At 38.6% G+C, this 288,358-nt stretch overlaps 14 protein-coding genes across 35 annotated transcripts; 4 read left to right on the top strand and 10 right to left on the bottom strand.

Moving 5' to 3' along the window:
- Window positions 1-52,918: 52,918 nt before the first annotated feature.
- On the bottom strand, window positions 52,919-67,418 carry enc1 (ectodermal-neural cortex 1). The gene is made up of 3 exons (XM_059358127.1): window positions 67,127-67,418; window positions 59,215-61,030; window positions 52,919-55,110 (listed from the first exon to the last, which is right to left on the bottom strand). The coding sequence occupies exon 2, from the start codon at window positions 61,022-61,024 to the stop codon at window positions 59,249-59,251; it is 1,776 nt and encodes a 591-aa protein (XP_059214110.1). The 5' UTR covers window positions 61,025-61,030; window positions 67,127-67,418; the 3' UTR covers window positions 52,919-55,110; window positions 59,215-59,248.
- A 5,826-nt stretch (window positions 67,419-73,244) lies between these two features.
- hexb (hexosaminidase B (beta polypeptide)) lies at window positions 73,245-85,982 on the top strand. The gene is made up of 14 exons (XM_059357734.1): window positions 73,245-73,545; window positions 73,698-73,849; window positions 76,000-76,065; window positions 77,100-77,146; window positions 77,248-77,358; window positions 77,443-77,544; window positions 78,331-78,463; window positions 78,603-78,783; window positions 78,876-78,962; window positions 79,059-79,131; window positions 79,844-80,018; window positions 83,891-83,981; window positions 84,081-84,185; window positions 85,654-85,982. Exons 1-14 carry the CDS (start codon window positions 73,283-73,285, stop codon window positions 85,715-85,717), a joined length of 1,650 nt encoding a protein of 549 aa, XP_059213717.1. The 5' UTR covers window positions 73,245-73,282; the 3' UTR covers window positions 85,718-85,982.
- A 578-nt stretch (window positions 85,983-86,560) lies between these two features.
- Window positions 86,561-97,983, bottom strand: gfm2 (GTP dependent ribosome recycling factor mitochondrial 2). Of its 2 annotated transcripts, XM_059357732.1 has the most exons (20): window positions 97,643-97,983; window positions 97,468-97,552; window positions 96,342-96,387; window positions 96,148-96,245; window positions 95,932-96,057; window positions 95,760-95,848; window positions 95,139-95,227; window positions 94,990-95,050; window positions 93,776-93,964; window positions 93,615-93,695; window positions 92,993-93,141; window positions 91,363-91,503; window positions 91,163-91,262; window positions 90,102-90,288; window positions 89,943-90,019; window positions 89,721-89,859; window positions 88,481-88,666; window positions 88,260-88,375; window positions 87,433-87,615; window positions 86,561-86,914 (listed from the first exon to the last, which is right to left on the bottom strand). In XM_059357732.1, the coding sequence occupies exons 1-20, from the start codon at window positions 97,649-97,651 to the stop codon at window positions 86,786-86,788; spliced, it is 2,280 nt and encodes a 759-aa protein (XP_059213715.1). In that variant the 5' UTR covers window positions 97,652-97,983; the 3' UTR covers window positions 86,561-86,785. The 2 variants fall into 2 exon arrangements, with proteins under 2 accessions (XP_059213715.1, XP_059213716.1); XM_059357733.1 differs by lacking the exons at window positions 95,760-95,848; window positions 95,932-96,057; window positions 96,148-96,245; ... (1 more) ...; window positions 97,468-97,552; window positions 97,643-97,983 and adding an exon at window positions 95,327-95,389.
- A 625-nt stretch (window positions 97,984-98,608) lies between these two features.
- Window positions 98,609-101,385, top strand: nsa2 (NSA2 ribosome biogenesis homolog (S. cerevisiae)). The gene is made up of 6 exons (XM_059357735.1): window positions 98,609-98,765; window positions 99,723-99,910; window positions 100,010-100,160; window positions 100,324-100,503; window positions 100,670-100,862; window positions 101,088-101,385. Exons 1-6 carry the CDS (start codon window positions 98,763-98,765, stop codon window positions 101,153-101,155), a joined length of 783 nt encoding a protein of 260 aa, XP_059213718.1. The 5' UTR covers window positions 98,609-98,762; the 3' UTR covers window positions 101,156-101,385.
- Window positions 101,386-102,882: 1,497 nt separating this feature from the next.
- On the bottom strand, window positions 102,883-109,528 carry LOC131992676 (torsin-1A-like). Of its 2 annotated transcripts, none has more exons than XM_059358314.1 (5): window positions 109,213-109,528; window positions 105,782-106,047; window positions 105,516-105,691; window positions 104,834-104,961; window positions 102,883-104,732 (listed from the first exon to the last, which is right to left on the bottom strand). In XM_059358314.1, exons 1-5 carry the CDS (start codon window positions 109,412-109,414, stop codon window positions 104,488-104,490), a joined length of 1,017 nt encoding a protein of 338 aa, XP_059214297.1. In that variant the 5' UTR covers window positions 109,415-109,528; the 3' UTR covers window positions 102,883-104,487. The 2 variants fall into 2 exon arrangements, with proteins under 2 accessions (XP_059214297.1, XP_059214298.1); XM_059358315.1 differs by lacking the exon at window positions 109,213-109,528 and adding an exon at window positions 108,674-109,006.
- A 988-nt stretch (window positions 109,529-110,516) lies between these two features.
- LOC131992627 (torsin-1A-like) lies at window positions 110,517-115,070 on the bottom strand. Its single transcript, XM_059358253.1, has 5 exons — window positions 114,706-115,070; window positions 113,946-114,211; window positions 113,234-113,409; window positions 111,150-111,277; window positions 110,517-111,057 (listed from the first exon to the last, which is right to left on the bottom strand). Exons 1-5 carry the CDS (start codon window positions 114,863-114,865, stop codon window positions 110,813-110,815), a joined length of 975 nt encoding a protein of 324 aa, XP_059214236.1. The 5' UTR covers window positions 114,866-115,070; the 3' UTR covers window positions 110,517-110,812.
- Window positions 115,071-116,054: 984 nt separating this feature from the next.
- On the bottom strand, window positions 116,055-118,952 carry LOC131992937 (torsin-1A-like). Its single transcript, XM_059358650.1, has 5 exons — window positions 118,930-118,952; window positions 117,786-118,089; window positions 117,511-117,686; window positions 116,581-116,705; window positions 116,055-116,477 (listed from the first exon to the last, which is right to left on the bottom strand). The coding sequence occupies exons 1-5, from the start codon at window positions 118,950-118,952 to the stop codon at window positions 116,233-116,235; spliced, it is 873 nt and encodes a 290-aa protein (XP_059214633.1). The 3' UTR covers window positions 116,055-116,232.
- Window positions 118,953-120,373: 1,421 nt separating this feature from the next.
- LOC131992936 (torsin-1A-like) lies at window positions 120,374-124,262 on the bottom strand. The gene is made up of 6 exons (XM_059358649.1): window positions 124,200-124,262; window positions 122,773-122,827; window positions 121,896-122,161; window positions 121,631-121,806; window positions 120,720-120,847; window positions 120,374-120,618 (listed from the first exon to the last, which is right to left on the bottom strand). The coding sequence occupies exons 1-6, from the start codon at window positions 124,260-124,262 to the stop codon at window positions 120,374-120,376; spliced, it is 933 nt and encodes a 310-aa protein (XP_059214632.1).
- A 537-nt stretch (window positions 124,263-124,799) lies between these two features.
- LOC131992935 (torsin-1A-like) lies at window positions 124,800-129,766 on the bottom strand. Its single transcript, XM_059358647.1, has 5 exons — window positions 129,760-129,766; window positions 127,717-128,069; window positions 127,433-127,608; window positions 125,147-125,274; window positions 124,800-125,044 (listed from the first exon to the last, which is right to left on the bottom strand). Exons 1-5 carry the CDS (start codon window positions 129,764-129,766, stop codon window positions 124,800-124,802), a joined length of 909 nt encoding a protein of 302 aa, XP_059214630.1.
- A 783-nt stretch (window positions 129,767-130,549) lies between these two features.
- LOC131992934 (torsin-1A-like) lies at window positions 130,550-133,271 on the bottom strand. Its single transcript, XM_059358646.1, has 5 exons — window positions 133,249-133,271; window positions 132,197-132,500; window positions 131,931-132,106; window positions 131,153-131,280; window positions 130,550-131,053 (listed from the first exon to the last, which is right to left on the bottom strand). Exons 1-5 carry the CDS (start codon window positions 133,269-133,271, stop codon window positions 130,797-130,799), a joined length of 888 nt encoding a protein of 295 aa, XP_059214629.1. The 3' UTR covers window positions 130,550-130,796.
- Window positions 133,272-135,135: 1,864 nt separating this feature from the next.
- Window positions 135,136-165,367, bottom strand: LOC131992652 (torsin-1A-like). Its single transcript, XM_059358290.1, has 5 exons — window positions 165,220-165,367; window positions 137,444-137,709; window positions 137,178-137,353; window positions 136,320-136,447; window positions 135,136-135,693 (listed from the first exon to the last, which is right to left on the bottom strand). Exons 1-5 carry the CDS (start codon window positions 165,305-165,307, stop codon window positions 135,449-135,451), a joined length of 903 nt encoding a protein of 300 aa, XP_059214273.1. The 5' UTR covers window positions 165,308-165,367; the 3' UTR covers window positions 135,136-135,448.
- Window positions 165,282-179,244, top strand: egfl7 (EGF-like-domain, multiple 7). 2 transcript variants are annotated; one of them, XM_059358287.1, is made up of 9 exons: window positions 165,282-165,509; window positions 170,835-171,085; window positions 172,346-172,468; window positions 173,294-173,406; window positions 174,595-174,690; window positions 174,775-174,984; window positions 176,729-176,805; window positions 177,130-177,292; window positions 178,888-179,244. In XM_059358287.1, the coding sequence occupies exons 2-9, from the start codon at window positions 171,006-171,008 to the stop codon at window positions 178,905-178,907; spliced, it is 882 nt and encodes a 293-aa protein (XP_059214270.1). In that variant the 5' UTR covers window positions 165,282-165,509; window positions 170,835-171,005; the 3' UTR covers window positions 178,908-179,244. The 2 variants fall into 2 exon arrangements, with proteins under 2 accessions (XP_059214270.1, XP_059214271.1); XM_059358288.1 differs by lacking the exon at window positions 165,282-165,509 and adding an exon at window positions 167,796-167,964.
- Window positions 179,245-181,309: 2,065 nt separating this feature from the next.
- agpat2 (1-acylglycerol-3-phosphate O-acyltransferase 2 (lysophosphatidic acid acyltransferase, beta)) lies at window positions 181,310-199,490 on the bottom strand. The gene is made up of 6 exons (XM_059358346.1): window positions 199,025-199,490; window positions 191,808-191,941; window positions 187,823-187,998; window positions 186,881-186,976; window positions 184,636-184,708; window positions 181,310-184,530 (listed from the first exon to the last, which is right to left on the bottom strand). Exons 1-6 carry the CDS (start codon window positions 199,198-199,200, stop codon window positions 184,373-184,375), a joined length of 813 nt encoding a protein of 270 aa, XP_059214329.1. The 5' UTR covers window positions 199,201-199,490; the 3' UTR covers window positions 181,310-184,372.
- Window positions 199,491-206,970: 7,480 nt separating this feature from the next.
- LOC131992685 (formin-binding protein 1) lies at window positions 206,971-280,709 on the top strand. Of its 19 annotated transcripts, XM_059358328.1 has the most exons (20): window positions 206,971-207,268; window positions 229,957-230,072; window positions 234,665-234,721; window positions 235,756-235,903; window positions 244,411-244,473; window positions 247,234-247,338; window positions 250,860-250,874; window positions 254,325-254,453; window positions 255,620-255,766; window positions 258,552-258,740; window positions 261,203-261,391; window positions 265,642-265,734; window positions 268,566-268,580; window positions 268,873-268,908; window positions 271,583-271,692; window positions 271,790-271,922; window positions 273,199-273,320; window positions 273,466-273,629; window positions 274,903-275,061; window positions 277,580-280,709. In XM_059358328.1, exons 1-20 carry the CDS (start codon window positions 207,245-207,247, stop codon window positions 277,585-277,587), a joined length of 2,022 nt encoding a protein of 673 aa, XP_059214311.1. In that variant the 5' UTR covers window positions 206,971-207,244; the 3' UTR covers window positions 277,588-280,709. The 19 variants fall into 19 exon arrangements, with proteins under 19 accessions (XP_059214311.1, XP_059214315.1, XP_059214309.1 ...); XM_059358332.1 differs by having other exon boundaries at window positions 206,972-207,268; window positions 261,296-261,391; window positions 274,903-280,709; XM_059358326.1 differs by having other exon boundaries at window positions 206,972-207,268; window positions 274,903-280,709.
- The last annotated feature ends 7,649 nt before the right edge of the window (window positions 280,710-288,358 follow it).

Genomic DNA, 288,358 nt, shown 5'->3' with positions numbered 1-288,358 from the left:
TGGTCTACTGCTGCCTTCATTGGTTAGTTTGGATTCACACAAAATCCAAATCAAAACTAACCCTTTACAACACCAAAGTCACACAATAACACAGACTAACTGAGCAGCAGTGCACCAGCAACTGCAGTGTTCTGCAATGTAAAATGTTTTTGTTTAAGTAGTCTGGTGGCTCTGAAAAGAGCATAACGGCTATAGTTCCCCATCAGAAAGAGCAGTCTGGCGGCAATGTAAAGTGGTGAAAATATTCTATATACAGCATACAGTTGAGTTTTGATTTGAGTAAAATACCTTTTGCTGCGGCCCTGGTCGACAGCAGCACATTATGTTACTAAACACTCATACAGTGATGACAGAGTCTACTCCATGAACCTGTGACATCACTGTGTGGGCCAGAGAGGCTCTTGAAACACTGCTGTCCAAACTTTTCCATCTAACACTATCGTCACATAAACATGACTAAATACATGCAAAACTAACGACTAATTCCCATCAGTCTCTGCTGTACTTGTGTACTGTGTTATTGCAAATGAGCAAATGTCAACCTGCTAACACACTAAACTAAGATGGTGAACATTGCAAACACACCTGCTGAACATCAGCATGTAAGCATTGTGTAAGCATACGAGCATCTTAGCATTTAGCTATGTGCAGCTTCTCAGAGCTGCCAGCATTTTAATCTGAAATATGTAGATCTGCTTGCAATTAAGCACAGTTATGCTGCCCCTGAATAATCCAGGCATTTAACACCATTGGTAAATGATCAAATGCATTCATTTTTTGTGTGTTTCTGGCACTGTTTGTCTTCTAAAACCTGTAATCTCCCTTCCTTAAGCTTCCCTTTTGAACCAGTAAAAACACATCCAGCATGATTTACATTGCACCTTCCCACACATACAGCAGAGTGTGTAAGAAGTGATTAGAGAAGAATGAGCACTCACAGCCGAGAAAATGCTCGTATGTCAGGCCGTGTCTTTCAACCTTGATCTCGCTTAAATGCAAATCCTTCCCGGAGGTCATGTGTCTTTCACGCATGTGAGAGCATGTTACCTCAATTCCAACGACTTTGAATTTGTTCAAATTAAGATGCTTCAAGTATGTGTTTGTGCGGCTGTGTGTGCGCACGCGTGGTTTTTGTTTTGTTCTTTGTGTGTGGCAGTTTGGTGATTAGTTTGGTGCCAGCACCAACTGGTTGTTCCAGCTTTTTCAGATTCAAAGGAACTGGTGTGTGTGAATGATGGTTTCACCATTTTCCCCACTTACAAAACTGGATCATTCCCATCAATGAAGCACTAAAAAACCTTCATGTGTAACCCTCTGCACGGGTGTGAAAAAACACACAAGTCATCATAATTGTGTGCAAGATGACAGTGATTTATTGTGGTGGCAGTTTAACTGCACATCCCCCACTTCTTAATTTTCATTCTTGTGCTCTCTTCCTCTCGCTCACCCTGCTTGGCCCTTACGCTCACATGTGAATTTGGAATGTAAACGATCACCCTGAGGGTCAAAAGGAAAAGGTCACCCATTTTCATGCAATGCTCAATATGCAAATTTCAAGGCAAATAGCAAGAACTTGCAGCCGGCAGGCACACAATTAGATTCCTAAATGGGACTGGTGGTGGAAATAGATGATAATTACTTTAATTGAACACATAATGTGCATGTAACTGTAAAAAAAAAAAAAAAAAAAATCTTTATTTTTTTCTCCTAAACTCTGATTTTTTTATGGTACTGCAGCTGAAGGAGAAGAAGGATTGTTTGCTTAGTGTTTGCTGTCATTCTTGTTTATGTGCTGCTGTGAAGAATTTTTTTCTGTGTAAATCTCAGGTGCAGGGATGTATGTAGTTTTGTGTTTATGGAGCTTCCTGCAGAGTAGATTGGGGTAATTACACCTCTAAAGCCCCTCGTATAACAACACGCTCTTTGTCCCGCTGACAGGGTGCCTAGCTGGGGATGGGGTCATGGAGTGCGTTCAGACAACAACAGTCCAAAGATCAGGTTTAAATGTCTGTCACTGGATTCAAGACACATAAACATAAACAGTCGCAGCATGCCGATGAATGTGCAAACACAAAGATATATGTGGAGGTGCATCGTAATTTTATTTTTTGTTTTTGTCTCGAGTTCCTCCAGATGGGCTGTACATGGCAGTAGAGTACAAACTTAAAGGCTGGGTGGTGTCAATGCAGTCACTTCATTCTGAACTTTCCAATAATGCATAAAATCTTGTTTGCATTCTGCATCGGAGGTTGTCAGTGGGTGGCATTCGAAGAGCAAATGTCAGAGATGGGGGTGTAATCAAAACAGGGAAGTGAAAATATTGAAAAATTCACTGATAAATGAACGCTTCTAGAAAGCTTTCCCCAGAGACTTAACATTTTTGTAAAGGTCAGGTTAATACTGGAGAAAGACGTGTTACCCAGAAGCACACCAAGCTTTTTTCCACCCATACAAAATACAGTGTCACTGCTCGGTGGAGGCAAACAGACGCTCCAACCTACATCCTGACTTCAGCTTGCTCCCACCACCTCCGAAGCAGAAGCACAAGCCCACAAGGAATCACGACATTGCTGTAAGTCTGATAATTAGCAGCTGTGGAATTTCTTTAATGCACAGCAAATACATATTGCTGGTCTATAAACAACTTAAATCATGAGAGAGGAGTGTACAGATATAAAGAACCAATCTCATTTTAGTCCAAGTGCATGTTTCTTGTGGTTGTATCATGAAACAATGTTGCTATGACAAGTTGTGCCATGTTTTCAGTCGCATTGCATCATTCTCATGTGATATGTAATATTTGCTACACAGGTCATTTACCTCACCAGTACTACTATAGTGAAAACAACTTATAGTAGTCACATTTCTCTGGGTCAAATTATTTCTATATAATGATGATTCTTTTATTTTTTTGGATCATGCATTTAGTGTGAATATTTGTGCGTGTGTGTGTGTGTGTGTGTGTGTGTGTATCTGTCTGTCTGTCCACAGCTAATCTCTCATACTACTGGAACCACAGGCCATATACTTTTATGCCCATTACTGACTGTTCATGGTTGCAGTGACACATAATTTTTTGATATACCTTTTTTGTCAGATATAAAATAATATGCAAAATAAGACTCACATTTACGACTGTTAACGATGCCATCTTGCTGACTTAGTAGTGACATTTGATGGCGATGCAGAGTTTAAATGGTTGATGTCACATTCGGGGTGGATGGGTCAAACAAACAAACAACAGACTTTCATCCAGGAGAACAGGGTTCATGTCCCATGTGAAAACAAAAGTAAATTACTTTTTACGTAACCTACATTTTTGGGGGTTACTTCCGTAGCTCACGTCACCGTCGTAACTACTTCATTTCTGGCATTACTTACATTTACTGTTTAAACTGTCTTTATAACGCCTTACCAGGAAGTTTGTTGCCCTAAACCTAGGTCAGTGGTTTTGTAGCCTAAATTCACAGAAACGGCAGCCTTTATTACAACTGCGAACCGTACGTGTATGTATAATAATGTGTGTGCTATTTTTAGAATGAGCTACTGTGCCGTGAGCCGCAAAACACTCATATGGGTCATTTTGACAAATGCTCACATGAGTCGTTATGCGTGACATCGACAAATAGTATATTTGCCATTTAGGTTAGAGATCTGCCCGGCTCCATGTCGATGCAGTACAGGTAATACATGCAGATGAACGCTGCCTTTTCGCCAGAACTCCTTTTACCAGTGGGTGAGTGAGGAGGCTGGTGCTCTTCAGCTGTATGTACTGCCCACACTGCAGCGACACAGAGCTGGTTGAAAATCGGCAAAGTTCCAGTGGAAGAGGGCATTATTAATGCACTTGAGGCGGCCTGCTTCCCCCACAGGTGGAGTTTCATTCCGTTTTTTTTTAGCAGTTTGTCATCTTTGAGGAGGCTGCGTTTTTCATTGCAAGAAAATGACTTTCTTTTTCTCATCATGATTTCAGTGTGCACACAGCAGCAGCCTCAGGTAGCCAGCCGGAAAGCAGATGGGCTACCATGAGGCAAAGTATCAAGGGAGTAAAGTTAAAAACAACAGAAAGAAACAGAAATAGCCTAGATGAGTCCGTCTCAAGCTTTTTGGTCTACATGAGAGTTTGATCACTGTAACTGTGATCACCATAAACGGTTTGCATTGTATTAGCATCCATTGACATGGGATTATAGTAGAGGGTGATACTTTAATGTTCTGTGCTGGAAAACCACCATGGTGAATATGCAAATGACTGCTGGGAAATAAAATGGAAATAAGCCTGAAGGAATATAAAAATAATACAACTGTTGGCTGAAACTGTGTTAAGTGAATGAGACATGGAAAGACTATAGACACACACACACACACACACACACATACACTTGTGCGGTATTAAAACAGAAAAATATACAGAACCATTTTACAGCAAAAAGGATCAGAGTGTTGCTTGATGTCACAGAGACAAAAGCCATAAGTAACAGAGGAAGTGACTTCCTTCTGTCACTACAAGTGAGCCGGAGATGTGGCTGGTGAAGTTCAGTACCTGGGTGTTTACAACAGACTGGAGAGAAGTCACTGTACTGTCAGGAGGGCAGAGACCTGCTCTTTGTGGAGAGTCTGAGATATTTTAAAGTAAATGGCAGCTAACAGGTTTTCCCAAAAGTGTTATCCAGGCAGTACGAACATGCTGGGGAAAACATGCTGGCTCACAGCCCTCCTACAGTGAGGGGACGAGGCTCTATCTGACCCAACACCTCCTCAACCATCAGCAGTGAGCTGACGCACCCTCAGCCTCCATGTCGGCTCCCTAAAGTGCAACAAAGAGTAGGTTTGGAGCTTTTTTTAAATATATATATATATATATTTATATATCTGCAGTCAGTGCTTTCTGCCCAAAAAGCTTTGCCCTCTGCCACCATGGAGAGAGCAGAGTGCAGTGTATGTACAAGCTCCACTGGACTGCATTTTTGGATTCATCCATACACCAGCACTTTTCACATTCAGTGTGCATTAGTGGGTCTGCAGAGTGGCATGTATAGAAAGTGTATAGGCATCAGCGAGCATTCATCTAAAACTATTCTCCTTAAGAAAAGTATTGGATTTGCAGATGGAGAGTGCCAGTGAAAAGGAGACTCCAATTTTGGCGATTTTCATGTTTGCATTTCAGTCGAAGAATTACATGCTCCTCTGGGGCTTGAAAATCCTCTACCACATTTGGTCTTATGAAACCCTTTGAAATCCCACTGGTTAAACTGAAAAATATGCTTGGTGGTCATGCTTAGAGCAAGACAGCTTTTCTTTAAACCTGAAAAGTAAGAATTCTGGATCGGTCTCACTCAACAGTTATGATAATCTGTGCTGTTCCTAGTTATTAGAAATAGACACATAGACAGCAAAAGTGTCCGAACTGTTTTTCTGACAACAAATGTATTTAGGGACATATGTGAACTGAGACAGAACATGAATTTCTGTCTAATATGCACAAGTTAAATTAAAAGAAAAATGTTGCCATAGATTAGGTTTATGTAAGAGAAAAAGTCAGCAGAGAATATTTGTTTAATGATTGCAGGCATCTTGTTTCACCACCCTCCCAGCTGTCTGGGGCACGGGTTGTTATGACAAGAAACATTGTAGAGTTACGTCAGCTGTCCAAACTCTATACCATCATGGTGCTTCTAATGGAATCACAGACATGTCACTGCCACAAGGTCTCAGGTTTTAGTGGGTAAAAATGATCCTGACAGGTTTACAGGCATGCAAGAGCAAATAAATCAGAGTAGGTAAAATAAGAGGAGAGCAAAAAAAACAAACAAAAAAAAACGACAAGAAAACAGAACAGAAAAGAAAATGGGGCAATGGTGGAGTGATCTTCGTATTCAATACCCCCCACTTCTGGGCAGGTGGCTCTCACAGTAAGACCTGCTGAGTGAAGTACTTGTGTGAGATTAATAGTTGCGATAAGGCTGAAATGAGAGACGGGGGTGGGGTATAGGGGGAGACGGGCAGAAAACAGGAGAAAGAGACGAGACGCTCTGCGAGAGACAGAAGAAAAAAGAAAGGGGGCAGACTTTGAGATGGAAACCCACCTGGCCGCCCGCCAGCAGGATGTCAGCGGTCTCTAGATTAGTGGCTATACATTACCCCAGCCTATTAAAATATTACGCACACTGATTGATGCTGACAGCCTGACCAGAGGGTGGTGACTGTGTGGGCAAATGTGTCTGTCTTCATTTAGGCCACCAAATTTCCAACGCCAAACAACATGACTTGAGGGTTTTTTGAGGTGGATGTTTATGGGAAGCTCTCTAGAAATCAACAAAGTGGAATTAAATCATTGGCGTGCTTCAAAGGCGATGACTCTTAATCGCCTAATCACCGCGGTTCCTCTTGCTGTTAGAAGCCAAAGTCATCGGAGATGCTGGCGCTGCAGCACAATGAACTCCAATGACACATGACCATCCTCCCTTGTAATCCCCCCCCCCCCCCCGATCCACCACCACCCTTATACTTCCACAGACACCCATTTCAATGTGACGGCCTGATCAGTAAATAATTACAGGCAGCCAGGCAGGCAGCGCTGTAATTGAATGTACAGCGAGTTGAGATATGGTGATGGACAGATTCCCATTAACCAAATCCACTTCACTGCAGTTCTCCCGAGGGCAAGTTATGTTCAAACAGAGCCTAATCCACCTACAGAGTAGTCTGACGCCCCACGCCGACAAGGTAAACCAAGAGATTGACAGAATCATTCAGAGCAAGTTTACAGTGAGAGCAGCCTGCAGCGTAGCACCTCGCCCTCGCCGGTTTATTCTTCATCCCCGACCACCTGTGTTTCTGCACAGCCTCCCCGTCCATTAAACACCATCCTCACAGCAGCCTTTCACTCCCAACACTTTAACATGTGACGGTTTGATGAGACGCGCTTGTTTTGAACTTCCGACCTTGTCCTGGCGAACCCATTCCAGCTGAGCGACCCCACTCAGTTCAAGGGAAGGAGTGCAGCACATAGATGGTCCTGTCACACGGGCTGTGAAGGGCGTCTCATTTACCGCTCCGCTGTAGATTAAATTCTGGAGCCTGTCATGTACAATGGCTGTATTATAAGCGGGGCAGAAAGTTGATTAATGTGAGATGTGACCAATGGAGAAGAAAGCCTGGCTTCATTAAAGAACCAGAGAGGGGGGACAAAATAATGTGAACACTTCATGAAAAAGGACTAAAGCTTCAAAATATAACACAGATTTTGGGCCACATGTCAAGCAGCAAGATTATGTATCTCTGATTTAGATTCATCAACTGATGTTCCAGTTGCGTTTTCAATATTTTTTTGTTTCATTAGTTCATTAGTTTTATAGGGGGAAAACAACGGCATTGGTTGTTAAATTAAACACTTAAAATGACAAGGAAGCTTTGTAGGACTTCAGTGCTCAATACTAGAGTTGACTGATAATGGGTTTTTTAAAACTGAAAACGAAAGCGCTTTCAGAGGAGAAAAATAAACTGATTACCGAATCGGTGGCCGATGTAGTACATTTGTGAGCTGGCATGACTTTTTAGTTGATTGCGCTCCGATTTTGCAACAAAATGACTTTGCTAAGGTACTCAGAAGGCTACTTTCTCAAACAAATAAATGTCATATTTAATATTTAACTTTATCAAATATTATACATACAATGTATGACCTTTAGCCAATTCCAGAAATGATAACAGAGTATGACTGAGAAAAAAAAATGTATATTTAAAAAAATATATTTAAAAAAGCTAAATGTATATAGATAGTGGTTGTTCACTGTCAAGAGTCAACTGATTACCACACAAATGAAGAATAAATAAAAATAAATAAATAGCTAACACCAACTGAAATAAGAATAAAAACAGTTTAAAAAAAGACGGTAGCTAACTGAAACTGAATTGTGTGGTTACAAAACGAACTAAAATAAACTAAAGTTATAGTGAAACTGTCCTTCGTTTTCGTCTTTGTCAACTTTTTTCATACAGGAAGTATGAAAATATTTTTGTTGAGACTGGAATGTCTACACAACTATGTGCCTTCAAAAAGTTCAGCATTTAACTCCAACCAAAATTCAAAACATCCGAAGCTGCAAGAGTTAATAACATTATTGGAGCCTAGATGGATAAGGCAAAGGAAATAAAGGCAAAATTAAATGTGATATCTTTGAATCTTCTACCCAACAAATACCACATTACAAAAAACTAAAACTAAGCATTTTCAAAATAATAAAAACTTGTAAAAACTAGCAAACTTGCTCTATAAACTAATTATAACTAACTGAGTTTGAAAACAAAAATTCTAAACTAAATTAAAACAAATAAAAATAATGCAAAATCCAAAACTATTATAACCTTGGTCAACAACTTTAAGTTACTGATTGAAGTGACCCAGGACTAAGCAGTATCAAAACTTCTCCAGTCAAACTAAACTCTGCTTTCAGTCCTTTTTGTATCCAGACTAAGGCTTCACTTTGTAATATATTCATGTAAAATCCCTCGGACAGAGTGACATTTTCATATGATGGGTATTAAGTAGAAAAAAACTACCAGATCAAGTAGTTTATTGGTATCGGTATCACTGTAAAAAAAAAAAATTGGTATCTTAATATAGTAAACGAGTCTCAGCCCTGGTGTTGTAGTGTGATTTTAGGGTTGGTGGCAAGTCAGAAAATGTTCATATTCATGGTTTTATCAGTGTTGATATTTGTCAACTGTTGCTCTGACAACAACTTGTTTATGTTGAAGGAATCTTTGACTTTTGTCTTCATCTTTTGCCATGTAAAATCATTCAGAAGTTGTTTTAAATTATACAAATTTTACATTTTACATGATTTGGCCTCTTCCATATATAAATGTGCTGTTTGTTAGACTCCTGATTGACTTTCAGCCTCTGATTAAGTCACCTCAGAGGCCTTTCTCATGAGTAGTTACTTTATTTTCTCCACTCTGTGTATTGAGGTTCTTGGTAAGGTTTTTGTGGTTGTTTATGTTTAACTTTATATATGTAAATATGTGTGGTTAAATATTTATACATCTGCAGAATGCGTCTGTTGAAACCTACCTGTAGAGTCTGTCTGAAACTGTATTCCAGCGTGTGACAATAGAAAGGTGATAGTAGTGAGTCTCCGGTTTCCCTGTGGGACTCATTAGAAGTGACAGCGTTAAACCCGAGCACACACAACAAAGCATCAACAAAACAAAATATACAGATATTTGATGAGTTTGCCATGTTTTTTTTCCTCCTCTTCATTTTGGTAAGGACTATTGTTCGTCACATTCCTCCCATCAGAAACCTAACAATCCTTTTATTATGTTGAAAAGCAGCTGGAGTGCGATATTCACTGTCGCACTTTCTGAAATCCGTCACTATTAGAAGATTGATTCGTGGGAAGTATTGCGAGCAGCAGAAGTTGATGTTTCATATGTGTGTCTGTTTTTATGTATTTCTGCGTGTTTGTGTGTGTGTGTGCCTGTCGAACAGATGCTGTTGCCTCAGACTGCTTTGCGTGTCCTATGGGAGTCCTTCATGTTTATTTCATCAGTTCTAGTATTGCAGAAGTATCACCTCTCCTCGTTCTCAGGACACTGTTCAAGGGTCATACACATACTTTGTTGTGTGTATTTTCTTGTGTGAACACACACACACACACACACACACACACACACACACACACACAAGCAACATTGTGCACAACGGTGAATTTGAAGAAGGTCAGTTGACTCAAATATAAAAAAACACATAATATTTGTATAACCACCAAGTGATGTAGGTTAAGGTTAATCTACCCTATCTATTCATGTTCAAAGTACCTTGACAGCAACAAAAACAATGTCTGCATTGTCGTGTATACATATACGAGTCAGCTCGATGTGCATTCATGTGAACCTCCGTGATCTTCTGTTTGTGAAACTCCTCCTTGTGTTTTTTTTCTTTCCATTTCTTCGTTCTTTTGTTTTTGGCCCACAATTTACCTCAATTATGTTGTGGCTGATTTCGGACGGACCACACAAATTTGTGAATTAGCTAACAGGCAATTTCAGTTTCTGTTGGTCAAAATGTCAAAATTTCATGTTCATGGTCAAAATGTGTAATTGTTTCATCAAAAAGAAGCTAGTTCAGTTAGTTTAACACAATTTGAGTGTTATTTTGATGACAAACGGTTAGCATTCCCTGCATCACTTTAAGCTAAAATATGGCAAATAAAACTGGGAGAGATCTTTATTCCATTTATATACATTCACTTTTTTATTACATTACTGATCTTCATAATGCTTCGTGACAATATCTCATAACACTGGATTGTGAAAAACACACAAAATAACCTTTTCTGTCTTTGTTGCAGACAGTTGCATTCCCTTGCTTTGAACACTAGGGGGTGTATACTATACGTAATTATGGACACTAAAAAACACCACTATGTAGAAATGAGGCTTAAGCCTCATTTGTGCTTCCTTTACATACAAAATTAGATATGTCCATGTCAAATGAAGAATCCTTCGCTGCCAACAAACTTCCATGTGTACTTTTTCATGCTGGTATGGATGTTAAACAACACAGCCACTAGAGGGCAGCTCAGAGTTAAAGGGTTTCTAAAATAACAAAGATGGCGACGGTGGAGAAGGTCGTAATAAAGCGGCATTGTTTAATGTGGCGGTGGAATGTAAGGTTATTAAATACATTGCAACATGTGGACAGAAAAATATTTTCACTAATATCTCTTTCGAAAGTTTTGCCATTTTAAAAATTTCTTCATCATCTTTTATAGTCCTTTCTTGCTTTTGGCTCCGACGCCCCCACATTTTCCAGTGCTGCTGCTATGTTTTTTCTGTATCTTTAAAAAAAAAAAAAGTACAAATGGATGAAGTGAATGTAGAGTAGGAACAGAAGGCTCCGTCCATGTCTGTATCTAACGTAGAGCATAAATGAGCCTTTACTCTGTATAATCCACAGGCCTTGCTGCCAGCTGTTCTTTGTAATAGGAAATCTGCACGGATAGGAAACCGTAGGCGTACTTTATGTTACAAAAATCTTTTGTGATTTGGGTGAACTGACCCTTTAATAACTGTTCTCACACCAATTTCCAGGGTGTGAGTCTGATATACCGCATGGAGCACGTACACTTGAAGTCAATGGGAATCAGTACTGTTAAATGTAAGATGTTGGTTTTGGCAGAAGTGATGGAAAAAAGACTGCAGTGGTTCTTTTACTGAATGGCAAATTGCTTTAATCATTCAAGCTGTGAATCAGGTGGATATGAGAAGAAAGGGCTCCAAACAATAACACAAATGAAACCTAAATTCCAGGCATAGCTCAGTCATGTGAGCATGAGTCACCACAATGGGTGCACAGACATTAAAGGCTATAGTTAAATCCCTGCACACCAGTCTAAGCATCTGAGCTACTGGCAGACGTGCAGAGAGAGAAAGACACACTGCCTTTAAGCTGTAGGAAGTGTGTTTATTTCAGAATAATGTCTCATCAGCTGATTGAGACTCTGTTGAGATTTCAGGACAAAGTTAATTCGGTTGTTACTTTCATTAGCAGGAAAACTTCTCTGCACACAGGAGTTGAAAGCACAGTTTAATTGACCAAATTTCTATTATTTATTTATAAGCTTTAAAGTTAAACTGAAACATTAATCAGATTTTTTTTCATCCTACTTTTTAGCTAATAATTGTTTATTAAATATTAATAATATTTAAAAATACTATAAAGAGGGACCAAAAGACAAAAAACAAATGGAACACACAGAAAACAGAATAACAAACAAAAATAAATAAATTGATGGTAATATAATATAATAATTCTGTTAAGTATGGCTCACATCTTTATAGGTATGATTGTGTGTGCAAGGGGGATTAATTAAAAATGACATTAGTATAGTAAATACATAATTAAAAATCGATAAGAAAGTAAATTAATCCCTGTAAGTAAATATAAGTGCCATTATGCAAAATATGAAATATATATATATTTTTATTATTATTATTATTATTATTATTATTATTATTATTGTATTTAGTATATAAGGATATGTAAAGATATAAACACATTTTATAAATAAATAAATAAAATAATTAAAATTCAGTTTGACTTGAGCATTTTTCTGTTAGAAAATGTTTAAAAAATGACCTGTATAGAACATCCTGGAAGCTGCTCTTTGGCGGTGCACAGCCTATATAATCCCAAATTTATGACATTTTATGTGAAACATTAAATGCATTGAAATTAAGTCTTTGCACTGATTGGCAAAAATTGGTCTACACATGGTGACTTTGCTTCATATTGATCAATATTATCATCTCTCTTTTAACCTAAAACTGATAATCATGAAATCAAATATCTGAAAATCACCCAATTGTCAACAAGACATAAACATTGAATTCCTGTGTGGTGCTCGCCGGGTACTTAATCAACTTCTCATGATCTCTTTCAAAGCGTCTGTTCTAGCTCGTCTTCTGGGTTTTGCAGAAGATGGGCTGTTTCGCTGCCGCCTACTTTGCAAATCTCAGGTGTCTGAGTGTCCTTGAACACACCAACAGGGAGTGTTTTTAAATGCTCCCTGCTTGCAAGTGCATTAAAAAAGGACAGCAGAATGTTGACAGTGATAGATTACCCAGTTGTGAGGAGAATTCAAGGGACTGCAGGTTGATTTTCATTAAGAAATATAATGTAAACTTATTATATGGTCACTTACTGTTCCTTAAGCTGTTTATTTACCTGTACCAGCTTTATAATCTTAAACTTTATGTTTAAAGAAAGGATGGCTAAGAGTCTCTAGAATGCTATACCAGGTGCAATTTAACATTTAAAATTGACATTTTTCACTTAAAAACATGACTTTCACATAATTGTTGCCCATTTTTAAACCATATTTGTGTATAAACATCTGAAAGAGCCAGATTAGATAATAAATAAGCAAACCACAAAAAGCTTAAAGACAAAACTTGGTAAAGAAGTCCACTGTTGACCAATCATTTATCATCTAGGAAGTGTCATTAAGTTATGCTTTCCACATTGATTTTTTTTTTCAATTTGGCTTATGGGGTGCATAAAATGGCTTAGATGCTGCACCATAACCTTATAATGTTTGGAAAAACCGCTGTCAGTTATGAGACGATATATTGCTTCAGTCTGGATTTACCTCAATTATATTTTGTGTTTGAACTGCTTCTGTGAGGCCAGCGTGCATCTGCTCTGTCTGTGTTTACCCAGATAGAGAGCAGAGGTACGGTCAACCATCTGGAGACATCTGCTCCATTTCCAGCCAACACAATCAGGTCAGGAGGAGTCTGCAGTGCAAACCTGCAGGGGCCCTCAGATAGCAGATCAACCTCCATACAGCACTGTACCTGAGGGACACATAGGAGCAATTCACAGGGATCCAGACGGCTCTAATTATAGGTTTTTATCTTTGCATGGAATGTGGATGAACTAACCGAGAGCAGCGCGGCGTATACTTTTGGTGACCGAAGGAAGAGGTAAGAGGGAGAGTTGAGGTGAGGGGGAGACAGAGGCAGGAAATGAAGGCGGGACTAAACTTGACAAAGATGAATGTGAGAAGCCTCCATTTATCTCTGATTCTTTCACTTACACGTCCACCTGAATACAAAGATGGAGAGAGAAGAAGAGGAGGAGGCACGATTTGCTTGAGGTTGTGAGAGGATAAGCCAAAACTAATAAGTAACAACACCACATATAAAACAAAGTTATTATGCTGTCAGCTTCTTTTTTGATGACAACATGAGCATTTGTTTATTCAGTGTCTTTTAACCCTTTGAAGTCTTGGGTTATTCTATCAGTTTTTGAATACTTTTAATTCTGCCACTTAAAAATGTTTACTTTGACATGATGGCATAACTTTTTCAGCACAACCTCACCTATATGACCTGATAATCACTTTTTTTTTACTTTGACTTCCTGGATCAATGTTTTACACCCAAAAGAAACAAAAACAAAACAAAATAAAATAGGATTTTGAAAACCATGCTTTTTTTTTTGTTTCATAACAAAAAAAAATACACACAATCAGGCTCAATGAAGAATTTTAGATGTTGCAAATGTGAACCCTATGTTGCAAATATAGCATATAAGAGGTCAAATGAGGATAACATCTAGTTCTATATTTTATGTGTATTATATTTTATATATACTAAATATATTTGACCTTATCTCTGGTTTTACTTGGCCTATCATCATCATCAAACAAAAGTTTCAAGTCAGGACTTTTTTTTTTATGTTGTAACATCACAAAGAAGTCATGCATCTGTGGTAAATCATGAAGTCGGTGATTTTATAGCCTTAACCAAAGACTTTTTCTTTTACGAGCAAGGACCACATCATCAGCAGCATGTGTTTAAATGATTTATTGAAGAAAAATGATTGAAGTTGAGAATGGGAAGTTGTTTGTCATTTTCGCTTGCTGTCTGAATTTGTGGAAGCCTCTGTAGGGAGTACGCCTTAGCTCACGATTGACCCTCCTTAGGATCCTACATAGAGAATGGCAGACAGAAAGAGACAGGAGGAGAAAGAAATGACAGGTTTGAGGAGTGTGGAGTGCGAGGGTGAAAGAGAAGAAGAGGGTTAGGTGGGTAAGGAAGTGGCGCAGTTAAGGTTTGAGCCTGCTACTATACTACTCCAATTAACCAAGTGTTAGTTGCCTAAACTTAAAGGGATTGTTCAGATTTTTTGAAGTGTGGTTGTATGGAGTACTTATCCATAATCAGTGTATTTCCTCCAGTAGATGACAGTCGGCATGCTCCCAGTTTGGAAAAACAGGCAGGAGTACTGGCACAGAAGCGAAGAAATGTACTGCTGTGAACAGGGGCAGCAGCAAAACATATTTTAGGCACCTAATAAAAAAGGCTAACCCCAAAAAATGTTTTTTGATTGCTGCTGAACAAATTGTGTTACATTTAACATGCAATGACAATAAAACATATCATCTCATCTTTCAGCCCCATTTAAAAAAATCTGTGTTTGCAACAAAAGATGCTGCTTTTTTCATCACATAATATATTTATTTTCTGTGCTAAGATACTCGTGGCAAAAACAACATTTTAAAAAGAAAAAATATTGGCATGCAAATTAATCACTCGGATCCTTCAGTGTGTAGAGTGAAAGCAGCGGCTGCAGACATGAAAGAGTAAACAGCTCCAGCATCCATTTCTATACGCTTTTCATACTTTCGCTATAAGCTCACAACACCTACGCACAAACGTCAGGTCCCCTGCATGGCTCTGCCTGTTTACTGATAGTGAGATGTTACAGAGAACATTATTGTGTTTCCTCTCAGCTATGTCTCTGTCTGCTTTATTAGTATTCAGCCAACGCCTCACTCTGGGAAGACCAAAGTGAGAGGATTATGTTCAAGCTTATTAGATTGAATCAGACTTAACAGGTAGTGTTTTTGCTGCCCGCCTTTGAAGACACAAAGCATCCTGAAAGATTCGCTTTTTACCGTTTAAATTTTCAATAACCTTTTTATATCTTATCTCCTTCCAAAAAACGATTATATGTTGCGTCTGTTCTCTGACCTCACTCTGCATTTCACACACTTTTCAAATATCTGTTCCCACCTACCACTGTCATCCAAAGTGACTTCCCATCAATGAGAAAGTATTTTTGTTGTGTTCCTCCTCACTCTGAGGCTCTGTGGGTGTATGAATCTGTGTTGGAAATGGTTTATAGGTCTCTTCTAAATGATATGAGGCCTGCCTTCTACAGGAGAGGCAGATAAGAGCTTAATGCATTACCCTGCAGAGCAGCGTCCAGCGCCGGCCCCATAAATCACATCACGGTTGTACTTGAGTGTTGACGACGTGTTTGTGTGCTGCTGCTGCTGCTGCTGCTGGTGGGATGGAGCTTTGGTGTGATTACAAAACACATGCATTCATATGCTTGATGATATATCACAAACATGAGGCTGTTCAATTGATTTTTTTAATCCACAGCTTCTTTACGCCTGCTAACACACTGTCGGGGAGCAGCCGATGAATTAAAACAAAAAAATAACCTCTTATACTAATGACCATGATGTAGGTCGCACCATCTATCATCAGAGATTTCTGCTGAGAAAAACATTAGTGTGGCCACAAAATCCATAGGAGACACAGGCAAACATTGTGGACAGGGCTGACAGCGTGGCCAGAATGAAAATGAGTTAACCGGCGCCGAGGGAGCTTACAACCATCATCTCTGTCTTTGCCTAAAGATTTGTAAAGCAAAATGTCATTCTGGAAACATGAGAGCAATTTATATTTTAGCCATGTTCAGACTGATTTTTTTTTAAAACAACTCAGATGCCGTATTCATTTGAATGAAGACAGTGTGGTGACGCAGCAGGGGGGCCAACACAGAGGGCGCCGGCAAGAAGCACAGGGTTGTCTGACAAAAACAAATTATTTGAAAAAGAAAAAGTAATTTAGCATGACTGCTGTGGCCAATGAAATTCATGCAAATGCACATTCATGGCAGATTATTTTGTAACTTAGACACCATATGTGTACTCGTTGTTACAACGAAAAGATTAAATTGTTGTTGTCATGATGGTTTTCCGAGACTGGTTGTCCCTCAAAAACGACAAGCAAAATACGACTCATAATTACAATTTAGACTGTCCTCTGCCACCATCTTGCTAATGTAGAATTAATGATTAACGGTGATGTGGAGTTTAAATGGCAGATGTCACACTCTGGGAGGGGTGGTGGATGGGTTGAACAAACGACGGAATTCCACCCAGGAGAACGGGTTTTTGTCCTGAGTGAAAACAAAAGTAAACAATTTATTGTAACTTAAATTTGTTTTTACGTAACTTCCGTGGCTCATGGCACCCTAGTAACTACTTCACTTTGAACATTTACGTGTATTTATTTACTTTTTAATCTGTCTTTCATAATGCCTAACCAGTTTTTTTACCTAAACCTAGGTCAGTGGTTTTGTGACCTTAATTCACCAAAGCTGTAGCCTTTATTTACAACCGTGAACCGTACATGTATGTATAATTACGCATGCTATTTTTAGAACGATCCCCTCTATAATGGGAGCCGTAAAACCCTCATATGGATAATTTTGACAAACGGTCATATGGGTCATTATGGGTGGTTGTTGACAAACGACCTATTCTGTCATTCAGGTTGGAGATCTGGTTGATTTTAACCCTCTGTGCAGTGTTTTGGCATCTGATAAGCCTCCAAACATATTGATGGGTTACTGAAACTGAGCTTCCTGGACCGTTTTTCATATACCTACTAAGCAGCCAGTTTCCCTTTTACCTCCTTTCCTTTCCTCTCCTCACATGTGCTGTATTTGTCTCTCTTCCTCCCTGTCTTCCTGTCCTGTTCACCTCTGTCTTATTGTTTGTGTGTGTTGTATACGTTTGGACGGCATGATGGCTAAATTTCGTTGTAACGGTACTTGTTACTCTGAACAATGTGAATAAAGGTAATTCTGATTCTGAAGTCTTTAACGAGCAAGTTTTTCTTTAGATGTAGTCGTAGTTAAGCCTCTATAACACTTATGTTACATCCCCATGTTGTCCAACCAAGTGCTTGGGTCCTGTTTAATGCAACCGTCTAAAAATGCTTTGTGAAATCTATCCAAAGTTGTTGTAATTAACCTCTATAACCCTAAGCACATTTGTGATTACCAGATGGAAATGTACCATAGCAGAAGTGTGTAGTTTCTATATGTAACTGTACACAGCACAGCAGGATGACGGATGAGAGAGAGTGACTCAATCTGTTTTCTCTGCTAGTCGCTTTATAGGACGAGCCAAAGAGTTGTGGACGTGCCCTCATGCCCCCGTCCCCTCCAATAAGAGTCAGTGACCCTGGTGATCCTTAGAGGCAGACATCATTGTTCATGATTGTTTTAGTTCCGCCGTCTCTGTCGAACCACCCAGTGCTGGAGTCCAGTATGACTGGGTCGCCTAGTCGCTTCATCATGTTGGATTAAGTCAAGTGTCTCCACCCTGGCTGCGTGCCAGCAGAGGTCAGGCTGGGCGGCCTGCCTGTGAAAACACAACAGTTCTTCCTCAGTTACTCTAACAAGGATCGGCAGTACGGGGAGGAGGTTTAACTAGCATGTGGAGTTTTCCGAGATAAGTATCTCTGAAAGAGGCCCCGCTCAGTTCAAGGAGGATTGGCTAACCACTTCAAATGTATGGATGTGTACGTTTCAGAGTGTGTGTGAGTGTGTGATTTATAACACACACAGTCTGTCAGGATTGTTATAACCATGTCAGTCTGGGTTAAATCCATCTGCGATCCCTATCGCAGCTCCACCCTGTCTTTAAAGAATGATCTCACCTTCCAGATGCCTCATTGTTCTCACAGTCCCAGCCAAAAACACACTCCTATAAAGTTTGCAGAAAGTGTATGGAGTGTGTTTACATGCACACATATACTATTATATATAAAGTTAAACTGAAACCCTGTAAGATTAAGGGCGTTTTTTTGCTCAAATTTTACTCACTGTGGTCTTGTTTTTCACTGCAGTATATAAGTCCTCCACCTTAATGAAAAACAGCACAATCATGGATGGAGTAAAGATGAACGCAAAATGTCTTTTGTGCAGATAACACCACTATATTGCCATAAATCATAAAACAAGAAGAAAAACGCAAGTTGAATTGCTTTCATATTTTATTTTTTGGGGAAAAATGTAATCTAAATATTCAACATGTTGTTACCAGGACTAGCACTCCATGCATACATATTAAATTATTTACATTTTTATAACCTCTACTTGCAGCCTCTCTTGTCCACTACCGTCTGCTCTGTGAAACAGCAGGTCAGTCACTGAATTTTTGTGAGGCGACTGTACATCCCAACCAAGCCATTCATTGCTTTCCAGTTGCGCTAAGGAGGGCAGAATTTTATGTTTTTTACAGGATGTGGTTAATGTAAATGTTTTATTTTTAACAAAATTTCAAAAATAAAGAGACATTAAACCACTATTTTAAGCTTGTTTTTGGTTATTTTTCCTGACGACAGCATTTGTCCACAAGGAACAGTGGAAATGTGCATTGCTAATTTCTGTTTTCTAATTTTCTGTCAATGATAAAGGTGCAATTTTGAACTTGTTTTCTGATTATGTGCATTTGGAGTCTGTGCAAGAGCAAGATTTGTATCCAGAAACAGTAAGGATGAAAAAAGAGTTTTAAAAAAAAGGTTGGCATCAAATTTTCCGTCTTGTTACAGCTAATAAATAGCTTTTACACTCTCAACTACAAAAAATTGGTGAAACTTTTTGCATTTTGCACAACCCCTACGATCAAAGAAATCATGTAAATTCAAGTTACTGTGGAAATCAGATTGCAGTCACTTCATCCAGTGATATTGTTCATTTGAATACTGACTCACACTTTATCTCAAAGCATCATGACATTGTTCAAGTGAAGAGATATTAATCACTGAAGGAATGAACTGATTTTCATCTGCCTGCTCGACTGGAGAAAATCCCCATTTACCTCTAAAAGAGCATTCAGTCGTAACCATTCTCACATTGCCTGGCTTCCCGGTGCAATCACGCCGCTGCCCCTTTAATGCCAATCAGTGCATGAGGAGGAGGGCAAAGTTTCCCTCACAACAATCATTCCATTCAAACCTGCAAATGTAAAGCAAACACAGCTTGCAATCTGCAGCCAAAGATCAGTGTTTCCACAGCGGCAAACATGATGAGGAGAGTGTCATGCAGTTGGTGTGACAGGCAAACACACGCGCGGTTGCCTGGCAGCCTTGTGATAAGGTGTGTGTGTTTGTGAGTGTGGGAGAAAAAGTTCTTATCTGTCCACATTTCCATTACAGGCAGGTGTGTGTGTTGGTGTCTGGTAATGAAAAAGTCAGACAAACTAACATAATCAGCGTCCCATAGGAGAGTCAACACTGTAGGCACACATGTACAAACACACACACACACACACACACACACAAGGAGCGATGTCAATTATCTTCTGTATCCATTAAGCGGTTTAAAGCTCTGCACACTTGTCACGCGGTCAATTTCTAATGAATTCTCCGTGTGAGAAATGGAGGCAATAAAGAGGAAGTAGATGAGAAGAGGACAGTGTGCTGTGTGCAGACTGAGACGTAATGAAAGCAGGGATATGTATAATGTATATTCCCCTGGCCATGGCCAAAGTCCCCACTCTGTATCATTTTTATGGCATGATCCTTCTTGGATGCCACCACTTGGCCAAAGGAGAATCCAACTCAGCAACACCTAAGCTGAGGGATTACATAGGTTCACTTTCTCTCCCTCTCTGGAGCCTCGGATTTCCATCTCTTCTCTTCTCCGTCACCATGCACCAGTCCCCTCTTTTCACACCATCCCTCCTCTCTCACCTTGTCTTCCCCCTCTCTCTCTTTCTCTACTTTGATTCAGCTCATGTAATCCATTCATCCATTTCTGTTGCACTCTCACAGGGCTTTAACAGAGGGGAGCACAGACACTGTGGTAAGAATACACAAACATGTAGTCTTTCATTAGCCCTCTAAGGCAGCCAAGAGGGTCCAACTGTGGATGTCAGCTCTCAGGATCTGTGAGCCAACTGGAGGAGAGTTGGGTCCCCGGACACCAATTTCTTTTCTGCCACAACAGTATAAAACTACCACTACTTTTCCAGTTCATTTGACTCCTTCTCACTCCAAATGAAAGTGTTACAGTATTTTCTGTGTAAAAACATCTGCTTTAAATCAAACGAAAGTCTAAGAAAGCCATACAAATTAAGATGAACACACATGCTTTTGTCCTCCTGACACTTTTTGTTTTTAAGAAGACAAAAAGAAAACATGCAACCTTTAAAATCTTTAAATGCCAAGTATTGCTCTTATACCTTCAACATCTAGAGAAATCCAAACAAAAATAGATGTGTCGTCCTTATTACAGTGGCAGACCTATGATTGAACAATCCAGGGGGTTGAATATGGAATGGTGAATTCTTAAGATTCGGATGTCTGCTACTATGGTATTGAAAATGAATCAAGAATCTGAAGACAACCAGGCATCGCAGATGAAGCCAAGTCACGTTAAAATGGAAAATATTGCTCTCACTTTAAATTAAAAAAATGTAATACTTGGAGGTTAAGCGATGAAAAATTTCAAACTTGCAATGTTGGACTCATTTTAGCTGGTTTCAATGTTCAGATAATGCCAGAAAAGCAGAGTGAAGCTGCTCTCAGGGACAAGGAGTCCAGATGTTTGTAAATGTTTGATCAACCTGCAGCATTCATCTGGCTTCCAAGGCTCCGTGGATCAGCTCTGTGCTGCCATTGCCCTACAGTGACTGTAACAGCAGCTCTGCAGCTGTTTAGCTTGACATAATGGATAAAAAAAAAATAAACGTTGGCATTGAAACATGTATTCAAAAAATTCTTAGGCACTGGAAAGAGTTCCACTGAAGAAAATTTGCATATAATCTGTATATAAAAGAAAGAACTTAACTCTTACTGAACTGACTAATATCTTAGTTTCACATTTAGCACATTTTCAATACCAGTGTTTTCTTTTTCAGTTCAGGTTTAATTTTCAATGCAGAATCTTACTTTCATTGCCAAAATCTAAAGTCTCTGTCCTTGCTCTATGCTTGAAGGAAGGGCTGGACAAATGCATATCGTCAAAACCATATAAAGATGTCCATCGTATAGATTTTTTTCTACATTGTTCCAAAAACACTGGCATTGAAACATTTCTATTCAAAAAACGCTTTATAGGCACTGAAAAAAATTCCACTGAGGTAGTCTAAATATAATCTGCGTACGAAGGAGAAAGTGTCTCTCTTCCTGAACCAATAAATATATAAGTTTACATGTATTAGCTAATATTTTCAATGCTAATGCTTCCTTTATCAGTTCATATTTAGTTTTTAATGCAAAGATCTAAAATCATTATCTTAGCTCTGTATGCTTGCAGGTAGGGCTGAGCAGTATGGTGATATCGTCAAAACAATACAAAAATATCCATCTTATAAACATACTTTCTATATAGTTTCTATCATAATGTCAAAAAAACAGCAGTTAAACCCCATTATTAACTTAATTTGGACAATGTTCCTTGCACAAGCTGGAGCAAACCATAGAAAAGCTAAAAAATAAAAAAAAACCCTACATTTTAAAAGGTTATTCAATGTGGTCTACCAATACCAGAAAACACCTTGATATACATTATTCTGGAGATAAGAAATTACCTATATTGGGATGTAAGATTTTGGCTGTATCGTCCAGCTGTACTTGCAGGTATGATTGCTTCCAAAAAAAAAAAAAGAACTAATTTGTCCAGTGCAACTCATTTCCTTCTGGATTTTCTTTCTGTTTGAGGATGAAATGAACATTTCTTGCCCCGCTCATTCATTATCTTTCCTTTGTCATCTTGCCTCCTCACAATGTTCTCTCTCTCTCTCTCTCTCTCTCTCTCTCTCTTTCTCTCTCTCTCTCTCTCTCTCTCTCTCTCTCTCTCTCTCTCTCTCTCTCTCTGGATTTCTTTTTTTAAACCATTAAAGTCAGTGCACTGAATGTGTTCCATTCATGTGCATAGTGACAGAGGCAGTAATGTATTCCTGTGTGGGTTGAAAATCATGTGTTCCTCCTCTATCTTCTCTCCATTTTCAATCTTGGGATGTGTTAACACTGAGAAATAACACCTTTATATGAGCTGAGAGCTCTTGTCTGTAACCAATAAACAGGTTCTGACTGATAATGTCTTTGTGAAACATGCGCGCAGAGACTCGTGGTGATTTATTGAAAAACGGGCAGCTCATATCTTAAATTATCTCATAATAGATTTGCAGTGCATTAATGCCTTTTATTGATATTTAAATTTGAGATAAGCACATGTCTGACACATGCTTCGACTTTGATAAAGCATCTGAATGAAATTGCAGCAGATGATATAAGGTGACACTAGATGTTGGAGTTTTCAGCTTTGAGTTCATACTCTGGAGAACATCGCATAGGGTAATAAAATGTTGATTATCCTTTAAGCTTTGTCTGGAGAGAAGTCTAAACGCCTAAACGTAGATGATTTTCTGTCAGGGGGATGTGGTTGATATATGAAGTGTCACCAGTAACCCTCAGTCCCTCCAATCAAATTCCTAAAGCCCCGAGCACTGACAAAGCCCACTAAATCACCTCACTGCCCTGTCCTCCAACAAAAGAGCGGAGGCGGGGGCAATTCAGTCACTCAGTGTTTTACCCTGTACATCCAATGATATAACTTTTTACCAAAAAGAAATACAGGCTGTCAGTGCACACATGAATTATCAACAAGATCTCGAAGTTAAACGTCAGAATAGACCGTTTGTCAATACCACCCATAACGACACATATCAGTAATTGTCAACATGAGCATTTGCAGCTCACAGTACCGCAGAGCGTTAAATAGCACACAGGTCATTATATACAGTCGCCCATTAAGTTGGAATAATTTTGTTTTCAGACACAATCCTCATGTGGTTTTATTTTCACTGTGATATGTTTGGAAGAGATTGATTAATAAAGTTTTGAGAAGATATACACTTTATCTGTCAAGAATAATTCACATTGTTACAATTATTTCATGGGAAGTAAAAAAAAAAAATGTATTCCAACTTTGACCATGTACAGAAATGTACGGTTTGGAAAAAAGACTGCTGTTTCGGTGGCTCCCTGTGGCTGTGACAAAAAAATAATAATAAATAAATAATAATAAATAATAAATAAACAGCCATTTCTTTAAATTTAAATTTGTATTTATCATTGGTGTAGGCCCAGAGCAATTTCTATTCTCCAACTGTGAAATTGTGTAGTTTAAATATGGCATTAAAAAAACTTTTTTAACATTTTAGTCAATTAAAATGTGGCTCATAGCTTACAAAAGTCTCCAGGCCAGCACCTTAACCCTTACATTTTGCCAACTACAAGTCTAGTTTTGAGTTTCCTTCACCAGGCTCACTAGGCTCACTAGGCTCACTAACTTTTGAAACCATATCTCCTGATATATTTTTTTCGGTGTACGGTCTTTCATTTGCACTTGTGTCCTCGGCTCCATTCTGATATTTTTTCTCTTTTTTGGCAGACAATGGCTCTTCCGTTAGTAAAGATTGCCAACCACTGGTTTGGGGCAAAACACTTCCTGGTTTGGCGTTATAAAAGACAGTTAGTTTATTTATTTAATTTAAAGTAAATAAATGTACGTAAATGATGGAAGTGAAGTAGTTTCGAAGGTGACGTGAACCACGGAAGTTACGTAAAAGACACCCCAACTGTGACATCTGCAATTTAAACTCGGAATTACATCAATCATTACTACTACATCAGCAAGATGGCGGCGGAGGACAGTCTAAAACATAATTATGAGTCGTATTTTGCTGCCTGTACAAACGCCCTTTATTATTTTTGAGGGGAGACCAGTCTCTGAATGACATAGTCCAGACTTGATGAGGTTGTTGCAGCAGCAGAAACATAACGAAGGGAGAGCCACAGGTTAACTGCAAGGGTTAAGACTTGGAGACGGCTGCTCTCATTATGTCAAGCTATACAGCTGCAGAGCTGCTGTTACAGTCACTGCAGGGCCAATGGCAGCACAGAGCTGATCCACGAAGCCTTGGAAGCCAGATGAATGCTGCAGGTTGATCAAACATTTACAAACATTTGGACTCCTTGTCCCTGAGAGAAGCTTCACTCTGGTTTTCTGGCACTATCTGAACATTGAAACCAACTAAAATGAGTTCAGCATTGCCAGTTTGCAATTTTGCATAGCTTAACCTCTAAGTATTATATTTTTGTGAGCTTAAAGTGAGAGCAATATTTTCCATTTTAACTTGACTTGGCTTCATCTGCGATGTCTGATTGTCTTCAGATTCTTGATACGGTCTCAGCGGTCTCATGTTCTGCCATTTATCATTCAGCAGCAAGAACTCCAGGCTACTGCAACACTATCTGAAAATGTATGTGGAAAAAATCAGAGCCAGAATTATGATCAAGCATGTAATTTGAACGCAGTGATATGCATTCACACAACTGACTTTCATGAGAAGAACTGAGTCATAAGGATGTTTGTGTTTTTTCTTCATGCCTGAGAAATATATTCTAAATTAATTTATTGATGCACGGTTGTATTTTATTTCTGTGTGTGAGCGAGAGAGTGAGAGAGGGAGGGGAAGAAGAGGTGGAAGAAGAGATTATGGTGGTTTTAATTTATTTTTTTACATGTTAGTCTCTCATAAATGTGCCATCTTGTCATCATCTCATCTTTGTCATGGGAAAACGGTCATTGATGAACATATTTCATCATAGCTTAACTAAATTAACACTGCACAGAAGAGGAATATCCTTTATCTGAATATCTGTTTGTTTCAGTGTTTATCAGGCTATGAGTATGGGCAAGTAGGGAGTAGGGGCCTGCTCCACCTGATGGTAGCCAGTAGTAGATTGTAGATTGTTATCATCCTATTAAATGAGCTGCTATGGGCAGATATACTACTTCAGAGTTCAGCGTTTGGTTGGACTAACAGACACTCCAAGGAGTCGCTGTTCAGTTTTCAGGTAAGTAACGTACATTTTGTTTTTGTTTTTTGCTAGCCAAAACTAACATCCCTGTTAATGCTCCAGTTAATGCTAACATGAATTAGCAGTGGCTTCGCTCAGTCAGGTTGCCGGTGTAGAGAGGCTGTAGTCAGTGATCAGATCCCTCTCGCTCCTCCACAGTCCAAATATGGTCTGCCCCGCGTATAGGAAACAAGATGGCGACGAGTGTAATGCTGAACTCGATGCTTCCAACGGGCAGTCCACAAACCAATGGGTGACGTCACGGTGATTACGTCCATTATTTGTACTTTCTATGGTCTGAAAGGGTCTAGAGTATGAAAGTGAAAACATGAGTCACTCTTAGGGCAGGTGGGAGAGGATGTGGATGGGTCAAACAAGCCAAGGAAAGCCCATGTCGAAGTATCCTTGAGCAAGATACTGAACCCCAAATTGCTCCCGATGCTGCGTTCATCGGTGTGTGAATGAATTCCCACTGGTGGCAGGTGGCACCAGTGTGCCCTGGTAGCCTCGGCCACCAGTATGAATGTGTGTGTGAACGGGTGAATGAGTGTAGTGTGTAGTGTAAAGCGCTTTGGATAAAATCGCTATATACTGTAAGTGCACCCCATTTACCATTTACCATGCCAAAAGAAAAATCAACAATGTTATTTAAAGTAATGTGAGTAAGCTTGTGTCGTCCTCATAACACCTTAACCGCCTGTCTTTATGTGCAATTATTTTACTTTTTAAACTGTCTTTTATAATGCCTAGCCATTGTTTTGGGCTGAATATGCCTGATAAAACCTATTCAACTGTCTCATAAAATTTCAAATGCGTGGGCCAACAGAACCACAGACATATTGGCTGTTGCTTCTAGAAGCTTAATCTGTGTCAGATCGAAAGCTGATGGGCTCCAAGATTAAAGTTTAGCTTGTGAGTTATTGCTCATGTATCCAGGTACATGAAGAGTCATTGACTCCCAGAATCAAATTGCTTGAATGTGTAAAAGTGTACAATAAACACTCATTCAGTCTCTTAATCTGATCTTGGCCAGACACGCAATGATCAGCTCCTGAGGCTTCGGTCCAACAACAACTTGGAACAAATGGTTTCAAGCAGCGTAACTTCCAACTCAAGAATGAATCCCGCTGTTTATCCTGGGGGGACTTTTGGCTCAGATGATGAATTAGCAGTGCTTAATTAGAGTGTGCTATCTCAGACGGGTTTCACCAAATGAGAACAAACACAAGTTAAAACTTAATGAAGAGCCGAGACGCAGAGAGCTCTTTCTGTCTCTTCTCTTAAACCAAACAGACACACTTTTAAAAAGCATGCACATGTTGAAGGTAAAGGGTCAAAGTTTACTTTAGCTTTGTGATTTTCTTATAATCTAATGCTAAATCTGTATTTCTTTCTGTTTAACTCTTCTTGACTCGTTCCCTTTTGCGCAGGCCTGTCAGGTGGCTGTCAGGAACAAGAATTCAAAATATGAAACTTTAAATCTTTAAAGAGTGTCTTTGTTTACCTGATCATGAAACTTAAAGCTGAGCAGCATTTTAATCGGCATAGCAAAATAGTATTTCCCCTCAAGGCTTTAATTTTCTAATCCTGAGGAGAACAAAAAAACACAAAGTAAACACAAGTTTAGGAAGCTCCTGGATGCTGCAGGGCTTTGTAAAGAATGATAAAAACTGTAATTTTACTTCACTATAAAAAGTAGAAATCCATTGATGTGTTCAGTCTGCAGGTTCGCTTCACCTGCTGGGAGTCAAATGCTCACAGAAAAATTGAAAGACTTATTGGCAAAAGTAATCAATCAATTTCAACATTTTGGAAAATATTTTCACTTTTCCGTCGTCATGTGTTATTAATTCTGGTTGTGGCGAGCAGGCTGAGTCCCAGATGCAACAAAACCAAAATATTATTTAGTATAATCTCTTCACCTTCAGTTCTGGGAGAGATGATGTTGTCAGGATTGCATCTGCAGCTTATAATGTTGTGTTTGGACGAATTACCATAATGGTCTCATTTGCAATGATGGATTGCATTTGCAGAGGCAGCAGTAAGTCTCAACAAGCTATTTGGAAGTGTGTTTTAAAAACAGAATGATGCTTTGACTTCCAGCAGGTACAGTAAACCACACATTTGAGTTCATAAGACTTAAGCATTGGGTAAACATTTTAACTTTTAAACCTTTCTCATAGTTTTGGCTACTGTTATTCACCGAGTTTTGCTGAGATCTGTGATCAAACAATCTGACACGTAGGTTTATAATCAAAATAATTAATTCGAAAGCGAGCACTTCCAAAATGTTGGTTATCATCCCTCATTGCACGAGACAAACTGTGTCCAAATATGCTAATTCTGCTGTACAAGAAAGTCAGTTTGCATAATTTAAAATGGCTGTCAAGAGACAGAATGGGTAATCATTCATTGTTTGCCTCATGTTTTGCCATGTATGCAGGTCTATGGACGTCAATGTGAGGCAGTCCTTCCACCACTTTTGTGACCATTCCTGGAGCGTCATTTATAACCGCTGCAAATGACAAAAAAAAAGGCATTAAATGTCACTTTCTTAGCATAGAATTTGATTTATTTTCAAAAATGACCATGATGTGTGTGTACATTTACAGAAACCCATAGGTTAACACATTTCAAAATGAGCCTTAACAGTTTTGTAATATATTCCAATACTGTGACAGGTCAAGGACTGAAGTGTCCTTAAGCAAGGCACCTACCCCCCACAAAGCTCCCCGGGCACCAAGACATGTGTTGTCCACTAATCCTAAACATGGTGTGCTCCCTGGTGTGTAAAAAAGGATGGGTTAAATGCAGAGTTTGAATTTCCCCTTTGTGGGACTAATAAGAGAACCTTAATCTTAATCTCCATTCATGCTTTTAGTTTTTATGTAGTTTTTGTGTGTAAAATAGCTGCAGTCAACACAACTGTGCTGTCAGGTGCAGAGAGTGCATTGAAGACACTTGCTGACACACACACACACACACACACACACACACACACAGTCATCTCACCCGGCACATCTGCACCACATGCACATATGGGTTGTGTAAATTAGCAAAGTCTGGAAATAAAAAGCTAGTTACAGCTCTCACGCAGCCGTTACACTCCATATCTTCATTATAAATCCTAGTATAATGCAAGTTCACCTTAACAAAACCGATTTTTAAAAAGGGGTTTCACCTACCAAACTTCCTTTTTCAAATAATATCCCAGGGTGGGGAATAATACTGATTGTTACGATCATTTTGACAATATGTGAAACAATCAGTCTGACTGCTGTAAACATTTAAATACTGTGGTGCGTAATGCTGCATAATGGGTGCACTTGCACTGCCAGAGGACTATGTAAACCATTGATCTGCAGGCTCATTTCTATGCATCGTCATTTACAAGGAGCTTTGCATTGATCATTAATGGTTGAATGTGGGCGTGTAGAGGGCTGGATACGGGGTTTATAAAATGGGTTCTAAAAATCTGAATATTTATTTTTCTCTTTGTACATACACAATCTGGTAGTAGTACACAAACTCTCTGCACAGATTTATAAACGAGGCCTTGGTCTGTGAGTGCACCAGTGGATTTAGTTGGAGAAGTTAAGTCTGCACACAACATACATACTCTCACAGGCACACAGCTATAGAGTGTATGGCTGCAGCACAGATCTGAGTGATAAGGTTTTTCCAGTCTTGTATTTGTTTGGAAGGCAGACAGTTGGGGAGCGGTCGGGCAGGATGGAGGATTTTGGGCTCCAGCTGGGAAGATTTTCTCTTCTGCAGGAAACATCACAGCCAGCTCAGAGCAGGAAACCAGAAGACTTTGTAGAATACAAACATTATTATTAGGCCATGGCTACACACTCACACTAAGGTTTTAAGAACAGGCTGTTGACTTGCATGTCTCCTCTCTGTCTCACGCATATTCATCTTGTGTCCTCTTCCTTATTACTTTGGCTTGTGGCACTCTCATTTAGAGAAGTATGTGACCTTTTTCCAGATTAGTTGGATGCAGATCCACTTCAAAATGTTATGTTTAGTTTTCTTTCCTCCCTGTGGGGATCAAAATCAGATCTGATTTTTTACAGTTAAAGTGGAAAATTAAACCATTTAAATAAAAAAAACAGTGAATGAACATAATATATTTATAAAAACAGTCACCTGCAGGGTTTCAGTCTCATACTGTGAGGTTAAAGAAAAAGGTGTGTACGCGAACAGCACAGCAACTACTTGCTTAAAAGAAGCCTCAGCTCTGGTAGGTATTGACACCCAACAGTGTTACAACAACAGTAGATCGCAAGCTAATGTGTGAAAATTTCTGTGTGGAGGTGATATGAAAAAATGTGATATTCAGTTTTTGTACTGGGAATTTTAATGGTGCCATGAAAATCTGATGAAATCTACGCCACAGTTTATGAACAGATATATTTTTCTCTTGCACACAGATACAGGATACATCACTGTTCATACTTGTCAGATCTTAGACTCTGATTTTGTTAATCACGTGTGTTCTGCATACAATCTGACTTCTTTTTTCAGCTCCTTTAGTCGCCCCCTGCTGGCTATTAGAAAGAATGCCAGTTAAAGGCACTTCTGCATTGCATTCACTTTCAGGCCTGGAGGTTGCTGCTTGGTTATTTCATCCACAGTATCACTAGTCATGTTACTAGTTGTGTCAGTACCGCTGGAGATGCTGCTTTCGCCAGGTAAAATGATGGATGCTCATACAAATGGTCAATAGTTGAGCATTCAATGCTGTCACCAAAACACCCACCGTGTCCTGCATTGATGATGTATTTTCCTGTTGGTGACGCAACAGGACACATTAGCATTGACATTACACAAGATATACGGTCAAATGTGTCCCAGACCAACCTCACCAAGTGGTTTGAGTGATCCAGTCACAATGCATCTTGTCATTTAAACTTGTATTTAGCACTTTATTGTGATCGGATAATCCAAGACAGATCTTTAAAACCAAGTGTAAAAAGGGTTTTTGTCACTAGGAACTTTAAGTAGTAGTTGAAAAAACAGCTATAATATTCAAGAAATATTCTGATAGTTTGCCGTAGAAGGGAGTACTGCAAACCAGTCGTTCTACCGTAGTAGACATTGGCTATATATAGTCTTTATAGTCTCCCAATTGTCAATATCCAGAAAGTATTAGGGGTCCTTAAAAGAACGTCTCTCCCATCACTTTTTGACTTATTTCTGCAAGAAAACCTGAACTTGGTAAATAGAGAAGAGACACCCTTGTTGAATCAAAGTTTATCAGGAATTCATGCCAGGTAGGGCCAGAGGAACACCATCAGCAGAGGCAGGCCAGGCAAATGTTAGGAGCTACCCAATATGCTGCTCGCCCTCCCCAAAAAACCTTAAGTGGGACCACTTCTGGTTATTGTATGACTGCAGGACACCATTGGTTAGGGCAGCCAGGAATGATTGGTCGTACACGTACAACGGGCCTCGATGGGCTTCTATGTCTGAGGCCTCCCAGAGTATATAATTGCACCACTGGTCAGGGTGAAATGCAACCCTCATACCATCTGATGCCGCAGCCTTTATAGGACCTTACTCCAAGTTTGCAAGTTCAGCAGAGCTGTTCCCCCGATTATGATGTTGGAACAACTGTAGCTCATCTTGATGCAGTGACAACACAGCACAAACACAATTCTGGGTCCATTAACCCTGATCCAGAATGCACAGGTTCTGTTTTGCTGTAGGGTAGCGAATCAGTTTGAATCAGTTTCACCATTAAAGTTTTATCTTGTGTATTATTTGTTTTTTGTTGTTGTTGTCACTGTTTCCATTAACAAGCTGATAGCTTGGCCTGAGTGACAGATAAACCCTTTCAGGTGAAAGGCAAGGTTTACAATAACTTATTCATGAGTTCTCTGTAGGATCGGTCCGTTAACAATTGATTACTTCGGCAGACCACTCAAGTAAAAGAAAATGCAAGAAAAACTTCTGACCCGAGACGGCCTGAATAAGTCTGTCTCTTTCTTTCCCTCTCCCACATTAGTTTGATCAATAACACTGACACACACAAACATCAGGGGTCATCCATCAGTTTCATACCAGCTCACAGATAGAAAGAAGGACATCAAATATTAACGCCCACAACTCCTCCTTGTGCGCAGCAGAACTCTGACACATGCGCCGCAGTGAATAATTGAAACTCTTCAGCAACTATACAAAACCACTGACGCACACCCACAGCGCTGGATGGGCAGGTTAGGTAATCGGAGCTGTAGTCTCACTCTGAGCTCACTTCCACTTGAGAATCCATCATGAAGTACAGTAAAATTTAAAAAAAAAAAAAAAAAAATACTGAGCACAAGTCAGGAATAACAACATCTTTTTAGGATAGAAGTTGTGGTGGTGATTTTGAGATCAAGTAGTTTTTCTCATTAATTCTCTCAGTAATAATAACTTTGTACTCTTTAAGTCATGCAAGAAATTTCATCTGACAACTTTTTCTTAGATGATCAAAAAGTTTGTAAATAAACTAAAACATTTTAAGCAAATTTTTTTAAAAGGCAAAGACAAAAATGAAAGTGCCAGAAAGTCAGTCTTTTGACCTACAAAAACCAGGAACAGCTGAAGGCTGTGGGGCAATTTTGGCGTAGTGGCCACAGTGTCAGGTCACATGACTCCTATGCACAATCACAACATCATAACATTGATTTGAAATCAAAAAACATCTTTTAAACACCACAAACACTGAAATTACTCTTTGTATTAGAACTTGAACTATATTAGCTGTTTGTCAGCATGTTTCCATATATGGTGATTTGGTGATTTTATCCCATAGCTTTTCTTCTAGCAGCATGATCAGGTCAAATAATGCATAATCTAAAATTTGGAAATCAACTAACTCATTGTCCTGAAGAGAGTTAAATTGAAAAAAACATTTGGATACTTTATTACATTGACTTTTGCTTTCTGATGTTGTATCTTGATCCTCAACTTCTTCACTTTTCAAATGCATGCATGTTTAAAATAATGCTGGTTGCCTTAAAATAGTGGTAGCACCAATAGCCACGCAGATTGTTTTATTATGATGCATGGGATCTTTGTTATGGAAAAATCGACGTTCACCTTGAGACTCAAGAGTGACATATTTGAAAAATGCTGGAAAGGATGGAACAGAAACACACACACACACACACAAAAACGGTGATTATATAGCACCCGTACGGCAACATTATGCTGCACAGTGACAAAAAATAACAGTCTTTCTAACATCAAACTGAAGTTGTTATCTTTGCTCCCTTCAAAGAGCTGCCAGATTCCACTGACAAAAACATTAATTAAGTTTGTCTTTAAAGGGTAAGTTCTGATTCACCAAACAACAACACAAATCAACTAACCAATCGAGGCAGCAGTACACCAAAAACTCCCATGTTCTGTGAGGTAAAATTGCTGTTTTTGTCAATGTAGTCTGGCGCCTTGAAGAGAGCAGAGATGGATGAGTTTATTAACCCATACAGAACAGATTTTAGGTGGAAAAAAAGTACCAGGTGTTATTGTAACTCCTGTAGTTCCCTGCTACACATGGATTTTTATGCATATGTTTTGTATTATTGTATGAAAGTTTTCTTGTTCTTTACATTTCAAATTTTGTGTGGTATAACCAAAGAAAATTGTACACTGTATAATACCATAATAATTGTATTATTATAATTTTTCTATTCATTATCCGGACATCTGCTGAACACCAAAAATATTGACCCTTAGAGGCTCAATTGACTTGTAGCCGATTGAGTGCTAGCTAGAGGATGTGCTATGCTAAAACATGTTTGCATTTAGAACAGTGCACCACTGTGCCTGTAAAGCTGCACAGAGCTGCTAGCCTGGCTCGAGACTCTCGCTCATCAGTAAATCTATAAATAAATAATGCTTCAATAAGGATCAGAACCTGCTGACAACAAAAGCCAGGGTGCATGGAAAACTTTCTACATGTAAAAGGGTTTCAATATTTTCCGCAACACAATAGACATTGTATTGAACCAGCCTGGCAGGATTTCACACAAGCGTTCTTGTTCATATGCATGAAGATGATCAACAGAGATAATGGAAAACAATGGCCTTGCATCACATTCCACCTAGACACAAAAGGATAAAGAAGAAGCAGGCTGTCTAAAAAAACAAGTAAGAATGTATGATCCACGCCTTAATGATTGCAATCTACTTCCTTCTGAGGTTTTCTAAATTGCAACAGCTCCTCTAGCATACCCATCCCCCTGTGTTGTTCCCTCCAGTCCCCCAAATGGGCGCCCGGTAGGGAGTCAACAAGTAGATGACAGTCTGTCTCAGCAGGTGACACCAGCAACAACAAAGCCACGGGGGTAAAGAGGTTCCAATGAGGGGTGTATCAGTGAGAGAAGAGGTGAGAGAACACTCGAGTCAGATCACGGCGAATTAAATGCTCAACCTCCATCCAATTAAAAGGCAGCAGGTGCCAGAGGGTGCCTCTCAGTGATGAAGCACAAAACACAAAGTCAGTTGTTATGTTTATCTCCTCATTCTTTAGTGCACCATGCACCAAGACTTTAAAATTATGCTCCAGCACCTTGCACAAAAACACACATACATGGTCCCTTTGAGAAATCGACACGTCTGTGTGTCTGCACAATTATAGCACATTTTCTCACATGCTAATTTTTATGAATGAGCCATATGGTTGGGAGTTAGGAGGGTCTGTTTCCACAGTCACGGCCAATAAGAAGTGTGCATGTGTGTTAGGCTTCATGCAGTGTGGCTGTTCTCCGGGAGATTAATCAGGGGAGGTAAGGGTATGTTTGGGTGCCTTTAGAGGACAGCCTCAGGCCTTTTCCCAAAACATATGTGAGTGAATATGACAGATGGGGCCCAGGACAAGGGCTGGAGGAGGCTGATGCTGGGCTGTAATGTCAGGTTTTCGAGGGGTTGCTTCAAATGTGACTCTTCATGTTTTTTAGCCTATGTATTGGTGTGACTAATTCAGCTCTGGGAGTCGGTTTTTCTGACAATACATCAGCTCTTACCGTCTAAATTCTCTGTAGCCGCCCACTCACTGTCCTTTTCTTTCTGACTCAGAGCTTTATGGTCTTGTACATCTGGGCATGAATGCAAGAGACTGGGAGTAATGTTTTTCCAATGATATCACTGCATGCAACCTTAATCCCTCTTAAATTCTGACTGTTTTGCGTAACCATTAGTCAGCCATCTTGTTGTTATCTGCAGGCTGTCCTCATGAACAGTTAATATGATTTCCTATGAAAAGTAATGCTGCTGATTTCGTATTATTGGTTTTGGTGCCTAACCTTAATAAAGTGGTCTTGGTCACTAAACATAAACATTTTACATAACGCCACACTCCTAAAATAATGTCCTAAGTCATTTTTTTTTACAAATAATATTATTTTTTGCTTAAATCATCTCCTATTCAATATTTGGTTCAGTATTTTGTGTTTTTTGAAAAAAATGAAAAAATGACTTGGGCCATTATTTTAAGAGAGGGTCGATAATTACCAACATGTTTGTGATGTAAGGTACAACAGTTGTAGTATTGTGTTGGAAATCATACAAACCCCTTCATGAAATTATGTATTTTTAGTTTACAAATGGCTCATTAGAATGTATGTTTGTATGCAAAACATCTCTTTACTCTATTCATACAAATATAAAGAATGATTTGAATTTTTAAAGTGGGGTTGTACGAGGTACTTATCTATAGTCGGGGCTTGTTATCTTTTATTAGATTTTAAATTGAATGTATTTTTTGTGTGACTTTGGTGATCAGAACTCTTTTTGCTTAAAACACCAAGGCAAAGCTCTTTTTTAAATATAGCTAGGGAGTAGACCTCACTGATTACTGACCTGCAGATTTATAGGCATGAAACTTGATTTTTGTCACTGTGATGATGATATATTAAATCTTGAAATGTTTGAATTCTCTAGCACACAATAGATGTTCCATGTAGACATAATGATGAGGTTTAATATGTCTAACACATTTGGTTCAACAAACCAAATATTATTTCATAATTTAGAGAAATACTATATGTGCTATACAAGTCTATGACCTTTAATATCATGAAGTCATGAGTCTCATTCTACTGCAATATTGATTATTTGTTTCTCTTTAACCCACCAGGAGAATTTTTTAGTTTTCCCATCAGTCTGATGAATGATCAGATGTGTTATTTTTTGGTATATTTGCAAACTTTTTTATAATAATGTCATTTGATTTTTTTTTCCTATCACTGCTCTTTGGCTACTGAGGCATTGCAGTCCGTCTGGTTTGTCTTTTGTGAGTGATGATTGATTTGTTCCATTTATTTTACACCCCCTTTTAACTGCGAACAGGAATTAGTAATAGTTTCTAGACCAAACAAGGCCAGTAAACAACAAATGACAATAAGCTGCCCTGCCCACAGTGCTGCAGTGTGAGTCATTTCATCCCATTATTTCTCCTCAGCTGAAGACTACCAGTAATGAGTAAACAAGGCATTATGTTACTGAGTCCTTTTTTTCAAAGGCTTGAGACCCAGGCACAGTGGAATGATGCAAAACCAGCAGACAACCAACAGTACTTATTGTTATTCACCATAAAGTTTTATTTCTGGGGAATTGCAGCATTTTCTCTCTATTCAAATGTGGTGAGAATGGTTTCACAGCTCGGGGAAACACAGTGGAAATCTCATTACAGTGTACACATGCTGGAAAAAAATGTTGGCTCCGGGGCAAATTAAACGCCTTCTCCTGAATCGCAATAGGCTTGTTAGGATTTCGGTGTGGAAATGTAACGCAGGGGAGGGGAGAAGTGGGCTTGCTAACGGTTCTGCCACTACCCGACTGCTCTAACAAGCGGGGTTAAACTGTAACCTGTGCTCTGCTATGACCCTCTCAGCAGCTACACAAGCTGATTTGCATGAGTTGTGACTGCTGGAATTTCCATCTTTGGACGAGGCAGTCGCCTGAAGCGCATTGGCAGGTGTGTGCATATGCATAAGTACTGCTGAGCAGATAAACACCCATTGATATTTGGGTCAATTCACATTCCAGTGTCACGTACCAGCATTCCAGTGAAAAAACGCCCACCGTGTTCAGACAAATAAAAATGAATGTGATGCATTTCCAAGTGTTTTCAGATGTTAGTGAGTGCTAACAAGAATAGTAAAATGTGCTGTATTAAAAGTGTGATGTAGTCTGGAGGGAGCATTTCTTACTAAGCCTTTTAAACATAGTCTGAGAGCTATAGGACAATAACAGTGACACATTATGCTGCGACCAATCAATACAAGAACTGCAGCCACAAATATTCCCTTTGAGTTGAATCAACACCTTTTTGACACAAAACATAGATTAACAAGAAAAATTGCCTATAGAGGATAGTAAAAATAAGGTAAACACCTTTGCTGCCTCTGAAATTGCAATTTATGCAATGCATATGCAACATTCAACATACTTTTGTATTTATAAACAGCATTATGTGTCTTTTTGGAACCACTGAACTATAGACTTGCTTTTTTGTGATGTCGTATTCTGTGATGTTTTATTGTCTTTATTGCTTCCACCCATTTATTTGCATTTTTGTGTTTGTATATCTGTTTTTCAATTTTAATTTTAACTTTATATTACTTGAGTTTTGTTTTTTTTTTATTTAAAATGTTATTTATTTTTTTTAATTTAATGTATTTTCTGATAACTATAACTTATTCCTTTAAATTCTTTCCGCTATTATTTTCCATCTTTATCTTCTTATCTTTGTATTCATTTTGCCCTGATTTTTCGCACTGTTTAACGTTTTGTTGTTACTTTGCCTTTTGCCTTCTGCTCTTGCTTTGCTTTGTCTGTCAAAGCACTTTATAAATGTTGTTTTTAAAAGGTGCTTTTGTAATTGTCAAAAAATGTACTACAATATAAGATAAGGTAAGATAAACCTTTATTAGTCCAAGAAGAAAGAAGGATCAGTATAAACAAAGGTTGTGTAAAAATAAGCATAAATATAGAAAATATAGAAAATAAACAAGTCTGAGAATAATGAACAATATCAACAATAAAAAAAATATACACATGGTGTGTGTTGATATAAACAAGATATAAATAAGATTGTAGTGTTATGCTACTATGACAAGTGGCTCATGCCAGCAAGCCAGTTAAGGCATACAGTAACAATATGATGTTACAAAAACATGTCTAGTTATTTTTAGTATGATGGTTTTGACCAGGGATAACAGCACTTGGCAACCCCATGATTGAATTCACCACATAACATTAGCTACAGCACATAGACTGTACAGAAATAATGGATGGACACATTTTGGCCCCCATTAAGAAGAAGTGCATTTGTTTGTATAATTAATTAATTGGAGCCGTGTTTTAGTAGATGATCTGTTTGATTAAGAGTCGAGTTTTGATTTGTTTTAACCATGCTTGAGGTCGTTGAGTGCATGGGTACAGTATACTCTGTTTTTATGTCTGTGTATCTCTGGAGCTGAACAGAAAAACACCTAGTGATTTCTAGGTCAATTAACATTCCAGTGTCATTTCACAGAGAGTGACCGAGAGCCCCAGGGGCATTCTGGGATAACAGATGCGCTCAACACACAGCCGTACTGTATCAAACTGGCTTCACAACCTGAAGATAAAACCCACAAGAATGTCAGCCTTCAGGCTTTGGTTCCAGGATGTTTAATGCCACTGAAAAAAAAATCCAATACTCTCTGGTCAGAGAGAGAGAGAGCGAGAGAGAGAGAGAGAGAGAAACAAAGTACACGACCCGCCTCAGGAAACAGAAATGTGAGTATTGAACGGTGACCTTGAGTGATCTCTGAGGTAGTGAACCTTCTCCATCAGAAATGGACCAACGCCAGAGCCATCCGTGCTGGAACTAGGGCCAAAGTGGCCTCATTTGGACTGGACCGGGGCCAAAGTGGTGACTCTGTCAGCAGGTCAGCATTACTTAGAGCTGGCTAATGGAGAGGAGAGGAGAGGAGAGGAGAGGAGAGGAGAGGAGAGGAGAGGAGAGGAGAGGAGAGGAGAGGAGAGGAGAGGAGAGGAGAGGAGAATGCTCAATACAGGTCTGCAGCCATGCAGCCTGTATTGAGCATTGTCAGCCATGCAGCTTTTGCAAGAACTGCATGTCCAAAGAACTTCACACTGCAATCTTATATTTTGTGGAAAAAAAAACCTTGAATGTGGTTTGACACATGCATATGTATAATTTACAGTAGCAGCTTTTTCTAGAACTTTTAATCACACCTCATGACCTTCATGAGTAGGTGGAGCAAGCTTGGAAAACAACTGTGAGATATGATTTAAAACCAGTGATTTATTGTGTTTGTTCTGTATTTATTTATTTGTGCAATTAATGGCTAAGTAAAAATTTCCCCATAGTGTCCTATAGGTTATGCTTTGTTCTTTTCTCTAACTAATAGGGCTTTTCTACTGGTACTTTTAGTCACAAGCTGATTCTTCAAGCAATAAGCAGTAGATGACAAGTAAAATTGAAAAAAAACAACAACAAAAAAACAACCTAAAAATCATGGTGAAGAACGAGGGCACTGCTTTTAAACTTAATTGAAAAGAGGATGCTGCTTTTAAATGTCATGGACCTAAGTTGTTCACGTGGTTGCATTATGGATAATGTGGCAGCAGCAGGTTTTGATAAGAAAGAAAGTGCTTTGAATGCTTTGAATACATATACATATACATATATAAGATCTGGTTCTGCTGCATTAATTCCTTTAAAAGCAAAATAGAACAAAACAAAAAAACACAGAAAATGTTGCAGCAATGAAATACTAAGTTGCCGGAGTTCTCTTTCAAAGTTGGATAAATGCAGTTGTGAAATTTCATTCTTCTCCCACGTAGGACATTTGGGTAGGTCATTTCCAGATGGTGGGCTTATTGTGAGGTAAAGTCAAGAGTTCGCAGTCTGTGGGAGAGGCTGGTGTGCAGCGTTTTAGGAAGAAAAACTGTTCCAGCTGATTAGTCATGAGGGAGGAGTGTGCTCCCTGCATGTGATCTGATAGATGGATAATTTCTGCTGTTGCTGAACTCACACAAAAGTCAAGAAGAGTTGAAAGTTGAAAAGTGGGTCAGGGGATGTAAATGCAGAGAGAAAGAAGTTTGAGATGGACAGAGTAAAGGTGAAATAAGTGCTTGTTATGTTGAAGCCATATTTAGTTTCTGTGAATTGCTGAAGGCAAAGTGTGTAGCAAAATAAAATGCAAATATAAAACAAACCACAGACTGTCAGTGATTTGCAAATATGCATTAAGTAATTACGAAGGAGATTTTCACATGTGCTTTAAAAATCCTGCAGCCTCCGAGCCCTTCACCGTTTGATAAAAGATGCTCTAGTTTGTAACTGCCGAGGATTAATGGGTGTAAAGCTTTGGGGGCAGGATGAGAACTGCAGGGTAAGGTGTTATACTGGGGATTTCTTCATACTGCAGCCAAACGCTTAATAAAATACCTGGATTTCCTCTGCACACAACACATGAGGGAGTGAAGACAATATCCTTACTTACCAAAGAGAATCGGTGTCACATAAGGCTTTGGAATATTGAAAGCATGTTCCACACAATTTTGTTGTCTATAGACAGAACCAGGCTAGCTGTCTCCCCATTTTAGCGGTCTTTATGCTAAGCTAAGCTAATCATCTGACAGCTCTAGCTCCATATTTAGTCTACAGATATGACAGTTGCATATTATCCAATCTTGAATCTTTTAATTAATGTTTTCAAAAATCATTAAATAACTTTGGAACTTTTAATGCTAGAAACAAGCTTTAATAAGCTTTATACGTTTTGGTTGATTTATGGTGCATGCAATCAAATGAAACAGACATTCCTAAAAGTTATAATAGTTCATAAAAGTCTGAAATATGTAATTTGGTATTTTAGTGAAAAAGCTACTTTAGAACTGCAATCTTTCATATATGGACAGATTAGATTGTGTATTTTTCAATGATATGATGACATTTACTGACAGATACTGACCAAAATGGCATCTAAAGGCAACACCAAGCTTTTGTATTTTCACATTGTCTACTAAAAACCAACCAGGGCAATATCCAAAATATTGCTGTAATTTATTGTTGTATAAAGGTGTATTTGCACCAAAGTTCACATGGAGCTCCAAAACATCTAAATTAAAAAAAATTGACATTGATAACCCAAAAGTTCCCCGATTGACTTTAGAGTTATTCAAGAAAATACAAGTTCACTGGGACATTTCCTTTTTTTATTTTTTTATTTTTTACGTCACACAAAGGTAATGCATGTGACACCGCACCAGAAAGAAAGGGCAGGTTCCCCTGAATCATATAATATACAACACTTGATTCTGACTGAAAGAATATGCTTATACTCTGCAAAAATATAAAACTTATATCTAGGCTTTTCTTTGTTGAATTGGGATTATAATACGAATAGTGTAGTGTTTAATTTTGCATCCAACAGTGACCTGGTGAACAGAAGAGACACTCATTCCTTGACCCTCCTACAATTTTTTTCATCGGGCGTAAACATATCAAACATCAGGAAAATAACAGAGTTGATAAGTGAAGCGTTGGAGGACAGTGAGGGATGAGAAGCAGGGAGGTGGAAGCATCTCTGGAGGAGAGACATGTGGGAAAAAAGCAAAATAAGCAAGATAAAAAGACATTCTTTCAAGCACATTAACCCTGGTAAGATACACTATATCATGCTAAATCCTCCTCAGCTCTCCCATTTGCCATTAGCACTGAGGGCCATGTGTGTTATCACACTCCAACACACTCTGGCCAAGGTTATATCCCTGAAGCTTTATGGCAGTGCACTTTCCAGCAATTTAAACACACAAGATTAAACAGAGTCCACTTTTCACCTTGGAACCATATGACAGTAGTCACAAGGTAACACCTGAAGGTGCTGTGCTTATGAGATAACAAAAATAAAAAAGACTCTTATCAATTAGCACCTGCTCTGAGGCTGCTGAATCAGCTGGACGGCTCAGATAGACACTACTATCAACTGCTCAGTGTTTCTCTCATTTTAATCTGGTTTGTTGATTTGAATATAAACTGGAGAATGAATGCAGGTGGAGTTTTATCATTTCCAACCCTTCGACTTTATATCCACAGTTCATAGACAACTACTGTTGTCTATTAATATTTAAATGCTGAATAATAAATAAGATGTGTTGGATCGATACTATTCTCATGTCTGTACAGTAAATATGGTTAGTTTAGCACAAAGGTAACAAAAAATCCACCTACCATTACTACTAAAGCTCACTAATTAACATGTTATATAACTTTTGTTTATACATACTAAAATGTAAGTGTAAAAGCATCAACTTGTGGTTTTACGGGAGGTAATGTGCCACTGGGCCATTAGATATGGAGTCATAATACTGCCATAAAAATATATATTTGTAAAAAAATAAATAAATAAATGTGAAATTATAATGAATAAATAAATTAAAGAAGTAATTAAAAAAATAAAAATGTGAAAATACAAAGTTAAATAAATAAAGGAATACATTATTGTGGTAATTTTTAAAGATAAATAAAATTATCATTAACACTCATTTTTTGGTCATTTTTTTCTGTGTATATTTATTTATGTATATATTTTAAATATATTTATCTATTTATTGTACATTTTTGTATATTTTTCATTATTTATTTTTATATAATTAAATAATTTTTTATCCCTTTACTTTTGTCCACACTTTTCCTCACCATTTTTGCTTTTCACTTTTGTTTTTGCTATTCCTTCAAGGAAAAGCTTTTAAAAGAATTTGAGAGCCTTCTTTCCCGCTCAGTAATCCATTCCTGCACGTATATTGGTGGGAGCTTTTAGTGTCTGGTATTTTCCCCCCGTGTTTATCCCCACCCAACTAGTCCCACCCTCCTACACTGTGATTGGCTCATACTTGTTACCTTGACACGTCCTTGTGATTGAGTGCTATGCATTATTTACTTATTTATTTATTCCTCTTGATATTTCCACATTCATTTTTTATTCTCTTACAGATCCGTTCATTTTTATTTCATTCCAAATTGGACCGGTCTGTCAGGAAGGTGAGTACCGTGTCCGTACTTGATGTATTGCACTCTCCCACTCCCAATATTGTCACTAATGCTTCTCACCTCGCTCTGCTGGCCAATTTTTTATTCAGTCTTATTTCTCTGCTCATGATCTGACCCATTTCCGTCAGCGCCTCGGGAACCGGCTGAAAGAATATCGCCTGTGACTTTGTCAAAGGGCAAACTCATTTTGCACCATAATTGAAATTGTCATTTCTTTCAATCTTGTCTAAGTTTTGAGTCGGAGGAAGAAGAAGAGGAGAATCTTCTCAGCAACCCCCCTTCTCAAATAGACTCCTTTCTTATTTTCCCGACATTGAGCATAAAAAGATTTGCAGGCTTATATCGGGTACACAAAGTCATACCCACAGAGAGTGATGCCAGCACCCACTGCCGTCTGCCTCCCTGCAGACACTGCAGTTAAATCCTCCCGCTAATCTCCAATTAAAATGGTGATAATAGGTGTTTGCCCAACTCAGTGCCCACCACTGCACCCCTGCTCCGTCCTCCCTCCTTGCAACCTCCCATCAAATCTGTCACAGGGGACGTACACACACACACACACACACACACACACACACACACACACAAGCCCCATCAGACTCTTTCCAAAGTGCCCAAAGGATTGACCTAGATTGAGCCCACTTCACAAACTAATTTCTGCAAACACAAAGGAGGATTAGCAGAGATTAAGATGACAAGGTCTGAGGATTGAGAAGTAGCAGGCATAGGCCAATTATAATTACTGCCCTAATAAAAATGGACTGTGGCTAAACCTAGAGGGCTTGTGTTTGAATCTGCTCTGCTCCCGAACTGTTATTTAGCTAATACCTTAAAGGGCATACATGATGTGCGGTTTGTTGTGTATTTGCTGACTGGTCAGAGCTTCTAATAGCTTTCAAAATAGACAGTAAAGGCACACAGGGCAGTAAATACAATCATGTGCACTTTAAGGATCCTAAATGGACTAAGATTTTTCTTTGGAGTATATTTCCTCATTAAAATGTTCATTGTTAACTGATGAAGTTGCACATTTCACATTGTTTTTCTCAGTGTGGGTCTGTTTGCTCTTTTCTTGCATTGTTGTGGTCGTCCTTCCAGACGCAGGTTGCTTGCAAAGAGTAGTTTACAGCGCTTACCCAGTCATTTTTCCTAACATATTCCATATGTGGATAACATCTGCTCTACCAGTGTGATCCATTAAAATAATGTTTTTTTTAGGGTATTTCCAGCATTCGTGTTGAAAACTGAGATTAGGAAATCTAATGAAAATGGAACATTCAATCCTCTGAGGATCGCTTGAAATTTCTGCAATGTGCCGCACATCTAAGAGGGACTTGAAAAGACGACTATTCCTTGTAAATCCTCTTTTTTCACCAGCGATTAGAGCACAAATATAACCCCCAGCTCCAGCTCCTTTGCGCGGTATACATGAAGCGAAACAGAGAGGGAAAGCATCTGTAAGAAGAACCCAAAGTTTGATGTGGTCGTCAGAAAATCTGCGTGATAAAGCTCCTCTGAAATGTCAAGACACTTTTCATCATTTCTGATGCAGAGCTTCGGCTGTTTTTTGAAAAAGTCTTCACAGCACATTGAGGACTGGGTGTCTGAGTAACTGCGGCTAACTGAGTGTGTCTGTGGGCGTTTGGAAGTGTGTTCAAGCACATGTGTGGTTTGCTGTGTTTATATATGTGTGTGTGTGTGTGGTCCAGTGCAGAACAAAAGCGGACACTCATCAGTGGAGCTGGCGTGTGCACAACACATTCGGAGCAGGAAAGGGAGGCAGGCTTTCATCTTCGATCATGCTTGCTGAGACCCCAATGGGGACCACATGCCTGAGTCGGGCAAGGAATCCTTTTGTGTGATTAATACTAAAAGTTTAGGGGTCCCCCGCCGTCGGGGCCTGAGATGTGGCTTTAGAGCGCCCATCAGGGGGCCAGTGGAAGCCAATGAAATCTCTCCGAGGCACAGATAACAACCTGCGACGGGGGAAGGCAAGCAAAGGATAAAACAGGCAAAATCCCAACCAGCTGTCAGACGTCCTGCATTACTCTGCTAATTACAAACTCAGTGGACTCCCCCGCCCCCCTCACCACCTACTGCTGTCCCAGCCTCACCTCTGTTACATCTTTCAGCCAGGCGTTTAGTTAAGGAGGCTCTCCTAATTGATGAAAGAGAGTGAGAAATGCAACTTCAAACCGCAGTCTAACTTCAAGTGCTCATAAAAATGCCTGAGAAATTGAAGTTCTGCACACCCCCTCGTGCTCATTCATTAGCTGCGGCGAGGCTACCTCACATCAGCACACATTCGTCTACCCGCCTCATTGTGAGCATGCCTCAGTAAACACAGGCTTTCCATTCCTTCAGCTGTGTTGTTTTTTATTGTTTTCTTGATTTTGGGTTGTTTTGGTTTGTAGATTAAGGTCTTTGCCCGGAGCTGTTTGTTCCGACATGCCTGTCAGAGTGAAAGCAGAGCAGACCTTTATCTGACAGGTAGTTTCAGGGGATCACAGAGGGTCATTCTGCTGAGCATGATGGGTAATAAACAGTTTGTATCATCTCTCTCGCTCTCTCTTAGGAAAGTTAGAGGTCAATATTTGTTATTTTCAGTGGTAAAAAGTAAGGTTTTCATTTAAAAAGCTGAAAATCAGACAGAACTGCAGGACATTCACACAGACCAGAGGAGAGTGGACAAGAGAGGTTGTAAGTAAAGGTTGTACAAATGCAAATAGTTGTATAGCATGTGGAGATCCAATTTTCTTCCGAGAAATTAAACTTTTTTTCAATGACCAGCTACTTGCAGTTTGATACAGTATTGTAGTATTGTATTGTACAATGTAACAAACAATTTCATAATGTTATATATATTATATCACTCATAGGGGCAATTATTCTTTGTTACATACATACATTTTGCTGATAATACTTCTCTATTTTTTGTTGTTGTTTGTACTTTTTTACTTGAGGAAATGCTCTGAATACTTATTTTACTGCTGATTACTTTAAAGTATACATCTTGTCAGAATGATATAGGTCAACACTGACGTACTTCCACATCAGTTCCCTGTGTTGTCTGTTTGAAAAGGGCATCTGAGGAGGAATGGAAGAAGACAGCGACGCACGCTTACATCCACCACCTCTCCTGCAAATCCCCTTCTTTAATTAGAAGGCTGAAGTTAATTGATTGTTTTGGCTTCCCATTCACGTCAGGAGAGAATAATGTTTACCATGTTGCAGACTCCACTTGAGCTATGCTGCTTTAAAGTGAAATGAGCTCACCCCATCATCCCACCTAAACCGCCGGGCCCTCCCCCACCTCTCTCTTTCCTCACCCAACCTCAAACCACACCCGAGTGAAAATCCATATAACAGCAGAAATTGCAGGGCAAATGCCTTTGAGCCACACTGATTAAAAGACCCAGCAACCCCATTTCAAAGAGAACGTAAACAATGTTATGAGCACACTGCCTGCAGTGACTCACCCCAAACTGTTATTACATCTACCTTATGGAGCCGTGCGGCGTTTCATCTTTCTGCGGTTTTCAGCAATGAGATAAGCCTGAGATTGCTGAGGTAAGCTAAGTGGCCTTAAAAGCATCCCTAAGCGGTTAATAAGTATGTACTAATGACCCCCAAACACATCTTATCAACATGAAAGCCTGATAAAGCTGCAGGATATCCAAAGGGTGAAGTGTTGTTTTGATTCACAGGCTCATAAATCTGCAGCTGTCAGAAAAAAATGAGAGTAGGTTTTCAGGATGGTTGCAACAGGTATTGAGCCTGCTGTTTAGCGAAACACATTGCTAGCATTATCTCCGGCACTTGTGGTGCATTCAAGAGCTCCGAGTATGGAGCAGTGAAGATTCATGTTGCAATCTAAGTACGCTGAAACAGTTTGAAGCTTTATATCAGGGATTTTGTCAGAGACCACTAAACCACAAAAACATTGCTCAGTGTGACTTGTTATTTACTGCAAATAAATAAAAAACGTTTATTTTTAATTTAGGTTGCTACACGTGAACAGTTACAACCAAATACCATATTTCAGATTACATGTCAACAAAACCTTCATATGCAATACGTTTTTTACCATCAACACAACATTCACTTTTGTCTTTCTGCCTAATATGACATCAATTATAATATAATTGTAATGTCATGAACAAAATTTTCCAAGTTGTTGTTCCAACTTGAGGTGGCATTCGCTTGATTTTTCCCCAAATTCTTATAATTCGGACACCACATGAATGCAGCATTTCTCTTTTGTGCTAATTAGCAAATGCTAGCATGCTAATATGCTAAGTTAAGATGGGCAACAACGTGAACAGTATAACTGCTAAATAGCAAGTTAGCTTAGCTTAGCATCAAGACTGGAAACCAGATGACATAGCTAGTCTGGCTCCGTCCAACAGCAAAGACTTGGGAAAAAAAATACAATAAAACTTAACTAGTCTCTAAAGGGCCACGAACACTAAGAACGATAACTATAATAGTGAAGAACAATTACGTTCTGCAAACAATAGCACCAAGCCAAAAAAGAGGTAGTCAGAAATAGCACTTACAAAGCACTTGATTTGACTTGACTTTTATGTATCATTCTTATTAATATGAATATGACAAAAGTAGGGGCTGCTGTGTTGCATTGGAGAGATGTTGTTAAATTCAACAAGTTCACAATTTCCATTTTACTTTTTATTATATAGAAGTTTGAACGTCGCATGCTGTAAATTCTGTAGGGTTCACAGGTTGGCCGTGAGTTTTTTTATTGTTATAGTTCCTGGTGTGAACTGCTGATAACATGTTTAGTTGTAGTGGTGTCATTCCTCTTATCTAACTATCAGCAAAAACATCTTTCTGGAATGCTAAACTGTTCCTTTAAGTTTAAGTTTGTTGCCTTTAAAAGTCTGAGGAGTTCTTTGCTGTCAAGAGGAAAGTAGTGAAGGTCAGTCACGTATTTGTTGCTCCCCAGTGTTCCATTAATTACACAGCTTTTCTAAATGTCCTCATCTGATGGAAAATCACTTCAGGTGATGTTCAAGCAGTAAATTAGCTTGTGGCTGCAAAGCAACCCAATCAGCAGGGTATCTTTTCCTGGGATAGCCACAAATTTTAAGGATGGGGTCAATGGGATTATCCAGGGAGGAGGCTAAGGTAATGTCGCAAGCGAGAGACAAAGGAGCAGGCAAAGAATGGAAAAGAACAAGAGAGGAGCCATTGTGCGTTCGAGCAGACCTCCTTAGACTTAATTACCTTTCATCCATTTTCATTCAGCCTTCTCATGATAACTCAGGGGGGAAGGGTGCATGCTGGGGAGGATAAACAGAGGACTAATGAAGTCATGGGAAGTTAAAAACATTAAGGGAAACAACAGAAATGTTAACTATGGGAAACAAACAACAGTGAGAACTCGAACATCTCTGCAACCTGACATCTCTCTGCAGGTTTAAGGAAGCTCTGATAAGGAAGGGTTTTGAAATGGCTCTTTCTTTACCAGATGCTGTTTTTCACCTCAGTTTGTTATCTCCTGCGTCTGCCTTGTGGTCCAGATAAGAAGGCTGTGAGGCTTCTGAAAGGACAGTAAACCTTCTTTAAAGTAGGCATTTCAAAGCAGGTAACACATTCAAATTAAATCAGAGATGAAACAGGAGGTAGCATCAAACACTGACAGAGCGATTCAAATCAAATTAAATTTAAAGTTAACTTTGCCATAAGTAGATCTTTGCTTTAAATTCCATTCCAGGACATCTGACAGCGACACGCTGGCCCCTGACACAGTCCTCTTCCCTGAGGCGGGTTGGTCCTCAGCTGCCCGCCTGAATGCTGATGTAACTCAGAGGTCAGAGTGAGCACAGCCCAGTGGACGGCTCTCTCATTTCGAAAACATCCCTGACATGATCACAGTGTCTGTGCGTGTGTGTCTGGAATGGTTTAAACCAGCTCCACCCTGCATGGTATGAATATTTTTTTGTTGGTAGGCGAAAGCTCAGAAGCTCACAAGACTTCTACAGCTTTGTAGCAACCTACCTGCACCTCCTTCCAACTGATGAAATCCTCTGAAATCCTCATGGAGAGGGTCTTTTTTTGGGGTGGAGGGTGGGGTGGGGGAGGTCTGTGTGGTCTTATTTAGATGCAATCAAACGGCTAAATATTTAAGAAATGTTGATATAAAAGTTTTGCTCTGCATGCTCAAAATTAGTTGTCAAATACCTATCTAATAACTTCCATTTATTAAAGAAACAGTTGCCAACAAATGCAATGAAAAGACCAAAACCCATAATACATGAATCTTGTCAAAAAGTATTGTCTGTGTGTCCTGCAACTACTTTCATATTAGGGCCACTGAGGTCTGGAAAAATAAAGTCAAAAAGTCTTAATGTTGTTTTTTTAAAGATTTACATCCTCAGTGGGAACCAATGCGCTCTGCGCTGAGCGCCACAGGCACAGAAGGAAGTCATTAACTATTGAGGGACAGACTAACACACATGGCTGGGTTTGGGCTTTTCGTGGGATTTGTTGACAGAGAAAGAAAAGAAAAACAAGAAAAACCAAAACAGCAGACTTCTCTTCTAAGATTTGTTCTGGAAAACATTAATCTTTGTTCAGGGATATTGTTATTTATCTCCACCTTTAAGGTTATTGAATAACATAATAAAAACATTAAAGTGAGTGGTTTGTAATTCTAGTTTCATCCAATGTACATACAAAATTATTTATTTTTTCTATATCTTTTATAGATATATCATTTCTAAATCGAGATAATAAATATTGTTCATTCAGCATCAGAGCTGACCCTTCTATATAACTGATCATGCACTGTTTGGATCAGGATTTAGGTAATTAGCCCTAGCATAGGGCTGAGGGAACATAGGGCAGAATGAACATGGGGCGAAGGGAATTTGATGTAGAGAGAATCTAGAGCTAAGGGAACTTAGGGCTGAGTAAATAAAGTGCTGAGGGAACATTTTTTTAGGGAATATAGGGCAGAGGAAACATAAGGCTGAGGGAACATAGTATTAAGGAAACATAGGGCTATGGGAACATAGAGCTGAGGAAACAGGATTGAAGGAACATAGGGCAGAGTAAATAAAGGGAACATAGTATTGAGGAAACATGAAGCTTGGGGAACATAGGGCTGAAGGAAATATGGCTGAGGGAACGTAGGACTTAGAGAATATACGGTTGAAGGAACATAGGGCTGAGAGGACATAGGGTTTTGGGAAACATAGAGCTGAAGGAACAATGGGCTGAGGAAATATAGGAATTTAAGAATATAGGACTTCGAGAATATAGGGTTGAAGGAACATGCTGGGGGAAATATAGGGCTCAGAGAACATGGAGCTCAGGGAACATAGAGCTGAGGGGACAAACAACAAAGGGAACATAGAGTGAAGGGAACAAAATGTAAACAGGAAATAGGTCTGAGTGAACATAGGGATTAGAGAGCATAGGTCTGAGGAAACAAAGGAAGGAAGGAACATTGGAAGGAGGTAACATAGAACTTAGGGCTGAGGGAACACAGACTCCAATAGATAACCATGACTAGACATCAACTTATGCATGAAGGTGTAAAGACATCTGCAACTCATTTTAAATGAATGTACAAATGTCTCTGTGTGTTCATGTGTGTGTGTGTGTGTGTGCGCACGCTTGCCTCACTGACTCACGGCTAATGCCTGCGTTGCCAGGCGACTGTGACATGTAGGTACATTGTTTTTATCACACTCGGCCACACACACACACACAGACTGCCCACACAAAATTACTAGACTTTAGTCTTTTCAGCCAAGCTCTGCATAAGCTAACAGCACCCGAAGGATTCACAGTGTTGAAGGGCTGAGCCATCAGTGGTTTGTTCTGGGGAGGGGGCGGATAAGACCTACTTCCTGGCGGACAGGAAATTCAACTTCCTGTCTTGATTAATGGGGGGACTGTTGGATCACACAGGGGGCACTGAGGGGGCCTCCCACACACAGAGCTCCCCACATTTCACCTTGAATGTCAATTTGTGCTGGTTCACAGCTGGAGAAATGCATCTTGTGACTATCCTGTAATAATGTACATTTTTAAGACTAGTTGTTGTTTCGTTAGAGTCAAAGCAAATTTCAAAGCTAAATTTGGAAATGTAGCATTAAAGAAAATATGAATTAGGGATGTTTCCATCAACTGGTTTAGATCGAATAAACAAAGCTGCATAAGTGTACTTTCTTCTGAAGATGGCAGTGTAATGTATTGTTGTAGGCTAATCCGGCAGTAAACAGTAGAAGAAGTAGAGATTCAGCAAGAAAGAAAAACAACAACAAAAAGAGGTGGCTAATCGGACAACTTGGCCACCCACGACAGAAAATGGATAGAAGTCTTCAGGAATTGGATTCAATTGGGCAACTTATAATTGTTTTTTCATGTCAGAGTGGAAACAGCTGATCAGTCATGTTACATCAGAACGAGCATTTCCATATCCCGTTTAACGCATTAATTTTTTTTTTTAAAGACAAAAAACACGTCAAGCGAGCGTACAAACTTTTATGCGCATTTTCAAAAGTTTTATCAAATTTTGGTGTTTCCATCAAGCTTTTCTCATGCAAATCTTCAAAATGTGCATTTGTGCAATTTCAGCTAGTGAAAAGTATGGTTGTTTATTTCTCAAGCTCCCCCATTCCCCCCAGTGTATGGGTTGTATTTTGTTTGTGCATGCATGAGGGTCTGGATCCTGTAAAACTGGTGTTTCTCAACCTCAAGTCACCGGTCAGCAGTCTTGTCAAGGCTAAGAATGTAAACAGTGAGCAGACTCCTCAGAGCTGGAGGAATGCAGCGAGTGGCGGTGTGCTCTGCAGTCACTCACTAATGGGATGTTAGACTTGTTACAAACCAGGGAGCGACAAACGCGGGAGGACTAACTGGCAAACCACTTTGCAATGCATTTCACTGATGAAAAATGTGAGAGGAAGCAGGAAGTGAGAGGGGAGGCAGGTCAGGGGAGGGAGGGAGAATCGAGAGAGGTGCTTTTTAAGATTTCATGTTCTCCTCCAGCCCCCACAGTTTGCAGATAAAGGTTGCCGTTGCCAAGGTGACTTGACAGAGAAAGGGAAAGTATCTGGCTGTGTTTCGCCTGTTCTTGTGCAGGAAGCTTAGAAGCCAGAGGCATAGATAAGATGATTTCAGTCCCTCCTCCACAGAACAAAAGCTGTACGCATGATATACTGCCTTAAATACCTCAGGACACTTTGGCTGCTGTATTCACTCCAAAGCTGCCTAAATATGCGAAACATGCAGTAATGAGAAAGCACCCTATGCTGTGCTGAAGCTAAAGGAGAAAAAAAATCCCATCTCCATACAGAACACAAAGACGCAACACTTTACAGTCAAGAGGAAAAAACTCTTATGTTTATTAGCCATGAATTTCACATTGTGAAAAAAATCACATGTACAAAATAATGCCATAAAAATAGAAATTAAACTCTTACATGACAAAAAAAGAAAGAAACTGATGCACATTGACAGTGTTTTCTGTCTCATTTACATCATTATGTGAAGCAAGATACTGTGCTCCAATCTGAGCCAGCTGGATTTCCAGATAAAACGGAGGATAAGCGGAGGGCAAGAGTAGAAATGGGAAATGCCACTCAGCAATTAGGTGCAAATTGAAGGGGGCATTCATTACTTGGCTGTTGCTGGGGAAACTTGCATTCAATGGGAAAGAAATGCTCCTGTCTGATTGGTGGGACTGGAGGCTCTGTGTTCAATGGTTGGAGGAGGTCAACATTATGGAGCCCCAAGGGTCTCCATAGGAGTCCTGAAATTGCCAATAAAATGATGCACTTTTGGGTGGCTTAAAGAGCTGAGCAGGAATTTACAGAGCTGTTTAACAATTGATCCCCATAGATTTGTTTCATGAATTGACAAGGCATGGACATTTTGAAAAAAATATATACATATTCCACCAAAACATTACCTCTTACATTGAAATTCAATGACTTCATTAATATTCAAATGTAAAACGTCAATGTTCAAGTCACTTAGACAGACATAGAGACAAAAACACTGATTACCAAGTATTAGCCTACATATGCAAGTTTTTAAGACATTCTCTCTTTTTGGTCTTTAGGAACTTGCAATGTTCTTTTTTTCTTTATTTTTTAATGTGCATTATTGACACTATGGTGAAAAGCACTGCGGTGTCTGCCCTTATCAATGCACAGCTTACTGGATTCAACTCTTTCACAAGCTAACGGTGAAGAAAACTGTGGGTTAACACCCTGAAGAGCCAAGTTAGCACATGTGACAGTCTTTTGCAGCTGTTCCAAGGACAGCTGCAAAAGACTGTCACATTCTTAGCCATGTCAGGATTAGTTACTGGGTCACACTCTGCACCGTTCCAGCAGCCTTATCTGTTTTCTGGTTCATATCTTCCTGTTTTGTTTGAGACAGTCTTGGACCCAGGTTAGAGCTTAAGGTGAGACACTACAGGCAAAAACATGTTTTAATCCACTGGTCAATTTTGAGATTCTGGGCTATTTTCCTTCCATAACACATCTTCTTTCAGACTAGTGGAAATAGGTTTTTGTTTTACTACACTTTGGCTGTTTGCGTCTTTAGATTTCTCTTAAATACACCTAAAATTAATATTAGATGATGCCTCATTTGCATATTTACACATAACATTTCAGAAAACGTGTAACACAAAAATAATGTCAATGCAAATAATAAACTGGGGAAGTCAGTAAGATATCTATTAGTTATATTTCTCAAACTCTGAGCCAGAAATCTCACATGTATCATTCACGGCCTGATTTGTGTGACATTTTATTCCTAAAAACATGATTTAGATTTTTTTTTATGGCTGTTGACAGTATTTTCTTGAAGGGATAAAAAAAGATCCAATTTCAACAAAAGTTAAACTATTTTTAATATGATAATGCCTCATTTGCATATTTAAACATGCAAAAAATATATTTTCTTAATGTAAGTAATCATCTGGGGAAGATTTTATGGTGAGTTATAGTTAAAACTTTTTATCCTATTAACCTGTAGTGTCTCCCATAAAAGAGAAAATGAAAATTTATTTTAACCCTGTTCAGTCTTCTTATTTGGGCAGCAACCTTACGGCCTGAACTGCGTTACACCATCAGTAATCCGAGCCGTTCTCCCTCTCCCATCCACACTCTGTGAGAGTCTCACATCTGTCTCTTTAAAAAGAAGTTCCTACTGGGAAAGACTGAATTGTGCAAAATGCAGCCCAACTGAGATCAAATAAAAACACAACACCTGGCCATGCATAACATAACCCGAACATACATTCACATAAGAATGCAGGCAGAAGAAGAAATAAATAGGATTAAACATATTAACATAACAGAGTAATCATTGTCATATAAATTAAGACTACATTGCAGCGAGTTTTTAAAAAGAAACTGATTCATTCTCAGTTCAGGTTAAGGTGACAAGATTTCTGTGACCACAGAAAAGAGTTCATGCCAGTTTTTACTGAATCACTATGAGTGGACATGCTCTTGAAAGGGTTCAGCCATGACTCAGCAAGCGAGCGACTGCTTTTATCAGAATAACAGAAGCACAGCCGGTCTTTTACAGCATTAAGCGCACAGCTGAATGTGACAGTGTTCTTTCTGAAGCGATGAATCCAAACACTGTGTACAGTGGGTTAGTTAACCGGCGCTCAGCGGGCGTTAATGCGTAGCTGAGGAACAGAAAACATTTAAGGGTCGTGACCTCGAGGCACCTCGACCCCCCACCGGCCACGCACACATCCCTTCCATCCTCCTTCAACCTCAGCTGGTGTTGGTCGTCAACACCTCGCAGTGACAGCAAACTGCCAAAGCCTTCATAAGAGGAGCACTCGATGGTTTTGCTTCTGTGTCAGAGCACGTCTTTAATAGCAGTGGAAAAAAAGATATAAGGGGTCAAACAAAAGAGCTTATTAGAGGAGAGAAGAGGGTGATTTGCTCCTTCATTGTGCCTTTAAAAAATCAGCTATATTCAGTCAAACTGTCCTTTAGCACACCAATCATTGCATACTCCCTCCCTCAGCCTAAATAGAACATCCATCATGCTATACACTGCAGCCTTGATGAAAAGAGTATTTTTTTTTATCATAGAGAAAAACATCAATAAAGATCCTCACAAGCCCATCATGACTAAATGAGGAAAAATGCAGGTTGTGTAATGTTTGCAGTCTTCGTATGGCAGCATGAAAGCACAAGTCTGATATGTCAGATGTACACAAGGTCGGAGTTTGTGGCTCATATAGCAAGCAGCAGTTTGTTTGTTTGTTTGTTTGGTGTACTGTACTGTAAGCCTCAAGCTTCCCTCTCGGAAACGAGAGGCGACATCGTTCCAGTAAAGCGTCCGGCTTTTGTCCGGTCTCTGCGTCTTTTGCAACATGAAGATGAATGCCGGTGTCTGTACATCACTGCTCAGTGTCTCTTTTAGAGTAAGATAATGTGTGCTTCTTCACAGTTGGAGTCCAGTAGATGATGCAAAACGGGGGAAATCTGAGGGAGAGAAAAGAATAATAGGTTAAATGGGCAACCAAAACAGTAAAAAACTGTTTAAAGGTGACTTTTTAGTTATTCAAAGCACAAAGGAAGCTTAAAAATAATACATATCTAGGAAAACAAGACCTCACAACCTTTTCCAAAAACATTTTCTTACTTTACATTGTAAAAGTATCTCTGATATATCTGCTCTGTATCTCCTGCTAGACTAATAGATGTGTTGAATCCACCTACTCTGTTTCCTTCGCCTAGCTTCTTATCTCCCCCTCAGCCTACTACACTTTTCACATCTGAGTGTGTTTTTACGCTCAGAATTTCACTCTGACCTTTCCTTTTTTAAAGCTTTTTCTTAATATGTACTTATTTGTACAGTACAGATGGCTACAGGCTTGGCAGCCTTCTACGTGTCGAATGTGAATGTAATAACATCAGCTATCTCTGTTTGGACGTGGGTCTTTCCCTCGCGGTTTTTGCCAGAGGACGTACATGTGATGAGTGAATAAGTCAGACTTGAAAAGCACTTTTTACCCAGTAGCAATGTGGGTATAGAGATGTTGTTTAACCAAGGTAAATACAACTCATGGAAGCGACACATGCAATCACACGTGTCTTTTATTGGAGTACCGTTATCTTATTTGAGAGAGAAAAGTGCTACTTGCTATTGCCTTCTTAGCGCTAGCAAGTGTGAGCATGTAGCAAGTTTTTCTGCTTAGTTTGTGGCTCTCACGATTGACTGCTGGATGGCGATTACAACAGATAGCTACTGGCGTGTTAAATCAGCCATCCAACTAAGACGACATAGAGTATGCCAGGCAGACACACAGCTAAAAACCGAGCAGCTAACTAGCAGTTGAGACTTGGGGACGTGGTTGAATGTGTACATGACTACGCAAACATGCGAGACGCACCAATGTAAACAATGCAGCCATTACTTTCTATCCTCATTCGTAGCTGAAATAACCACTATTGCTGTAGCTTATGTGAAAGTCCCAGATGCGTTACAAAACCGAACCAAACTTGTCTAGATTAAAAATATTTTCCGAAAGGTGTACACAGGTTGATGAATTTTATAGCCTTCTCCAGGTGCCTGGATGACTACAGCAATAATATGTACCCAATTATTGCAATAAATGGATTAAAAAGTATGCCAAAATACCTACAACTTGCTTTGTCAGGTATTCCCGTAAAACAGACAACTTTTTAAAATGCTTGTTTTCTGGACAGAGCTATGCTGTGCAGGACAATCTCAAAGCTAATAGGCTTTCACAAGATAGCATCAGGAAAATGTCTTGACTGTCTTGTCTTGTCTGCTTGAGTTTAAATTTTCTTTGGTCAGGTCTTTGCATGACTTTGTACCTAATAACACCCAGTGTGAACATTCCATTACCCTTACAGAAAATGTTTTAAAGAGGTAGTAAGACATTTTGGGATATTGGCACAGCTGTTGGTTAGCTTCAATTTAGTTTTAGAGGTCTTGTCAGCAAAAGGAACTAACCAAGTTTCCCAAAATGTCTCATTAAACCCATAACACTTCTGCTTCTTAATTGGAAAGTGTATGTAGAGACTGACTCATTTGTCAGTTACATATTACATTTAGACATTAGAATATTACACTTTCGTTGCCCCAAAGCTGCATCTCAGTTAAATTACTTATTCCATTCTAACAAACAATGATGCCTGTATTTGGTTTCTGTTATGTTTCTGTGTGAAAGGAACTTCTAAATATCTAAAATCACCAACAGTCATCCTGAAAATATGGCAAAAATAGTGCGCTATTTGATTTTGTCAGTCAGGAGAAAAAAAAGGGGGGATCTCAGACAAGCTAGAATTGTTCCCCTGGGAAAAACTGAGAGAGAATTTCTTCTTTCTCTCACAGCTACAATCTCCTTCTGTGAGGTCTAACATACTTCCTTCCCCTTTCATTCCTAAACAGTCAGCCTTCTTTTCCATTCCTCCACATATCGTCTTTTCACCGCGTTCAGTGAGTAGACTGTCAGTTGCCATGACAGGCAGGCACACCAAAAAAACAAATTCTGTATTAAATTAGTGGCAGGATTATATCCTTCACTGAACACTGTGTTGCAATGGCTTAGAGATAGTTCAAACCTTCAGTGTCGTCTCTCCTTTTCAGAGATGAGTCACTACAAAGAAAGGGAATAATAAGTCTTAACAAATATTTCATCCTGTGGAGGGGACGAACATCGCAGTATAGCAGCAGTGAAGCAGCTCTGAGCTGCTTCCTGGCATTATCAAATGGGAAACTGTGCTGCGTTAGACAGCTGGGGAGTCACTCTACTTCTCTCCTTGGCTTTTCTCGCGAGCTGAGGGCCCCCAGCCATTTCAATAAATACAGCGAAATGAAAAGGACTGCCTGCATGGGTATGTGTGGGGGGCATCAGTGTAGCGATTGTGCGATGTGATGGTGAGCCTGCAGTGCGCAGAAAGATCAGCTTTGCCAGCTGACTACCCATGCTCCACATGCGTCTGGCCTGTTTATCATCAGTGCAGGAGAGCAGGGTTAGAACGAGGTAAAGAAGAAATAGATGGAGGCAAAAGAGACTGTATTGTTCTCACAGCGAGACCACCACGATCAGGGATGATGTGTGTCTGAGTGAGCTGAGCTGAGGGGGGGGGAGTGCTTAGTGCTCTCTAACCCTACAACTCACTTCCCCTGCTGCCACTTCTCTTAGTCACCTCCACTTGCAACTCATGATGAATCGTTTCCGACACTGCGTGAGTTGCCGACTGCCTTCCCTCTCACCCTGCGTAAAGACCATAACCTCGTCAAAAGGAAGGCGACTGAAAGTGGATTAGCCTCGCCAGGGTGTTGTAGCCTGCTGGTGTGTGGCTTGTCTAATTGCCAGACCCCCTTTTCCTCTCTTAGAGGGATTTCCCCCACAGGAGCAATAAAAGTATCCTATTCTCTTTCAATTACCCTCTCTGTCCTTCGGCCCATCCCCACAGCCACATAACTCACTTAACTAACACACACAAGCCCCCATCAATCCCCCCACCCATCCCCCTCTCGCACTCCTCTAGAAGAGAAGACTCTTACTTACATATCTGATAAAAACGGCAAACACATTTGCAAATATAAATCACAGTACATTAATGTTTTATGGGTTGTATTCTTATATATTGTTAACCTCTTTATATCTGTATCTTTGCCAGATTTGAATCACTGCCAAAATGAGTTTATTTATGTGCAGCCAAGTGTGGAAATGGAACTGCGGCCAACATATCTTTATATTTATGTATATTTATATATATTTTTTAAATATAAAATACTGATATTTGTGTCTACCTCAAAAACACCACACTGATTGGGCTATGATTAATGTAGACACAAATAAATGCATGGGTAAATACAATAAAATGCAACTAACATTAAAGGAAAAGAAGAAGTCAAACTCTGGAAAGAGTACCCCACTGCTTTAGCATTGATCTAAATTATTATTGGATTCAATATGGACAGTTCTATATCAATACAGCAGGAAGCTGGATCCAACATCACCTACAATGCAACCTGATCACCAACAGTTAGGTCCGTTTTTGATCATATCCAGTTCCGGAAGTGAATTTCCTATGAATCTACTCCACTGATGACTCAGAAAATCCTTACAAATATTTTTTTTTTTAGTCTGGAACCAAGCCAACCAACTATAAAGATAGATAGTTGACATAAAATCCTTTAATTTTAAGGAGAAAAAAAAGATTTGAAAGTGAAAAAACAGGCAAAGGTACAAGACTGTGTACATATTTTAAGAGTGAAGGAACTACTTTCCCCATAAACCATTGGGATATAATAGTTTAGTGCAGACTTTTGTCCGCATATCATGTCCATGGTATGAGCAAGCTCCACCAATCAGACATTGCTGTTACTCTTTAGGATTGTGGGTAGTGTAGTATTTCTCCATGACATCGCAAAAATGTTTTTCTAAAAAATAAACATGATTACAATCTGATGAGGATGGGGTTATAGAGGTCTGTTAAGCTCAACACCAGAACTTTTTCATTTTAAAACTTGTAGATTTTAGACCCAAACATAATGCACTTTTTATGCAGTAGTACTCCCCCCTTTAAATTATATGTCAAACTTACCTCATGGAAAGGGTGTAGGTAGAGGGTTCGGGTCTCAAGCAGGCAGATGTTTCCAGGTGCTGACGAACGCAGTTGGAATGAGCGAATATGGCACAGTAGTGATGCTGTTCCACGCATCCAGCGTCGGGTCATAGCAGTCCAGAGTTTTACACCGCTGAGTGCCAAAGTACCCACCCACCACATACAGTTTGTTCCCCGACGCCACAGCCTGGCAGCTCATCCGCTTGGCTGTCACGTCGCCCACTTTAGTCCACTGGTAGCTCTCACTGCTGAACTTATAAGCCGAGCATGCTGAGAACTCTGTGTCCCCGCCCATGACGAAGATCTGGTTTCCCAGCACTGCAGCGGCAGTGTAGCGCCACGGCTGCGGGCAGGACGCGGGCACAGACCATCGGTTCTCCTGCGGGTCATAGCACTGCACCTTGGGCAGCTTGTCGTGGGTGACGCTGGTTCCTCCGAAGGCAAAGAGCTTGAGCTTGACGCTGACCACAGCTGCGTTGCTGACACCCTCTCTCAAAGGAGCCACCATGGTCCACTTGTTTGCTACTGGATCAAACTGCTCTACCTGTTTGAGTGATACAGACGGCGAAGCTGGGAGGCAGCCAGTCGCTGCCGTGTGACCTCCAACCACGTAGAGGCAGTGTTTCAGCTCCGCAGAGCCGTGCCCAAACCTGGCAATGAGCATGGGTGCTGCCTTTGACCATTCCTCGTGGACGGTATCGTAGACCCACACATCTTTGGACACACCATTCTCTGAGCCTCTACCGCCAGTGATATACACCTTACAGCCGATAGCGCAGGCACTGAACTCCTTTCTGGGACTGGGAATGTCGGCCTTGGGGATGATCTCTTTGGCTTTCTGGTCCACCAGGTACAACTTGTCACACATAAAAGTCTGCCCTCCCAGAAGGAATAGGGCATGGCTGGTCTTTCTCGGTCGAGCACATGGGCTGTTCACTACGCCATCATTCTGCAGGATCTTCAGCTTACAGCGGATGGCTTCATCCACCAGCTCCTTGCTCTTGGGCTTTGCGTTGATCAGCTCTTCTGTTGAAACGTTCTCCATGAGAAAGATGGCAGGCAGCAGGGCCAGACGGACCGTTCTCAGGAGCTCCGGAAGGTGGCAGTGCCTCTTTTCCAGGTCATAGTTGATCCAGTTAAGCGCAGCTTCATAAACCAGTCTCTCATCTTCCGTCTCTAGCTCCTCATGTGACAAAAGCTGCACCACCATATCTTTGGGCAATTGGAGGAAGTCCTCTGTCTTGCAAATTGCAGGAAAGTTGCTGAGGCACATGCCCCAGGAGAGCTCTGACAGCTTGGTGCACTGGTGGGCATCCGACAGCAACAGCATGCCAAGACAGTTAGTTGGATGAAGGTTTCTCTCTAGGAATTCAGCACAGGCGTCCCGGATGTCCTGAAACTCTAGCATGTCCCCAGCCTCCAGTAGTGACTCTGCATTCTCCTCATTGATGACCACACGCGATGAGTATGCGTAATCCAGCAGGAGCTCTAAAACCTCTGGGTGGATGGAGTCACGGAAGTCAACCTCACTGGCCTGGCTCTCCCTCAGCCCGCCGCTGAACATGGCCTCAAAGTAGCGGCTGCAGGCAGCCAGCACGGCGCGATGGCAGGGGAAGGAGCGGCTGCCTGCATGGAGCATGACGTCTGTGAAGAGCCGTTGCTGCCGCAGCGAGTTGAGGTGCATGAGGACACTGTCGGCATAGGAGGATTTGTGGAACAGGTAGATGTTCATCGAGCCAGTGCTGGCTCGTGATTTCCGGTTCTCATGGACGCACACGGACATTTTCATTGAATCCTGAAAAGAAAAGAAAAGAAAAATCTCTTTTAAATGCATTTCATATTTAAAGTTGTGGATTCTTGTTGTTAATTTTTTTTTTTTGGTAGAAATCCTATGGTTTGCCATAGGCTAATCAACATAATTGGTTTTATAGTCCTATAGTGGGCCTAACTTTTCTTATTAAATTGTATTCTCTGCCATGACCCCTCTATATTCAGCTTAAATATTACATTTTGCAGCCCTAAAATCCTTAATATAGTAAATGATGTGCAATTTCGGGTGATTATTGCAATCCTTCCCAAGAGATAGAAAGACATTAAGCAAGAGATCCAGTGATTAAAAGTTAGAAAACAGCATACGCCTGGGAGTTATGAAGGTCAAGTAGATAACAATTGTCTTCTCTAAGAAACCACAAGGCTTTTCTACTTTCAACCCCAAGCAGCACTAATCCCCCTCTTTTAGAGATACCATGATTTACAAGTAAGAGTCCCCTTTGCAGAGCTCTTTAAGAAAAGAGGAACGCAAGAGACAGCATGATTCCTTTAAGCCTCTGAGTAATGCACAGAATTTACTCCACTGCCCTCAGTTCCCATCTTCACTGTCCTTGCCCTGTCCTCGCTCGGAGCTTGCATTCATTCCACCCAATTTCTCGATATGTCAAGTGCCTCCAGCACTGCAGAGGTACACAGCCCCCGTCTGACCTAGTAAATCCACAGCTGTCAGACTCTTTGACAGACATTTTCTCTTTCACAAGTTCTTTTCTCGGCCTCTCCTAGTGATGTAAGGAGAAAGATAGAGAGAAGATTGCTTAATGTTGGGAGTAAACCTCAAGCCCAATTATCCTAATTATAAACTAAAAATAAATCTGCCTTTTTAGTGTCGAAACAGGCATGCTATGAGGTTGTTGTCCCTTGTTTACTTACTGACAGCAAGGGCTGCAGATGCCAATGATGACAAGTTTTCCCTTTCAAAAGTAAAGGAGCACAACTAATGCACACCTGTAGATTGACACGTGTGGAGAAGACCATGAATCAATGATGCACACTCTTCTCTCCATTTGCAGTCAGAGATTTAAAATCCCGTTAACAGGGAAAATAGCAGAAAAATACCCTAATGAAAGTCTGCTAGTGAAGAGGACGTTGTGCAAGAGTCTTTTGTTCTACAGTATGAAAACATCAATAAAACTTTAAGTTGAAATAACAGACTTCCTGCAGAGCTTCAGAGCTTTGAAGAGAGTGGTAACATGACACAGACAGTGTTTTTGTCTATATCTTTATTTTTGAGGAAATGTGAGCACTGCCATTGTTTTACAAACCAACAGGAGGTACATGTTTGATTCTCAAAAGAAAGATTTTTGGTGAACTACTTTGAGAGTTCAAAAGTTCCCAAGCATCATAAAAAATTACTCTGCAACCCGGCTGCGGAGAGAAGAGGTCAGCTTCCATTTCCCTTTAGTTGCATCATCTGCCACAAAATCCTCACAATGCTGTTTCATGAATAGACAATCATGCTTGATCCCGGAATGTAAAAACTCCAATGGGGCTTTCTGGTCCCACTAACACCTCTGGCTCCAACAGAACTTTATTATTCTGTGTTATAAGTTCCAGGGAAAGGACTAAATTCCTGTTAAACTAACTCCCTGAACCAGCTGCCACCCAGACACCCATATTGGCTGTTTTGTTGCAGCTGTCAAGGTATTTAAACTACTTGCACTGCATTCCAAGCTAAGCCTTCAAAACATGAACCAAAACTTAAACCAGGTGAGACAGCCTGCGAGGATGGGAGATAACGTATTGTTTTTCAAGAGTATTGTTAAGAATGTGTGACTGCTTCATAAAAATGTTCATTTGTATTCAGGTTCATTGTATAAGTTTCATGTTTTTAGTAACAGGGCTCCAGGGATGAGTCCACAAGTCCACAACTTTGGTCCACCAGACTGAAATATCTCCACAAATATTGCACGGATTATTAATAAGTTTGGTACAGAGATTCATGGGTCCCAGATGATCGCACGTAATAACTTTGGTAATCCGCTGGCTTTTTGTTTATAGTGTCTTCTGAGAAGTTCTCAAACTCAACAACTGTTGGATGGATTATCATGAAATGTAATACATGCATTCATGTTCCCCTCGGGATGTATTGTAATAACTTTGGTGGCCCCCTGAATTTTCATAGAGTGGTCAAAATTCAATTTGTCTAATACTTTGATTTATGACCAAATAATGAAATTCTCATCAGCCTCAGCTGTACTATTGAATAAGAAATGTTGGCATGTTTACACCTGCTTACAATAATATTTATTAACGTTGTCTTTTTGACATGTAGTCTCCTTTAACAGGAAAAAATATTTTTAAAAGTATTAAAAATGTACAATTAAACAAGTAGAAATATAAAAAGTATTAACAATTTGAACCAAAAAATATATACTTAAGGAACATTATATACAATGTAGACAGAGGCCGCAGTTAAAGATGGAATATTGCACATATAAGTAAAATTCATTATTGAAGAACTTTAAGCCCTAATATAATTAACTTTAGAGACCAATCGGTATATTGTACCAGGCTATAAACATATTTATTATTGCCCCATTTTAATATAGGGGTCTATGGGGATTTCCTCACTGGAGCTAGCCCATGTGGCCATTTGAGGAACTGCAGTTTTTGGGGCATTTCCGCATTGGCTCCATTTTTCAGCAACGGAAGTTGCTGCTTGGTTAGCGTGCTGATGTTAGCATTTAGCTCAAAGTATAACCTCACAGAGCTGCTGTCAAAGCTGTCAAATCTTATCTTGTCTTGTTATTCTATTCTGAGTGACTCACCAAAGACAAATCTGATTTAATGTTAAAACTAAAATGCTTGAATGGACCAAAGACTACCAGACAGTGATACACTTTTAAAGGGATAAAACATTGTTAAATGTTTCAATGAGAATATCTTCCACTTGAATGTATTCTCATATATTATACATGAAGTATGTTCATCATAACAATAATAAGAGGAGCAGTATTATTTATCATAATTTGATTGAATGCAAACCAACCGCAGCCTTGGTTCAACAGGATTTATTGCATTCTAGCTCTGACAAAACTGGCAACCCGTCTTCTTATGGCCTCTGGCTCAGCTATAATGAGAATATCTCAGCCTGCTCTTTCACCTGCACATGTCTCCTCCTACACACACACACACACACGCACGCGCACACACACACACACACACACACACACACGCTCAGAGAGAGAGAGAGAGAGAGAGAGAGAGAGAGAGAGAGAGAGAGTACTGACACAGCTCATGTTTTCTAATTGGGAGTTGTAAATGGCTTGATTTGAATAAGTGGCCCTAATAAGTCAGGCAGTAAATTGGAAAGGTTTTGCAGATGCTAATAATTAGCATTTTAATAAACATAACCTTCAGTAGTCCAGGTATGAGGCAAAGTAACTGACAGGCAAATAAACACTTCAATTAGTCCAAAGTATGTTAAAAAAAAAATGAGCACAAATCAACAGTTTTATGCTCATAGCAATTCTGCATCACTAAAGGTGTTTTTGCATTTCATCAAACAATAAACAAAGCTGTCCTTGGATGGCTGAGCTCTCTCAAACATACAGTGAGTGCAGGAGAGCTGAACAAAGAGAAGAAGAGCAGTAATACAACATACTTTTTTCCCCATTTGCATACAAAAGGATAAAGCCTGGATTAGCAGCTAAACCTGCAGCCCCTGAAACCCCTGTGTTCATTTATTTGTAATTTAAATGTGAATTTGTCCTTTGTTACAGCTTGTCCCCTACACCTGTCCACTAAGGATGTTTTATTATTTTATGCCAAAAAGGAAAAAAAATCTGATGCACATTAACCCAACACAAGTAAACACAGATTATTGGGGAATCAGATTACTGAAACCCATTTAACTTAATCTGATTATTCACACTCAACAACGTGTGTACAAAAGACCCAGAGGGTAGCAAGGTGCTCATATCAATTATTCAGCAACTATATCATCAACATTACATATACATATCAACATTCACTGATTTCAGCCTCAAATGTGAGGCTTTGGACAAAACAACCAGTTTGAAAACTTTGATGGACATTTTTCACACATTTTCTGGCATTTTGTAGACCAACCAACCCAATTAATCAAGAAAAGGATTGACAGATTAATCCAGGATAAAAAGAATTGTTTGTTGCAGCCTGTCCGCTATTAATTATGAGGATGGTGTTTGTGGTCTATCAAGGAAAACTTTGAAAATGTTGACAAGTTTGGCAACTGACTGACTGTCACTTTTTTATCTACTGAGAATGAGAATGAACAAATGGCTTTTATTTTATTTTATTTTTTTAAAAAGCAAATAAATACACACTACATGTTTGTAATCTTGCCCGAGGAAAGGTAATAACTAGCTTGGGTTACTGCTGGTGGTAGAAGAAATACAATATTTTTTCATTTGCATTCACTTTGACTTGATAGCGAGTGAAGAGAGCGAGTGAAGAGAGTTTATTACATGGCTGTTTATCCCTTGGAGGTTATTTGCATATTAGTTGTGAGCTTTTTTATGTCAGCATAAACCATCCGCAGTGGAAATATTAATCAATTAGTTAAGCAATAAAGAATTAATCAACAGCCGTTAATTCACTAAAAACTCCTAAACCTTTGTTTAATTAAAGCATTTTCAAGGTTTGTTTTCAAGCTTTTCCAGCACCTTACAGCTGTGCTAAATGATGTATTTACAGACAATAAATACAGTGTTGACAGTATACTAATTATTCTACTTCTTTATCACATTAAATTAGATGTTATTGTGCTATAAACAACCAAGATTGCGTGTCAAAGGCAGCATTCAACAGAAAGGTGACAAATTCAAAGATTATTTCAAATGTATATCCTGTTTCTTAGTACACATGGCATCCTATATAATCTGTATTCCAATGAGATTGAAGCACTTTTCAAACCTTAAAATTACCACATTAAAATTCAAGTGTTTTCAGGGATTTTCAGCACCCACGGGACCCAAACTGCTATACATTTTTGTTGCATATCAAAGAAATTTGACTATATTGAGGGTTTTGGATTGTTGGTCAGACAAAACAAGCAGTTTGAAAAAGCCATTGAGGGCATTTCTTATGACGTTTTAACATTTTTAGACCAAAAAAAAAACAGATAAATGAAAAAAATCACCTATTTATTTGCTTATTTTAAACGGCAGCCCCAAAAAACAATGACCAATGACCATGATATACAGTCAGTGTTCATGGTAACTTGTCCTTGGTGTCACAGGCTATTTTCTGTCAGTACATTCACACCAGCGTGCCCTGAGAGAAAGAAAATATGCCAGCAGTGTGAGAGTGAGCGCTTGGCTGGATGGCTGTGAGAGTTGTCATCCTCATCCCCCTCTACAGAAAACAGATCCACAGGCACATAACAGGAAAGCACATACATGCCACACTCACAAAGCACACAGTCAAAAAAAAAAGGCATGCACATGCTGCCTCTGGACTCTATATCTGAGGCCTGGCTGGCTCAGTCTGTTTAAAATCATTGCCAGGTGTTCGTGGACTCAGGAAGAGGGATCGGTGGGAGAGACTTCAAAAGTAAACACCAGGCTTATTATATGGGCCAGTTCTGTACATCTGCCACTTGGTGGTGGGGGAAAATGAAACAAGATGCAAAACAAGAGGACACACCAGCAGCTATTGATCTACATAAATCCTAATCTCAGATTTATAGTCTGTATGCACAGATCGGAGGTCAACCAAAGCTCTTAGAAAATAGTGTTTCTTATCAGCAGGAAGAGCAGGTCACACCTGATGTCGCCTTTAAAACATGAAAAACATCTCGAGCATGCATGAGTATGCAGGAACAAGATGCCTAAGAGAGCACAAAGGACCCAGGGGAGATCTCATAGTGGAAATAAGCGCTTGGTAAATCATAAAAACAACATAATTCTGATAAAAACCAGGAATGCCAACAGAAATCTTTTGTCCATTCGCCTGTTTTTTTGTTGCGCTTTCGGAGTTTTCCATCATCAGGTGATCAGAAAGGGATGCTGTTACATTATAATAATCTGCGTATAAGATATCGCCGAATAGATGTGATGAATGAGTGTGATAGATTTACCTCTTCGGGTGAAAGCAGGAGTTCAATTGTGTCCGCAGTATCCCTCGAACATGCCACTTCTGAAAGAGCCACGATGCAAGCCGTATGCGCTCGGGTAGTGGAACAACTCCGAGGTTTATTCCCGAAAAACTGGCGGATAATCGGTCAGGATGATGCCGATACTACAATGAGGTGTCTGTGAGAGTCCGGAGGTTGTATATATATTAATACAAACGGCACCGCATGGAATGAAACAGGCTTTTTTTGCGTAAAAGGATGAGATGTTTTGGAGGCGTTCCTCCAGCGGCACTGCTCTGCTCCGATGTGACGGTTCCTCCTCCTGCGCTCCCACTCCTCTCTCACTGGAGTCGATGGGTGTGTTTACACCGAGAGAGAGAGAGAGAGAGAGAGAGAGAGAGAGGAGTTTCCTCCCACACAAACAAACAAACAAACAAACAAACAAACAAACAAACACATAACCGTCTAATTTAGATTATTTAGGTTGAATAATTTCTATTTAAAATACTTTATTCTTCTTTATAAAATGTTTGGATTAGGTAGGAGCGCTTGAGATTGTTTGATGTAATGTTCTGGATAAAGATAGGGGAGACTGAGGGCAATTGTAACATTTATTTTGTTTAAATGTTTCTTCAAAACGCAGACTATTTGAACTACGCTATAGATATGTATAATTACATTATTATCTTTATCTGTTGAACCAGCAAAATTATCTGTAGAACTGCCCAACCACAAGTATAGGACCAAGTGAATCTCATTATTTGTGCTTTCATACTACACTAGACATGTTTTGCTATAGGAAAATATTATGTGCACTTAATAATAATACAATTGATATATTTTCACCGAGAAGGACAAGATTACCAGAGTGATATTAAATGAGAGCAAGAAATGTGTAGAGTGTAACAGTTTGCTTGTTGGGGGAAATTGTAACACAGTAAAGTGTCAATGAATGGACCTTTGCTTTTGCAGAAATATATAATACTTACACTTTCTTTCAATATCTATATATATCATTTATGAAAATATGAATTGAGCTTTGGTTTTTTGGTCATTTTGTGTCTAGTGATTTATTATGAGGGTTTTTTTGGTTGTTTTATTTACCTTTTTGGTCAATTTGCCTTTTTGTAGTCCTTTTGTGTATTTTTTAATCATTTTGTGATTCTTTGTCGACAATTTGTGTCTCTTTTTGGTCTTTTTTGTCAATATGTTCGTCTTTCTGGTTCTGTTTCTTTTTTTTTGGTTGTTTTATATACCTTTATTGCCAATTTGTCTTTTTTTCCCCCTTTATCGCCATTTTGTGTCCCTCTGTAGTTGTTTTGTGTCTCTTTGTGGTCATTTTGCATTTCTGGTCAATACCTGTCTGTTCTAGTGACAATTTGAAGGTGAAGATCGAAGGGCCCCTGACACTTTGGTCCCCTTTGCCTGGAAGGCCTGTTTAGTAATCCATCATTATTGTTAACAATCAGTAACAAATAGTGTCATGTATGTTTAGTTTACAGTTTACTACCATATTTTTCATTTGGATAAATAACTGTTAAGCAACAGTAATCTACTGATACAAATAGTACTGGATAGAATTAAAGATTAAGGCTGCATTTGTTATTTTTAATCTACCTTTAAAGCAAAACATGGAACAGATCCATCGCCACTGTACAGGAAGTAGGAGGTAGACTGTTTGTGTTAGGTTTTTAACTATATATATAAAAAACTACAGTGATTCTGTACATTTAAAAACAATGCTGTGAAGAAAAAGGACATAAACTGAGTCACAGCAAACTGACCACTGCAGGCCGCAGACACAATATAAATCCTATAGGATTATAAAGACATTGTGGTTTTTGGTTAAGGGGCTGGAAACGGGAAGTCCAATTATACCCAGGACATCTTGTGTGAGTCACATCTGTGGTCCCTGTTGACGGGACTTTTGGCTGTGACTAAACTCGTCATTGGACCCTCGAGGCTCTGAGCTTATTATTCTGTTTGTTTTCATGTACTCGTGTTGTGGTTATTAGAGCTGTGACACACTTGCATCTGGTTTCTTTTCCCATCAACTGTTTTTATGAAGACAGAAATTACACTGTTATTGCAGCTTTGTGTTCAGGATAGAACAGCACAGTGTTCCTCAAGGAAGTGTGTTTAGTTGTGAAGAAAAATTCATTATGGCAGCAAATGTTTCATATGTATGAGAGGAGAGACATCTAGTGGACACAGTGTTCCTGGGACTAGTGCTGAAGCTCCGAAGCTGGAACTGAGTGGATTATTTATTTAATTATGAACCTTTGTGTCTGTTAGACATTAGTTTTACTTTCTTATTGTTTAGGGTCACAGACCCCACTTTATGTACTTTATGTGTAAAAAAAAACAATAATATTTCTTTAAGCAGAGAAAAGGTGAAAAGTATAAAGATTTTAACTCATAGATATGACACCATGAAACTTCCCCAGTTGTTTACTTGCAGTAAGACATTTTTTAAGTGTTCTGTTGAAATGCAAATCATCGATGAACAATGCAATTTAGAATATATTTATTGAGATAATATCTTAACAAATATGTTCTAAATTGCATACATTTTACAGAACACAAATCTGAACACTGGAAAATCTAAATTCTTGCTTTATTTGACGTAGTTGTTTTAGTTGATGCATTAGAGTCAAAAGTTTTTACAGATTTTATTATTCCATGAATCAGTTAGCAGCTTTAAAACAATTGCAGTTCTTTCATAAATTTTCCATAAATCAGATCGTGAATAGTATATATGAAGAAACCTCTCTACAAAAAAAACCTTCAGAATATGGATCAAATAGAAATTGGAAAGTGTGTATGTGTTGAAATAACAGTGATATCTGCAAAAAGTCTTGACATTATATTAGAGTTGTGTAAAGAAAAACTATATATGACTCCAGAGACACCTATTGGACAAAATACATATTATATTCGCAGTGTGAGCAAATTTGTTATTTGTTAGATTGAGAGTACCAATTTTTTTTGTCCCTAATTATTTGTATTAAAGTAGATCCACTTTATGTTAAATTTGTGTCCTTTTAGAGTTTGAAGTATTGTTTCAGCTTATTTTTCTCTTTCTGTAATGTATTCTTTCTCACAGAGCACACTATGAAAAAGAATGACTGTTCTATGTTTTCTTGTCATTTGCACTGTTTATGCTGTAATCTCGGTTATTCTGTACACACAACATCTTTTACATATCATAATAAATCTCTTGAGGCAAATTTGTGATATTGGCCTAGTAAAAAAAATGACTTGACTAATGATTGTAGATCAAATCAGAATCAGAATCATTTTTATTGCCAAGTAGGTTTTCACATACAAGGAATTTGCTGTGGTGTATTGGTCCATAAGAACAAACAAACACAATTCTAAAATATGATTTATATTATTTAAGGCTTCGGCAGCTTAAATAGAAAATATGAAGACAAAAGTCAACAAACATTAAATACATTAAAATACAGCAAATATAAACAGTAAAGATGTACGAATATGGAAATATTTGTATAAAGAGTATATTGGCAAAATGGATAAAAACTATTCTTAAAAATAAATAAACCAACACCATTATGATTTTTTTTGCCTTGAGAACACAATAAAAACACAAGATATACCTGATACCATGATATTTACTAGACAGCACCAAAAGAAGATACACATTACTTAGGAATATAAATTAAAAACTGAGATATCTGTTTGAAGACATGGTATAAGATTGAACTCTTTAACGTGTAAAAATAAGATATAAGACTAAGTACATGTTGTTCTCAAGTAAAGGTTTGGTCTCGTTGTAAACTAACAGAACTAGTTTTGTTCCTCTTCTAGTGATAAGTCAGTCATGGAGGGACACGGATGCTGGCACATGTCATAAACTGAAACTTGTTGGACTGGTTGGTGGCAACATAATATTTGTTTGACTGTTTACAAAACTTCAATGGTGTATTGGATGATTCTGTTTCAGAGATGGGAGTGGATCTTTCCTTTATCTCCTGGATCACAGATTGCCTGACAGGAAAGCCACAGTATGTCAGGTTGGAGAACTAGTTTTCTGGGAGATTAATGAGCAGCACAGGGGCTCCACAAGGCACTGTTCTGGCTCCATTCCTGTTCAAACTGTACACAGGGGACTTCAAATACAACTCTGAGTCCTGCCAAATCCAGAAATACTCGGACAACACTGCGATTGTGGCATGTATCAGGAATGGACAGGAATCTGAATATAGGGATCTGATAAAAGCCTTCAGTGACTGGAGTCACAAGAACTATCTCCTACTGAACACCTCAAAGACTAAGGAAATGATCATAGATTTCCGCAGGTTCAAGCCCCCTCTTCAGCCAGTGAATGCCTGTGGGGTGGACATGGAGGTGGTGCCAAGTTCTAAGTATCTAGGTGTATACCTGGATAATAAGTTGGACTGGTCCCTAAAGACGCTCTCTACAAAAAGGGGCAGAGCCGCCTCTTTTTCTTAAGGAAGCTCAGATCTCTTGACATCTGTAGTAAGATGCTGCAGATGTTTTATCAGTCTGTGGTGGTAGTGTGTTGTTTTATGCTGCAGTCTGCTGGGACTGCTGGCATCAGACACAGAGATGCAAGGCGGTTGGACAGACTGGTCTAAAAAGCTGGTTCTGTGGTTGGAGCCAGGTTGGACACAATGGAGGAGGTGGTGGAGAGATGCACTGTCAAGATGTTCTAGTCCATCCTGAAATACCCAGATCATTCGCTACACAAAACCTTTATGGACCAAAAAAACAGCAGTGGACGGCTCGTCTCTCTCCGTTGCAGGACAGAGAGATTCAAAAGATCCTTCGCTCCTACAGCCATCAGGCTGTCTCATTCTTCAAGAGCTAACAGACTAACTGAATTTCCCCTTGGGGATAAATAAAGTAATTCTAATTGATTTTGATTTGATTTAATGGATGGCAAAATACGCTGGTTGGCTGGTTGGTTTTCAGATATGGTACACAGTAACAACATAATAAAGATCCCTTCACAGCAGAGTAACGCTCTCTTTCACTGTGGTTTATCCGGTCAGGAGCTTTTACCGTAAACCACATTTCACTCTACGCCCTCAGAAACAGGTCGAGCATGCTGAAGCTTGTTGCTGAAGACATAATGGAAATCTAGTTTTCCAATGGTGATGATTTTTCATTTATCATGTATGTTTATGGGAAAGACAAACTTGTTACTTAAAAACGTTAATCTGCCACATAATTTATTTGATCTTTTAAATTTTTTAAATTAAAATTTATCCAACTTATGGTATTTATCTTTGTTTTTTTATGTTTATGATTATGAATATTTGCTTTAATGCAAAGCCCTTTTTGTTGCATTTTATGCATTTACTTATTTATCCATTATTTGCAGCAGATAATATATGGCAGGTAACCCACTGTGTGCTGCTATTTGTACGAATTGTTTTGAAAAATGCACTTATTGCTTTGCCAATGTTAAGGATGATTTGATATATGGGAAAAACTGTAAACAGAGAATAGTGTATTGCCTGTTAAGTAATAAATAACTCTCCAACCCATGTGCAAGCTGCCTATCATTTAAAAAATATATATATTTTAAGGTCAATACATATTTTTATTTTATTTTTTAAATAATATTTTATACTTGCAAATTTTACATATGTATTCTGCTTATTAAAATACCTTGCTTAGTCTGCTGTCCCCGCGACCCGACCCTGAATAACCAGAAGAAAATAGATGGATGGAGGGATGTTTTACTCTTTTGAAGGGCATAATACTTGCATTATTATGCTGTTAAATTATCATTATATCTGTCATAAAATGGTCTGAAAATGACAAAAAAACAAATGTTTATCACAATTATTTCTGGGACAATTTATGTGCCATATATTTTGCAATTTATTTATTTTTTTTAAAAGAAGTGATGTGCACAGGTGACGAGATTATGTGGAAGATTAACTTTTTAAAAATTAATTTAATGATGTAATAATGTATAAGGACCTATTTTGGACAGTCTACAGTCTATGATAAGGACATATTGACATTTTCAAAGCAGCATGTGATGGTTCCCCTTTAAATCTTTGCAAAACATGGACTTCCGCATGATAAGTCCCGCCCATCTCCCTCCACATAATGCTACTGTGTCCGCCAGGTCTTGTGACTTCGCTGCCTGCCACCAACATGAGCGCTCCGCTGAAGTTGACACTATTATTGCTGGCTCTTGCATTTGCCCAGGGGCTCCTGTACAACGACATCGACGAAGAAAAGCCCGAGGCAGAGCGCGTCGCTGAGGCCTCAAAATACGGCTCTCTGTGGCCTCTGCCGCAGAAAGTGCAAATCTCAGATGTTTCATTCAAGTTGACCAGCTTCAGCTTCAAAATAGTTGACGCCAAAGAGTCGTCCGCTGGACCGAGCTGCAGCCTCCTGCAGGATGCGTACAGGAGGTAAGAAGCTCATTTTTTAACCAATTAGTTTGTTTTTTTTAGCTCTGTTTTCAGTTTCTCATTCACTGGTTTTGTAATGAGGAAATATCGCCGTGCTGCGTTCAGGGACTGAACGATAAACGATTTCTCCACTCTTCTGCTTCTGCGAACAGGTATTATGAGTACATGTTTGGCACCGCAAAAAGGCAGATGATGAGTAAAAGCAGGCGAACAGGACCCTTTGAGCTGACAGAGCTTCAGGTGTTGATCACATCACCTGACTCTGAATGTGACGGCTATCCAAGTGTGTCTTCTGACGAGTCATGTGAGTCTCTTCTCTTCCCCATTCATATCACATTCAATCATGATTCTCACTGTGGTGCTTCTGCTCAGTGATGGAATGTAACTAAGTACATTTTTAAGTGCATATTTGCTCAAGTATTTCTATTCAATGCTTCTTTACACTCCTCCACTACGTATTAATACACATATTATATAGCCTACTTTTATGTCCCTTACAATTACGTAACTTCTTTACTTTACAGAACAAGATTTTTAAGACTAAAGTATGATAAGAAGAATAAGAATCTATCCATATACATAGTGCTTTTCTAAATACTCAGAGACGCTTTACATGAAATGCATAAACAAATAAAGAAAACAAAATACTCAAGTATGCATGAAAATTAAATGCAAGAATGGAGTACAAAAATTAAATGTAGGGGTTATGAGAGGTCAGATTTGGAGTCAGGTGAGAGCCATTGTTAAAGGTTAAACAATGTATAAAGTAGATAAAACATAGATCTGCTTTGACCAATAAGAGTCACATCCCAGCAGTACTTTAAGTTAAGAAGGCCGAAGTCCAGATACACAAACATGAAAAAAAAGAGGTAGAAGCAATAAAGACAATAAAACGGTAAAAGGATGATTTAAAAAAAGACGACATCACACTTACTCTTACTTGCAGAGAAGTATTTTTTAAACTGAAATAACTGCTACTTTTACTTCCCCCACCACTGCTTCTGTGGAAATTAAATTTGCATACTGTTATCTGCTGATGAATTATAATAGTCATCCTTCACCCAAAAAACAATCCACTTATAACATGCAGTGGTGGAAACTAACAAGTGATTACATTCACTTTAGTGCTGTACCGGCGTACATTTGTGAGGTGCTACTCAACACTTTACTGCTACACATCAGAGAGAAATATCAGACTTTTTACTCCACTACATCCATATAACAGCATTAGTTACAAGTTACTTCATGGAAAAGATTGCACAATGTACTGTTGAAGATTAAACAGCATTTTTCTGTATTACAATTAACTTCCTCTTTGAGATATGATATTTTGCAAGACTTAGTTTTACCAGGATTTTTACCTTAAATGGGGCGTTTTTCTGTCGTGGTATTGCTCCTTTTAATTGAGTAATCGATCCGAATACTTCACTAAATGCAGAAATGAAAGTTGCATGCTGAAATCTGCAGGCTAGTAAGGGATAATGTGCATCTTATGCATAATCCTTAATGGGTAAATGGTAAATGGACCTGCACACAGCCACAGCCGCCCCTAATGGGTTTTATTTCACAACAATGTACATGATATTGATCCATGAGTATTACAGGGCTACTTACTAAAGCAACTAATCATTTGACACAAAACATTGATTTAAAAACAATTTATTCTTTCCTTCAGAGTCTATGATCATAACTGCTTCTGTAGGTCTGTTGCTCAGAAATAAAACACATTAGTTACCAGAATTGACCAATCAGAAAAGAGAATTCAACAAAGCTGTTTAATAACAATTATTATACACAATCTCTTCCAAACATATCACAATGAAAACGAAACCACAATTAACAGAGGATTGTGTCTGAAAACACAATTATTCCAACTCAATGGGCAACAATGTATTTAACAGCTCTAGATATTATTTTCACACAAAAACACATGATAAAGTCAATACACAACTCAATTGAGAAGTCTGATTATTTGCAGTTATTAAAACAGACATAAAGACATAAAAATGATCTAAAATCCTTCAAAATCAAGCCAAATATTACATTAAAAACTCACCCAAACAAGGACTTTTACCTTTTGATACTTAAAGAACATTTTGCTGTTACTTGTGTATCTTTACTGTGGCAGGAATTCAAATGTTTTTTCCTGTAACTGAGCATTTTTACATTGTTTCATTGGTACTTTTGCTTATGAAAATGATCCGAACACTTTGATAATATCGTCACTTCTATCTGATTCTTCATGCTACATTTTACAAACAGAAAAAGAGCGTATACTTATGACTTACCACTGGAATTTGAGATCACCTTGACGGAGCATAATGGGATCAACACAGTCAATATAGACTAAATGTTTAAAGCCCCTCTGAGTGTTTAAGACCCTGACTTTAGGACCATAATAACCACCTGCCAAGCTTTGACAACACTGACCGTTCACATGTCTATTATCCACAGATGAGCTGTCAGTGGATCAGCCGTTTGCTGTCCTGAAAGCACCGAAGGTCTGGGGAGCCCTGCATGGTAGGAATGTTTTTTAAGCCATAATGGCACCTTTTGAAAGCAAACAATGTCCCCCTAATACCACAGCCAGGAGACCGTTAGTTTAGTTCAGCATAAAGACCGGAAACAAGGGAAAAGAGCTGGCTTGGCTCTCTCCAAAGGTTACAAAATCTGCCCACCAGCACCTCCTAAAGCTCAATAATTAACACGTTATATCGCCTTAGTTATGTATAAAACCAAATAACAGATCAAACCGAGATAATGTCTTATCTCTCTGTAGCTTCATATTTAACAGCAAACCTGAGAGTGGTATTCATCTTCTCTTGACTCTTGGCAGAAAACGAACTATTTTTCCAAAATGTCAAAACTATTTTTCTCTTAATTATCAAAACTGATAATGTATGTCAATCAAGTAATTATAATCATTTCAACTCTTCTCTGGACAATTGCAAAAACTTGATCAGGTAAAAATAAAATGCATGTGTATGATACATCTCTGCATTTAGGTAGGCTATGTAATTATGATTGAGTTCTGAAGTACTGAATGATGATTGTCATATATGTGTAATTTTGTATATGTAGAGAGATAGATGAGGAGATGGATCTACAAAACATGTCTAGAAAGAGTTTTATTTATGTGTTGTGCATAATGTTTTATATTTAATTAATAACAATGCTTAAATTGTGAAGTTTAGATGTTGTTGTTTATTTTACCAATAAAATAATTGTTTTATTATTATTATTATTATTATTATTATTATTATTATTACAAAAACAGGAAAATACAGAAAAAAAAGTCCCATTGGGTATCAGTATGTGAATGGTACCCAACCCTATAGGTGCCATCAAAAGCTGTTATGTTTATTAAGTGATGAGTCTGATGTAGTTTTACACTTTATTGCAAACTTGGTGCCACTCCCTGCAACATAAATTTACATTGTGGAACTTTGGTCATATATCTAGGGTACGTTATCAAATGACAGTAACTTAATTCGGTCTCATAAAAACTTCCAAGAACTTGTCTTGATTGTATACAATGTGTTCATCACTTTTAGGTCTGGAAACTTTCAGCCAGTTGGTGTATGAAGATGAATATGGAGCTGTAAGTGAATGTCAATGATTGTTTTTTTGTTTTTTTCATTCATAGTGAAGGTCAACTGTATGTGAGCCACATTTTTAACTTTTCACTTTGTATTTTTTCAGAAAAGCATCAATTCAACCACAATCAGTGACTTCCCCAGATTCTCACATAGAGGCATCTTACTGGACAGCTCTCGGCATTTCCTGCCCATTAAAGTCATCCTGGCTAATCTGGTATGTCAGGGAGACCTTTTAATTTAATACATTTTTTAATTTGAATGTATTACTGTTAAATATATATTTCCTCTTTTCATACAGGAAACGATGGCGATGAACAAATTTAATGTTTTCCACTGGCACATCGTGGATGATCAGTCCTTCCCGTACCTGAGCCGAACGTTCCCACAGCTGAGCCAGCAGGTCAGTCAGACCTATTATTAAACCTCGTGGCTCACTTTAAAACTGAAGCTCCAAAGTCAAAATTGTCCATGCCAAAAAACTGCCATAAGATTATATATTAATATTATTATAAATCTTTAACTATCCTATCTTATTCCTTAAGTCATTATCAAATATTTGATCATTTTTAGACTTATAACTCTTTAAATTGCAGTTTATTTATGTATTATACCACTGCTATGAAAAAAAAAACGAAAAAAATGAAAAGAAAACATTTTAGAAAAATCCTCAGCATTAAGCATACAGAAAATAAAACTTATAAAATACTATAAATCAAAATTGTTTTTCCAACATCCAACGATCCTGATCATAACTACCAAATATTGACTCATTTTCAGCATTTTAACCATTTAAATGCTCGTTTGACACAAAAAATACAAATATACAATATACAAATATTTTATTATTTTCTGTATGCTTAAATTCCTTGCCATAATTTATGCTACATGCATTAGCACCACCACAATTGTTGGAAAAAATAAAACTATAAAGGGAATTGTTCTTTGTCAGACACAAGGGTACATTTCAGCAAAGAAAAGTTTTTTTTAACATCAAATATCTTTCCATGTTCATATTCTGTCTACATCTTGTTTATTTTAGATGTATTTATTTTTGTGCTACTTTCTTACACAATCATTGTTTATATTGATGCTTCTTTTTGCTTTCCACTTGCTGCAGCAATGGTGCAATTTCCCCATCGTGGGACTAATAAAGGTTTATCTTATTTTATCATTAAACCCTTCACAGGGAGCTTACCACCCTTACACACATGTGTATACACCCGCTGACGTGAAGATGGTGATTGAGTTTGGCCGCCTGCGAGGTATTCGTGTTATCCCGGAGTTTGACACTCCAGGACACACACAGTCATGGGGCAAAGGTGAGATTTGAAAGTGTTTGTGGAGATAGTTTTCATTTTTATATTTTCTTTCTCAGAAGCTACCTGGAAACATTCAGCAAAGATGTATCTTAAAATCAATAAAAGCATGAAATATCTACTGCACGTTTTTTCCTCTCAGGTCAGCCAGATCTGCTCACGCCTTGTTACTCTGGCTCCAAACCCTCTGGCACTTTTGGACCGGTGAACCCCATCCTGAACACCACGTACGACTTCATGACCCAGTTCTTCAAGGAGATCAGCACCGTGTTCCCTGATGCCTACGTTCACCTGGGAGGTGACGAGGTGGACTTCACCTGCTGGTGAGACTGTGTGCACAAAATGTCATAAACTTCTCCTCAGCATCAAAAATGAGACATAAATTTATATTTGCCTGCTTTTTTTCCCCCTGCAGGAAGTCCAACCCAGACATTCAGAAGTTCATGGATCAGCAAGGCTTCGGACAAGACTACAGCAAACTGGAATCATTCTATATCCAAAAGTGTGTTGCTTATTTTACACAAAAGTATTTTCTTTTTCAAAAGTAAACTGGTTGTCAGAGAAACTTCACTTTTTTATGTCTTTTTTTATCTGATAGACTCTTGGATATCGTCACCACTACCAAGAAGGGCTACATGATCTGGCAGGAGGTCTTTGACAATGGAGTGAAGGTAACTAACGAGTTAATAATGTAAAAATGTTTTCATACTAATTAACAAATTTTGATTTTATTGATTCATTTGTTTGCTTCTTATTCTGTCTTATTAAAGGAATAGTTTAACATATTGTCAAATAAGTGTATTTTCTTTTTTGAAAGTTCGATGAAAATAAATACTGCTCTCATGTCTGAATGCTAAATATGAAGCGATCACCAACAGCCGCTTAGCTTAGCTTAGCTTAGCACAAAGACTATAAATGTGGCTAAACAACTAGCCTGGCTCCATCAAAAGGTAACGAATTTGGCCTACCAGAACCTCTGAAAGTATGTAATTAACTTGTTTATATCATTTGTTTTATTCCAATGAAATCTTAACGTTTTAGAGAGGACTGTTAGCACAGCTGGCTAACTAGCCAAGCCATGGGATTCTCATGGAAGTAATGAATTATGTACAAATTACATACATTTATAATGTGTTAATTTGTGAGCTTTGGAGGGGTTCGTAGACAAATTTTGTAATCTTTGGACAGCCAGGTTAGTTGTATCTCCATCTCCAGTATTTATGCTAAGCTAAGATAACTAGCTTCTCATGGTAGCTTCATATTTAACATAAAGTGTTAGTTTTTCATCTAACTCAGAAGACGAATAAAGGCATTTCCCAAACTGTCAATCTATTCATTTAACCAATAACTAAGTGCAGTAGCTTGGTCTGTAACTTATTCCAGTTAAAGCCAGACACAGTAGTGCATGTGTGGATCGGCGGCGGGGCTAATGATGAGCTGGCCAAGGTCACGGCATCAGGGTACACCACCATCCTCTCCGCCCCATGGTACCTAGATTACATTAGCTACGCACAGGACTGGCAGAAGTACTACAAGGTTGAGCCGCTCAACTTCAACGGTCAGTTTTTTTTCCCAAAATGACATGTTTTGTCAAATCAATTAGATTTGGTGGAGGAAAACTCTGATTTGGGCCTTGTTAATTGGGGTACATTTTAAATTTTGTTCAACAGGCTTACGCTTAAAGTGCACGGTTGTGACAAGGTAGAGTCAGACAGACATGACATGAAGATGGGGCTGTGTGGTTGGTGGTTTTAACATGTTGGACAATACCAGAATTATGAACTTTGATGCAATATCTGTATAAAAAGAGTACTTCATATCTATTTCAATCCTGCAGCAAAAATGAAAATTCCTTGGCACACAAAGTAAAAATAAAAAAAATGTATTAATAACCTACACATACAGTAGTGTTCAAAATAATAGCAGTCCAATGTAACTAACCAGATTAATCCAGGTTTTTAGTATATTTTTTTATTGCTACGTGGCAAACAAGGTACCAGTAGGTGCAGTAGATTCTCAGAAAACCAACAAGACCCAGCATTTGTGATATGCACGCTCTTAAGGCTGTGCAATTGGGCAATTAGTTGAAAGGGGTGTGTTAAAAAAAATAGCAGTGTCTGCCGTTGACATTACAAACTCAAAACTATTTTGTACAAACTTTTTTGTTCCTAGGATTTAGCAATCCTGTGAATCACTAAACTAATATTTAGTTGTATGACAAGTTTTTTATAACTGCTTCACATCTGTGTGGCATGGAGTCAACCAACTTGTGGCACCTTTCAGCTGTTATTCCACTCCAAGATTCTCTAACAACATTCCACATTTCATTTACATTTCTTGGTTTTGCTTCAGAAACAGCATTTTTGATGTCGACCCACAAGTTCTCAATTGGATGAAGGTCCACTCCATAACATCAATGTTGTTGGTTTGGAACCGAGATTTTGCTCGTTTACTAGTATGATTGGGGTCATTGTCTTGTTGAAACACCCATTTCAAGGGCATGTCCTCTTCAAGTATTTTGACATATGCAAACTGATCTATAATCTCTGGTATGTGATAAATAGGCCCAACACCATAGTAGGGGAAACATGCCCATATCATGATGCTTCACTGTCTTCACTGTGTACTGCGGCTTGAATTCAGAGTTTGGGGCTCGTCTCACAAACTGTCTGCGGCCCTTGGACCCAAAAGAACAATTTTACTCTCATCAGTCCACAAAATGTTCCTCCATTTCTCTTTAGGCCCGTTGATGTGTTCTTTCTCCCTCTCCAATCAACTTTTTAATCAAAGTACGCTGTTCTTCTGAACAATGTCTTGAAAGACCCATTTTCCTCAGGCTTACAAAGAGAAATGCATGTTCAACAAGTGCTGGCTTCATCCTTAAATAGAGGCCACCTTATTCACACCTGTTTTTTCACAAAATTGACGACCTCACTGATTGAATGCCACACTGCTATTTTTGAACACACCCCTTTCAACTAATTGCACAAATTGCACAGCCTTAAGAGCTGCATATCACGAATGCTGGGTCTTGTTGTTTTTCTGAGAATCTACTGCACCTACTGGTACCTTGTTTGCCATGTAGCAATAAAAAATATACTAAAAACCTGGATTAATCTGGTTAGTCACTGTAGTGATTTGATTTCGACAAAACAAAAACCTAAGCCACAATGAGGGGCTGGTACTGGGATACGTAGTTGACGCGTCGTCATGCGGCGGCTGTAGTCAATCAAACATCTGCGAACTTGTGCTTAAGACGTATTTATTTACTACCATGTATCACTACAGCTTTGCTATGCACACACTTACATCAGTAACTGGCATAAAACAAACAAAAGGGCTTAAAGGTTAGCCGGCAGTCAAATGGCGTTCAAAAACTGTGTGCTTCTCCTGGTAAGCAGCACACCTGAGGAGTAATTGCCTCTTCCTCTAATTATGCTGTTGTCCAATACGGCACCTACTGTGGCAATCGGGGAATGACCTTGACACAGATATAAATGGCTCTTACAGTCACATTGGACTGCTATTATTTTGAACACTACTGTACATACTGGTTATGTTGCTTTTTATTGCATTTAGTATTATTTATGTTTTCCTTAATGTTGCTTCACTTGTAAACAGTTTCATCTGTGCAGCCTTGACTTAATTGCAGCTGTTTTTTCTTTGTCGCTTCTATGTGTACCATACTATCATGTATAATTAAACATGGTATCGAAAAAATAGTATCAACACTTTTTACACTTGGGGTATTTTTCTAAGCCAGGGGAAAATACACCAGGTTTGGTTCTCCATAAACCCAGAGCCTGTTCATTGATGCAACTTCACCAAATAAGTCAGGCTTATTTCAGTTAGACTGACTAATTTCAAGTTGATTATTTATTAGTTTCCCAGAAAAACTTGCTATAGTAACTAAACTTGAACTATGATGAATTTGCTGGATCAACTGAAAGTGGGTTAGGCTAATTGAAATAAACCTGGCTTATTTGTAAAATCACTCTACGGAACCTCTGGACCAAGAGGAAAGTGGACTGAACCTTTTTTCATTTCTAGACACTAAAATGTCACCAAGCAGATTATGTGACATTATATTCTGTGATTAGCTAAAGCAACATTACGTAGAATTTTCCTTTTTTTGCAATTTAGCAGCCTCTTGTTACATTACTCTGTCCATTTTCTCTCATTTTCCTTCGTAACATCCCTGTCAATCTTTTTGCCTGTGCCATAATGTGCCATAGTGACTGCTGTACCAGGGTCTGTTGCCCACTTGCCAGGCTCCAGTTCTGGTGATGCTTCGGGCCAGCATCCCTCAGTTTTGGCAGCACAGCTAACTGAGATAGCTGCTCACTAGCTTTACTTTAGCAACATGTAAAGCTTTCTGTCCATCAGGAAACTGTAAATCAGCTATAGTCGCGGCAGACCAGCTAAAGGACTTCAGAGGGAAAATCAAAAAGCATTTTCTCCATAAAATATTGTCCAGTTTCATCAAAATTGGCGACATAGCTGGTGGTGCATTTGTGCCATAGAGCCACTTCTCTTGAGAGATCGAACCTGCCCACTACTGTACTGCAGGGCAGGTGTTAAGAGGAAAAGAGCGAATGAAAGCAACTCCATCCTTCCTAATACAAGTCAGTTTAGCATCAAAATGCTGCAATTTAAAAGTTAAATAATTACGTAATGTTGCTTCAAAAAGGAGTATAAGCAGAGGTTGAAACACAAATCTTTTAGACGGACTTAAAATAATAGAAAGCTGAGACATTTTCGTCTTCACTCCCCATTTTTCTTTACCTTGCTGATACTTGTATGTATGTGTGCTGTATAGCTGAAACCAGACACACTTATCCACGTCTGGAAAGGAAACCAGGAGCAATACCAGAGTGAGATGGCAAATGTTACATCATCAGGGTACCAGACCCTGCTGTCCACTCCCTGGTACCTGAACCGTATCTCCTACGGCCAGGACTGGCACGGTCATTACAAGGCCGACCCACAGGATTTCAAGGGTTTGTGTCTGCATAATTATTTATTTAGCAAGCTTTTTTTACCTGCCTGTAACGGAGGGTAATTTGCTGTTTATGCAACATTGATTTTTTTTTTTTTAGTATACAGTGTTAGGACTTTGCCTCACTCATATGATTATTTTATTGCTTTGTTGTTGGTCTGACCCAGATTTTATAAGCTTGACTCTTGTGTCAATGTCAAAGTCAAAGTTGTTTGTCACTCCTGTGCAAATATGTGTAAGCCTGTTGAATGAACAGAGGGTAAATATCTTAATATATTGCTATCAGAGATGAGAAAAACACCATATAATTCTAATTAGATCAATTATTTTATTGTTTTTTATTTGTCACTCTAGTCCAGAGGAGTTTCAGATTCCCTGGATGTTGCTTGGGCTGCCTGATCTCATCAAATGTTATATTTTATTATTAACAGGAACTGAAGAACAAAAGAAGCTTGTGATTGGTGGAGAAGCCTGTTTGTGGGGAGAGTATGTCGACGCCACTAACCTGACCCCCAGGCTCTGGTATGTTATCCTGTTAAAAACTGTAGATAACAGTTTATAAGTGTGTCATTGAAAGCACATTCATTTTCTTTTACTCCCTTTTTTTGCTGTCACTTTTAGGCCTCGTGCCAGTGCTGTGGCAGAGCGGCTGTGGAGCGACAAGGATGTGACGGACATCAACGATGCCTTCAACAGACTGTCTGTGCACCGCTGTCGCATGGTGGAGTAAGTATCTGAAAACGGTTTATACCATTCACACCGACATCAGTGCCTATGGAATCAGATGGGTCTCAATGTAAATGCAGGATTCAAGCTTAAGGGTGTCAGGGTACATGCAGGGTATATGCAGCAATCCTGAAGTTGTATTTAATACCTAGTTTTAACACCTCACTGCAACTTAAAACTTAGTTCATACTATTTTACAACATTTTAAAAAAAACTTTCATAGTATACTATGTTGTCCAAAATGCCGTAAAAAGCCATAGTATATATAGTATGTTGTCCAAAATCACAAAGAAGTCATAATATATATAGTATGTCATCCAAAATCACAAAAAAGTCAATGTATATAGTATGTCGTCTAAAATCACAAAAAAAGTCATAGTATAAATCAGCCTGGGTATACCCATATTGCCTTGCGAGCTCTATTTAATTTCAAACTGCGAAAGGGTCTGGTGTCCATGGCCGTTTCTTAGCCCTGTATTAGGGATCCAATCACAGAAACGGGAGGGACGGCAAGACGATGATGTGTACTAGTGGACAGACGGAAGAGCTGGAGAAGCAAAGCAGCAAGCAACACTCTCTCACAGACACACACACACCAACACACCAACACAGCCGGTAGACTGTGAGGTGAAACTACAGAGCAGCCAGAGTCACAACATGCTGCAGAAAAACATTGCAGAAGCAGAATTGAGCATTTTAGTCTCAAAGTAGAGATGAGCTAGTCCGGCTATGTAAACATCAATTTCTGTCGCTCTACATACGTCATCTAGTATAACTGATACAATTGGCTAAGAGCTACGTACAGACGCTTTTGATAGACATTCGTAGCGCCCAATAAACTGCTCTGGAGGATCGTAAACCACGCCTCCTCTATGGAGCAATGAATTGGTGGTATCCAGACTATATATCATTTGTGATATAGTCTGGTGTTAGCCAGGCTAAGTATAAATAGTATGTCCTCCAGAATCACGTAAAAAAAAAAAAAGTCATAGTATATATAGTATGTCCTCCAAAATCACAAAAAAGTCATAATATAGTATGTTGACCAAAATCACGTAAAAGTCATAGTATAGTATGACGAACATAATCACGTAAAAAAAAAAAAAAAGTCATAATAAAATAGTATATTTCAAATCTGAGGTTGGGTGAGACAGACAAAGAGAGAGACAACAATACGTTTTGATTAAAAAAACATGTTAAAAGGAATTTGTAATCTGGAAGTCACTGATTGCTGAATGTATATGTGGTGTTCTGATTATGATGGTGAGATACACAGCTTAGTTAAAATGTATTTAAATCAAGAAATGTTTTGGCATCACAAATACATTTGTGAATCTTTGTGTGTACAACTAATCATTTTGAGAAGCATCTGATTCCATTCTTGCCAGGCTCACAGTGCTTTTTCATCCAACAGATTCTTTAAAGGCAACTAATTTATGTGACATTTATGTCTCTTTTCCTGTCTAAGGCGTGGGATCCCAGCTGAGCCCCTGTTTTCAAGCTACTGTCCCCGTGAGTACAGAGGTATCTGAAAGCAACCAAAAGGCAGGCCATGGAAACGGGAAAAGGGAAATGGAAATTAATCCATGTACAATCAACTCCATGCTTGTATTTTACACTATGATCGAATGCTGAACTGCCTTCACTGTACTGATGCTCTTAGACACATCACCCTTTTTAAATCTGTTTTAGAAAACTCTTAATCACATTTACTGTCAAACATCTGCGATTTATGAATGCACAATTTGTTTTTTATGAATGTTTGTATAATTGATTGTGAATAAAATGTTGACAATTTCTGTCTAGTGTTTTAAATTAAACAAAAAAAAGGTATGATTTATCTGGCTTTTTATGCAAACCAACTTAAAACATACCACCTGATTTAAAAAAAATAAATAAAATAAAATAGAAGACAAGACAACAATTTAAAGTACACCAAAAAAAATTGTTTGTATGCAATAAAATCTGCCCCAAAAAGTCAAGGTATAGTAAATCCTAAACATTTCTATGAAAAGTCATTGTATGATGTTAAAAAAATGTCACAAAGAAGTCAGTATAGTATTACAACAAAAATGTAACAAATGAGTAATAGGGTGGTTTCTATGTCGAAAAATGGCAACAAAAAAAACATTTTTTTCAAAAAAAAAAAAAAAAATACTATGATACTATTACTATGACAAAAAAGTCATAGTATAGTATGATGTCCAAAATGTCACAAAAGTCGCATAGTACGACAAAATGTCATAAACATTTTGTACTTAAATGCATTTCTTAGAATTTATTATTCAATGCATTCATTATTATTTTTTGCACAATTTACTATACATACAATTTGACAATTTCGTGAGTCTTCATTTAAAAAAAAATAATAAATATTTTTCAAAAACTTTAATTGCAATTGTTGCAACAACATGGTACATCATTTGTATTGTCTTCTTTCCTGTATATCCTGTGTATTCATATTACAAATAGCATTTTAGTTACTTACTCTGATATTTACTTTTAAGTCTTTTAAAATTCTGTTTGGGTAGCAGCCAGCTTCTGTTTCAGAAGGCCATTGTTTCCATTTCTGCACAGTTATTACATCGTTGAAAACGGGGTCACAGCAGACCAGACATTCTTTTAACGAGGGTGTTCTGGTCCTGGGGGTTCATGGTCTCATAGGTGTCCAGCTCCAGCGAGAAGGTGGCATTGCCCGATGTCAGTGTTCGCAGGATGGTGGAATAGCCCTTTAGAAGGAAACAGGCATGAAAGGAGAACCCATTGAACCAAAAACTACGGACAGAATGTTTGAATTTTTAGATTGCATGATTATGTATTGGGCCGATAGATTATTGGCTGATAATGTGAATTTTATCGACCATGAGATTATTATCCGTTATCGGGATTGGCTGAAAGAAAATATATTTGTGCATTCCTTCTTATACAGTTCTTCAATAATTACATTTAAGCCATTAAATGGGACAGTAATACAAAACCAAATTGCTTTCATTGACTTAAGCACAACATCCACACAAATTTGGTTTGCAATCCAACATTAAACACAGAAGACCACATGATTGCAATTTGCAACACATGTTCTCCAAGGATTCCAGTGAAAAACTAACAAAACAAACCTTGTGAGTTGCAGTCTATAGAAGCCCAATTTTTAAATACAAAAAATGCTAAATTATCATATCGGTATCTGCCCTGAGAATCAGTTGAAAAAAATCCATGATCATCCCTATAGAATTTGATGTCATCTCACCATCATCTCAGCCAGCGGCACAGTTGCGAGCAGCACCTTGTCGTCCTGACGACTCTGGATGTCTTGGACAGTTCCTCGCCTCTGGGCTAAGTCCCCCAGCACGGAGCTGAGGCGTTCCTCCCCGACAGTCACCTCCAAGGACATCAATGGCTCCAGGATCTGACCTCCTGCGAGCCTCAGGGCCTGTACCAAAAGTCGATTTTAAGCACAAAATGTCCAGATGGCATGCCGGCCAACATACTGTGTTTCATTTAGTCATTTAGCATTTAGTGTTTCAGTTTTAACGCAACAATAAACTGGGATCAGTGTGAATCACTGAAAAGGAAGATAAAGGATAAAGGAATAATTGGGCTCAATGTGTACCCACGATTCTCCTTTTACACTTTTATATTCCCACTTTATGCTAAAAAGTGTTATTTCCGCCTATTGTATTTGAATATTTCCCCAAACAGTCTGTGAATTGCTTAAATTGGGTATGACAGGAAAGCTGAGACTCAATGAGCCCAATTTTATTCATGTGTGATGATGTTAGTAGCATTCTATTGCAGTGAGACCATTTTTCACTTGACCTCCTGTAACCTCTAGGATAATCACAGCCTCCTGAAAGTGTTTAACCAAAATCGCCAAAAACACAGAAATCTCCAAAATGTTTAAAGTTTTTGAAACTGAATCACAGCAGATTTTTTTCTGTGGTGTCCCTCAACCTCTTGGTGTCTTAATGCTCATTTTTATTAATTCTCAAGTGGTTAAAAATAGTTACATTCAGCACCAAATCTCTTACATATGTGTATAACTTATGAAACACAATTGAGCATGTTACTGTTTACCTTCAGCATGCAGCGGGACACACAGGCGGACACCATGGCAGGAGACGTTCCTGGTTGCATGTTGACACTTTGGATCAGTGTAGATACACCTTGTACAGGATATCCCAGCAATGGACCTGAAGGTGGAAGCAGGCAGTAAAAAACAAATAATTATTAAATAATATCATCTGGCAATATAAAAAAGACAGGAAGACAGGGATTCAAGTTTCAATCAAAGATACCTTGAAGATACGAGCTGTTGACTCCATTCTCCACTGCTTCTTTCATTTCTGGTGGTAGCTGCGCCGCCAGTTCCTCTGTAAAAGCTACTTCACATGAATCACCCGTAGCGGAGATGTCCAGAGGTGCGACGGCCAGCCCCACTGTCACGATATGTCGTCTCTCCCCAATAGTACGGTCCAGCGTATCTACGTTTTAAGATACAGGGGAGACACTGCAGGTGAATAGGGTGAAAACGAATCAGTAGACTTCAACATGAAACTTCTCCCGTTGATTTCTTACAGTAAGAATTATTTTCGGGCGTCCCGGTGGCTCACACTGGTAGAGCGCTTACGATATAGGTTGAGTCCTTGCTGCGGCGGAGCCGGGTTCGAATCCGGCCTGAGCTCCCTTTGCCGCATGTCTTCCCCTCTATCACCCCCTTTCTACCTATCACTATCAATAAAGCAATAAAATGCCAAAAAAATAATCTTTAAAAAAAAAAAAAGAATTATTTTCTGTATTGTAAGATTTCTTTTCTTTAAATCTGTGCATACATTTCCAGAAGGTAAATCTGAACATTGGATTAAGGTTCAAAATGATTGTTTCCTTTTCTGACATATGAGAGAGGATTTTACAGAGGGAATTTTGGATATCTCTTTTTTTAACTCCATAAATCAGAAAACACTGTCAACAGCCATAATAAAAAATACTTTTCATATGTTTTGTTTTTTTTAGGGAAAAATGTTCTATAAATCAAGCTATGAATGATATGAACAAAGCTCTCTGTAAAAACCTTCAGTTAGAGAAAAAACAATTAATTTTTAATAAATGGACTTTTAAAATATGTATGTGTATTGTATTTTGCAAGATACTACAGGTAAATTGAGTAAAAATCTAGATATAAAACTAATAGAAATCACCATGAACCTTGTATTCTAAGTTTTGAAGCTTCTGAAATTGCATGATTAAACATGCAAATGAGACATTAATTGATGCTAACTGGTGACATTAGAAGAAATCTACAGATGCAAAAACTGTAGTAAAATAACACCTAAAAGTATATTTTGAATTTTTTCTTTCTGCTAGTCTAAAAGAAAAATTGTTCAAAATCTCAAAATTGCATGAAAAAAATGTTTTGCCTGTTGTGTCTTGTTGGAGTGAAATTCATGCAGGAACAAAAGTTGTCATGAGTGACAAAAATTATTTTTCCCCATCCCTTAACAAAGAACACATATTAAGACATGATTGCTGATGTCGTACCTGTAGTGGAGACCTCATGCAGAATGGACTCCCTGTAAGCCACCTGCAGAGGCCCAAGGTGAGTCTCAATACCATACTCTCTTCTGATCCGATCGTGTATGATCTCAATGTGCAGCTCTCCCATCCCACACAAAATGGTCTGAGGACAGAGACAATTTGTTGACTCATTGTGGTTGATGCTCAGACTACAAAATGTCCCGGCTAATCCAATGATGGCATTACCTGTCCAGACTCAGGGTCAAGCCTGACTTTAAGACTGGGGTCTTCTCTCTGGAGGCAGTTGAGTGCATTATCAAGATCTTTCAAAAGGAAAATACAACATTTGAGTTACTACAAGGCTGCTGGAGGACGTGTAGTAAGACTATAATCGCGGTCACTGACCAGCCTGTTTGGCCATGGTGGGCGGTTCTATTGTGCAGAAGAAGACGGGATCAGGGACCTCCACTCCTGAAAGGACCACGGTGGCATTTTCCCCGCGCTTCTTCCCTGCCCCGCCGTCCTTCTGGGCTCGGCGGGCTGCAGCTGCAGCTGAAGCCTTCGATGAAGTGATGGTGTCCCCTGTGACTGTCTAAAGTGAAAGTGGGAAATATAAATTACATTTTTAAAAGGGATAGTTTCCAATTTTTGATGGGGTTGTATGAGGTACTACTCCATAGTCATTGTATTACTGGCACAGAAGTTAAGCAGTGTACTGCTATGGACGAGGGCAGCAGCAAAAATGTATTTTAGCCAACTAAAAAAAGAAAAAAGGCCCACTGACAAACAAGAAAGATCAGTTATTTTGTCTGTTGCATTTTGAATATTTTCACTACTTCAACTTGCCTTCAGACAGCCCTGCTTAAGATTACACGGGGGAAACTGAAACCGTACTGTGCTCTAGTCAAAACCACCAGACTCCATTGACAAAAACAGTAATTTTACCTTTGCAGAAAACCGGAGTTTCTAGTCTACCGCTACCTCGATCGGCTACTTTGTTTTTGTTGTTGTGTGACTTTGGTGTTTTCAAGAGATAGTTTGGATTCACACAATGACACAATCAAACTAAACGATGAAGGCAGTGGTAGACTAGCATCTCCGTGTTCTGCGTGGTAATTGCTGTTTTATCAATAGAGTGTTGTGACTTTGACAGGAGCACAGAACGGTTTTAGTTTTCCACACATAAACTTAAACAGGGCTGTCTGACGGCAAGGTAAAGAGGTGAAAATATCCTAAATATAACTTACACTAAAACTGATATTCAGGTGGCTAAAATACATTTTGCTGCGGCCCTCATCCATAGCTTCTGTGACGATACTGCTACCTGCTTCTCCAAAGTGGGGGCATGACGACTGCCATCTACTGTAGGTTATACACTGTCTATGGATAAGTGGCGCATACAACCCCACTTTAAGGAGAAAATCTTCATAATAGCAAATAAAAGAATATGACATAGGTTGCTTTACCTGCTTCAGTCCGACAGTCAGAGCGATGTTTCCTGCCGTCATTGAGGGGATTTCTACATGCTGATCAGCAAATGGCACCATCAGCCTGCTCATCCTCTCCCTACTCACAACATAAAGATAAGATAAGATATGTAAAAAAAGATAAGTTTTGACTTATCATAATAATGATCTTGGTCATACTTGTAATGTGCTGTACGTACACGCTGTTCCTGTTGATGTTGTGGACGGCAGTCTGCGATTTTAAGGTACCAGAGTAAATCCTGAGGAATACCAGAGGGCCGCGCTGCTTGTCGTGGAGAACCTTAAAAGCAAGAGCGCATAATTCGTCCTTGTACCACCGCCTGCAGGATGAGCAGCATGTAAAAACAATGAACAAATGTGCATTGAAACATGTCCTTCACGTATGAGATTTACTGAAGGAAAATTCCAGCATGATTTGAATTTTTGCTCATTTATATCCATCTTTCACCCATGCAACATTTATTGTGGCTGTCCATTTGTGTGCATCACAATAGAAAATCATATTTTAAGTGCATTCAGACCTATTTGATTCCAAGTGACTGGGACATAAAGTGTTAAAGGAACACTCCACCGTTTTTTCATATTAAAACATGTTATTCGGGTAAGTAAGACGAGTTGATACAGACCTCTTGCGTCTCAATGCGTGCACTCAATCGCCCTGGCGCGCGGAGCTACTTGGCTAGCACTTAGCTTAGCCCAGTTCATTCCTTAGGATCCAAACAGATGGACAGTTAGAAGCGACCAAACTCCTCCACGTTTTCCCTATTTAAATACAGCTACACGAGTAGTTAAACGACCAAGTATGGCGACACAAAATAAAACGTGGCGCTTTTCGAAGCGGATAAAAAGGATAACTATAATGTATGGCGAATAGCACTTGGGAGCACTTCGACTCGGCGCAGTAATATCATCACTCCTGACGGAAGTGAGAGGGAGCGGAAGTGATGCATTGAGACGCAAGAGGTCTGTATCAACTCGTCTTACTTACCCGAATAACATGTTTTAATATGAAAAAACGGTGGAGTGTTCCTTTAAAGATCACTAACTTCAGCCTATAAATACAGTGGCTTTGGAGAATGTTGTGTATGATATACACCAAGTTGAAAATTGCAAAGATTAATGTAAAAAGCACTGCAGAAGCAGAATGCAGAACCTGGACAGAGAAATGCAGGATTAACCCCCTGGAGTCCATGAAAGCGCCGGAGCACGACTTCTTCATGACTTCACAGCATAAAAACTTCAGCAGCATGGAGCCCTGCTGTCAGCTGAACTCTAAAGTTTTGGCTTTTACAGAAGTTTCCATGTCCAATTTAATGCATCAACCCTTTTTTAGCAAAGGTAAAAAAAACTTGAAGTGTATTAACATGATTTTACTTTTTTTGCAGAGATTTTTCTAATTTAGCAATTTGCATTTAGCATTTGTAATGCAATCTTTTGTGTTTAATGTTTTTTTTGTTTGTTTGTTTGTAATTTCTTTGTGTTTTGAGTGTGTTTGTGTGTGTTTTTGGTTTGTTTTTCATGTTTTATGTGTTTTTTGTAATTTTTTTGTGTTCAAAATGTTGATCCAGTAATTGAAAATGAAAATAATAATCAGGTCAGATAGGTGAGGTTGTCCTGAAAACAATGATACCAACACGACATGGTAAAGATTTTTAAGTGGTTTATACAGGCAGAATGAAAAGGAGTCAAAAACCGACAAAATAGCCCAAAACTCCAAAGGGTTAAGTAATGTGAATGCTTAGACTTGGATTAACTAAGTATCACAACAGAATAGATCTGAGCTAGTTAAAAGTTAAAGGTTTCACTCACACTAGGTCATGGTGGCGTTCATCGGGGGCCGGCAGGTAGGCGGTGATGGCGTCTAAAAGAGGCTGAACACCTTTGTTTCTCAAAGAGCTCCCACAGAGTACAGGGACGCCTTTACGGGCCAGAGTCACCCGCCGCACGGCCTCCTGCAGCTGGGGACACATTAGCACTGATCACTCTGTATTCACAGTGACAGTGCTGCTTTATATTGTGGTATAGTGCTGGGCGATATGGACCAAAAGTCATATCTTGATATATTTAGGCTGAATATTGATATACGATATATATCCCGATATTTATATCGCAAAGTGAGAGCAAATATTCAGTCAAAGTCAAAGCCAAATATGACATGTCACAAGTAGTTTTATTGAAACCGTTTATTTAAGTGAACATAAATCCTGTATAACAACAGGGGTACCTTTTTTTTTTTTAAATGCACATTTAGATAAAGAAATATCTTAAATAAAAGCCACAGCTTGCCTGGAGCAAGGATCTCAGTGCAAATTTGAACTATATCGATATATGCGATATGGTCTAACTCCATATCACATTTAAAAATATATCAATATATCTTTTATATCGATTTATATCACCCAGCCCTATTGTGGTATCGTGAAACACTTACTTTGATGGAGGGAACAGCATTGAAATTGTCACTAAAATCAGTCAGCAACAGTTCAGCAAGGTCGTCATCCAGATCAGCAACCTGTCATTGAGATTGTGAAATCTGAAGCATCTCAGTTCTTTAAAAATTGTCGTCAGTGCTGTAAATGTTAAGACGTGTACCTGCTCAATTAAAGCTGCCCGGGCCTCGCTGACCTCCTGCAGGAGCTCCGGCTCGTCTGACTGATCAAGAGGTTTGCTTTCAAACATTCGTCCATCATCGTCTCTCACAGACTTTGGCTTCCATATCAGCTTCTGATTGGTTAACAAGTCGACCACACCTGAGAAGTTTTTACCACAGCCCACAGGAATCTATGACACAGGAGACACAACTGGTTTGTTTTTCAAATTAGTCATTAAGAATTATACCGTAATAAGAAGTGAATTCTGACTTATTGTTAATAAACCTGCTTGTTTCAGTGTGTGTTGTAAAGAACTTATCAGTAAACTCATAATCAGTGGTATAATTTATCTCAGTCCATTAACTCTAGTGCTGCACTAAAGTTAAATTTAAATTTCTTCCTTTATAATGTTACTTTATAAGTCCACTCTGCTTCATTTTGCTAACAAATATTCTACTTTTTTTTCTCCACTTTTCTCCATTATTATTATTATTCATACAAGAATTGCAGCACAAAGTGCTTTACAATTAGGAAATTACATGACATGAATTGAAAAAACATAAAACCATGGGGAGAATGCCATAGCTAATGGAAAACAAGATGGAACATACAACAAACTTTATAAAAACAGTGAATATATAATATTTAAACAATAGAAAGCAAAACACAAGATCAAAATATAACCCACTAAATAATAATAATAATATTAGTAATAATAATAATGTCAAAAATCAGTGCCCAAACTTCCGGCACCATGTTTAGTTACTTGTCGGAGATTTAGATTGTTAACAAAACATAAATCCACTAATAAAAAAAAAAGAAGAAGCTATATTTATAGCTTAAGCTACACAGCATTAAATAAAGTAATTACAATTGGCTCTAGCTGCAACATTAGTGATGTACACATTAATGCATTAGCAATGATAATCCAGCAATATAACATGATTGTAAAATGAGCCATTCTGCATAATGAACACATTAGACACCTATAATTTTGTAATATACTTAAGTAAAGTTCTGAATGCAGAACTTTTACTTGTAATAGAGTATTGCTACTATTGTTTATGTGAAAGATCTTCTTCTGCCACTGCCAATAATTCCAGCTTTATTTACCTGTATTCTTATCAGTCATTGCTCCTTTAATGCTACTTCAGTACTCAATTCAGTTATTACAAAATAATGTATTAAAATGCATGTAAAAGCTGCTGTGTTTACTTGCAGGAGGACTGGATTGGCTTTCAACTTCTGTCTAATGCTCTCAATGGAGAAACTTAAGCTGAGGAGAAAAAAAAGAAAGATTTTCAGTTTATTTTTTGTTGAAATAAGAAAAAACTTATATGTGGTCAGGTTGTTCATTTACTCACTTCGCTGTGGGTTTATCCATCTTATTCAGGAAACAAACACAGGGAACGTGGTGCTTCTCTGCTTGTCTCCACACGGTCAGAGTCTGAGCCTGTTGGTGTTTTCAAGGCAACAGGACTGTGTTTAGAGTGCACATAATTATATGACACAAAAATGAAACAAAGAAGTCGTTGAAAAGCAGTGGGCTCACCTCAACACCAGCAGAAGCATCAAACACTGTGTCATGACAAAGTGCCATGCGTATGCCTTTTCACATAACTTTCTGAACATTTTCACATAACTTTATAAACATTTTCACATAACTTTATATCATTTTCACATAACTTTATATCTCTTTCACATAATTTTATATCATTTTCATGCGAACACAATCCGCCCTTTTCATCCTGTAAGATAACATGTCACAGTTGCTTCTTCTTGTTCTTGCGCAGAATGCCTGCTATCTCAAGTCCTCAAGGTCGTAAGACTGTGCCTCCTTCCCCACACACACACACACGTATTGTAACTCTATAAAAACTATTAGCTCCCTTTGTCTGCAGATTCACTCTGTGCATACTTTACTTATAACGATTTTTATGACACAAAAATGAAACAAAGAAGTCGTTGAAAAGCAGTGGGCTCACCTCAACACCAGCAGAAGCATCAAACACTGCAACAGCCCCATCAAGAACACGGAGGGCCCGCTCAACCTCGAGAGTGAAGTCAACATGTCCTGGGATCGGAGATAGTGAAATTGTGGCTGCTCTTTCTCATTTCCCAAAAATGTTTTAATTCTCACATGGAAACTCTTCCTACCTGGGGTGTCTATGAGATTTATTCTATGAGATTTCCAATCAAACGTGACTGCTGCTGACTGTATGGTGATGCCACGCTCCCTCTCTTGAGCCATGAAATCTGTGACTGTATCACCATCGTCCACGTCTGAAAGCGACCGAGTAGACAGACATAAATTGCAGAGACAGAGGAAAGAATTAACTATGTCAACGTCTTTGCTTTAACCATCCTACTCACCTCCTAGTGCTCTCGTATAGCCCGAGTAATAAAGCATCCTCTCTGTGGTCGTTGTCTTTCCTGCATCAATGTGAGCCATAATTCCGATGTTTCGGATCCTGCAGATAAAGTGCACAAGTTAAGACGGAGCCCAGAGCTGATTCCAGCTAAATCAGAGCAGTTAAAAGAACTGACTGCAGAGTGACATTACTTACTTGGATATGTCCGGGTTGGCCACAGCTCGCAGTGATTTGACATCATCTATGAGAGTGAACAAGAAGTAGAATAATGATGATCTCAATTAATCACTGATGATATGAATACATCTCTATAGCCCTGACTTGAAAACAGATTTTACAAAATGCAGAAGTGCACATTTAAGAAAGTTTGAACTAACAAGAAATATATTCTATTGTACAGTTTTCAACTGACTATAAGTCAAAATGGATTAGGATTATTTATGTTTCGGACAAACTTTTTTTGGGAATCAGGATTGTATTAATAACAATGTAATATATTATCTCAATGTTTAAAGGATTTATGGTATAATGTATTTATTATCAAAAAAAACAATTTGAGAGTTGCACAAAGGGAAGTTGATTTTTGAAACTGCTTGTATAGTTCCAACATTCCCAAATGTATATGTTGAAATAGAGCACTAGCTACATTTGTTGAAGGGAAACTTAAATGGTCTATACTGATTTATCATAACCAATGTTGGGAGTAAATTTACTAAATTCATGGTATTCTTCACTTGAGTATTCCATTTAAGGCAACTTTATAGTTCTGACTGCATTTGACAGCAATAGACACAATAGATACTAGATTACATTTTTAATACCCTTTCTGTTCAGTGAATACCCTGTCTCTCCGTGGCTTTTAAAGGTGTGTGATATGGGTGAGGTCTTCCTCCATTGGTTAACATAATGCTCCTACATCTTAAGCTAAATAAACTCTTTAAAACTCGGGAAATACATCAGCACAAAGCTGGGGCAATTTCCCTAAGCTCGTGAAAAGACGACTTTTTAAAGATGCATGATTCTCACAGGACAGGCAAACACAAACAAACATATGATAATCTTATAGAATATGTTGCATTGCTGTAGATTAAACTATCCAACAGTAGATGAAGGAGTTACAATTAGCACAATCATAAACATCTACAGAAGAGAAAGGCAACATAAATGCAACATTACAATAATAATGATCATCTAAAATTATATGAATCCAAAAACATTATAGTATTTTGTAGTGGAGTACTTTCACAATATGATATTGCTACCTTTAAATACTTCTACCACTACTAATCATAACAGATCTAGTCATGTAGTTAAAAAGTACCTGGTAGAAAGCTGTAGTGTCTTTTGATATGACAGCTCACTCTGCACCTGCACCACTGGAGCCCAGTAGCTAACAAAAACCTCCCCTGTGAATGAAAACAACCACTATATGAATTAAACATGATGTTAAGATCATTTTCACTTACAGGACTTGAGATGGATGGAATGTTTCTTACCCGAATCATCCTGCTCAATATCCAAACAGCGCCAACACGTATCTTTACTGCCTTTTCCTCAGAATTAGTCAGAGCTTTAAGCGAATCATTGTGGATGGCTATATTCCGTAGGTAAATAAAGAATTTAATCAAGTGTTAAAATGCCCTACAAACAACATAATCGATTTAAATGTCACGCTTTCATAAGGTACGACTCTGAAATGCGTCCCTCGAAACAAGCGTTCCGGCGAACAAAATTAGGTCCGCCAGGCGTCTTTTTTGTTGTTGTTGTTGGTGTTGTTGCTCTTTTTACATTTAACTCACGGTTACCTTGAATTTCACTGCAATATTTAAGTCCGCATGGAATCAGCATAATCATAGCTAGAAGGGGGAATAACTTAAAACTTTAAAATGTATTCTGTGAAGTTATAAGGACATACATCATTTAAAAAAACACCACACAATTTGGATTACTCTAATAGATGTTTTTGGATGGAATAAAATGAAATATCTATATACAACACTTTTCCAACTGTCTACAGGTGCCATGGATATTAGAAAAAAAACATTGGGACACCACCTCACCACATGCATTTTTACAATCTCTATAACTTATTATTTTAAATGAGACATGTAGAATAAAATTATTTTTGACAGAAATATCACAATTTAATGCTTCGTTTTGGTAACTTTCTCTAACGGATACTTTCCATTTGAGGACTGCTGGACATAATTGACAAAGATGATGCTTGCTTTTAAAGTGTATTTCTACGATAAACTATTTTTCGCGATATATAATTAAGAAAACATACTTTTGGGGTTCACAGGGTTAAAATAAAAATGGCCAAATGGTTTCACAAGCGTATATACAGCGTTGTATCGATAATTCACTCAGTTACTCAAATAAAAAAAAATTTAAATTCAATTTTACACGGCTTGTTTTGTTAAGAAGAAGCCGACTGACAATCCGTTGCGTCATCACGTATTGACGTACATGACGTACTTCCTCTAAGTATCGGCATTGGGGAAAATAACATCGAAACGACCCCAGCCTCAAGTAAAATACCAAATACTCTGCGTCTTCAGCAACTTCTACCACCTTCGACGCTTTCATTGTAACAATTAACCACTTCAACACAAAATGGTAAGAACGTAACAGCTTTTTAATTGAATTATGTGACGTTTATCAGGCATTTTAACAGGTTAGCATGCTGTGCTAGGATTAGCTTGAGTTCACATGTGGCGAGGTGACGTGCTGCTCAACTCTGGTGTTGTTTACAGGGTTGACATTAAAACTAATAAACCTCCGCTGAAAAACGTGCAGTTAAAATTATGCATTTCTATTAAAGTTAGCTACTTGCTTAACATCCATATGGTTTGCTCATCAGATCTAGATGTCTGAACGTTGTTTATTCTACCGTCTTGGAAGTGCAACTTCCATGGGAATAGTCAACACTTGTATCCAGTTTAAATCTCGCTGATGGTGGGATAATAGGTTGTTTAGTATTAAATTAAAATCTAAATGAACTTGTTGGAGTCTAAAGAGATATTCCAACTTAATGGTTTTGTTGGCATTTGCGTTTTTCACATAAATAAACAAGGAATAGATCTATGGCTGGACTTAACATTTACTTTATTATTGATCAATCTGGAAATGTTTCGATCATTTCCATTTCAAATTGCTTGCTTGTGCAACCAGCAACCCCAAATCCAATTTAATTTAACTTTTAAAGCATCAAATGAACCACGCTTGAGGAGCGGCATTTTTAACCGAAAATTGACTGAAACAATTAATTAATTTTAGTTGTAAATCAATTATGAATTTGATAACTATTGCTTTAGCTCTCCTGTTAGTAACTTTAATGGCAGAAGATAAATGTAAAATTTGCAAATATAGCTAGACTCATTGGATGTCACGTTCTCAAACTTCCAACATAAACAGAGACAAAGACATATTTGTCCAAAGAGGGTCTGTATATTATGTAGCGTCCTCTAGTTTTTACTTGGAACATAAAACTATACGCTCTGCTCCAACCCTGTGCATTTATTTTACTTCGTAGTAAAGCTGACTTGAATTGCTTATGTGTATTTCCTTTTGTAGCCCCAGAACGAGCACATTGAGTTGCACCGCAAGCGGCATGGCTACCGCCTGGACCACCATGAAAAGAAAAGGAAGAAGGAGAGCCGTGAGGTTCATGAGCGGTCCCACAAAGCCAGGAAGCTGATTGGATTGAAGGCCAAACTGTACCACAAACAGAGACATGCGGAGAAGATCCAGATGAAGAAAACGTGAGTATACAAACAAAAACATCTCTGTATGTCCTTATAAATGTTAGTAAACAAACCAAAACCATAATGAGCAGCTAAATAACTCTCACTGTCTTTCAGCATCAAAATGCATGAACAGAGGAAAACCAAACAGAAGAACGATGATAAGACCCCAGAGGGAGCAGTGCCAGCCTACCTGTTGGACAGAGAGGGACAGTCCCGTGCTAAGGTCCTCTCCAACATGATCAAACAGAAGAGGAAAGAGAAGGCTGTAAGTACCAGCTGAAATCTGCTCGTTTCAGTTGTTGTCAAGTAGCATGCCACAGTGAAGATTTCCTGCTTTAATGCAAAACAGTTTTTAGTACATTTGGTACATAGATATGTGGAATTAACATAACTGGTTTCCAATCACACATGTGCAATGTCTTCTGCAGGGCAAATGGGAGGTGCCTCTGCCAAAGGTGCGTGCCCAGGGAGAGACAGAAGTGCTCAAAGTCATCAAAACTGGAAAGAGACAAAAGAAAGCCTGGAAGAGAATGGTCACTAAAGTTTGCTTCGTCGGCGACGGCTTCACCCGTAAACCTCCCAAATATGAGCGTTTCATCAGACCCATGGTAAGATCAGAGACAGTCTTGTTACAGTCTTGTCTACACTTAAACAAATCTGAAACACTTATTCTCACATGCATTCAAGATTAATGTTGAAGTTAAATTGATGATTTGTGTTTTAAATTGAGTACCCTACTTCTAAATGACCTCCCTGTCTTTATTCTACTTTTAGGGTTTGCGTTTTAAGAAGGCTCACGTCACACATCCAGAGCTAAAAGCCACATTCTGCCTCCCTATCCTCGGAGTGAAGAAGAATCCCTCCTCACCCCTTTACACATCTCTGGGAGTCATCACAAAAGGAACAGTCGTAGAGGTCAACGTCAGCGAGCTGGGCTTGGTTACACAAGGAGGAAAGGTTATCTGGGGTGAGTCATTTCTGTGTGAATCCATAAATCCGCTGGTCAGTGTATTTACATGCCCCACCGTAATGTGTCTGTTCCCTATTTTTGGAAATAATTCAGAAACAAATCTAGAAGAGCTTGAAAAGTGCTTGATGTGTGTCCATAGCTGACTAAAATGTATACATTTACTGTATATTGGTGTGGTAGGTGATAATGTTTTAACTTTAAATATTTTTTCTTACTTCCCAGGTAAATATGCCCAGGTGACAAATAACCCAGAGAACGATGGCTGCATTAATGCAGTCCTGCTGGTATAAGACTCTTGACCTTTTTATACAGACTGTGCTTGATAACTCTAGATTTACACGAGGAGTGTAACAACAACAACAACGAGCAGGAAGATGCAACAACCAATGGGCTCAAATCCAGGGAATGATATAAGATCCCTGATGCTGCACTTGGCAACACAACTGTTTTTGTAACAGAAGAAGAAAATGGGTGATTTCTGTGTTACATGTGATTATAAATAAACTTGATATGACTAAAACAGTTTGTCCTCTTATTTCCTTGCCTGTAATATACTTCATATAAACAGTTAAGATTGGTATTTGCTCCTGTAATAATTTGATTATTGCTTTTTATATGTGGTATTTATGATCAGAACTGAAGTTGGCATATTATTGAAATACTAACAGTTTTATAGCATTTTTTTGAGGCAGATGTTTGTCCTCTAAGGACATCAGAGCAACTTTTTTGAAGTGCACAAGGGTTACACTAAATAGGATAAAACCACCATGAACACAGCAAAACGGAAACCTATTTTCTGTAATAGATGGATGTCATATAATGAAGTGTTTATATTATGGTTTCAGACTTCTTTTTTCCCCCTTGCTCGTGTGTGAAGTGGAATAAAAACGAAAAGCATTCATAGCGATCTCACATTTCCGTTGGAGTGAAGTTCGTAAATGAGCTTTTAAAACATCTCAGAGATACAAGAAGACCAAAGAGCTGGGCAGCTGCACATTACATTTTGAAGCAAAATGCATAAAGTGTGTACTACTGGGTGGCATTACCAAGACAAAGAGCTCTAGTAGAGATGTTGCTGAATTAATTGATCTGTTGAGTTAAAAACGGTATATGTCTTGTGCTTTTTTTCTCTCCACTGAGCAAGAATCCTCAAATATTTGCTATAACCATTCTATTTCTATTTCATTCTATTCTACCACTCTATTTTTTTTATGAATAAGCTATTGAACTCCCAGTTTGTTTTTAGACATTGTAAAAAATGACAAACACACAATTTACCCAGTTTCATGGGAGTCTAAGGGTCAGAACAGCACAACAGCAGCATTTAGCTGTATTACTCAAACATTTACCGTAATCTTTTATTTTCATAGAAAGTCACAGCTAACATAAGGAGTGAAACTGCACTTGTTTTTTCGACCAAGCTTCCTTCCCGTCCCGGGTCACTGTGTGCACAATGTTGTTTGAGGGAGAAATGGGCAGGAAGCAGCTAACAATAGCTTTGTAGTTTCTCATAACACAGAACATCTGCAGCAGCAGGATAAATCTCATCAGTGGATCAAAACCAAACAGACTGAATCAGTCAAAAGAATCAGAACTAGATATTTTTTTCCAAAATCTGTCACTTAAAATGTCCACAACTTAAGATACACTGGAAAGGAAAACATGTCAGCAAAAAACAGCTAAGATGTTGTAAAAAAGTATCAATACTTTCACCACAAGTTAAAAAGTATTTTGTATTTGTGATACCGAAACCTTTAAAAAAAATCTGATTTTTGGCCCTCAGATAAAAAAATGTACAAGTAAATACAAATGTGTTGGTATCTTTTTTCTTTTCCTGCATTAGCATTATATCATTTTTTTTTAATTCTGGCACTGTAAAAAACTTAGTTACTTCATGTTCAGGGTCAGCTTTTCCCAGAAACCAGCTCATTAGGAGTAAGCTGCTTTTTAAATTGTCACTATGGTTCAAAACTTTTGAGCCGTGTGTGTGATGTGAAGCATGCAGCAGAAACACTGATAAAGATTCATATTTTATTTGTGATTTGTTTGTCTGGTGTGTTTTCAGCAGAAAAGCTCACTAGTGTTGGCTTTCAATCCACACAAACAATGCTCTTTCACAGTCCACTTAAAGCTCCTTCACCTGCAGGTGAGCAACTGAATAGAAAACATTTCATGACATTTTTGTTGTTGTTGTTGTTGTTGATTCAGAACCTGGCAGCAAACTGTCAGATTTTGAGAAACCAGCAAAACATTTCCTTCAATAAGAGTGTAGGGAAACGACTTCGTATGACTTTGTCCTCTAAAGGCAAATATACAACAGAGCATTTTTAAATCAAAGTAATTGGATAATCAACCACTCTGATGTACAATATTTTTAAAATTTAGTATTATAAATTGTCTGCATTTTTAAGAATGATTAAAAAAAAAAAAGTTTTGGTAAAATTAAACTTTCCATGTTGCATTACTATCCTGAGTTCATACAGTGTCCAAATGTAGCTACAGAGTCCAGTCATAGTGTAAAAAAAAAAATCAGAACTGTAAGGCAAAATTAAACCCAGAAATATTTCTCTATGGACAAATCCATATCAATTACAGTGTATATTACACATATACAACAGAATCATGTACCATATCAACAACATTTCATGTTAGAATTGTGTTGCTGCAGTGTAGAAAATGTTCATTGTAATATGATACATATAAACAGTGCACACCAAGGCAAACTTTGACTGTTGATGGACTTGTGTACAGTGGACTTAAGTGTAAAATAACTAAAAAAAAAATAAAGTTAAATTAGAAATAATTAAGGCAGGTGTTTCCACTATAGGGCTGCAATGGTCAGTCAACTAACTGATAAGTCGACTGACAGAAAAATATTTTAATCATCGATTCATTAAGGTAACCTTTTATGCAAAAATGGCAGAAAATGCTGTTTTCAGCCTCAAATATGGAGATTTCCTGCTTTCGTTTCAAATTATAATAAACAGAATATCTTTGGGTTTTCGATTGACAAAACAAGACATTTGAAAAGGCATCACCTTGGAGTTTGAGAAACTAGGATGGACATTTTTCACTATTTTCTGACATATTATAGACCAGATAATGAATCAAGAACATAATCTGCAGTTTAATCGATGATGAAAATAATTGCTAGGTGCAGCCCTATTCCAGTACTCCATATATAGAGTACACATTAAAAAAATCAAATGCACAACAGTGACATGCCGTAGTTTTACGGACAGAAGGACACCCTGTTAGTCATTTAGAAGCTGTCAGGAAAATGAAAGCGCCTTGGAGACTCTCACTGTGACATAAAGCTGAGATTAAGCTCCTTAATCACTTACAAAGGATGGCATTCCAGTCTTATTATTTTTTCATTCAGCTGGCGCCGTTCTCTTTCATCCGCCTCCGCATTCAGTGTAAGCGATATGCAACATTTGAGAAGGTCTGCTGAAATCCTCCACGTGGCCACAGGGTCAGACAGAGAATCCTCCACAGGGACCTGTTCAGAGTTCAGTCAGCTTGACTTCCTCTCTTTAGTCATTTGGCCACTGAGAGAATTTTTCTTTTTGTTTTTAAAAAGTGCACAGTGATTGAACGCAGCGTCCATCGGATGCTAACATTATGTGTAGTAGTCCAACTTGCTCTCTATCGTCTTACAGCCTTTGACAGAAAACACTCTCTCAGATTTAGGGAAGTACACTACATCTCTGGCCACCTGGTCCGCCACGTTCTTGTCTGGCGTAAGTCCTCTGGCTTTCATCTCGGCCATGGCACACTGGACGACGTGCCGGTACTCCAGAGGCAGAAAGGGGACAAAAAAGTCCACCAGGTTCTTGTCAATCAAACTTGTATGCCACAAGCCACCTACAAAAAAGGGAGTAATATTATCAGTAGTACAAAAATACACAGTCGTCAAATCTAGTTTCTGAAGCGTAATGCAAGACATTCCTTGATTTCATACTCACTTTTCTTGTTGTTGAACACTGCTAGAGAGAGCAATGTTTCCAGATCCCTCAGCTCGATTTCTTCTCGATCTCTTCCTGCTTTCCAGAAATCTAAAGCCGTCTGTGTGATGCTCTCCCCTCCAGCATTGCTAGGAAGGAGATTTGAAATAGGAAACATATTAGAATCGGTCTCTGATAGATTACATTTTGATTACATTATTTTTGTCCGCAAGAAGTGAATCTCAGAGACATTCAAAGTTTTAAACACAAAACAGTTGCTAAATGTCACTGCTCTGTTGAGTTTCCATTACAGAAATACTACCTACAACCCCCAACACATCAAGTTGTAACCAGCTATATCTCAAAGGCTGCAAACTGGTGCAAAACACTGTTCCATTGAATTAACTATGGACTAGTGCCTAGAACTTGTGGAGAACAGCAACAAACGTCTCCTCAACCAGAGCAAATAATAATAATAATAAATATAATAAACTCACGTTCAATACTCTTTTAGAATGACTTTTCATATCACTAAATTTAGGATGATGTTCTTGCATAATATTTTGCTGTTTAACTGCTTTTTATGCTTTTAATGTGCATCTTTAAACAGTGGTAATCTTTCCTTCACTGCTTTGATACCTTACTATGGTTCAAATTAAAATATTTGACGGATCAGATTTAGGGAATGCTTCGAGCTTTTCACCTGAGGAAGATGAAGATGGCTTTCCGATAAGAAACTCCATCCAGCTTGTCGTAGTAGTCCAGGTACGGCTTTATGCTGTCAATCAAGCCAGGATGCATCTTGTCCATCTCGTCAAAGATGAACATGGAGTGTGCACAGTTGGTGACATTACCTTTGATCCACTGCTGAAGCTGAGACTGAGGAGAACAGTAGCATATTCACATCAACGTCCAAACACAACAACATCACTGTGTGTCAACTGAAAGTATCTGGATTTGTCATCATACCTTGTAGGTATCAAATTGGCTCGCATGTGGGAAGTGAAGTTCAGATGTGAATATATGAACAAAGCTGCTGTCTATCCCCTCTTTGTAAACGCTGTTAGCGATCAGCTGGCTAACAAAGTTCTTCCCTGTGCCGGTCCATCCGTGCAGAGAGAGCACCAGGGGCTTCTTCGGATTCTCGTTGCTCATGAATCCATTTACAGCTTTCAGGATGATTCGTGACGCGATGTGCTGCCCAAACAGTTTGTTTTCCAGGTCGACTTCGAGAGCTAGAGAGTGCACAGCAGACAGTCAGAGTAGTACAATATTTGCCTCTTAAATCTAGTGGAGTAGAAGCTGCATGATTAAAATACAAGTAAAGTGCAGTGCTAAATAAATGGACTTAACTTGTTACTTTCCACCACTTTTTTTTTTTGTTGAGAAAACCACATCACTAAAAGCAGCCCTGTTTTCAGCTTTGTGGCAATACATTTCTCAGCTGTTGCAAGAGGGTTTTAAAAGAAGTACTAGGTGCCTAAGTAGATTCATTTTCTGAACACGTAGGGGAACATTGTTTATCAAAAACATTCAAAAGCAAAATATCTGGAGATGATTGGTTACAAGAGAGATATATATATATATATATATATATATATATATAAACACCTTTCTTGTATATATCTACGGGTAGGGGGGCCATCCATCCGGCTTTAGGCCGGACAGTCCGGCTTTTAAATGCCCTGTTCGGCTGCAGGTGCAGCCGACCCTTTTCGTGTCGTGAACTATCAACACATGGCTCATTTGAATATTCAAATGAACAACGCGCTCACGCAAAGTTGCTACCAAAGCAGCAAAGGCAAAGCAGCTATCGAGAGACATGCTAGCACTGACAAGCATCGAGCTAATCGGAGTACAACTCTGCTTAAAACCGGATCACACCAAACAAATATCTGCTTGCTTGTCCGCAAAGTGTCCTCCTTTTTGATGTGAAGGAAATGGCCACCCTACCGGGCGGTCAGAGGTCAAAATCATAGACTGTATAAAATAAATCAAATACACTGTTGCATATGCCGTTCGTTAGCCGCGAGCTAACATTAGCTAACAGTTAAAGTTGTTTTAATCACACTAAATTGTGACTTACTGTTTTGAATAACTTCCTGTTGCTAAACGCATGCCGCTTTCAAAATAAGAGTGCAGTGTGTTAACAGAATTGACCACAGAATTTACAAAAAGACTGTCAAAATAAGATGCCTTAAATAAATTATACAAGAACCCTTATTCTCCTTTAAAATAAATCTTAAAATAGCCAATGATTAAGTTCAGTGTATATGATGGAATAGTGGAATTAGATCTGTGGGAGGTCACCAAATTTGGGCTTTTATGGGAAAAAACACTGGCTGGCTGCTCCATGTCCTAGTGGAAAGCATGTTGACAGCAATTAAAATGACACAATATTGGATAACAAAGATTTTATAACACGGGATCTCCCGACTGTGAAAAATGTTATGTGAGGTGTTTGCTCTCATTTAGTTCTCAAAGTGCACAAGATTGATGCATTTTATTTTACAAGGAGATGTTTCTTTACCTGCTTGACTGTTTTGACTGAGACTCCAATCTTCCTCAGAAGTGTCATTACTAGTCCTTAAATTAAATTCAATATGGACGTGGACTTAAAATCATTGTTTTATTTTATGGCCTTGATACCCTGGCTTTTGGCCTTTGTGCCCTCAAAAAAATTGACAACACAAAAGGCCAAGTGGCCTTGCCTCTAAAATGACGAAATTCTAGGCCTGGCAGGTACTCAGACTTTTCAGACCCCCCCAGCCAGGAACTTCTGCCATGGAGAAGTTTGTTCGCCGGTTCTACAGGACCAATTCAGCCAGAAGAATTAAATGTTCAAAAGGGGGCTGTGAATTGTGCAAATAAATTGTAAATTACAACTAAAGCAAATTGAATCTGTTTTTTAGTTATCTATAGTAATGATAGTGGTCAAAATTATGTGAAATTGCACAGTTTTTGGTAAAAAAAAAAAGCTTTTAAAAAAAATGTAAGGTCGAGGAATGCTAACCCCGCTGCTTCAGCTGCCCACCCCCTTAGAACCTCTAAAAACCCAGGGAAAACCCCGATGGCCTATGTCACGTGTGTGACTTAAGCGGATTTATTATGCCCAAGTCAAAATAAATTGTGACTTAGGCAATTTTTTGAACATGCCTTTGTGACTTAAGCAAGATATGGTAACTCTCTACTCTAAGGTATCTACATGAGAATGTCATTAACATGACATGGGATGTGAACATTAATGACACTTTGAAGTAACATTAATGCTCACAATACTTGTCATGTCAAGTTTCTGACAGGCTTGTGTGACTCTTATCTTGCTCAAGTCACAAAGGCATGTTCAAAAAATTGCGTAAGTCATTTATTGCTCTTAAGTTACAGAGTGAAATGATCAATAAATGTCATATGTTACACTTTTGGTGAAGTTTCTTGTGTTTCCTGCAAAACTTGAAAAATGAGTTAGGCGATTATTTTAACAGGGTGACGATATTTGCAAAAACAAAGGTTAAAGTGCAGTGCTTAGGTAAATAGCCTATACTTGTCTTGTTACTTTCCACCACTGTATAGAGGTGGCCTTCGTTTCAGACAAGGTAACCCATTAAAACCCGAATCTGACTGACATCTTGACCTGCAATGCTGCGATGGGTGTCTAAAATGGCTAAACTTTGTTCACTATTGTCGAGTATTTTAATTTCCCATTTAGGTTTCGGTTTTGAGAGTAAAAACACAAGCCATGGATGGCACTTTCACTGCCACCGTCGTCTAGACTGCACGTTAAGTGTAAATAATTAACGTTGCAGATGTTGTCCCTTTAAAACAAATTGCATAGGTTTCTTTACACTTTCTTCACATGCTCACCTGTTGCATTAAAGGCTATCCATTTGGAATCGCAACTTTCGTGTAAATAATTGTAGATCGTCCGCCCCAGAGCCGCACCGATACCTAGCACCACTGTTGTTGTGATTGGCTCAAACGCGTAAACCAGCACGCTGGCTGACGAAAAGACGTACAACAACAAACACAAGTGTGCCGATTTCATCGTCGAAACCGTTTAATTCCCGACACCAGTCGTCGTTGCGAATTAAAAACAACCATAACACCACGATACAAACCGCGCTACAGCAGCATGCTAACTAGCTAGCTTTCTAACAACGGGTAACTTCCGTACACGTCATGAAGACGTAACAAACGCGACGAGCATCACAAATGTTTGATAAGTTTGATGCTAAATATATATAAATATTACATTACAGTTGGCTTTATGCAACTTAACACATATCAGACACTTGTATAGCTAACTTGCAATGCAACCGGTGTAGCTAAAGTTAAACCGTTACCTGATGTTAGCTAGTTTACAGTGTGGAGACACCCATGTGAGCTAGGTATCCGTGTGTTACCTGTCTTGTTGAAAGAAATCCACTCGGGTCGACAGCATTCATGGAAATAGTAGAAAATGTTCTGGTAGCTGGCTAAAAACCCGGTCAGAGCCGCAGCCATGCCCACCGCTATGCTGGTGCTGATGGGCTCGATCGCCTCTGTTTTGCCGGCGGAGCAGGTAAGAATCCACAGCAGCAGGAGGTGTCGCTTCCTCGGGTCCATTTCTGCGGAACCACCGCTTAATCAAACTTGGATAAAATGGGAAAAAAGGGAAAAACTCAGCGTGCCCACGCCAAATTGTTTGCTGAGGAGGACTGAGTCAACACAGTGTTGGACTGCTGCCAGTGGGGGCGCTGTGGTCGCCATGCAACACGCTGAGTGTACGTGACGTCAGAGTCCAAAGGTGGCAGTCATCTGAGGATAAATGGATCCTTAATACTATTCACAATGAATTTAACTTTTGAATCTATTAAAACTATAAATAATGATAAATGTATACATAAATCCATTGTAACATAAGTGTCATTTAGAGACATTTAAGCAGATGTCTTTTGCCCTGTGACTACTCATTTTCATTAATTAACAAGGTTTTTGGAGTTTTTTTTGTATCATTTATTTATGCTCCTGCACCTGATTTGTATCTATTCAATTTGTTATATATGCGTGGAAGTGAGTAGATATACATTTGTATATGTTATTTCATATATGTAATTTTATATTATTTATTGTATTTTATTTTCATGATTTTATTTAATTAAGGTCTCTCTTGTGTTTATCCAAGTTTATCCAAGTACTAAACTTTTTTGGAACTTTTTCTTGTCCACTGGAGAGATGTGTCATAATATGCTTCTTTATATCAAATCAAATCAATCAAAATTAAATAAAATATCAGTTAGTCTGGTAGAATCTCTTGAAGAATGAGACAGCCTGTATATGTATGTATATATATATATATATTAAGAGTAACTTAATTGTTGTGTTTATGTATAATGTCACTGTTCCAGTGTGAAAATGTATTAAAATAAAACATTTTTTTTTTAAAAAGGAAAGAAGAAGGAAGAAAAATAATGAGGCCTGTAGTCTAAAACTTTCTCGAAATAATTACTTAATATCTCAAAAATAATAGTTCAGTAACTCAAAATAATGAATAAACTTGAAATGATGAGTCAGTAGCCTATATCAAAATAATATAAATAATAGGTATCACAAAATAATCATAAACCTTCTATTTAAGTAATTAATAATTTGGTAGCCTATCCCAGAATAATGGCTTATAACTCACAATAATGCATCTCAAGAAATTTTCTCAAAATCTCAAAAACTTCACTTGAATTAATGAGTTATTTTCTCAAAATAAGGAGATCCTCTAATGAACTTCCAAAAGAGTTGAATCCAGTGATAAAACATAGAGGAAGAGGTAAGCTCAACATCCTCAAATCCAACAATTGTGTTAACATAACAGGAATTATTGGCTACACAAACAATCTAAAGGCATGTTTATTACTAATGTTAGGATGATACATATAGTATAAATATTTCCAATATTTAGCTTGACTTTTTCATTCATTTGGCTGAGAGTGTTTTAAAAAGAGCACATTATGCATCCATCACATGTTGGCATTATGTGTAGTTGTGCAACCTTCTACATATAGTTTTGCAGCCTTGGGCGGAGAACACCTCCTCAGATTTGGGAAAATATATTAAATCTTTGGCCACCTGATCTGCCACATTCAGGTCTGGCTGAAGTCCTCTTGCTCTCATCTCGACCATGGCACACTGGACAACATGTCGATACTCCAGAGGCAGAAATGGGACAAAGAAGTCCACCAAGTTCTTGTCAATCAAACTTGAATGCCACAAGCCACCTGAAGAGGGAGATTGAGAGATATTGCCAGTAGAGGGAAAAATCAAGGTAACAGAACAGAAACTATTTTTGTGTGACAAAAAGTCTACTCACTGTTCTTGTTGTTAAATGCCGACACAGAGAGCAATGTTTCCAGGTCTTTTAGCCTGATCTCTTCTCGATCTTGTCCGTTTCTCCAGAAATCTAAAGCTGTCTGAGTAATGCTCTCCCCTCCAGCGTTACTGGAACGAAGATCAGAAACAGGAAACATATTAGATTTATGTATAGATACACAGATATTTGCTCTATATTATCACCCTTTGCCTTTAAGCCTTATGCCCTGATCATTTTGGCTGGGTTACAGCGTGAGGCATTAATTTTTGCAGGAACTTTTCTTTTTAGTAAAATCTTTTAAATCCATTGTCATTAACCCTACTACAAAAAAGGCCATGCACACAACAACTGCTATTAAATCACCATACATCAATATTTTTTTCAGATTTATTTTCATAAATCTCTGAAGCAACTTCAGACTTGTTCAAAACTGCCAAACATTAAATCATTTTCAGAATTTTAACCCTTTATATGCCGGTTTATATATTTGAATTTTTCCCAAATTTCTTACAAAAAAACACAAAAGATGATTTTCTTCCCCATAAAATAAATAGTAGAGAGCTGGGGTTTTGGTTTCTTGGAAATGGCGAAGATTAGCAACAAAATTGATTTGATTGCATTAGTATGTTTTATGTAGTGCCAGATCAATTTGAAAATGATTTAATGTTTGGTAGTTTTCAACAAGTCTGAAGTTGTTTAAGAGATTTATGAAAAAAAATCAGAATGATGTATGGTGATTTAACCCATTGAAGCCTGGAAAGCGGATACGTCGTTTTGTAGTATTTGTATAAGCTCTGAAATACTTTTTGAATTTCATTTCTATCTGCTACAGAGGCTGAAAAATCTATTATTTAGTAGAAGCATTGACACTTCTGTTGAATTTCAAGAAAAACTTCAGGTTTTAGAGGCTGATTTTAAAATCGGCCGGAGGTTTTACAGGCGTTTCAGGCGTCAATGGGTTAATAGGAGTTTTAGTAGTGTGCATGGCTTTTTCACAACTTGTAAAAAAACACCTTCCTCCCAGTGCTCCTCCCTCTCCATATAGAGGTTTGAGTCAATTAATAGATATTTGAAATTCCTCAAGAACTACTGTCACGAGGGTTTGGCCGATGGCTGGCATTCCTCAACCAGTTTATGCAACAACGTGATTTTGAAGCTCCACCCTCCATCCACACCTACACCTGGGCACAGATATGCTGCGGGATTTATTTAGTGCTTAAAAAATAACAGTTTAATTTAATGGAGCACAGACTGATTTTGTGATCACAACTGTCGGCTATCACATCAACAAATCTAGTAAAAGTAGAAGAAGAGAATTAGTTCAAAACTTTTAAGAGTGCACTTATTTCCTGGTAACTTTCAAGGCTATCCACAACCTCGCCCCCCCATATCTGTCCGACCTCCTCCATGTTCCCACTCCCTCCCGCTCCCTCAGATCCTCTTCCTCATTACACCTCTGTCCCCTCTGCCCGTCTCACCACCATGGGGAGCAGAGCATTCAGCCGCTCTGCTCCCCGCCTCTGGAACTCACTACCACCCCAACTCAGGAACATTGACTCACTCCCCCATTTCAAATCACAAATCAAAACAAATCTGTTTAAAACTGCCTATTCCCTCTGACGACAATTACCCTGTCCATATCTATTGTATTGTATTGTTATTAATTCTGTGTATTTTATTGTATTTTATTGCTGTATCTTTTCTATCTTTTTTGTACGGTGTCCTTGAGTGCCAAGAAAGGCGCCTCCAAATAAAATGTATTATTATTATTATTATTATTATTATTATTATTAATAAAGTCTATGCAAGGTAATAATTTTTAGTGAAACAATGAAAAAATGACACACATCCTTTTATTATTAATGTTGGCCCCTGTAGTGGGTTTGTGTCCATATAATTTGAGTAGTTTGGATGACCAGCACAGACGATATAATCGTCACATTGTCATATACCAATTTGGTAGACAATGTCCAACCCAAATGATCATGATTGTGGTTTTTACTTTTCACCTGCAGATTGACACCTTCTGTCGCCAAACGAAAAATTCTGATTGCTCAAACAAATCAAAGCTTTCATGCTTTCACCTGAGGAAGATGAAGATGGCTTTTCGATAAGAAACTCCATCCAGCTTGCTGTGGTACCCCAGGAACGGCTTTATGGTGTCAATCAAGCCAGGATGCATCTGGTCCATCTCGTCAAAGATGAACATGGAGCGTGCACAGCTGGTAACATTGCCTTTGATCCGCTGCTGTAACTCAGCCTTAGAAGAAACAATAATATATTTGATTTATATAAGAGGCCAAACAGAGCTGTCACTGTGTATGAATTGTGTCGGTAACGCTTTATATTAAGGTCCTTGTAATAACCATTAATTAACAAGTAATAAGGCCCTTGGAAGTCCTTACAAGATGCTTATTAACATTACTGTGTGTTTATAAGCCTATATAAGTGTTAATAATGCCATTAAAATACAGTTAATAGCAGGCTGTAAGAGATGTATAATAAGAACATTAATAAAAGCCTCATGAGTATCTTATAATTCTTCATAATAGCATTACAAACACCCATAACCCACCCATTATGTCTTTGCCATGCCTTTATTAATATTTTGTTTGCTTATTGATATTAAAATATACTTTATTGCTCATCTATTATAAGTTAACTATGAACAGTTAACTATGCTTTTTGCAGCTAAATTGATCTAAAGCGAGAACAATGCCTTATTGCTTGTTAGTTAATGGTTATTACAAGGACCTTAATATAAAGCGTTACCATTGTGTCTACTTTTTAACAAACCTTGTAGATATCAAATTTACTTTGATGCGAATAGTGAAGTTCAGATGTGAGAACATGAACAAAGCTGCTGTCCTCTCCATTCTTGTAAATGTTTTTAGCAATCAGCTTACTGACAAAGTTCTTCCCTGTGCCGGTCCGTCCGTGCAGAGAGAGCACCAGGGGCTTCTTCGGGTTCTCATCGCTCATGAATCCACTCACAGCTTTCAGGATGATGCCTGACGCAATGTGCTGTCCGAACAGTTTGCTTTCCAGGTCAGCCTCGAGACCTATAGAGAGTGCACAGCAGAGAGTCAACAGGAGAGATACAACTACACTGAACAAGTTATGACAAGAACAGAACAGCTCACAGACAGGGCTTTGGAGACATGGACATGGATATTTAATACAATTTTAAAAAATCACATAAAGTAGGCTAGCTTACCTAAATTTTACCTAAACAAGCTTTCATATCCTCAAACTTTGATTCATCAACCTGTCTTTGATACTGACATTTGATTTTCGTTTTAAGCCACTTAAGTCGCGCTTTAATTACAAGCAGCACTTAAATACAAGTTGGAAATGTCCACAGTAGTTTTTCAATTTTAATATTGTATTGTGTTATGGCCCAGATTCAGACCAGTCAGCCTGTTCAGTAGGTATGAGAGCTCTAAACTTTGTTTGTAAAAGTAGATTTTCAGGTGTTTGTCCCTTAAGTTTGATTCAACCGAACTCTCTAAAGACAGCACAACTGTCTTCACATGTACACGTCTCACATTATTACCTGATGCATTGAATGATATCCACGTCGAATCACAACTTTCCTCTGGATTGAAGATCTTCCTCAATAGGTTCTTAAAATCCTGAAACGGACTGAACGTATTCACCACGACACTGGCTGTCAAAATTATGTGCAACAACATATATAATTGTAATGCTTTCATCTTTGGAACCACTTAATTCCTGGAGTCAGCAGCTGTTATATGGTTCAACAATGTTTACACGGTACACCCCACTGATTCAACAGTGGTAACTTCCGCAATATAAACTGGTCGAGCAACAAAAACAAGTCCATTCAACGCCGCTCTATGACTGCAAAAACCCTCGCTAATTAAAAGTCCTCGCTCATTTAAAACCTCGCTCATTTAAGTGAGATATCCATCACTGTGGCTTATGTCTCCCTGCCCAGTAACCATGGTAACTTATACCGCTGAACCACTGCCCTTTGGAGACAGAGGGTGTCTCCCAAAGCTCTTATTTTGCATCCCCGCTTCCCTCACTTGCGTCGTTCATTTGCGTCTTAGTTCCCGCCCACCGGGATGCATGGAGAGACTTTTTTTTAAATTATCTTTTTATTGACATGTTTTGCATTAACAAACAAACCGCAAAATAAGGAGTGAGGGGGGTTACATGCGAGAATAACATAATTACAATTAATAGTTAGCCTATGTGAGATCATAGAGTGCAGGAAGGCAAGGTACATTTCTGGTAGGCCAACACAAATCACTTAAAAAAAGACAAAAACAGAAAATAATTCTAGAGTCTTTATGGCTTTCTTGTTTTCGGATTGAGTAATTGTATTAATGTATTGTTTGATTTCCCTTTCAAGGCGGTAAGTAGGCCTACATACATGGTATTTGATTAGTGAATTTCCGGTTATGGATATGAGCTTTGGCTAAAAAATAATAGCCTATTAAATTAATTATATAATATTGGTGTAATGTAATATCTATGTGGGGTGAAGTTATGTCTTGACCTGAAAAGTAGCTAAAGCTGCCATCTAAATGTAGTGGAGTAAAAAGTACAATATTTAGGCTTTTAAGGAAATACTCAATTAAAGTAAAAAGTGCCCTGAAAATTGTACTTCAGCATACTCATAAGCATATCCACATACCAAATGATTTACAATTAATAAGTAACCAACATATGCTTTATTCAGCTACATTTCGACTCGTCTGACAACATTTTACTACATTTTGTGAGCTGCAGAGCTCCATAATTAATGCTTTATAGACAAAGACAGGTTTGTTGTTATTGTTCAGGTAAAGAAACAAAAATGATATTAGCTAAAAGCTGCAGAAGCCAATTAACACTCATGAACTCATCTTTATAGTTTAACATCTTTAACTCAACATTCTCATATATGTAGACACAATGTAAGTATTATCAGTTTCACAAATACACTACAGGTAGGTTCACTCCAGATTACTAATGGTATGATTCTACAGATGGACACTCCTAAATTATTTGTCTGAGAGCATTTTTACATGTTAGAATAATTACAATCATATGAGTCTATCAGATGCTGGAATTATATGTAGAAGTTCAAATTGCTCTCTACTGTCTTGCAGCCTTTAAAAGAAAACACTCTGAAAAAATTGGGGAAATATTCAAAATCTCTGGTAAACCTGTGTGCAACATTCTTGTCTGGCTGAAGATTTCTGGCTCTCATCTCAGCCATGACGCACTGAAAGACATGTCGGTGCTCCAGAGGCAGAAATGGGATGAAGAAGTCCACCAAGTTCTCGTCAATCAAGCTTGAATGCCATAAGCCATCTGGAAATTATGAGAGACACTGACAGTAGTAAAAACCCTAAAGAAAGAAAGCTTTTTTTAGTACAATCTATTCTTGTGTGATGACAAAAATAAATCTACTTACTTTCATTGTTAAATGCTGATTCAGAGAGGGATTTTTCCAGATCTTGTAGCTCGATTTCTTCTCGTTCTCGCCCCTCCTTCCAGAAATCTAAAGCTTTCTGTGTGATCATATCCCCTCCAGTATTACTAGGAGGAAGATCAGAAACAGGAGACATACTCAAATTAGATTGTGACCACATTTAGACTTAGCATATAAAAAACTTTGCATAATTGTATTGTGGTTGTATTTTCTTCAAAACCAGGGTGTGCTGATTGTAAATGTTGATTTTGAGACATGCAGTGAGAAAAAAAATTGCAAAATTATCAAAAACCATGTCAATCAGCAAATGCAAACATTTTATGAAGAACATAAAAAAACTACAAGACTATCTTTCCTGTTTCTGGAACCACAGAGCCTTATACCATGACCAGAGTTTTCCAAGGTGGCTTTGAACATCACTGAACTAAAAAAAATTTAATTTCATTACAATACATTGTAAGCCAGCATTCTCCCAGTGCTCTTGCATGTCTACATGCAGGTTTGAATGAATTAATAAACATTTAATTCCTCCAAAATTATTTTCTTATCCACACTTCCCACCTCTGTGGTTCAGCTCTGATTGATTGATTCTGACTGATCAGACGGGGCGGCTGCTGCTCAGTTGATAGAGTGGGCAGAATGTTGGTGATTTGATCCCTGACCATGGCAGCCTACATATCCTTGGGCAAGATACTGAACCCCAAATTGCTCCCAATGATGTGTTCATTGGTGTGTGAATGAATTCCTGATGGTGGCACCATTTAGGGTAGCATCAGCCACCAGTATGAATGTCTGTGTGAATGGGTGAATGAGCGCTATCTGCAGTGGTAAACACTATGAGTGGTCACAAAGACTAGAAAAGCGATGTACAAGTGCAGTCCATTTACCATTCAGACCTCGAGTGCATTTTACCTGAGGAAGATGAAGATGGCTCTCTGATAAGAAACTCCATCCAGCATGTTGTGGTACCCCAGGAAAGACTTTATGCTGTCAATCAAGCCAGGATGCATCTTGTCCATCTCATCAAAGATGAACATGGAGCGTTCACAGTTGGTGACAATGCCTTTGATCAACTGCTGTAACTGTGTCTAAGGAAACAATTTAAGAGGTAATTTACTCTTTAGTTTATTCATACAATAGGTCAAACGTTGCCTCTATGTTTGAATTGTGTTTTCTATTTGTCATACCTCATAGGTCTTAAATTTACTTTTATGTGGGAAGTGAAGTGTGGATGAGAAAAGATGAATGAAGCTGCTGTTCATTCCCACTTTGAAAATGTTTTCAGCGATCAGCTGGCTAGCAAAGCTCTTTCCTGTGCCAGTCGGTCCGTGCAGAGAGAGCACCAGGGGCTTCATTGGGTTCTCGTTGCTCATGAATCTACTCACAGCTTCCAGGATGATGCTTGACGCGATGTGCTGTCCGAAAAGTTTGTTTTGCAGGTCAGCCTTGAGAGCTAGAGAGTACACAGCAGAGTCAACAGGAGAGTTTAGACTTAATTGAAAAATAAATAAAAAAGGAACCAAACAGCTCACAGGTGGGGCTTCAGAGACAGAAATAATAAGTCACAATGGGCAGGAATATTATATAAATAACACCACAAATGAAGAAATCAACATTGATTTAATGTTTTACAAGCTTTCTTTGTTCTTGATCTGATGCAGAAAGGGTGTGACGAGTGCTTAAAGAGGTCAAACTTGATTGACTGTTCAACCTGCCTTAGGTTTATAAAGGTACATACCAAATAAGTCATAAGTCACTTAGAGACAAGTTGTAGAGGTCTTCTTGCAAATTGTCCACACTGTCATGGATCCAGCTAATCCCTCCCTAATAGGAAGCGTGCTAAAGGCGGCTGACCAACCAAAAAAATAAATATAATTGTATTATTGTAAAGGGGATACCCGGTGGTTTAGTGGTAAGCACTCTTGCCTCACAGACAGAGGGTCGACGGTTCGACTCTGGCCAGTGGCTCTTCTGTATGGAGTTGCATGTTCTCCCTGTGTCAGCGAGGGTTCTCTGTGTCTGTGTGTCTGCCCTGCGATAGTCTGGCGACCTGTCCAGGGTGTATCCCGGCTCTTGCCCAATGTCCACTGGGATCGGCTCCAGCCCCCCGCAACCGGAGTTCAGATAAGCAGTTAAGGATAATGGATTTATTATGAAATTGAAAGGTTGAAAGTTATTATTATGAATGTGTTATTATAAGGTGAGGTGATGTGATAGTTCGACCTACAAGCAGGTTGCATTGAAATTTAGTCCAGGTTCCAGGTTAAACAGACTCAAGTGGGCTCAACAAACTTTATAAATTCAGCACAACTGTCTTCACATTAGCCTCACCTGTTGAGTTGAAGGAAATCCATGTTGAATCACATCTTTCACCTGTATTGTAGATCTTCTGCCACAAACTCTTGACACCAGCAATCCAGTCTGTGATTGGATTAAATGTGTTTACCAGGACACTTGTTGTCAAAATAATAGTCAACAAAAAATATATTTGTACTGCTTTCATAATCAAAAATGCTTAATTCCTGATGTCAGCAGTGTTTATATGGTAAGACATCACAAGGGAAGACTTCACTCATTCGCAGACTAGAGTCCTTATGAAATTAACTTCCTGCAACGTGAACCTGTTGAGCAACTTTTCATGAGTTGTTGTCGACATGTCCCATTAATTATAAAAGTTGAACCTGAATAGTTTTGATGTTAACCGGTTGTTGACCAATAATAAAGATTACCTGCCATGAGGCCCCAGACCCACAAAAGCCCCAGCTCACTGAGAGTTTTTGTAGTATGATTAATTGTGAGTTTGTGCCTCTATTTATTAATTAAACTATAGAGCACAAATCATAAGCAGGAGATGTCACACAGGGAAAAAAAAGTAATAAAGATCTTATTAAAATCACAGCAGCCAGTAGAGGGCAGCTCCACACTGCAGATTGGAGTTTCTATGTGGGTTATATATGTTAATTTACATTTTGACAGAAGTAAAATCTCATTCATTCATATTTCTTTATCATCATTGTCGGTTATGGCTCATTTGCAAAAAAGTATACATATCTGTTTTATTTATTTTGCTTAATTATGTTTTTTTTGTGTTCATGCAAACAAAGGAATATCGCTCAAATGGATGTTGGTTGATTCATTTTAAGAATGGCCTTTTCTCCATTTCTGCAAATGAGCTTTTCATATTGAATGTTGTTTACAGATATTGTTGTTCTGTGATTGACAGTTCAAGTGTTTAAATCAGACAGTTCATTTATGTTTGAACGTAAAATAAACCTGATTGCACATAGTGGAACTATTAAACCAAACTACACACACATTACATGTCATTTAGCTGACGCTTTTGTCCAAACATATCTTTATTTTTTTGTTATACACAGACTGATTTTGTGATCACACCAGGGCTGTCACAGCAACAACCTTAGAAAAGAGACTTAATTAAAATCAAATAGAGCTCCATAATTAATGCTTTATAGACAAAGACAGGTTTGTTGTTTTTGTTCAGGTAAAGAAAGAGAACTGCTATTAGCTGAAAGCATCAGAAGCCAATTAACACTCATGAATTCATCTTTATAGTTCAACATCTTTAACTCAACATTCTCATGTATGTAGACACAATGTATGTATTATCAGTTTCACCAACACACTACAGGTAGGTTCACTCCAGTTTACTAATGGTATGATTATATAGCTTGACTTCCTCTCCTCAGTTATTTGTCTGAGAGCATTTTTACATGTTAGAAAAATTACAATCTTATGAGTCCATCAGATGCTGGAATTACATGTAGAAGTTCAAATTGCTCTCTACTGTCTTGCAGCCTTGAGAAGAGAACACTCTGTCAAATTTGGGGAAATAGTTTAAACCTCTGGCCACCTGGTCTGCCACCTTCTTGTCTGGCTGAATATTTCTGGCTCTCATCTCAGCCATGACGCACTGGACAACATGTCGGTGCTCCAGAGGCAGAAACGGGATGAAGAAGTCCACCAAGTTCTCATCAATCAAGCTTGAATGCCAAAAGCCATCTGGAAATCAATGAGAGACACTGACAGTAGTAAAAACCCAAAAGAAAGAAAGCTTTTAGTACAATCTATTTTTGTGTCATGAAAAAAACAAGTCTACTTACTTTCAATGTTGTTAAATGCTGATTCAGAGAGTGATGTTTGCAGATCTTTTAGCTCGATCTCTTCTCGATCTCGCCCCTCTCTCCAGAGCTCTAAAGCTTTCTGTGTGATGATATCCGCTCCAGTATTACTAGGAGGAAGATCAGAAACAGTTAGGAGACACTCAAATTAGATTGTGACCACATTTACACTTAGAAAATATAAAACTAAGCACAATCACACAAATCAATTAAATGTTGTTGGCTGTATTTTCTGCAAAAACAGGGTGTGCTGATCGTTAATGTTGATTTTGGGATATGAAGTAACAAAAATGGCAAGATTAGCGGAAACCATGTAAATCAGTAAATGCAAACATTTTATGAAAAACATAAAAAGGTGACTTTGAAGATCACTAAATTTAAAAAATGTAATTTCCTTACAATACATTGTCAGACAGCATTCTCCCAGTGCTCTTGCCTGTTTACATGCAGGTTTGAATCAATTAATAAACATTTACATTTACGTCTCTCTCTATCCTCCCTCACTCTCCCCCTTCAACCTCTATCTACTCTATTCTACTCTGTTGATCTGCCCTGTACAACGACATCTATTGCACGTCTGTCCGTCCTGGGAGATGGATCCCTCCTCTGTCGCTCTCCCTGAGGTTTCTTCTTCTTTTTCCCTGTTAAAAGGGTTTTATTCAAGGAGTTTTTCCCTGGCCAATGTGAGGGTCTAAGGACAGAGGGTGTCGTACCATGTACAGTCTGTGAAGCCCTTTGAGGCAAATCTGTGATTTGTGATTTTGGGCTATATAAATAAAATTGATTTGATTTGATTTGATTTAATTCCTCCAAATTTATTTTCTTACCCACATGTGCGTTTCAGATCTGATTGATTGATTGTAATTGGTCAGACATCAACAAGTGCATTTTACCTGAGGAAGATGAAGACAGCTTTCCGATAAGAAACTCCATCCAGCTTGAAGTAGTAGTCCAGGTAAGACTTTATGCTGTCAATCAAGCCAGGATGCATCTTGTCCATCTTATCAAAGACGAATATGGAGCGTTCACAGTTGGTGACATTGTCTTTGATCCACTGCTGAAGCTGTGTCTGAGGAAAAAAAAGGATTTAATTTATTCATGGAGTAGGCCAAACAGAACAGTGGCTCTGTTTTGAATTGTGTTTCCTTTTTGTCATACCTTATAGGTCTCCAATTTACTTTCATGTGGGAAGTGAATATGGGCTGGGACAACATGAATGAAGCTGCCATCCGTTCCCACTTTGAAAATGTTTTCAGCAATCAGCTTACTGACAAAGCTCTTCCCTGTGCCGGTCCGTCCGTGCAGAGAGAGCACCAGGGGCTTCTTCGGGTTCTCGTTGCTCATGAATCCACTCACAGCTTTCAGGATGATGCTTGACGCGATGTGCTGTCCGAACAGTTTGTTTTGCAGGTCAGCCTCGAAAGCTTGAGAGTGCACAGCAGAGAGTCAACAGGAGAGTTTAGACTTAATTGAAAATAAAATAAAAAGGAACCAAACAGCTCACAGGTAGGGCTTCAGAGACAGAAATAATAAGTCACAATGGGCACGAATATTATAGAAATAAAACCAAATAAAGAAATCTTCATTCATTTAATGTTTAATGTAAAACTTTCTGTGTTCTTGGTCTGATGCAGAAAGGGTGTGACTTGTGCTTAAAGAGGTCAAACTTGATTGATTGTTCAACCTGCCTTAGGTTTTTAAAGGTACATACCAAAAAAGTCAACTCACTTAGAGACAAGTTGTAGAGGTCTTCTTGCAAAATGTCCTCACTGTCATGGATCCAACTTATTTCAAACACACCTTTTCCCTTATTTATTCTGAGATTGCTCCCTCTAATAGGAAGCTTGCTGAAAGTGGCTGCATGCAACCAACAATATAAATACAATTGTATTATTATAAGGTGAGGTGAGGTGTTAGGTCGACCTGTAAGTGAGTCAGGTTGCATTGAACTGTGTCCAAGTTCCAGATTAAACTGACTCAGTTGTTCTCAACAAACTTTATAAACACAGTACAACTGTCTTCACATTTGCCTCACCTGTTGCGTTGAAGGAAATCCATGTTGAATCACATCTTTTACTTGTAGTGTAAATCTTCTCCAACAGTGTGATCGGATCACACGTGTTCACGAGGGCACTTGTTGTCAAAATAATAGTCAACAAGAAATATATTTGTATTGCTTTCATAATCAAAAATGCTTAATTCCTGATGTCAGCAGCGTTTATATGGTAAGACATCACAAGGGAAGACTTCATTCATTCGCAGACTAGAGTCCTTATGAAATTAACTTCCTGCAACATGAACCTGTTGAGCAACTTTTCATGAGCTGTTGTTGACGTGTCCCATTAATTATAAAAGTTGAACCTGAATAGTTTTGATGTTAACCAGTTGTTGACCAATAATAAAGATTACCTGCCATGAGGCCCCAGACCCTCAAAAGCCCCAGCTCACTGAGGGTTTTTGTAGTATGATTAATTGTGAGTTTGTGCCTCTATTTATTAATTAAACTATAGAGCACAAATCATAAGCAGGAGATGTCACACAGGGAAAAAAAGTAATAAGATCTTATTAAAATCACAGCAGCCAAGAGAGAAGCTCCACACTGCAGACTGGAGTTTCTATGTGGGTTATATATGTTAATTTACATTTTGACAGAAGTATAATATCATTCATTCATATTTCTTTATCCTCATCGTTGGTTATGTTTCATTTGCAAAAACATATATCTGTTTTGTTTTTTTGCTTAATCATGTTTTTTTGTGTTCATGCAAGCCAAGGAATATCCTTCAAACAAGGATGTTTTGATGAGAGACATAGAATTGTTTTTCTTTTTTCATAAATAATGTGATTAAATTGTGTGCCCAAATGGATGTTGGTTGATTAATTTTAAGAATGGCCTTTTCTCCATTTTTGCAAATGAGCTTTTCATATTGAATGTTGTTTACAGATATTGTTGTTCTGTGATTGACAGTGTTTAAATCGGACAGTTCATTTATGTTTGAACGTAAAATAAACCTGATCGCACATAGAGATGACATAGAGGAACTATTAAACCAACCTACCATTATGACTAATGGTAATGAAACCTGAATATAATTTAGCACATATCTTTATTTTTTTGTTTGATTTTGTGATCACACCAGGGCTGTCACATCAACAAACTTAGAAAAGTAGGAGAAATTTAGTTCAAATTAAACTTTTAAGAATGCACTTTTATTATAGTATTTGTAAGGCAATTGTTTCTGGTGAACCTATGAATAAAATGACATAATTTCATATTTAATGGTGGCCCCTGTAGTGCGTTTTGTGCCCATATAATTTGTGTAGTTTGAATGACCAGCGCGGACGATATAATCATCCATCCATTCATGTTTGATAACTTCATTGGTCAGAAAGAACCTCCGTCTTCACAGGAAGTCTCATGGGTTATAAAACCCTGCAGCCTCTGCTTTATTTTTCTATTACCCTCTCCACCGTCTCCCATGAGAGACAGACCCTGCTCCACTCAGAGGACAGGGCCTCCAGCATCTGGCCAGGACAGGCTTGGATCCTCCCGTTGGGATCTCCCTCCAGAGATAAGAAACCCTGCAGCCATGGCCTACCCTCTCTCGACTACTACAACAGCCCAGAGACCACCACAGAAGGTCCCTCAGCTGCTTCAAGTGTAACAGGAGCGAGAAGGCGACTTCACTCAGAAGACAGCAGCAACTAGTCTGCAACCACATCCAGCAAAGGACCGCGGGAGCCCACCAGGAACCAATTCTCCTTCTCCTTCCAACTCCTCTGAAGGTTTTCTAATTCTCTCATGGACCGGGTAAAGTAATTGGGCCTAGATAAGCATAGCAACAGGCAAAAGGCTAAGCACAAGTTTAACCGTCTTTAACTCAACATTCTATGTAGACACAATGTATACATATTATCAGCTTCACAAACACACTTCAGGTAGGTTCACTCCAATTTACTTATGGTATGATTATACAGCTTGACATCCTCTCCTCAGTTATCTGGCAGAGAGCATTTTTACATGTTAGAAAAGTTATAATCATATGAGTCCATCAGATGGAATTATATGTAGAAGTACAAATTGCTCTCTACTGTCTTGCAGCCTTTAGAAGAGAACACTCTGTCAAATTTGGGGAAATATTCAAAGTCTCTGGCCACTTTGTCTGCCACATCCTTGTCTGGCCGAAGATTTCTGGCTCTCATCTCGGCCATGATGCACTGAACAACATGTCGGTGCTCCAGAGGCAGAAACGGGATGAAGAAATCCACCAAGTTCGCATCAATCAAGTTTGAATGCCACAGGCCACCTGGAAATCAATGAGAGACACTGACAGTAGTAAAAATCTAAAAGAAATAAAGCTTTTTTCATATAATTTATTTTTGTGCAATGACAAAAAAAGTCTACTTACTTTCAATGTTGTTAAATGCTGATTCAGAGAGTGATGTCTGCAGATCTTTTAGCTCGATCTCTTCTCGATCTCGCCCCTCTCTCACAAACTCTAAAGCTTTCTGTGTGATGATGTCTGCTCCAGTATTACTAGGAGGAAGATTAGAAACAGTTAGGAGACATACTCAAATTAGGTTGAGACCACATTTACACTTATAATATAAGACTATGCATAATTATACAAATCAATTTAAATGTCGTTGGTTGTAGTTTCTGGAAAAAACAGGGTGTGTCATTGTAAATGTTGATTTTGGGATATAAAGCAACAAAAATGGCAAGATTAGCAGAAACCATGTAAATCAGCAAATGCAAACATTTTATGAAGAACATGAAAAATTACAAGACAATCGCTCCTACATCTGGAACCACAGAACCTCAAACCAAATTTCTTAAAGGAGCTATTGACACAGTTGGACCCAGTATTTTAACAATTGTAAACAGATCCCTCACAGCAGGTATTGTTCCATCTGCTTTTAAACATGCTGTGGTCCAACCTCTTTTAAAGAAACCAAACCTTGATCCCTAATTTTAGGCCTATTTCTAAACTCTCCCTTTTATCTCAAGTTTTAGAGACAGTAGTTTCTACTCAGCTTTTAGCATTTATGTGTAAAAATAACATCTTCAATCTGGTTTTAGAGCCTTACACAGCACAGAAACTGCCCTCCTGAAAGTAACCAATGACCTCTTTTTAGCAGCCGTCAGGGGGGAGAGTGCTATTTTAATTCTTTTAGATTTAAGTGCAGCCTTCGACACTGTCGACCATGCCATTTTAATTGACCGCCTTAAGAACTGGGTTGGCATCAGAGACACTGCACTTGGTTGGTTTTATTTGTATCTTTTAGACAGAACCTTTGCAGTCTCCATAGGTAATTTTACTACTTCTAAAACTCGCATTACCTGTGGCGTACCGCAAGGTTCAATTTTAGGTCTGATTTTATTTTCAATTTATATGCTCCCTCTAGGACACATTATCCAGTGCCATAATGTGTTCTTCCATTGCTACGCAGACGACACACAGATATGCCTTCCCCAGAGACCATCTGATTCTGGAAGCTTAGCGGCTGTGTTCGATTGTCTTAAGGATATTAACCGTTGGATGGCCCAAAACTTCGCCTCAATAACTCCAAATCTGAAATCATACTGTTCAGTCCTCCTCACACCATCAGTCACTTCCAAAATCATCTCGGTCCACTATCCGCCAACATAAAGTCTACCGACAGAAATCTGGGAGTCACATTCGACTCAAACCTTACTTTTGACCCTCACATCAGAAAAGTTGTCCAGTCCTGTTTTTTCCATCTATGCTCCATCTCCAAAATCAAACCCATGCTGTTACCCTCTGACCTGGAAAAAGTCATTCACACTCTCATATTCTCCCATTTAGATAACTGTAACTCCCTCCTCTCAGGCATCTCCCAGAAATCCCTTTCTCTCCTCCAACTGGTTCAAAAAGCAGTAACTTGGCTTATTACCGGTTTTAACAGACGGCATCACATCACCCCTGTTTCAGCTTCTTTGTACTGGCTCCCTGTTCGTTTTAGGATTGATTTTAAGATTTTACTATCACTTTTAAAGCTCTTTTAGGTCTGGCTCCTGGCTATTTAAGAGAATTATTAACTCCATACGAGCCAACCTGCGTCCTCAGATCCTCTGGTGGCGTCCTTCTGACCGTTCCAAAATCAAAACTGAAAACCAAAGTTGACCGGGCTTTCTCCACCAGAGAGCTCCGACTTTGTAGCAAGCTGCTCGAGGAGATAAGGTGCGCAGAGTCAGTAACTTCTTTTAAATGACTTTTTAAAACCCACTTTTATAGACTTGCTTTTATGTAATGCTTTCTATCTCACCACTCCTTTTTACTTCTTCGCCTTTTTCCCATTTTTTTTACTCCTTTTACCTTTTATTTTTTCTGTGTATCTGAGAATGTCTTGTGATTGTTCCTCCTCTGTCTCTTATTGTTTTTCTTTTAATGTAAGAATTGTTTTTAGCCTCATGGCATCAACTTTGTTGTGATTAACTGCTCTCTGTAGAAGCACTTTGTAAACTGCTGTTTTTAAAAGGTGCTATATAAATAAAGTTATTGTTATATCACAACCCCAGTTATCTAACGTGACCTGGTAAACGTCACTAAATTAAAAAAATATAAGTTCATTACAATCCATTGTCAAACAGCTTTTTCTTACCTACATTTCTGTGGTTCCTCCTCTGTGGTTCAGATCTGATTGGTCAGACATCAACAAGTGCATTTTACCTGAGGAAGATGAAGATTGCTTTCCGATAAGAAACTCCATCCAGCTTGATGTTGTAGTCCAGGTACGGCTTTATGCTGTCAATCAAGCCAGGATGAATCTTGTCCATCTCATCAAAGATGAACATGGACCGTTCACAGTTGGTGACATTGCCTTTGATCCACTGCTGTAACTGTGTCTGAGGAAAAAAATAAAAATGTTTATTGTAAATTATTAAATTAACTTATAAAGTAGGCCAAACAGAATGGTGCCTCTGTGTAAGAATTGTGTTTCCTTTTTGTCATACCTCATAGGTCTCAAATTTACTTTTATTCTGGAAGTGGAGTGTGGATGTGAAAAGATGAACGAAGCTGCTGTTCATTCCCTCATTAAAAATGTTTTCAGCGATCAGCTGGCTAACAAAGCTCTTCCCTGTGCCAGTCGGTCCGTGCAGAGAGAGCACCAGGGGCTTCTTCGGGTTCTCGTTGCTCATGAATCCACTCACAGTTTTCAGGATGATGCTTGACGCGATGTGCTGTCCGAACAGTTTGTTTTGCAGGTCAGCCTTGAGAGCTAGAGAGTACACAGCAGAGTCAACAGGAGTGTTTGGAATTAATTGAAAAATAAATAAAAAAGGAACCAAACAGCTCACAGGTAGGGCTTCAGAGACAGAAATAATAAGTCACAATGGGCAGGAATATTATATAAATAACACCACAAATGAAGAAATCGACATTCATTTAATGTTTTACAAGCTTTCTTTGTTCTTGATCTGATGCAGAAAGGGTGTGACGAGTGCTTAAAGAGGTCAAACTTAATTGATTGTTCAACCTGCCTTAGGTTTATAAAGGTACATACCAAATAAGTCACAAATCACTTTGAGACAAGTTGTAGAGGTCTTCTTGCAAATTGTCCACACTGTCATGGATCCAGCTAATCCCTCTAATAGGAAGCTTGCTAAAGGCGGCTGACCAACCAAAGAAATAAATATAATTGTATTATTGTAAAGGGGCTACCCGGTGGTTTAGTGGTAAGCACTCTTGCCTCACAGACAGAGGGTCGACGGTTTGACTCTGGCCAGTGGCTCTTCTGTGTGGAGTTGCATGTTCTCCCTGTGTCAGCGAGGGTTCTCTGTGTCTGTGTGTCTGCCCTGCGATAGTCTGGCGACCAGTGGTGGTTCTACACAGGGGCCTCCAGGGGCCACTGCCCCTGTGAAGAAGCCTTTGGCCCCTGCTGTGGCCCCTGTGTCAAATTAATAATAAACTGATCAATTTATAACGATAAACAATGGAACAATTCTAACCTTTTTTTGTTCAAACAATATCTCATTGTACACAAAAGGAACCCAGAATGTGTACATTGTATAATAGTTTAACTGTGCAATAAAATATTGTGTATATATAAATATATAAAGATCATTCTCACTGTACTGCACTTTCAAAATAAAAAAGTGATTGTGCACAAAAATTAGGAAATGTCATTGCCGTACAAAAAAACTGTTATTGTTGTTAGTCTCATTGTTTAAATCAATGTATTTGTATCTTTCAAATATACTTAGATAAGATGTTTAAATAAGCTTAAATAAAGGTTTTGAATGCTTAAATATCATCCTTGCCATTTTTTTATGTGCTAATGTGCCCCTCTGATTAAATACTGGCCCCTCCTTGGCCCCCACAGTAAAATGGGTCTAGAACCGCCACTGCTGGCGACCTGTCCAGGGTGTATCCCGGCTCTTACCCAATGTCCACTGGGATCGGCTCCAGCCCCCCACGACCCGAGTTCAGATAAGCAGTTAAGGATAATGGATGGATGAGTTATTATGAGGTTGAAAGTTATTATTATGAATGAGTTATTATAAGGTGAAGTGATGTGATAGTTCGACCTGTAAGTGAGTCAGGTTGCATTGAAATTTTGTCCAGGTTCCAGGTTAAACGGACTCAAGTGGGCTCAACAAACTTTATAAATTCAGCACAACTGTCTTCACATTTGCCTCACCTGTTGAGTTGAAGGAAATCCATGTTGAATCACATCTTTCACCTGTATTGTAGATCTTCTGCCACAAACTCTTGACACCAGCAATCCAGTCTGTGATTGGATCAAATGTGTTTACCAGGACACTTGTTGTCAAAATAATAGTCAACAAAAAATATATTTGTACTGCTTTCATAATCAAAAATGCTTAATTCCTGATGTCAGCAGTGTTTATATGGTAAGACATCACAAGGGAAGACTTCACTCATTCGCAGACTAGAGTCCTTATGAAATTAACTTCCTGCAACGTGAACCTGTTGAGCAACTTTTAATGAATAGTTTTGATGTTAACCAGTTGTTGACCAATAATAAAGATTACCTGCCATGAGGCCCCAGACCCCACAAAAGCCCCAGCTCACTGAGGGTTTTTGTAGTATGATTAATTGTGAGTTTGTGCCTCTATTTATTAATTAAACTATATAGCACAAATCATAAGCAGGAGATGTCACACAGGGAAAAAAAGTAATAAAGATCTTATTAAAATCACAGCAGCCAGTAGAGGGCAGCTCCACACTGCAGATTGGAGTTTCTATGTGGGTTAAATATGGTAATTTACATTTTGACAGAAGTATAATCTCATTCATTCATATTTCTTTATCCTCATTGTTGGTTATGGTTCATTTGCAAAAACATATATCTGTTTTATTTATTTTGCTTAATTATGTTTTTTTGTGTTCATGCAAACAAAGGAATATCGCTCAAATGGATGTTGGTTGATTAATTTTAAGAATGGCCTTTTCTCCATTTCTGCAAATGAGCTTTTCATATTGAATGTTGTTTACAGATATTGTTGTTCTGTGATTGACAGTTCAAGTGTTTAAATCGGACAGTTCATTTATGTTTAAATGTAAAAACCAACCTACCATTATGACTAATGGTAATTAAAACCTGAATATAATTTATCACATATTACATCACATTACATGTCATTTAGCTGACGCTTTTGTCCAAACATATCTTTATTTTTTTGTTATACACAGACTGATGTGATGTGATCACACCAGGGCTGTCACAGCAACAACCTTAGAAAAGAGACTTAATTAAAATCAAATAGAGCTCCATAATTAATGCTTTATAGACAAAGACAGGTTTGTTGTTATTGTTCAGGTAAAGAAACAGAACTGGTATTAGCTGAAAGCATCAGAAGCCAATTAACACTCATGAATTCATCTTTATAGTTCAACATCTTTAACTCAACATTCTCATGTATGTAGACACGATGAATGTATTATCAGTTTCAACAACACACTACAGGTAGGTTCACTCCAGATTACTAATGGTATGATTATATAGCTTGACTTCCTCTCCTCAGTTATTTGTCTGAGAGCATTTTTACATGTTAGAAAGTAATTGTTATTATTCAGACTCTAGAATGTAGAGGTACAAATTGCTCTCTACTGTCTTGCAGCCTTGAGAAGAGAACACTCTCTCCATTTTGGGAAAATAGTTGAGATCTCTGGCCACCTTGTTTGCCACCTTCTCGTCTGCCCAAAGATTTTTGGCTCTCATCTCAGCCATGACGCACTGAACAACATGTCGGTGCTCCAGAGGCAGAAACGGGATGAAGAAGTCCACCAAGTTCGCATCAATCAAGCTTGAATGCCAAAAGCCACCTTGAAATTAATAAGAGACACTGACAGTTGTAAAAACCCAAAAGAAAGAAAGCTTTTTATAATCTATTTTTGTGCAAATAAAAATATATGTCTACTTACTTTTTTTGTTGTCAAATGCTAATTCAGACAGTGATGTTTGCAGATCTTGTCGCTCAATTTCTTCTCGATCTCGCCCCTCTCTCACAAACTCTAAAGCTTTCTGTGTGATTATATCCCCTCCAGTATTACTAGGAGGAAGATCAGAAACAGGAGGCATACTCAAATTAGATTTTTTTTTACCACATTTACACTTACAAACTATGCATACTTATACAAATCAATTTAAATGTTGTTGCTTGTATTTTCTGCAACAACAGGGTGTGCTGATTGTACATTTTGGGACATGCAGTAACAAAAATAGCAGAATTAGCAGCAACCATGTCCAATCAGCAAATGCAAACATTTAATGAAGAACATAAAGAACTACAAGACCATCTCTCCTGTTTCTGGAACCACTGAGCCTTATACTACAATCATAGTTTATGAACGTGACCTGGTGAACATCACTGAATTTAAAAAGAAATGTAATTTCCTTGCAATACATTGTCAGACAGCATTCTCCCAGTGCTCTTGTCTGTCTACATCTAGGTTTGAATCAATTAATAAACATTTAATTCCTCCAAAGTTATTTGAAGATGGCTTTCCGAAAAGAAACTCCATCAAGCTAGTTCAGATGACCAGCACTGACGATATAATCGTCCATTGATTGCCAATTTAATAGACAATGCCCAAACCTTATTGTGACGATTGTCTTTTTTATTTTTCTTCTGCAGATCGACCCCTTTGGTCGTCAATTGAAAAATTCTGATATCTCAAACAAATGCATTCATGCTTTCACCTGAGGAAGATGAAGATGGCTCTCCGATAAGAAACTCCATCCAGCATGTTGTGGTACCCCAGGTAGGACTTTATGCTGTCAATCAAGCCAGGATGCATCTCATCCATCTCATCAAAGATGAACATGGAGTGTTCACAGCTGGTGATATTGCCTTTGATCCACTGCTGTAACTGTGTCTAAGAAAAAAGTTAAATTGAATGTATTCATACAGTAGGCTAAACAGAATGATGCCTCTTTTTTACATTTTTGTTTCCTTTTTGTCATACCTTATAGGTCTCCAATTTACTTTTATGCGGGAAGTAAATATCGGCTGGGAGAACATGAACGAAGCGGCTGTTCATTCCCTCTTTGAAAATGTTTTCAGCGATCAGCTGGATAACAAAGTTCTTCCCTGTGCCGGACCGTCCGTGCAGAGAGAGCACCAGGGGCTTCTTCGGGATCTTGTTGCTCATGAATCCACTCACAGCTTTCAGGATGATGTTTGATGCGATGTGCTGTCCGAAGAGTTTGTTTTGCAGGTCAGCCTTGAGACCTAGAGAGTGAAGAGCAGAGTCAACAGGAGAGTTTAGACTTAATTGAAAAAGAAATAAAAAGGAACTAAACAGCTCACAGGTAGGGCTTCAGAGACAGAAATAATAAGTCACAATGAGCGGAAATATTATATAAACAACACCAAATAAAACATTAATTTAATGTTTCACAAGTTTTCTGTGTTCTTGATCTGATGCAGAAAGGGTGTGACGAGTGCTTAAAGAGGTCAAACCTGATTTATTGTTCAAGCTGTCTTAGGTTAAAACATTTTTTTAAAGGTGCGGCTGTGTTGTGTTGTCGCCCACTGATCGGAAGGTTGGTGGTTCGATCCCTTACCATGGCAGCCTACATGTCGAAGTATCCTTGAACCTCAAATTGCTCCCGACGCTGCGTTCATAGGTGATGCCCAATGGTGGCAGGTGGCATCATTTAGGGTAGCCTCTGCCAGTATGAATGTGTGTGAACGAGCGCAGTCTGTAGTAAAGCGATTTGAGTGGTCAAAGAGACTAGAAAATATATATGATATATAAGTGCAGGTCCATACCAAGAGGTCTTCTTACAAAATGTCGACACTGTCATGGATCCAACTCATTTCAAACATGATCATTTATTCTGAGATTGCTCCCTCTAATAAGAAGTGGCTGCAACCAAAAAAATAAATATAATTGTATTATTATAATCAACTATTAAGTGAGGTGAGGTGATAGGTCAACCTACAAGCGAGTGAGGTTAATTGAAATTTTGTCAAACTATAAACACAGAACATCTGTCTTCACATTTGCCTCACCTTTTGCGTTGAAGGAAATCCATGTTAAATCACATCTTTCATCTGTATTGTAGATCTTCTGCCACAGTCTCTTGATACCGGCGATTGGATCAAACGTGTTTACCAGGACATTGGTTGTCAAAATAATAGTAAACAAAAAATATATTTGTATTGCTTTCATCGTCAAAAATGGTTAACTCCTGATGTCAGCAGCGTTTATATGGTAAGACATCACAAGGGAAGACTTCATTCATTCGCAGACTGGAGTCCTTATGAAAGTAACTTCCTGCAACGTGAACCTGTTGAGCAACTTTTCATGAGTTGCTGTCAACGTGTCCCATTAATTATAAAAGTTGAACCTGAATTGTTTTGATGTTAACCAGTTATTGACCAATTATACTTGAAAGATTACCTGCCATGAGGCCCCAGACCCCTCAAAAGCCCCAGCTCACTGAGAGTTTTTGTAGTATGATTAATTGTGAGTTTGTTCATGTATATGGGAATACGTACATATGAATATGTATCAGGCTTCAGTTACAATGCCTACTCAGTGCCCACATGCCTGTATGAATTAATTTAAAATATAGTGCACAAATCACACAGAGAAGACAATGGCAAAACTGTTTTAAAGTTTAAAAAAAGTAATAAAATCTTATTAAAATCACAGCAGCCAGTAGAGGGCAGCTCCACACTGCAGATTGGAGTTTCTATGTGGGTTAAATATGTTAATTTACACTTTGACAAAAGTATAATCTCATTCATTTATATTTATTTATCCTCATTGTTGGTTATGGTTCATTTGCGAAAACATATATCTGTTTTATTTATTTTGCTTAATCATGCTTTTTGTGTTTATGCAAGTCAATCTGATTTTGTGATCACACCAGGGCTGTCACAGCAACAAACTTAGAAAAGTAGGAGAAATTTAGTTCAAATGAAACTTTAAAGAATGCACTTTTTTAGTCTTTGTAAGGCAATCGTTTCTGGTGAACCTATGAATAAAATGACAGACATCCTTTCATATTTAATGGTGGCCCCTGTAGTGGGTTTTGTGCCCATATAATTTGTGTAGTTTGGATGACCAGCGCGGACGATACAATCATCCATCCATTCATGTTTGATAACTTCATTGGTCAGAAAGAACCTCTGTCTTCACAGGAAGTCTCATGGGTTATAAAACCCTGCAGCCTCTGCTTTATTTTTCTATTACCCTCTCCACCGTCTCCCATGAGAGACAGACCCTGCTCCACTCAGAGGACAGGGCCTCCAGCATCTGGCCAGGACAGGCTTGGATCCTCCCGTTGGGATCTCCCTCCAGAGATAAGAAACCCTGCAGCCATGGCCTACCCTCTCTCGACTACTACAACAGCCCAGAGACCACCACAGAAGGTCCCTCAGCTGCTTCAAATGCAACAGGAGCGAGAAGGCGACTTCACTCAGAAGACAGCAGCAACCAGTCTGCAACCACACCCAGCAAAGGACTGCGGGAGCCCACCAGGAACCAAGATAGCCTAGATAGCAACAGGCAAAAGGCTAAGCACAAGTTTAACCTGTAATCGATTATTTGGTTTAATGTGTACGTATTGTTGTTGTGATATCTGTGCAGGTTATCGGTGTTATACACCACTTGAAGTTGAATGTTAGTCATGCTTTACACAGACACAAGCTTGTGCATGGAAAATGTAGAAGACGTATAAAGTTACATTAATGGAAATACTCCAGTTAAGTATAAGTACCTTAAAAATTTTACTTTGGCATATCCACATTGGTAAAATTGGAAACTTGTAAACCAAATGATTTACAATTAATGAGTAACCGATGGTGTTATTTATTGATGCTTTATTCAGCTATATTTTGACTCGTCTGACAACATTTTACTACATTTTGTGAGCTGCAGAGCTCCAGAACTAATGCTTTATAGACAAAGACAGGTTTGTCGTTATTGTTCAGGCAAAGTAACAGAACTGGTATTAGCTGAAAGCTGCAGAAGCCAATTAACACTTGTGAATTCATCTTGAAAGTTCAACATCTTTAACTCAACATTCTCATATGTAGACACAATGTATGTATTATCAGTTTCACAAACACACTACAGGTAGGTTCACTCCAGTTTGCTAATGGTATGATAATACAGCTGGACTTCCTCTCCTCAGTTATCTGTCTGAGAGCGTTTTTACATGTTAGAAAAGTAACAATCATATGAATTCATCACATGCAGGAATTACAAGTAGTGGTCCAACCTTTTCGCTATTGTCTTGCAGCCTTTCATTGAGAACACTCTCTCAACTTTGGGGATATATCTTAAGTCTCTGGCCACCTGGTCTGCCACCTTCTTGTCTGGCCAAAGATTTCTGGCTCTCATCTCAGCCATGATGCATTGAACAACATGTTGGTACTCCAGAGGCAGAAACGGGATGAAGAAGTCCACCAAGTTCTCGTCAATCAAGGTTGAGTGCCAAAAGCCACCTTGAAATTAATTAGAGACTGACAGTAGTAAGAAACTCAAAAGAAAGGAAGCTTATTTATTGAATCTATTTTTGAGTGATGACCAAGACAAAAACCAACATGGTCTCACAGGAATCCGTGAAATAGCCACGGATTTGCTTAACTCAAAATCCGTGGAATAGCCACGGAATCACTCAAATTTCTGTGAAACTGACACGGATTTCGCTACAATGCATATCCCGTGGCTATTCCAACATACAAAGTGATTATGTACATTCACTGAGTGAATATTTAGAAAATAAAACATATATTTCTCACTAGAAATGTGATCAAAATCCATTTTTATGCAGAAACTAAGTCAAAATATTGATTTTTTCACTAAAAATTAGAGAACTGTCCGCCATGTTTTTTATTCTGACCGCCGGGACCTTGAAAGTCACGTGACTTGGAACAAACCAATAGGAAAAAATATCCATGGAATAGCCACGGGATATGACTGTCATTAACATGCATTGTAACGAAATCCGTGTCAGTTTCACGGAAATTTGAGTGATTCTGTGGCTATTCCACGGATTTTGAGTTAAGCGAATACGTTGCTATTTCACGGATTCCTGTGAGACCAGGTTCACAAAAACATGTCTACTTACTTTCAATGTTGTTAAATGCTGAGTCAGAGAGTGATGTTTCCAGATCTTCTAGCTCGATCTCTTCTCGATCTCGCCCCTCTCTCACAAACTCTAAAGCTTTCTGTGTGATGATATCCGCTTCAGCATTACTAGGAGGAAGATCAGACACAGGAGACATACTCAAATTAGATTGTGACCACATTTACACTGAGCAAATAACCCTCCATCCATTATCTTTAACCGATTATCTGAACTCGGGTTGGAGTGTGCTGGAGCCAATCCCAGCTGACATTGGGCAAGAGGCAGGGTACAGCCTGGACAGGTCGGCAGAGTCCTGACCATCACAGAGCTGACACATAGAGACAGACAACCAATCACGCTCCCATTCACATCTATGGGCAGCTTAAAGTCACCAATTAAACCAAAGTTGCATGTGTTTGAACTGTGGGAGTAAGCCAGAGGAAAGGAGAGAACCTATGCTGACATGGGGAGAACATGCAAACTCCTTAGCAAATATAAATCTAATTATTATACAAATCAAATTGAATGTTGTTGGCTGTATTTTCTGCAAAACAGGGTGTGTCATTGTAAATGTTGATTTTAGGACATGCAGTAACAAAAATTGCAAGATTAGCAGAAACCATGTCAATCAGCAAATGCAAACATTTTATGAAAACAAAAAAACTACAAGACCATCTCTCCTACTTCTGGAACCACAGAGCCTCATACCATGACCACAGTTTAATAAAGTGACCTTGTGAACATCACTAAATTAAAAAAATGTAATTTTATTACAATCTGTCGTCAAACAGCATTTTCTTACCTACATTTCCCCTCTCTGTGGTACAGATTAATCAGACCTCAACAAGTGTATTTCACCTGAGGAAGATGAAGATGGCTCTCCGATAAGAAACTCCATCCAGCTTGTTGTGGTACCCCAGGTACGGCTTTATGCTGTCAATCAAGCCAGGATGCATCTTGTCCATCTCTTCAAAGATGAACATGGAGCGTTCACAGTTGGTGACATTGCCTTTGATCCACTGCTGTAACTGTGTCTAAGGACAACAATTAAATTATATGTATTTATACAGAAGGCCAAACAGAATGGTGCCTCTATTTTGAATTGTGTTTCCGTTCTGTCATACCTTATAGGTCTCCAATTTATTTTTATCCTGGAAATGAAATGTGGCTAGGAAAAGATGAACGAAGCTGCTGTCCATTCCCTCCTTAAAAATGTTTTCAGCGATCAGCTCGCTGACAAAGTTCATCCCTATGCCGGACCGTCCGTGCAGAGAGAGCAGCAGGGGATTCTTCGCGTTCTCGTTGCTCATGAATCCACTCACAGCTTTCAGGATGACGCGTGAGGCGATGTGCTGTCCTAACAGTTTGTTTTGCAGGTCAGCCTTGAGAGCTAGAGGTCAACAGGAGAGTTTAGATTTAATTGAAAAAGAAATAAAAAGGAACCAAACAGCTCACAGGTAGGACTTCAGAGACAGAACTTATAGGTCACAATGGGCAGGAATATTATATAAATAACACCAAACAAAGAAATCTCATTCATTTAGTGTTTTACAAGCTTTCTGTGTTCTTGATCTGATGCAGAAAGGGTGTGACTAGTGCCTAAAGATGTCAAACCTGATTGATTGTTCAACCTGCCTTAGGTTTTTAAAGGTACATACCAAAAAAGTCACCTCACTTAGAGACAAGTTGTAGAGGTCTTCTTGCAAAATGTCCACACTGTCATGGATCCAACTAATTTCAAACACGCCTTCTCCCTTATTTATTCTGAGATTGCTCCCTCTAATAGGAAGCTTGCTGAAAGTGGCTGCGTGCAACCAAAAAAATAAATATAAACATATTATTATAAGGTGAGGTGAGGTGACAAATGAGTCAGGATGCATTAAAATTTTGTCCATGTTCCAGATTAAATTGACTCAATTGGGCTCAACAAACTTAAATTGAACAACTGTCTTCACATTGGCCTCACCTTTTGCGTTAAAGGAAATCCATGTTGAATCACATCTTTCACCTGTATTGTAGATCTTCCGCCACAGTGTGAACGGATCAAACGTGTTTACCAGAACACCGGTTGTCAAAATAATATTCAACAAAAAATATATTTGCACTGCTTTCATCATCAAAAACGGTTAATTCCTGATGTAAGCAGAGTGTATATGGTAAGACAACACAAGGGAAGACTTCACTCATTCGCAGACTAGAGTCCTTATGAAAGTAAATTCCGACAACGTGAACCTGAGAGAAAAAAAATTGAGTCGGCAATTTATTGAAAATTGCATTTAAACTCAAACAGGCTGTTTAACAGCTGATCAAAAGTTTAAGACCACAGCCTTAAAAAGTCAAAATCTGTGCAAAAATCTGGCTTTCATGTCGTTTTCTATCAGACATTCTGTCATACTGTAATGACCCCCTGATGGCAAAGGCAAAAAGGCTTTCCATCTTTGAACGTGGCAGGATTATCGAGCTGCACAAGCAAGGTGTCTCGTAATACGCCATCGCTGCTGAGGTTGGATGATTTCGTTTTAAATTTCTTATAGGATCCTGAGGGTTATGGAACAAAAAGTCAAGTGGTAGACCCAAAAAAATTGCACCTGCCCTGAGCCAGAGGATCCTACAGGCTCTCCGTGAAGACACGGGCTGATCCTCTACCCAAATTAAAGTCCCTACTGATGCTGACTGTAACCCAATAACCATAAGACGGCATCTGCAACAGAAGGGCTTAAAGAACAAAAAATGTCTTCAAAGGCCACATCTCCTCTCATGCCATAAACTTGCCTGTTTGCACTTTGCAAGGGAGCACCAGAGATTGGACATTGAAAGGTGGAAGAAAGTTTTATTCTCTGACGAGAATTTTTTTTAACCTGGATGGTCCTGATGGCTTCAAACGTTACTGGCATGAGAAGGAGATCCCACTGGAGGTGTCTTTTACGCAGCACAGTGTAGCTTCAGGTTGTGCAGGGGCTACACAGAGATGTTGCAGTGGGCATCCCTCTTGACTTAGGGCCCTCGTCTGTGTGGTGATGACTGGGTCTTTCAACAGGACAATGCTGCAGTTCACAACACCCGCCTGACCTGAAAGACTTCTTCCAGGAGAATAACGTTACTCTTCTGGACTGATCTAAAACCCATTGACAACGTTTGGGGATGGATGGCAAGGGAAGTCTACCAAAACAGATGGTAGTTCCGAACCACGGATGCACTTTGTGAAGCCATCTTCACCACATCGAGCAGCATTCCCACCAGCCTCCTGGAAGAACTCACATCATGCATGCCTACATTATTTTTTTTAAGTAATCAACAAGAACAGTGGGACTACTCACTTCCTTTTTGACACTTTTAGTTTTGTTTTGGGGTTATTTTGGGCTGTGGTCTTAAACTTTTGATCAGCTGCTGAACAGCCTGTTTGAGTTTAAATGCAGTTTTCAATAAATTGCCTACTCTATTTTTTTTGTTGTTAATCTTTTGCTCCTGTTTATTCTTTTTGCATTTCGAAGCTTTACTTACAACCTGGTAATGTTTTACCAATGCAAAATGCGAATGCTTGTAATTTTTCCACCGGCCTTAAGATTTTGTCCAGGAGTGTTTATGAATATGTATCAGGCTTCAGTTACAATGCCTACTCAGTTCCAACATGCCTGTAGTAATTAATTAAAATATAGTGCACAAATCACACAGGGAAGTGTTTTAAAGATTTCAAAAAGTAATACAGCTTATTAAAATCACAGCAGCCAGTAGAGGGCAGCTCCACACTGCATGTTGGAGTTTCTATGTGGGTTAAATAATAATTTACACTCATTCTTTCATATTTCTTTATCCTCATTGTTGGTTATGGTTAATTTGCAAAACATATCTCTTTTTAATTTATTTTAGTTTTAATTATTTGTGCTCATGCAAGTCAAGGCATATCCTTCAAACAAGGATGTTTTGATGAGACACACATAATTTTTCTTTTTTCCTAAATAATGAGATTAAATTGTGTACTCAAAGGAATATCAATCTAACTGGTGTTGTTTCATTCATTTTAAGAATGGCTTTCATTTGTTTTTGCAAATTACTCTTCATATGTTGTTTCCAGATATTGTCATTATGTGATTGATTAGTTTTGGTGTATGCACATTAATGTGGCTTGCACACATAAAGAGGACGAAGTCGAAACAGGATCTCGTTATTCCAAACGATTTGTTTTTGGCATGAAATAAATTAAAGTTAAATAAATCCTTATGTTAAGTCATTTACCAAATAGGACAAATGAGACAAAATTCCTGAAATTATTGGTCTCCTAGTTAAGTTGTGTAGAGTATAGCTAAATAATATTAACAAAAAACAAAAAAAGTCTAGTAGTCTTTTTTTGGGCGGGATATCTTGCAGCATCACAAAACTTAAAATACTCAAAATGGTATTTGGACACATATTTAACAGTCCATACTGCAAGTTTGATAACATTTTAGATTAATTGTGCAGCCCTTATAATATATAGAGAAAAAATGGCAGTGTACTACTAATATATTATTATTATTATTATTATTATTATTATTATTATTATTATTATTATTATCATACTTTGATGCATCTGTCCCAGTTGATGATTTCTTACCCTGACAGAGAGGAAAACATGCTTTTATGTTCTAAATAATGATGTAGAAAAAGTACCTCTGTACTTGCATTTGTTACTGGACATTTCATTTTAGTTGCCGAAAATTTGATTTAAACATCAAGAAACATTTCCTCTGTCTGCACATCAATCTTATCAACATGGTGAGCTTCCATTGAGTCAACCCTACAGTTTATCAGGGTAGCCGATACTAAAGGAGATACCCGATCACAATGAATATTCTTGCAGACACACATTCTCAATATGCAGCAGAACAGGTCATATCAGTGCTCTGCTGCCATCCTGTGGAGAGTGACCACTCTGCAGTAGCTTACTGAAGGCTGTGGGGAACAATGTATTTCATTACAGCTGACAAATTATGGCAAATAACCTCAGGACACAGTGCTGCACCAGATTAACCAGCTTATGGTTTCTGAGGCAAACATAATCAGTAGGACTCTCTTCTACAGTTGCTTTTAGATGATTACAAGTAAATATGTGGTCTTTTAATCCAGCCTCAGTGGTCAGGATTGCAACTGAAATAGTGAAGTGTTAAAAAAGTTGTTTTTAACACAAATAAAAATGCCCTCATCATCTAATATGGTGCATCTTACCCAACAAATTTGCAATTAATCATGTTGCCAAAAAGTAATTGTCACACCTGAGAGCCTCAAAGCCCGGTATGGTTTTTGCCCAGTTATTGATCCAGCCTTTGGACTGCTCTCAGCTGTGATTGGAGTATTAAATGCATTTCATTGCAAATTATAAGTTTTATACTGTCCTCTGCCGCCATCTTGCTTAAGTAGTAGTAATGATTGAAGATGATGCAGAGTTTAAATGGAGGATGTCAAACTCGGGGCGGAATGGGACGAACAAACAGCAGACTTTCATCCAGGAGAACAGGGTTCATGTCCAGTGTGAAAACAAAAGTAAACTACTTTTTATGTAACTTTCATTTTTATTGTCGCTTCCGTGGCTCAGGGTTTGTGAATCACTTTTTAAAAAAAAACGTAATTTACGTTTTTATGTGTTTTTTTTTTAACATAACTTACTTTTTTTTTTTTTACATAACTTGCGTTTTTTACGTAACTTCTGTGGCTCATGTCACCCTGGTAACTACTTCACTTCCGGTTTAAAATGTCTTTTATAACACCTCACCAGGATGTTCTTTGCCCTAAACCTAGGTCAGTGGTTTTGTAGCCTAAATTCACCGAAACTGCAGCTTTTTTAAACTGTCTACTGTCTACTGTCTACTACATATCTCTATGTATAATGACTTGCGTGTTATTTTTAGAACACACAGCAAAAAAGGGGTGTCTATAAACAAGATAAAAACACTAAATCTGAGGGAAATGATCTTGCTTCATGGACATATAATTTCAATTGACAAGATTTCTTGAATTAAGATTGTTAAATCTAGAAATAAGCATGTTGAACACTTAAAAAAAGAAATTATTTCTTAAAACAAGATAAATTATCTAACACTACTAAATATGCTTTTTTTAAAATCTTGGTAAGAACCAAATCATTTGCAGTGCACTCCACTCTGTAGCCGCAAAACGCTAATATGTGTCGTTATGGGTAGTATTGAAATATGGTCTATTCTGTTGTTTAGGGTGGAGAACTTGTTGGTTTTATTGTGTTTACCAATCTTAAATATAGAACAAATCCATCTTCAACAACTGTTCCTGTCCTCAGTTTTGTTCGAGACATAGACGGAGTGGATAGCAGAGAAACCTTTATAGACAGTGGCCCAGGAGAGCGAACAAGTCCATCAGACAGGCCAAGACACGGCTCAGAGAGGAAGGAAGAGTCCATTTGACACAGATAACCTGAAACACCTGCTCTCAGATCTCAACTATTGTACCAGCATGGAAAGTAATTCACCAACAGTGTGTTAGAATGAGTGAGATGTGTTTTCTGCCGGCTGCCAAATAAATGTCACGGCAAAGCTCGTCCTCTGAGCTGAACGTTCCACAGCAGAGCCCAGATATCCCAGCATGCAGCAGGAGAATACGGAGCAACAAAGGGCTAACTGGAGCTCTACTTGAAGAATGAGAGGGAGAATACATTTCTGCAGTACAATGCCTGCCGTCATCCAACAAACACACTCTGAGCCGTTCCTATTGTGTCAGGAGCCCCTGCAGTCCACTCTGTAAACATCCCCTCTGAACACCATCATGACTATATTCAGACCCCAAGCAGGAAGTGATTTCATATCCAACATCCGCCTCGGCCTTCCTCTCTCAGGTGGTGAATATTCCCCGCAGCCGACCTCCCACACCAAGGGAGGGGCCCAGAGCAAAGACGGTCTACTTCGATGTTACTTCATATTATTATTCCTCCAAATTAATTGTTTATATCCTGGAAACATGTACGTATATATACGTAAAATAAAAAAAAATTAAAATGTAAATGTTTTAACATTTTGGTAGAAATTCAAAAAGGAAAATGTATAAAATGAACGTCATTTTAATGTTGCGGTAAGGACATTTTGCAAGAAAAAGTGATGAAAACCATAACATTTTGTGTACCTGTTTATATGTATTACAGACTCTGATGGTTAAAATTGAAATTCATCGAGGTTGATTTTTTTTATTTGGGAGAGTCAAAAGTGACCGTAGTTGCAGAAACACCCATATCTGACCTGTGACACAATCATGAGCAGCGGCGACATGTTCTTGTGTTTCTACTATGTGTAATTTTCCTCTTTTACTTAAATTGAAAGTGACTATAATCAATATTTTATATCAATGTGAAAACATTCCTCTAACTGTGGTAAGATATTTGTAGATTTATCTGTGATTTGGAATTTCTGCTGGAAAATGGGTGTTGTTTGTGGTTGTTTTATTAGGGTTCAAAACTATCTATGCAAAATATTATTTTCAAAGTAAAACCTCAATTTCATGCTTTCAGGAAATAAATTGAGCTATATATTAAGGCACCAACAAGGATTTTTAAACCTGGTTAAGAAAAAAGTTGAGCTTTTCTTCATGTTGCATCGGACTTTAAAACTACCTTAGAATTAAGAGAGATTAAATTTGAACCTTGCTTTAAATGTCAGTTTAGTTTTTACCCCTGAACCTAGATTAAATTTATTTCCTTTGAAATGTGAAATATGAGTATTAACTAAACTTAAACTTGAGGACAGTTTTTAAATAAATGTGTTATTTTTCACTTATTGTTAATAAATATTTCGGCATACTGAGGTCCCTAAACTGTTTGGAATTGCATAAATTGGAAATCACTGGAAAGCTGAGAGCCATGTGGATTAAATTAACATCACTGTATAAAATGAGCTGCTGTGACCTCTAGGATAATCACAGCCTCATGAAATTTTACAACCACAACGTAGGGCATTTAAAGGATGTGTGGCTTTTCTAGGTATAAAGACAATAAGGGGGTTTCTGTGCAGTTTACAGAACAGAAGTGCTCACCACCCAATTACCGAATAATGCAATTCTTGCAGAAAACTCTAAAGTCAAAAAACCAGTATCGATTTTTCTGTAGAGTTCTTAGTGTCTTATGTGATACTCTGGGGGGATTTTTGTCAATTTGTATCAATTATTTAGAAAAAAAAAGTTAAACATTTTGCACCAAATCTTTGCAAAAAATGCTATAGACCCAACAGGTGCTGCAACAATTTATGAGGCATAATTCCGCATGGGAATAGCCTTCAGATACTCCAGTCATAATGTTGTAAGCCCTCAAACACTTGAATTATATATTGATTAATTATTTTTTATTATCTCCCCTCAACCCCCTGTCCCCCTGTGCCCCACCCCCAATTCTTATAAAATGGGGCGGTAATGTAAAGAGGTTTGCTAAACTCTGATTGGAACTAAACTGAAATGAACCCTTGTTGGTGCCTGAATCAGTCATTTAAGAATAGTAAACTTGAATCACCCAGCATGATCTCCACTGTGGACGTGACCGCTTAGCAAACACATTCAACTCCACTGATTACAATAGAGGTATGAAGCTGAGCCAAGGTGCCTGCAGGGAGCTACGAAGCAGACGAAAAGGACCGACACGCTCCACTGACAGCCGTAAAACCTTATGAGGGAGCTATATGGTTCTAGTTGGGCCGGAGCCAAAAGACATTCATCGTAATGAACACACTCAACCACACAGACAAATGTACCCCTAACTTTATACACACACTTCTGTACATGATTTGTAACTTTTAATTTGAAAAACCAAACACCCACTTTTCTCAGTGCAACAGCACTTTCGGGATATAATGTGTTTGTGGAAGAGAATGAATCACTCTTCCACTTCCAGGTTGAGAGAGCGAGCTCCAAAACAAGCTGCTGTGAGCTGATCAATCCAGTACGTTTGCCAAAGCACTGAAGCTGAATAGTGGTATTATTTATTGTTTTAAAATGCTTGAAAAATGACAAATTTGTCTTAAAAATCCATGAGCTGTGACCACAATGAAAAAGATTATGTGAGGCAATGCATTACAAGCATATAAAACATGATTAATAGCTGGTTTTATGCCTACATGGCAGGAAAAATGAAAAGATTATAAATGTGTTTGATTTGTTTGAATGACTTGAGTCTGTGAGGCGCCAAACAAAGTCTGCAAAGAGAGTTTCAAGGTGACAGCTGAGACTAAAAGGCTGTTCTTTTTAAATCAAGAATAGGAGCAGTGAAAGGACAGGGACAGACAAACACACCTGTGGTGGCCTTCAAGGTAACGGGCCCTTTCAGTCCTGTTTGCTTGGGTGTGTGTATGTGTGTGTCCTTTCTGGTCTAAAAGCTAAATAAACACACTGAATTGGGGTCACAGAGGTATCTTGAGTAGAAACGAGTCTCTTCTGTTAAAAAATAGCCACGAAAATAAACAGAAATAACTCAAACCAGGTCAGAATGTGTGATTATGTTGTTAACTTCTATGAATGTGAATAAAGCTGAACTACAACTGGATCTGGATGTATCTGCCATCTGGGAGTCCCTGCTGTGAGAGGGGGGCTTGGGAACAACCTGCCACAGACAGAGAGGTGAGGGATGAAATGAGGAGATCCCAAAATAAATGAAAGGAGGAAGCAACAGCAGGTGGGGGTGAGAAAAATAAATAAACACAGGGCTTGTTTTACACCCACCTGCTGCACCGGCTGTCCTTTATCAGCTACTGACAGAACAGAAAGTGGACGAAATAACTACGAAGCCTCTTTCACACATTCCCGCTTTATGAAATGTCCCGTTTCCAGACAGTCTAGAAAAAAGGAGCTTGTAAAAATATAGGCAAATAGGCAACCAATAGACCTTAACTATCTGAATTGTGAGACAATTTTCAGTAACGCTTTATATTAAGGTCCTTGTAATAACCATTAATTAACAAGTAATAAGGCCCTTGTAAGTCCTCACAAGATGCTTATTAATATTATTGTGTGTTTATAAGCTTATATAAGTGTTAATTATGGCATTACAAACACCCATGACCCACCCATTATGTCTTTGCCATGCCTTTATTAATCTTATTTTGTTTGCTTATTGATATTAAAATATACTTTATTGCTCATCTATTATAAGTTAACTATAAGTTAACTATGCTTTTTGCAACTACCGGATCTAAAGCGAGAACAATGCCTTATTACTTGTTAATTAATGGTTATTAAGGCCCTTATTATAAAGCGTTACCCAATTTTCCACCAATATGACAATGCCAAGGAACCCAGAAAGCTGCTGTTTTCTAAACAAATAAAATAAAAAAAAATGTAAATAAAAAAAAGGGAAAAACATTTAACATTATTAATATACATTTTACATACAATGTTTTACATTATCAACCAAATATTGAAACGATAAGTGAGACAATAAGGAATAAATAAAAATAAAATAAATAGCTACATAAACATGAATACTGTACATTCAGTATCAGTCAAATTTAGAACATTTAAAAAAATAAAATAAATAGCTTAATAAACATGAATACTGTATGTTCAGTATCAGACAACTGCTAAACATTTTTTAAAAATTAATACAAATATAAATAGCTAATAAATCAGTACTATATGATCAGTATCAGTCAACAGCTGACCATAAAAAAGAATATATAAAAATAAAATAAATAGCTAACTTCATTTCTAACTAACCCAAACGTCACTTTGTGCTCTATATATTCTGTGAAAAAAGGTTATTTGCACATACTGGACAACGGATAATACATGTGAACCAATATTAAGCATATAATGATAATTGTCAAAACTGTTTTTATTTTGTCTTATACGCTTGCAATGAAAAAACAATATCGAAGCAGCTGAGATTCACTTAGTCTTTTCTAAATTCTAAACACATACATTTAAGTACAATTTTCTGCTTTGTTCTGTCATAACAAAAATCTTTATTGATGGTTCATCAGTATGTGTAAATATTGTATAGATAAGTAATAATCCTTTATAAGAATTTCTTTTTGGGTTGCCAGGTTGTGAAAAACCCACCTGACTGGTGTATCCTCCTCTCGAATAACTTGATTTGTCTTAAAAATGACAATAATAAAAAAAAAATACATCAAGTAGCAAAACCAAAGAGGATTTTCATGCTGTCTGCTCAGGTGGAGTAACTGGTTAGGATAGATAAGTCTCAGCACACACACACACACACACACACACAGTGCATCAGTCTCCCACAAAAAGCTGTGAAGTGACACTGAGGGATTCGATGGACGGACAAAGGCTCCGTTGTGAGATAACAGTTAATTGCTTTAAGTTTTCTGACGAAGATGGAGAACAAGAGGTCACTAGAGCCATCAGCAACCTTTATACCTCGCAACTCTGGGAATCCTTTTCATTTACTCTCCCTCCTTCTGCTCTCTGACCCCCTCTACACACACACACACACACACACACACACACACAAACAGAGATAATAAATGCTGTTACAGCGAGAAGGAGTCACAAACACAGAGTGCTGATTAAACTGTGAAAGTGACTCGGCGCAGACAGCCGATGGACCGAGGTGCTGATAAGAGCTGCTAGTGATCAGTGGTCAAACACCATCTGTACAGGAGTGTGTGTGGATGTTTGCGCTCCTGTTTAAACTCACCATCCCCCTCACTGCTGGGATTAGCTGCCACCCACACGAACACCAGCAAAATGAGAAATTCTGCAAACATTAGAAAACTTTGGTCTGATGCAAATACTGATGAGTATTAATAAATCCTGACTTTATTATTTTATCCATTAATTATGTTTTAAAATAGGTTTTACTGATTACTTTTGAGGCTCCTTATGGCCTCTCTCTCTCTGTCTGCTATATCTCTGACCTTTTAGTACCGCACTCACAAGCACAAACTGCTGAGATCTTTCCTAGAATCCCAGCTGAAAAATAAAAGGGACAGAGTTTGCAGTTTGGGCCCCGAGACTCTTGGGCGATCTCCCCAAGTAAATCAGATCGGCTGAATCTGTGACCTCCTTTTAGTCTCTCCTTAAAACATACTTTATCAGAGAGCCCATGCTGATTTTACATGCCTTTTAACAGTCTTTTACTGCCTTTAAATCATGTTTTCGTCACTGTATTGATTTTATACACTAAAGCTTTGATCTTTTTTTCTTTCAAAACCCTTTGATTTTGAGATTGTCTCTTTTTGTTTGTGCCAGTACTGATTTTGTAAGGGTCATTTGATTTGATCAACTGTAAACTGAAAATGCAAAATGCAGTTTATTTGCATTGAAAATGTTTTATATGTTATATATATGTTATGTTTAAAAAGGAAATGTCTGTGGCTTTTGATGTTTAATGTGCAGTATTTTCAATGATAGATTCTGAAATAATCCAATTGTTCAGATTAGATTACATTTTTTTTAAATTATGATAAAAAATCACAGGTTATGCTATCCAAACAGATATAAGTAATTTAAATTTGCCCTATGTTTATTATCCACAGCATTAAAGCTGTGTTACACATTTATGCCTCAGTAAATATAATCCAGTGATATATTATTCTATACCTTAAGTGCTTTTACTTTTGGTACTTGTATATTTTAATGCTAACAACTTTTTATGCATTTACTGAGGTAAGATTTTGAAAACAGGGTTTTTACTTGTAACAGAGTATTTTTACAGAGTATTATTACTATTACTCAAGTAAAAGATCTGAATACTTTGTCCACACTTGATTTAGTTCAGTGTAAAACGAGTAAGTCAACAGCTGAGCAGCAGCTCCATGACGGCGACACCCAAAATCCTGTTCGGCCCCTCTGTGCCCGGTAGCCTCTGATGGCGCCTTTTCATGTGAGTGCCGGTTCATTTTTCAAGCTGATAAACCCCTGAGCACAGACTGACAGGCTCTCTGGGAAGACGGATGGGCCTGCAGAGACTTGTTAAAAGGGGGGAACCTCACCGCGCTCCTTTGGCCAGGAGCAGGCGGGGGGGAGTCGCTCTGGAGGTCATCGTGCCACACATTAGTGGCCTTTAAATCTTACCACCGGTCACAAAGCAAAACATGCATTCATATAGTTTCTACAAGGGAGGGAACCTGAACTCATATTAATGTGTGTGCATACATGTTTGAACCGAGGGGGTTTGCCCTGTATGGGATGTCAGCACTTCATTACATTTTTCATTGAGGGTTTTGCTGTTTGCAGGGAGTTTTCCAGTGTATAAATTTCATGCTGGGAAATGGTGCAGATGTTGCCAATGACAGAGACCCAAGAGGACGCATTGGTGGAGCAGGAAACCCAGTTGTGGGCTTTGTGTCCTTGAATGCAACCTAATTTAATGGATAGTTCAGATTTTTTGAAGTGAGGTTGTTTGAGGTACTTCTCCAAAGTCAAAGTATTACCTGCAGATGAGTAGATGATGGTCTGCATGTTCCCAGTTTGGAGATCCAGACGCACCATCCAGATAGGAAACAGAGTGCAGACAGGGCCTGTCACAATAGATATTTTAACCACCAAAACGAAGGCCCATCCTAAAAATGTTTACCCTTTTATGTGTATGCTATACTAACAATATGTCTATGTTTTATTTGGCACTACTTTTTCTCAACCATACAACTTCCATGTTCCTACGAATAAGTGCACTAACATGCTTTGCAGACTGCTGCAGATCAGCTGTTTTGGTCAGAATCCAGTAGCTTGTTTTTGAAGGAGACAACAAATACAAGACAATAAAATCAGTCATTATGAATGAGACAGAAATGTCGTTTAATATGGATTTAGAAGGAAATTTTTATGAACTGGAATATACAGAAGAGCTTTCGCAGGTGGAGACTGAAGAAGCTGAAAGAGAGGGCCGGGGGGTGTGGGGGTTGGGACTTCTGCAGAAACTAGACCCCAAGATGCAGCCAATGGAAGAGCCCAAGTTACCTGGTGGTGCCAGTGTGTAAACTGTAAACCCATGCCTACAGATCCAATGATTTGGACCCATAGACTGTGTATAAATAATGGGCACATAAGCAAATTTGGCATTGAAATGAATGGACACATTTTTTTGCAGCCAAACTTAGCACCCCGTGCGGGAATTTTCGGTAGAATGCAGCTTAAGGCACTTCCTGGTTTGCCTCCCTGCTCAGACACGGAGGTTGCCGCCTGTTTGGATCAAAGATCTGCATCTCTTATACGTAGAAGTTCTACGGTTGAGAAAAAGTAGTGCCAAATGAAACAGCTTGAGATAGCAACAAAAATTGTTAATGTAGCATATTGTTAATGTAGCATACACATAAACGGGTAAAACATTTCTAGGGTGGGCCTTTGTTTTGGTGGTTACAATACGTTTTTCGTGATAGTCCCCATCTGCAGTCTGTTTCCTGCCTGGAGCGTGCTTCTGGATCTCCGAACTGGGAACGTGCAGACCATCATCTACTACAGGTAAAAAAAAATCTGAACCATCCCTTTAAGTCCCTTCTTAAAAGATACTTTTATCAGATTTATAAGAGTTTTAACTGTCTTTTACTTATTTTAAATCATGTTTTCTTCATCAGGCTTCATGTCCTTGAATGCAACCTAATCCAGACCCAGTGTTGTCCAGGAAGAATTTAATTTATTTTTCTTAAGTTATATCCAAAAATAAACTTTTAGCAGGGTCGACGAGCCTGCCTATGTGCCTCCTGTGGTGAAATAATGTCCTACATAGCATTTCTTTTTCACTGCACATAAACAACCCAATGTGTGAGAGTTTCCCCCTGCAGAAATCACAGCAGAACGTATCTATTTCACAAATTTTCACTGTAAGTAGAATGGCTACAGATCACAATGTTACAGCCCAAACAGACCACCCTCTTTGCACTCCTGCATCACAGATTTCTAATTCCACTGCTGCTGCACAGCATCGTTTTGTACCACTTTTATCCCCGTCTCAGTCCACCCTTCCCTCCTGTTCATCTCCTCATTTATCAGCCTGCACTGCACTCATATTATTGTTGCGTTAACACAGGGAAGCACCCGTCAACCGGAAGATCTGCTTCTGGAGATTGAGCCAGTAACTAAATGGCGCTTCCTGTCTCCCACCCTTTTATTCCCCTTCTAATGTTGCCTACAGAACCATTACATCAACATTATAAGCCTCATGCTATAGCCCCGCTTAATGATTTCTATCCATTTAGAGCTGTATGCTTATATAACCTACATCGGAAAACAATCATGTCATTCATGCTGTGGCAAATTTATTACACGGTCAACCAACTGTACCTGTACAGTGGCTGGGATGGAAGAAATGCTGATATTTTTCCGTCATGGGATTAGCCAAGGTTTGCATATTTTTGTAAAAGAAGTCGTTTGCATGAGGAACATTTGTCACATTGAAATGAATCGTGACAAAATAAACAGTCGAGGGGAAAGTACAGACTTTGCAAACAGCAAACCGAACGTTTGACACCCTTCTTTAGACATTATTTTTGCTATTGCCCACCACAGTCCCTGCAGCAGAATGCCATATGAACCAGAGGTTATAGGTCACAGCAGGTTTGCATTGAATCAAGCGCAAAGTACACCCCGACACATGTTACAGATGTATCCTCCACTTCTCACCACCAATACATCTACATTTACGTCAAGGGATCGAGAAGAAATTTAAGTTTGGGCCAAACAGGGCAGATAATCACAACCAGGCTCTGACGATAGGGATCAAAGAGGGGCAACAATTGGAAGATGTTGCTTGCTTGATGTTTAAACGACGAGGTTAACCTAACTGATGTGCGTGGATAAAAGGTCGGAGCAGCAAAATCTGCCCGCTCTTCTTAGCGCCCGTCAGGGCGGGACGGCCTAGCGGAAGGCGAGGGGTGAGCAAGTCTGCAGGATTGAGATAAATTCAGAGGGGAGTCGATAGGAAGTGCTCTCACATCACTTCCTCTCTTTGTTTTAGCCGCTATTTTCAAGGCTTGGAATGTAGTTCCTGTCAAGAGGTGAAGGAATTCAAAACAAGTTCATTAACCTCTGCGGCGGAGAGGTGGGAAAGGACTCTAGGTGTTTGTGAAGAGAATCAAAAGAATGCATGTGTTTCACTCCCCGTGGCTTTTTTATGTACATTTTCTGTCATCAGAATCACATGCAACTGGCTTTTTACCAACTGTGTGTGTTGTGTGTCCCGTAAGTGTCCCAAAGTCTGTGGGAGAATGAGAAACTCAAGCACCACACCCTCCTCACATCCTGTGGCAGGCCTGTCCTTGTGTGTGTCAGCCCTGCAGTCCCAGCACTCTGACATAAACACTGACCCTTAAAAGGAAGTCTGTGTGTATATGTGTGTTTGCAGGGGTTGCATATGTCTGTGCAGAGCAGTAAACTACTATCAACGTCATATGAATAACGGACAAGTTGCATATTTGTTAACTAAACTTAGTTGTTTCCACAGCTCCAGACTGCTGGCACTTCCATTGTGTTGTGCTGGTGAAGGCAGGATGTCAGTTATGCACCAACAGTATGTCTACAGGCTTTTATTAGTAAGTGGGCACATCTCCCCTGGGGACGCCTCAACGATGCCCAGTTCTCTGCACACAGACATCCGGAAATCCACCATTTTTCTCCAGAAAAGACCTCAGTCCCACTAATGACTCTCGAGGAAACTGCAGTCAGCAGCAGAGGGATTTGAAGTGGAATACAGCAAAAATTTTCCAAATCCAGTCTGACGACCACTCAGAAATGTGCGCTTGTAACCCCGTTAATACAAACCAATGTGTACAGATTACACGTTCTTTTTCACATCTCAGATTTGTATTATTTGAACATTTTTTACAGCCCTTAAGATGTAAAACTATCTAGTAATTCACAATAATTGCTTTTTTTGCCGAATTAAATTCTTATTTCTTATCCTTTCTGCATATATGTAGGAACCACTGCTAGATTTACACAAATCAATGTCAACAAATCATTAATATAACAGTACAGCATTTATTCACCCTTTTAACAAGAGTTACAGTAGATTAGAAGATTAATACCACTCATTGATTTTTATCTATTTTCAGTCTAGCTTTCATCTTTTATTTTATATACATATATTTTATTATAATAATTATTATAATTATTATTATTATATATAAAACAGTTATACAGTTATATTCTATACAGTTTTTAGACAAGCTTAATTTAAAAAAAAACATTTTTCATTTATTTTTGTATTTTCATATATAACTTTTCACTCTTTTATTGTAATTCTTTAAAAAATATATTTATTCTACTTTTTTTATATTCCAATCTATTGTCTCACATGCATTGGTCCCTTATTGCTCAAATGTTTTTTTATTTTTTTTATTTGTCTACCCATGTGAAAGAGGCTATACAAATACAGTTTGATTGACTGATTTTTTGCATCAATTTAACAATTTGTGAGTTTTAGAGGTCCCAGATAGCCAAATGTGTTACATTTAGTCAGAGTTCCCCCCTGCTCTTGATCGTATGCTAATCTTAGCCAATTTGCTGCAGGGCAAAAGCTTAATATTTATTCTACTGACAAGAATCATATCAATCCTCTCATCTAACTCTCAGAGAGAAAGCCAAAAAGTGTAATTCCTAATATGTCCAACTATTCCTTTAGGAGACTAAACGACAGAGACAGGAATAAACGCAGGTATTTTGTGAGCCACTGCATGTGGTTGCTTTTAGTTTGGAAGCATTAAACGCATCAAGGATTTGTACTTAAATCTTTTTATGACAGAGAAACCAACTTGGAGAAAAAAAAGGACATTGAACCTAACAATTGTTTTGCTGATATCTTGTTTATCTTGCATGCGAGCTCAGCCTGTCTTCCCTTGTTTTATCACCCTCCCTTTATTTCTTTGTGCCGTGCCATCCATACTTTTCCTGCATGTTTGCCTCCCCAGTGGCATCAGTACTTTTGATCTGTCCGTTGATGGGGCAATGTCGCTCGCACTTTGTGGGCACATTAGGGCCCCACTGCTAATGTCTTTGACATAGTTATGCGAGCGACTTGCCTCATAAAGCCTGTGTGCAGCAGCGTGCAGTAGCTGTAAACGCCATCTGAGAGAGGCCCATTTGTCAGGCTTGTTTACTGAAGCATTTTGCTGCAGTGCATGCTGGGCTTATCGAAGGTTGAGAGGTCATGATTTTGTATTTCATGCTCTCTCGTTAGAATGATTGACACCGTTAGGGGAAAAGCAAAAACTCTGGGTATATTTTGCCGTCTGTGGAGATACAGTATCTGATGCCCCTTGTGTTACCCCTCAGTTCAACAGGCACGCTTACAGAAACGCTGTCACTTCTGATTTGCCTTGATTTTCTCTCCATAGCTACAGTGAATAATCACATTTATCGTAAATGGATGTCAAGGACAGTGAAGCTTTGGATCTCATGTAAAACCGGAGACAGACAGGAGATCAAATAGCTGTAATGTTGAGACTGTTGCACAAGGTTCCCGGGGTTCAGCTGTGGTTTGGCATAAATCTCCTCCGGAGTCTCTGTCTGATAGAGCAGAACCGCTTCTCGGCCATCTGTGCTTAGTTAGCGAGCTAGATACCTTTTTAATGAACCCATCATTAAGACTTTAGGAGAACGTAACAGCATTGGGCTGCTATTCCCCCTCTGTGGTCCACTCATGGTTCCCCCTAAATGCAACAATTCAAACAGTGCTGTACTTCGTTACAGAGCTGCAGTCGCCACACAGGCTGTGCTAGTCCACGCTAAGGCAAAAAAAAGTATTCACCACATCAATGAGAATCAAGATATAACCTGACAGAGAGCAGGGTGGGGTCTCGTACACTCACACAGAGCTGGATTCTTATAAAACCCTCATCATCCCGAGGAGTCATGCTGCTCCTCTGGCAGCTGTTCACTCTTAACATACACTCCTGCATGTTCCATTAAATGTCTGAATATCTGAGAGGAAGAAGAAAAAGGTCTGCTGCATGCAATATGTAATACCTGAAGCCACTGGAACGTAATAACTTTGGGTCCCAAACTGATTTTTTATTAATAGAAGCCTACTATTTGAGGAAATACGGTATGCATATTCAAGCCCGCTGCATTGGTGACAACTTCCGTATGATTAATAGCATTTGAGTTCACAACATAACAAAAAAGAGAGAAAGACAGTAAAAATTGAATACAAAGATTCTTTAAAAAAAGTAATTATAGACATAAGAAAATAGATTAAACCTGCATTCTTTCTAATGACCATCAGGGGGCAACTGCACTGGTTGCAAAAAAAGTCTGATTGCAAGAAAGTTAATGAGAAAATGACCCTACACCACACTTGACTTATAATACCTGTAAACATTTTTCTAATTAGTTTATGGTCTCAATGTTTTGAGTCTTTTCCAGTATAGCATGATGTTCAATTTCAATTTGTAAATTATAGTCCAATTTAGAGTAAAATAGACAGGCATTGTGATGTGTCACCACCTTGGTACACTGTGTTTTCATCTTAGAACTTTGACCCTTACATAACAAAGTGACCCTCTGGCTCCGGATCTATTCTGTGCAAATGCTGGTTCCAAAAAAAACAAAATGTCGACAGCCAAAAACCAAGACAGCAACGGCCAAAATACCAAACTCAGTAACTCAAATGCGTAGTCCACAAACCAATGGGGGATGTCACAGTGGCTACGCTTCCTTCTTATATAGAGTCAATGGTCTGGACATGTGTGTTGGACTGACGGATATTAGCTACTGCTAGTGTGGCTAAAATTCAAATTGCACCAATATTAAGACTTGTTTTTCTATTTTCAGACATGATTTTGGGCTTCGGGAAATAATGAGAGGTATTTTTCACAATTCTTTGACATTAAATACATAATTAAAATAATCCATTTGTATCCTTGACTCAAATATGGTAGTTTTGTTGACACTACAAAACACAAAAACCGAAAACTATGAACAAAGATTGTTTATAAATAGTGTTTTATTGACAAGTTGGTAAGAGTCTTACTTCTTGGGAGGAGGCTGTAGATGTGTTGGGTGGTCTTGGTCTTAATGGACCAGTACTCTCCCAGAGGACAGCTCGGGAACAGATGGCTCTCCGGCTGCACAGAAACCTTCCTGCTCTCTGCTCCACCCTGATGTCACTCAGTCCCTTTTGATGTAGTATCTGAGCATTCAGCTGTGAGGACAACATACTTGGTGGTGGTCACCAAAGCTGCACCAGATTGGGATGCATCGTCAATCTTTCAAATTGACCTGCTGGGCTTCTTCAGTTGCTGCAGTAAGAGCATCACTTATGTTGAGCCTTTAAGTTAATAGAGAGAAGTTTATAGGTCAGTTTACTAAGAAGACAATGTTTAGGATGGAGGAACGAGGTGGTGAATCTGTGGTTAAAAGGGTCATAAACAAGCATAAAAGAGTTTGGTTAAGAACTAAGAAGAAACAAGTAGCTGAGACATTAAAACAATTAGGACGGGATAATATCTCAACCATAATTTAATTTCTTGTCAAATTTTAAGAAATGAGCAGTTGAAAATGAATGATTCTAAAGTCAACCCTCATTTCAACAATTGCCTGGCAGATGCAATATAACGACAGATTAATAATTCAAAAAGAGCTTTAAAGTAATAGTTTTTACATTTCTGCCTTATTGCATAGTAAATTCTTGAGAAGGAATATTAATATTAATATACAGAAATATATTGGCGTGCAGCACTTTTCAAACCTAACCAACCGCACATTCATCTCCCCCTTCAGCAGAGGGACAAAAAAGCCTCGCTAGTGACAAACTTTGCACAGATACAAGTCAGTATACTGCCTTATAAAGCCTAATGGCAGTAACTACATTTTTGGTCAAAACTGAGTTATAACTAAAAATGAACCCACTGATGTTTGTTTTATCTTGTGACAAAGATTTAGATTCAATTTTGCTTTATTTTTGAGAAATAATGATATAAAAACCACTAAATCCAACTCAAAACCAAGCAGAAATTGCACTTACCACGGTCTGCTTTGGATATATATACTAATTTAAACATAAAAATAATAGAAATTATAAGTTTATTTGAAAGGGAAATTATTATCTCGATAGTGATGAAGTTAAAAAAAGTGAAATAAAATTATATTAAGACTAAAATATAACATTTCATTATAATATTAAGTCTAAAATATGCACATCTTTGAATAGAGTTGTTTAACACTTTTAAATACAGTGATAACAAAATCAATTTGAAAATGATTATTCACTGAAAACAAAAATATAAAAGCTGAAAGAAGACAACAACATTGTTGTTACTCCACTCTGTTTTTGCACTACTATTAAAAGTTTTTACAGCAATGCAAAAGCAAACTGCAGTAACTACGTTTTTGGGATCAAAGGTCAAATAAGTCATCATGATTTTTTAGCATAAAAATTACATCATCAATACATGTAGAGATAAGTGTCATATCACTTATCTACATATAACCAATTTGACTGGCCAGTTAAAACATGTTAAAAAAAACTTGAAAGCAGTTTTTGTCATTTTCACCTTTTGCGTATTTTACATTTACATAAGAAAAACTACTTTTTTGAATGGAGAGTAACTTTAAATACAGCATTTACTGCTTCGAAATAGTTTGTGGCATTCATGGTCTTCAGAGGACGAACTCTATTAAATTTGCTGATCCCCCGACTCTTTATCTAACATCACCAGCAGGTTGGAATGTTTTTAAATATCCTGACAACATGCATTGCCTTGAAACTTGATACAGACATTTATCTTCCCCACAGGATGAATTCTATTGACTTTGGTTTTCCTCCAACTTTTCATCTAGCACCATTATAAAAAAGATGTACGTTAAATACTTACGATATTCCCACCAGATGTACTTTGTGTGTAGTGCTAACTAAATATTTGAGTGCTTACACATTGAACTAAGATGAACATGGTGAACATTATTGAAGCTATATATCTGCATCAACTCAAATCGTCACTGTGATTGTACCATTCATGTTCCTGATAGGATGTACCCAACATATCGTTAAAACACATATTTATTTTTCCATATTATTTCTATTAATAAGTCCAAAAAGCAGCGGTCAAACTGAGTTATGGAACTATTTACATCATTTACATTTATTACATTGAATTTCCAGAAAATGCTGTATCGTGGACTGTATCTTTATTGAGATATTAAAATTATCTATATCACGGAAGAGCATTCTGACCATATCACCCAGCCTTATATTTATACTGTGTTGTTGCTATATTGAAACTGTTATCTCTTTTGACTCTGTATTTATGACACTAGTTGCATATCTGTTGAGTCCTGTTAGCTTTGGGGTTAGCTCTTAGTCCACCTCTTAACCTTTTGTACCATTCATGTTCCTCAGAGGATGTACCCTAGTGAATGTGGTGATCCCCTGAGATTTTTATTACGTTACTATCCTGACAAAGTTTAATATCTCCACATCTAATGCATGAATCAGCACAATATGTGGCCTCAATATTCATGGTTCCAAGATGATGTATCCTAGTGGTTGAACCCTTTTTAAAATATCCCGTCAGCACAGTGCTTTTACATCAAATATATTAGATTACATGTTAGATGTAATATTTAGGAAACAAACATTTGTTTCATGTCTTTTTAACCACTCTTGAAGTCAATAAAATTCTGCTGATATCACTTCCCTGTTTAGTCTATTTCTCCAAAAGCTGGATAATAATCCACAAAGCAGATCTAAGGATTCCCATCGTGAAAACACTTATAACAGCAGAATGCCAAATAATCATGCTGACAAGCCTTCATAAAAACTGGCAACATTATGGCCAATTTAATAGCCAAGAAATATTAAGTTACTCTTCATGTAACTGCGTTTCTTGCTGTGACACCTCAGCGTCTTGGCAATAAATATTTGTCAAGGAACAGAACATTAAATTATTGTGGAACCGGCTGGAGAAAATACTTCAGGATTAGCGTGGCAGCGTGGTGAGTGTCCACACTTAACGCTCAAAGAAAAAAATGTTGGAGACGTTGGATCACAGTCGACACGGCCACTGTTCCAAACATTAGCCTCAGAGCAGGAGAATTTGATTACTATGGTAAATAAGCCAATCAGACTCACATGTGTTTCTGTTTGGTGGAATGTGTACAAACTCCCTAATCTCTGCACACTGTTGATGACAGACTGACAAGGAGAGCTGGCAGCAAGATGACGGAAATACGGTATGAAGCAGAGGCCATTAAAAGGGACATTACAACATATAGTCGCATATTAAATAAGCACACGGGACAGAATTAGTCAGGGGTATTTTTTGGTTTGGTTTGGGATTTCTGCAGCATCAGTTTTGAATTATGGATTTTGAAACAACTGGCTGCTGAAGTGGAGCACAGGAAGTGCCAGGCCGAAGTTTTTCAATTCCAGGGGGGGCTTTGGATGAGTGCATGCCTCGGCTTTGTCTGAGGCTGAGGGTGACAGGGGAGCGATGGTATTGGTGGCAGGCCTTGGACAACAGGATGTCCTGTTTGGCCGCTCAGCATGGAAATCCTACAGAGCTGAGACACATGCTACACCTCCAGTCTTGTGAATCAGCAGAGTTGATACAAAGCTGACACAATGGTAGGGTTTTTTTTCGGGTGTTTAAACTTAACGAACTTGTTATGAATGTGAAAAATGAAGGAAATGTGGGGGAGCATAACTGCAGTCTTCCATATCGTCATTCCCATCTCTGCTCGTTTTACAGTAAACCACAAACACAATAACACAACATTAAGCCACTTCTCTAGGCGGCAACGTGTGTTATAACCATATTAAAGTATCAAATCTCTAAAAGCTGCAGTTATGTAAAACTTTGTTCATTCTGCTGACTTACACTCCTCCATTAGTGGTGGTGACTAAATCTTGACTGTAAAACACTGGCACACAACACGGATTCACAACTCGAAAAGTCAGAGACAAAGAAAAAGAACAACATGTTCAAAGTTCAAGTGAAAGGAAATATAAATCATACCCATACTACAGCTATTGTCCATATTTTCCTCCATTTAAAAACATAAAATAAAAAAATAAAAATTGACATATTTGTGGCTTTTGAGCCCCTAAATGGGCATTTCTCAACAGTTTAGATGCAAATTAAAAGAGATAATGTAGGGAATACACTAACACAACACACAGCACATTGGGTGTTATTTGGTTTTTAATGATTCCTGTTCTGGTTCTGCTTATCGATTCTGGTTCTTAGTGGATTCTTTGTCAAAACAGATCCTGATCAGTTCACTTCTACAAGCATACAGTTTATAAAATGTCTAAATTAAAGGCTACAGTTTAATTTGGTTTGTGATATTAAATAACATGATTCAATAATAATCTGCGTCATTCTTTTTATTATTCAATGCAGACATGCTGTAACTGTAACACAAAAACCAGATGAAATGACACAGGGTCCAACATAAGACAGTCAGTAGTCCAGACATTTATTCATGCGAGATGTCTTTTTTAGTCATTGCAATTTTGACTAAATTAAAACATCAAAGAGATCTTATGACTGTAAAGCGGCTTATGACTATAATTTGTTACTCTAACATTTAATTTGGGCTGAAAAATAATTCATATTAATATTACATTACTGCAATATTTACATCACTTAGACAACAGTTTCCACTCTGATCCCTGCCTCTGGGAGCAAAGCTGTAGCTGTATGAAGTATACCAAAAAGGGCTTCACCATGTATTTTTAAAATATAAAATAAAATCTATATCAGGGGAGATTTTGACCATATCACTCAGCCTTACATTTATATTGTACTGTTGCTGTATTCCAACTGTTGTTATCTCTGTTCACTCTGTATGTATGACACTAGTTACATATCGGTCCATTCTTGAGGAGGGATCACTTCTCTGTTACTTTTCCTGAAGTTTCTTTTTGTATTTTTTTCCTGTTTAGAGTTTTTGGGGGAGGTTTTCCTCTATTGGGTTTAAGGATAGAAGGTGTTGTATGTTAAACAGATTTAAAAGCCCTTTTAAAGCAAATAAGGTTGGTTTTGGGTCTTGATTTGACTTGACATTACATTGCACAGAGGGGTGACAAATTAAAGAGGGAAAACACAAAACAATGCAGATGTTTCCTCTCACTCAGGGAACGATACGACAATGACGTGAATCCCTTGATTAAAGCTCCAGAGACTCGTAGAATCTGTACCAAGGAGCACTGAAGGTGTTTTGTAGTCCTCGTGGTGGAACAACACCTTGCTAAGACATTTTATATTATTTTTTACTTTATATTCAACACGTTTAGTGATCTCCTGCCATTCTTATCATTAGGATTGGTATCTCTCTGAGCTAAAGTGACTAATCAAAGCATCAACATGCACTGTAAAAAGAAATAAACAATAGCTACTCAATAAAATTGAGGCAACAGATTGCACGCAATGTTATTAATTAAATCTAACTACATTACAAGTTGAGTTAATAACAACTTAACAGGAAGTACCTGTCAATTAAAAACGGACTCAATCTATTGTGTTGGATTCATTCAAAATTCTCTTGATTTAGAATTACATACATATAAAGATTATATTTAATGTGATCAAAATAAGTAGATTCTATCTCAAACATTTTTATATTAAAGTTACTTAAACAACTGCCTCAAAATCTAGGATGCATTTATATTTTATACATTTTATCAAATATATTTAGTAAAATGAAATGACTACAGAATAATTTATTACAGTGTGTGCATCAGCACACTCACATAAAAACAAACTAACAAACTGAAGCAACAACTCCTTCATGCACATGGAGACCTTAAAAGAATTTGATGTTACTCGCCCTTCTGTGCTTTCAAACAGCCGCTTCCCTGCCACACCTATCTACATAAAATTAATGTGTAAAATTGTATTGTATGCACTCAAATTTTTTACTTTTTTATAGTTATTGTTGGGCACAGCTGCCCTCTTGTTCATGCCCCATCCAGGGTCACCGCTGCTGCCCTTTAGCAAAATCTGTCAGGCCCTCTTTGACGCAGATCCGTTTCCTGTCAAAGTGAGATTTTTATTGTTCCAAGGGAGCAGCCTCCAGAATCTCGCTCCCCCAGCCTTTTCCTGTTTCCTCTCAAAGAGGAAGTGCTGCTTTGCTTCAGTTTTCCCCCCCACTCCCCTCCCCTTCCCTCCTGCATCTTCTCTGGGACAAATCTGGAACACAGACTGCAGAACTTTGCTTGTGTCGGCCAAGTCTTGATTTCAAAGAATGAAAAGAGTTCCTTAAAAAGAGATACCCTCCCACTTTGGTCTCTCTTACACAAGCCTACACACACACACACACACACACACACACACACACACACACACACAAACAAGCCCGCACTGCATCCTATATTCTAATGTGCCCCCTCTGAGCGATCAGCCTTGATGGTGTGTGTGTTGGTGTGCAGTCACCTGCGACCCCGAAGTGAAGTGTTCCCATGGTGCCTCAGCACGTAGCCTCTTTGTTATCGCAGAGAAAATACTTCTTTGTATGCAGGGAGGGTCAGATCATACATTTAGTCAGTATAGGCCTTAAATGAACACCGTCATAGTGCTAAATACTCTAGAGCAAGCATGAAAAAATCAAGCAATATCTCATAAATTCAAGCAGTCCATGCTCTGTTCCATTTCTGGTTCATGCCCTCTGCAGCTCAGCCACCCAACCACAAACACACACGGATAAAAAACGTGTGTGTGTGCATTTAACTGTGTGAGTATGTGGTCCGGTTCTGCACATGCTTAGAATGACAAATGAGTCCTGGTTGTCAGACTAATCTCAGTCAAGCTCAGCTTCAAGGCAGAGGAGGGGCGGCCTGTCTGTCTTTAATACATGATGTCAGCTACTGTATCACTGCGACCAAAGCTTTTTAAGGCTCACAGGAGATACCCCATCTGAACCCGGGCAACAAACTTAGAAACACTTACAAGACTGGGCAACATAAAGAAAACAGGTCTTATAAGAGGTTGTGTGACAGTTAAGATTAAATTGTAGTACCAAGTTCTAGCACTCTAAAAAGTCTTATAAACAGGCGGATTAGACTATAAAATATTGAAAAGTCTTTACTATTGAATCACTAAATGTTTCCAACTCTGCAAAGTATTTATCTTGCACAGCAGCGGAATTATCACAAAATCAAACAAGAAACACATGATCATATATATCACAAAAATGCATCTTGCCAGGCTTCAAGTAATGCATGTCTCCAAACAAACTGAGGGGTATGGACCAATCAGCGTCCTGTGGCAGCTTTGGGCATGGCTTATGAAGAAAGAAAAAAAACCTCAGAACCTACTTATTCAGCCAAGCATTTGATTAAGAATAGTTTAGACATTGTTTATATTATTTTATTAATTTTATTGTATTTGTTTAATTGTGGTTTTACCCCATTTTATGTTATTGTATATTATTATTATTATTGTTATTCTTTTATATTATTATATTATATTGACTTTATTAAAGTTAATTTTGTCTTCTTTTCTAGTTTTTAGTCTACCTTACCGGTTTTATTTATTGTGTGTGTGTGTGTGTGTATATATACAATTACTAATTTTATTCATTCATTTATTTGTTCTTACTATTTTATTTTATTTTTAAATCCATATTTTTATACATAGCTTTAAATGTATTATTATTATTATTATTATTATTATTATTATTATTATTATTATTATTATATATTTATTTTTTGGCCTTTTTATATTTCTTCCATTACTTTTTTTTTTTACCCTACTGTCTCACATGCATTAATCTCATTTAGTTAAGAGAAAAGGGTTATTCCAACCATATTGTGAAACAAAAAGTTAAAATCACAGGCTTCTATTAGGATCAACATCTTTTAAAGCTCTGCTATTTCTTTTACAATTCACCAAACTGTCAAATTGCCATAAATATAGTGTGGATGGTGACAATGTATATATATATATATTACAAATGCACCATTCCTCCCACTGAGCTGCTATATAAGGAACAAGCAGAAGGAGGGAAAAGATTCTTATCGTGCAACAGTTTGGCTTTAACAAGCTGCAATTTGACTGATTTGATCTCACTGTGACCTAGACAGCTGTAAACATGAACCTATATTAGCTCCCATTGTGCCACAAACTCAATGGTAGAAATCAACTTTTTACAGTACAGCATTTCCATTTATGCAACTTTAGACTTCTACTTCACTTCATCTCAGATTTAAATATTTTACTTTTTACTGCCCTTAACTTGGCTTTTTTAAAGCTACTTTTCAGGTTGCAGGCTTTACATCCCCTTCAGGTCAAGAGAAAACATGTATCTCCAAATATGGATATTTTGGAAAACTGAATAATTAATTGTTCCTGTATGTGTTTGGAAAATTCTTCCACTTCTTATGCAAACTTAACTCCCTATAAGGAAAATGCATGGCACCATGAAAAGTTGATTTTCTTTTAGATATGTGGTCTTCACAGGACAGCAAAGCAACAAAAATATGATGATCTTAAAGAATATGCATTGATGTGGATTAAACTACAGAGCAGCATATAAAATGAGTTAAAATTAGCTCAACTTTACATCTACAGCAGTAAAATGCAAATACGCATGAATGCAGCAGAAGCATTAATCCAAAAAACAAAAGATATAATAGTAAATCACTTTCAGGGAACTTTTTACTGCATAATGAGTTCTATAACTTCCATACTTATACCTATATACTAATAATACTTTAACTTAAGTGGAATTTTGAATGCAGTTCTTGTAGTGGAGTGTTTTTACAGTGCGTAATTAGTAGTTTTACCAAAGTAAAGGCTTTGAATACTTCTTCCAGCACTGCCAGTACTGATGATTCCTGTTTTGCTCTGGACTGCAAAGGCAGCAGAAGGCCAGGAGGTGAGAAGGCCCCTTCAAGATGTCTGACTGCACCACAATGGGGGGGACAGAAAAATGCTTCAAAATCAGATTCGCGAAGCGGTTTGAGCAGGATGGAGAGTGTTTGTGCAGGAGAGGGGTTTTATCAGCGGCAAACACTCACAGGAATTCCGGTTTGGGATTGTCCATCCAATTCCTGCGTTCCACAGGAAGCTCTGCATAAAAAGCAACTGAAAAACGCCCGAAGACATTTCATTTGTGGCCGCTCGACACACAGGGAGCACCTCGAATTAAACCGCGAGGTTTTTGATTTGAAAAGCACCAACTCCTGCTTTTAAAAGAAACTGGCAGCATGGACGAGTCCAATAATCCACTGCTGGTCCGGCGGCTCGTGCCCATGGCCGCCACTCAGCCTGCGCGCGCTCACGCACCCGATGACCCCATATTGCGAGGGTAAGTTCTTTTTTCTTCTTTTTTTAAAACTTTATTTTCATGTTTATGTTCACGCAAGTAGGTCCTAAACAACAGCATAATTAAATATTTGTTTTGTTTTATTTTAATGTTTCATTTTATTTCTCATTAGCTCTTAATATACTTACACACCAAGAACATATTTATATGTGGATACAAATGCAAACACAGCTAAAAACAAGTTAAATAAATGTAAGCAAATGTAAACTTGTACATGCAACAGCTTGACAACAGACTATCTGCAAATCTACAGGTTTAATATACTGTACTGCAGTGCAAATATTGCTGCAATAAATGGATAGTATGCCAGTGAATGCAACATTATGTGCAGCATGTGTTCCTCTATACAGTACCGCAGTAAAATCTATTGCAGTACCTTTCATTTTTCCTTAATAAATGTTGTAAATAGACATTAAAAATTAAGGTTCAGTGGTCTGTAATTAGTTCTAAATGGAAGTAAAAGCCATGTAGGCATAATATTATCTTTATTTATCATTTCAGGATAATCAAATATTGAGTAATTTGCCTATAGGACATAGCTGCAGAGTAAATGGACCGGTGCACAAGCGTTAACAGAATTAATTTAAAGAAACAACATAATTGAAGTGCTTAATTTCACTCATTTCTGATTAAGATTTAACAGGCATTTGGGGTTTCCTTTACATGTGCACATTATGTAAACATTGAGACTGGATTTGTTTGCTGAAATCGTTCCACCTGTCCATAGCAGCTACGTAGAGATGGGTTCATAATGCGTGAAAGTGATAGGGGGCAACATCCACAGTCCTTGTCCTGTGCAAAAAGTTGTTCTAAAGTTAGTATGAAATTTCAGCCAAAAAGTTGGCCAAAACAAGAGCATACCTCTGTTTTTATCCTAAAATTCCTACTTTGTGTTTAAAATCCTTCCACTGAAATGTATCAAAGAAATGGGAGCAACATTCACAGTCCTCATCCCGTGCAAAAACATTTCCAAAGTTAATTTACAGCTGATATGCGGCTTCAGCAGTCTGAGCTAGCCACATAAAGAGAATATCTCTTCCAATGTTGCAAAAAATGTTGGCATTGCATGTTTCTTTTTTTGTCCGGTCATGTAAAAATGTTAAATCCGTGTAGATATGCCATTGGGTGGATGGGAGTGGAGGTGAATGGGACCGACAAACCCAGGACTTTAAACCCAGAGACTAGTGTTTGCATTCTGTTGTTGAAATTTTGTCTGCAGTAGTGTTTTTATGGCCCGTTGTTGGAATTTGTGTTTTTAGGTCTATACCTGTTGTTTTTGTCTATGACCATAACCAAGTGGTTTTGGTGCCTAACGTTATCCAAAGTGTTTTTACAATGTAGTGCGGTTGTCAAGTGTTTGCAGTGTGTTTACAGCAGCGGTGTTCACATTTTACAAAGAGAACGGGTTGCAGTGGTTTGGAAACGTTCATTTTCGACATATTTCTGGTTGTAAAATGAGATTTTATGTTTTCTGTGGTTTACAAAAGCGTACAATGACAGTTTTTTTCTTCCTGGTGATTGGGTTTCCACAATTCGGCAGATTGCTGATGCCTCAGATTTTGTCCCCATCACTTACATTGGAAAAATTGAAAAATTATGAATGTACCCTTTAATGCAGGGATGGACAACTGGAGGTCCGGGGGCTGCATAAGGCCCGCACCCTCACTTGAAGTGGCCCTCAGTACAACTACATGCATTTGAGCATGAAATCTTAAAAGTGTTGTGTAAAAATGCACAAAATTACTTATTGCAATAAATGTTGGTTTGCTGTTATTGCACAAAAAAAAAAAAAGAAATCACAGTAAGTGGTTATTTTTGATTTGCTTCAAACCTTTTGTATTCCTATTTATACTGTTACGCATGCATTTGAGCATGAAATATGTTGAGTTACTGCACTGTAAACATATTGAAAATTGCAGTTTCATCATATCTGGTTAAGTGCACGGTCCTATATGTGGCTCTGTGGTAGTGTCGATGAAAAATTGTGCCCCCCTCCAGCATTTAAGTTGCCCATCCCTGCTTTAATGATACCAGGTGCCGCCATAAAACACGACTGGTGGGTCTCTGTGCCCACCAGTCTGCCAGTAAACTAGAGCAGCCTGTGGAAGTGTATCTGCAGGTTTATGAATGAAAAACTCTCGTTAGCCGGTACAGTGACGTCACACGCGGGTCCCCGCAGTGCAGGCAGTCCGAGCTTCGGGACACCCAGCTGGAGGAGTGGGGAGGAGGTCCTACCATCACCCCCCACGCTCCCTGACAGTCTGAGCTCCAGGACAAACCTGACTGGTAGCGGAGTTTCATCACTGGACTTTTTTTTTAAAACTCCCCAGCAGTGGCGGAATATAACGGGACTAACTTTGTTCAAGGCGGTTCTCCACTTCCTGGAGTGTAGGACTGGGGGATTAATTTGTTAGGAAAGCTGATTGTTCATTACACGGTTTGTGATTATTTTTGTATGCATGCATGCGCTCTTCATATTGGCTTGTTGGGGCTTGTTTTGTGCGTGTCCAGCACCTCCTCCAAGTGTTGTTCAGTGTAGGATTTTTTTGATTTCTTTGCGTTTATTTTTTGATATGTGGAGTTATCGGTTTAATTCGTGCGCGTGTAATTGTGCTTGCGTGTATATAAGAGTATTACAGAGATGGTGCTCTGAGTAAAGGAGCTCCAGATCTGTACAGTGCTGTGAAACAGCGCCCTCTCATGGCGAATATGAGAAACGTGTCTGTTCCTAATGTGTCAGTGGGCCAGAACTTTTTTTTTAATTGACCGTCGAACTTACAATCAAGGTCGATTGAACACAAAAAATATGAAATAATAAGAAAAAATAAATTCAAGTGCCTAAATTGTAACAAAATGTACAAAACAAAAATTGAAATAGTAAAAAAAACCCGACAAAAAACAACAACAATATAATACAAATCTCTTTAATTTAGATTTCAGTTTAGCACATTCAATTAATTAAATCAATTTGCACAATCTTACACCTCTCAGCAGTGGTTCTGCAGATTGTAAGCTCCTATATTACAGAATTTAAAATATATTGGTGAAATTCAATACAAATATTATCAAAATAGGGTGTGGTTTTTTTTATAATTCTGGCTTTGTAATAATAGTTTTGTAGTTTTGTTTTGTTATACTTTACCATTATAAAAATTGTGTTAATCATTTATATTTTCTCGTTTAAAGTTAGTATTTATATCGCATTTGTGATTAAGCTCTCAACAGGTACATTATTTTGTTTAAACCATTTTCCATTTGTTTTCAGTATATTTGGGATGACAACAAACTCTGTGATTACAATGATTGATTTGCAAAAGTACAAGACATTACATCCAAAACCTAATCTGAATGTAAAAAATTGGTGAGAAGTAGCCCTGAATTTATTGCATATTGACAATGATGCCGATGCATTCATGTGTTTCGCCTGGATTACAAACATCAAGTGTTTTACATTCAAAATGCTGCTTTTTTTGCAAAACGTAAATAAGATATATTCAGAATAATTTAATGGAAGTCTTGCTTCCATAATTAAGCTATGTAGCACTTCATCTTTGTAGTGTGGTTTCCACATCCCTTCTGCACAAATGTGAGTAATGTACTTTATGCATCCCAAAGGAAGAATGCATTTTTAATATTTAATAGCCTTCCATAATATCATAATAAAAAGCTATCACCCAGTCATATCTTTGACACCACACCCAACTAGTAAAAACTTTCTGAACAAGTGCTGTTCGCCCTGCAGCATCTTCCCTCGCTGCCAGTGCATGATGCTTTATTGTCACACGTGTGCACATGTTGTGCTCAAAGTGGCCTCCTGCTGCGCCGAGAGTAACACCCACTGCTCTGATTTGTGAATGAACACTGGCTTTAGATGTGCGTGTCCTGTCTCTGGGCGTGAAGCCAGCGGGGGATCAGAGAGACATGCAAGCTGTCAACTGAAGCTTAGCATCCCCCCCCTCAGGATAAATGAAGTCCCCTGCAGGCTACAATCTTGTAACCTGCGATCTCACCCGGCTGGCTTTAATGCCCTGTTAGAGATTTCCCAAGGGTTCAGTATCTGGTGTGTTTAAAACGTGCTTGTAGGATAGCGTCGCAGCAGGAGCAGGGCCAAGCTGACTGTCATGCACCATTCTTTAATCCTGTACAGTATGTAATAATCCAAAAATGGTGTGAAGGGATAAGTGAACATTTGTTTGAAGGGAGAGTTCTTTTGCTCTGTCTTTTGTGTTTTAGTCTCAGAGTCCATTCAGGTGCAGGTCGGAGAGAGTTCAACCTGCTTTGTCCATAACTGTATATACAGTACATAATGTCATGCATAGCTGCATACATATGTGGGTGTTTCTGTGCTTGTGTTCAGCCTGAGAACCACTAAAAACAGTCCAGTCCACTTCACCTACATGCCAGTAGCTAGGCCCAAACATCTGCCTCGCAACAAGTTATCCTACATGTCTCAAAAAGGGTTTCTGTGCTAATAGTAAGGTTAAAAATAAAGTTTTGACGCTCTTCTCACATCCCCAGTACTGTGTGATTGTGGAAAATAGAGCAAAAGTAGTAATTTGGCTTGTGAAGCAATGTCTTTAAGATGAACTGTCTTAAAGTTTTTCCATGAAATATGCATGTGACCTGTTCTGACCCGCCCCTGAAAGAATTGAAATCCAGAACCGCTAAGAATCGATAAGCAGAATCGTTAAAATCCAACGATATCTAACTCTAATCAAACTAATGCAACAATAACAGTTAAACTAAATGATACCAAGGAACAGAATTTTAACAGAACAATCAAAATATACCACATTATACTTAAAGGGGATGTATTATGCTCAATTTCATCTTCATTCATTCGTGTTTTGAGTTTCTACTAGAACATGTTTACACGCTTTAATAAAAAAAAAAAATATATATATATATATATATATATAATTTTTCTCATACTGTCTGTCTGAATATACCTGTAAACCTGTTTTAGCACCTGTCTCTTTAAGACCCCTCTCCTGAAAAAGCCCAATCTGTTCTGATTGGTCGGAGTTTTCATGGCTTCTGTATCTGCACTCTTGGTGTCTCTGCACTGTCATTGCAGCTGGGAAATGACTGTAGCAGTTCTTTCTACCTATATAGTTTATTTGTGACATCACAACCTTACAAGGAGTCCTGATAGCTCATTTAAAGGCACAGTTTCTGTGCAGTACTCCATAGATTGTTTTGATACTTTCACAGTATTTATACAGCACCAAGACCTGCTTCTTGATCTAAAAAGACATGGAAGATTCACTGTTTTAATCCATGATTATCTCCAATTCCTCTTCACAGGTAGCTGGCGTCGTCCTGCTGGAGGAAAACGTGCACAGTCAGCGTGAGGAGACTTTGGCTACTATCCACAACCCCCCCTCCCTCCCCGTCATCCTCCTCTCGTCTTCCCTCCGACTGGCACAGAGAAGAGTGTGAGAGCCCGAGCGAGGGAACGTGGGAAAGAAGAAGACAATGTACCAAACGCTGCTTCTGTCCTCCTCCCTCTTCATCCTTCATGTGATGGGCACTCCTCAGTTCTTTGCTCAGCACGGGTAACGGCTCACTTAATACACTTCCTGTGTTTATTATGGCCTGTCATGTCACCAGTGTGGTCCTCACTGCTACGGGCGTGCAGACCTGTTTGTTTTAGCAACATTCTCACCCACTGTGAAAGTATACAAATTGGTGAAATGTCATTTAAACATTTAAGAGTTCACTCTCTCAGGACCACAGCTCCACCCTTTAAGTCCCAGGCTATTAGACGCATGGCAGTACGGGGGAGTCTCCAGGCTCATCTTGTCATTTTCAGTTGGTTTTGCACAAAGACCAAAATAAACCAAAAGCCAAATGAAAGGTCAAGTGGAGCCCAAGAGGTCAAAGATCAACTCTTAACTCTGACACATTGAGGAGTGATTATACGGGTCAGTCAGAAGCAATTAGGCCGCACGCCAACTTCTGGTGACAAACAGGAACCTTGAGGCTCCCAAAGTGGAGATTTTCAAGCTTTCTGAATCAGAGGGGAGCCTAAATAATTTACAGATGAGCACTAAAAAATTTCATCCAAAACAGCTCAGATCAGAAGCTCTTTGAAGCCAAAAATGATCTGTTTTTCTGAAATCACAAGAAAATTATCTGATGAATTCAGAAAAAATAATTATTTAAATGATTCAGAAAAAACAAGATCAGAAATGTTTCGCTTGAAAATTCTGGTTAATTATCCACATTAATTTCCAAAAAACATTAAAATAGAAAAAAAAGGAATTCAGAAAAAAAAAAAAGTTATTTTTCGAAATCAATATAATGCACTTTTGCTCTTATTTAAAAAAAAAAAACCAACGTGAATAATCATCTCATTGAAATAGTCTCAGAAAACCTCATAAAATTATCTTATTAATTCTGATAAAAGAGCATTTTATACATTTTTACTAGAAATTCTGTTATTTTTGAAAATCGAAGAGATGATCTCTCTTTGAAAATTACTTAAATTGTGTTCTTGCTTTTTCTAATAAAAATAGATAGTTGTTTTAATAACTTAGAGAAAAACAAGAGGATAATTTTTATTCATTTATTTTTTGAACGGAATAAATACTTTTATTATTTTATTAGAAAAACAAGGACTTTTTTCATTATTGAGATAGTGAGATGACAATCTCTATAAAACAAGATTTTTTTGTTTTGTTTTCCATTAATTTTTTTTCTGAATCCTGAGGTTATCATCACATTAATTCTGAAAAAAATAAGCAAGTTAAATATTTTTGTTTCTGTACTATTTCAAAGTTTTAATGCTCAAGCTCATGTCTCCCCTTTCTCAGGAGGAGGGTGTGTGGCCGAGACCTCCGTCACAGTGTTGCCATGGCAACAGAGTCATACGTCCAGCCGGTGCACAAGCCCTACATCACCCTGTGTCAGGGGCATCGCCTCTGCAGCACATACAAGTGAGTGTGCCTGCACAACCAGCACACTCTACAACAAATAACAACAAAATCAGACATCTTCAACCCGAGCTGAACCATGAAAGCCAGCCAGTACAAACAGCGTTGTAATTAAGTCATCACAAGATTTACTTTATTTAATAAACGGGTAAACAATGCTCGCTGACATGTTTAGGAAGAGAGAGGGTTAGAAGTGCAGTCATAAATAGATCGAGACTTTCTCACACTCACACAAAAACCATGTTTTACACAGAACTGGGTCACGGTGGCACATATTTGGTGGAATCTAAATATCGAGTACTTTGTGTAACTACGGGAAATGAACTGCCTGCCCGCAGAGACCGCGGCCGTGTTTATTTTGGACTGAGTCTCCCTCTATACTTATGCATTCTCAATCTCTCTCCAGCTCTGATGCTGTCGAGTCCCCCCTTACATTCCCTCCATTTTAATTTTTTTTAACTCTTTCCTCACCACCAAAATTCCGTTTTTTTTTCTCATTTTGAGGCCTCCGACAACTCCAGGCCTTCCAACCCTGCTTCTCTTTGTTTTTAGCTTCAGTTTATTTCCACATATCTCTCCTCGCAAACCAAACATACCAGAGTGTCAGAATTTCGACTCTGCAGCTCTTCTCCTCCCTCCCTTCATCCTATCTCATCTCAGACACACTCAGTGGTTCGTGGTTTCAGTATTCCACCAAATTCCCATTTGCTCATCGGCGTTCTTTTGGTCTGACAGAACAGGGAAAAAGACCAGACTGGCTCAACCACACACATGAGGCTGATGACAGCATTGTGAATAATAAGAGTCACTTACTGTGTGTCTCCTCAGGACTGTGTACTCAGTGGCGTACCGGCAGGTGAGCAGAGCAGCAACTCCTTCAAATTTCTACTCAGAGTGCTGCCCGGGCTGGCGGAGATTTCACTCTCACAACTGCAATCAAGGTAACCTGGAGGGACGTGTGACGAGTTTATGTGTCGATCTGTATTTGTGTTACCTGCATGGATATGTTTTTCAGATGTTAAAGGAAACATGCATATTCACTTTCTTGCTGAGTCTCATGTCTGTACTCTAAATATGAAGCTGCAGCCAGGAAATGGTTAGCTTAGCTTAGCATAAAGACTGGAGGCTAGCCAAGCCTATGCATAGAAGTTTTTTCAAAAACTCTTTTTAAAAAGGCACGACAAAAAAACAAAGTTTAAAAACAAAACAAGTTGTGGTTTCATGTGTGGCCACTGTGTATGTTGGACTATATTTTGGCCGGACCAAACCAACCAAAACTCCAGGAAATTGCTGCTCTAGGACAAAAAAATAAACCACAGCTTGCTGTTTTTACACTTTTGTTTTTGTAAAATAACAATGTAAAAGATAAGATAAGACAGAACTTTATTTATCCTAATGGATAGTTGGTTGAAGGGCTGTTCAGAGGCCTTGTGTTCTGCACACATCGATAACTGTCCTTGGAAATCAAAAATAAACGAAAAGGTTCAAGATTCTTCAGATTAGTTTTTGTCTAGGCCAGGCTAGGAGCCAGGGTCTGTGGTCGCTAAATTCCAGCTGATAAAGCCACTAACTAAAGGTTTAGCAGGCCACTGTCCCTGCATCATGAAGTCTCCACTGTCGGAGTGAGGTGGAGTGTCAGTGATAGAAAACAACGGCGATGAAACAAACACAATAGTCATATTTTCATCCACTTTTCTCGATTGTTTTTTACCATTTCAGCTCCGACCGGCACTCTTTTAAACCCTAATGTCATCTTGTTGCACCATCTTATTACTGAATCTGGCTGGAGAATCGGCTTCAACAACTTCTCATCTTGACTAACCAACTTCTAGTAGTGGATGGAAACAATGATTCATTTGCATTTTCTTTTGCCCTTTTTTCCTTTCGAAATCTGGTTAAAATTTGTGCCAATTTTAGTGTGTTAATAAGAGAGCCTTATGGGTGCTTATAGACAGATTTTAGTTAGTCAGTCTTTATGCTAAGCTAAGCTAACTATGTCCTGGCTCTAGCTTTACATGTTATATACAGACACAAGAGTGCTTTTCATTTTCTCATCTATCTCTTGGCAAGAAGAGTGAATAAGCGAATTTCGCCAAATGTTGACTCGCGTCTTTAAACGTCTCTTCCAGCTGTGTGTGGACAGCCCTGTGTGAATGGAGGAACCTGCTTAAGACCCAACCAGTGTGCCTGTCCACTAGGTTGGACAGGGAGCCAATGCCAAACAGGTACACACACACACTCACACAAGTCTCTGTGAGCATATCCACCCACACACGCATATAAACCTATTTCTTTGTGCTTCCTGTCAGATGTGGATGAGTGTGGCGATCGGCGGCCGTGTGCTCAGGAGTGCGTGAACACAGCTGGCAGCTATCGATGTGCGTGCACAGACGGCTTCAGGCTCGCTGGAGATGGCCGTTCCTGTCAAAGCCTTCCTCCTCCTCCTACACCTCCTCCTCCTCCTTCTCTTTCGCCCACCCAGACCAGCCAGGCAGCAGTGGGTGGCCACACTGATGCGGGTAAATGGGCAGCACAGGAGTGTTTGTGCGTGCAGTTTAATTTTGTGTTTTCCTGCAGCAGCAAAGTGTCTGGAGCACAGAAGAAGAGAAGAAACATAGCCAGCTTCGCGGTTCATTATTACTTTTGGTACGCGCTATGCCACTCTCAACTCGTACCGTGAGTAATAATGCACTGCGACTGGTGCCGACTCCAGACAGATGTCCTGTGGTCTGGCCCCGTGCGGTGAGACTGGGACCAGTTGGGTCTTTGATAATGACTCAGTTGACTCCTTTGAGTAAAGCAGACATCTGATTCTAATAGATCTCCCATGCTAATACAGACATATTTTTATCCCTCACACTCCATTAGTTCCCTTAAAAATGTTGCAATCCATGAAAAAGTGGATTTTGGTTTGTGTGTGCTTCCTGTATCTTAGCAACAAAGTAATACAACCCCTCCTGCATGTCTACGAATGTAGTAGTTGACCCAAGGACATTCATTTTTATTCATGTTCTGTTTCAACTTTTTTTTTTGTGGGGGGGGGGGACTTGCGCAACATTAGGACTTAACTTTTCCCGATTTCTCCCAATTTTTTCCACCTTTTTTTTTTTTTGTGAGTCACTTAACTGTAAATCTAAAGCCGGATACTGTCTCATGTGTCAGAAAATGAAATAGTTCTCATGTAAATATGCGATTGCCAAATGTTCTCGGGCTCAGATCCAAACTCCCTGCTATTTATCAGTGTTTCTGTGGAGAACAAAGTCACACAAAATGGAACTCCTCAGCTAAAATGAGACCGTTCACTCCCATGACTCCACGCGAGAGGATTGCTGAGTCAGCAAAAAAAAAAAAAGGCAAAATGTGACAGATCTTTCTACTCTGTTGAAAGCGTTGAGTGGGTTATTTGTGGGAGCGTGCTTGCAGTTTCACCGGAGGCAAAAAAAAAAAAAAAAATGCAAGGCCGGTGCTGAAGACTGCATTCCATTATCCGTTCATATGCACACGTCAGAGGGATGTTGATGGAGATCACAAGAGTAAACACAGGTTTAAATGCTCTAAAAGTAGACTCTGACTCTGCCAAGTTGCTGCGGAGGAGTGTTGGACTACTTTCTTGTCTCTCCATCTTCCCTCCGTCTCCTTTTTTTCACTCTTGGCCAACATTTGTATTCTCATTCCAGCTCCATCAACCCTGTCTGCTGGGGGTCATCGCCGCCCCCCCCTCCCCATTTTTCCTCCCTTTCCTCCTCCTCCTCCTCCTCCTCCTCCTCACCCTGTTTCTGAACTCATTCTCGTCTCAGTAATGGACCACATCTGGGAGAGATTGAGCAGCTCTAGCTCCGTCAGCCAGAGAGCAGGGGGTCCCTAATTTTGCATCCCGATCTGGGTCCCGTCTGCTCCGGGGGACATTCCCCTCGGGTGGAGTCGGGCAGACACTCTCCCCCGTAACCGATGTGTCTATTTCTGGTGACCTCTCTTTCAGCTTTTTTCGGCCGTTCCCATATCCACGATTCCCTCCTGTGCGCTAAAATTCCCCCGGCCTCCCTGCAGCTCTGCGGCCCTTTTTCCCGGTTTTGTAGTTCACAGGCGTTACAGCCATGAATCATTCGAGGAGAGGGAGGAATCTGAGATATAAACTTAAGATCTGAGCGAGAAGAATAAACACACTTTGATCTCACCCTTCTCTTACTGCCCCTTTTTAGTTTCCACTATTTCAAACATTGCAGCCACTGTCCTCTGATCTCTGTATTTGTTTGGTCTGTGCAGGTGGAGGGTTCAGCCAGATGGAGAATGTGACAGAGGAGGTGCAGAGCCTGAGGAACAGAGTGGAGCTCCTTGAAAAGGTACACAAGAAAACACATGCACACAAATTAATAAGCCACCTACCCTGATACCTCCCAGCCTCGCGCACCAGGAACACCTCTGCTGCATGTATGACATAAAATCTAAGCTGCTGTTAAATCCCCCCAAAAAAAGATTATTTGAAATGCCAGACCTACACAATAGCTTTTAGGATCTTTTATGGGCTTTGTTACAATCCTGCTTCTGTTTAGTGAAGCAAGCAGAAATTCACATTGATTTCTTTGTTTAAGAGGTGAGTAATAGTCCTTCTTTTCTGGAGCAATTTTCTCTTTTCCATATTTTTTTTCTCGTCTTTCTCCCTGCAGAAGCTGCAGTTAGTGTTGGCACCCTTCAGCAGCGTCTTCCCGCTGTCGCTGGACGAGGGTTGGTCGGAGAAAACCACCTTACTATCCCACTCCTTCCAGCAGCTGGACCGCATCGACTCCCTCAGCGAACAGATCGGCTTTCTGGAGGAGCGCATCGGTACATGTGAGTGACCACACGCTGACCCTTGATTGTTCAAAGTGGAGAGCACTTAAAGGAGGGAAATTCCAATATTTATATTTAACACCAATGGAACTTTATGTCCCAGAAAAACAGTTTTCTTCAAAAAAGACAGTGTAAAAGCCCAAACGTAACAAGTGATCATAATGTAATAAAATCAAATGTATTCATAGAAATCTAATAACATAATAAAATCTTGTGCCTGTAACATAATAACCTTTTTGGCTAAGTAGGTTCAGTGATACAATCAAAGCAGATCAAACTTTAAGTGAAATCATACATTTGTAACCTAATTAATACATTAGAGATTAGATAGCAGGGCTAAGCCTGTGAGGTTGGACTTAAGTAGAGCATGACAAGCCCGTCGGGCCCTGACAAGTTGATTCACGCTTTGATCATTTTTTACACGCCTCTGGCTGGGCGATATGACCAAAATCTTCTATCCCTGTATAGGTAATTTCATATCTCAATAACGATATATATCACGATAAAGCATGTTTTCTGGTAATTCAATTAAAAAATAGTCTATATGAAATAACCGCATGTTAAAGCCTATTTTTGTATACTCCATGTTAAAAAAAACAGCAACTCTATGGTTTCTCTAGCTTCGCTTCCACATGCAATGAACAGAACAGAACAGAACATCACACAGTTTTTTTTGACATGATAGAAACAATATAGATGAAAATATTTTTTTTTAATAATTTTGATAATATTTATTGTCATATCGCCCAGTAGCTTGTGTTTTTCTGCATGCATTGACCACAAATATCAACCTTAAGGTGGCGCTAGAAGAAAGGCGATCTCAGAAGCATCTGGGAACTATTAATTTGTGTACAAAAATGTATGGCAATCCATCCTACAGTTGCTAAAACATTTCAGTCTGAACCTTCATGATCTACTGACCAGCAGACTGACATTTATCATTTAAGCTGAGCATTTATTAACATATGCATTGACTGGATGTGTCAATCATAAACAACTCTTACAACATATGTAGGTTGTCATGATATCATACTAGTGTACTAGTATTGTATTCGATACAATACTATTGTATTCGATACAATACTAGCCCTGGGGTCACAAAATAGGTTGTTTTTAAAAGAAAAATGTTTTTAAGGTCAGAATTATGCTTGAATTTTAATATACTCCTTGAAAAGTGCATGATTTTCAACATAACCTGGTGTTTTATCTACACAATCGCAATAGCTAGATAAAATCAATCAAATTGAATATAAAAGCAAATATACATTGATCGCTGATATGAAGAATTTCTGTAAAGTTTTTTGCAATAGTATTATAATTAAGATAATAAAGACTTTGAGAGTGGACATTTTTTGTTATTGTTAAGCTATATGACCTCTGTTAAAAGTGACTGCTTTTTCCAAAATGATAAGTAATAATTAGCATGAACAGTGTAAAGAACAGTCGAGATGCTGATCAAGCCAAGCTTTTTTTGACACATTTTTATTCATGTTTATAAAATCTGGTTATTTTAAAGCGTATTAATAAACACAATTATAGATTCATGAACTTTGCAAGCACATAGTTGTAACTCTTTCTACTCTTCTTCCATTTAGGTTCTTGTCAGGAGAATTAGCCGCCGAACACGATCCCAACGTTTCCCCCGTGAAGTTAATAATAACACAATCGTGCCAGAGATTGAACACCAAGAAAACAGCTGCTGTTTGTAAGAGGATTGAAGGCAGAAATGTCTTCAGTGACGCCATCACCGCACAAATCATCATCTGTGATTTTCACTATTCCCAACAGCTTCATTTACTTTTCTTGTTGAATCACTGTCAAATATCTTGATTTTGTAACAGTACGTGTGGCAGGGTCCATTTCAGCATTACGTCATCCCTGTAACATCTGAATCAAACCCGCCTGAGGGTCAAAGGTCAAATTGGCCACTTTGTCTCTGTGTTTGTTTTGCATCAGTGCAGCTGTGTCCTCTGTCTGTCTCAGCCCAAACTGTCCTGGGCCAGGCGTGGACATCTGTATTTATCTATTTAAATTATGATTACGTCCAGTTATTTCTCAGTGCTACAATAGACATTTTTACCTAGTTTTGTAACGTTTTGTAATAAAAAGTCTTAATCAAAAACACCCTGTGTGCTCTCTGATATGAAACAATTACTGAATGTTTGTCCTGCATACACTGCTGATATAAGAGCAGACAAACTCTTCTTTTTTTTTTAAGATTATTTTTTTTTTGATTTTTACATGCTTTATTGAAAGTGAGAGACAGATAGAAAGGGGGTGACAGAGGGGAGGACATGCGGAAAAGGGAGCTCAGGCCGGATTCGAACCCGGCTCCACCGCAGCGAGGACTGTAGCCTCTATACATGGGGCGCCTGTGTAAACCACTACGCTACGGACCACCCCGACAAACTCTTCTTTAAGCTAAATCAACATGTATGCATACTGTAGGCCTGCTCTTTATTAGTGATGTGCCATTGAAGCCTCATGAACCATTTTCATTATTTTCTGAGCCCACTAGATGGTGCATTTGGTTTAAAGAAAAAGGCTGAAGCTATAGTAATTGAGTGTGCTTTCAGCTCTTTGTTGAACAGAGAGCACCATCTAGTGGACTCAGAAAATAATGAAAATGGTTCATGAAGCTTCACTGGCACATCACTACTCTTTATATGCACTTTAAATTAAAAAGTATTCAGATCCTTTACTTGAGTAAAAGCACCAATACTACAAGTAAAAGTAAGTGATGAAAAAGTTGTTAGTTGCAGTCCTATTATCACCTAAATGCAACTGAAATATAAAAAATACAAGTACAAGTTTTAACATAAAACTTATTGAATTTAACTATTTTATATGATAATCATATTGTATTTCTTTTTTAAAATGTGTTCAAATGTGCTAGTTTGGTTGGATTGTTTCAAGATTTTGATGGGAATATATATATTTAAATTCTATTAAGACAATTAGACTTTTAGGACACAATAATACACAAATTACTTGGTAAGATGCTTTTTTCGGTGTTTGCTCTACATGAAAAATGTTCATCACAAAATAAGCAATTAGATAAATGTAGTAGAGAAAATAATCAACCATTCTTATTTAATCATTAACATTAGACATAAAGCAAAGTAGAAAACTGTTCACTTTTTAGGACACCTTGCATTACTACTTCACAACCCCTCAGATTTATCTTGCAACAATGTGGTTGAACCTTGCTGTAAATGTTTTATTCAAACTTCCTCTCCTAAAGATTTTTTTTAATGTCATACAGTAAGCAAAACAAACAAAAATCCATTCATCTTCACTATTTCCAGGCTGAGGCAAAGAATCTTAGAGACATACTTTTACAAACTAGATGAATAAAACCACAAATTATCAAGAGACACGACAAGAAAATGTGTTTTTTTGCAATTCGAGTGAACTGGCCCTTTAAGCAAAATATTGCATGGAGGACTTTTATACTGTGATGCTGCAGCTTTTGATCAATTCAACTCAAGGAGTTTTTTGAGCTTTGAGGGGAAGACAGAGGAAACAAAACAGAAATCTAAGGGTGGAGGATAGGTGGAGGCACAAAAAGAAAATAAAGCTGAGGTAAACTGTACTTCAGTAGAGTATTTGAGTGAAATTATTATTTTTCCATTACTGACTATAATATAAATCACAGAGGAAAGCAAATCAGGCATTTCAGTGCACACTGAAACACTTTGAATAAAAAATAACTGATTTTTATTCATGCTTTTGCAAGGCATTCACGTTGAGCCAGAATAGGTGAAATCAAGAACACTACATCATCGATATTAACCAGATAGTATAATGGGCGTCTATTCTGCGTGTGCATATTTACACACACACACACACACACACACACACACACACACACACACATACAGCTGAGGGACCACACACACACACGGCTCTGCAGGATGTCAGCTCTGTGTTTTGTATCAATCTAAAGCTACCACCAGTTACACTTTAATAGCTTTGGTGAAAATCAAAGAAACCTTATAATTTTTCCACCCAGACTCAGCATGAAAAGTGCTTTATTAAGTTTCAGAATACTTTGAATATTTTTATCTTACAGTGTCTTAGTTCGTAAACAACTGCCAAAAAAATCAACCAGCAGGGTTGTCGCAGAGCCTGTTCGCCACAAGTTCAAGCTCATGACACAAAGCTTACAAATCACACATTTGTATTACAAAATAACAAAGAAATGAACAGGAAATAAACAGATTAAACACTCCATTAGCAAAATTCATATGGTGTAGTTCATATTTTGGAAGATCAATTTGGTACTTTATAACATTCAAACCACTTCCTGCAAGGGTCAAATCTGCCCTTTCAGATAAAAACTCAATAAATATATTTAAAAACTAAGGGAAATAAACATAATTTGACCAATTAGTAATAATAGGGGGGTATAATCTATACTGGCCTTGAACATAAATGAAACCCTGACCATCAGATGTACTTAAAGCTCAGCAGGTATCACTGAAATCATTCACCTATAGACAGCAGTGTACAGGTTAGTACCAAAGTATAGAGACATCCATTCACAAGATGATCATCTCAGAGGGTTCGTGCGCACAGGTCAGTCCAAATTTAACATTTAATGGTCAAATAAATAAATTTCTTAGAACATCCCACGTGAATACAATAACTTCAAAAAATAAAAAAGTTGCAATAAGTACTACAGAAATATCCTGAATGCTGAAATACATTCTCAGATGGTGTTTGACGGGCAAAAGCGGCAAAATAAATGTTTCAGTATAAAGGCAGTGAGCAATGTGAAATTTAAGACCTGGATGTAAACTAAAACAGTTCATTCGGTTCTATGTGGTTAGATATGACGGCGTATTAGAGCCATTATAAATTAAAGTCGTACATTTTTTAATTGGGGAAAAAATGCCACTGATATTGTCTGAGATTAAAGTTGTAAATTTACAAGAGCCCCTCGAAAATTCACCGAAAATAAAAACTTGAATATTCTCTGAGATTAAAGTCATAAATATCCAAAAAAATCACTTGAAAAAAAATGGGGATTTTGTTTTGTTTTTTGGTCAATACACCACACGAATGTTTAAAGAGTTTTTATCCAAGTTTTTTCCTTCTAAATTTACGATTTTACCACATAAATTCTAAATTCTTTCTTGCTTATTTAACACTTTAACCTCATCGTAAATTCCCAACTTAAATCTGATAGAATACCTGAGGTTTTTTAAAACATAAATCTAAGACTTTAATCCCAGAGAATAAGCAAGATTTTTCCTTTTAAATTTGGACTTTAAATTACCCCACTCTGCCAGCTCTGTAACCTTTTTTCTTTTAACCTAAAATGGCCCTATTACACCATCACAGTTAGAAGAAACTGTCAGTACATGTTACAAAACATAAAATGAGCATGAGCAAACTATCTGAACAACCTAAGGTGCAACAACAACCAATCAAACTTAAGGCCAAAATTTCCACAACTTTTTATAATAATAATACTAATCTAATATTCTTCTATGAGGATACGTAATAACTGAATCTGAACATTACAACTAAAACAATGTTATTCACTTTTATATTTATTAAAAAAAAAAAAAAAAACAGGGACAACCTTTTAACTCTTCTGAGATGTAGACGTAAGTATGCCAGCTCTGTTAGTAATTAGTGAATCTTCAAGTTAATCAGAACAAATAAAATAGGAGAGTAAAAAAAAAACTTGAGATCTAAAAAAGCTTTACCCTCTTCCCTACAACAGGAGCTACCTTATATCATTGGTAAAGGGAAATTATATCATTGGTAAAGTGAAATCAATCACTTGATGACTGATTAAACAGGTCAGAGTGAGATAATAATGGTCTTAAAGTGGAAACTTCCCCAAAACACTTTGTCATGGCACAGCAGGTAGCTTGCACTTTGGAACAGTTTTGCTAAAAAGAGTTGGACATTGCACAATATGAAATCACCCTTTTTGACACATCTTAAATAGGTTCACTTGTGAGTTCCTTTCAGCAGAAACATGTGATAGCCTCTTTAGAAAAAAACCCAGCAAAAACAGGATTCTCTGATGTAGAAATAAATAGAAAGCAAAAATACAGCGAGAAGACACTTGTTGCTCGATGCTGCACACAGGTTATTTCTAATCTTTTTGGAGAGACAAACAGAAAGAATGCACAATGATACACCCACAATGCACAACATTGAAAACTGATCAGTCCAAGTCCAGTAATTCAGTACAGATGGGTGCTATTGTTACACGCTGTATCTCGTAACCTTGAATTCCTTGCTTTCTGACATCATGACGTATGTCATAGAGTTATTGTTCATTGAGTTGCCAATATGGATAGAGTTGAATTCATAGCGACAGAACTTAAGAAGTCCGGGGCCGACCAGCGTCGACCTCTCACCTCTGCACACTCCACCACTCACGGAGACCCCACTCCTTTTGTCTTTAGGCAAGAGACTGGAATGCAGAAAGAGGGAGAACACACTAAAAGGAAAGGAAGGAAGGAGATGGGGTACTTTGAATTTCTGTGTGCGCGTATTTGTGTGTGCAAGAGCATTCAAGGACAGCTAAAATAAAGGCAGTATGAGAGGAACAAATGAATATCCGCAGACAGAAAAAAAGTCTGCTAAACAGAAGGCAGGTGGAGAACGAAAGGCCAAAAAAGAAAAAAGTACAAAATGGTGATAAAGTAAGACATAAAAAAAAGCCAGGCTTCCAAAGCCAGTGAGAAAAGCAAGGATGAAGGTGGACAGAGCCATCCAAAAGGCATGCATGAAGAACAACACACATCTGTAGCGTTCGGCTCGCCGTCCGTCACTCCGCTCACGGCGTGCAGAGCAGCGCGGCTGCTGGTGCTGCTGCTGCAGACACAGTGAGGGTCGGGACTGACTGTGCTGTATGGTCGGGCCAGAGGCGGACCGGACCTGGCGTCAACGAGACAAGAAGAGATTTCATGACAAGACACCGGTGTCACGTTGTGTCCTGTGTCCAGGTGATGGGACAACCTGGGGAGGGGGGTATGTCTGGGGGGGAGGGATGGGTCTCAGACGGGGGCGTAGGAGGAAAAAAAAAAGAGGCTGGAGCATGGCTAATGTTCAGTGCCTTAAAGGCCCGTTGCTCTGGGGTTTGGAGTCAGAGACGTTCAGGAAGGCAGAGCGCATCACGTTGAAGGATTTGTCAGCGAGGGATGAAACATCGTCTGACGTCATCCCCTTTGTCTCGATCTTTGGAAGGATCTTCAATCTGATGGTCCCTGCGGAGGCACAAAACTTCCCTGTTAGAAGTCTCGTTGAACATCAAGTAACTGTTTGAATACAGATAAAGATACAAAGGACAAATGAGGATCACTGCGAGGTACCCGATTTGAACTGCTTTTCTTTCCGTAGGTAGAAGCTGCTGTAGGAGGAGAAAACCACAGGTATGATGGGCGCCTGAAAAACAAGAGAGACAAGTAGATCAAAGGAAAACATCAAACTCATTATCCCAAAATATTTTAATCCCCTGGGGTTCCATTTTCAGGAATTGACTTTTTTTTTTTTTTTTAAACTTCTGTTGAAGTCCGACATATTTAAATCTCTCTGGTTATAATGTGTGGTGAAAAAAAATCCCTAGCTGCTGCAAAGAGAAGTAAAATGATATAAGCCAGCAATATGGTTATTTTTTCTGTTTTCTTTTATCTGAGAAAAGGCCTGTAGTGGACGGAAATAATTTGATTTGACGATAGGCGCTGCCATATTTTCATAAGGAACCGACAATATTTTTAACACTTCTCAATCTGCACACTTGCCTGCAGGGTTTAACCTTGCAGGTCGTGGTGGCGGATTGGAAAGGTGCGGGCTGGGGTAAAAGTGGTTCATTGCTCTGGCTGTGAGCTTTACAACACAGCTCGCTTGGACCTCTCCGTGTCCGGGGTCTGTGGACGTAGTGCTCGCTGTGCCATCTCTCCTTGCTCCTGGCTCAGCTGTCAACCACGGACTGACCTCAGTGAGTCAGGAACCTGTGGCGATGTCAGCAACTCACCCGACCACTCTTGAAACACAGACCACTTCTCATTTCCCACCAGTGTGACTTTATTGCTGTGTCAACACTGTAATGTTTTTATATAGCCTGCCTATCAACTGTTTTCATCTCAATCAACATACAGATACTTGACCAAAATTTCTCACATTGGTCCAGGAGATTGGAATATTCCAGAACATGTTGACCAGCACCCAGAAATCCTCATCATTACCTCTTAGTTTTCATGTTAAGCACACTAATCTACAATAATCTAAACTCTCCTAAGCCAAAGCTAAAAGATGAGAAACAAACAGAGAGAAATGCTCATGCACATTCTCTCTCTTTCCCTGTCACACACACACACACACACACAATCAGCACGACAGAAGCAATCTCCATCTCCTCCACTAATAGAGGCCGAGTTGCTCTCTCGAGGCCCCGAGTGGCCCCTTCAACGGGGACTGGCTGAGCCAAACGTGGCTCCCCCTGGGGGCTGTCCTGCTTCCACTCAATCTGGCCGGCTGGGTACAAATGGAAAAGGCTGCGCTATAACTCAGCCGAAGCAAACACAGAGAGATAGAAATAGTCTCTGTTCACACAGGAATAGTCTCAAGTGTGAAGCAAAGGCAACAGGGGAAAACCAAAACACGCATTGTATTCTCCAGACCTAAAATGGAGTTATTCTGCCACCGCATGCCAACACATGCAGAATGCAAATACTATTTGTATAACATAAGCATGTATAAGAAGCCTCTGAGTAGTCGAGGCAACAGAGCCCCTATAGAAAATGTGTTTGTTAATAAGGAGCAGCAGGATTTTATTTTTGGAGCCTCTCGGCTTCAGAGCATATCTGAACCTAACTGATAGAAATCTTTTGCAGAAAGTAACACACAAACGCACCACAACATTTTCTGCCTGGGGTGAACCAAGTTGCGGTTCTTGGCCAGATCTCATTCAATTTTTTTTAATTCATTCCACCTGTTCAACTCAGAGTGTGTGCTACGAAACATCAACTTGAGAGCAGAGACCTCCCACCTGCATGCATGAAGAGATAAAGCTCATTAATGCACACAGCTGAGCTGCCAATTACTCTGGAGTCATTCTGTGTTGTCTGCCCTCCCTCACATCGTGTGTGTGTGTGAGGAGTTACATCACGTACAACTGAGGACAATTTCACAGAAAATTGAAACAGAAATATCACATTGAAAGTGCTCAGACAGACCCAAATATTCTGACCATTTCAAAGCATTACCTGCTCCATTATTCTCCATTATGGTTAAATCATTATGTTGCCTTGTGCCATATAAGGTTGCTAGCTCCCCCATGTGTCTGGAATCAGGACATTGCTGGCAACATTACCCCTCTCTCTCATTTTTAGGGGACAAAAATTGGCAGAAGTCTCTTGGAATACAGCCGGTATCATCACAGCCTTTTCTTGCCAGCAGGGTTAAGTGAATTAACAGCACAAGGGTGTGCATTACAGCACATGAAATGTTGACCTAATTCACATGTTTACAGAGGATATGGTGGCTGACACTTGTGCCACTCATCAGTGCAGAGACGCCCCAAATGAAAGAATTTTAGGGGGATAAAGAAAGACTCACTTGTGCCTGTACTGCCAGGTGGAAAGCCCCTTTTTTAAAGGGCAGCAGGTCGCCTCTCTGGTTTCGCGTTCCCTCTGGGAACACCCACAGACGAATCTGTAGAGGTCAAAGGACAAGAGGGGAAAGGAATAACAGGGATTTAATCATCTCATCTTTTAATCTGTCACAAGGTTCTGGTTTTTGACACTTTAGTGGAAAAGGAAAAACAAAGAAAACCACAAAAAGCTAAGCATGAAGTACTTGTTTACTTAACTCCACAACCTGCAGGCAGGTTTGAAAGGAGTGATCTTTTAAAACAAATTGACATAAATAAACCATTTATCATAGCAAGAAACCATAAAGCAGTAATTTGTCTATGATTTTAAAATTTCAGATGGTCCTTAAAAGAATTGTGTAAATTAATTCTTCCATCAGGAAAGATTAAAACAGTGACATTTCATCAAAATCAGTCTGTCGCATGTCGCATTTAGAATTTGGTCAAAAATAAACTGTTTCCACTAACTAAGAATCCTCTGAATATTTGACAGAATTGTAGGCCATTTACACAGAACAGAGAGGAGAGGACAGGACAGGAGTGGTTGTAAAAATGGAAATTGTTTAATATGTACAGTACGTGGAGCTCCCCAATATTAGTAACACTGTGAGCACCTTTAATACTTTTGATAAAATTTTCTTCCTATTTTTGTAAAAGAAGTTATCAACTTGCATTTTTCCTTTTTACTAAAAATAATGTATTGTATGATAACTATGTTACAGTGCATAAAACACATTTTTGAGTCCTCCCTACTTTTAGCCAAGATTGTGCTGTTTCCATAAAGGTGCAGGACTCATACACTGCAGGAAAGAAAGAGGCCACAGTCAGTGGCAAGTTGCCCCTCATGTAAACATATCTCCTATCGTCACTGATAAAAGTGTATCCTGTGTTGCCAAAAGCCACATCACCTGGTCGTCTAACATGGTTTTGGCAGCGTCAGCCATGACACTCTTGGCATCGCTTGTCTTCTTGCGGTTGATAAAGACAATGCCACCCAGCCAGCAAATGAGCCCCACTGTGCCGGCATAGATCAGCTCCTTCTTGGCGATCATCGTGCATCGGTCTGGTAAGATCTCCATCAGGCCTGAGGAGACACAGGATGACAGAGGAAGACAGTCAGATTTAATGCATGTGTACATCTATACGGTATTTTGCTGGTAACAGAACTGAAAAATGATTTAAGTTTCCCCCGTGATTCTGTTTTGCTACAAAACTTTATGGGCTCGTCCTTGGCTGGTACACCGTGTTCCACAAAGTTACATGAAGATCAGCCAATTGTTTTTTCTGTAATGCTCACTGACTGACAGAAACAAGACCTCCTTGGCCATTGTCCAACAAGCTTGAATTATATAGTAATCAGTTTCTTTTTTCATCATTTATTTTTTCAAAATTTGAAGCATTTCCATAAAATTAGAAAAGAAATAAACTTGGTAAAATGCATGATAGAGTAAACTGAACCCTTGAATAAAGTAGTCTCTAAGGGGCTGTGCAGTATTTGTCCACCTTATCTCTCTGTGGCCTTGTCAAAACCTGGATTTCATCAAGTACAGTATAAAGTTACTGATGCAATTCATGAAATCTCACATTATTGATGAGAGTTATCTCCGTGGATTGCGCTTTACATTATGAAATCAGACATGTTTGAATAACCTTTGTGCAAAGGCAGCTGGTGTAGGAGATAAGAGCAGTGTCAAAAACATACTATATTAGAAAAAGAAAGTCAAAGTGTGTGGAATAAAGGATGGCAAACAGCAGAATAAATAGATTAGTCTGTGCTGGGGTGAGAAACAGAGCTGGCAGAAGCAAAATGACACCAGAAAGAGCGATTGAAAGTGAGCCCTCGCTGTGGAAGAGAGGGATCTTAGTTCCTTACAGTCTATCACATCAGCTCTAGGATGAGCAGCTATTAATGGCTGGGTGTAGCAGTTAGCATGGCAACTTCGACGCCAAATCAGACTCATGCTGAGTTTTCTCAGCACTAATTAGATGCCTCGTTCTACCCGGGCTGTCACCACCTTGGCCTCCAGCCTGCCCTCATCACTCACCAGCACTGAAAAACACTCTCTCCCAGGCACTGATGGAGAGAAGCACTTATACAAGATTCACGATCAAGAGGAATGAAGCAATGATAAAATAAATAACCACACATGCAAAGTCACAGGCAAACAGATAAGGAACACAACATGCTCTGACAAGGAAGGCATCAATTGTGAAATTCTTGACTGATACTTGAAATAACAGTTTTTCTGACAGGCGATACTGATACTTTTTGTTGTTATTATCTCTCCCAAGAAAGCTATGTTTTATGTCTTAAATATGACTCCTCCTTTTGAACAAGAGAAACAAGAACGTCTTCATTATGAAGAAAAAATGTTTTGAAGTCAGTGTCCGTGTCTGTGCATGTAGCGCAAAGGTATTTGCGTGCATTTGTGCCAGTGCTGGAAAACAGAAGTGATTACTTATCTTACAAACTTTACATAGTTGATCTTTGTCCAAGACATGCAAATGACATTTTTCACTTTTATTTGAAAACCAAACCACACCTTCACACAGCACCAGAGTCATGTCCAGGCAGTGGATTCTTCTCTGAATTAGCAGCTGCAATAGCATCATACAGCAAGTACCCTTAGTCTAAATGCAAAAAACAATGAACACTTTTCTGACTCTAAATGTATGACCTCCTTTTTAAGCTACAAAGAATCCAGCCAGTGGTGCAAAAAGGGCTAAATCATGTCTTTGTGCCATTTGTTTTGTATAGTTCTGTGTATCTAACTTGTTTGTGTCAGGCATGCACCTACTGTGGGAAGGATTTCCTCTTTGATGATGAATAAATGATCCATCTATCTATTCCTGCCATCAGTGAATGTCATCTTATTTGCTGATAGGCTAATGGCACTCAACAAGGTGAATATTAGCCGATACAGATGTTTGGCCAATAAATTACTAAATGTCTGGCTTTTACTCATTATACGCCAATTTCAAATGATATCTAGTAAATTTATAACCAGCTTTTATCACAGGCCAGGTGCTCGGAGGCCAGTAAAGCTGGATTAATATTACATTTGTCCCAGTTTCAGCAGGACTATTGTCTCACCTACACTGCGATCTGTCTTAGCAACTAAAACAAGGAAAAGCGGTTCTTCTCAGGAGTTTTAAGTTTGTGTGTTATAAACCTGCCAGGCCAGTTTATTTTGTTCCAACAACTTGTGGTCCAGGTGTGAGCATTGTGTGCTGATTCTCTTACTGAATTAGGAAAGGTATTAAGTCATGGAGGGTAGGAAGAATGGCACTGATAGTGACTTCAGTAGTCTTTATTGTTAATTTGCATCTGTTCTTGAAATATTTTGTTGGCTGATCAAAACCAGACAATTATCAACAGCCAATGTCAACAGGATCCGGCCGTGTCACATTCCAGCTCCACCGCAGCTGTCAGATACCATCCTGCTCTCTGTGATCACAAATACTGTGGTTTTTTGCAGCCATATTCTCAATAAATGTATTCTCTTTTACATATTTTCCCTTGTCTGTTGCCAGACAACAGAACAAATATGAAATTCAATTGTGTCTCATAAATACTGCGATGGCCAGCAGTCATTACTAAGCTCCAGAATTTTAGATAGTCATTACGTTAAGATCAGGGTATCATCAGAATAAAATAATAAAATAAACATCTATAATTGGCATTTAAAAATGAGTGATGACAGAGATGCATAACATGCTTGCAAAAGATGTCAGAAATACAACTCTAAACTACATTACAAATGAGGCTGCTGAAGAACAGATGCTCTGCTCCTGAAGCGTTTCCAGTGGACATTGACACTGCAACATAGCCGACGTACCCGGATGCTGTTTACATGAATGTGTACAGAACAAACAACGAACAGCAGGCTGAATTGCCTCAGCTGGCACAGGAAGTAAACCCCGCTGGGCATTTTTTAAGGTGGCTCTGTGTTGATGGATTCAAGACACCTGACGGAGGTTTTGTAACGTAAGACGTAGATTGACATAGTTGTAACAAGCGATAGGTGTTAATCAGCCTATTAACCCTACAGAAACATACATTCAGACTGGTTGGTAGTTCAGCAGTTCATGGCTGGAGAAAAAAAAAATCACCTAGCCAGATTTTCGTAAAGCACATACGGAAAAATCCTTGTTAGTTCCACTGAGCAGAAGCAGCTTGTCCCTTTATATGGGTCAGGGAGTGGAGATTCGCTACATGTATACTCAGAAATCCCCTCTGTCACAAGTCTAACCAGCGCAGCGTTACACTTCTTTCATTTGGGGCTTCTGTATCTACTGCAGAGGACTGCTGCACCTTCAGATAAAACTTCCAGAAACTTCTGGGTGTGTCAAATTGCTTAAGGTGAACTTCTAAATGTACAACACCTCTTCAGTGGTAAATTATTACTTATTTGAGAGTAATTGCTTTAATACATGGTTAAAAAAAACCATTCTGTACTATAAATTTGATTGCTTTCCATAGGCTCCAAATAAAAACAACCTCACATGAGAAAAGACTTGAGTAAAAAACAAAAAAAAAAACTTGCAATAATACCACTGAAATTCTTCCAAAATGGAAGTTTTAACGCTCCTCAGAACAATTTTTTCATGTATCACAGGTTTTAAGGTTAACAACAGGTTGCCTCCTCCTACTCTGTATTATCAACTGCACTAGAGTGAGAGACATCACTGTACTTGCAGACAGCTAGGTTCGAAGCAATGCAAGATTAACATGCTCGTGTGAGATTGCAAGATTGGGTGAGAATTTCGAGAACAACCACCAGGTTAGAAGCTGTATTGCCAAATCTCAACCGTTGATAGAGAGGGAAATTGCAGCTGTCGTTTTGAAAGTGAATTCAACGTCTTCATACTGAAAGGTAGTACAGCACCCACCCAAAACATCCAGGGAGCTCTGGTGGTTGGAGATGATGACATAGGGTCCCTGTGTCTGCAGATGCTCCCAACCGCTCACGTCAAATCGAAGACCCAGGAAATACTTCACATGACGAACCAAGACGCGGATAATCCTGGGGGGGGAGAGAGGTTAATTACCATCCTGAATAAGAATAGGTTAGTGTGCACAGTCATGTGAGTGCAGCAGGTTACATGTTATTAACCAGAAGCCTTTACTGAAAGATTGGAGGTAGCAGTGGAATGTATAAAGCCTGTTAAACACTGCAGTATTACATTGCATTGTAAGAATGTCAGCTCATTTATTTATAATTTGACCTAAATCTGACAATGATTGCTGTCTTATAAAACATCTGGTAGATTAGCCATGTACAACAGTCCCATTAGCTTTGTTTGTTCCTTGGTTGGTTAAATAATTGCCTGCAGTAGGAACATCGCTCTAATAAGCTTTGAGAGAGAATGTCCAACCATCTGCCTGTCTGCCTCTGAAGAAACAACAAAACAAAACACAAAATCAAGGTTGTGACCTCTAAATGGAATAAATGCTGCCTTTGTGGGGATTTATCAAACCTCATCAATACTTTGATATGCCTGGAACTATGCTCTTAAAAATAAAATTAAGAAATTAAGAATTAAGAAACTAAGAATTAATTTAAAGCAAGATGTTTTTTGTTCAGTCCACTTGCAGTTGAGAGGGGATTAATGCATGCTTTAGGCTTTTATTTGAACACTTTATTTTGCCAAATACCTAAAATAAAGGATGATGCCTGCTAAAATTTCAAGCATTAAATCCTCACATTTGAGAGCATGGAGTCAGTGAATATTTGGCATTTGTCTTAAAAAACTAAAAAATAGGGAAATCTATATTGTTGCAACCTACATTAACCAACATAACTTTACAATGGAACATAGTCAAAATGCACTCATGTATCTTTTTGGCCACTAGGGGGCAGCTTCCAAAGTTGTGTCAAATATTCATCTGAGTGACTTTGGCATAATGAGTGACACTTCCTTATTCACAATGATTTGATTTAAGTTACTTAATTAAGCTTTGAGAACTGCATTCAGGTTGAAGTCCAATATTTCTGATTACCATAAAAACAATTTTTTTCCGCTCCGACATGTCCTGTTTCTACGTTTTCTGGTCAGGATTTATCTTTTGGAACTTGTAAAACTTCACATTCGTAGATACAAAGATAAGATAAGAGCTCAGAAGTCTGTTGAGAAATATACAAGGTGACCTCTGCCCTGACTTGGAAAAGTTTCAATGTGTTTCTAAAGAACCAGCTCCAAAGTGAGTGTGTCACAACCTGAACATGCTTTCACTTCTATCCAATGAGATCCTTTCTCACCAGGCGCTCGCATCTGCAATATTTTGGCCCATTTCAAAGCCTGCTGGTCCTAAATCAATACACTTTCTCACCTCAAACAACACAGAGTATGGCTGCCAATATCAAATTTATCTGAACTAGTGTTGATGTGAAAGGCTGTAGTGTGGACTTGGCCTGGACATAAATGCCATGGCTCTCTTTTCAATCAACTACTTTGTCTGGGTTGAATGATGATCAAATAAAAGCTAAGAAGTGGAGCTCTATATTTTTTCCCTGTTGGAGCCAAAGGCAGTAGTATAGTTGTAACAACATTTTACAGAACTGCTGTGAAACTATTGTCCCACAGAGTGCTTTACCTCAGTGTTTGAGAATACGTCTACTCAAGAATCTGCAAAGGACAACGAGAAACATCACACACTTAAGCTTGCCTTGTTGCCCTTGCTAGCCTCAGCACTGAGGGAGCAACAAATGTTTGCAATTTGAAAATTTGACCATCAAGTTACTAAGAACATGAACCATATCCAAAAGCTGTGTGCAGACGATGAAGGCTTAATAACCCACTTGTCAAAAACAGAAGGATGTTTCCAAAATGCTGTGATCTTGAAGCAGCCATGGCAGACAGATCCTGCAGAGACTTTAAGTCAACAGCAAGGACATTCACTTCACAGTGGACTTCAGCACCCATACCATGAAACAACTCCACTTATTCTCCTTAAGCAGCAGCTAATTACAGATTCCTCGACTGTGACTGCCTTAGAGGGGCTTAATGTGAGTGTAGGGATAATCGAAACGAACAGTTCACATTTGGGATTTCTCCAAGATTAAAAAAGCTCAACAAAATTAACTAAAATGTACTGGTCCTGAAATAAAAATGTATTTTCTGAGGTAATGGTAGCCTGATGATTAAGGGGTACACCACATAGCCGCAACGTCCTTGACCGCAATGTCTTAGTTTAACTCCCAGCAAGCTTTGTTGCATTTCATACCCCTCTTTCTTCCTCTCTACATTGGCAAATACAAGCAAGAGGCAAAATAATTATCCTAAAAATATGTATTATAAAGGATGCAAATAACTTCTGAGTTTGTAGGTGATCTAAAGACAAGAACAAGCAGTATCATAAAAATACTATATGATCATACAACACCACACTACACCTGACAAGAATTTCCCTACGTAAAGTACTATGTACCACACATTTTGGATAACAAACTAGCTATTTTCCCTGTGCAAAACACCAAAACTGGCTTCAGTTACACCACCAACTTGAGTGACCTTCCCTCTCAGGGAAAACAGCAGAGTCACTCCCCATCTTCTGTCTCAGTCGGAGAAATCATCACTTCAAAAAAAAAAAAAAAACCTCATGTCCCTTCCTCATCAGTGAATCACATCCCCTCTCAAACTTCTGCTTCTTTATATTGTCCTTATATGCCCTCATGTTAAAAATCACTTTGACTAATCCTGTAATTTAGGGGGTTTATGACTAGAAAGCTAAATGTTTATAATTGACAACATTTCCAGTTTTCTGCACAGTGCTGAAAATAATGGGCTCCATGTTTATTGACAGTGTACAACAGTAATGTGTACAATGATCAAACGTTTCCGATCTTAATTTCCAACATTCTTTCCTATATGAGAGGAAATTAAATGACCAAGGCTCCCGCTGTGGTAATTCTCTTTGGTTATGCTCCCAATAAGTGTGCTACTGAAAACAGCAAAGCCACTTAGTACATTATAATAGCCTGTATTTCACCCTGATGCCAGAGCTGATTATTAAAGAGACCAAAGAGAGCATGTACTGAACATTAACAGTCTTTTTAAAAGGCAGCTCTTAGCTGTGAATGCGGGGGGCAGGGATTTGCAGTTTTATCTGCAACTGTTTGGTCACATGGGTCTGACTGGTCACAAATGAACAAATCCCTCGTGGATTTTCCTTTAAAGACCTGTTATATCTTAGTTTTGTGATGTTGCTGACACAATGTCCCATAAAGATGAAGTATTATGGATTTAAGGGGTTTTCTGATTGGCAACCAATGACTTGATCAGCTGGCATGTAACTTTTTATGCAATTTTATAGAAGATAAACAAGCGTAACTTAATTATTTCACTGATGTATTACTGCTAAGAGCTAAGAAAATATCAGAGATGATACTATGGTCTGTACAGCAGGGAAAAGATGAACCATGGTGTATATATTTTCAATGTAAATCAAAGACACAAGGAAGGTGTTGAATTCATCACTTGCACTAAATACCTTGTGGCTCCATATACACAATCATCTTTTACTTGGCGCCAAGCTTGCCTTACAAATAAAGTATAGATTTAATAGGCAATAACTTTAACCTTTAAACCGGAGTGCAGTCTTTAGGTAATCTTTCAACACAGCAGAACAATGATAACACACTCAGTCTAGTGCAAAAGCCACTGGTTATGCAATGACTCAGCCAGTGTTGCAGCAATTGTAAGATTGTTCAAGGGGAATGAAATGGCCTTTGTAGGATTCTTTTTATGGTCAATCCACTAAGGTTTTCCTCTGATTCATTTCATCATCAATCTTTATACAAGTTGCTTTTCCTGCAGAGCATAATGACACACTGATTTCTTACCAGTAAAGATTCAATACATCCTCATGGATTAAAAGGTTAGCCTGACCGGTTCACCCTAAAAACATTGTACCAACAATCAAAGATATGAGTGCAGAAGCTGATTCAGGTGCTAAAGGTCAGAGGGTTGTTCACGAGAGGCCATGATCACAGTGACGTGGCAGAGGATTAAATAATTTATTAATCAAAGGACAAGAATATGAGTAGGTATGTAGGTTTTAAAGGTCAGTCATTCAACAGCTTAAGTGACAGTTTTCCTGCTTAGTTAGTCAGGAACACTGCTAGTCTCTCATTGACATTAAAAGACACAGAATGGAACCTGAGCTCAAGCAATTGTAAGAGAGAAAACAAAGCCTCTGTCCATTATCTGTTGTCATGAGATCCTGCCTCACAATTAATGTTGGGACCACAGCCAAAAGTATACATTCACATACTGCAAGTGACAGGTATAAATTACACAGGCTCTGCATGGACACTGACAATACTTGAAAACTAACAAGAGTGCAACAGGAAATGCAAGCACATTAACAGTGACTTGAGCTCTATGAATGCCTTTCACTGACTGTACAAGCACAGGCCTGTTGTGGCCCAACATAGTTCACTTTGTTACACTCAAGTCCTCCAAGTCAGCTGTGAAGCAAGCAGTGAACTGCAGAACTCAGGCCTTTGTGTACCCATCTGACATCAAATATCTGTGACAGACTACTCTGTTCTTGATGAATCACAGCTTTCTTTCTGCCAGAGCTGGCTGGTGTGTAAAATGTGCATCCCCAAAAAAAAAAAAAAAAATCCATTCACTCCCTGTGCAAGGTCTGACCCCGATTCAGCCGCTTTGTCACAGTCAACAGGTCCAGATAACCTTTAAGCTGACAGAAAGCAACATGACACATGAAGTGCAACATGACACCACCGGACGTCCATGGCTAACATGACTACGAAACAGTTATTCCTAGAGCAGTGAGGCAGTATGGTCCGCTGTTGTAAGAGACAGGGCTGCTGTCAGCACATCAAGGCCAAGTGGGGTAGCATTGTGGATGGGCCTCATGACTATTCAGTAACCCAACTCTAATCAGGGGGAAACTTGCCATCTGGCATCGGTCTCTCCAAGGTAATTACTCGAATGCAGTCACTTGTGTCCAGCAATCCGTCCTCGCCATCTAGATTTAACCACAACAAAAATGAAGGCGTACTACGTTTCAATCCTAACAGGTATCAGTTGACCTGGTCAGTGTGTGTGTCGGGTATAAAGTAACATATTTCCTCCAGTGGTACGGTCAAGGGGTCACCCTGACAGAGACAATATCCTATAATTACCTACAGTACTGTATGTACCGACTCTGGAGCTGCAACAATAAGTCGATAAATCAATTAGTTGATTAAATTACAGCCAACTATTTTGATAAAAAAAAGACATAAAGACATCACCTTATTTTCTAGAATAAATATGGGGAAAATAATTAAGTGTGAGTGGCAGCTCCTAAAACTCCTTATAGTATGACATATAGGGATGTCCTCTTCTCAGTGAATTCATTCAAAATGACATTTTCAGGTATTTTCTGACATTCTATAGAGAAATTGATTAATTGAGATAGAAACTGGCAGTTACAGCACTAAAACATTTACATTTAGGGATGTCCTTATCTAACAAAATTCTTTCTTAATCAACAGATCTGTAGTTTCTCCACAAAAGAACAATGCAAAACCACCACTTTAAATCTTGTGTTTACCAGTGACATGTTCATAAGTCTCTTGGAAATAACTCAGCATGGAAAAGCAATTAAAAATGACTTACTGGCTAATCGACTGAGATGATGCAGCCCCTAATGATAATTCCAACACCACACTACTACCACTTACTAACCTCAAGAACTGAAACACCACCTCATTTATATACTTTCAACTAAAAATTATTAAAGGCTATAAAAAGTTTCATAATGTTAGGATTTTTTGCAGGGCTTTGATACTGAATTGCACAGGTGTACCTTGAACTGGCACACTGGCATCAGTTGCATTGTCAAAAGTCTTGAAGTGATTTTGATAGGGTTATTTCCGCCACAAATTCAAAAGATATAGCCAAATTAGTAAAACAATGATAGCCTTGTGCGATACCCAGTGGGCAGTCTAATATCGTCACACTGTTAAAACAATCGCATAAGTCATTTTTTGTCAAAATAGGTTTTTTTGCCTAAATCATCTCCTCATGACGCCGGCCACCTATGGTAAAATCGCCTACATCCTCAGTTGATCAGATCATGTGATTTTACCCCTTTAAAATAATGGCCTATGTCAAGTGTGTGACTTAAGCGGATTTATTATGCCCAAATCAAAAATAAAATGTGACTTAAGCAATTTTTTGAACATGCATTTGTGACTTAAGCAAGATATGGTAACACTTTATTTTGAAGGTGTCTACATAAGAGTGACATGAGTCATAAACATCAATGACACTTTGAAGTAACATTAATGCTCATGTTACTTGTTATGTCATGTTTCTGACAGGCTTTTGTGACTCTTATGTAGACACCTTCAAAATAAAGTGTTACCATATCTTGCTTAAGTCACAAAGGTATGTTAAAAAAATTGCTAAGTCATTTATTTCTCTTAAGTTACATAATTTACAAACAGTGTTATTACTATGCCAATATCCATCATTTGTTACATCCTTTTTGAGTGAAATGGTCAATAAATGTCATATGTTTCACTTTTGGTTAAGTTTTTTGTGTTTCCTGCAAAACTTGAAAAAATGACTTAGGCGACTATTTTAACAGGGTGACGATATGCAGCTCACCTCGTCTAACATAGCTAATGTCAGGCATATGCCTGGAGGAGGAAATAAGTTAGCAGACATTCTTACAAGAAATGTAATTACCGTTATGTGAGGCTGGCATTGTTTCGCCCACACCGGAACAAGCCCTGGCTTGATTCGCTAAAGCACCAAATATGAACCTTAATCTTAATGTGAGCGTTCTTCTTGCCAGCTAACGTTCACACATTCCTTTTGCCAGGGTGTTAGGGGGGCTAATGTTAGCATATGTATGATTAAAAATGCATTATTTATTTTTTCCTTTTAAATGTCAGACAAATTGATGAACTAGAAACTTCCTGGCATTTCAGAGCCGTTATGTTCACATAACACGTTGCTATAGGAGTGGTAGTGTTGCTAGCAAACGTTACCAGAATGTTTTAATATAAACTAGCCAGCCAAGCTAGCACGCTAACGGTGGCTAGCTGTCAGACGAGCGACATTTATTATGCAAACAAACTCACCTCATGTTTTCAACGTCTCTGCCCCCGCTTTTCAGTATACACAGGGGAATCGCCACTAGCGCCAACACCATCATCCAGGCGACGTAAAAGCACTTTTTGAAATAGAAAACAAACGTGCTGCTGGTCCACATCAGGAGCGGAATCAGCAGCAGCGGTATCATCCATAGCACATCCATAGCGATCCGCCAGGGAAAGTCAGTGGCCAGGCTGCAACAACACGCGGTTAGTGGACGAGGAAGCCGCTGGAAACACTCGGCCCAGGCTACGGTGCAGGAAGTAGGGGAAGCACCGCGACCCCGACAATCATTACACAGTCAGAAGTTAGTCTTTTAGGGCACACCGGCGATGGTTGTGCTTGACTCTGGCTGCCCCCAAAATGAACATGTATCGTTGCTCATCTGTTGCTAAATGGCATCATGAGGTGGAGTCAAGTCGTCATCGGTTGTGTTTTTTTTCCATTTCCGGTTGCTGGACCACTATGTCTGATGTCACAAGCTCCACACCAACAACTCTGTAAGTAGCATATATATATTTTTTACATCAGGGATGGGCAACTTAAATGCTGGAGGCGGCATCATGTTTTCATCAACATTAACACAGGGCCACATATAGGACCGTGCACTTAACTAGATATGATGAAACTGCAATTTTAAATATGTTTACAGTGCAGTAACTTAACATATTTCATGCTCAAATGCACGTTTAACAGTATAAATAGGAATACAAAAGGTTTGAAGCAAATAAAAAATAACCACTTACTGTGGTTTTTATTTTATCAGTGCAACAACAGCAGACCAACATTAATTGCAAGAAGTAATTTTGTGCATTTTTACACTGCACTTTTAAGATTTCATGCCCAAATGCATATAGTTGTACTGAGGGCCACTTCAAGTGAGGGTGCAGGCCTAGTGTGGCCACCGGGCCTCCAGTTGCCCATCCCTGATTTACATACTAGAAGAAGTTATTGATGCCAACCTAATAGTGAATAAGGTTTAGGGGTTTGCCCTACAACATGATTCATAAATAGCAGCCTGCCAGCATGCATAAATTTAATAGGCCTGCAGACATAAGCTGCTCTTTCTGTGGTGCATTTTCAGAAACAGTTCCCCTTTTGGGCATAGTTCTCACACTAAAAAAACCTGGCAAGACATTTGCAGATTTGTCATTAATTGCACCTTTAAAAACTTCATATTATTATGGGAAAATGCGGTGTTTGTTTTCTGCAAAACCCCAAGAATAGAAGACATTTTTTAATATTATAAATTTGATCATGCATTTGCAACTAATGTTTTCATTAATATATGTAAATGACTGAATGTAGATTAATGACTTTATATTATTATGGGGAAAGGTGGCATTGGTTTCTGCAAAACCCCAACAATATAAGACATTTTTTAATTTTATGAATTAGATTTTGCACTGGAAAATAGTAATAGATAGTAATAAAACCCCTTATTTTGTTCTTTTCCTAAAGGACGTTCAGCAACTTGTGAAACAAAAAGGCTATGAATACACTGAATATTTCTATGTCTTACAATATTTTTATTTGTTGTAAAAAATTAGTGTTTTTCTTCTATTTGCATGCCATCCCCTGTATCCTGCATCAGTAGCGTTGTTTAAAAAAGGTTGTTTAATTTATATCGTGTATGAGACTAAATTAAATTTGTATTAACTGTCAAAGCATTCGTTACACATGTTATTGTGTATTTGACAGGGTTTGTGTTGCCAAACATCCAAAATTCAGCCTGCTTTAAGGCATATGGATCCACTCTCTCCACTGGGTTATCCTTAGAATGAGACCAGTTTGACAGCCGATTAAGGCACAACAAGTATAATTGGATTAGGAGTGATAATCCAATCCTTGGCTATAATCTGACAGTGTCCAGTAGCCTTGACTATGAAGTGTCGGCCACGTTGAAGAGCTCTACTTGACATGATTTGGAAGATTAGGATCAATCAGCCATTAATCCTGATTTAATATGTGCAGTGTTCCTAATCATTGGCAGCTTTTCAGTCAGAAGCAGTAATAAGGCTGTCTAATTTGCACTTAAATGACACAAAAGCAACGGATAATTTTCAGTAAAGTGTAAGGTTACAAAAATAGACACGTTTTGTAGATTAAAGCCCATTAAGTATCATATAAAGGATTCTTTGTTGGTCCATTGGCTGGAATACAGAAAAGTGAACAATGCTTTAGATGCAGGTGGACAGTGATGATAATGGGATAAAATATGAGCAGGTTTTTCTTAAAGACTGGAAACAATGGTGCTGCTGCACCATCATACATTCACCAACATTTATTCTGGCAACCCTGCTGGTTGGCAGGGGTGTTTCTAGGATTTGAGGACATTAGGGGCTTAAGCCCAGACTTTTGTCATGGGTCCCCTCCCCCCCTTGCCCTCTTGTTTTTCTTTTTAATTTTAAACAAATTATTTATTTTGTTGCTGTTTAAAAATGCACTTTGGCACCTTATCTGCATCCAAAGTGAAAAAAAAAAGACAAATGTGAATCTTTTTTTCCCACTGTTGCAGAGTATCATAGATGTAATGGATGCTTAAGTTTTTGGGTTGCATCAAACAGATATTAGGTTTTTATTGTTTGGAGATTTAACATTTTTGCTTGTGATTGGGGATATATATATATATATATATATATATATATATATATATATATATATATATATATATATATATATATAGTATATTGTTCTATTATTAATATCTATTACTATTCACACCCCCAGATGAATGATTGTAGCCGAACTCGTGCTGCAGGATGAACATGTTTAGAGATGTTTTTATTCAAGTTAAATGCTATCTGGGGTTCACATTTCAGACATTCAATAACATGTCCACAGCTTTTTAGTTAGCTTCAAGTTGCACAGACAACAAGGCAGTAGTCAGACCAATAAAAACTCTGCTGCACAAGCTGTTCATTCATCAGGAACGGGTCAACGTGGAGTTGGGAAAGTTTGCCTTTGAACTGGTATGGCATGATGGTGTTTAAGGAGGAGTTTCAGGCAACAGACTGGAGCATTTTAAGTATTTTAACCCTTGAGTTCAGTATTTATGGGCCTGGTACAAAGTAAACAGATATATGTACATGGTTATATAAAAAAAAGCATCATGTTTGCAGCCATAAGATGTGTATTTTAACTAAGTTCAAATATCCCGGATGACTCGTGATCCACAGTCCTGAGGAGTCATTTTCTATCTCTTTCCAAACAGTCTTTACTTTGGCTGTCTAAAGTGTTTACCTTTGAATAAAACAAATACAAAAGGCATGTTGTAGTTGCTGTCTAATGACAAAACAGCTGATGGAGACTTGATGGATGGCTGCAGGGGATTGGAAGATGTTTTACAGGTTGGGGAATGCAGAGCTGCAGGATGTTTTACTGTGCGATCAGTGTTCGGTGATTAGACAGTGCATACATTTTAAATAGATTTTGATTATTGATTAGAGTGGGATAGGGGTACCTTGCAACACTTTCTTTTGTAACTCCTCCTTAAAAATATTTTTGTGTTTCCTTGTGGCATATTGGAGGCCAGAGTTTACTGGCTGGCTTTTAGGATTTTTTTTATTTATTTCTAATAACGTGAAATCTTCCTTTCCTTCATGGGAGATCATTGGGAAGAACTAAAACTACTGTGAGAGAAACTTTAAATGCAGTTACCTTCTATTGTTTGCACTAGTGTGTTTGTCTAATTGTTAGAGATATGGGTGTGTGTTTTCAATACTTACAGCATATGTTTGCTGTTGTGAATGTGTTTGTCTTTAGTATATATTCTAGCAAACTGTAAAATTGTACAACACCCACCTGATAATGTAAAGCAACAAAAAGTAGCTTGTTTACATGCATTTATACCAATACAGCTGACCAAGTTGCCATTTCCTTTTCTGTTATTGTTCCACAAATGGATTCAGCTGTCGCGCTGTTTCACTTCTGCTTATTAAGAGTAAAACTACTAAAAGAAAAAACTGAACCTTGGCAATGTGTAAAAGAAAGTGTTCAGAGAAAGTTTCCTAAGGAAACGAAGATTTATTAGACATGACTGTTAACACTGTTAACATTTGTGATGTTGTCAATGATACTCATTACATCAGGATACAGAAATATATGCTTATTTTGGGGTGTAGTGAACTACATGCAATTCAATGGCATTTAACTTTAGCTTGCTGGTTGTTCAACTACAATCACATTTGCAGAGCGATTCAAGTTTTAGTTTCAAGAATGACTTGTTTCCCATTTTTGTGTAGTGAGTTACATAAACATCAAACAATTAGGTGCTATAAAAAGAAATCAATGACTTTTTTTGTTAGTTTTTACCATTACATCTCTACTGTAATTTTACATGCCCACTTTATACTAATCCCATGCAGTTTGGGGCAAAAGCCATGTTGTTTTTTCTCATGCATTTCTCAACAGTCTTGGAATTGCATAAACTGAGTTTGACCCGAAAGCTGAGACGCTTGTGGATCCAGTGAGCCCAATTTTATAAATGTGTGATGATATTAGTAGTAGCCTTTTCATTGTAGTGAGACCGGGTTGTATTTTTCCCTTGACCTATAAAACGACCTCTCGTGACCTCGAGGATAATCACAGCCTCATGAAATTTTACAACCACAAACAAGAGACCGAGAGCATTCAGAGGATGTATGACTCGTATATTGACAATAAGGGTGTTTCTAAGTAGTTTCCAGAAAAGAAGTGCTCACCATCCAATTGTTGAAAAATGCAATTCTTGCAGAGAAGAACCTTGCTTATTTATTAGAGTGGAACAGCTAAGAGAGTGAATGTAGCAAATTCAACACTTGCACACATCTCAGAGCCCTAAAATCTGATTTGGCCCCAGCCTGCCGTCCCATTTCAAATAGTCTAGAACCGGCTAAATGCTGAGTGGAACCCATCGAGGGAACAATCCAGATCTTGTTAAAGAGATTGAAATGTTGGGGTCACATCCAGGCTCTCTGTAATCAAACTCCTCCATCTGGAGAGTGTAAAAACTGAACACAGGTTTCATGTACTCGGCATCCTTCAATGATCACATTGGAAACTACTGAGAAACCTTGAGAAGAGTGACCAAGAGAAACAGAGGTCCAGTTCCGAACATGGTTTGTTGTGATTGGACATCTGCGCGGGCCATGAATTGTTCAAGCTAAACATCCTGTAAAAACACAAGAGGATTCTCAAACAGACACAGTATCAGGGAGCTCGGGGCAAACGGTGATGTCGAATGTGGAGTTGTCTTATCAGACCTGGACACTTGGATGAATAAAGAGGCTGCGCTGTCAACTTACAACCATCTGGTGATGTGTTGGATCAGAGGAAAAGAATCATGATCTCATTGGATAAACCGAAAACAGGTGGTAAAAGCTGTTGATATGACCTAAAGTGTATCACTCTCCTTTTGAAGTTGAGCCAGGAAGAACTTAGATTCAAGTCATTGAAGTCACTGCTGCTTCTACAATGGCAGGTGCCAATCAACTTTTTTTCTTTTTTTGGTGTTTGGGACAGGAAGATAAGCATTTATTGCTGAAGATCCCAAAAAAACAGAAGTTTGTGATTTTGTGCATGCAGGCTGATGTCTGACACTGAAAGTCCTTGTGCTCCCCCTACTGGTGAGTATTTTTTTATTGCAAATGATGTGTTTTTGCAGACATGAAAGTTTTCAATAGTCCCTAATATTACTGGAAACTAATGTGTTTTTTTTAACCACTGCTATTTATAAATTCTACCAGCAGGTGGACTCAGTAATCTGTTATATGTTCTGTATGTTAATATTTCTCACAGTAGCCTTTTTCTGTCAGCACAGTAGGAAAAGCACAGGTGTAAATAATGAAAGCATCTCATGCAAAATGACAGGGCCCTGGATCGGCACAGCTGAAAAGAATAAGAATATAATTAACGTTATTTATTACAACTGTGTTAGACATGTGAAATGTTTGCTATGAGAACAGTCAGTTAATTAAATTACAGAAGCAGCAGCAGCAGCAGTTGTGATAAGTAAGTTAAGTCTGGGACTCATGATCTAAATATACATTTTTATGGCGAGCCTTCACTGAAAGGCCTCCCTGCATTTCTCTCATCAGTCCTGAATGACCTCATTGATGTCACTGCATGTGGTACATTTCCAACCACTAGGTGGTGGTGTTGTTCTAACAATATGGCCAGAGCATTGACAGTAAAATGGACTTCCTTTCCTAATTTCTAGTTTAAACACAAAGGAATTGATATAAAGTATAAACACTTGGATAATGATTCACATGAATGATCATCATAATTGTTGGTATTTGTGGGTATCTGACTTGGCTGGTCACAAAAATAAATTTAAACTATTTTTTTACTCACCTTAATGATTAATGATAATTTAATGTCAATAATTTGATCTAATACAGTAATTTGCATATTTAATTGGTTTGAATGATTTTATAGTATTTTTGTCAAAGGATATTTAGTTAACAGTTGGTTATATATGTGCTTCACCACTGAACATCTGCAGCATAGAGGGCAGCCTAAGCCCATGTTAACAACACAAGCAGATAAAGATAACTGTCACATATTTCATTGCATACACAAAGTAAGATGTGATGCAAGGGTAAACAATATCCAATTAATATATAGTGACGGAGAATAGACGTCCAATTTTTTATATTCTCCAGACCAAAGTCCAATCTAAATCTACAGTCCCTTGATGCTTAGTTGGTTGTCATTATAAAATCAGGAAATACATATTAATTATAGGAACAAGATGGAGCAACCATAAGAATTTATGGATAAAAAAAGATGTCAATAGATGGATTAGGTGCAATCTTGGAATGAATTTTAGGGATGATGGGTGCCTGAAAAGATCAACAAATGGTTTTCTGTTAGCTTAATTTCATTATTGATTATCCCACAGATGGTTTTCTAACCAATTAATCATTTGCTCTAGGAAATATCCCAGGTTTTCAAAGTCCAAAGCAATTGTGATCAGCATGAGTGAAAGTTGAGTTGAGTAATATGGAGAAAATCCCATATCAAAATATTTTTGACTAAATGCCACAATATCAATATTCTGATGATATTGTAGGGTTGACTTTTGTTGATTTTACAAGTTATTTAAATAAATAAATGATATAACAGCTAAAACGTCTGGTAAGTTCAGAAAATTCCATTTCCTGTAAATCTGCCTTTAAAACCAGGAAAAGAAAACACTATACTATATTATGATATCCAAAAGCAAAGGCAATATCTAGCCTTTTATCACAATATCAAAATTATATATATATATATATATATATATATATATTGCCTGTGAATCAATCTACTCTCATCAAATTGAACCTGCCAGAGATAAATGACACTGTCTGCTACTTCCATATAAAGTTAATAGATAGAAAACAGTTATATATGCTCATATGAGGTTATAGTCATGTTGACAGAGCATCCAGTGGTTCTGTTTGCAGACAAACGCCCCCAAAGGTTTGAATGAGACTCCACTATAAGTTGCAGGTTTTTTTCTTCAGCTGTCCCTTTATCTCTCGATTCTTGGTGCATGAAAGTTTCTAAACTCTGCACATTCAACGCAACATCCTGTGTGCAAAAGTGGAAGCTTTGTGTCTGCTGTGGGGAAAGAGTTAGGTAAATCTAGGGTGTTGTCCAACGCCATGCATGAAGAGAGAGAAAAAGTTGCCCACCAAGTTAGTATTAAACCCAGTGGGGGGTATTCAATGAAACATCTGCCATGGGTGGTGACCTTTTTGAACCCCCTCCCACCCCCACACTCCACCACCACCACCACCTCCACCCCCCATGTTCCCCCATTTCAAACTTCTTATCAGTGCACAAGGAATAGTGAATGAGCATTGATATTTCTAAAGGCTTTATTGGACAGCCCTGTGTGGTGACACCCCCTACCAACAACCTCTGTGTTTTTTTTTCTTCTTCACTGCCTGTGCGCGCGCAGCAGCAGCTGTCATTGGGTCGAAAGCGGGTGCCCGCGCGCTGCATATAGCGAGACTATCCTGTTTGAAGATTATGCTGCAGCTCTTGGCCATCTTGTATCAGACAGGATGAGGCGTTGATAAAAAAAAATAACGAGCGTAGGAGCACCTTCTTTTTTTAAAATATAGATAGGCGGATACCACTAAAAAGGCGAAACATCACGTCTCTGCCGCTGTCTGTGCTTGAAAACACCTCAAACGAGTTGTGGATTATTCCGAGGACATCGTACTGAAACCATGAGCTGGGGGTCAGAGCTATGGGTGAGTCTCTTGTGTGCACTTGTACCGCTTTTTTTTCTCCTGTTAACGGTCCTCAGATAAAATAAACGTGACAAGGCGCAGTGTCTCCATGTTTTAGCCGCTAAAACGACGTTTAAGTGTGCGCTGCTTTGGATGGTCAGCCTGTGTTGTTGCTGTGGCGATAGCGAGCTAATTTGTAGCAGTTAATCACTGAAGCTGCTGGTGGTGGTGGTGTATTTTTTTTTTGGCTGGTGTTACATGCGGTTGCAACATCACTGGTGGTAGTTGGCAAAAGAGAGCATGTATGCGTGAAGCTAACCACCCATTTTAGTTTTTAACGTTACATTTGAGTATTTTCAAACCACGCTTTGCACACACACACACACCCCCTCACGTTTGAACATAGCTAATCCTGCGGGGCCAAGTTGTTGAAGCTGCACATTCATGTTGCAGTGACACTTGCTTCTTTGTAACGGTTTCATAATAGCGTTATGTGTGTGCAAATTCTATGCATCACACAGGCTGTATAGATAGATAGATAGATAGATAGATGTACATTATTGATCCCAAATTGGGTAATTATTGCAGAAGTAAATACACAGTAAATATACATCAACACCAGCAGACAGAAACAGGCCTATATGTCAATAGACAATAAACACAATAATAAGATACATTAAAATAGCTTATTACAGAGCACAAGAAGAAACATTAGCCTACTCTATCACGGCTCAACACTAACTTTTAAAAGTGCATTAGATTTTGTTGGCTGAATCTGAGGTTGCCATTTTACAACTATACAACTCATTACTATACAACTTATATTTGAAATTAGTTAGATGCAGTACTATGAGGCTGGTTTTTACTGCTTTTAGATGGGGGAAATTGTAGAGATTCACTGATATGGCAGCCAATATAATTGTAATGAACTATACTTTTTCTAGCTACCTGTTATCTGCACCAATTTTGTACCAATAGGGCTCTGCAAAGGTACCAAGAAGGCTGCTTTCTTAAAAAGATAACTTTCTTAAATAAAATGTATTATTATATATTACACATGCAATGTGTTACGTTGTCAACCAATTCTAGAAATGATAACCGAGAAAATAAAGAATAAATAAAAAATAACATAAATGGCAAACAAACTGTCAATGCTAGCTATATATTGAGCGTAAGTCAACTGCTGACCATTTACATAAAATGAATATGTAGCTAACACATTTTTTAAAATCCCCCAAGCATCTTTTTCTGCATAATGTATTGTGTAAAAAAAGTTATTGTTGGTGCATATTGGACTACATAGAAGCATATAGATAGATACCGATATGCGTAGGCTGATATAATCTAATATTGACTGATAATATCAGTTAACATGTCCACCCTCAATCTCTGTTTTACAAAATACCACTAGTGGAGCTGTTGTCATGTTCTTCACAGATCAAGTATGACTAATGCAACAAATATTAAAAACTGTTTATTTTGGGGTGCATGTTTTGGAACTTGAAGTATATTTTTGAGAAAAAACTTTAAATGCAGGACTTGGAAGAGAGTATTTTTACACTATGAGTACACTTCCTCCACCACGGTTACCAGTAAAGGAAGTAGAAGTTTGTATTTATCTGCATACAAAATAGGTACTGAAGCACTGGTGTTTAGTTTCCAACTGTGGTGTGGTGTGTGTCGGTTAACACATGAGTTATTGTACTGAAGTTTTTGTTTATATTTACCATCAGGATGAGGAAACTGAAACTGGTTTTATGGCAGGAATCTTGTATAAATATTCTATTCCCAACTCAAATCTGGGTCTAATAAACTATTTGCAGCTTAATGGAATGGAAATGTTAGTTAGGTTAGTCTTACCACAACTTTTTTAAAAACTAAATAACCAGAACCTCTAGCATTTTATCCTCAATATTTGTCATGGATGACCTCATATCTTAATAATGTTTGATTTGGTTCATCAGACACTCTTTGTGAGCAACAATAGAAGAAAGAGTAGAAGCCCAGTGACCTTACTACAATAAATTCCTGTGCAGTGATGTCACTGAAATTCACTTTTAAGGAGTGCTTTAAAGCTCTTACAACCCAGTGGTAGCTCTTATCAAGCCAGCCACTGTATCAGTGGTATTTCCCCATATTCAGACACGTTTAGGGCAATGTGTTTTAAGCTACAGCATGGGAATAATGAAGATTACAGGACTGTGTCAAACTATTTTTACGACTTGATAATAAGCAGCTGTGGCATGAGGAATTTCTGTTGTCGGGCTTTTGTTACAGTGGCTCTTGTTGTTATTTTGTTGTGGAAATGATCCACTGTAAAAGCCATCATTCTGCTGTCGGTGTGTTGACAGACTGCCTGGCAGAGGTGCTGGCGTGTTGTTGCAGGATTCATTGCATGTTTTGTTTGAATAGTGGTATGTTTTAAGTGTGTGTGTCAGTGCAAACATGCATCAGTGTATGCCTTGCAAGTCACTACATGGAGTCTGCATTTGAACCTGCAGGAAGGGTCACATTTTATTGACTTAAACTCCCAATCTGTGGCCAACAAATCCTGCACAACACCTGATCACAATACTGCAGTGGAGGCCTTTTTTTCTCTGATAAAACTGCAGCCGAATGCCAATATTATGAGCTAGATTTTTTTGCAGCAAAGGGGCCTGGAGATAGTTAAATCAGGGATGTGTTTTCCTTTCTAAGAAAAAAAAGAGGGGGGAGGCACTGCCCAAAATTCTCCAGTAATTTACCTGGTGCAAAGTTCACAGAGAAAACCACCAGCACTCCACATTCTTGCCTTTTCCCAGTGATGACAGTGTATTTTTACTTTACTACTGCAATGCTTGACTAAGCAACACTGCTGCCCAGGTAGTCATGCAAAGCGAACCCAGCCTGAAGGTATTCTCTGGACTTTCATGTGTACCTTAAGTCTGGAAACATTTGAAAGTTTTTTAAACAGAGCTTATGCAGAGAGTAATGTATTACAACCAGATGCTCGCTTTTTTTCTCCTTAGCAGGCTGAATGGAATCCAGACACTTGTTCCTTTAATCTCAGTCCCTGCAGTAGAGTAGCAGTCAGAGCACTGCAACACTCTACAGGTGGCTGTTGCCAGTGGAGAATGCACTCAGGTTATTTTCATGTTGTCTCAACTCTGATTAAACAGCAAAAAACACAGTACCACCAACACTGTTACTGTGGCAGCACCCACACTGTAATGCAGAGCAAGCGCAGGATGTTGTGGGTCAGGCTACAAACACCTTGTACTTATCGGTAGGGTTGCAACCAACTATTATTTTGACTATCTAATCTGCATATTTTCTTTTTATAAATACATTTGGTTTATGACATGTCAAAAAGAGTCCCAGATGACATCTTCAAATGCATTGTTTTGTCCAACTCACAGTCCAAAATCAAAAGAAAATCTGTTTTAGTTCATATAAAAGAGAGATAAGATGCAGATTTTTACATTTTAGGGGCAGAAATGAGTAAATTAAAAATAACTGAAACAATAAATCGATTATCACAATAATCTCTGATTCATTTTCTGCCGATTAACCACTTGTCTCTAGTCAATTAGAGTTTTTGGTCTAAGATGACTCTCTGATAAGTCTTTTTTTTGTTGCTTTTTTTGCTTTTCTCATGTTGAAAATTTATTTTCAAGAAACATATGAGCACATCTTTGGTAGATACAAACATGATTCTTTGTGGAGAAACTGAATATTAAAGATCTGTCGAATTGATAAGTCAGTATAAGAGTATAAGTGAGCTAAGAATTTCCTTAGTCAAGGACAGTGGTAAAGTTTTAGCTTTGAATAAAAGCAAAATCTTAAATGACCCATCATTAAGACAAATATAAGCTTCATCAATGTAATTTTAACTTAACATCAGTAATTTTGAATTCCTCTGATGTCATTTTAAAGGGCAAGTACCAGTATTTTGTCTATAAAATCCTTTTTCACACTGTTTATAATTACCGTCTTTGCTGAAAAAATGAGATGGTGCAACATGACAGATGAAGGATGATGCACCACATGCACCACACATGCATTCTATCATGCTCATGCTGTTCCTCCTTGTGAACAGGAAAGTGAGTATTTCAGGAAGTGAAGTCACTGTCGAGCAGCATTTCTCAACAAGCCTGCTTTTGTTAAGGTAGTGCAATTAGGCCTTGCTATGTAAAGTGGGAAGCATGGAATTGAAACTTTATTTCAATAGAGACTCATTCCAACTGTAACCTGGGGAGGTTAGGGCTGGAATGGCTACTGTTTCGGCTTTGTGAGTCAGCATGAGTAAAGCACCACAGTCAGTCGAAATGCTGAATGCTTTTGGTGATGCATCATAGCACTGATTATAGTCTTCATTGTCCCCATAAGGACAGGCTCTGGGAATGTTTGCTGCCATGAAAATTATGTCCATCACTGACCTGTCTTTGTGACTTTTGGTACCAAAATTGTTTGCTTAAGTAGACTGCTGCAGAGGAAAATCTGTCCTGTGTTCATCTTCCATTGACTTGCAAATTTTCAGGGCATTTAACCTCGCTATGTTTGTGTTGCAGAGTCCTTAAATGTACATCAAAGAAAATGTTTTTTAAGAAATGGCAGTTGTTCTTGTTTTTGTGCAAACAAAGAATCAAGTAAGTGGATCACATGCGTGCACAGTAAGGACCCCAATCCCGTCCCAAAAGAGGCATTATGTAAAAACGCAACTAAGGAAGAAGGAAGTCAAATGTGGTGAAACATGTGACGGTTTCTCAGCAGAACAGGATAGGGGTCACAAAAAAAAGACATCATAAATGACTCTTTTATAACCAAACTATAGAGTCATTACACTCTAAATAATCATTCTAAATCAAGTTAGCCGTGCTTGTTCAAAGAAAAGGGAGACCGCAACATCTCAGAAGTAGTGCCGCTTGGGGCTTGGGTGTCAGAGCTAGAAGTGGCAGAAGTAGCAGAGGTGCCACTAACCAGGGCAGAGTTATTTTGTCAAGTGAGATCCAACAGACGGGTGTCTTTTTTTTTACCACACACACACACACACACACACACACACACACACACACACACACACACTAAATGTCAGCAGCACATGGTGGTTTGAATGAACAAAATGTACATTTTTGACAGTAGGTCTCCCAATCTAAACAATAAGACAGGGGATTTGGTGATGTTGTGATATAGGGAGTTCTTTGGAGTTGTTGTTTTCATCACCAATGCTGTCATTGCAGCCAGCTTTTCACAGTTAGGATTTCTTCAGTGTTCATTGTTCAGGTTTTTTTTTTTACTGGGAGCCGAATCACCCGCAAAGCTCATGTCCTCTCAAATACAAATTGATTAAATCTGGTAAAACCCAAATAAAGCAGTTTCACGTCAAACATGAGTTTTTCTTCAGTGCTGTTTGTCAGACAGCTATTGCAAACCTTTGCTTAAGATCCTGACTGATGGGAATAAAAACCCTCATCAGGATAAAATGTATAAAACAACCAACATCTAAAAAGGACATCATAAAATTTAGCTTAAAACATAATACATAGTAAATTTATGACCTCTGGCAGACAACTACTAACCCATACAACTAAACCCAACTCCCTCAAAAGTGGTGTGATACCTTGATTAGAATTACAGATTATTACAGGTTTAACAGTCGTGGGACTTTTGGGATAATGTAAGTACTCAACTCAATAAAATATACAACAAAGGGCTAGTTGACATTTTTAGACATTTTAATGTAGAAAAATGAATTGAAAACGAAAAAATGAGTTATATCTCTCTGGCGTTGCGTTAAACACTTTCTAAACGCCTAAAATGTTTCACTTCTCCTGTGTGGTTAATTTGAAAACTGGATTTAAGTTACTTTTCTCACAGTTTCATCCCAGAGCCCACTGAAGTGTGTAGGATGTAACTGTACCTTTTCTTGTCACACAACTAACTAAAGAGGCAACATGGAAACTCTAGTCAAAGAGCAGCAGCTTAAGGTGAGTTGAACTGCAAAGGGGTCATTAGTATTGGCTTGATAATAGTAGGCAAATGTGTGGTCCCGACTGGACCATGCTTTGCCAGTTATATTATTCAAACGGTACGCTGCTTTGTTTATTCACTGTAGTCGAGGCGTGAATATCTTTCTTGCCTTGGGGACAGTTTAAAAGATTCTTGTCTAGTATTTTTAATTGAAGGCACACTCCTATCTGTGAGCCATCGGCCCTTATGTAATTGAGAAGGGAAAGTGGGAAAGTGGAGAGGCCTTTTAAACGCCACTTTCTTTTTTCTGATGTCATTAAGTGGTGCTCCAGACTTTGCCAGAGGGATGCAGACTGAAAAGTTAAATCAAAACCTCATGGTCTTGTTTTCATGCATCCACAGCAGTGAGATATCAAGGGCGGATCTCCTGGTAGTGTTGTTATGTATCTGAAACAGCCCGGTGTTAGACTGAGATTTCCTCAGTGTTTGCTGCTGTTGTATCTCATCTTGGCTCAGACTCCCCCAGGGTCCAGCCTCCTCCCCTGCTGTTCACTTGACATTCAGGGCACTTCCAGGACTGAAACCTGAGCCAGTTTGTTTCCTTCTTGTCAATGTGCTGGAGTTAGAGGAGGAGAAGGGGGGGGGCAAGAGAGCAGAGACAGAAACCTTTGGCAGACTCCGACAGACATCCCTTCAACCCCATTAAATCTCACACTCATCGGCACCCACCTGCTGACTCAGTGATACCACCCCCAAGCCCATTTTCTCTTCAGCTCTTTCTTTGAACCTCCAAAACGGTGAAATAGTGATGAATGGATCCACATCTGATCTGTAGGCCTGCACCCCAGGGAGTGAGAAGCAGAAAGAAAGGAGGACAAGGGGGGAAGTTGAGGGGGTATTCAAGCAGAGTAGGATCAAGACATGCAGATTAGTAACAATAAATGAGCACTTCTGTCATTCTGACCCTTTATTTGTTATGTTCAGCTGATATATTGGTGCATCCCTAAAAATGACTGCCTTAACTTAAACTGAAAGACACATGTTGCATTGTTTCTGGGACTGCTCATTGTCCACACATCCCATTGGTCCTATGCATAGAAATGTAGGTCTGATGGCCCAGTATATAGCTTGAAAATAAACTCTGTCAGTCAGAGATTGCAGACATAACTATGTTATAAGGCTGTGGTTAAGGAATGGTTAGGTTTAGGCAAAAGAAACATATCCTTCCCAAGTTATGCTACCAAAGCTCCAAAGCCAAAAAAATGGGTTTCAGGACAACATATATATGCTAGACATTTGATAGCCTCTGGAATGTGAGAATTAGCTGCTTTTTATTGTCTTAACCCTGCAGGAGATTGAAAATAACATGTCCAAGAAATCGAGACGGGTATTTTCACTGTTTTTTTGTTTATTCTGAGGTTCTGTCTTGGGCGTTTTGATCAAAAGTTTAGTCCTTCTGAATATGAAGAGTCTAAGCTGTTTTGTCCTCCTGTCCCTGAAAAGGTGACTCAATCCTTCCCACCACAGACTCTTCAGCTTCTAATCTGTAGTCTTCTGGTATTTGTATAGTCAGCCTGTAATCACTGCTGTGACAGTGGAAATGATACCACTGTTTGAGTCTCAGTCACATGCGCTCTGACACATTGTCACCTGAGCCTCATACATAACCTTCCATGCTCTCCTAATTACTGCTATATTGTACTACATATTGTAAGTGCCATTTGTTCTTTAGGCTGTTACAGCATTGAGTTTCCCTCAACACAGTGATGGAGTAACACTAGCACAGAGATTGCCTGCACTGTTTTACGACTATTCAAGGTGAAGGATGAGGAAAAGGCCTCTTTTCTTTGCAGCATTTCCATTTAAACAGCCAGTGCTTTCAAGCCTAAATGTACCTCATTGTAGATATACAGCATGGATCTTAAAAACAAGTAGTGGTGGCACTGATAGTGTGCATAGAATGACAGTAAAAGGGCCTGAGCAGGTGGCACATATTCAAAAGAAGCCTCAAGATAGAAACATGTGATATTTATTCACATAATATTTTACCAAAACTTCAATTTTGATTGTAAAAAATGTAACACACACCTCATGGTGCACATATATAAGAAACAAGCTCATATCTACATGCAACACAACTAATAGACATTTTATTTGCTAGAGGAAATGATATATGTTTGGACTTTTCATTTATTGGTTCAGATTTGACCTCTGGAGTGTTTTTGCAGTCTGTGTTTATTATCCCCAAAGTGCAAATGGATGTGACAGCACAGATGTTTGCTGCAGCCAGCTTGCAAACACACCAACTGCATTTGAAAAGTGCTAAAGATGCTCGAGTAAGTTTTATTAGCTCTGTTATCTCAATTCTCCATCCGTCCTCTTTTGTGATCATGAGGTCAGGGAATGTTTCTGAAGCCAAGAAACAGTGGGCTAGCTGCTCGTGGGACAGTGGTGGTCTGTTATTGTTCCTCCTAAAAACTCTTCATTTTTACCAGATGTGGTCGGTAGAAGCTTTCGGTACCATGTGAACTTTTTTACCAGCTACTTTACGGCTGCTTAATGTTAAATGATTCAAAGCCGTAATGAAAACTGTCTTGTGCAGCCATGCAGTTACCACACATTTGTCTCCCACTGCTTGAAAATATTCCTAAGAGATGTCCAGCTTTCACTCCAGCCCACTCTCGACTTTTATTTACATTTCCTCATTTGTTCTTTTCTTTTCCTTCTTCTCTCAGCTTTCATCGCACTGACTCACTGGCTTCCCCTCTCCTGTAATTGCCTTTGTGAAACTTGATGTTTATGGATACAATCATGACTTCAAAATAAAAGCTTGTTGTTTTTCATCTTAAAATTGTCCTCTCACAGTTGGAGAATTAACGTCACATTTTTGTGATTATCAAGAGACTGTGTGGGTTTTAAGAAGCTTCTTGGCTACATAGTACATCATTGTGGTCTATTACTGCTCTTGATGCTCGTCAAAACCTTTCTGCTTTAGCTGGAATATCTTTCTTCATTTAGTTATTTATAATAAGGCAGTATGTGCAGTGCTGTGGACAATTATTAATGTGGATGATGCCAGTCAGACAGGGTGGAGGACTTGATTGTATTAGTAAATTTGGTTTGGCTGTAAATGGCGTTTGAAATGATATCCATAACTTCCTCTAGAGTCTGGCTCCATTCAACAACAAAGACAGTCTTCCTAACAAACTTAATAAGTTTGCATGCCTCTCCGAGCAGGTGTTACCCCTCAGTATGCTCTCCATTAGCATAGACATAAAACTTGTCATGCATATACAAATGCATTAAACATAAATCTGATTATTTCCAAGATGAGTTTCATGCTTGCCCTGTCAGGCAGCTTCTTAAGAAGTACCATCTTTACTCATATCCTGAGATGAGACATGTCAGGGTGGAATGAAAGTGCTGCCACACAATTCGGAGAACTTGAAAAACTGTTGCCAGCATAAGAAGGCCCACCCAGCTCATTCCGATGATACAGTGAAAGTACTTATGTATACGATATAAGTCCTCTGAGGCCTTCTCCTCCTAATATGCGACTGTAAATATTCTAGTGTCAGCTTAAAACTTTTCATTGTTTGCAAGAGAGAATAAAGCCACGATCTTAAAGTCCTTGTGGGATTTTAGCAGGTTAAAGTGTTGACTTTTAATTAAATAAGAATAAAAGCAGGAGCTCCCAATAGCACACAAAGCACTCCAATAGAACATAAAGGAGATTCAGTAGGAGATCCAACACAATGTTTTCCATTCCAGGAGCTTATCTCTGAGGTGAAGTGTTGTCTTATTCTACAAAATCATTTAGAGTAGATTATTTTTCAGCTAATGTGCGGGAGGGAGTGAAAACTTTTACCATAGATTTAGGCCAAAGCGATGTTGAGGAACACAATGCAATCAACCACAGCCCCTATATGTTTATCTGGGTTAACATCAGCAAACTGTTCCAGAGAAATACAATGCTCTGGTTTAAAATAGCTCACTGTAGCTGTACTCTGTACTTGTTGTACAGCTAGTACCTGTTGTGTTATATATAGACATGGGTATCAAGAACCGGTTCCAGTTGAGAACAGTTTCCAAACTGTCTAATTAATCCTAATCGTATGCCTCCAAGTTGATCGATTCTTTTCATCAATGTCGGCATGTTTTTCTGACAGTTGCACATTGCAAAACAATTACCCCAAACTTGTGCATCTCTGCTGTTGGAAGCTTGCAACAAGGAGTCATGGCCGAGAGGAAGAAACGGTTCAAAGCGTGGCTTCATTTCACAAAATGTGACCTGTAAGGTTTGTGTAATGGGATTTCAAGTAAGCAAGCAATGTGCTGAAAAATCTTTCTATGCAACATGGGCGTAAATTCCAAAAATGCAGTGTGTTAAACTTAAAGCATGAGTGACGCTGCTTCCTAACCGAGCAGCATGGTATAATAACGTTAGCACCACATAGGCATTAAAACAAATGCTGCATAAGTATTCATGCATTTCATCAACACTCTTTTCATACTCACAAAGCTAATAAAACAGTTAGGTTGACACAAAAAAAACAGTTTAGGCCTACTTTTCTTCTGCAGGAATCGATAAAGAATCAATAAGCAGAATCAACAATGGCATTGTATCAATAAAATCTTATCCCTACTTGTTTTACCTTACTGTAGTATCTGAGTGTTACAGTAAGTAGACAAATATTGCACCAGCAACACAGAAAAATATTATCTTTTTTACTGGGAAAGGGAAAACAGGTGGTCTGAGACTCAAAAGAGAAATGCAATACATAGTTGGCACATATCCATGTGGAGCGATTTGATCCTCAAGGGAGAGATTTGACTCTTGTCATCTGAAGCTAAGTTTTTAAACTGAAGCTGTAGTGAGTGAAGGACCGGTGCAAGAAGAGAAGTCTTACATGACGCTGACAGAAAAAAGGCAGCAGGTCACACAGATCTATTTCTGAACTGAAACTGTGAGCAAGGCACACAGTTGAGTCGAAGTGTAAGTCACATAAAATATGTTTAATCTAGTCTCTCATTTACTATCATCATGTTTGCCAGCAGACTTAATTATAAGCCAGTGTTGTTTGTTTGTCTGTTATTTTTCCCCCTTCAAGTTCCATGGCAGCTACAGTGTGATTAAATTTAAAGACTGACACCTAATGGTAATGAAGTATAGTAACCAGAAAGGTACTATTTTGACTATTTTGCAAGAGAACATTGTAGTTATTATGTTTAAATCTAAGTTAGACGTGTCATGGCAGCACATAGCTGGAGTACCATGGCAGGAGACTCACCTGAACCATGTATAGCATGTGTACTATTAGCGAACAGCTGAGCCTGGGTGTCATTAACAGTAACACTGAAGTCAGTGTTAGCTCACCACTTGGTCCTTCGACGTGTCTCATGACATGTGTTAACGTTTACCTACTGATTATTTGAGCCTGATACTATTATTGCTGTTTGGAAGTTCACATACTGATATCCTGGCTAGTTTTATTACATAAAAAATCTTAATACAGATCCTTTAGATTTGTTTTTATTAGAGAATTGTGAGATAGTACATAGTCGGAAGCAAACTTTATCTTTAGTCCTTCAATTCAGTTAAGAAAACCCCCCAAAAACCCTTTAATGGAAAAAAAATGTCTCAGAGACCAATACATCTGCCATAGGATTCTGGATCATCCATCATCAATAACAGAATAACTGTGATCAATGAGTGATTTGAAAACCCCACCAACACCTGTAGGAGTGAATGAGAGTGTGAATGGTTGTCTGTTTTGATGTGTCTGTCCTGTGATAGTCCACGGTGAACCCTACCTCTCGCCCAATGTCAGCTGGAATTGGCAGGAAAATGAATGAATTAAAAAAAATCAAAATCCTGTATTGTTAGCTGATATTAGCTCTAAAAAAAGGGTTTGAAAACTGCCTATATCAGCTCAAAGTGAGACATTTATTGTAAGTGTACAAACACCAGTTCAACCAGTGACATTGCACTCGTACGGATTCATTTCTGAATCAATACCTGACTTGTTTCAGCCGTTCATATTCATATAATGTTATCAAGCTTATAGGCTAAGGGATGGCCTATAGCTCAGACAAATCTTAATTACTTTAAACTTGAATGAACTAGCCAACAGCTTGCTATGTTGTTGCACTTTAGTATATAAAGAGTCATTGCAGTTCAAGAAATCTTGGGAATATTAAGTTCAAAGTTTTCCCTTCATTCCAAGGAATTTGTTATATAAGCTTTAAAGAGCTTTATCCTCCAAAAAGAACAAAAACAGCTCAACAAGAACAATGGCTAATTTGTGCTTGCTGGCCGAGCAGGATTAATCCACAGAGCAGCAGCGTCCTATTGGGTGGCCAAGGTAGTTAGAAGGGAGGTGTAGTAATCAGATTAATGACAACGTCTTTTAATCAAGTTCTGTACTGGTTTTTCCCTTCTCCATTATACTTTTTCGTTCTGCCGGTATTGGGTGCTCTTCAATTGTTGAATATATTCTTGGACTTGCAGGATATATGATGTGATTTGATGCAAACTGTATGCAGGATCTTAAATCTACCAACCAAAACCAGTTCTTCAATCGTGTCGTCTGAGATGGATTAACATCCTTCGGTACTTTTTTAAACTGTAAACCGTCACCATGTTGCGTCGAAAGAGTGAGTTTTTTGTTTTCCTGGACGGTGTTCGTACTGTGAAATCAGTAACCGAGGAGCAAAAGGAAGACCCCCAACTGACCCCTTATGAGGAGTATCTGCAGGTGCTGCTGCAGATGAAGATGACTAGTGCTGTAAGTGAGCAGAGACAAAAATGATTCTTGCAGAATTTTTCTTTCTTTCTATTTAAACAAGCAAGAAATTGTGTTTTCAAGTCATATACCGCCCATGGTGAATTACTATTGTACAAAATGACAAGAAAAGAGTTTCAGCTTTGTAAAAAGAAGCGCTTGTTAGATGCCAGCTTATTGGACTTTTACAAGGCCTAAAAGAATGCAGCAGTAAAAGTTTCTTTTTGAGTCCATGAATGAGTTGACCACCCTTCCAGTTACTATGACTCACAACTGAGAGGCAGCAATTTCCTGTTTCTTAACCGCCGCAATAAGGGTTGGTCCTTCTTATCGAGTGAGTCGGCTACTCGTACATGATGCTGTTAAGTGACATGGGCAGAGGAAGAGGGATTAAATAGCTATAGGGGGTCCTGCACAGGCGAGCATGGAGAAGAAATGTTTTATGAGCAGAGAGGCATGATACACGTGTGTGCATACGCCAACACACATTCTTATATTTCAAACCGGCAGAGGCGTCGTTTCTATAAATATCTACATGGCATGCAAACAAGAGCTCTTACACATAAGGTCACCCACCGCCCCAAACAGCTGCTCATATTTTGCAAAACGTTGGTGTGTACATGTGTGCATTTTCCTGGATGTGCTATATACTTCCAAAAGAATATTTTGCATAGATATCACCAAACATCAGGCAGTTGAGGATATGATATTACAAATGATGTTACATTTATCCTTATCAATAGTATAGCTGGTGTATTACAGTCGGAGGTCAGCAAGTTGCTAGTCTGGAGAAGCAGAGGAACTTTACCGGCACAAAAGCAAAGCAATGTACTTCTACAGTGTTTTGACCGAAAGTCAAACAATAACTCACAAAATCATACAGATGGAAGCAGCAGAACACCAGGAATCCCTGTGTTCTAGGAGGTAAAATTGATATATTTGTCAAAGGAGTCTGGTGAACGGTACATATTTCTGTGAATGGGGGCAGCCGCAAAATGGACCACCTAAAACAAATCAATATCAGTTAAAATTTAGCTATATTAAGAATATTTTCACCACTATTTTGCCTTAAGATAGCCCTTTCCAATGGGAAATTGAAGCTGTTATAGCTATCTGACCCCCCCCCCCCTCTAACAAAAACAATGATTTTACATTGCAGAACATGGGAGCGGCTGGGCTATTGTACTGGCCCGTTTGATTATTTTGTTTGTGTTATTGTGTGACTTTGTCGAACAGCAGCCTGTGCTGTTATTTCAGTGCAAAGGTATGTAAGTGTAAAATGATTTAAAACATAGAAAAGCAGGAAATGTCCTATATTAGAGCCAGAAAATTGTAATTTTTTGCATGTAAAATTACAATTAATCAATTACAATTAATCAATTATTATTATTTTTGAAGTAATTCGATTAATCAGCTAATCGTTGCAGTTCTACTGTAATGCAGTGCTTAATTAACATATGAGACAAATGAATTAGAAAGTTAAAAACTTATGCAGTGCAGCAAATTAGATGGATAGGCTGCATTGACTCATTTTGGTTCACTAGTGTAAACTGTCTTCGCCTTTGTTTGCATTCATGTGTTAAATCCTCATTTAGGGTGGGTTTACAGGGGGCTGACAAACCCTTCTCAACCTTTGATAACCCAAAGACAAATAGCTGAGGGCAGCTATTCAGTGGTCAAGCACATGATCGCCGGTCTTTGTTTACGTGTGTGCACGAGCGTGTTTGTGTGTGTGAGGCTACTGTCCCCTTTTCCTGTGACTCCTCTCCGACTCAGGGGTTACACCGGGCTATGGAGGCATTGTTCCGCCCCGCTTTCTTGCACAAAGCCCAGTGTGTGTTTGAGAAAGGGTTTGGCATCTCCCCCAAATATTTGTTCTTGCTGCTGGACGCCCACTGTCGCGAGACACAGTGAAGCGCTGCATTGACCAGCTCATGGACTACAGAGTGGGTTTCACTCTCTGAGTCATCTCTCTGGTGTGTCTGTTATGGTCAGTAACAAGTACAAGGCTGATAATTAAGAACAACTTTAGAGCGTTGGACATTTACTGCTGCTTTGCTTTATTCGATGAGGCAGGGCTAGTTACGGAGAACAATCGAGCTGTTTGTTTATGATTTGAATTGGTAGGACCCTGACAGTCTAATGACCACTTTTGGATGAATGCAGTTTCCTCCTCACTCTTCTCATTCTCACTGCAGTTTAGGGTTTGTTAGCTAACAAGGCTCCTGAAATAACTCATTCATGTTTACCATAATGCTTCCAATAGGCGAGAGCATAAAAACCACACTGAAACCGCCCTTCTGTTTTTACCAATCAGACTAAATCGGAGTACGGGTATGACGCAATTCACCACACAACCCTGATTCCAAAAAAGACATGACGTTGTCTGAAACATAAATAAAACAGAATGTGACAATTTGCTCATCCTTTCTGACATTGATTCAATAGGAAAATGTACTAAGACACAATATTTAATATTCAAAACGCTTGTTTTTTTTAAAAATATACACTGAATCTGGGTTCTCTATTCTCAAGTAGGGCTGGACGGTATGGATAGAAATGAAATATGAAACTTTTTGATGAAATACCTCTCTCAATATTGCAATGATAATGCAGGGTTCACTATTGGTGCTCTCACAATATTTACACAATGGATTTTAGATTAATTGGCACATCAGTGATGAGGATATAATGACAGAACAGTCCAGTGAGTTCAGAAAATTGCATCACTTTACTTTAATGCAGCCCTTTAAACCAGAAAAATACAACACTCAAACCATATTAGAATATACAAAAACAATGATATTTAGTCTCTTATCAACAAATCGATATAAGGTCACCATAGAAGAGCAAGGTTGATGAGGTTACAGTCAGTCTGAGATGTTCTTAGCACAAACCCACCCATCAACCTGACCTACTGTTCTTGCTCAACACATTAACAAAAGAAAGAAAAGCATCTTGCCCCATTGTCCTCCTTCCAGCAGAACATCTGTCCCCTCAGCCTCAGTGGATCCCCCTCTACTCTGGCATCAAGTCTGCTTTTCTCTCTGTCTCTACAGGTTTCCTGTCAGAGGCTAGACTTCATAAAGATAGCTCTGTGTGTGTGTGTGTGTGTGTGTGTGTGTGTGTGTGTGTGTGTGTGTGTCTGTGTGTGTCTGTGTGTGTGTGTGTGTGTATGTGTGACACAATCTGAAGGCTTGAAGCAAAGTTTGGAAACTTTGAAACTTTTTTCAAACCATTTAGGCCTTCCAAAAATAGTACAACTTACTCATTTTCAGTTTCATAGTTGCAAAAAAAAAAACACCTTCATTTCTATCAATTATATATTTGGGGTCAGTTAATCTGTGAGTCCTGTACCCTTGTTCCTACTCCACTAATCAGGCACACTGTGCACCCATCTGTGAAATCCTCCATAATGACATCCATCTGAAGTCTGTACACTATTACACCACCGATTTTAAATTAATGAGAGATCTGTTTATCATGACTATTTTAGAATAATTACAGGGTTGAGTATTTTACTTCTTATCTGCTCCCTATAATAGATATGTGGGACCTGGAAAATTCATTTACAAGCACAGTGTGTGATTAAAGATCACAACCCTCTGCTGCTAATAGTGCAAAAACTACAAGTTCCACAATTCCCCAAGCTGTTGTATTTACTATGTTGATTCAGCTGGTATTCACCAAGAGAAAGAAGGTACGATAGGCAAGGAGTTAGCGTTGCAACGGGCAGATATCTAAAAATCAATAAAAAAGAATATATATAAATATATATATATAATTTTTTATTGATTTTTAGATATCTGCCTGTTGCAATGCTAACTTCTTGCCTATATATAAACCTATACCTTTACCTGGTGTCTAATAATGAGATGAGAACAAATACTGATAAAAGAGAGGTTATAACATTTCTGATTCATTAAAAAAAATGCTTAGTTGCCAGCACCTTTTAGGGCAATTAAAACCCATTTATATTTATATCTATATGTGTATTCCTTTTATGGATGAAACAATTCTCTTTTTCGTCCTCTCTTGTGTTTTAATGGCACATTGATTTTTGCTGTGATCATCAGAGCAGCAAGCTGACCTCTGCAGAGGTGGTAAGGCTGTAATAAAGCGAGAAGTGTCGCCAGGAGGATTTAAAAGCAGTGCAGTTATGTTATCACCAACGTTGCTGCAAAGTGGTTCTACTCACTCTGTGTATGGTCATAAAACACTGGATTTGTGTGTTTTTAAAGTTCTTGATCCAAAATCTCATTATCTTGCTTTTTTATCCGAAATGACCATGTTAGATTCTTCCTATTCAGCTTTCTTACATAAGGAATCGACCTGTTTCTGAGGTTCAGGTGCATTATTATGTGAAACCAATTGTTCCTTAGGAAATCTGTGGCCAGGTCAGGGAACAGTTCTTCCGCATGCTCCATTTATTCCAGACCTTGTGTCTTTGAAACCTATTGGGAATAGAAAAAATCACATCAGCAACATTTGTGTTACTCTCTACTGCTTCCTGTGGTGGAGAATGGAAGAGCAGGAAGCCACATAAGAGTTTACCAACCTTTACTGTGTATACACAGACTGGTAAGGGGACTAGTGTATGTCAAGAAATATTTATTTTTTTCAGATTTTTTAGATGGGTTTCAAAGTAAAATATTTCAGTGCAGTAATTCCCATGCTGTTAAGATTACAACATTAGATATTCTGCAGTTGTTAAATTTTAGCATCCAAGCAGTTCTTGGGTGGTTTCGATTTGTTGCTCCTGTTAGATTTTACTCACTGTTGTCCTTGTTTTTCACTTTAATATACAAGGTCTGCATGGAAACAGCACAATCATGGCTAGAAAAAGAAATTGGAATAAAAAAAGTTTTTCAAGTGCCTACAAGTATTGCCAATATAAAAAATGAGGGCTCCACAACTTTTTACAACCTCAACTTACAAGTGCTCCTCTCCCCTCTGCTCTGTGTAATCAGCCAGAAGTTATGTTGAAGTTTTGCCGAATTTTTGTCATGTGACTCTTGGTCCTATCTGAGTCATTCACAGCTTCCCAGTTGCGAAAAGGAACACAAAATTTAATGTTTTTTTTTTACAGTATGTGGTTAGTGCAAATGGTTTAAAAAGAAAGAAAACATGCCTTTTTTGTCTGTGGGATTCAGGAGGTTAAAGATCAGAATATTTATTGCCTTTTTTTTTTTTTGCTTCTGTAGGAGATGACCAGGACATGAGATTAATATCAGACTGTGTCGTATGCTTGTCTTCATGTTTATGCTCTGTCTATATTAAACAGAGCGAGGAGAGAGAAAACCTCTGTGTTGTTAAGGTTGCAGGTCAAAGGGCCCTCAGTGTGGGTGAAATTAGGAGATTTCATCTGGATTTATAGCTAAATAATGTGCATTAGTTCAGATTAACTGGCAGTCCAACACATTAAACTGCACCATAATCTCCATCGCCAGTTGGAAAAGGTTGGAGGTCGGCAGGCTGATCCTTAAACAACCATGTATTTGTTTTCTTACAGCACATGGGCAACCTATATATTTAGTAACTGCTAAGTGTCTCCTTTGTTCTCTGTTTGAACCTGTTCCCCATTTCCTGGATCATAAAAAAATATTTTGCTGCACTGTTCTATTTATTTTCCTTCATGTACTACCACAATAGTACATGCATCACAGTGAGTGGGACTGTGTCCTGAAATAACAAGCAGAGTGGGGCTGGTTGGTTTCCTGAAGGGATCCCCCACTTATTCCCTCCTGCGGGATCAAGGTCAGGTGTCAGAGGCTGCAGATGACAGAATGGAAGTTGGAGTTGGAGCAGGAGTTATTAGTCTTCTGTACAAGGGGCCATAAGAGGAGGTTTTACAAAAATTCCTTTGCATGTTTGAATGAGTCTAGTGACTGTTCAGCCAGCTGTGACAGAATACCTGACACCGTATAATTTGCATGAAGTGCGCACAAGGTAACAGAAAGTGGATTCATTTTACATTTTTGAAGTTAATCTTTTCCTGCTGGAAGTATTTTCACCAAACATATTATATTATAATATGCATGCATGAAGAATCAATAATAATATCTGGTAATAATATATAATGCAGTTTCTACTGAGATAGAAGCAGGAAAATAATTTGTCTTTACCTCTGTTTTTGGTTGGGAAATATTTGAGATCACAGGATGAAATACTGAGATGTTTCTGGGTGTGGTCCGGATGACACTTTAATCGCTGTCGTCTGAGTCGGAAGCTCAGGAAGCTTCGCTAAATTCTCCTGTCTGGACACAAGTACGATGTCTATTGGCTAACTAGACTGAAACTCACTGATTAATTAGATGTTGTTGAGTCTGGGTGGAGGTGCCAACTTTGAAGGTTGTGTTTACCAACCGCAACAGACAAATCCATTAAGGTTAACCTCTTTATTATCTCTCATAAGAGAAAACTCACTTGGAGATAATAAAATACGATTACAGCAATGCAAACACTAGTCTGATTTAAAAAAAACAAACATAGTATCACAGATACTGAAAAAGTTCAACCCAGAGTTTGTGGTTGTTTTTCAATCATTTTCAATGCCAATTAATCTAATGATAACATTTTGTTCATTAAAAATGAATTGCTTGGAAATTCTAATATTTGAAAAATATTCAACCGACCAACAACCCAAAAAAGAGATTAAGTGCATTGGAAATTTCAGTTTAAGGCATTTATTTTTAAAAATGCATTACATGATTACACAATCATCAAAATAGTTGCATATAGAGACATACCTTTTTCTATGAACCCATGTTTTGCGCTCTTATTGGCTGTAGCTCCCAGACAGACTTCTGACTGAACCTGATATTTAGCCTGCAAGATATCTGGAATGTGTCTGCAATGCATCCACCAATTTTCGTTGCTCACAAAGCGCTGGGCCAACGCTGATTTGCCTCTGATCTGGGGCTTTTGTCAAGCTTCAAAAACTGTCGGTGAGGGGAAAATCAGGGCAATAAGTCTACTATTTTTCGCTTTTCTTTGCCCACTGATTCCTGTCATTGGATCTGTTTTCAATGGCCAGTGCCAAGTCACTTACAAAATGTATAGTGCTAGATATTTAACTGGTTGCAATGGGATGAGGTTGATATAATGGCGCCTGCAGACTACAAGACCTTATATTTGCGTCTGACACACTTTCACATAATGTGTTGTTGTCTGTGATACTTGCCCCAGTCAGATTCATAATTTATTAAGAAGCTCTTTCTCCTGGAGCTGCTCTGTTGATGACTTTTCCATTTTAACCCAAGTGACTGTCTCTTCTATTGCATCTCATATCAGCAAAGATTCATGAGCTTAGTGTGACTCATCATATCACGGCTCATAACCTTTGTTTTATATCATATTCACAATAGGGTGAAATGAAGTGTTTATGAGATCCCAATAGGGTAGGATAACCCCCCCTCTAAATGCAATCCCCTCCCATGTAATCCCGCCTCTCCTGTCATTTCTACTCCTTTCAACTCCCCCCTCCCTCTGCTTTTCCGCTCTCTCTCTCTCACTATCCTCCTCTTCCATCCCACTTATTCCACCTTACGCCTGATGGAGCATTAAGCCTTAATGCTGTGGGCAGCCGTGGCCTCAGATTCAGAGTGCGTGTGTTTGTGTGAGGGCTGCTTCGCTTCCTCTCCTGCTCTCTGGGATTCTTCCTCCTTCCAAACAAACCGAGAATTACCTGCTAAAACACTGTGCAGCTTCTTTGTTATTGTGTGGGAGTGGGGTCAGCGGACATTGTTCCAAACCCAGACACTAATCTGCACTTGCGCCGCTTTGGATACCTCGGGAAATGGCTCTTCCAACCTAACCTCAGCCTCTTTGTTGTGCTGCTTTTGGGGGACTTGGATGGACATTTTCTGGATTTGGATATTTCAAAAGGGTACACATTCTACACGGAGACACGCTGGATAAGATGGTGCCCCTGCAAAAAAGGGTAATCTCAGTTATGTGTGTGGGTTAGGGAGAGAGGAGGCTTTTATTTGCATGATGTGGCTGCAGTGACATGCGCTGATTGTAGTCTGTTTTTTTCCAAGAATGGTTGATGCAAGTGATAATGAAGCAAATGCTGTTTGATGACTTTAATTGGTCTGAGGGTGAGCATGCTCTTGGGCATTAAAGGGGAAGAAAAAAAAATAGCTTGTTGTTGAAATGATAGAAAGGTGTCTTGAGGCCATGAAAACAGGATTGCCTCATTGTTTTTCAGAAAAATGTCTTAATTGTTTGTTTTAATCTTGTCATTATTTTGTTGAGTGACTTGTTGAAGAGTGACTGCTCATTGAAACTGACTAACAATGCAGACTGGAAAGTCCCTCTCATTCAAAATACCCTCTATTGTTGTCCTTGAGTGCTTCAATTGGGAGTCGTTTAATTGGTGAATGCTGCTTCAAAAGGTGTTTGGAAGATTTAATCACATTGTAAAGACTATGACGACAGAAGTGTACCACCCTTGAAAGTTCAGCGTACTCTAATTCTAATAAAAGTGTGTTAAAGATAACTTAGAGACCTGCACAACTGTGGAGGCGTCTCGAACTCTTCATCACCACAACCACTTCCTGTAACTTTGATATGAAAATGCTTTTAGTGCAGAGATGCTTCAAGGAGCCGTAAAGCACATTGCGTGGTTTGCTTAGCTAAACTTTTTGAGTTGAGGCTTCTCACGCTCAGTGTGTCTTGCTGAAGGAACTATTAGCTGGGCTCAGGACAACTCCAGACATGTTGGAGGAGAGGATGGGGGACTGTTGGAGCCACACCAAGGTCGTTTTTATTTGGTTCATCTTTAAAAATTACAACCACACTAAGATCGCTTGGAAGCAGCCATGTGATCGTCAGTAAAGATTAGCTGTAGCATGTGTGTGTGTGTGTGTGTGTGTGTGTGTGTGTGTGTGTGTTCATTGAAATCCTCTTTTCTGAACTGAGGAATTTTAAGACGTGACCTCAGCCAACTAGAGGCTCATTTTTTCCTCACAAGTCATGAACAAATCATGAATAATGAGTTCAGGCCCAACAGCTGTATTTGGTTATCAGAAGTGTTGGCTGTTTTTACTATGAACTACACTGCACCCTCTGTGACAAACCTCACTTTTAAATGATATTAAGGATATCAAGGGAAAACTCACTGATTTGCATCTGCTTCCTTAAAGGGACAGGGACAGTCGTAGGCCAGGAAATGTCACCTTTGAAGGTCTTAAATGTGTGAATTGTAGCCTTGAGAGTAGGTCAGATGCTTTTCTGTGATCAGTGAGTTAGAATAAATACATTGAGTGACACATATATGCCTCATTACCCTGGTTGAAGGGAGGCAGATGGACAATATTTCCACTAGAGTTGCAACAATCAGTTGGAAAATTGATAAGTTCAAAGACTTAAAATTCATTAGTAATTCATTTGTGTCATTTTTAAGCAAAAATAACCAAACAATGGCTGATTTCAAGCTTCGTCAATGTGATGGCAGGATGTTTTCCTTTTTAGGATGTCATAAATGATAATACAAGTTCTATTACTTTTGGGACTTTAACAATACCATTTAATTTTACAATGGCAGCTATTCACATGTGATGTTGTGATTCTTACGGGATCAAGTTATCTTGCAATTCTCGCATGGCATCTTGAAATTATTGTTTTCAAGAACGCTTGAAAAAAAGCTTCCATGTTTAAACGATTTTAGTTGTATTTTGAGTCTTTAGCTTTCAACTGAGGTCTTGTCTCAGGTGAGGCAGTTGTCTTTTGTTGGAAAGTTCCAAACACCGAAATATTCAACAGTGTAGTTAGTTTGAACCATTTGTTAAAAAAGGAATATAATTGTATAATATAAAATTACGATTTATAATAACAATGCAATGTCCTCATCAAGATGATTATATCTTCTGTTTTGCTTCTCTTCTGTTTCTCTGTAAATCTGATACTGTTAGATTGGTATCTCCCTTGTATTTGAGTGATTTAATCATTGCGTGTTCTTCTCTTTTACAGGATCAGTTTGACAACTTGGAGAAGCATACACAGTGGGGGATCGAATTTGTGGAGAAGTACACCAAATTTGTAAAGGAGAGGTCAGAGATCGAAACCAACTATGCAAAACAAATTAGGTGAGTGCTCAAGCTGAATTATAGGTTGCAGGGCTGTAATTAGGGTCCATCCAGGTGGTTTAGATAAGGAAACCCCCCATCAACAGCAGGATTCGACCTACAGAAGAGTCCTTGAAACAGGAGACTGAATCCTCATCAGCTTGTCATGTAACTGACCGTGACCTCTGACCTCCCTCCGGAGAGGGAAACTGAAACGAAAATTCCCAAATGGCACAGCAACACATTAGTGGCATAATTTCTTTATGCAAATGTAGATCCAAACGACGAAAGGAGAAGAGAAGAGGGTGTCTCTTCCTGCATCCATCTTTCAATTGTTTTTGTCTATAAAGAGTCTCTCTGTCTGCCTCTCTCGTGCATGCACGCTGTCTGTTGTTGCTAGCTTCTGCTTCAGGCAAGAGGAAGTCAGGTTGTGGGGGGATGGGGGGGGGGGGGGGGGGGAGGGCAGGCAGGCTTGTGTTTCCATAGAGACATAGAGTAGGTATCAGCATTATCAACCCCAGGTCTGACCCAGATTTTCTTTTTTTTCTCTCCTCCAACCACAAGTGTCGGCCCCGCCCCCTTCTATTTCCCCCACACACACTCTGTTATGGTGCAGTCACTAAGGGTAGCATGAGCAGTCGTGCACTCAGAGGATCCATCTCTTAAGTCCTTTTGCATTCAAACGCAGTAGGAGATACCCCCAAATCCACAATCCTCATCTTTAAAAGAGGCCTGGCAATATGGCTAATGCTCTAAGTATTGACCCCAACCCCCTATTTCAGCGTGACTAGCCAATACCAATCCAGTATTGACATAGCAACCCCCTGCAACAGACTATACCACTCCTCTTTTTGAGTATTAAGTCAGCTTGAGATAATAGGACTAGTAGTCTGTGTTTACATGCATGCATTATGCATGCAGCATATCCCTGCACCCATGAACTTTTCACACTTAAAGACACATATTTATATATCTTAGTTTTGTTCTGTTTTTTTTTCTCTTTCTATACATTTGCAGAAACATCTTAATTAAGAGAAAAAATGGCAAGGTCGCAAATAATTGATCAACCTTATGAACCAGCCAGCAGGTTTGAAGGGACACTTTCTTTACACATTTGTCAAAATGGAACCATTTTATAGCCATTTTATATATATGTTTGACAAAAGGACTCATCTTGCAGCGGCAGGTTGCCTTTTATCGAACTTCAGACTCCACAGATGGTGCGGATGTTTTCAGTCGCTGTGCTTACACAGAGGGCCCACTGTCAAACTAGGTCGATTATAGTACACACACACACACACACACACACACACACACACACACACACACGCACATGCACATGCACTTGTCAGAAGAAGGCTAAAATGAGGAAATTAGGATGTACTGACAGGATAGCTTGAGTCATAGGGTTTTCCTGTGTTGTCAACACACTGTGCTTCTTTGTTGTGGTGCTACTTGGCCATACCTCAGGACTAATTATCCCCTTTAATCAACTAAGCCCATGAAATCAGGCTTAATCCAACAGTGACGCTCAAACCCAAAGAGAAGCAGGGCTGTTAGATCTAATACAGTAATGGAATTGGCGCTTTTGACCGTGTCCTCTTTCCTCTCATCTGTGTTGTCATGGACATTTTTCCCTTCTGAGCTTTCAGAGGTAACAGGCCTTTTCAGGACAGACTTTAGGACACAAAATTAACACGTGCGGTAGAGGTGTATTTAAAAACATCAACAATAATAATGTTGTTCCATATAAAAAGTTTCACAGAACTAGTTTGCTCGCAAGAATATTGGCAACAGTGAATTAAGTCATCTTCCAAGTAAAAATACCAAACATTTTTAGGATTTGCTGCTTTTCTTTGAAAGTAAATTAACCCTCTGAACCTCATGCAATTTCAGGTTGTTTTTTTGGTCACATTTTACACACAGTGGACTATTTTACTACATTCTAGAGTACACATACAACCTCTGTGGTCCTCTCCGCTCTGTTCTGTGGAAACAGCCTGCAGTTCAGTCAAAGTTTTGAAGAATGTTTGCTACATGACTGTTAATGTCAGCTGTTTTATTTTTGGCTTCACAGTTCAACTGGGGAGTGCAACATTTAGCTTAGTACATACAGTTTATTTTTGGCAAAATTTAAAATGAGACACAATATATTTCACCACTTTTCTAAGCTTCTAAGCTTATTCTTCCTGACTGAAGCGTTCGGCACACAAAATTAATTCAAGGACCGTCAGAAATATAAAAATTCAACTTTTTTTTTCTTTTTACAGTTTCTGGCTGTGATGAATGGTTTAGTTTTGATGATATTTAGAAGAAAATGTGCAGTTGATACCCCCTTGGTATGTTTGTTGAGTGCTTGTTTTGTCCAATCAACAGTTTGAGGACATCACTTCAGGCCCTGAAAAGACATAATTGTGCAAAAAATGTGATTTCTTTTCACTATTATTTAACATTTTACAGAACAAATGATTACAAATGAATATACTCAGTAGATCGATAACACAAATATTTGCTGGTTTCAGACCTAAAGTTATTAGTTTAACATGTGCTTTGCTTGCTAAATGCTAATGTAAAAAATAACTACAGAACTGGGCCAGTTAGAGGATAGTAATTATTGATCAGCAGCTGGATAAGTGAACTACAACTGAAATAACCTACATTCTCCAATTGAATGCCATCCATGGCTATTACACTACTTTGTACCATTTCTGTCACCATACCAACTGCACACTGGACTTAATCCATGAATAATCCTCTTCCACTGCATTGATGTAAACATGCACAATGCTTCAGTCTAGTCATGGCAGGGCAATGCATTAATACCTCCTCCTCCTCCTCCCCCAAATTCCAGTCTGGCATAATCCATACCACAGTGGGAATAAAGTCCTGCTAACAAAAGAGACTGGGTGAGGGTGAAAAGAGCGTCTGTCTTTCCTGTGGCTGCAGCGTTAACAAGCATGTAGCAGCCATGCATTTATGTGGTATCATCTTCCAGACAAAGACACACACAGGCACAAACAGTTATTGTTTAATCCTCTTAATTAAGTGCTACCTGCTTCCCTAATTTTGACAACTTTGTTATATATGCTATTGAGGTGAGCAGGCAAATTCAATCTGACACATGGCATCTGGCTGTGAGTGTATGAATGGGTTAGTGGGAACTTGCACTATAATTAGAGATGGGGTGAGAAGGACAGGGAGGTAAACGGACAGATCTGCCTGGCAACAGTGCAAACACCATCAGGGAGGAGAGGCGTGGGGGATGTGAGCAGAGCGATGTTTTTTTAACATGTGCATTATTTATTCCAGCAGGAATTTTGCATGTTCCTTTTACAACATGTACAAGCCGAGGCATTTACATTCCATCAGTGAATACAGTGCTGTAATTTCACATCAATGCAGGGCTGGGTGATTAATCAAATATCATAATGGCTTCTAATAATTATGAAAACAAGATCATTTCAATAAAACTTTATTTTATTGTATTTTAACATATTTATATTATTTTTTAATTAATTTATCTATTTTTTTGCAATTACTTTGCATTTATTTATTTATTTATTATTTTATTTTTTTCAGTTGAATTATATTAATTTGATTTCAAGAAAATCCAAGGTTTTTTTTGAATGCATGATGTTTCCAAAGCCAGTTAGTAATCATGTTAAATAACTGTGACCTCAATAATAAAATAAAATAAAATAAAAAACTAAATTAAGTAATTCAAGTAATTATGATTTGTGTCATATTCCGGCAGCCCTACCACTTTCATACTGGAAACAATAAGTATTATATATATTTTTAATGTCATATATAATATGACATTTTATTGTTTATTTTTTAGATTCAGTTTGTCTTTGTGACAACATATTGTGAAACATAAATTGCTGGTCTAGTTAGCGTCGGTCGGTTTTTGTGTACGTGCACCACTCGGTTGTCCATTTTTAAATTGAGAGCAGTGCTTTTTAATTAGACAAAGGATCCTGAAGGCGTAAGCACACAATATGCACTCAAATTCATCAGAGCATGGTGCATGTTATTATGTTCTGTTGACAGAGTAGCCATAAAACGGAGCATCGTCACATTCGGGTGGTGAGCGTGTCATAGTGTCATGATGAAGCTAACGTGACATGATGTATTGTAACCTGTCAACAGCTTCTAGGTGAAAACAAGGACACTGAAAGACATAACCATAATAAGGATTGTTATTCGCAACATGTTCCCAACAATCCTCATTCACCTACAGCTTGTACAGTGACATATTTTCTTCTCGCATCTAATTTTTCCTTTTCCTGCATGCTGCACTCATGTCGTGCCACTAACATGCAGCCAGAGTCAAAACAAGGGCAACGGCTGCATAAGAAAAGCTTGTTTCTGGTGACTGGTTCTGCATGCATATGCTCCTGGGGGGCAGGATTTATGACCTGAAGAGAGAAAAGGGAATGTAGTGGAAGGAGCAGAAAGCACTCTGCTGGATTGAATGGTGTACTGGATGATCCTTTGGCAGGTCCATAAGGGCTGTTTCAGGGAAATATAATGGGTATGGTGCAGACGGTGCTCTTCTGAAAGATACTGTAAGAAATGTCTGACATGGCTGAAACTCTTTGTCCACACAGGAATTTATCAAAGAAGTATCAACCCAAGAAGAACTCTCGAGAGGAGGAAGAGAGCAAGTGAGTTCAAGGATCTTGTACATTAAAACATTTTGGAACACTTGGATACACTTTTCCAATTTGGTGAAGAGTTCGTCAAGAAATAGTCCAGACTCATAACAGTAGAGCTCACCAAAAATGATTTCCCAATTGCCGGGGGTAAATAAAATGCCACATCTGGCCAGTAAAGAAATACAGCAACCCTACTTGCCCATAAAAAATAATTAAATACAACTTCTGTCTGGGGGATGCACCCGAATCAGAATATGTTACTTAGGAAAACACAAATAATGTGACTTCTACATTATTTGGCGAAAAAAAAGACACAATTTAAATGTTTAGCAATCAGCCATTATTTTTCTTGAAATTATGAAAAGTACAGTATGATATGTAATGATATGGAAGTATATTTTGAAATTAATAACAAGCCAGTTTTTAATCAGTTTGATGCTTTGAAGGAACAAACATTGGATTGTTTATGATTATTAGGGCTAGGAAATACAGCAATTGGCCATTTTAATGTGACTTCCAGGAGAAACGAGGCCCACCTACCAGTCGGTTTTCCAAATAAGCATACAGAGATCATTTCTATGGTTGAAGAGATACAATTAATGACATCTATGTACACTTCTAACAGCTAAGTAATGAGCTCTCTAGCTTTGCATCTCTGTCAAGAGTTGCACATGTGTAGTACCAATCGGGCAAAGTAAAGACAAAGTTTATGAGCTGAAGCACAAGCAAGCATTTCAATTTTCCTGGAAAAATTGGTTTAACTGGGTGGCATTAGAGGATGTGTGGTTAAAAAAACCTTAACTACCTGTAAAATGGCAAATTTTTGTTTTTTTATAGACCAAATGTGTTATGGTTTGACAGAGCAATGCTAGAATATAGTATTAAGTATTTTCCAAAATGTCAAACTACTCCTTTAACATGTTCCCCTTTGAATTACAAATACGTTCCAAACTTTTGTTAGCACTTCTAAATAAAATTAATATTTGTCTCTGTCTTCCAACTGTTCTGTCTTCCCTCTGACACCACTTCCTGTGTCTCACCAGGTACTCCTTCTGTCGAGCCTTCCTGACGTCACTTAATGAGTTAAATGACTACGCGGGTCAACACGAGGTTATATCGGAGAACCTGACGTCTCAAATCATCACCGAGCTTTCACGCTACCTGCAGGAGCTCAAGGCTGAGAGAAAATCGGTGAGACATGTTTTTGTATTTTGTTGAGCTCTTTCCAAATCCAGTGTTTCATTTCTTTATCACCTCTGCACTCTCGCCGTGCCAGTGCTTCAGATAAAACATTTACTCTAGATAGAAGGACATGCATTCTTTAAAGGGAAACAGACACACTGGCCTACAAGAAATTAAGTAGCCCATTCCCTCTGCATACTCCATTCTGCATGAGCTGAGGTCATCGCTGAGTAAATATAGATACACCCAAAGGCTCGCCAGAAGTGCAGAACGTGACTGACTGAGACCTTTTTATGGAACAAAGTCATCTCCTCTCTCTCATTACGGGCTTATTTCTCTCTCTTATAAAGAGTCTTACAAAAGATCGGTGCACCACACACTATTCTTAAACGCTGAAGTCACTTTCGTCCTCGCCATTTTTAAAGTGATTTAGAAGAGCGGAGGACCTGCAGCGCATGATTCATAGATAGCAGTGTGGTGCCCATTAAAACCCATAGAGCTGTCGAGAGGAGCAGAGAGAAAGCTACCCAGCTGGAAAAAAAGTACTTTCTGAAAAATCTGCCATGGACTCTTGTGTCACGGAAGTCCAGCTGAGGGAACTGGAGTGGAAAACCGAAACCAGAGGGCTGCTCAAAGGCACAGTGACCTTTTTTAGAGTATGTGACTGCATTCGCTACTTTACCTAAATACAGGAAGCCCTGGGCTGTGTTAGGAGTTATCAGCTTTTTTTTATCAGCTTTTTTTTGGAACTTTGTTTTAGTTGCAGCAAAAGCAGAGAGAATGGGGGATTTCCAGTACTACTGCAGGGGAATCATCCACCGCCCCCAAGCCTGTTTTGCTCTTTTGGCTTTAGTTTGGCTTGGCATAGCATCTGTATCTCTACTGTCCAGATAGAGGGTCAATGCACAGACCCCTGCTGTCCCAAAGGCTGCAGGATGTCACCCTGACACCCCTCTTCCTCTCCGCTTCTCTGCACTTTTTCCTCTGTTTTTTATTTTATTTTTTATAAATATCTCTCTTTCCCCTCCTAGTTCATCATGTGTCTCTTGACTAAAAAAGCCTTCAGTTAGTCAGGGCTGGCGGGGGTTTCCCTTCATACCATGATCCCATAACTCTTGCAGTGTCTTCACTGAACAGAAGATCGTTTCATTTAAAAGTCATTGAGCAAATAGTTTGTATTCAGAACACTGTCCTTGTTGGGTAAATGTAGCCCATTTTGCTCTTTGCAGTTTTCATTCAGACACACTCTCTCCCTCAACACAGACGATGGAGACTAACACGTTCAAGTGTTGAAAAGGCTCCTACAAGCCCTGAGCTAGACCTTTATGTGGCCTTTATTTATTTTTTTAACACAACAGCATTTAGGGTTTCATCATAAGCCTGTTTGTTAGAGAAAGTAATATTCTGAAACGTGTGTACTTCCACAGTTTCCTCTCCTTCTTTTCTCTTGTTTCATTCACATGCATTTTTAAACTCCACTCAGTGTTTCTTCTGTTGCACTTTTTTGATTTGCGTGTTTGTTAGACAAAGCTGTACAGGCAAACCCAGACAGTGGGATTAGAGGAGGGTCAGGTCCTGCCTCTCCTGGGTTTACAGAGAGCTTATTGGGCAGGTAAAATCCACCCTACAAACCAGAAGGAGAAAGAAAAATAATACCTCATTAGTTTCTCATGTGGGGTTGTTTTGTAACTCTCCCTGCCTGCCTTTGCTGTTTCCCTGGGTGAACCTCTTGCTAAGCTCAGCTTGGGGTGGCACAGGAGGTGAGGCCAAGAATGTAGTCTTAAAGGATTTTATTTGAGAGCAGATATACTTGTTTTTTAACAAAAGGAGAGCCTGGTTTTATAGGTCAGACTGCTCAATTTAACCTTAACACAGTATAATACAGTTCTAATGCCATAAGTCATAAAAAAGGGTAATAACGTGTTGAATTTCTTTGATAATTAATTTTACAGAAATGTTATTAACACAAGTATTACCAATAATGTAAAAAAGGGGGCTTTACATGTTATACATATTGAACTATTTACATTTATTTACAACCCCTCTTGTCCTCCTTGTCACATGACTGTCAGTGTCAATTGAGTCATTCATGGTTCCAAGTTGCAGTGAAGAGCGCAGAATTTATTGTTTTTTGACAGAATCTAGTAAATGCTAACAGTTTATTTTTTTAATTAGATCGGTACAATAAAGTGATTTTGATGGTAAGTCACTGTTTTAAGCTTAGATTCGGTTATTTTTCCGGTTGTCACTCATGATTCCTTCTAGGACAGTCAGAAATTTTAAAATTCAACAATATATTTTGTTCTTATAGTTTCTGGCTGTGATAAGTGGTGTGGTTTTGCAGATTTTTTTGAAAAAAAAAATCCTTTAAAATCCACTGGTGGGTTTGGAGTGTTTAAAAGTATTTTATTCATTAGATTTACCTTATAAAGGCACAGAAAGAAACATGAAAATATATCACAACCTCAACAAGATGCTTGGCCCTGCTTCCTTATGGCTTAATAGTATAAATAGGCAATGATGAGGAGCATTCAGGGTTAATATGGGATGAAGAGCCTAAGTCTCACCGGACTGTGATTGTGCTGAGGAATCATAATAAGGTGTTTGGTCAGCATACTGCTGTCCTCACCAGACCCACAGATGATCACAGGGCTTAGATGAGGACTGATAAAGACCCTTAAAGACTCAGCAAGACCTCCAGAGATGTCTCATTTACTTGAACATTTCTAAGTGTCACTTTATACTGTATTTACTGTATTTATCTACGTGTTTCTGACGGAGTCTACTTGAGGGTTAGTTCAGCCTGTGATCTTTTGTACCCACAGCACAGCACATAATTATCTCTTTGGGTGTTGGGAAAAGTTCTATCTGTCTTATCCTGCTGCGATGTGACATGTTCAACCAGCTTGAAAAATTGAAAAATCTTATTCAGCTGGCAGGGCCCCGGGAAAAATGAGCATTACGTTTAGCAAAAAGTCAGCTGAAAACTATAATGTGCTATAAAACATCTTTAGGTTGGTTTGGCAGAGGATAGTGCACACATTTATCTCTTAGGAGGGAAAGAGGAGAGCTGCAACCGCAGAGGAAGAACAATGTGTCTCTCTGGAGTGGCCTCACATGCCTTCTTGCGTTGAGTAGGAATACAAAGAAGAAACAGAAAGAAGGAGAACTGACCGATGGATCTTCTCATAGCTGGGAACGCTCATCTTGATCCAGAATAATTCAGTATAAATTACCTCTGTAATATAACTCTGTTTGAATCGTGAGTGTTTTATCATCTACCCAGTATCCAGAATCCAGATCCTGTATGACTTGTGGCTATTTCTAGTTCCAAATGAATATATGTGCGTTGACAACCGACAGGACTGCAGGTGCACATTCCTATGAACCAAGTCACGTCAATGAATGACTAATAGATCAGTGAGAGCTCGTGTGTTCGCGCAGATGTACATGTGCACCTCTTCACACATGTATAAGAGCAAATGTGGTGAGAAGTTTTCGTTCCTCTATTTGTCAGAAGGCAGAGGATGTTTGTCTTGGTTCTGCTCAGAACTCATACACAGTTTATGAATGTTTACATGGAATGGACAGCTTGTGATTCACACTGGTGTATGTCATGGTCAGCCTCATCAGAGCATGTCTTTTATGATTCTCGATACCCTATTGATACCATGGTAAAAAAACAATAACAAAACAATAACAAACAAATAACTCCCATTTTATTCTCCCAAGCCGTGAGAGACAGTATAACATCACCTGGATGAGGATAACCCAGAATCCGAACAATTTAGAACTTGAGTCATATCTGTAACTCTGTTTTTGCTGTTATTCAGAAATCTGGCATCTCCTTGGTAATGACGTAATGGTTCTTGTGACATTCCTATTAGAGATTAGAGAAGCTGATAAGGCTCTACTTCATGCTTGAGATGCCAAAATCTCAGCTACCGGTCTGACGATGTAACCTGTCGGCGCAACGACCAATATTTCTGGGGTTCTATTGTAGCCAGCTGATATCTGTAAAACGGATAACAGATATAAGGGCCAAAACTTCTGTGTGTCATTGTTTAAAATCTGCAACTTTCACTGTTTTTTTCAGGGTGTCCGTATGATTTCCTTTTTGACACATGACGACTGCTGTTGTACAATACATCATGTAGGTTGCTGTTCTAAACATCACAATCACTTCTGTCAAAATAGTGTTAATGCTGTAAAACTGTTCAGCACCAAAACCACTTTCCTATTGTTTGGAAAAAAGAACAGGGTTAGGTTTAAAACAAACCTCCATTACATAATTTCCAACTCCATGACATGAACGTCGGCCTTCTTGTTGAAAGACGGGGAGTTTGGGCCATTAAACTGACAGCCAGCCTACATGGGTTTTAACATTATATTGCTTCATCAGTGGACAAAATTCTGTGGCTGAACTCTGAATTCCAGTGCAGAACTTTTCGTAGGAAATCATACGAACTGTTCATGAGAACAGCCTGGCTTTAGAAGCGAGAATGGAGTTGGAGTTGATAGGCGACATCTACGTTTGCATTGTATTGCACAAGTAGCATGTCAATTATTTTATAAATAATATAAAGCTAAATTCCCATCAGACAATAGCTGGTGAGTTCTAAGCTTGCATTTTGTCCAATACACACTGTCTCGTTTTCTCTCCACAAAGACTGTTTACATGCTTACACCCAGAGCCCGCTCAGACTGGGACTACAAACAAAAAAAAAACAGAACACTTCTGATACTGAAATCCTGCCCTGTTGCCTACAGATTCTATATTATATTATGTAGATATCTGTTAATAGACATTTGAGACATCATGATACACACATCTATAATAGCAGCGATGTTGGTTTGTGTGTATATGTGGAGAAAGATGTTGTTTGTTTTTATTTTACTGATCAGAATCTGTCAAATCAAGAGTCGAGAGATCTGTGTACTTTCCTCTTACATGTCTGTTCTAAGTGTTATGGTCTCTGCAAGGAGTCTGCTGGTCTGTATAGCACCAGGAGGTACACAAGAACAAAGTCTAGCATGAGGATTTCCTTTGTCTATGAAGATGAAGTCATAGCACAGGCAGCAGTGCTGCTTCTCATTATTAAGTAAATGTTAAAACTGCTGATCTAATGTGCTTGGATGATCACATTTTCCAGTTCCAATTTTATAACAGTTAATACATCGATGTAGTTAGAGTTTGGAGTCAAGAGTCTGTTAGCGTGTTAAAGTCCAGCTTTCTTTCTCTGTCAGACTCTGAGTAAATGAGAGTGGCAGCTTCAGGTCAGTGACCTGTTGATGAAGTCCCCCAGATGTCCCTGACAGGGCAAGCAGTCACATGGTGTTACTGAAAAGGACGTGTGGAAGAAAGACGGGGTGTGTCCACTGTTTGTTGTGTTGAATAGAAAGGCTGGGCAGCCTGAGAAGTGTCTCTGTAGTCTATGCAACACTGCAGAACATCTGCCTGCAGCAGTTATACCTGCATCCCAGATGGCTGTTTGTCACTAATGATGATGCACTCTTTTTTTTAATCGTGTTTGAAAGTGAATGAGCTCATGTTTTCTGGTCGTGGTCTGTAAATCCTCATCCTCCGGCGGGATCTTGTGAACTTGATCAAGCTGTTTGAGGGAAGATTGTAAGCATAGTTTGTTTATCTTTAGTGCTGATGGAAGATTTGTTGATGCAGACAGCCTGAGATGCTGGATATTTTTCAGATACGTAGTTATGGAGACAAATATTTGGTAGAAAGAATGCTCCATGGTAACAATGATGTCACCCAGTCTGTTTTGAAAAAAGGCTTCATAGATACGATGCAGTTAAGATACGATCTAAATATTTTCATCACCGACTAAGATTCTTCTTGTCAAACAGGAATTTGAAGGTCAGGGTCAACTGAAGAAAAAAACGCCTGATTATACATCGGTTCGACTTCAGAGGCACCACAATGTCCCATTTTCTGTTCGATCTGAAATACTTCCTCTGAAACACTGGAGCGCTTCCTCATTTTACTCAGCTTCCCTCGAAACTTTGGGAAATGAGAAGTGTGACTATCTGAGGTACACCAGGGGCGTGTTCTCACCGGCTATTCCAGTGTTATTCAGGTGAAATGAACCTTTAATTCTCCTGCATGAGTCTTAATTTCACATCTCTTGCTTGTGTGTGTGTGAGTTAGCCCACAGAATACTGAGGACTTCCTTGTGCCATCCAAAGCGCTGAAATTCAAGAGAAGTACAAGCAAAAGCTTTCTGTTCTTTAGAACTGCCTGGTTCTGTTATTGAATTGCTGCATCGATATTCAGCTCAGCTACTGACCCGAGCTTCCGCAGTCAGCGTAACCAGGGGATACCTCGTTGATAGCCAAGTCTTTCTGACATTTTCATTTTAATTTGATTTCTTTTTGGATTCTTTAGCAGATTAACATGGCCACAGGCAATGGAGGAATTATGAGTATGCTCTATAAGTAATGCCAATCTAATTTTTAAAAAAAGGTTTTAAATGGGTGCTGTATGTTCCCAGGGGATCTGGCTGCGATCCACACACAGAGCTGTTGAGAGATGTGCTGTGCCTCCGGGCCAAGTGCTCTGGTCCCCTGGAGCGGGAGAGGCCAAGCGAGGCCTTTTTTAAAAGAAAACACACAGTTTATATGCTGTGTGAGTTCAGACCAGCAGCTGCCACCTAGCCTTGTCTAATATGCCACACATGGCAGTGCCAAAAAACCATTGTGACCCTGTCTGGCTCCCCCTAGATTACAGTATCAGGCTCCTGCAGAGTTCCTGCAGGTACTGGAAATCCTTAAAAACTCTTGAATTATGATGTGGTGTTTTCAAGATTTGAAAAGAGCTCAAAACTGCTTGAAATTTGGGTTAATATCTGCTTTTTTAATATAAATGTGCAACTTTACACCATTTAGGACTAATAATATTAACATATGTGTAAAATAGAAGCAAGAGTAGATAATAAGTAAACAACACCAGAAAAGCTCAAAGACAACACTTGCCAAAGAAGTCCAATGGAGACCGACTACAGCCATTAGGGAAAAGTCATTTAGTTTGTTTTTGTGCTCTCCACATTGGTTTTTATATTTATTCAGCTTAGTTAGTGCAGCCCAAAACTGTTTGGGTGCTTCATCTAAGCATTATAATGGTGGGGGAAACCCTGTACAGGATTGATACGTCATCTTAACAACAGGTGACACATTTTGAAACATGAAACCTTTATATTTGTCACCCTTCTGTTGAATGTCGTCATGAAACTGGGTAAAAAAATTAGTACACTGTCTATACTGTATATAAATATTTAATTTTCCACAGCTGCAGTGAGTTGGAAAAGCTTGAAAATTAACCTTGAACATGCTTGAATTTTACAGTGGAAAAGATGTAGGACTTTAAAACTTTATCAGTCAGCCTTTCTCTATTTCTTATTCTACTCTAGTCTAACCGTTGTAACTGTCATGGTTTAGATATTTCTCATCCCTCTAGTCATTCATAAACTTGACTGTTGCATACTTCAAGTGGAGTTTGTTTGTTCAGGAGCAGGCCAGTGATAAACCTATAAATATAAAACCTCAGTATAACAGCTTAAATGTTCAGAACGTGTTTTTTATTTAATAGAAGAGCAAATGCTTAAAATGACAATGTTAACAGCCTTTTGTTGAACAGGTATAATGATAAACATTCTGACACTTGCTGATTAGTGCTTAAATAAAAGTACATCTTAGACTGATAGAGGACATACATGTTAGTACCAAATTCCATGGCAGAAGTCGAGAGATTTCAACTGTTGACTGCCTTTTGGAGTTAATTTATTATTTGTCTTGTAAACCGTGGATTAGAGATTCCTTGTTGAAGAAGAGTGCAGATTTCATTCACATTTCTTGTTCTCAAGTTCATGAATTTAGTGTACATTCAATGTTTGCATGGGGTCGTAGCAGAAAGCAAAGAGGACGGTTGTTTTGTAACAACACAAAGATTGCTGTTGGCAACATAACATGTGACTTTGCAGCTTCATAAAAACAGCGTCTGTTCGGCTTCACCACACTGTTATTGGTTACAGTATGTTTATTTGAATCTCTACTTTGTATAAAGCCTTCATTCAGTTGATTTTCAGTGTTGGTGCTTAATGTTTGCTGAATCTGTAGCACTGTTCTTTCTCAGTGCACCTGTGTTGAAGCTGATGGGTCGTAATGTGGTTTCTCTTCAATCAAATAGAGTTATAGCCATATGCTTGATCTTGTACAAATCCCAGAGACTTAAGCTTGTGGGTTATGTGGTCATAATTTGTAATGTAGCTACAGTATAGTATCCATTTGAATTTGCCCTACTTTCCCAGCACACATTAATACCTCCATGTCACAACGTGAGTAATATTCACAGTGTTTAACGGGAGGGTTGAGACTCCAATTGCAATTGCTTCTAATTTATTATCCCTGCTATGTTAAGGTCACCTGCTTTTAAATCCCCTAAGCCTGTGAATGGTATGATAGTATTTCTAATGTTTCTTTCCCTTCTCCATCTCTTCTGACAGCACTTCCATGATGGGCGTAAGGCACAGCAGCACATTGAGAGCTCGTGGAAACAGCTGGAATCGGTAAGTGACCCCATTAATGAGCAGAACTGCAAATGATAATTAGAAGCAGTTGCTATTCATCACAGTGACTCAAGAGAGACAAAAGTAGAGCATAGAATTAAAAATAAACACCAAAAATGATTTATATACGTAGGGAAATGTTTTGAATGGGCTGATATAATCTGCCACAGGTGACAGATGCCATTTGAAATGGTGAATGTGACGGTCAGTGCGGGCTTAAAAATGAGAAACATACTTACTACCCTGCATGTTTTCTACATCGCTGTTTGGTAATAAAAAAAGAAGGATAAGAAATAACAAATAAGAGGTTTGATGGGAAACTCCCACTTTTTTAGCTCCAATGCTAACAACTGCTTAAAATACAACGTCACTAAAATGAATAATATAAAGCCGATTGTAAGAACCATGCCGTAGTTATGGCATGTAGTTATGGCTGTATTTAAAATGATCAGGAAAATGGCACATTTTTTCTGATTGGTCCGAAGTAATGAAATCTAGTATGCACATACTTTGGGCAAGTATCTTACAGTACAACTCAGTAATCTTATTCAGGATTTGAAAATGAAGAAAGATGCTTACTTTTTATTGATTAAATGTCTTTATTATGATTATGTACACTGCATATGTGTGCATATTTTTTATTTTTAACTTGTTATGAGTTCGTCGATTGCAAATATTTTAATGTTCTCTTTGTAGTTTCTGAGATACAGCCATTTTCCTCATAATTTTTTTGTGTTTTGGCACATTGAACTGCTGTTTTTTATTATAATATAATGGAGTCTATTGCAGAAACAGTAGTCCCATGTGCCCAAAGATATAATATGATGAGAAAAAGTCATTAAACTCAGTTTTCAGCCAAACACTTTGACAGGTTTAAAGCCTGGAGAACACTTCCACTAAAGGAAATTAAATTTCAGTTGTGGGCTTATGATACATCAAAAAGAACTGGGTATTCCACTGGAGAATAAAAGAATAAAAACCTGTGTAAAACTGCAGAGATGGTCAATTGACCATAGTTGCTCAGTGCTATACAATCAGCAGCCTTATGATCAATCAACATCAACACCCCTTCATGTGAAAGCACATGCTTTAACAGACACTTAAGAAGGAGCCATGTGACTATAAAATCTCCATCAGAAGCTTAGTGAGTGCATACAGTGGATGGCAAACAGTCCATTTCTGACAAAAAAGAAAACATCAGCGGAGCCCTGAGGGACCGCATGTTCTGTCTTCACCATAAACCTCATACAATGTGCTATTTATTTGACCCAAAATGGAGGCAGCGCAGTGGTTATGAGCTTGGGTTGAATACACAGGACAGTGTGTTACATCAGGATGTTGGTTTACAGCTTACTGATGCTTTCAATGATGGGTTATTGCAGGATTTATGTTGTGCTCTCCTAGAATGACAGATCTGCCACAAATTTGTGTTTTAGATAGACAAAAAATACTGTAGAAGAACCCCAAAACACACTGGTAGGTTTTAAAGGCATGTTATCTTAAAAAAATAAGAAGAAAATGCCAAAATAACACCATTTATTACAGCCAGAAACTGTGAAAACAGAATTAAGATTAAGGGAATGAGTTAGATTTTCATAATTCTGACAGTCCTTGAATTAATCAGGTGAAACTAAAGTTTCTGTCAGGAAAAAATATGAAATCTAACCTTAAAATAGTGATATTTCATAAAAATCGCTTTATTCTACATGTCTCATTTAAAATGTGACGAAAAATGTAATCTTAGCCCTAATCAGAATCTGTAAAAAACATAAAATTCTGCACTCCTCATTGCAGTTGAGAAGCTATTAAGGACTCGGCTGAGACCTACCATTATGTGACTAAAATTATGCAAAACTTGAACTGAGCAAAGAAAGTAAATTTCCCTTATTTTTTGTTAAATACATGATCAAATAAATTCAGCTTTTAAAAAAGTTTGTAGCATATTTGTGGCATTTTGATTGTCTTAATCTGCACCTTAGACATTTTTAGGCCTCTTACTTCTAGCCAAGATTGAGCTGTCTCCATAGAGGTACAGGACTTATATAATGAAGTTAAAAAAGGAGCCACCATGAGTAAAATGTGACCGGAGCAAAACAATAAATAACAAAGACCTGAAATTGCTTGTGGTTCAGGGTGGTTAAATCATCAATAGTAGGCCAGACTAGAATATATTACTGTGTAATGCCAAGCTTACCTAAAACCCTAGATAAGATCAGATCCAGGAGTGTCTGTCATATTTGTTTAAGTGAAGGAGCTAAAAGAGAGATTGCACAGAACACCACTTCTTATCTCTGCCTGGCCCCTTTGACGGGGGAGAGAGAAAGAGTGCGAGAGAGATGCATAACTGCCTTGTCCTCCTCAAACTTCGCTGTGCGTTCAATGATTCCATTGTGTGCAAGGCAGATAGGCATAGTTCAGAGTGCACGCTGGCCCCAACAAACATTGGATTGTTCGGTTAGAGGGGTCGAAAGAGGGTTGAATGAATGCTTGTTTTTCTGTACACAAATGACCACTATGAACATTTGTTTAATCTGCAGGCTGCAGACTTTGACAGACCCCAGCGCTGTGTCAGTGGCATATACTGACCTCTGTCGCACACAATGCTATGTCTGAAATCTATATGACGCATATGTACATGTTATGACGTTCTTTACTATGCTTGTTTAAAGGTCAGGTTATTGGGTGTTTCCTGTTATAGCTCATTGCAGGAAATTACTGATTTAATATCTGTAATCATATTAAGTTTCTGTCTCTTTTCAGTGTAAAAGAAGGTTTGAGAGGGACTGCAAGGAGGCAGATAGAGCACAGCAATACTTTGAGAAGATGGATGCTGACATTAACGTGACTAAGGCTGACGTGGAAAAGGTATGTGTCATCTTGTGCCCGTGCAGCAGCCACCAATCACGCAAAGTGTGTTCCAAACCCTCAATGCTTAACACAACTGCCTGGCCTTCCTCACCCTCCCACCCACCACCTCTCGCCATTTTCTTTGGCATCTTTCCCCTCTCAAGCCCTGACTCCTCATTCCACTGCGCCCGAAAGACAGCGAAGATTGAGTGACCATGTGTTTGATGCCAGGGACTGTGTGTAAAAGCTGGCATTGTCTCAACAGCACAGTGATCTGCTGCAAAACAAAGCTGATAGCAGCACCGAGTCCTCATTATCACTGTAGAGCAGACAGCAAACACTCTGCTGTGCTGTTAGCAACAGAGAGGACTTTGTGTCCATAATGGTGCTTGTGTGCGATTATTTGTGTTGTGGATTACACACATTAGTTGGCCTTGCTTTTTCATTGTGAATCTAAATATATAGCTTAGTCTTGAACACATGCATCCGATTCTCAGGATATGTAGACACGGAGCCCCCTGGGCCTGCAGATGATGTCATTTCCTGTTGTCATAACCAATTAAAAGCTCCCTCAAAATCTCAGCCTTTAAACCACATGGCTCCCACGCCCGCAAGGCATCATGGGTCAGCAGCGCGTGTTCCTGCTGCCTCATCAGCTGTTGGAGCAGAGCTCAGGCGCGGAGTTGACACAGTTCAGACCCGATTATTATGCAAATATAGGCTGGAATAAAGAGCCTTTCTGCACGCTGGTCATACAGCCAGAGAGCTACAATAGGCTTAGGCTAAGACTGAACTCAACTGGAAAGACCCGGCACAGCAGCTCAAGAAAGTAGTCTTGAAACAAGAGCGGTGTTGTGTCTGATTACAGTCATTTTATTCATCAAAGCATAAAAAACTGATACATTACCCAGCATTCAGTTCTGTGTTACCGCTCTGATTTAGTCAGTGTCACCATTTGTGTAAACAGATCTTTCTTAAAAATTGTCCAGGTTGACCATGAAGGATCATACTTGTGGTATTGTTTGTGTTAAAGCCAAAATGTGTATTATTTCATTTCTACTGGCTATTTACTATTGACTTTAAACTTAAATTAAAACCGAAAACTGACAGACCACACTTTCCAAATCTCTATAATGAGCTGTTTCTCACTATGTATCATAATAACATTAATGTGGAAAAGTACCAAAATTTACTTTTATTTTCTGTCATCATAGCTAATGAATGTGACGCTTTGACATCCCACTTCTACAGTGTCTCAGTCTCAGTGTCTTATTCATCCCACAACAAATATATGAAGTGACAAGGTGTTTACCTTATCGCAACAGATTACTTACATAATCTCCGGGAAGCTTCTGCAACTTTATTTCTAAGCTGTAATGAAATAGATGAAAGGCTTCAATGAAAAGAGGAAATCAATCTTAAAGCCTTTGTTCTGCAGTGGAAAGTAGTAAGCAGCAGTGGACACTATAAAAGAATTACAGCTAATGGGCTGAAACAGAATAATCAGCATGGTCCTTTAACTCAGAAACAGTCACTTAACACACCTTTAAAACTCACAGAACACATAACAAAAAGCTGCGGCAAACACTACTACATAACCGTAATAGTCATCATGAATATAAATGCTTTTCAGTATGTCGCCCTGCTTGCCAACGTATAGATTGCTGCAAAAAATATTGGCTTTCTCATTTGCTATTCCTTTCTGTGTGGGTTTCTTGACCGTCCTCGGCTCTCTTTTTCACCTACTCACATTTCAATCGTTCAGAAATGTAAAACTAATAATGCAAATATCAGTCGCTGTGGAAGATGATTGGATTTTCTTCCCAGATTACTTTATAGGTGTGCTTTAACTGTGCTGTCCGTTCTGTCAACTGTGTCTAAGAGATGTGTGGATGTATGAAAAAAGAGAAAGGAAGGAAGTGTGTGTGCTGTATTTCTATAATGTCTGTCACTTTTGTGTGTGTGCTTGTGGTTTAGACACGCAGCTTTTGCACATACTTGGTGTTAAAAGCTCTTCAGCACAGTTGCATATATAATAGAGTGTATAGGTGCTAATACATTTATATCATTTGTAAAGCAAAATTAAATGTATTTTTAAGTACTCAGGCTCAGAAAAGGACAGATCATGTGTCTCAATGTGTTATTTTCTTTGCAGGGGCATATTCAGAGCATTATTCAGAGGGCCTCTAAAAAATTTTTACCGGAAGGAATGACGTGTCAACCTCAGCCTAGTTTGTGTTTGTGTTTGAGTCATAATTTAAGCTTTGGGGTGGAAGTAGGTCTGGGCTGGACAGAACAGATGTATGATAGGAGGAGAAGAGAAAGAGACACAGAGGCAGAGTTTTGTGTGTTCTTGTCCTGGCTGTACTAAATAGTTTGTTTAGTAGTTTAAAGAATAAAATATTTTACATCTTTATATGATGCATATGATAATATTGGGTAAATCATTTCCTTGAAATAATTCTTCTTTTTGTTCTTTGTCCTTGTTTCTTTCTCTGGCTCTCATTCACCATAAAAAAAGAGACTTTTTTTCTTGCAATTATTCGCCAGAAAATAAACAGAGGGGAATATAACTGATGGCATTATTGTATTTAATAAAAAAAATAATAATAATTTCTAAAGATTTTGCAATGATATTGTTATTGTGAATTATTTTGGTCACAATAATAAGAATAATCATGTAGCGAAAATGTAATATGTAGTTTGAAGGCAATGCAACACCACCATAAACTAGATTTATATAACCACATTTCTTTAAAGAAAAAAAATTAAATCTGATTGAAATAATATTTTTTATTATGATTATATATTTTTAATGACTAATTTTGTATTTTTTTTTTGAGTGATGATGTCATAAAATGACAACAATTTAAAAGTGTCATTTGAAATCTTCATTGGAAAGTTTGAAGAAGATGACATTGAGTACAGCCCTAATACTTGTTTCAATCTTAGGGTCTGATAAATTCCTAATAATAAAATTCTCAGTTAAGTTACTTGTCAGTAACCATTAAAAAAAGACTGGAATAGATACATTTTGACTCCAGAGGTTGTTTCTCTGTAATGGGATGTCTCTGTGTAATGCCAAAAAGCTGCTGTTTGTTGAGCTGAGGTATTGTGGTTTTCTCTGCAGCTGGAGCAAACCTCTAAATGTTCCCTCTCCTCCTCTGGCAAACACATCCCTCCATTTGGGGTTTGGATTCACAGCCTAGATATCCACAAAGTCTGTTAACAGCTCTTTTAGGGACCCCCAGCCCTCAGACACACCCACAGACTTCCCTATAGTGGAGATCCTCATTCATACAGCGTAAAAAATAACCACTTCTGTTCTGCTGCTACTCATACCATAAGAGCTTGGTGTACAATTCCAGTGTGTTAGTTTGTGTTTGTTTATCCTGATAGCAACTTCCCCATTTGAGTGATGGCACGCGTGACAGTCCAGGAAGTGCATCTATGGCAACTTCTTGTTTAGCTGGAAACGGCTAACAATCCTTTTTTTGTTTGTGTGTGTTTGTATATCTATTTTATGCCATGCCTTGAAGCGAAGTTCCCACAAGGTAGGTCCGGCGGTCAGAGGAGAGAGAGAGACTGTTTTATCTGTGGGAACACACACTGTCTCGACTTATGTCTCCACACACACACACACACAAACACACACACTCTCCCGGAGAGTCTGACACACACAGACCTGGGCCAGGTCACTGTTAACACGCCCTGTCCTGTCTGACTGTGGTCTGCTCTCCGTACAGTGGCTTGTCTCGCTGTCTTCTGCTGATCACTTTGTCATCCTGAGGTTTATATGTGTGATGGAAGGAAAATTGAGAGAAATGCTGAATATGTTGTGTAAGGCTTTCATACGACTTTCACTCAGATTTTTATGGATAGGAAGACGGATATTCAGACAGATAAATACTGGAGATATATGTAGAGGGCAGGACAGTTTAGTAGAGTCTGTCTGATGTTGGGATTTTTCTGAGATTGATACTGATTTAAGAGGGGAAGCATTCACAGATTACTGGTACGACAGCCGATATAGTGAATTTTGGAATGAAAATAGACCTTTTCATTGAGGGTACCAATATTGCACTGATATGATTATGCAAAAATGCTCAGATGGCTGCTGTTTTAATCAAGTAAATTTATGAAAAATATTAGCATTCAGTCTACCAATTCTTGAAATGAAAACTAAGAAAATAAAATATGAAAATAAATAGGTAAATATACATCAGTACTGTACTGCCAGTGTCCGTAAATTGCTTAAAAATCAAACTTAAAATTTTTTTAAGTTGCCACAAGCACGGTTTTCTGCATTATATATTGTATAAAAACGTTTTTATATTGGTGCATATCGGACAATACAATGCACTGTTATTGATTGATACGGATTGATACTGACTTGCCTCTGATTGGACAATATCAGCCAATAATATTCGTCCACCGATAAATCGTTCGGGCTCTACAGTTAAGTCAAGTTCCTGTCCATCCCTCCCCAATGTCCCCCATCCCCCAAGTACCTGAAGAATAATGGATTTACATAGACATCCATACAAAAATTCACCTATACATTCATATAGATATGTTCACAGAGCCACATATATACAGGTAAAGAAATAACAATGAAAGCAAGTAAATTAAGGACAGTAGAAATCAATAAAAGGTACACCACATAGGTTACATAGTTACATAAGCAAAGATATTAATAGTTTCCAAGATGCATAGAATTTTCCGGTATTTTTTTCTAGGTGGACAAACAGATAATTGCTCTAATCCATTGGCTATATTAGATGGATATTACTAGATGCACACATGCACTTTTATACAGAGATGTAAGTAACAGGAAAAAAAACCCAGGTAATTTCCAGAAAAGACAGGATGTGAGTTTGCTGCAGGCAAAGCAGCTTGTTACAAAGTTTCGTTATATGCCGTGTTACCATGGCGATGATGTTTACCCTCATCATTTCTCAACACATACACGCAGCACCACTTTGCATGCACCTACACCAGCACAGCACATTCTCCCTAAATGCATGCTCACAGGCCCACACATAGATTTTAAACAGCTGGACTTTCACATGTGCTTTTTAGCTTTTCTCTGGATTTCACATTCCCTTTTTTGTGACGGCTGTGACTATCATTTTCCATCCAAAGTATTAACTGTCATCCCTCTTGTGCTGGGAATAATGTACCTTTGTGTCTCCGCTCTGATGTCCTCCTTTTCCTCTTCTTATGTCATCTATTACTTACCCATCTGTGTGTGAGTGTGAGAGACTCAGCTCTTGCCTCAGATTGGTGTGTGGGTGAAAACTGGATGAAGTCCTTAAAACGTTTCCCTCAGGGCTCTGACAGATCAGGGTTACTGCTGCATTCACGTGCACCTCGGATGTTCCTTTTTCCCAAGCTGGGGAGTTGTTCTCCCGACTTTGGTGTGTTCATGAGCATGAGAAATCCCATTTTATGAAAGTCAATGAGAAAATTACCAAATTTTTAACTTGATTTATTACCTCATTTATCATTTTTCCTAATGAGTTTATGTTCTCAATCGCTAGTTTCAAGTCTTGTCAATACAGCATGATGTTCATTTAGTAAATTATAGTCCCATTAAGATTAAAGTAAATGATAAAGTAGGGTATGCTTTTGGCATTTTGGCCATTATCCAAATATGGTCAAATCTGGTTCCAAATAACCAAGATGCTGACTTCCATAATGCCAAACTCTAAGCTTCGAAATGGAAAGCCACAGGTTAGCCACTAACATATTGTTTTACCTGACTTGTTCACATGGTTAATGCTAGTAAACAACTTTTTTAACTACAGGCCCAATTCCAAATTTAGGCCAAATTTGCACATTTTGTTTTTACATGATTTCAATTGAAAACTGTACAAAGACAGTATCTCTTATGCAAAAACTGATTCAGTTTATTTTTTTCTAAAATATACACTGAATTCTGTATTTATTGCATTCTGTTTTTTATTTACAATTGACAGCAACCAACAGTTACAACTAAATACCATATTACAATTGACATGTTAGATTAAAAAATGATGCAACAAGTGAATTAATAAAGTGTTTCTTAGCATCGACCCAACATTTACTTTCATCTGCCATGATTTTGCTTAATATGATGTCAACTTGGCAAGTGGTGTACCAAAGTTTCGCCAATTTTCCAAGTTGTTATTCTGACTTGAGGGAGCGTTCATGTGAATTTAACTAATCAGGAACTATTTTTCAGATTATTCTGACATCACATGAATGCAGCATTTGCCCCTGCACAGTTACATAGCCGCAGTTTTTTCTCCTCTTCGTGCATCTGCATTCAGTTAACCAAAATTAAATCACAGGTTCATACGGTAACTCTTTGTTATAGATGACCCAATGAAACCGGTCTGTGCCGACAGGCCTCAGATCTGATGGAAAGAGGAAACAGATATGAGTACTTAGCTACACATACACACAATGCACATATACACACACACATAAACACACCCCACATGCTGTCTAGCTGAGATAATCTCATCTCCATCTGCTTGCCTTGGATCTGTAATAGGCTGCTCCTGCTGCGTTTCTGACTGCCTGCCTTGCCTCCCTGAGACTGAACTAGCTTAAAATAATCAACATTATCGACTGTAGAGATACGCCAGACTGGGCGGGCAATCAAAATCCAAATCCCTACATTCTGCAGCCACTGCAGGCTGTTGTTTCTCTTTTTATATGTTTGTTTGTTCTGGCCTACATACAGCTCAGTCCAATGCCAATAGCTGTTGCTGTCTGACTTGGATCTGCACCTGTGACCCTGCGTTCACAAGCTCTATGTTTATGTGTACATGCATGAACACTCGTATGCACAAATGTGTCAACTCATGTAGGTTTTTTATGCTCTGTGTGTGTGTGTGTGTGTGTGTGTGTGTGTGTGTGTGTGACCCATATGTCCGTGTTAATCAAGGGGCACTGAGGTTTATTAAGGAGAGCATGTCTCTAATGTGCATGCTCGTGTGTTTTTTTTTCTTCAGGCACGACAGCAAGCTCAGATGAGGCACCAGATGGCTTCGGACAGTAAGGGCGAATACTCCTCCTACCTGCAAAAGTTCAACCAGGAGCAGAATGAACATTACTATACAGTTATCCCCAACATATTCCAGGTAATATATAACAGCACCATGACGAGAGCTGCAATGATTAGTTGTTTAATTGTTTAGTCAATCAACAGATGATCGAATAATGATTTTAGTGGTATTTTTAAAGCAAATATGCTGGTTTCATGCTCCTTTGACAAAGAAAAACATAAAATTCTCACTTTTTATATATGATAATAAGCTGAAAAGCTTTGATCCCACTAACAGTCCAAAACTCCAAACACACCATTTTAAGACTTCACCTTGAGCTCTTGGATATTACACAGGACATTTTTCACTTTTTTCTGACATTTCAAAGAAAATAATCAGCAGGTTAATCAATGCCTGGTAGATAATTGAATGATGATAATTTATTGTCATTTATCGTAGAGAGATCATGATACACAAATGCAACATCTAATTTGATAATAACAAGCACATACTAACTCACAAACATCGGATCTTCTGAAAAATGAATGCATATTTAATTATTTCTTTGCTATATTTTCACTTGAAACATTTTGTACCAAAGTCTTATAACAAATTAAGGAGTATTTTCTCATTTTAAGTATTTAAGTGACACAGGAGTATACAAAAATAGGCATTACCATGTGGTTATATCATATCGGTTAATAAAAAAATTAGTAGTTGCAGCCCTAACAACATTGCTCCTATTTTAATTGATTTAGGTTATCCACTTTATACCATACATTTAATTTATATAGAGCGCCCATATGTTTGCCTCCACCAAAAACTCTGCCTGCAAATGCAGCTGATGGTGCTGACTGATTGAAAAGTCTGCCAGAATGGTGCATTCATGTGCAATCATTAGTTAGCTTGTGAATTCAATGCTGTTTGCAGCCCACCACCCACACTCCCCTCTGGGTCGACTACTAAAAATAAATTCTAAACACGTGGGAAACACTGAAGAGTGCAGCTAGATTGCATCTGTGTTACATTTTTTACATAGCAGTGTTGCAAATTTAAAATATTTTTACTTGTCTTGGGCTGTTTTTAAAAAAATAGTGTCAAACATTTAGAAAGATGTTAAGTGCATAAGAGATTTCCCAGATGATGTCACATCTTTGATGCTCAATATCAAAAAACAGCTCTTTGATTCCAAACCCACTCCACACTTACTCTTTAACACAAGCTTGATTTTACATATAAATATGCCTGCTTTGGTTATGCAGAAACTTCAAGACATGGAGGAGAAAAGAATCGACAGGATAGGAGTGTGCATGAAGACGTTTGCAGACGTGGACCGCCAAGTGCTGCCCATCGTGGGGAAATGTTTAGACGGCATGACGAAAGCTGCAGAGTCCATCGAGCCCAAGACTGTGAGTATACAGAAATGAGATATATACACACACACAGCACCATATGGGACACATTACTCACTCAGCCAGTGTGTCAGTCACAACCCACACACTGCCGATTAAGCTGTCATTTAAACAACAAGTGTGCTGGTGGGTTGGTACTCTTGGGGGCCTTTTTGGAGAATCAAAACAGCCCACCTATGAACAACAAAGTGGCTGCAAAGTGGTGGCAGAGGAAATGTGGCTGCTGCAGTCCATTAAAGTTAAAGTTATAGTTTGATATATTGGAGGGGAAAACAAGTAGATGACAAGATTGTTACCACTCCAGTGTTTCCTCTAGACAAACTGTCTTGGACTGTAATGTGTAGTTCACACTACACGACTTTAGCCCCAATCCTCTGCTAAATAAGAAGAGAAAAAAAAATGTGTCTGTGTGTGATTTTGGGGGGAAAGAGGATGTAACAGTGACAATGTTTAAAATAGATAAAAGAGAAGTTGGACCCCCTGTCGGCAGTTACTCAGAAGTAGTGTGAAATCCACAAAGACGTTTAGACTACTTATCACAGGAAAACATATTTAAAATTATATTTTGAGGTGTGAAGAGCAGATCTGATGACTTTTAAAGCCTACTCGGTCACTTCCAGTGCTTCTCGGCTGGTCCTGTAGCAGCGTTTGCACTGCCTCAGCTGCCAGGTTGATGACATTTGTCTCTTTGAAATAACTTAAATAATATAACTTAAATTTAGACTGCTTTGTTTTTTGTCAGGCAGTGAACGCCTCTTGGAAGTGTGTAAGATCACAACTTTGTAAACTACAACTGACACACTATTTATTTAACGCAGGAATATTATTTCAACCATAAATGTCAAGTTTATTTCTTAATAATGAATACCTGTACATTTATTTATTATAAAAATGGGAATTAATGAAATCAATATTCCCTTGACAGACAGGTGGGGAGAGGCAGTAGGTAGGTAGGAAAAACACCACACTTTTTTATCTGTACTGTTAATAAGTTACTGCGAGTCCCGGGTTAGCTTAGCTTAGCATTAAGATTGGCTCTGTCCGTACGTAACAGAATCTGCATGTAACCTTATTTAGTGGACAGATGAGAAGATCAATACCACTCTCATATCTAACTCTTAATAGGTTATTTCCTAAAATATTAACGGTTTCTTTGTACCTGTTCTGGGAATAGGAGGAAGTTGAATCACTGCTTCCTATAGTCCTGTTAATGAGCTCCTGGGAGCCTTTTAATGTTCAGTTCATACGCTTCTGTGAAGTTATTTCGCAGCTTTTGGCATAAGTTCTGTCTCACGGCTTATTATTGTTTATTACTTGGATATTGCAATGGAAGGCAGCATTCGTCTGCGTTAAAGCGAAAATAAACAGTGTGATATATTGAGGTGTCACATGTTGGCTGCCTGCCGTATGACAAAAAGCAAGACTATCCCCAGGGATCATATAGTATGTGTGTGTGTGTGTGTACGTCTGGCTGTTTGCATGGCTCAGCTCCAGGGAGATGACTCCAGCCTGTGACTGTCTTCTGCAGTAAACAACGGGGAATAACATATCACATGCTCCTTCCCTCTCGTTGTCTCTCTTCCTGTCGTAGTCTTCTCTCATGTATAGAGCTCTCAATCTCTGACCCCTGATTCTGAACTCCAACCAGACCCTCTGCCCTTATCAGTCCATTTAGGCTGATACACACTGCACTTGATTAATGTCCTTCTTCCTGTGTCTGATGATCCTGGCTGTGTCCCCGACCTCAGTGTTTCTGTCATAACTCCTGCCTGACAGATTTAGGTCTTTTCCTCTTTCTTCTGTGGCCCACAAACTGGATAACGACAACGGCTGTCTCCCTCTTCTTCCTTGAGGCACACTCATGAGCTGTTATCAGACTAAAACTACCATAAACAAGAGAGTCACCAGGCCCGCTATTGTGTTCAATCTTATCTCCAGACCTGCTGATAAGTTGGACAATCTATACAAACAAAGACCCAACTTTGAGTCATTGCTTTGCATTTTATGGTTGTGACGTTGATGTTTAAAGGTATAATGTGCAACATTTCTGCGGTAAAACGTAGGGCAGAGACCCCTAGTGGCAGAAATGATATATTATGCATTTAACCCTCTGAACCCTGAGCATTTTCTAGGTGTTTTTTGTCTTTTACATTTCACTCTGTGGCCTTGTATTTCACTACAATATATAAGTCTTGCACTTTTATGGAAACAGCACAATCATGGCTAGAAGTCGGCACAACTTAAAAATCTGCATATACAACACTTTCCCAAGTGCACACTCAGTCACAAATATTGGAAGAAAAAAATTGGGTCTCCACATATTGTACATATTGAATTCACTGCATTTTTGCAACCTTTCCTGTCCTCTCCTCTTTTCTGTGTGCAAACAGTCTGCAGTTCTGTCCGATTTTAAGTGAATATTTGTCATGTGAGGGTTCGTTTTTAGCAGTATCAATCCTAGCTTCCCAGATGCACCAAGAAGTGCAGAGTGCAGGATCTAGTTTTGCCAACATTTTATATGAGAGATGGAATAAAGTGATCTTGAAGAAATATCACAATTTTAAGCTTTGTTTTGGTTACGGAAATGTTCTCAACCGATGATTCAATAAAGGACCGTCAGAAATGTAAATCTGTGACGATGACGTCTGTGCAGTTTATTTCTACTATAAACAGTGTATTTTTGGCAATTTTACAAATTCAACATACTTTTCAAACCTATCGGCAGATTGGTTGGGTTTAAACTGTATCCAGGCTAATGCTGCCATTATTCTCCTCCCTCTAGGACTCGAAGCAGGTGGTGGAGTCCTACAAGTCCGGGTTCGAGCCCCCGGGAGATGTGGAGTTTGAGGATTACGGCCAAGCCATGAAAAGAACTGCATCCGAGACCAGCCTGTCCAACGCCAGAGACAAGGAGAGGCCTGCTGGCAAGAGCAAGGGCAAACTGTGGCCTTTCATTAAGAACAAGAACAAGGTAACACATAAATGCAAACATGACACGGAAACACATTTACTCTCGAACTTAAAGCAGAGCCTCGCAGGTTTTAGTGCATTTCCTTTAGGTTGTACGTTGTGCTGGATTTTTGTGGGTTTGTGGGCTCGTAGGTTGTACTTTGTTATGTTGGTTCTGTCTCGTAAAATAAATATATGTGTTCAATGTCACATTTGTATCTGTTACATTTATAGTACTGGTGACGTATTTAATTTAGTTTAATTTTTTGTTTAGATTCTTTGACTTCCGTTAAGGAATTTGTTGCTAGTTCATGTTAGTATTGCCATTTCTGTTGTTATTATTTGCCACCCGTTTCCTCCTCCCCGGCAATCACCCTCACCGATTTTTGGAAATTTCCTTCAGTAACACACACTAATGCATCTCTACTGTCACCCTGTGGTCAGACTCAATTGGCAGATATTAACTTTATCTGAATATAACAGTTTTTCCTTCACCGTTTTTCCATTGACTGGTGATCATCTCTTGAGTAGCCTCCTTCAGTTTCCTGCTTCTGAACAGCAAAACTGATCTCTGACTGTCTTATGGGCTGGTGGCACTGTCGGTATTGAATTAGAGCAGAGCATGAGTGAGTAACTGGGTGTGTGTGTGTGGGAGAGAAAGGCTCGAAGCAAGTGTGTGCAATGCTTGATGAGAAACCCCAGTGTACTGACTGTATGTGCAGAGGAAATGGTGTTTAAACTCATTGTGTCCAAAAGTAAGGCATGCTTATTCAGAACAGGATGTTTCTATTAGAGCTGGCCGATTCATTTCATTTAGTTTTCAATAAAAAATTTTGAGATTTAACAATAATGAAAAACAAGATAAACAACATAAAATGATTATTGTGCAGCATTCCATTTCACAATGAAGCACTAAAATTAAAATTATAAATCCAGCGATGAACTTTCATTTGTTTGTGCTGAATTAATGAAGATTTTATATTAAGTTTACCAAAAATGTTTAGTATATGTTTAGGAGATTTCAGTAGGTTGTGGCACATCACTATTTGATCTACTTTAATTTTAAATTAATTAAATTTGGTCTAATTTATTTAAATTAATTAGATTAACTATGTTGTAAAAACTACAAATATAAATAAATATAATATATATATATATATATATATATATATTTGTAGTTTTTCCAACATAGTTAATCTAATATTTTTTTACGTTATTTATTAAATGTATATATATTTATTATTCAAGTATATATTCATCATATTGATTTATCTTTTGATTATTTTCTCTATTAATCAGTTGGTTGTTTGGTCTCAAAATAATATGTTTACTAATATTTTGCTTTAAGAAATTAGTCAAACCGATTAATCTATTATTAAAATAGTTGACACTTAATTTTTATAGTTAACAGCTATTCCATTGATATTCACACCTGTAATATATATTATTTATTAATTTTATTTGCATTGTTATATTAACAACTCAAGAAAATCCACCGATAAAAAGACAAATTTTCTTATTCTTTATTTAATTATACGCATGATGTTTCCAGTGTCAATGGGCGGTCGTCTTAAAGAATCATTATTTCAATATTGACCCAAGTAATTGTGATTATGAGTTTTCTTATTATCAAGCAACCGTAGTTTCATTTTCTATGCCATGTTTGTGGGAGCACAGACAGCCTAACAGAGAGGTATTTCAACTTTACATGCACACACGCATGCAAGAACAATAGAAACACATATGAAAATAAAACATTATACCGTTTTTTTAGTACAAAAGCACCATTTCTGCCTTACAGTAATTTTCTGTGATTTTTTTTAGTGTATTTGTTTTGTAAGAGGGGTTTCTGAATCACTTGGCCATGCATGCGCACTGTGTGGTGTTTCTGCTTCATTCTCTAACTCCACAACTTCTGGTTGATGAATTATGCAGTCAGATGTTTTAGGACAGCGATAAGCAATTAGACTTCTCTGATGATGACCTCAAATCTGATGTCCTTGGGGATGTGGTGAATTTCTCGTCCTAGCTGGCATGTGACGAGGTCGGAAAACAGAGGAAAAATGAAAAGGATTTCTAAAATGGAAGCCTGCATGCGCTTTGACTGAAACTCTCTGCTGTTTGCTTTGTTGCAGCCGCTTCCTTTAACACATTTTACGCTTCCTACTCACTCTGGTTGTTTTTCTTCTTTTTACTGTTTTTTTTTATGTTTTATATGTTTGACGTTTTTTCCACAACATAACAACTGATACACTAGGTTTGACGTACCTTTTGGTTGTCTTTTAATTTCTGTTTGGGTTTTCTGTTGTGTGTTTATTTTTTAATATTTGTAGGAGGCTTATTTATTTCGTTTTGTGTTCCCTCCTCCTTTTCCTCTTTTTTCGTTGGATTCTTGCCCCCTTCTTCTTCTTCTTCTTCTTCTTCTTTTTCTTCTTCCATGTTTTTCCTCCTCCTCTCCGTCACGGCTCCCTCTCTTACTGGTAGCTTATGTCCCTGTTAACGTCCCCCCACCAGCCCCCACCTGCCCCCCCAGCCTCATCCCCGCCCTCACCCTCTGCTGTTCCCAACGACCCCCAGTCTCCCAAGCAGCAAAAGGAGCCCCTCTCCCACCGCCTCAACGACTTCATGACCTCCAAACCCAAAATGCACTGCCTCCGGAGCCTGAGGCGAGGGGTAAGTGTGTGTGTCCAGCAAGCTTTGTGCATGTGTGTGTGTGTCCTACACCTGTATCTGAGCTGTGTACCTGCTGCACTGTATGGGTGAAGGAAAAAAAGGCAGAATCACTGAAGGTCATAATGCCTACATGGTGTCATCATAGAGCAGCTGATTGAACATCACCTCCGTTACCAATAACTGAATGCCTCCATATGTAGGCAATGTGACCTCAGTTAGAAAACAGTTCTCACAGCTTCAATTTTCACCGTTTTCTGGGCAGAACTGTCTTTGAAATTGGTACTGTAGGGCTGTACCGATCATCTCAATGCAACTTTTTTTTGCGTTCAAAGCTTCTATGACGTCCTTAGCTACTTTCCACCAGCTCTCGTTGCTTTTTAGTCGATAAATGAACAAAATGAACTTACAAAATCTCAATAAAAATTCTAATTTTCTTTCTTAAACAGAAAAAAAACAGCTATACACCTTCTGAATTTAAGTTTAGACCAGTTAATCCGCACCGATAGAACGACTTACAAACTTTCGTTATCATATGAACTTTAATATTGTCCGATGGTTGAATGGCCTCCACTTAACTGATCTGATTAACAGATTAGTTTGTAAAATATAGGCATGTTAAGGCTATTGGTTATAATGTATCAATCAAGTGCAAACCTAGCAAACCTATGAGCCATTTCAATCATTTGAAGGGCACTTTTTCCTGAAATTATCTGTCAATAACTCCAAAACAGCTGTAAATTTGTGATTTGTAATGTCATTTTTATGGAGTCCCCATAATAAACCTATTAGGATTTCATGTCTCTACCTGCAAATTTCTGTATCCCTTTTTGTATTCCATGATTTTACTTTTTTTTACAAAAAAAGAAATGACTCATACAAAACATACAATACAAAATGACTCAATAAAGAACTAAAAATGTAGGGTAAACCTGAGGAAGCAGCTGATTTTAAAACGAGGCTGGCAAGTTATATTGGCCAATGACCAGCGATTTGCTTTTTTGTGCTTCAAACTATTGTTATTAATAGATATTTAAAAGTCTGCTTGACAGAAGTCAGTCTTGGTTTGTACTTCTGCTGTTCGAAGAGTCGCCAACTCTGGGAACTCAATGTTTATTTCCACCAAACCAGAGTTGTTTTTCCGCGCCGTTTCTCTCTGCCTCTGCTGGCGTCTTTGTGAGAGCTCGTTGTTGTCGTTCTTCGGAGGCCGACCATTAAATTAATGACAAAAATCCTCGAAAAAAATAATTGGTGATGTACTGTAGCCACTCTCAGATGTACAATCGTCCAACCCTAGTGCAGCATGCAAAATTTAATTTGAATTTCAAATTTCAGCGTTAAGAATGCTTCAAAGCCTCAAACTGTTTGATGCAGCCCTACAAATAGATTATAATCTGTGTGAACACCAGCAGGACTTTCACCTTCACTCATACAGTGCTCAGCCCATTTGCTTCTCTAGCATGCTTCTGTAGCGCCTAACGATGAATCCATGGTACTTGTCTGACTCACCAGCGTTCTCTCCATCTAGTCCCTCTTCATATTAACTCTGTGCTCACAATGACAGTCCTCCCTCTACCCTACCTTCCCCCCTTTGACAGAAATTAGCCAGTGGCCTGAGCAGTCTTGGCAGTAGCATGGAGACTGCAGTAGCTCCCTGCGCTCTTCTCTGCAGTCTTTGCTGGAGGCAAATTTGTTTTGGGTTTTTTTTTTTTGCAAGCGATATAAGGAAAAGATCATAAAGCATATGCTCATAATATGAACAAAGTAGTGTTGTGGATGTGGCAGCAGGCTGACTGAGTCACCCTATGAGGAGTGAGGAGGCCAGGAGAGTAATTTTAGATGACTTCCCGGAGGGTGGCTTTATCAGCACCAGCCTGGTGGGTCCTGGTGGGTGTCATCACCAGTTCCCAGTCCAGTGTGTGTTGTAATGGAATCGCAGGCCGGGGCAGGTCAAAGCACGCCTTCTCATAACACTTCAGCAGCTCTCCCTGACCTCAGGAATGGGCGGCAACTAAGGTGTTCCTTCCGGACCCCACAAATACTACAGTTTTTGTTTACGGTCACATTTTGAAAAGGGCAGCGATTACTCAAGGAAAAACATCTGTATGAATTGGTGCTAACATGATGTCTGAAAAGGCAAAAGAACAATGTGGTGCAACGGTGCAGTGTGTGCAAGCTTATTGTAGAGGAAATGATTGAAGGTCGGGCAGAAAAAAGGGAAGTGTGTATTTTTTCTAGCAGCGCACAGATCTATCAGGAAGTGCACGTTTCTGAAAGCGGAAGTGCTGAAACGGCTCTGAGAAGAGCGATAAAAAAAAGAGTTAAATCAGTTGCATTGTGCGGATTGCACACAGATTAAAAAGATTGAAGTTTGACCTTAATGTAACATTTTATAGCACAGGAAAGAGGTTGAATAAAGTCATAATATCTATGAGAAGTTAGAGTCTATATAAGAGCCTGTACTCCTTTCCATATCTCATCACAATACATTCATTCATTTGTTCACCCTTTCATGTCTCATGGCAGTTCCCTGTTTACATTTTTCATGTATATAGATGTTGTTCAATGTAGAGTGCATTTTTACAGTATGATTTCTTTCTTTTTGGAATAAATCTACCGTATGTTTTGGTTACTAAAAGGCAGCAGAAGGTGCATGGTTAATCCAGTAAAATAGCAACAAGTCCTTAAGGGACACCAGCCCTACTGCCTCACTGACACAGACGTTTTGGGCTAATGCCTCTGAACAGCTGCTGGTGAAGTGTCAGGGCAATTCCTCAGCTCCTCCACAAACAGGCCTGCATCCAGCAGGTCAAACCAGGCTAACTAGCAACACTTCATCATCAGTATTATTGAATCAGTGCTCATATTGGGAAGCAAGGCTTGTATTTTGGTGAATGGGATAAAAGTTTTAACTAAAAGATATTACTATGAGTAGTCAAGTATGAAATTGAGGCATATCTATCACTTGCTTCAGGTGAATTCAGAAGAAATTAACAGATGCAAATAGACCAACTTACAAAATGAACACTTAAATGTGTATTTTGGATGTTTTTCTTTTCTTTTCTTTTTTCTTTTCTTTGTTCAGGGTTATCTATATTCAGTTTCCTTTGAAAGTTCTAATTTTAACCCATGAAAGTCTTTAATATTAACCCCTATGGCAGACTTAAGAAAATATTTGTTATAAAATATTTTTGTACTTGATTGTGAGCTGTAGGAAGACATCACATACTAGTCATCTCATAATGTTAGTAAATAAAAAGGAAATAAATTGGAATAATAATTTTTTTAATAAGTTAGTCATTTTATAAACGAAAAAAATAAAATTTAAAATTAATAGTAATTAGAATTAAAAGTTATTGTTATGGCTTGCTGGAAAGTTTACAAGATTTAATATAATCATAAAATATATATAGGCTTTTATGTCCTGACCTTTTCTACTTTAATATTTTGGCCGGTATGGTCATGAAAAAGTTATTAAATTACATTAAATGGGGTTTTAAAAAAGTCTTAAAAAGTCGTTACTTGCTGCAGAAACCTATTCAAGGCAACATATTAAACCCTCTTTTCATTATATTTTGTAGTCCCAGCTACAGCTAAATCAAGGAAATAGGGCTGCATGATATGAGCAAAATATACACTAACATTGCTGAAATTCACAATAAGATATTTGCAATAAATAAAAAAAAGATATTTGCAATAAGTAAACTGTTTTTTTCAGTCTACTACTAAAATGCAACAAATTGCTTGTACTGCAAAAAAAGTAAGGGAAATTATTTCCTACATTTTTTATTGAACATATTGAAGTGAACACAAAGACACCAGTAAAAAGTAGCAGTGGATAAGTGCAGTTTTCCACTGATACTCTAACTCAATAAATCCCGGAGAGCAGTCTTTCACTCTGACAATAAAAAGACAATATACTGTACAGCCCTACAAGATGGATTTTTATTCCTCTCCCACATCCTGTAAGGAGGGACAGAGTGTCACATTAGGAATTAGAGTACTTGTGTCTTTGGAGGTGTTTTGTGTCTCTGTACGGTGAAAGGATGTCTTCTCCTGCAGGAGAGCGTCTTGTGTGGTGCTTATTAGCCGTCACATCCATCCACAGTGCCTGTATGTACGCGCGTATGAAAAAGCGAAAGCATGTGTGTTTTTAGGAGTCAAATTAAGACCATATAAGAGCTTTTAAGACGTCAGTGCTGTTTTCTGAGTTCTCATTGACAAAGCTGTGTTCTTTCTGACGACCACCTCAGCAGCAATCCCCGCGCTCGCTCATTTGTCACAAAGAGCTTATGAAGAGGACTCTGGGTCGGCCCACATATGCTTTCGAAGCCAGACAATATGTTGTAAGTGTGTGTGTGAGATGGGCGTCAGTGAGTATCAGCTGCGTTCGTGTGTGTGTGTGTGTGTGTGTGTGTGTGTGAGACTTTGGTTCAGGTGACTGGAAGAAAAGTGTGAATAAAATACTGGATGTGTGATTAGTAGAAGCCATGTACGACACATACAGCGGCCTCATTAATAATGATATATCTGTGACACATTCGTCACAATTAATGAGGCAGAATCTCCTCACAAAGGAGGCTGGTGTCTGTGCCTGGCTCAGTATTGATCACATGGCTCGGACGCGTGTAGAAACGAGACGAATGATCGGATGACTTCATCCCACATCACATGTATCCGCTTGAGGTTTCTTGTTGCTCGCTGTTGTCCCGCAGCTGTTTCAGGGCTCCCCCCCCCACCGAGCATCTACAAGGGGTCAATTCACAAAGTGTCACAAGCACCTGAGGATGTGGGGGATTATGGGCGTGAGGATGCTATTCATCCCACCCAGAAATCACCCAGTCCTCGCTTTAAATCTCACTGTCAGGTGGACGTAACATTGGGCGAGGTGTTGGTCACACTTTGGATCTGGGTTCAGCCTACAGTACCCAGAATTCACCCCTGCAGGGCTTTCTTTGTGCTGGTGTACCCATATCTGTCTGTAAGGACCATATTATACCTGTATATCTGTGTCTGTCTGCGTGGTTGGAAAGAGTTCAGTTACATCAGGGCCTGTATTCATCAAACTGAATAAGAATCACACTGATAAAAGCTTTAAAGAGCCAATTAAGGGGTGGAAAAATATCTCCTGAAAGTGAACAATAAAACACATTTATCATGCAACTTATTTACAGCAAAGTGCAGAACTCCAGTGATCACATGATTAATAACATGTATGCTCAGAGCAGGAACAGCCAATCAGGGACAAGTATTTACTCTGTATCTGCCCCATTGTTCTTTCTAAAAAGAAATTGTTCAATTACATGCTTATTCCCATTTTTTTTTCGATCAGTTTATTTGCATGAAGGTCCTTTAGTCATGCATTCGCAATTTATATACATGAAATAAACAATCCAATATATTTACAAGCAATAAAAATGCATAAAATAAAGAAGAACACCAAGCTGGAGAAGGATGTGCAAAACAAATGCAAATAATAGCTTAAAGTAGTCCCAGAAGGTGTGTCTCTTCCTGCATTGCAGTCAGCAAATATTTACTCTTTAACTTACTTAAATTGAAGCATTTTTTAAGCAGTTTTCCATCAAAAGAAAACAGAAATCTGAACGAGTAGACATGACATAAGTGTAACCCCCCTCCATCCCACATTTCATCCAGCTGATCATCAACAGGGTTATCAATTAGTTTGCAAAAGTTGAATTACAAGGATATGTACGTGTCCAAACATTGTAAAAAATAATATATATTGGCCTATATACACACATATCAATAATACAAATTCAAAGCCTATTGAAACAACAAAGCAAACCCAATAAGAACACTTATATTGATAGAATTTCACAACCAATTTAAAGAGAATAAATGACACTCCATGCTATCATAATCATGGTCAGAGTTTCATGTTTCCCTTTTAATTTATAAGGATTTTTAAGTTTGGAAAAATGTGAGAAACGGCTTTTACTATTAAATTTGCAGGAAGTGGGAAGGATTTTACTTTTATCTTCTACTTGAGGCTGAAAATTTACTTTTACAGGCCCAGATTTTTTACTATGGGACAGATATGGACTCTAAGATTATGATGCATTTTTATCACTTATACTGAAAATACCCCCCTCGGTATCAATGTATTGGTGTCACTTAAATATTTTCTTTATGTGCTGTTAGTAAAGCTTCACACATAACACATTTGGGAATAATATGGTGTTGGAGGGGTGAGGGGGGGGATCACAAGCATCATAACAGGTCATTCCAGGTGGATGACTTGATTAGTGTACTAAAGTGAGTAGAGCTCCTCAGTGCACCAGCCTGTGAGCCTCTAACAGGATTACAAGTCATCTGCTCCGGCACTACCAGCCAAAGGGTTGTTAACCTGCTTTCTACTCTGTTCTTTGTGTCAAAACAACCAAAAATCACTCCTAAATAACATTTAGACGAACATTTTAGTTCTTTTTTTATTGTACTTGCCTTTTAGTTCATCATTACTCTTATTTGACATGTACCTTCATTCAGTGTCTTTTATTTTATATATATACAGAGCTGAATATGTGGAAATTTCTTTGTTTTTTGGGGGATAGTTTTAAAGGTTTTCAAAGACTCTCCAGCTTGTCTGTGTACAGTATCTGCCTCCATGTCAACGTATGGATCTGCTAATATGTTTATGCTTTTGGCGCCCTCTGCTGTCACTTGCGTGCCATTGTAATGGCAGCAGAGAGGGATCAAGAAGTAAAGGGTACATCCGTCCCTGTCACAGTCACCATCCCTCTACTTCTCCTTTGTTTACATTTATTTTCATCTGTCTTCCCCTTAATTTCCCCCCCTCATTCTTTACCTCATGCTTGTGCAGTAGGTTGGCCTTATTGCCAACTTATTTCTCATTTTTCACTCATCCATTATATTAGAAATTGTTAAACTTCACCACATTAGAAAAAGAGTGGGGCAGAAACCGACGCTCAAAGAGCTTTTTTATGACCATGTATAAATCCTTCAGTATTTAAGCACCAAAGTATACCCTCTTTTCCTTGAATGGTGAAGTTTGGCAAAGCGTTATCATAAAATACATGAAAGCTATTTTTATTTGAAGGAAAATTAATCAAATGGCCGAAATATTCTCCTGATGTTGACTGATGTCTGTTTCTCTCTCCTGCTCCTCGCCATTTCTCTCTCCTCTCCCCCCATGAAGCTTTCTCTCAAGCTGGTAAGCATGACCGTATAATCTCACGACCGTAGCGGCATGACCATAGCACGCATGTCACGTCCTCCCAGTAACACATTGTTAATAACGTTTTGTACGCCGTGTGCTCTCTTGTTGGTTTTTTTTGTTGGATTTTAAGTTAATCATTTTAATCTTTGCTGTGACACAACGATGGACCTCAGACTCATGTCGTTGTCTCATTTGTTTGTTATTTTTGTTGTTTGTTTTCGTGTTGTGTGGTTGTGTTCTCGTCTCGTCTCTCCCAAACTGTGTGTCTGTGGTCTCTGTGGTGCAGATCACACTCAATTCCCACGTCCGGAATCTCATTGAGGTGATCAGATTTACTCTATGTTTTACCTGTCTGTCTCTTAGTCTGTCTGGTAGTCCTTCTTGTCTCGACAAAACGTACGTCTCTGTAACAAACACTAACCTGATCTTACGTAGTTGTTGCTCACACCGCATGCCGATATTCACATTTTTATTGAATGCTTTTGTATAGCTAACATAAGAAACTGTATGATGGCAGGCCTCCATAGAATATCAACCCTTTATTAATATTTTCCTCAGAGCACGACGTAGAGGATTAAACAAATAGTAATATTTTGGGACATAAATATATTTGCTTTCTTGCCAGCAGATGCATTTAGACCGGAAACACCTCACCTAGATCTCAAGAATCCTCACAAACTCACATATTAACATGTTGTATCTTTTTACATTGTACCATTTTATTTGATGATGGTGAAATGCTCTATAAAGAGCCTCATATTAAAAATATGTTAATTATTATATATAATTTATCTGCATTATATATAATTTATCTGCATAAACATGTCTAAAATTGAGTAGACCTTTTTGTTATATATTTTTGTTAAGTTGTGTACTTACATTATCCCAAATGTTTGCGATAACTTTTAAACTTAGGCGATCAAATAAAACAGACCCTTGATTGAAATGATTGATTTCTCTGTCAGTGCAAATGATGATGGAAATTTACTTTTTATCCATTTTAAGCATCATTTTTATGATACACATTTTAGATCTCAGTTGTTTTTAACTACAGTATATATTTGAACTGGATGAAATATTTTGGTCATCAGACATCTGGATCTTTAGTTATAAGGAAAGCTGAGCAGCTCAGCTCATGGCCAACATTTCATGCTAAGCTAAGCTAAGCTAACCACAACACATATTTAATGCAGGACATGAGATATTATCTCTTTGCAAGAAAGCAAATAAGCATATTTCCCAAAATGTTGAATTAAGCTGACTTTGTAATAAAAATGAGGCCTTTTCATGATTTGCATAATTTCAATATTCTTTAGTTAATGGATTTTATAAAGCTATACCTGATTACATACAGAAAATTCAATAAGTACTAGATCCGCATTCATCCTGAGTTTATCAACACAAACAACAAATGAGTTAATGTCTGCCCATAGTTTTAGTTTGGTCTTATCTTATAGATAGTGTTCTCGTTTGTTTTGGTCTAAATAGAGAATGTAAACACTAATACACAACCTCTGCACTGTAACTGATCACTGAGAAATGGAGCATGTCCCTGCATGATGATTGACACGATCTTTGTTATGTTGCATGCCCGGTAAGTGTTGCGTGCTGATACAGGCAGAAGGGGTAAGGTTGCAACGGTAACCTAGCTGCTTGTGTTTGACCTGGCTCACCTGCAGTGAAGTCTGTAGCTCCAGCAGTTATATGTGACCCATCTCAATGAGATTCAACTAGGCCTCGACCTATTCAGTCAATGCACCTTTTTCTTCACGGGTAGGAACAAAACAACATGTGCAATAACACTATTTTCTTCTTGTTTATCAACTTAGACTTGAACTCTTCAGGGATCCCTAGGGTCAGATTTTTTTTTTTTTTAAATTAATGCATGAAAAATGATTAAAACAGAGCATTATATTAATGCTATTAATCTTATTATTATTATTATTTATACAATGCCCATTATATTTATAATTAAAAAGAACAAACAGACAGCAAAAGGAAATATAATAAAATTTAAATAAAAAACTATAATAAAAATAAAATTGAGTTAAAAAACTACAATTAAAAGTGAAAAAAACAAGAATGAAATAAAAAATTAAGATAAAGAATCTGTCTTTTAAAAATTGAGAACAAAAAAATATGTATCTCAATTTAACTTAAAACAAATTAAGTTTACTAAAGAAAAATCTTTATTAAAATAAATATAAATAAATAAAATAAAAATAAATAAAAATGTACACAATATTTAATACAATAAAAATTTATAAAATTCTAAAATAACGTTTTAAAAAATGTTGTTAATTCATTATTTGTTTCATAATAATTGTATTGATTATGTTTTGATTTTGAATACTTTGGGGCTCTAAACATACCAGCCAGCACCGAGACATTATGTCTACAGAAAGTTGGAGACATTGCTGAGCAGTATGACTCATCAATTGCAGACTGGAAACCTTCTCATCAGGAAATATGACCCTTGTCCAGCCAAAAAACCTCTCACTCTCACACAGCCTGTGTTTTAAGAACACCCAGTCCCGTCAGAGAGCAGCTTCCATTAGCCAGCTCACTCTGAAACACTATATGAGCAATAATAGGATGCAGCTAATACTTTTATTACATTTTCAATGCATTCGCAGAGTACACTGGATTAGGCGCTGCGACTGAATAGGTGAAAGGCCTCGAGTCTATACAGAAACAAACATCCCAACTCTGAGTGAGTGTGTATTAGAGAGCAGCTGCAGTATCTCCTGCAGGTGAATTATGTGGCTAGAACAGAAAAAGAGCTCACATTTGTGGAGCTGTTATCCATTTATCCCTGAGTGGTTTCACGGGGTTTACAGCAAAGGGAGATACTGCACCTTACTAGAAAACACCCCTGTTAAAACAGCAGCACAACAAATAATTAGTTCTGAAAGCTTATTTTCCTCATCTTATGGTTTCTTTCTTCCTTTTTGCTTCCTTTTTTTCGCCTCTCTTCTTCCTCTTTCTTCTCTCAGGGTTCTGGACCAGAGGACTTCAGCCACTTGCCACCAGAACAGAGGAGGAAGAAGCTGCAGGGGAAGATAGATGAGCTGAATAAGGATATTCAAAAAGAGATGGACCAGAGGTATCTTATTCACGTTTTTTATGAGAGGTGACATTTGTTTTTACCTTGTTAACATGCTACAAAGACTTGTACTGACTCTAGTAATGTGCTTTCCCAGGGACGCTCTAACTAAGATGAAAGACGTGTACGTGAAGAACCCTCAGATGGGGGACCCGGCCAGCGTCGACCCTCGGCTATCAGAAATAGCCCAGAACATCGAGAAGCTCCAGTTTGAAACGCAGAAATTTGAGGTGAGCCCGGATGCCAGTCTGAGCTCTTCATTGCTGTGTGTGCTGTTAGTGTTGGCGAAGCTTTCTTGTTTGGTTTAACCGAGGCAGTAAATAATAAAGGAGTTCAAACACACGTCTCCTGCTGGGGTTGTTCCAGAGAAGTCTGCCGCTCGTCCATATTAGGAGAAGATGTGATGCAGCTGGAGGGGCTGGCTGCATGTTGGAGCTCTGTGCAGGGGGAGAGGAGCCCCACAACAATAACCTGGTGTAACCTTGTAGAAACATGGCAACCGAAGTAGACTGTAAAGCAGAGGTGTTCCTGCTGTGAAGGTTCTTTCTAGGGCTGGGGGATTGATTCAATTTTAACCATACAGCAGCGCACTTTGCCCAGTGAAATATGTAGAATATAGTTTAACACAAAGTTGAATATACTTTGTTGTTTCAGCAGGATTTTTTTTTTGTCAAATGTATTCTTTTTATATAATGGAAGTACATTAAGGAGTTTCAGTAGGTTGTGTAAGTGGAAATGCACAAATGTTGCAACATAGTTGATCTTATTTATTTTGGTTGGTTTATTTTTATTTCTTATTTTTATATTATTTATTTAAATGTCTATATATATTTTAATGATATTCAATTTTATTTATATAATTATCTTTTACATTTTTTTTTATTTGTTTTTCCATTGAATTAAAGTAAAAAAAAAAAGAAATTAATAAATAAATTATGCTTTTTTATAGCTGTTTATTAGCCAATAATTTATTATTTTTAACTAAACTACATAACTAACATAACTACTGTTTTTGTGCAAAAATGGCAGACAACGCTGTTTTCAGCCTTTCAAATATGAAGATTTTCTTCTTTTCGCTGTTTTATAAACATTAAAGTGAATATTTTTAATTTTTTAACTGAAAAAACAAGACATTTCAAGATGTCAGCTTAGACTTTGACAAGCTGAGATGGACATTTCACAATTTTTAACATTTTCAGAGACCAAACATTTAATCTATTAATTGAGAAAATTCTTGACGGATTCATGGGTAATAAAAAGAATTGCAATTGTTAGTTGCAGCCCTAGTTTTCATAAATCAATGAGTAAGCGTGTTAAATAATCATGATCTCAATATTGACCAAAATAACAGTGGTTATTCAGCTCAGCCAAATGTCAATACAGAGGCCGTCTGATTCACGGATAAAAAGAATTCCATGATGCTTGAAATACATTTTTAAATTGTCTTGTAGGACCAAAGCTGCTTGCAGTCAGCACACATGTAATAATTGTGTGTGTGTTTTTCAGGGCTGGTTAGCAGAGGTGGAGGAAAGGATGCCATCCAAGAGTGATACTCACCGGAGAAGTGGACTCTATGAGACCCAGAACAACACAACAGTGAGCAACAACTGTGCACAGGACAGAGAGAGGTATGGTATACTCTGATAAACACCAAACTTACAGTTAACACAACCACCCAGACCCCTCAGAGTTGTTACGCACCTTACTTCTTCGGAGGAAAACTATGTATGTTTTCACAGTATATTTACTGTGTGTGTGTTGGCCTTTGAGCAGCCCGGATGGCAGCTACACGGAGGAGCAGAATTCAGAGACTCAGGTCAAAGCCAACATCAACCCCATCCCCCCCACCTCCAGCACGCCAGAGTTCGACGATGAGTTTGACGACGAGGAGACCCTGCCCACCATCGGCACCTGCAAAGCCTTGTACCCGTTTGAAGGTAAAAATAAACCCCTAACAGCTGAATGCTAGTATTTCAAAATACACATGCCTTTCATTTCTACAGAAGCAGCATTGAGGAATGTGATTCCTCTGAATGAGGAGGAGTGGGTGTGACCTTTCTGAGGAAATGTGTGGAGGAGGAGAGTGGAGAGAAACAGTCATTTTTCCCCAGTACAGTATTTTAAAAAATCGAACCTGGCAGATTCTCAAAGACTGCTGACTGAAGCACTGTGTGCACATCAGAGGTAAAGAGTCCTGATCTTACCTGGGATTATAAATACAGGTGATCTCTCTTGGAAAGATGTGTAGACTTTTAATGTTAAACTCTGCCGAAGAAAAGGGATCAGTTCTCTGAGTATCTACTATTTTATTTATACGTTTTTGGAGGCCTTCAGTATTGAAAGTAGCCAATATTTTATCGATTTTTTTTTAAGGTTAAAGAGGTTAAAAAAATGTATATTTTATTTTAACTAACTATTTTTACAACATGTTTTTATGCCTCTGCTGTGTGGACAGCTCTGGCTTGAGACATTATGTTTTTGGTTTTCTGTCTGACTAGGCACTTGATCTGTCCCATTTTGAGGGAATTTGGTCAAAAAAAAAAAAAAAAGTCCACTTGGACTCAAGGATGAACAAATGTTTTGGCCATAACTCTTAATGACACACAAATGTCATAAAAAAGGTGAAACTCACTATAACAATTATGTTCTGACACTTTTCAATTCCGTAGTGCCCTCATTTGGCTGCCCACCTTGGAATTGATGATTGTATGGATCTTCCACGAAGCATCCATTTTTAAACAACAAATACATGTAATACTTGTATTAAATATTATATTTTTTATTTATCTTATTTTAACTTTTATACATTTTAGTTTTAGTTTCAATTTGTGGAAGAAGAAGTTTATGAAAAGCTCATTCTTACATCATGTAAAGAGTTATAATAAAACATTTCAAAATGCATGTGCAACTCGGTTAAATAAAAGTCTGTTGGTCCAGTCATATATTGTGTCATTGTAGTTTTCTTAATATCTCGTCTCGTTCTCGTGAACCCAATATCGTGTCTTGTCTCGTCTGGTGCGCTGAGAGTATCATCTCACCCCTTTGGCATGAGGCTTTCAACCAAAAGGCCATCACTAGTTACTTTATACCCTTAATGATCTGGTGACCCCTTAGATTGAAATTGGGATTCCTTTTACAGATTGCATTTTAATATCATACACCAGCTGATCTAGCTATTTTGCTTTTTTCTCGTTTGTTCCCTCCTCTCAGGTCATAACGAGGGCACCATCTCAGTGGCAGAGGGCGAGCTGTTGTACGTCATAGAAGAAGACAAAGGAGACGGTTGGACACGAGTCCGCAGAAACGAGGACGAGGAGGGATACGTCCCCACATCCTACGTCGAGGTCTTTTTGGAAACAAATGCCAAAGGTGCTATGACATACATTTAACTTAGCAAGTGTGTGTTTCTGTAACTGTGAGTCAGTACATTTCCACTCACGGCTACAAGACTGGGGCAAGTTATAGAGATTGTTACTGGTAGCTCAGATAAGACCACACACACACACACACACACACACACACACACACACACACACACACATACACACACACAGACTTCCTGTCTCTCTCAGAGGGAAGGACCAATCAGATTGTGCCTCATGTCGGTTGCTGTTGCTGATAGTGTGAGTGTGTGTCACTGTTCACTGTTGAGCTCTGAAAACATTTGGTAATGTTTAGGAAATGACACTGAATGCGAGCTGAGCCAGACGGGTGTTGTGTACAAGAAGGAAGTGTGTGAAAAGAAGCTTCTAGTTCCTCACTTCCCATTCACTGCTGTGCCACCTAGTGGTCACACAAAATAACACATCAGTCAAAGCTGAGCATGACAGGACGAATCACCTACAGACAATGATCACATGTACATTTCAAACACAAAGTACTTGATTTCTTTTATATATATTTTGTGGGTTTTTTTGTTAAGATTTCAGATAACAGTATTCCACTCAAATTCACATGCTTTTAATGATGATCCACAAACTCAGAAGAATTAGTATGTTAATAAGTCTGAGCTGCGTGAATGTATGCAGCAAGTGAAAGTTATTGTGTTTTGGTCACTTGTTGTCCCCTAAACGGAAAAGCATGCTCAATGTGCAATCACGCAGACGTTATTTCAATCTACTGTAAATTATGAATACATATAAAAAGATATTTTTGTAGGCTAAACAGAAGAAAAAAATAAAAAATGCGCCCCCTTCAAAATGTTGCATGCTGTAGATTAATCATAGTGCTGTTACAACATGAGAGTTGTGAAAGTAATTATTCTGCCCTAGTTAGGGGTAATTTTATAAAAAAAAAATTAATGAAATTTAGTAACTTATAGCCCTCTTAAAATGTACTTTCTTTTCTTTTTTTAATTCACCTTTTTTAATTGATAGTGTCGGGCTGTTCTGGTCCTTTTTTCCAGGCCAGTGGTAAAGGATTAAAGGACTGAGAGTTAGCTGTACTAAGCTATATGGTGAGACTGGGCTGAGATATGGAGCTGGTCATGACTTTAAAGCTTTGTGGTTTTCTTGTAGCACCTCCGTGCATTTACTGTAAAAGCATGGTGTTTACGGCCTCTGTGTCATTTCAACTCTGCAGAGACATTTTGAGCCTGTTTAGACCTGACATTAACATGCATCCTGGGTGATCCAACAACAAGTAGACAGCTTTAAAAACATCTATTTGCATATAGATCACTAAATTTGATCTGGAGTAAACACATGGCTAATACAGCATGATTACATGAACATGAATCTGTGCACATATCTAGACTTTTAAACTGTGTGACAGTAATGCTGAGCTAGTGCAGTTTGCAGGAAGTTGTTCTTCTGCAAGACACAACATTTATTTTCCAAAACACCTGCATCTGAGATAGTTGGATATGCAAATATGTCAATTTAAAACTAAAAACTAAAAGGTTACCATTTGCCAGTGGTCCCTGCAGACCTCTGTGCTGCTGAAACCACTGCTTATGCTGTTAATGTGTCAGATATGTGTAGAGCAACGAAATCACCAAAACATTCAAAACAAAAGATTTGCTTTCAGTGGTTTCTGTGACATGAGAAACACAGCAGGCAGGAATGCACTTTGTTTACTTGCAGAGTGCTTGGCTGCTTGTCTATTTACATGAGGATCGGCATGAATCTCCCCAGGTCAAAGAGTCAGTTAAGTAGGCAGTCCTTAATGTGGCCCAGGACACATTCATATCCACACATCTCAAAGAATGTGATCTCAAATGCGTCCTCAAGGCGTTCCAAACGCGTTCTCACCTGTACCCAGAGATGTAAACTTGTGGTCAGATCACGCATGTTAATTTTAGGTCGGAACAGAGCCTCTGTGCTACTTTTCAAGATTGGCTTTGACTCAGAAATCATCTTTCATAACTCATTACACAAGCCTTTGTTTAACTCCTTTTATCACTTTTTTGCAATCAGCTTTGATGGCTTGTAACTGACACAGCATGAGGTTCTTGTGCAGGATGTCATTTCACGCCAGAGCTGTAAATACACATTTCACGTCTCCTGCAGTTTTTGAAATCGAACAGCATCTGAAATGTGTTGCATGCTGCAGCATTTGTGGGATTTTATGTCCTCGTCATGACCCGAATTTCAGCATGTTGTGACAAAGTGAAGTGGCTGTATTCTCAAATTGGAAGAAGCTGAAAGGTTTTTAGTTAAACACATAAATATTTGTTAATTGAAGTCTTTGACACATTCAGTGTGTGCAGATTAAACAGCATTATCTGTCAGTTTAAAGTAGTTTTATACACACACAACTTCTTTCTTCCTCTTCTCCATATCTGAATGTTTGGGTGTCGATTTACCTTTAAAACCATCTAACTTTTCTTTTTGTCATTTTTTTTTGTTTGTCCGTATTTTTCTTTTTTTTTTCTTTTTTATTGCAGATTCCTAAAAGTGTGAGGCTGGCTGAGGAATGGCAGGGCAAGCAGCCTCGGAGAAGCCACCGTGTTCTTCCTCACGCGCTCACAGAGTCAGAGAGAGAAAGTGAAAGATGACCCGAATCTGATTTGAACGCATCTCAATTTCCAAACCATTACAAAACAAAACTTATCGGCAGCGTTGCGCCTTCCTCTGCAGAACTCTGCGATAAGAGAAATCCATCTAAATTTTAGCGCTCATAACCTTTTCCATTCTTAACACCCATACAGCAGTCACAACCACAGTATACAATTTGCTTTTTGTTGTTTTCAGCAAAGCTTTGCTTCTTAATGTAACTAACTCTGCTTGCACCACGCGCGGTCATGAACGTGGCTGTTGGCTTCCTCACTCTGAACGCCTCCCCCGGCTCTGCCACTTCTTTATCCTTACCTTTGCCCCCATTGCACACACACACACACGGCGGAGGGTGTGGTCAGAGACAGGATGGAGACCAGCAGGAGCCTTAAGGACAAAAGACCTGCACCTTCATCTGGCGGTGTGTATGTGTGTGAACTCCTCACTCACTCTTTGACTCAGAGGAGAATCATCTACCCACATCTGGAGCTTTAAAACCTTCATGATCACCCCTCTACCACTAAAATCAGCTCCATTTTTGCAGGTTTCAGAAGAAGAAGGTGCTAATCATCTTTCTGTATGTTATATACTTCTGTTGTGTCTGTTTGAGCTGAATGTTTGTATGCATCAGTGTTGTCACGATACTGGAGTTTCTAACTTTGTTACAATACCTTTTAAAAAAACACTGGGAAAAGCTGGCAACATTGAGGGCATAAAATGTGAGGTTTTTTATTCAAAGATTAATATTAGAAGGCCATTAACAAGACATGGCATCGTGGTTTCATTCCCAACTTGTCAGATTGAGTGAACAAACCCAGATTTCGTGTGAACCAAGAGTCAAAGTTGTTATTTGGAGTCAACTGGCATGGCAATAAATTATTATAGAATGAGAAGAGTGGTGAGAAGAGAGCACAGTAAGTGAGAGGAGGCGGGGCTATATAGTGCCTATAACCTTAGGATACAGAGGCTACGATACGTATAACAATACTCGATTTTAAATTACAATCATGTCCTACATAGAATTTACTACATCTGTTCTTTATTATTCTATATTTCAGTGATTGCACAACCTTAACACTTTAAATTCAGGCCGACAGATCTTCAAAGTAATAAAAATTATAATAAAGCTAAAGTTACTTTAAAGGCAAATAAAAATATTTGCACACTTTTAAACGTAAAATGGCCTTTCTGTGGCCTAGTAATGGGCTTGTAACTGAAAGGTTCGGCGGTTCGAATCCCCGACTTCCCTGGGCAAGGCACCTAATACCCTACTGTCCTAGATGGATGGGTTTAATGCACAGGAAAAATTCACTACTCGCTGTGTCGGTGTACGTATACAAAAAAAAAAATTAATAATCTTGCTGCGTTATCATCACAGTAGCCTCTGCACCGATACACATGTCAGTAAGGAATACTTCACAGTATTGCCATATCAGTTATTGAGAGAAGCCTTAAAGTGTGCTGCAGCGGTGTGTGTCGGAGAGAAGAGAGAGCAGAAAAGCGTATTGAAACAGTTGAAACATTCAGTATCGATAAATTGATATTTTTGACAACACTAGTATGTCTGTCTTATTTTAAAGATCTTGTGTGTTGTAAAGTCCAGTTTTCTCCACACCACAACCACCCCTACATATCCAGGACCAGCTGGAGAGAAAGAGATGGACGCCTCGCCATCTTTCTCATCCTCCAACTCTTGTCTTGTCACTGGTGTCTGTTCCTGTCTCTGACCACACCCTCCCTCACCTCCACCTCAACGGCCTTTCCCCTCCTGAGGCGGCTCAGGCTCTCCCTTGGCTGCTTTGAGCCCCCTCCTCCCCCCCCTTTTTTATTTAATTTTTTTGCAATAGCAGGGGGCCTCTCAGCGTTGTGGTGTGCTGCATGCTTGCCCTGTCTTCCTCCTCGCCCCTCTGCTGGCAACCTGGAGCAGGTGTCGGGGGGTTACGGCCTCTCTCACCTCCAGCTTTTCTGTTAAGTTAACCCTCATTGCCTGGTCGTACTGTTTGGATTAACCTGAATGCTACTGTTTGGGTTCGGTGCCTGTGTTTTTTTTAAAATCTCTTTTTGTTCAGACAGCATGTTTTTAACAGCGACTGAGTGATCTCCTCCCAGCGTTCCCCAGTTTAATCTCACAAACTGTCAGTAAAAGGACGATAGGGACCCGAAATGTTGTTTATTTCTGAACGATCTCATGCATAGATAGGTCATGGATGTCTCGTGCATTTGTTTTACTGTAAGTACACAGTACAGTATGTATGTAAAAATGTTAGTATTGTATGTTTTGATCAGAGTGTCTAACACAAGTTGTTGTTAGTTTACAGTTAATCAGCTGAGTGGAAAATGTCTCCGCTTGGTCCAAGCAACAGTTTCACCCAAAAATACCACCTATGAAGTTATGATTTACCTGATGTTTTTAGGATGGTCCACTAAAACTGTCTACTGTATATGAAAATATACTGTGATCCATATTTTTGTGACTGAAATGTGACCCACCTGTTTTGGGTTTTTTCGGAGAGAAAGGATGATTTTATGATGAAAGGAATAAGATGTGATTTTCTCAAAAAACAAAGTTTGGGGGCAAATTTCAGAGTTTTTATAATCAATGTCCACTGATTCCCCCCTTCCTGCTCAACGGCACATAATGTACGTGATTTTAACATTTTTGTTTTGTTTTATATATTTGATGAGATTCAGCTTTCTGTTTTGTTTTCTAAAGCTGGAAGTCTATGTTGTAGCTTATTCTGCCTGAACGGGACTGAAATCCCTTAACTGCAAATATGAGTAACAATGAAATTGTTTTGAATGAAGCCATTCTTAAATATTCATCTGATGCAGCATGTTACGAACATTTGGACTCCTAATGGAAGGAATGATCAAATCCCTGCTGAATCGAGCTTAAAAAGTACCACGTTGTGCTTGTTTCACCACCCATCGCTCGATATGTCAAGATATCAAACAAGCCACTTTTGTTCCTCACATTTTTTTATTTTTACAATGATAAATCTGATGATCGCTCTGCAATGAGATCACCACAAACCTTTTGGTCAAAGCCCCAAAATAACCTGCCTGTACAGTGGAAATGGCACGTTGGAATTAGAGAGAATATATATGAATATATAAATAAAGTTTAAAAAGGAAAAACATCTATTTTAACTATTGAGAGTCTTACCATTACTTTATCTGCTTTGCAAAGTAAGACTTCTTTTCCTTTGTGAGGTCTACCAAATGGTGTGTTTTTGCACTTTTTCGTTTGTGTTCCATTTGGTAGCCCATGCTTGTGTTTTGGAGCACTGAATACTTTGTATTGTGTTTACCGTGCCAATTAAATATGCCTGGAAAGTTAATGATGTGGTGTCGTTCTTTTTTTTTTTTACTTCTCTTGGGAGTTTAGACACAATCAAGAGGCATGACCTCACAGTGTCAATCATCATCATAAACAGCAGCTGTGAGCATAATAATCCACAATTATTAATTCAGTGTTTATGAGAACATACTGTGGATTGTTTGTTGACGGATCAGTTTGTGATTTAATTAAATGAAGATTACTCTTAACACAAATAGTCCACATGTCCCTGCCGTCTCGACCAGGAAATAATAAAATGTTTTTTCTTTTTGTCTGACTTACAGTCCAAAGTAAAAGATGGTCAACTTAAAACAACACACAGACAAATCATCATGTTCGAGATCCTGGAGCCAGAAAATATTTACAATTTTTGCTTGTCCATTTTTTAATGCACTGGTCTCTTGAGATTTTGCGCCATGTTTCTTCTAAATATGTCTCTCTTTTTTTTAGACTAGTGGAAAGAAAACCTCCAAAATCACTTTGAGGTGTTTATTTGATAACTTGTCTGTAGATTTCTCCTTAATTCATGGAAGTCAATCATAAAAGCATGAAATGCAAAAATGTGTAATGCAAAAAAAAGAAAAAAATCCTCTTTAAGTAAGTACTTCAGTAGCACTCACATTCAATTAACTTTTCAGTTTCATTCCTTTCATTCCATTCATTTATATTCTGAAGGTTTTTGTTTTTCTTGTGGGTTTGTTTATATATCATTCATAGCCTGATTTATAGAACATTTTATTGCTAAAAATGTTTTTGAAAATGACTTTTTGTGGCTCTTGACAGTATTTTGTCATTGATGAAGTGATAAAAAGAAAATCCCAAATCCCCTTTGTGAAAAACTCCAGTATGTCGACAAAATGAAACAAGAGTTTATCAACCTGGCTGTTCAGGTTTCTGCTCTAGAGATTTATGCAATTTAGCACATGATGGATGACACCAGTCTGTGCCTGATGGTGCGTGAGCTGAAGTCCACTGTTGGAGAAGTCTCCCACACAACATTATGATATAGAGGCCTGGATACATTCAATACAGATAAAGGGGATCAGGTCCTTAAGGGTGTACGAGTCCCCGAACAGAAATAAACAAATAAAAGACCAACATTTCTGAGGATACAACCATGAAGTGATGATATTGAAGCAGGATGATTTGGCTGCAGTTCCAGCTGTTGGCCATCAGATGGCAGTCATGTTCCACCAAAGTTAATTCTGTGGTAGCTGCAAAATATCCAAGAGTACTTTTCTTTTCCCCCTTTTTATTGCACTATTTTCAGTGACAATGCAGCGATTTCTCGGGAAGGAACATAAAAAAAAAACTTCCAGAGATGTTGAATTATTCAAACTCCACCTAAAAAAAAAAAGAAGAAAAAGGCTCTTAACGTTTGGATTTTCCTCTCTTTATTTTAGCCTCCCTGTTTGCATTTTAAGCCAGCTCATAGACTCAATAAAAGTCTCCCTCAAGGTGTCTTTCTTATACACATTGTCATTATTCGCACAGACCGCTCTGCTGATTGCATCTGACCATCAGACAGCGCAGCAGTCGCATGCATCGATCTGGCCCACAGACAGATTGGGGATTGCCAATTGATTCTGGCTCACTGAGCTGCAGCTGTGATCAGTCCCAGTTGCCCCACAGAAATATGCAGGCACATGCTGTGTAGCAGATGCAGCCACTCACCTCCTCCAACACACTTTCAAACAGCCTAATTGGCCTTTGCTCCCTGGGACCCAACAAGCTGCACTGTGCCGTGGCTCGAAATGGCTGAAGAAAATGAATTGCCTCAGTGAATCCTGTGGGGCGAGTGAGTTTCTCTTTCCAACATGATGCAGAGTTGTTTCCACTTTGCTTTCTTAATTGGTTTATTTGGCAGAGATGGCCGACTCATCAATTTACATTATTCGCAGGAGTTAGTCTGGAATGGCAAATTTTCATCTGTAGTCCCTGGCCTGTTGTTAAAATAGCAAGGATAAAATGAAACTATGAACACAGTTTGCAGCGTTAAAACTTTATGGGGACATTTGCAAACATGTGCATCACCTTTAAAGGCTTCAGGGTGCTAAAATAGATTCTATGGAGATTAAACAGACAAGCAGAGATCAGTAGGAGAGTTGGAAAACTCCAAACAATAATATTGTTACAACCTGCAGAAAAGCTGTTTACAAAGAGGCCCATTGTAACCAAACTGGTATATTAGTAGCAGAAAAGGAAACGAACAATTCATTGTCAATATAATCTAAGTAAAATAAAACATAAAATAAAAAAACATGCTGAGATTTGGTGTCAAAAACATTGGAAATTTTGGAGATTTCTGCAAATATTGCATTTTTAGAGAATGGATGGCGAGCACTTCTGTTCTGGAAACTGCTGAGAAACACCCTAATTGTCAATATACCTCGAAAAGCCATATATCCTCTGAATGCTCTAGGTCTCTAGTCTGTGGTTGTAAAGTTTCATGAGGCTGTGATTATCCTAGAGGTCACAAAAGGGTCGTTTTATACAGTGAGGTCGACTCTAAAAAAAATGCTCTCACTGCAATGAAATGTCTACTACAGGGACATACATCATCACACATTAAATGGTAAATGGACCTGCACTTATATAACGCTTTTCTAGTCGCTTTGCGACCACTCAAAGCGCTTTACACTACAGACTGCGCTCATTCACCCTTTCACACACATTCATACTGGTGGCAGAGACTACCCTAAACGCTCCCACCTGCCACCATTGAAAATTCATTCACACACCGATGAACACAGCATCGGGAGCAATTTGGGTTTCAGTATCTTGCTCAAGTATACTTCGACATATAGGCTGCAACGGTCAGGGATCGAACCACCAACCCTTCGGTTGGGGGCCAACCAACTCTACCAACTGAGCTCATTAAATTATAAGCTCAGCTTTCCAGCCATACCCGATTTATGCAATTCCGAGACTGTCTATGGACCCCAGTATGCAGAAATGTTCAAATTCAATAGGTGAAAAATGTGTGATTTCTACTGCATGAGAAAAACTGCAGGGTTTTTGACTTTAAACTGTATGTTGTCAGTTTTTGCTTTGAAGCGTTTTTTTGCCCACTTCCCTTAAGCCTGAAACCTGAGACCACTACAGCCTCTGAAAGGATCATTAAGGGGTTAATATGTGGACATTTAGGGAAATGTTCAAAAACATCTAATAATAAAATATGAGGTAAAACACTGAACAATTCCATGACGACATAACAGAAATGACCGTCAACAGTTTTTCCTTCATCTGCTGCTGCTGTTTGATGTTATTCTTTATGATATTTTATTCATATTCTTTGTTTTATTCATTTCGTTTCACTGATATTTTGGGTAATGGTAAGCATGAAGCATATGCACAATAAGCTCAGGCTTCAGCATGCATTTTTGTTTTTCCTGGTCAAAATATGTTGATTGTTTTCTTTTTGATTCTGTTTTCTGATGTAATGATCCAGTATGAATGACTGGGACAGGGCCATCAAATCTGGGCTCTCCCCTTTTCCCTAAACCAGCATGAGAACTAAACCCTGACAGAAAGAAAACCGAGGAAAACAAGACTGCCGGACCCATCAAAGAAGTGATAACTGCAAATGCTAACTCATGTGAAAACACAAGCAGCTGCAGGACAGAAGGTGGAATGATAGAAACTGAGCCGAGCTTCCTGTCTGCTCTTTATCACTTCCCTTAATCAGACCTGATGAGATTCACCTGAGAGAGAAGACCAGCATGAAATACATGTGCATCCTGATGAGTGGGTAACAAGCAGGTATAGAAGATAATCTGGCTGAATAAATAGATGCTACCACAAGATAACTACTCCAATTTTTTACTTCAGTGATAATAGAAATTAAACTGTGGTGCAGAAAGACAGTGTTCTGCTGCAAGTCAAACACCTGCATTAAAAAAAAAATACAAAAGTTTTAGCAACTAAATGTACTTTAAGTAAGAGCGCATCGTGATAGAATCATATATCATGAATGATACCCAATCATGTTGTTTAAGTTGATAATAAAAAGCACATAGTTAGTAACCCTAATTTCTCAGAAAATCTGGTGGGAAATACTTGAAATGTCATTTGATGACACCAAGCCTGTGCATGGATATAAACAACCAGGGTACGTCTAGAAATATTTAGTTATTGCTTCTCTATCATGTCCCTTAAAAAATTATGTTCATTTTGCACACATTAAAAGAGAAAAACCGCAGTACTTTTCATTTCTTAAGTCTTTATTTTACATAGAAGTGGCTTTACCGTGTGGTAATATAACACAGACTTTTTATTTATTGAAAATTAACCAGAAAACATGCCGTATTATGATAAATATAATTATTATCTAGATACAAAATAGCCTATATTGGGATAGACGATTCTGGCCATTTCACCCAGCCCTAGAAGTAACAAAAAAGTTATAATATTGGAGTTATTATTATTTATTCATTCTTAGAAATATGTTGCATATATAGTAAAAGGACTGGACAGAGGGCAGGGGAAGTCACAGTGCGAACAAAGACAGAGTCAGCTTAATAATCAACAGCTTTTGCTTCACCTAACCAAAAGTTAGAAAACAAAACAGACAAGCTTCTTGGGGGTTTATTTCTATAACTACGAAACCAAAAACTCAAAATTAGCCTCACTCTCAACATTTATAACATGAAAAAAATATTTCAATTGTCCTTATTTCTTCCATGATGAGATGAGCTACAGGTATGTGGCTTCCCTCACCTACTCACAATTCTGTCTATAAAAAGGGTGTTTTTATGGATGAATTTAAATACACTTCTTGAAAAATGTTTGATTTTTAATCTAATCTGTTGCTTCATCAACACAAGAATATGTCCTCTGTGATCCCTTATAATCTGGAAATGACATAGCATTAAATAATCATGATCAACATACCATCAAATACTCAAGTAAATTACAAATCCCTCGAAATTGTTCTTAAATACAATACTTTAGTAAATGCATTTGCCCCAGCATCACATAATCCCGCCAACTCTTTGACTCCCACACCCTGAGTGGTTTGTATCTATACTTTATCTGCTCTGTGTGAAGATGAACAGGTCATCCAACAGCACCAAACTCCTCTAAAGGAGTCACTGATTACAGCTTCTCTTTGAGGATTGATTAAACCTGCTGCAGCCAAATCTTCCATCTCTCTTTAGGCCCAAATAAGTCAGAGAACAATCTCTGCAGACTTATGAGTAAGTATCATTGAGTTGCTGATGGATTGTTAACGCCTTTGGAAAGTCTTTAAAGTGGTATTGGACCCTTAGAGCCATGTTCAAAATCATTCACTGTTTGTAACCTGAGGCAGGTTGAATGATCTTTTGCCTTTTAGCTCTGCCAATTTGGCTGCACTTTTAGAAGCAGAGATTCCAAATTAATTTATGTTGAACTTCCTCAGTACTTGACACAAATGTCTGGACAGAGTGCTGGTCTTTTTATACAGTTTCAAGTATTTTCTTTGTGTGAAACAATCTACCGGAGGTGTTAGGAGGGCAATTTTGCAGCTGAGGGATTCAGGTAATATGAACATGCAGGTCAAAAGGTGTGTTTACTGTCGAGGCTGAACAACCTGCAGACAGTGAGTGAGTACAGCACAGAGGGTGTATGGAGGCATCGCTCAATACAATCTTCATGTCCAAACAAAAAATAAGAGAATTATATTCTGGGGAAGGAGAGAGGAGGAATGAACTGGACTGTGCATTCTTAAACAGTAGACTACATCAACAGCTATTGGGTGGATTGCTATGACATTTGGGACAAACGTTAAAATTTTAGTTTCTCCAATATTTTGCTTTATGACCAAATAGGCCGCTCCGCAAAGCTAATGACATTCCTTTCAGCCTCATATGTAGCTACTGTGTGTTGAGTGCTGACTAGCAAATATTAGCATGCTAACATGCTTACCTAAGAGAGCGAGACATGTGCTGCCTTCAAATGCAACTCGTAAAACTTGCTGTAACGATATGGGAACTTGAGTCCGTTAAGTCGGGACACCACTGCTGGGCTGCAGCAACATGGCCACCAGCAAGGCTAACAATTTAGAACAAGATGAGACTGCTGAAAATATCAACACATTCCTTTTAATGTAAATCATACAATCACAAGAAAAAACACCCTATGGTTAAAATTAAAGTATATTATATCCTATATATATTCTCATGAACACGGTAAACACAACCCCATTTGAAGGCAGCAATGGCAAAATGAATAACTACAACTGCCAAACATCAGCATTCAAGTATTGTGTTTGTGTCCAAACCACCAGTGGTTCAGACTAATCCTTTGAGCATGCAGAAACCTCCAGGTCTGAAAAGTGAAGTCATTGCGGGGAGCCTTAGACCTGCATTCTTTCTAATGGTCAGCAGGGGGCGACTCCACTGGTTCTGAAAAAAGTCAGATTGTACAGAAGTCAATGACATGAACCTACTTCTAACTTGATTTGTTGCCTCAGCAAACATTCTCACTATCACTTTATGGTTTAAATTTGTTTAAAAAACAGTATCAATACGGTAGTCCACAAACCAGTGGGTGACAGCATGGTGGCTACAGGTGTGGTTTAGATGTGTGACGACTAGCAGAAGTGATAGAAGTAAAAAAAAAAAAAAAGGCGGCTCCTACATAAGATGGCGTAGATGCTGCAGTAGCATCAGTTAAATCAGAACTGGAGAGTATTTCTTCTGTGTGCTCTTAACCCGACTGATAGATGGTGACAAACAGATGGTTCATCTAAGTATTTTTTAGAGTGCCTGTCCCTTCCCAAACAGTTTCCAATGACAGCCTCTCAGACGGTTCTGTGTAACAAACCATCTGTTGTGTCAGGTTCTGCGTTTTAGACTCAAAGGTTGAATTGTTGAATCTGCTCCAGCTTCAGTGACCAGCTACAAACTCATAAATCAACAGCTGTTTTTAAGATAATGCTACCTGAAGCAAACGCTGCATGCTGCTGTTTTAATTGTTTCGATTTTTTTAGTAACTCAATAAAACTACTTGGGGCATGAATTCCGCTCCCTGTTTTAAGGTTGTAATAGGTTTTTGGCTGGTCGCTGCGGTGTGTTTTACCTGCTGGTTTCAGTCTGTTCCATTACTGGTATGTTCCTGTCTGGCCTGGTGTGAAAGCAGGCGGCCTGATGGGGAAAGCACACCTCTGGAGATCAGCCCAGTCTGCCCCGTCATTAAGGGCCAGTGGGGGATGGTGTCTGTCTGTGAAATGCATCAGGGCCGTCACCTCATGCCCTGCGTGTGTGTGTTTGTGTGTGTGTGTTTAATGCTAGAACAGAGGTATGAGCTGAATTTAAGATTTAGTTTCACAGACTCCATGCGTTTTTGA

This window comes from Centropristis striata, chromosome 19 (assembly GCF_030273125.1).
Source record: "Centropristis striata isolate RG_2023a ecotype Rhode Island chromosome 19, C.striata_1.0, whole genome shotgun sequence".
Lineage (NCBI taxonomy): Eukaryota > Metazoa > Chordata > Actinopteri > Perciformes > Serranidae > Centropristis > Centropristis striata.
Note: the sequence above shows the minus strand (reverse complement) of the source record. Positions and strands in the feature narration are given on the sequence as shown.

Coding starts and splice junctions, on each gene's coding strand:
- enc1 (XM_059358127.1), bottom strand. CDS start 61,024: ATGAAAATGTCCGTGTGCGTCCATGAGAACCGGAAATCACGAGCCAGC.
- hexb (XM_059357734.1), top strand. CDS start 73,283: ATGAGCGCTCCGCTGAAGTTGACACTATTATTGCTGGCTCTTGCATTT. Junction 73,546..73,697: donor CTGCAGGATGCGTACAGGAG/GTAAGAAGCTCA, acceptor TTCTGCGAACAG/GTATTATGAGTACATGTTTG. Junction 79,132..79,843: donor TCTTTGACAATGGAGTGAAG/GTAACTAACGAG, acceptor AACTTATTCCAG/TTAAAGCCAGACACAGTAGT.
- gfm2 (XM_059357732.1), bottom strand. Junction 93,965..94,989: donor CCAATCCAGTCCTCCTGCAA/GTAAACACAGCA, acceptor CCTGTGTCATAG/ATTCCTGTGGGCTGTGGTAA. Junction 90,289..91,162: donor TGACTGTCGGACTGAAGCAG/GTAAAGCAACCT, acceptor CTTTCACTTTAG/ACAGTCACAGGGGACACCAT.
- nsa2 (XM_059357735.1), top strand. Junction 99,911..100,009: donor AAGATCCAGATGAAGAAAAC/GTGAGTATACAA, acceptor ACTGTCTTTCAG/CATCAAAATGCATGAACAGA. Junction 100,161..100,323: donor AGAAGAGGAAAGAGAAGGCT/GTAAGTACCAGC, acceptor TGTCTTCTGCAG/GGCAAATGGGAGGTGCCTCT.
- LOC131992676 (XM_059358314.1), bottom strand. CDS start 109,414: ATGGACCCGAGGAAGCGACACCTCCTGCTGCTGTGGATTCTTACCTGC. Junction 105,692..105,781: donor GCCAATTTGATACCTACAAG/GTATGATGACAA, acceptor TGTTCTCCTCAG/TCTCAGCTTCAGCAGTGGAT. Junction 104,962..105,515: donor GCCATCTTCATCTTCCTCAG/GTGAAAAGCTCG, acceptor TCTCCTTCCTAG/CAATGCTGGAGGGGAGAGCA.
- LOC131992627 (XM_059358253.1), bottom strand. CDS start 114,865: ATGAAAGCATTACAATTATATATGTTGTTGCACATAATTTTGACAGCC. Junction 113,410..113,945: donor GTAAATTTGATATCTACAAG/GTTTGTTAAAAA, acceptor GTTTCTTCTAAG/GCTGAGTTACAGCAGCGGAT. Junction 111,058..111,149: donor GGCATTTAACAACAAGAACA/GTGAGTAGACTT, acceptor CTCCCTCTTCAG/GTGGCTTGTGGCATTCAAGT.
- LOC131992937 (XM_059358650.1), bottom strand. CDS start 118,952: ATGGATTTCCTTCAACTCAACAG. Junction 117,687..117,785: donor GTAAATTTAAGACCTATGAG/GTATGACAAATA, acceptor TTGTTTCCTTAG/ACACAGTTACAGCAGTTGAT. Junction 116,478..116,580: donor ATCAGCATTTAACAATGAAA/GTAAGTAGATTT, acceptor CATAATTTCCAG/ATGGCTTATGGCATTCAAGC.
- LOC131992936 (XM_059358649.1), bottom strand. CDS start 124,262: ATGCTGGAGGCCCTGTCCTCTGAGTGGAGCAGGGTCTGTCTCTCATGG. Junction 122,162..122,772: donor GATTTCCTTCAACGCAACAG/GTGAGGCAAATG, acceptor TGCACTCTCAAG/CTTTCGAGGCTGACCTGCAA. Junction 121,807..121,895: donor GTAAATTGGAGACCTATAAG/GTATGACAAAAA, acceptor TTTTTTCCTCAG/ACACAGCTTCAGCAGTGGAT.
- LOC131992935 (XM_059358647.1), bottom strand. Junction 125,275..127,432: donor GCAATCTTCATCTTCCTCAG/GTAAAATGCACT, acceptor TCTTCCTCCTAG/TAATACTGGAGCAGACATCA. Junction 125,045..125,146: donor AGCATTTAACAACATTGAAA/GTAAGTAGACTT, acceptor ATTGATTTCCAG/GTGGCCTGTGGCATTCAAAC.
- LOC131992934 (XM_059358646.1), bottom strand. CDS start 133,271: ATGGATTTCCTTCAACGCAAAAG. Junction 132,501..133,248: donor GATTTCCTTCAACGCAAAAG/GTGAGGCAAATG, acceptor TTTTCAATTAAG/TCTAAACTCTCCTGTTGACT. Junction 132,107..132,196: donor GTAAATTGGAGACCTATAAG/GTATGACAAAAA, acceptor CTTTTTTCTTAG/ACACAGTTACAGCAGTGGAT.
- LOC131992652 (XM_059358290.1), bottom strand. CDS start 165,307: ATGTCTTCGGGCGTTTTTCAGTTGCTTTTTATGCAGAGCTTCCTGTGG. Junction 137,354..137,443: donor ATAAATTGGAGACCTATAAG/GTATGACAGAAC, acceptor TGTTGTCCTTAG/ACACAGTTACAGCAGTGGAT. Junction 135,694..136,319: donor AGCATTTAACAACATTGAAA/GTAAGTAGACAT, acceptor ATTAATTTCAAG/GTGGCTTTTGGCACTCAACC.
- egfl7 (XM_059358287.1), top strand. CDS start 171,006: ATGTACCAAACGCTGCTTCTGTCCTCCTCCCTCTTCATCCTTCATGTG. Junction 171,086..172,345: donor CAGTTCTTTGCTCAGCACGG/GTAACGGCTCAC, acceptor CCCCTTTCTCAG/GAGGAGGGTGTGTGGCCGAG. Junction 172,469..173,293: donor CGCCTCTGCAGCACATACAA/GTGAGTGTGCCT, acceptor GTGTCTCCTCAG/GACTGTGTACTCAGTGGCGT.
- agpat2 (XM_059358346.1), bottom strand. CDS start 199,200: ATGGATGTGCTATGGATGATACCGCTGCTGCTGATTCCGCTCCTGATG. Junction 186,977..187,822: donor AAACCATGTTAGACGACCAG/GTGATGTGGCTT, acceptor TGACCTCTACAG/ATTCGTCTGTGGGTGTTCCC. Junction 184,531..184,635: donor AGAAAAGCAGTTCAAATCGG/GTACCTCGCAGT, acceptor GTGCCTCCGCAG/GGACCATCAGATTGAAGATC.
- LOC131992685 (XM_059358326.1), top strand. CDS start 207,245: ATGAGCTGGGGGTCAGAGCTATGG. Junction 235,904..244,410: donor TCAAGGCTGAGAGAAAATCG/GTGAGACATGTT, acceptor CTCTTCTGACAG/CACTTCCATGATGGGCGTAA. Junction 255,767..258,551: donor AGTCCATCGAGCCCAAGACT/GTGAGTATACAG, acceptor TCCTCCCTCTAG/GACTCGAAGCAGGTGGTGGA.